The 210,242-nt window shown below is 40.1% G+C and overlaps 2 protein-coding genes, 1 long non-coding RNA gene, 5 other non-coding genes and 1 pseudogene across 13 annotated transcripts; 3 read left to right on the top strand and 6 right to left on the bottom strand.

Moving 5' to 3' along the window:
• Nucleotides 1-8,066: 8,066 nt before the first annotated feature.
• TRNAF-GAA lies at nucleotides 8,067-8,140 on the bottom strand. The gene has a single exon. It is a non-coding gene; the product is annotated as a tRNA-Phe (tRNA).
• An 831-nt stretch (nucleotides 8,141-8,971) lies between these two features.
• TRNAF-GAA lies at nucleotides 8,972-9,044 on the bottom strand. Its single transcript has one exon. It is a non-coding gene; the product is annotated as a tRNA-Phe (tRNA).
• A 1,807-nt stretch (nucleotides 9,045-10,851) lies between these two features.
• On the bottom strand, nucleotides 10,852-10,925 carry TRNAS-GGA. The gene has a single exon. It is a non-coding gene; the product is annotated as a tRNA-Ser (tRNA).
• Nucleotides 10,926-16,006: 5,081 nt separating this feature from the next.
• On the bottom strand, nucleotides 16,007-16,079 carry TRNAV-UAC. The gene has a single exon. It is a non-coding gene; the product is annotated as a tRNA-Val (tRNA).
• A 118-nt stretch (nucleotides 16,080-16,197) lies between these two features.
• Nucleotides 16,198-43,469, top strand: LOC122690792. Its single transcript, XR_006340104.1, has 4 exons — nucleotides 16,198-16,331; nucleotides 17,113-17,359; nucleotides 18,245-18,297; nucleotides 43,380-43,469. It is a non-coding gene; the product is annotated as an uncharacterized LOC122690792 (long non-coding RNA).
• Nucleotides 43,470-47,570: 4,101 nt separating this feature from the next.
• On the top strand, nucleotides 47,571-163,441 carry PPEF1 (protein phosphatase with EF-hand domain 1). 5 transcript variants are annotated; one of them, XM_043897087.1, is made up of 18 exons: nucleotides 47,571-47,633; nucleotides 48,629-48,705; nucleotides 54,501-54,665; nucleotides 81,861-81,988; nucleotides 84,622-84,682; nucleotides 93,249-93,409; nucleotides 100,052-100,166; nucleotides 105,333-105,379; nucleotides 121,673-121,839; nucleotides 124,666-124,702; nucleotides 125,763-125,912; nucleotides 130,092-130,235; nucleotides 140,147-140,332; nucleotides 141,719-141,861; nucleotides 149,556-149,662; nucleotides 152,878-153,041; nucleotides 161,640-161,724; nucleotides 162,817-163,441. In XM_043897087.1, the coding sequence occupies exons 3-18, from the start codon at nucleotides 54,593-54,595 to the stop codon at nucleotides 163,023-163,025; spliced, it is 1,977 nt and encodes a 658-aa protein (XP_043753022.1). In that variant the 5' UTR covers nucleotides 47,571-47,633; nucleotides 48,629-48,705; nucleotides 54,501-54,592; the 3' UTR covers nucleotides 163,026-163,441. The 5 variants fall into 5 exon arrangements, with proteins under 5 accessions (XP_043753022.1, XP_043753025.1, XP_043753024.1 ...); XM_043897090.1 differs by lacking the exon at nucleotides 93,249-93,409; XM_043897089.1 differs by lacking the exon at nucleotides 125,763-125,912.
• LOC122690116 lies at nucleotides 65,653-66,159 on the bottom strand (annotated as a pseudogene). Its single transcript, XR_006339980.1, has one exon. The product of XR_006339980.1 is annotated as a 60S ribosomal protein L27-like (transcript).
• A 6,143-nt stretch (nucleotides 163,442-169,584) lies between the features above and the next one.
• Nucleotides 169,585-169,968, bottom strand: LOC122690765 (ubiquitin-conjugating enzyme E2 N-like). The gene has a single exon (XM_043897696.1). It carries the CDS (start codon nucleotides 169,966-169,968, stop codon nucleotides 169,585-169,587), a length of 384 nt encoding a protein of 127 aa, XP_043753631.1.
• Nucleotides 169,969-170,645: 677 nt separating this feature from the next.
• Nucleotides 170,646-170,718, top strand: TRNAG-UCC. The gene has a single exon. It is a non-coding gene; the product is annotated as a tRNA-Gly (tRNA).
• Nucleotides 170,719-210,242: the final 39,524 nt, after the last annotated feature.

Below are 210,242 nucleotides of genomic sequence, written 5' to 3'. Positions count from 1 at the left end.
GATTTAGAATTAGGACATCATTTTTTTTTTTAAGTTTTTTTGGGTTTGTTATCTACAGGAAATATCAAACCATAGTCAAAGTATAAATATCACATAAATGATGTGGAAAAATTGAAAATCTGCAAAATTTAACATAATACTAACATTTAACCTATCTCTATAGAAGTATGAATAAATAGAGTGAATACACAATTTAATAGGAAAAGAGTTTGTCTCTGTTAGCATAAGCTGATTGCTTAAAGCTGCACTGTCCATTGCAGTAGTCATTATTCGCATGTGGCTATTTGAATTTAAATTCATTAAATTAATAAAATTAAAGTTTCGATTTCTCAGTCATACCAGCCAAATTTCAAGTGTTTGCTTGCCACATGTGACTTAGTGGCTCCTGTACTGGGCAGCACAGATATATAACATTTCCATCATCACCCAAGGTTCCATTAGACAGTGCTAGTTTACTGCACCAAAGCTCCATTTTCCTATTTCAACAAAACAAATTCCTTTATTTCTTTTCTGATTATAAAAGCAACACATACCTATTATAAAAATCTCAAACAGAACCCAGGTATAGGTAGTAGATATAAAAGTCCCTCCTTAACCACTTTCCTGTCTAAAAATTGATCTGATGCCCACCAAAAACTTTCAGATTGTGAGAGTAAAGGAGTGGTCTCATCATTTTCATTAGAATTATAAAGCTAGTTTTTTCAAATTGTGCCTTTCTTTAAATAATATGTATCCTTCCACATACCACTTTTTTGTGTCCACTGTGAGCCTGGCTCTGCTCCAGGGCCTGTGCTTTCTGAAATGGAAGCCTTGCTCTCTGCCCACAAGGGGCCTGAGGACCCAGGAGAAGACAGATCACTGGACTACACACACGGTGAGTCCCCTGCTGGGTTATGCATAGGCCGTAAGGGGAGCCGAGGGGGCATAACTTTTATCCTGAGCAAATTCAGCACTACCTCTCAGCTATGGTCAACAAACTGCTGTCTCTCCTGGGCCTTATCCATTGATGATTCATTCCTAGAGACTCCTTGGTCCACCTGCTATGGGCAGAATTGACCCTCTCAGGTAGCAGTGTAACTAGGGAGTATCATCTTGGTAGGAGGGCAAGCCTGAGCTGGCAAAGGAAGTTACCAAGGGCTTCTTTTTTAATTTTTTTAATTTTTATTGTGGCATAGTTGAGTTACAGTGTCATCTTAGTTTCTGCTGTACAGATCAGTGAATCAGTTATACATATACATCTATCTCCTCTTTTTTAAGATTCTTTTTCCATATAGACCATTGCAGAGTATTGAGTAGAGTTCCCTGTGCTATATAATATATGTTTTTGTTTGTCAGAGAACATATGTATGCATTTCTAGTGGGTAAATACTTGACTGGAATTCCTGGGCCATAGGGCACATATATGTCCAGGCTTTGTACAAATTACTAAAGATTTTTTCAAAGAAGTTAGACCAACTTATACCCCACCAGCTTTATGACCTAGCCAGCACTTGGTTGGGTCCAGTTTTAGGTAGCAAGAGATAGCGACAGGAAGATATCCAATAAGCCAAACAAAACCATGTATTAATACTAGATTATTTGTACCAGCAATATTTGTAAAACCCCAAACTGGAAACACTCTTATGTCCATCAAGAGTAGAGTGGATACACGTGGTAGATTCATACAGTGGAACACTACTGCAATGAAAATGGATGACCTACAACTCCACGCCACAATATGACCACTGCTCACAAACAATGCTGAGTGGAAAGGCAGATGAAGTGGACATACTATATGAATCCATTTAAAATGTACAAAAGTCATCTATGCCACTAGACATTAGGGTCCTGGTTATACTTGGGGTAGGGAGTAGCAAGGAGGAAGCCCAGGGAGGGTGTGTGGGAGGCTGGTCAAGTTCTGTTACTTGATCCGTGTGCTGGCTACTTAGGTGTGTTTAGTGGTAAAAATTCATTGAGCTGTACAGTTACTTATACTCTTCTGTATGTATATTATACTTTAGGAAAAAATTTTTTTAAACACTGAACTCATTACATCCTTCCTCAGATTGTTCTGCTTTCTCTATTTCTTATCCTACAGCATGGCTCCACTGTTCACCTACCACCCCATCCAGAAATCTGGGACTCCTCCTAGTCACCTCTTTTTCCTAACTCCCCACATCAAGTGTCTATTATGGGCCATCTTTCCTCTCCACCCCCACTGCCACTTCCTGTTTTAGGCCCCCACCCTCTCTCCCCTGGATACTCTCCTTCCTAAAGAGAGACCTTGCCTCATCCATCCTCTATGCTGTCAATGGGATAGAAGGCAAACCTGATTGTGTCACCTGCTCCAAATCCTTTGGTGGGTTCCCATTATCATGGCCCCAGTTTCACATCTGACATTAGTTGTAGGACTGCATCTCTCCACTTTTCATCTCTAAAATGGGTATAATAATGTGTCCTTTAAGTTGCCATGATCTATCTCCTGCCTATCTCTGCAGATTTATTTTTTGCACTCTCTAATATTTGCAGTTCATCAAATGTGCCAGGCTGTTTCATGCCTGTATGCCTTTGTACATGATTTCTTGGCCTCAAATGCCTTCCCCTCCCAACTTTTCTGCCTGCTTATCCCCTTCCCTATGAAGAGGACTTTTTCAGTCCCTCATGTAGAACTCACCACTTACTCTGGCCTTTGTGTCCTAGGTCTTTCTTGTCCACAGGTTTATCTAAGCACCAGTACAATTATTGAAATTGATAGCAAAGATAGCTCATAATGACTGATCCCAAAGCATTCATTCATTAATTTTCATTGAGCATCTACTATATTCCAGGCCCAGATTTAGGCACTGGGGATATAGCAGTAATCAAAGCAGAAAAAAAAAACACCTGCCCTTCTAGAACTTAGAAGTCTAATGTGAGTGGGGGGAAGGTTAGGGGATAGTGAATTAATGAATAAAATATATAGTACATAAAAGAATGGTGACTGTTGTAGAGAAAAATAAAGTACAGAGATGCGGGCGGTTGGGGGGAGGGACTGGGAATGGTACTTTGGGGCTTAGGGAAGGTTTCACTGAGAAGGTGATGTTGGAGCAAAGAACTGAGGGAGGTGAGATACCTGTGGACAGAGCCAATAGCATGTAAAAACCTCGGGTGGGTGGGTGCTTGGCATGCTGTCTAGGCGAGAGACGATGGCGCCTTGGCCACAGGGTGGTAGCAGTGGAAGTGATGAGAAGTGGCTGTATTCTGACTCTTTGGAAGGTAGTGCCCACAGGATTTGCTGACAAATGAAGTGAGTGTGAAATAAAGAGAGGAGAGGTTCAAGGCCTGAGTGCCTGGGAGGATAAAGCCATCATTTACTAGGGGAAGAGAAGGCTCTAGGGGGACAGGGATTTGGGCAGATGGGATAGAGATGTTCTGAGAGGCATATGGGACTGTTAATGCAGAAGGCACTCAGCTCCACCCCATCCTCAAGACCTGCTGGGTTGGCAGAATAGGCCCTGGGAGACCAAAGGTGAGGTGAGTTGGTCACTAATAGAGTGGCCCTAATAACCAGGTCAGATTGGCCTGGAAGCCGTGTCCTGTCACGGGAAGAGGGTCTACGCGGCTGCAACTGAGCAAACCCAGATTTCGGATGAAGCCCGTAATGGTCACGGAGTTCAGGGCCTTTGCACTAGCCGGGCCCTCAGGTGCTCCCCCAGAGGGCCCTGAATTGCATTGCGCAGCAACAGAGCAGAAGGCAAAAAGGAAGGGGCAGGGCGAGGAGGGGCTCTACCTGTGGAGAGGAAGAGACCCAAGAGGGAGGCCTGGTTGCAGAGCCATCTGTGCTCAGTCAGATTGCTGCCTTTGTGTCCCTGCCTGGGCTCCTCTCCCCAGAACGTGTTTGTCTGCAGGCAGCCTTGGGTCCTGAGGCACCAGATCTTATGGAAATGAGCAGAGAGAGAAGGAACAACAAGCCTTTTACAGGAAAAGCTGTCACCAAGGGAGCAGCAACGTGGCTGCTGTCATCCCTGAAATGATTTAATCACCCCAAGCTGGCGAACAAAGGCAAAAAGCGTGTTTGGTGACAACTTATAATACCAGAAAATAACACTGTTGGGATTAGCAAAACAGGTCAGCCTTTAAAGGAAAAAGGACAAGATTTTGATTACGTGGTTGCCTATTTTTCTCCCCACTCAGATCATCTTTGGGGTTCCTCCAGGTTACAGGTTTCCACCAGAGGGTCTGCCACTCACCAGCCTTAGATTTTGGCAATATAAGAGCATTCTGCCCTTTTGCTCAAAGGCCCACTCCGTAGAGAAACACTTGTTACCACAGCCAGAAAATTCAAGCATGCCTATTTCTCAAAATGCAAACCCAGAAAGCAAAGTGTGCATTAGACACACTTAGGAAAGACTATTTCAGTTTGTTTGATTGGCTTTTACTAAATATGGAGTTTTCCTTCCCATGGAAACAGGTGAAGCTGAAGAGAAAGGCATAAAATTATGAATGATAGAAGCTGTCTTTAACTAGCTTCCAATCTACTTGAGAAACAAGAATAAGATGTAGCAGGCTGCAGTAATGTCCCTCTGGTGAAGAAGAAAGAAGGAAATTGCTTCTGGTATGAAAGTGTTACTATTTTAAGCGACAGACATATTCATGGGTAAATCTGTTATCTGTACATGCTTCAACACAGATGAATCTCAAAAACATATGCTAAGTGAAAGACAAGAGACCATATGTTGCATGATTCCATTTAAATGAAATGTACAGAAAAGGCAAATCTATAAGGAGAAAGTAAATCAGTGGTTGCCAGTGACTTGGGGGAGGGGGAAATGGGGAGTGAGCACTTAATGTCTACTTGGTTTCTTTGGGGGATGATGAAAATGTTCTAAAGTTAGATTGTGTGCTCCACAAATCTGTAAATACACTAAAAACCATTGAATTGCACACTTTAAATGGATGAATTTAATGGTATGTAAATTACATCTCAATAAAGCTGCTTTGAAAAAAATAATAATCTGCTATCCCTGATGCTAACACACCAGCAAGGAAGGTGTGAGATGAGGCTTATCTCACCTGTGAGATGAGGCTTAGTGATTTTTTTTTTTTGACTTGTTTTTATATACTAGCCACAACCAAACAGTGGAACAGTATACTTTAGTAAGATGGATGTTTTAAAAATCATCCTCAGCATTGAATCCAAAATGTATAATGGAAGATAGATAGAAGCCTGAGTTGATGGGTCCTTAAACAGATACAGGTAGTGCTTTTATTATGATGATATGTGTATTCCTAAATGACCCTTCATCCAATGCATAAGTGGAATCAATCCATTTACCTTATTTCACCATAATAAGGAGCCACTGCAGTCGTGGAACAGAAACAGCAGCGTAAATTAGACAAAGATCCTTTGTCTTCAGGCTCCCAGTCCTGTAGGATATAACTTTCCCCTGTGTAGCAGCCTTATTTCTCTCTGGAACTGTACGCTGATTAACTGCAGCAGTTGTGTCCTGCTTTTTCTCTCCTGGCATACCCCTGTAGCTCAGGGTAGAGCACACCTAGGTTGCCAAGCTGAGTGTTGGGGTGGCTGCTTTCCTTTGATGCCTTGTGAGTGTGGAGGGCCCAGGTTATGTGTTAGGTGGATAAGAGATTTAAGTGTCTCAAGCCTACATGCTGGACCACATTCTGTTCCACCGGGACAGATGCGATTCTCTGTTCTTTGTGGAAATTTTTGGAGCTCCCCAGCCAGGCACAAACACTGATAAGCTATAGAACAGGAGAGAGTGCTCTCCTCTGTGCCTCCTGACAGTGTCTTTTATTACAGTTATCCCCTGACTGTGTGGATGTAATTGAAAAATGATAGTCTTTTCTAGGGCTTATTCCCATTCAGGGGTCACAGAACAAAGTTTTTAGAGTGGGCACAGCAAAAATAAGGATCTGCCCGGTGTGTCAAGTTCTTTCACACTGTTTGGCCTATCATAGCAGAAACTCAGAAATGGATTCTTAAAATGACATCAATGGATTCTTGAATGAATCAATGGATAAATGAATCTCAATGCCAATCACAAGAGGAATCTGAGGGTGAGCCCTGTGGGTGTCTGAGAACCAAGGGTATTGGGAGCTAAGTCTTGAAAGGCTCTGTTTAGATTTTCTTGCTAAAAAAAGAGCAAGGAGTAAAAGGATAACAACAAACCCCTCATGCTAAGTTGCTCCAGTTGTGTACCACTCTTATGTGACCCAATGGATTGTAGCCACCTAGGAAGCCCTGATCCACAGGGCTTTGCAATCGCTATGCATATAAGTGAGAAGGAAGGACTCTCACTGCGGCTATTTCCCTTTGCTCAAGTGCCAAGCTCATCAGAGTTCAATTATAAGATAGTCATGTTGCTAGAATTGCTCTTCCTCCTTGATGTAGAAAAAGCAAGAGAATTCCAGAAAAATATCTACTTCTGCTTCATTGACTATGCTATGGCCTTTGACTGTGTGGATCACAACAAACTGTGGAAAATTCTTAAAGAGATGGGAATGCCAGACCACCTTACCTGCCTCCTGAGAAATCTGTATGCAGGTCAAGAAGCAACAGTTAGAAATGGACATGGAACAATGGACTGGTTCCAAATTGGGAAAGGAGTACATCAAGGTTGTATATTGTCACCTTGCTTATTTAACTAATGTGTAGAGTACATCATGCGAAATGCCAGGCTTGATGAAGTACAAGCTGAAATCAAGATTGCCAGGAGAAATGTCAATAACCTCAGGTAGGCAGATGACACCACCCTTATGGCAGAAATAGAAGAGGAATTAAAAGCCTCTTAAAGAAGGTGAAAAAGGAGAGTGAAAAAGCTGGCTTAAAACTCAACATTAAAAAAACTAAGTTCATGGCATTGAGTCCCATCACTTCATGGCAAATATGGGGAGACAATGGAAACAATGACGGACTTTATTTTCTTGGGCTCCAAAATCACTGCGGATGGTGACTTGCAGCCATGAAATTAAAAGATGCTTGCTCCTTGGAAGAAAAGCAACAACAAACCTAGAGAGCGTATTAAAAAGCAGAGACATTACCTTGCCGACAAAGGTTCATCTAGTCAAATCTATGGTTTTTCCAGTAGTCATGTATGGATATGAGAGTTGGACCATGAAGAAGGCTGAGCGCTGAAGAATTGATACTTTTGAATTGTGGTGCTGGAGAAGACTCTTGAGACTCCCTTGGACTGTAAGGAGATCAAACCAGTCAATTCTAAAGGAAATCAGTCCTGAATATTCATTGGAAGGACTGATGCTGAAGCTGAAGCTCCAATACTTTGGCCACTTGATGCGAAGAAACAACAGATTGGAAAAGACCCTGATGCTGGGAAAGACTCAAGGCAGGAGGAGAAGGGGACAACAGAGGACGAGATGGTTGGATGGCATCACTGACTCAAAGGACTTGAGTTTGAGCAAACTCAGAAGATAGTGAAGCCTGGTGTGCTGCAGTCCATGGGGGTGGGGGGGCAAGCAAAGACTCAGACACAACTGAGCAACAAGTGGATATAGATGCCTCCGCTTGGATGTAGGCTAAAATACTTGCTCTGTGAGAGACCTCAGATCGCAAGATTCCTAGAAATTGCTCCTTGTGTGTAGGCTAAAACATTCACTCTGCCAGAACCCGGGACTATTCAGATCTTCAGTCTAACGCTCTCCCAACTGAGCTATTCCGGCCCCCCTAGCAAACCCCACCCTCAATGTATCTTAAACAGTTTCTCAGAGGCTTCCCTGCTTCTTCATTGTTAAAGAACAATTGCAATGCCTGGTGACTCAGATAGTAAAGAATATGCCCGCAATATGGGAGACATGGGTTCGATCCCCAGGTCCGGAAGATCCTCAGGAGAGAGGGAAATGGCAACCCACTCCAGTATTCTTGCCTGGAGAATTCCATGGATAGACCGAGCCTGGTGGACTGTGGTCCACTGGGTCACAGAGTAGGACACGTCTGTGAGACTAACATTTTCCTTCACTGGATATAGGACTCCTCCTGGATGTAAGCTAAAACACTTGCTCTTTAGGAGAGCTCAGATAGCGAGGTTGCAAGAAGTGTGCCTTTCTTGGGATGTGGAAGAAAACAGTAGCTTCGCCGGAACCCGGGATCAAACCAGGGACCTTTAAGATTTTCAGTCTAATGCTCTCCTAACTGAGCTATTCCGGCTAACTCATGAGCCCCCCACCCCTCAAAGTATCTTAAACAGTTTCTCAGAGGCGTCCTTCTTCATTGTTAATGGAACAATTGCAATGCCTGGTGGCTCAGATAGTAAAGAATATGCCCGCAATGTGGGAGGCATGGGTTCGATCCCCAGGTCCGGAAGATCATCAGGAGAGAGGGAAATGGCAACCCACTCCAGTATTCTTGCCTAGCGAATTCCACGGACAGACAGAGCCTGGTGGACTAAGACCCATTGGGTCACAGAGTCCGATACGACTGTGCGACTAACATTTTCCTTCACTGGATATAGGACTCCTCCTGGATGTAAGCTAAAACACTTGCTCTTTGAGAGAGCTCATATCGCGAGGTTGCAAGAAGTGTGCCTTTCCTTGGGATGTAGACGAAAACAGTGTCTTCCCCGGAACCCGGGGTCGAACCGGAGACCTTTAAGATTTCCAGTCTAACACTCTTCTAACTGAATTATTCTGGCTCCTGGCGAACCCCCCGCCCCGCCCCGCCCCGCCCCGCCCCGCCCCGCCCCGCCCCGCCCAAGTATCTGAAAGAGTTTCTCAGAGGAGTCGCTGCTTCTTCATTGTAAGGGAACAATTGCGATGCCTGGTGGCTCAGATAGTAAAAGAATATGCTCGCAATGCGGGAGACCATGGGTTCGATTCCTGGGTCGGGAAAATCCTCAGGATATAGGGAAATGGTAACCCACTCCAGTATTCTTGCCTGGAGAATTCCAGGACAGCTAAAACACCTACTCTTTGAGAGAGCTCAGATCGCGAGGTTGCAAGAATTGCACATTTCCTTGCATGTAGATGAAAACAATGGCTCTGCCGGAACCCGGGATCGAACCAGGGACCTTTAGATCTTCAGTCTAACGCTCTCCCAACTGAGCTATTCCGGCCCCCTAGCAATTCGTGCCCTCAATGTATCTTAAACAGTTTCTCAGAGGCGTCCCTGCTTCTTCCTTGTTAACAGAACAATTGCAATGCCTGGTGGCTCAGATAGCAGCCATGAAATTAAAAGACGCCTACTCCTTGGAAAGAAAGTTATGACCAACCTAGACAGCATATTAAAAAGCAGAGACATTACTTTGCCAACAAAGGTCCGTCTGGTCAAGGCTATGGTTTTTCCTGTAGTCATGTATGGATGTGAGAGTTAGACTATAAAGAAAGCTGAGTGCCGAAGAAGTGATGCTTTTGAACTGTGGCGTTGGAGAAGACTCATGAGAGTCCCTTGGACTGCAAGGAGATCCAACCAGTCCATCCTAAAGGAGATCAGTCCTGGGTGTTCATTGGAAGAACTGATGTTAAAGCTGAAACTCCACTACTTTGGCCACCTGATGCGAAGAGCTGACTCATTTGAAAAGACCCTGATGCTGGGAAAGATTGAGGGCAGGAGGAGAAGGGGACGACAGAGGATGAGATGGTTGGATGGCATCACCGACTCAATGGACATGGGTTTGGATGAACTCCGGGAGTTGGTGATGGACAGGGAGGCCTGGCGTGCCGCGGTTCATAGGATACGACTGAGCGACTGAACTGAACTGAACAGATAGTAAGAAGTATGCCCGCAATGCGGGAGACATGGGTTTGATTCCTGGGTCGGGAAGATCCCCTGGCGAAGGGAATGGCAACCCACTCCAGTATACTTGCCTGGAGAATTCCACAGACAGCTGAAACAGTTGCTTTTGAGAGAGCTCAGATCACGAGGTTGCAAGAATTGCACCTTTCCTTGGAGGTAGATGAAAATAGTGGCTCTGCCAGAACCCGGGATCTCTAGATCTTCAGTCTAACGCTTTCCCAACTGAGCTACTCTGGCCCCCTAGCAAGCCTCGCCCTCAGTGTATCTTTAAACAGTTTCTCAGAGGCGTCCCTGCTTCTTCACTGTTAACTGAACAATTGCAATGCCTGGTGGCTCAGATAGTAAAGAATATGCCCGCAATGTGGGAGACATGGGTTCGATCCCCAGGTCCGGAAGATCCTCAGGAGAGAGGGAAATGGCAACCCACTCCAGTATTCTTGCCTGGAGAATTCCATGGATAGACCGAGCCTGGTGGACTGTGGTCCACTGGGTCAGAGTCGGACACGTCTGTGAGACTAACATTTTCCTTCACTGGATATAGGACTCCTCCTGGATGTAAGCTAAAACACTTGCTCTTTAGGAGAGCTCAGATAGCGAGGTTGCAAGAAGTGTGCCTTTTTTGGGATGTAGAAGAAAACAGTAGCTTCGCTGGAACCCAGGATCGAACAAGGAACCTTTAAGATTTTCAGTCTAACGCTCTCCTAACTGAACTGTTCCGGCTAGCTCATGAAACCCCCCCTCAAAGTATCTTAAACAGTTTCTCAGAGGAGTCACCGGTTTTTAATTGTAAGGGAACAAGTGCAATGCCTGGTGGTTGGAATAGTAAAGAATATGCCCGCAATGTGGGAGACCTGGGTTCCATCCCCAGGTCTGGAAGATACTCAGGAGAGCGGGAAATGGCAACACACTCTAGTATTCTTGCCTGGAGAATTCCATGGGCAGAGGGATCCTGGTGAACTATGGTCCATGGAGTCACAAAGTTGGACACGACTGTGTGACTAACTTTCTCTTTCACTGGATATAGGACTCCTCCTGGATGTAAGCTAAAACAGGTCTTTGAGAGAGCTCATATCGCGAGGTTGCAAGAAGTGTGCCTTTCCTTGAGATGGAGACAAAAACACCTGCTTTGCCAGAAACCGGGATCGAACCGGGGACCTTTAAGATTTCCAGTCTAACACTCTTCTAACTGAATTATTCTGGCTCCTGGCGAACCCCCCCGCCCCGCCCCGCCCCGCCCCGCCCCGCCCCGCCCCGCCCCGCCCCGCCCCGCCCCGCCCCGCCCCGCCCCGCCCCGCCCCGCCCCGCCCCGCCCCGCCCCGCCCCGCCCCGCCCCGCCCAAGTATCTGAAAGAGTTTCTCAGAGGAGTCGCTGCTGCTTCATTGTAAAGGAACAATTGCGATGCCTGGTGGCTCAGATAGTACAGAATATGCCCGCAATGCAGGAGACATGGGTTCGATTCCTGAGTCGGGAAGATTCCCCTGGTGAAGGGGATAGCAACCCACTCCAGTATTCTTGCCTGGAGAATTCCACGGACAGCTAAAACACTTGCTCAACGAGAGAGCTCAGATTGCGAGGTTGCAAGAATGTAGATGAAAACAATAGTTCTGTTAGAACCCAGAATCGAACCAAAGACCCTTAGATCTTCCGTCTAATACTCTCCCAACTGAGCTATTCTGGCCCCCCTAGCGAGTTCCACCCTCAATGTATCTTAAACAGTTTCTCAGAGGTGTCCCTGCTTCCTCATTGTAATGTCTCAGATAGTAAAGAATATGTCCGCAATGCGGGAGACATTGGTTCGATTCCAAGGTCGGGAAGATCCCCTGGCGAAGGGAATGGCAACTCATTCCAATATTCTTGCCTGGAGAATTCCACAGACAGTCCAAGCCTGGTGACTGTGGTCCATGGAGTGACAGAGTCAGACAGACAGAGTCAGACTGTGCAACTAACTTTTTATTTCACTGGTTGTAGGACTCCTCCTGGCTGTAAGTAAGCTAAAACACTTGCTCTTTGAGGGAGCTCAGATCGCGAGGTTGCAAGAACTGTGCCTTTCCTTGGGATGTAGATGAAAACAACGTTTCGCCAGAACCCGGGACCTTTAGATTTTCAGTGTAAGGCTCTCCTAACTGAGCTACTCCGGCTCCTTGCTGAAACTACCCCCCTCAACGTATCTTAAAGTTTCTCACAGAGGAGTCGCTGGTTCTTAATCATAAGGGAATAATTGGAATGCCTAGTGGCACAGATAGTAAAGAGTATGCGCGCAATTCGGGACACCGGAGTTGAATCCCTGGCTTGGGAAGATCTTCGGGAGAGAAGGGAATGGCAACCCACTCCAGTGTTCTTGCCTATCTGTAAGCTAAAACACTTGCTCTTTGAGAGAGCTCAGATAGCGAGGTTGCAAGAATTGCGCCTTTCCTTGTATGTAGATGAAATCACTGACCCTGTTAGAACCCGGGATCAAGCCAGGGAGCATTTAGATCTTCAGTCTAACGCTCTCCTAACTGAGCTGTTCCGGCTACCTTGGTAACCCTCTCTTCAACGTAACTTCGAGTTTCTCAAAGGCGTGTCTACTTCTTAATTGTAAGGGAACAATTGCAATACCTGGTGGCTCAGATAGTAAAGAATATGCCCTCAACGCGGGAGACTTGGGTTCGATTCCTGGGTCGGAAGATCCCCTGGAGAAGGAACATGGCAACCCACTCCAGTATTCTTGCCTGGAGAATCCCACGGACGGAGCAGCCTAGTGGGCTACAGTCCACGGGGTCGCAAAGAGTCGGACGCGACTGAGCAACTTCACTTAGTACATCCAAGTGAATGAAAACACTGATTCTATCAGAACCCGGGACCTTTCGGTTTTCAGGCTCTCCCAACTGAGCTATTCCAGCTCCTTATGATACCTATCTCAAGGCATCTTTAAGGGGTCCTTGGGGGAGTTGCTGATTCTTAACTACAAGGGAACAATTGCAATTGTTTATTTGCAACCAGACAATTGATCTAAATGATCCCTACTTAAAAATTTATCTTAGGTGTTTGCAAAATAGCCTTGGAGTTATATTTTTATAGGTGTTCCCAAATATTGAGAAATGTGACTAAATAACAAAAGTTGTAAGATTGGGGAATCATGAAAGTGAGTATTCTACCAATAAAATAATGAGAGAGTAGAGAAGAAAATGATTTAAATCAGGAATTCTGACTCCGTGTGAATTTTGTCATATCTGTCTACCAGGTCATTGGCAGAGTGAAGTCTCCTTCTTCCTGCCCTCCTTATTTGTTTCTTGTAACACGCATAAATATACAGAGACCACAAAGAATCAATTTCTAATGTATGGAAAAACCTAAAAAGGAATTATGAGTTGATGGGTCCTTGAAAGTTGAGAGAGCCATGAAAGAGCATGATTTGAAAGATTGACATCGAATTTAAAAGTTGAATTGGATGACATTTTAGAGATTTGCCTTTAATTTCTCCTTAATTAAGCATTTCACTCTGCCAGGGCTATATTTAGAAATTTTAAAATGATTGAGTGTATTGAGCCTTTGGGGATTCCTGACTCTCAGTTGGATTATGCTTTCTATTAGTGTCCATTGGTATTCGGCATGTTATGTTAATCCATATTTAAACTAGGGTGACCTCACATCCCGATTTGCCTGGGACAGTGCTGGTTTACACCTGTTGTCCCAGTAGAATTATTAATAGCATCCTCTGCCACTCTCAGTAGTGTCCTGGTTTGGAAGATTAAATTCTATCATCACCCAAATTTGGCTCCTAAAAACTTTCAAGAATATACCTGACTTCCTTAATTGTTGCAATTTATAGTTATTTTACACAATTTTGAGACCCTTTCTTCTTTCTGTCCCATTTTTAGCATCCTTTGAACTTTAGAAGGCTCCTCACAGAACCTGAAAGCCAATGGTGAGACAAAGAGGACCTCAACACACAAAGAAAACTATTGTTCATTAATAACACATATTAAGTAATTAGCATCCTTTGCTAATTAGTAATATTTTAATTATTCTGGTTGCATTTCTATTAATCAGCTATATTATTAATTCAATTGCATTATTAAGTATTTAATGAGTGCTAATGGTTTGATAGCACATACCTTCATAGCCAAAGAGAAGTAAAAACAAGAAGCCTTCTATCTTGCGTGGCATTCTCCCCTTGTCCTTGGCTGCTGCTCTTCCTTATCAAAGTGGAGAGCTTTCCTAGGAACAGAAGCTTAACTTGAGCACTGGCCTCATTAAGCATCTTATTCCATTTAGTTCTTAGGGCTTTGGCTGAGCCCCGCTAAATTAACCCACATAGTTACCTGCCTCAACAAGAAGTCTCAGAGAGGAAGCTAATGTCAACTGAGGTCGGTTTAGCAAAGGAAGATACTGGCTTTATCCTATGTTTAAATGTAAGCGAAGCAGAGGAGGAAAATAGAAACTAGCATCAGAAGACCCAGGTCTTAATCCTTTCTCTGCCATCATCTTCTAGGGGGTGACCTTGAGCAATTTCCTGCCAAGTAAGCACTAACTTCTTGAATTCTATGAAAATGACATGGATTCCCCTCTCAGAAAGCAAGTTGGCATCATGTTTATGCATATTTACTCTGGAAAACAGTAAATTGGGAGGGGGGTCAGTTACAGACAAAGATTTACATTGCTGTGTTGTTATAATAAGACAAAATTGGAAACAAACTACGTGGTCATCAAGGTGGGGATTCAGAACACCAAGCAGGGTTAAGAGCACAGATTCCCAAGACAGACTGGACTGGATGCAAATCCCAGCTCAACCAGCGGTAATGTGGCCTTGAGAAAGATAGGTAAGGTCTCTGTGCCTTGGTTTTCTCCTCCGGAAGATGGTGAAAATAATGCCTACTTCATAGAGTTAAAGGATTAGGCTACCCACTCCAGAAGAGATAGGCTATCCCCACTCCAGTATTCTTGGGCTTCCCTTGTGACTCAGCTGGTAAAGAATCTACTTGCAATGTGGGAACCTGGGTTCGATCCCTTGATTGGGAAAATCCCCTGGAGAAGGGAACAGCTACCACTCCAGTATTCTGGCCTGGTCGCAGAGTCGGACAAGACTGAGCGACTTTCACTTCACTTCATAGAGTTAGTTTGAGGCTTAAATGGGATTTTATATATATATATAATGTTTAACATTATTAGTTATTATTATTGTACAGCCATTAAGAATAAAGTTGATGGGGGTAAGGGGAGTTGCTTAATAGATCAGCGTTTCATAAAAAAGTTGTGGAGATCTTTTTCACAACAATGTGATTATATTTAGCATTTCTGAACTATACACTTAAAAACAGTTAAGATGGTTTTTTAAAAACGTTAATGAAGTGATTGTAACAACAGGGACAATCGTGTTACACTCCTGAGTTAGAAATGGACACAAATTTACCCACTGTATGAACAAAAACAATGTGGAAAAATGCAGAGAAAAATATTGAGTTTCCCCTTCCCTTTTTAGTTCTTGGCCACCATTATCCCACCTCAATGCCCTAGGGTCCCAGAGACCTTTACTTCATTCCTCTTGTCGAAGATGAAAAAGGTCAATATCAAAAAGATAACAATAAGCCTTCCCACCCCCTCAAAAGCAATGAATTAATACAGAGGAACAAAAAGGAATTAGAGTAATGTTTAATCAGTTAGCATTTTGGGGGTGTCCACAAGCCTGACGCTTACTCTATACTATGCATGGGTTCTTCATACTTTTTTATTCTTCATTAAACAGACGACGGTCTGTTTAAAGTCTATTCAACAAACTCTACTGCAGTACTACAAAGAAAAGGACTATTTTTTCCCTCTGCTCTGTATTTTAGAGTTTAATGAAAAAAAAAAAAACATTTAGTAGTAGAAATAATAATAATAAACCTTAATAATAGAACTGCAGTCAAAGCACTTCTGTACTATATTTTAGTTGGAGACTCTGGGGGGCCGGGCTGCCCTGGTTTGCAGGGGAAGGGCGGCGCCGGGTGATGTTGGTTCCCACGAGCGCTGGATTTCCGTAGGTTGCTCGAGTACCGAAGGAGACGTGGGGGTAGGACCCGGTCGGAGCAGGGGGCCCTTGGGACTACAACACGGCCAGACCCCAACTTTTGCAGTTTCCTAGGTCGGGCGAGGGCGGTGGGGATAGAAGGAGAGGGTATCTGTCACTACGCTTCTGCGATAAAAACATGCCAAAAAGTAGAGAAAAATGAAAAAAAAAAAAAAAAAAATTAAGGGAGAACGATAGGTACCTCGTATTTTCTTTTCCATCATTAAGAAATTTTAAAAAAAGCCTTGCCGGCTTGGTTCCACTGGGGCTCGAACCCAGGACCTTCTGCGTGTAAAGCAGACGTGATAACCACTACACTACGGAACCTTTACGCGGGACGTTCGCGTCGTTACTTTATTCATAGTGTCATAAGAGAACCAGCGCCTCTGCTGAAGCCCCGCCCCTACGCCGTAACCCCGCCCCCACCGTGACCCCGCGCCGCCTGCGGGATTCGGTGTTCGCGGCCGGGCTCGGGGCTCCCAGCTCCGTGGTCCGGCTCTGGCTCCGACGTCTGGAGCGCTCGCCCTCCGTGTCCTCTAGGCTTTTCGCCCTTGAGACCCGGGGAGGCCGAGGCGAGAGGTTACCCTCCTGGCGAGAGCCCCGCGCCACTAGTCAACCGTCCCTAAACTTCCCCGCAGCCGGGGCGTTCGCGAGATCAGCCCGGCGGGCGGAAGCGAACAGTGCCCGCGGTGCGGCCCCTTCTAGTAGATTCCCTCAGCCTGTGAGGGACTCGCACTTCCCCACTTTCCTCACGGGCACACTGAGCCGCTTCCGGCAGTACTGGAAGCCTTGAGTCCGGAGCAGGGCGCACCGGAGCACCACGCGGAGGCAAAGATTCAGGCAGCGCGTGGCTGGGGGGTGGGGTGGCCCGGGGCGGGGGCTCATTTTTATATTCATCTTTCTTTTGTCAGCTGTGGAAAAGGCAGCTGGTCAGTCGGCCTCTTGCCCTAGGATACAGGCTCCTAATGCTTCCCAGACCTTTTCCACAACATCCTTCCCCTCCTGAAGCCCCAGGGGCTTTTGTTTGAGCTTATTTGTCTGGGGTGGAGGAGGGGCGGGGGCAATAGAGACACTGGGGGGCTGGGGGGGGGGCGGGGGTGAGGCAGGACCGGCCACAAGATTTGAGGGGACAAATGCAAAAGGAAAATATCAGGTTCCTTGATCTTAAGTTACTAAGAATTCCAAAATTATGACAGGAGAGCATTAAACCCAGCGCGGCCCGAGGGAGTGCAGCGCATGAGCCTGCTGCTGTGCCTCCAGGACTGTGGTCCCCAAGAAGTGCTGGGATCATCCTTTATGAAGGGCGTGTGTGCGCTTTGTTTTCTTGGTTTTCATTGTCGGTGCCGTTTGTCTTCCCCAGTGCTTCTGGATGGATCTTCCTTATCATCCTAGGATTGCTCGCCATCCTCAAGCTTGAAAACCCACTAAAAACCATTTGAGGGGCCTCTTTAAGTGGTGAGTTGGACATGGCTGAAGGCTACGGCTGTCCTCTTCCCAGGCGTCTTCCTCTGAGGCTGGCAGAATAATGGAGAAATGATACTGACTGTATGAAAGCATCCCCTTCGGCCAACTCCTGTCTTCCTGGGAAGGCCCCCTGGAAGAAACAGGTGGGTGGAAGGTGCACAAATCTGAGGGTGGTTATCTGGATTCTAGTGCTGCCTTGGCTACTCACTGTCTAGTCTTGAATGTCAGTTCACCTCCCAAGCCTCTGTATCCGCCTTTGTGAAATGTGTGGGTTGAACTAGACACCCTTGCTTTTCCCTCTAGGTCTAAATGTTATCTCTACTTTCCAGGCTGGGAAAATGGAGACACTTATCTGTCGTGTTAAGTTTTTCCACAGGAATAGTTAGGGGCGGGGTTAGGTTCTCTAGTACCAGGTTTCCTGTATCCTAATTAGCTCCCTGTAATGTTTACATGGGCCCCTTCCAGAATGCCTTTTTGTTGATACATTTCCAGAGGCCTCTTGAGCACTTGACACTGAGAGTGTGAGCCATGGGATGACTATGAGTGGACAGCCACTAGCCAGAGGATGAATTCATGAAAAGTCTGTGTTTCTTGCCAGTGAGCCATAATGACTCCCACGATGCCTAGTAATCAGTATATTTCACCTGTTTCCAAACCCTTGTCAGTTGAAAACAAGGCTGCCAAGAATTAGGCCTAAATTGCACGCGCCAGTTGTGTTTTGGTTTATCTCTACAGAATGCTTTGCCCTTTCTTGAGCTTTCTGTCTGCCCTTGCTATAAGGGTTGATTTGCCACGTGCAGGCTTTGGCCAGGTTTCCACACATAGAAAAGAGGCTGGTGCACCTCTGATGCACGTGACACAGGATTCTGCCTTTAGTGAAAAGGAGGGAGACTTCTGTTACACTCCCCAGCTGCCTTCAGGGTGTATTCACAGTCTGTTATTAGTAAAGTGCTCTATGGTTTACAAAGCATTTTCACATCCATTCCGATGAGGTAGCCATGGTAACTACTACTGTCTCCATTTTTCAGCTGAAGAAGTTGAAGCTGAAGAGTTCCAATGCCTTGCCAAGACCATTCTGTTGGTGAGTGGCAGGGCGGGGCTCATACTCAGTTTTCTGATAGCCATGTGATTTGGGGAGGCCCTTATTCCTAAAGGCTACATGTTGTTCGTATTAAGAGTGCCATTGGTCTCTTATAATATCTTGTCTTTTATAATTTAATTGGAAGATAATTGCTTTACAATGTTGTGTTGGTTTCTGCTATACAACAGCGTGAATCAACTATAAGTTTATATATGTCCTGTTCCTTCTGTGCTTTCCTGCCACCCTCTTTTGTAATTTTTTAAAAATTACAAATCCTCAAAAATCTCAAAAGCTGGAAATCAATAGCCTGTAGCCAATCACTCTTGATGACTTTCACCTTGACACTACTAGTGTCATGGGTAGTGCCACAGCTGGCCACAATTTCACCTTGCACTTCAGTCTATTCAGTTAGATTTGTGAGGCCTGTCACCCCCAGGCCTGCCCATAATCACTGAACAACTACCAGAGAAATAGATACACTAGCAAATAAAGACTAGAAGTCTCTTTAAACTTTCTGAGTCCTCTGATTTCTCAGAAATTTGGTGTGGTTTCCCCAGCATTAGGCCTCACTGATGGAGGGTGACTCAACCAAGGAAACCACGGCCCCAAACATTGAGCTGACTCAGGAAGCTCCTTTGACCTGATTTCATTTAAACGTGATTGTACTCTTTCTTTCAGTGTTTTTTCAAGTATTCACTAAGGAAAGGGAGTGGTTACCTTAGTATGGCGGAGTTCACCTTATTTTTCCCTTTTTACAGCTCATCAAGACATTTGAAACTAGTCTGTTGGAATGGGTGTTTGTTTTTAAATGAATTCATTTATTTTGTTTTTGGCAGTGCTGGGTCTTTGTTGCCGCGCGGGCTTTTCTCTAGTTGCGGAGAGCGGGGGCTACTCTTGGATGCCGTGCAAGGGCTTCTCATTGCGGTGGCTTCTCTTGTTGTGGAGTGTGGGCTCTAGGGCACGTGGGCTCAGTAGTTGTGCATGGGCTTAGTTGTTCTCCAGCATGTGGGATCCTCCCAGCGTAGGGATCAAACCTATGTCTCCTGTATGGCAGGCGGATTCTTTACCACTGAGCCACCGAGGAAGCCGTGGAATGGGTATTTGTTACTTTTTGCCCACCTACCTTTTCACAGTCGCTTACATCCCTCTGTAATTCTTACCCAGTTCAAGTTCTGTGGTCATTTTTATCACTCCTTTGCCTCTTGGTTGCTTGTGCTTGTTGGCAAAACCAGTTTGTTAAATCCAACTGTTTCCCAACTCCACCTCTGAATATGGCCCCAGGAGGAACACACCTTCAGGCCTACTGATTTCATATTTAATTCTTGACAAAGTACCTCAGTGTGTTCTTAATGCAGCCCAGAATTATGTCTGCTTTTTCTGTTCGTTCATTTTCCACCTCACCTAGAGGACAGGTTCTTGTCTTTTCTCCCTAAACTTCCTGTACCTCCTACCCCAACCTTACCTACAACTGATGACCTTGCTTCCTTATTTCCATGAAAAAAAACTGGAAGCAACCTGAAGAGGGGTAGTACCCCTCACATCTGCTCACTTGCCTGCATTTGTGTCCTTTTAGCTCTAGACTTAGCCCTGCCTCTAGATTAGGGTTTTCTGACCCCGGCCCCGTTGACATTTGGAACTGGGGGACTCTGTCGTGGGGGAGCTGTGCTGTGTAATGTGGGACGTTTCACAGCATCCCTGTCCTCTACTCACTAGATGCCGGTAGCACCATTCCCCAAGTTGTTACAACCCAGAATGTTCCCTGGGGGCTGTCTGGGCGATGTTGGAGATGCTCTGGGCTATCATGACTGGGGTAGTGGAGCTGGTGTGCTGCTTGCATCCAGCGCGTAGAGAGGAGAGATGCAGTGAAACGTTCTACAGTGCCCAGGACAGCCCCCGCAAGAAATATCTGTGCCCCAAAAGTCACTAGTGCCCTGGTTGAGAACTCCTGCCCCAGATGACTTGTCTGCATTCCTGTCGACACCCAGCCACCTGCTGTTGCCTATTCAAGGAAAGTACCCTAACAACTCCCTTCTTTCTCCTTCATTATTTACTTTATTGGATCATTCCTGTCAGCATACATGCTGTCATTTTTCTCATTCTTAAAAAATCATCTCTTAATCTCATTTCCACCTCAGCTACTCCCATTTCTCTGCTCTCTTTTATAGAAAAAAAAACTCTTAGAAAATATGTCCCTAGGTGTTCTCTCCAGTACCTCGTCTCCTTTTGGAAGCGCTTACCCATCCCAGCTTTTTTTTTTGTTTTTTGTCCTCCCAGCTTTTAGGATGCCTCTCTCCTGATTTTGTTTCTTACCTCACTGGTCACCCCTTCTCAGTCACCTTTGCTGGATCTCATCTCTTAGACTTCTAAACATGGGTGTTCCACAGGCCTCAGTTTGTGGATGTTTCTATTCATTATCACGACTCTGGTGATCTCATTTAATTAAATGACTTTAAATATTGTTGATAACCTAGATGACTTTCAAATTTATATCTCTAGTCCAGACTTTTCTTTCAAACTCCCAGTCTTCTTGCAAAACATGTCTATTTAGATGTCTAATAGGAATCTCAGTCCTGTTCTGCCTGTGTCCTCTCCTTTCTAGTCTTATCTTCCTTGTTTCAGATAAGGGCAACCCCATCTTTCTACATTTTCCTTTCTACATTTAGGCCTAAAATGTACATTTTATATTTTTCTACAAAATTGTACATCTTTCTACGGTTAGGCCTAAAATGTAGAGAAAAATAGAACAAATCATACTTGATTCTTTTTCCCCTCTCACACTTCAAATTTAATCTCACTTGAAAATCCTTTTGTCTATACCATCAAGATCTATCTAGAATCTAATCACTTTCTACCATCTACCCTGCTACCATAAAAATCAAAGTCACCATCATTTTTGTCTGGATCATTGCCAAGAACCTCATATTCTGGCCTTCCAGCTTCTGCCCTTTTCTCCCTACAGACTATTCTTCACACAGTAACCAGAGTGATCTTTTTTATTTTTATTTTTTTAAAGTCCTACTTGCTGGGCATCTTCTCTCAGGCCTTGTCACCTAGGGATTTTTTAAAAAACTTTATTTATTTTTAGCTGTGCTGGGTCTTCATTGCTGCATGGACTTTTCTCTAGTTTCAGCAAGTGGGATCTACTCTCTGGGCTTTTCATTGTGGTAGCTTGTTGCAGAGCATGGGCTCTAGGGCACTCGGGCTTCAGTAGTTGTGGTTTTCAGCTTTAGAGCATGGGCTTAGTAGTTGTGGTACAAGGGCTTAGTTGTTCCTTGACATGTGGGATCTTCCCAGACCAGGGATCTAACCCATATCTCCTGCATTGGCAGGTAGATTTCTTCATCACTGAGCCACCAGAGTGATCCTTTCAAGACCTAAGTTAGATCATGTCACTTTTCTGTTCAAAACCCTTCAGTAGCTCCATACCTTAACTCGAATGGAAGCCAGAGACTTACACTGGCTTGCAAGGTGCTACATGATCTGATCTTCCATTTATTACCCCTCTGGTCATATATCCTGTTACATTGCCTTACAGGACCACACTTGGCTGCTTTGTTGTTTTTCAGTCACTTAGTCATATCCAAATCTTTTCAACCCCATAGACTGCAGCACGCCAGACTCCTCTGTCCTCCACTATCTCCTGGAGTTTGCTCAAATTCATGTCCACTGAGTCGGTGATGCTGTCTAACCATCTCACTTACCTTCAATCTTTCCCAGCTTCAAGGTCTTTTCCAGTAAGTCAGCTCTTCGCTTCAGGTGGCCAAAATATTGGAACTTAGGCATCAGTCCTTCTAATGAATATTCAGGGTTGATTTCCTTTAGGATTGACTGGTTTGACCTCCTTGCTGTCCAAGGGACTCTCAAGAGTCTTCTCCAGTAGCACAGTTCGAAAGCATCAGTTCTTCATCCCTCAGCCTTCTTTATGGTCTAAATCTCACATCTGTACATGACTACAGGAAAAACCATAGCTTTGACTATATGGACCTTTGTTGGAAAGTGATGTCTGCTTTTTAATACGCTGTTTAGGTTTGTCATAGCTTTCCTTCCAAGGAGCAAGTGTCTTTTTTTTTTTTTTAATTTGTTTTTAATTGGAGGATAATTGTTTTGCAATATTGTGGTGTTTCTGCCATACATCAGCATGAATCAGTCATAGGTATACATATGTCCCCTCCCTCTTAAACCTCCCTCCCCATCCCACCCTCCTGGGTTGTCACAGAGCACTGGCTTTAGGTTCCTGCATCATACAGCAAATTCCCATTGGCTGTCTGTTTGACGTATGGTATTGTATATGTTTCAATGCTGTTCTATCAAATTGTTCCACCCTCTCCTTCCCCTGCTGTGTCCAAAAATCTGTCCTTTATGTCTGCGTCTCCTTTGCTCCCCTGTGAATAGGATCATCAGTATCATCTTTCTAGATTCTATATATATATGTTTTTAAAATTAAGTTATTTTAATTGGAGGATAATTTCTTTACTGTGATGGTTTCTGCCATACATCAACATGAATCATCCATAGGCATGCATGTATCCCCTCCCTCCTGAATACCTGTCTCACCTCCTTCCCCACCCCATCGCTCCAGGTTGTCACAGAGTACTGGCTTTGGCTTTCCTGCATCATACATCAAACTCCCACTGGCTATCTATTTTACATATAACAATGTATATGTTTCAATGTTATTCTCTCAAATCATCCCACCCTCTCCTCCCACTGAGTCCAAAAGTCTGTTCTTTCTGTCTGTGTCTCCTTTGCTGCCCTGCATGTAGGATCATCAGTACCATCTTTTAGATTCCATATATATGCATTAATATACAATATTTGTCTTTCTGTTTCTAACTTACTTCACTATGTATAATAGGCTTTAGATTCATCCACCTCATTAGAACTGACTCAAATGCATTCCTTTTTGTAACTGAGTAATATTCCATTGTATATATGTACCAAAACTTCCTTATCCATTCATCTGCTGATGGACATCTAGGTTGCTTCCATGTCTTAGCTATTATAAATAGTACTGCAGTGAACATTAGGGTACTTGTGTCTTTTTCAGTTCTGATTTCTTCAAGCTATATGCTCAGTAGTGGGATTGCTGGGTCATATTGTAGTTTTATTCCTAGCTTTTTAAGGAATCTCCATACATAGTGGCTGTATCAGTTTGCATTCCCACCAACAAGAGGGTCCACTTTTTCCATATCCTCTCCAGTGTGTATTGTCTGTGGACTTTTTGATGATAGCCATTCCAAAAAGTGTGAGATGATACCTCATTGTAGCTTTCATTTGCATTTCTTTAGTAATGAGTGATGATGAGCATCTTTTCATGTATTTGTTAGCCATCTGTATGTTTTCTTTGGAGAAATATCTGTTTAGGTCTTCTGCCCACTTTTTGATTGGGTTGTTTGTTTTTTTGGTATTGAGCTGCATGAACTTGTATCTTTTGGAGATTAATCCTTTGTCAGTTGTTTCATTTGTAATTATTTTCTCCCATTCTGAGGGTTGTCTTTTCACCTTGCTTATAGTTTCCTTCATTGTGCAAAAATTTTTAAGTTTAATTAGGTCCCATTTGTTTATTTTTATTTTTATTTCCATTACTCTAGGAGGTGGGTCATAGAGGATCTTGTGATTTATGTCAAAGAGTATTCTGCCTATGTTTTCCTCTAAGAATTTTATAGTTTCTGGTCTTACATTTAGGTTTTAAATCCATTTTGAGTTTATTTTTGTGTATTGTGTTAGGAAGTCTTCTAATTTCATTCTTTTACACATAGCTGACCAGTTTTCCCAGCACCACTTATTGAACAGATTATCTTTTCTCCATTGTATATTTTTGCCTCCTTTGTCAGAGATAAGGTGCCCGTAGGTGTGTGGATTTATCTCCGGGCTTTCTATCTTGTTCTATTGGTATATATTTCTGTTTTTGTGTCAGTACCATACTGTCTTAATGATTGTAGCTTTATAGTATAGTCTGAAGTCAGGAAGCTTGATTCTTCCATCTCCAATTTTTTTTTTTCCCTCAAAATTGCTTTGGCTATTCAGTGTCTTTTGTGTTTCCATACAAATTGTGAAATTATTTTTTCTAGTTTCTGTGAAAAATACCATTGGTAGTTTGATAGAGATTGTATTGACTCTATAGATTGTTTTGGGTAGTATAGTCATTTTCACAATATTGACTCTTCCAATCCAAACATGGTATGTCTCTCCATCTGTTTGTGTTGTCTTTGATTTCTTTCATCAGTGTCTTATAAATTTCTGCATACAGGTCTTTTGTCTTTCTAGGTAAATTTATTCCTAATCATTTTATTCTTTTGTTTGCAATGGTGAATGAGATTGTTGCCTTAATTTCTCTTCCTGATTTCTCATTGTTAGTGTATAGGAATGCTAGGGATTTCTGTGTATTAATTTTTTATCCTGCAATTTTACTATATTCATTGATTAGCTCTAACAATTTTCTGGTGGCATCTTTAGGGTTTTCTATGTAGAGAATCATGTCATCTGCATGACATGTTTTACTCCTTTTCCAACCTGGATCCCTTTTATTTCTTTTTCTTCTCTGATTGCTGTGGCTAGGACTTCCAAAACTGTGTTGAATAATAGTGGTGAGAGTGGGCTTCCTTGTCTTGTTCCTGATCTTAGAGGAAGTGCTTTCAGTTTTTCACCACTGAGAATAATGTTTGCTGTGGGTTCATTGTATGTGGCCTTTAGTATGTTGAGGTATGTTCCTTCTGTGCCTACTTTCTGGAGAGCTTTGTATCATAAATGGCTGTTGAATTTTGTCAGAAGCTTTCTCTGCATCTATTGAGATGATCATATGGTTTTTATCTTTTTATTTGTTAATATGGTGTATCAAATTGATTGATACAAGCATCTTTTAATTTCATGGCTGCAATCCCCATCTGCAGAGATTTTGGAGACCAAGAAAATAAAATCTGTCACTGCTTCCACTTTTTCTCCTTCTATTTGCCATGAGGTGATAGGACCAGATGCCATGATCTTAGTTTTTTGAATGTTTAGTTTCAAACCAGCTTTCTCACTCTCCTTTTTGACCCTCCTCAAGAGGTTCTTTTGTTCCTCTTCACTTTGTGGCATTAGAGTGGTATCATCTGCATATCTAAGGTTGTTGATATTTCTCCCAGCAGTCTTGATTCCAGCTTGTGAATCATCCAGCCTGGCATTTCGTATAGTGTACTCTGCATATAAGTTAAATAAGCAAGGCAGCAGTATCCAGCCTTGTACTTCTTTCTCAGTTTTGAACCAGTCCTTTGTTCCATGTCCTGTTCTAACTATCGCTTCTTGACCTGCATACAGGTTTTTTAGGAGATGAGTAAGGTGGTAGGTTATTCCCATCTCTTTAAGAATTTTCCATAGTTTGTTGTGATCCACACAGTCACAAGCTTTAGTGTAGTTAATTAAGCAGAAGCAGATGTTTTTCTGGAATTCCCTTGCTTTCTCCATGACCCATTGAAGGTTGGCAGTTTGGTGTCTGATACCTTTGCCTTTTCTAAATCCAGCTTGAACATCTGGAAGTTCTTGGTTCACATATTGCTGAAGCCTAGCTTAAAGGATTTCGAGTATAACCTTGCTAGCATGTGAAGTGAGCGCAGTTGTATGGTACTTTTAACATTCTTTGGCATTTCCCTTCTTAGGGATTGGAATGAACACTGACCTTTTTCCAGTTCTGTGGCCACTGTTGTTTTCTAAATTTGCTGGCATATTGAGTCCAGCACTTTCACAACCTCATCTTTTAGGATTTTAAATAGCTCAGTTGGAATTATGTCACCTCCTCTAGCTTTGTTCTTAGTAATGCTTCCTAAGGCCCACTTGACTTCACACTCCAGAATGTTTGGCTCTAGGTGAGTAAATGCCCAGACCACACTTATCTTTTGAGTCAATAAGACCTTTTTTGTGTAGTTCTGTGTATTCTTGCCACCTCCTCTTTTTTTTAAAAAAAAAATTTATTTGACTGCTCTAGGTCTTTAGTTGTGGTATGAAAACTCTTAGTTGTGGCACATGGGATCTAGTTTCCTGACCAGAGATCGAACCGAGGCCCCCTGCATTGGGAGTTCAAAGTCATAGCTACTGGACCACCAGGGAAGTCACTTGCCACCTCTTCTTAAATCTCTTCTGCTTCTGTTAGGTCCTTACTGTTGTCTCTGCTTTATTGTGCCCATCCTTACAAGAAATGTTCCCTTGATATCTCCAATTTTCTTGAAGACATCTTTGTCTTTCTCATACTATTATTTTCCTCTGTTTCTTTGCATTTTTCATTTAAGAAGGCCTTCTTATCTCTCCTTGCTATTCTGTGGAACTCTGCATGCAGTTGGGTATATCTTTCCCTTTCTCCCTTGCTTTTTGCTTCTCTTTTTTCCTCAGCTATTTGCAAAGCCTCCTCAGACAACCACTTTGCCTTCTTGCAGTTTCTATTTCTTTGGCATGGTTTTGGTCATTGCCTCCTCTGTCCATAGTTCTTCAGACACTCTGTCTACTAGGTCTAATCTCTTGGATCTGTTTGTCACTTCCACTGTATGATCATAAGGGATTTGACTTAGGTCATACCTGAATGGCCTAGTGGTTTTCACAACTTTCTTCAATTTAAGCCTGAATTTTGCAGTAAGGAGTTCATGATCTGAGCCACTGTCAGCTCCAGGTCTTGATTTTACTGTGTGTATAGAGCTTCTCTATCTTCAACTGCAAAGAATATGATTAATCTGATTTTAGTATTGATCATCTGGTGGTGTCCATGTGTAGAGTCATCTCGTGTTGTTGGAAAAGGGTGTTTGCTATAACCTGTGTGTTCTTTTGGCAAAACTCCGTTAGCCTTTGCCCTGCTTCATTTTGTACTCCAAGGCCAAACTTGCCTGTTACTCCATATATCTGTTAACTTCCTACTTTTGCATTCCAGTCCCTGTGATGAAAAGGACATCTTGTTTGGTGTTAGTTCTAGGAGGTGTTGTAGGTCTTCATAGAACCAGTCAACTTCAGCTTCTGTGGCATCAGTGGTTGGGGCATAGACTTGGATTACTGTGATATTGAATGGTTTGCCTTGGAAACAAACTGAGATCATTCTCTCGTTTTTGAAATTGCACCCAAGTACTGCATTTAGGACTCTTTTGTTGACTATGAGGCCTATTCCGTTTCTTCTAAGGGATTCTAGCCCAGTAGTAGATATAATGGTCATCTGAATTACATTCTCTCATTCCCATCCATCTGAGTTCATTGATTCCTAAGATATATTAATTCTTGCCATCTCCTGCTTGACCACGCCCTATGTACCTTGATTCATGGACCTAACATTCCAGGTTCCTATCAGTATTGTTCTTTACAGCATTGAACTTTACTTTCACCACCAAACACATCCACAAATGAACATCATTTCTACTTTCACCCAGCTGTTTGATTCTTGCCGGATCTATTAGTAATTGCTTGCCGGTCTTCCCCAGTAGCATATTGGACACTTTACAACTGGGAGGGCGTGCATCTTGTGGTGTCATATTGTTCTGCTTTTTCATACTGTCCATGGGCTTCTCCAGGCAAGAATACTGGAGTGGTTTGCCATTTCCTCTTCACCACATTTTGTGAGAACTCTTCACTATGACCCTTCCTTCTTGGGTGGCCCTGCATGGCATAGCTCATAGCTTCACCGAGCTACAGAAGCCCCTTCGCCATGACAAGGCTGTGATCCATGAAGGGGTCTTGCCTGCTTACTGTTCCTCAAATACAGTAGGCCTTTTCTACCTCAGGGCCTTTGCACATGCTATTCTCACAGCCTTTACTGCTCTTTCTCTGTGTCACTACATTGCTCTCTCACCTTCCTCAGGTATTTGCCCAAATATTTTCTCAGCAATCCTCCCCTGACTACCCTGTTTAAAATTGCTATTTTCCTTTCCCCTTCACCCTGGAAACTCAATATCCCCCTTTTCTGCTTTATTTTTCTCTACACTGCACTGCCATGTAATTTTCTAGATATTTATTTATTTCTAAATATTTTTTGCCCCTTATCATTCTCAACCAGAAAGTTCTGTGAGGGCATGGATTTGGTTTTGTTCACTGTTATATTTCATGGAACCTAAATAGGACCTGTTACATAGTAACCATTCCATAAAAATACCTTGAGTGGAGCTGTTCACGATTGGAGATGACTCATGCTAGGTCAGTCAGTCCCAGTCAGAGCTTATTCTGGACCTTTTGTGTGAATTCCTGAGAGGAGACATTTCCTTGTTCACCCTGGACTCAGTGTCAGATAATCCAGAGGCTGGGGATTCTGTTGCCATCTCACTATTGCATGGTATCACGCAGGCTCTGAGTTGCCTACAGCAGAAGCTTCTTGCCCCAGGTATTTATTGCTCTTCCCCAGCTGGGATTTTTACACCATTGCCCCATGGATAGGCTTGACCAAGTGACTTATTTTCAGCAATTGGACGTGGGCACAAGTGATGTGCCTCACTCCCCAGCAGAGGTGTGAAGGGCCAGCTTGTGGGGTGCTGCTTTGATACTTCCCCTTTGTTAGGAGTATAGCAATGCCCCAGAGAGAGGTTGGCCCAAGTCTTAGAGGAAAGACCACATGTTACTGAACTGCAGCCAGCCTGCGCAAAACAGGAGTGAAAAATAAACCTTGAGAAGTGTAAACTACTGAGATTTAGGGTATAACATCATCTAAGCTGACTCAACACTTCTCCTAGTTTAAGAACAAAATGTTTATTAAAGGATATTTGGTGGCCTGGAGGCTCTCCGAGAAGGCTGGCTTTGGAGACTCTAAAGCCAGGAATAATGTCTGAATATCATTGCAGGGCTATACCAGCAGAGATATCTGCCCACGGCTGCCCCTTTTGAATACAGACTTAGCAACTCAAGCCAGTGATGGGGCCCAGAGTCTCTGGTACTGCTGTCTCTGCAAACCGGACCCTTCTGCCACTAACTTTGGCGGATGATGACTTTCATAACCCCTTGACTCCTTCTGTTGTTCTCTTCTAAACTGAGGTCTCTGGCAGAGCCTAGGTTACACACCTGTGCTCCTGCTATGAAAGAGGCTGGGAGAGCAAATTTCTTGTTTCTCCTCGAGGAGTCAAATGTGGGGAATTACTGAAACATAGGGAGGATGTTGAGAAGTTAATGTGGGTGATCACGAGGTCTGAGAGACACCAGTTTGAAGCCTGAGAATAGAGCCAACAGTGAGGAATTGGAGGTGAGAAACAGAGTGACAGGTACTGTCATTTAAGGCCTTGACCAAGTCAGGCTTTAGGTCTCCTGTTGACTCGTCAGCTGTCAGAAGGGTGCATTTCCAGTTTTGCTGAGGCCAGCAGGAGTTGGCCTTACTGACTCTTGCAACAGAAGGAGTCCTGATGATTCATGTCTAGAATGGATGGGCATCACCACAGTGGGCTGGCAGTGCCTTCTTGGCTCAGACACTGGGAAGTTTTGTTGCCCTTGGTTCTGAGGAAATGAGGACAGAGGCTGATGGTCATGGGAATGGCTGCTCTGACTAGGTTTTGGTTTTCTGGCCTGGAGAGCCGTCAGTTCTCAGATGCAGCAGGCAACTTGTTCCCACTTATTACAGTAACCAGGATGGGTGAGATTACAGAGTGGCCAACACATCTAGCAGATACTGCTAGGTGCTTATTCAATATTCATTCTTCTTTTTGTCAGTAATAAGAATAAACATTTGTAGATTGTTTGCTATGTATTAGAGACTATTCAGACTCTTTACCCATATTAACTCATTTAATCCTCCCAAGAAACCTGTGAGAAAGGTACTGTTACTATGCTTAGTTTACAGATGAGAAAACTGAGTCACAGAATAATTACCTAACTAAGTCACAAAGCTAAGTAAATAAAGGAGTAGGGTTTTACACCCAGGCCATCTGGCTCCACAGTCTGTATTTAACCTCTACACCACACTTCCTGCTTTTGTTTGACTCAGGAATGTGTCCAAGTAGGACTGATTTCCTGGGTTCCCTTACAGTTAGAAGAGACTGTGTGACGTAATTCTGGCCAATGACTTGTATAGAAGTAGGTGGGCTTCCAAAACCAGAGGAGGTTGACTCAGTCGGTATGCCCCATTTTGCCCTTAGTTTCACTTTCTCCTCAGAATGTACATGCAATGCTGGAGGGAGAGCAGCCATTTTGTGATCATGAGTTGACAATTGTGAAGAAGAAAGCTACATTGCTCAGCAGAAAGAAGGAAGATACCTGGGTCCCAGCCCCAAATTTACTACTTCCAGACTCCCGGTTACATTTGAAAAGTAAAATCACTAATTTTTAATGCTGCTATTTAGTGAGAGTTTCAGTTATATGACGGAGAATACAATCCCCACTGATTGAGTATTTCCACAATTTCTCTCCTGTACCATTTTGACAGTGTCTTTAATCTGCCCACCAGTTACTGAGGGACTGCTCCTCAGTGTCCCAGTTCCTTTGTTTATTGTCACATACCTGCAGTATGTCTACAAGTTCAGTGTTGGGTAGTGTGGAGTTTTTTGTTTTTGTTTTTTTTAATTGTATGACATGGCCCCATCTCAAGGAGTTTAGAGAACATTAATTAACCCAAAGGAATAATTTGTTTCAAGATGTTAATGGATGATAATGGCTTGATATGTTTTTCCTAACTTTGGATGTTACTGAATTAATTAGACTCTGTCTCTTCTCTCTTAAAGAGAAGACAGGAGCGGAGGCAGGGTGATATGCAAAAGCCTATCTATTAGGAAAGATGGCTTTGTATGGTATTCCTCTCAACACCAGCTATATGTCATCTACAAAATCACCTGCAGTCACATTCAGTGAGCTTAGACTTGATAGATAGTCACTCAAGAGAAAAACAGATCAACTGAAAATACTTTGTCTCCCCTTCCCTTATTTATACGATTCAAGACGCCTCCAGTTTCTAAAGTCACTCCCCTGGGACTGTGTAACTGAGCACAGAACAGTTTGGCTACTCCCCAAATTGGCTACTCCTACAGAACCCTGCTTAAAAGGAAGTGACTGATAGTGGCATCCAGCCAATGCTAATTGGTGACAGAAATGACATTTCCCTCTGATTCCCCCAAACTTACTGTCTTTAGATTTCTAAGTGGATTCAACTGTGCACACAATGGGACTTGCCTATAAGCTTTCTTTCTAGTTTGATGGGAAGATTTCAAGAGTGGTGGAGGTGTTAAATTAAGATCATCTTACTGTTTTTTTTAGTGATTTTAAGTGTTTGTGACTTTCTGGGCTACAATTAGGGTATAGTCTGAAGGCTATATATAATGATAAAACCAAAACCAATTAGTAGGTTGTTTAACGCAGTTAGAGGCTGTCTGCAGGCTAGCAGCTTTCCTTTGCTAAATCCTGTTAAAATGCAGTGGGTTCTATTTTGTGCAGAATGAGCAGCTGCCATGACAACTGTCTGTGAATATTATTTCAATATTAGTCATAGGTTTCCAGTGTTTGCCTCCAGGTCCAACGTTCATTCTAAAACCCAGATGCACATCTATTCTTAAAGGAGTTCTCCTGGACGTGTTTACAAAAAAACAAAAACAAAGCAGTTTCAGCCGGCTGTTAATTTTTTTTTCTCTTTTTGAAGAGAAATTTGAATGAATTCACACAATTGCATATTGTAGATTTTATTGCTGTTCTTTTCTTTGGAAACGGTGAATTGGATATGAATTTTTATTGTGCTTGACTGTAGATTTGATTAAGTAGATTAAATAGGAGCCTGGAGATTACTCATATTGCCTTTAGTTACATGCCCACCTGAACTCTCCCTTTTGCTGGGAGAAGAGGATGTGTGAGCTGCCTAGGCCTGTGTTGTGTGCCTAGCCCTGGGCAGTCATTGTTGCTTGGCAAGTGGGCTTATGCTGATTGAATTAAGCCAATTCAATCTCACACTTAGAGTGGAGGGTGGTGTCAATCCCATGCAAACCACAGGGCTTAGTATAGGGACAGAGTTGAGCTCAGAAAGGAAAATTGGGGTACTATTATAAGGGATCAAGGGGCAATACTTGTCGGCCACCTGGTTAGGCAACAGAATGTTGGGCAAATAATATTTATTTAATACTAACTATAAGCCAGGCACTACTCAAAACTGCTTCACAAGTGTATTGGTTAGAGAGTGTGTTTGGCTGCATGTGATGAGGTAAGTGAAATAACAGGGACTTAATGCAGAGGGGTTGGCTTTTACCTCAGGTGACATTAAGTCAGGAAAGAAGCCACTTCACATCATTTGTGTCTCAGGCTCTCCTTCAGTCTTTCTGCATTATCATTCTCAGCATTAGCCTCTTGTCCTAATGCACTCAAAAGGGCTGCTTTTCCTCTAGGCATTATGTCATGGTTCCAGACACAATGGAGGAAGGGTAAAAGCAAAGGGCTCCTGACAGCTAAGTCTTATCCCTTTTTTTTAAATTAGAAAAATGGCTTTTCTGGGAGCCTCAGATTTCTCCTTATATCTCATTGGCCAGAACAGAGTCACATGACCACCCCTAACTGCTGGGGATCCTAGAAAATGAAGTTTTGGTGGCTGGGCCCATTGCCATCGAAAGCAAAATTAGGGCTTTATTGGTATGGAAGAAAAGGAGGATAGATACTGGCTAGGCAACTATCCGTGGCTGCCATAATGTGTATGAACCCATGTATTCCTTATATCAACTCAGTGTGAGCAGTGCTATTACTATCTCAGTTTATAAGAAGCAGACATAGAGGCTATGTAATTTTCCCAAGCTCACAACTGTTAAGTGGTGGCTGTAGAAAATGACCCCAGGCAATCTGACTGTGAAACTGAAGTCTCTGATGCTCCTAAGCACATCCTCACCCACAGACCAGGCCACATTTCTTCTCCAGGATGTGTATCCATTCAGGAAATGTAGGCCTCTCCTAGAAATGGTAGCTAATATCTGTTTAGCACTTTATAGTTTATGAAGGATTTTCCACTTAGATTTTTCCATTTAAATACTATCCCCATTTTAAAATGAGAAGGCACTCGGAGAAGTAATAAACATTTCCTAAGGTGCCCGGCTTGTATTAGTTAGCGACAGAGCTGATATTTCCTTGAAATTGCGAGAATTTACTCCTGGTCCCCTTTCCTAACCCTCCTATTCTTCCATGCACAGAGACATTTTTAATTTTTAAAATTGACAGTACTTTTCTCCAGACCCTATATTAACTTTACAGCCTTCTTCGGAAAAACAGTGAGGAGAAATCTTGAATCTGTCACCAGCTAGTTTACCTAGTATCCGTTTCACATAACCACACCAGCAGAAGCATGGCACATGAGGCAGACATATCAGTTTAGTGGTGAGAAACAGAGGCCTAAGTGGGGAGGTTATTTTTATCTCATGTAATATAAAATCCAGAGCTTCATTCGAAATGTATGTTCATTACAAATAGCTCTTATCTCCCTGTTAAAGTAAGAGAATCATTAAACATGTAGAATTTTCCTGTTCTTAGTTACATCAGGTTAATTTGAATACATATCCTTAAAACTGTTTTGTAAATCAGACTTATGAAGTAAGAATAACAATCCACCTCACTAGGGCAAATTAGTGAGGTTTTAGTACTTTACTGATACATCAATTTGCTTATGATTGTTATTTCTTTCATTCTTTCCAAATATTTGAAATCTTTGGTTTATGGCATTGTTTCATTTATACATCACAACATTCTCATGTTCTGCTGATACTGAGTTGACCATGAAAATCACAAAAGCATTGTAGAATATATTTGACTTTAAAAGCTGTGGAAGAGTGGGTTGAAAAAGAAATAGAGATTAAAAAAAACATACTGTGTTACAGAGTAGTGCCTCTCAAAGTATGCTTCACTGTCCCTTGGGAATTCGTTAGAACTCCAGATTCATGAGCCAACTCCAGACCTACTGAATCAGAACTTCTAGGGGCTGGGCCCAGGCATCTGTGTTTTAACAGGGTCCCCAGGTTGTCTATAAGCACATCAGAGTTTGAGAAGCACTATTTTAGAGAGTTTTATGTAAATGAATAACTTTTGCCCTTTTGGGGATATTAGTGAAAGTACTAACTTCAGCTTTAGTAAACTAAGACTTATTGTGTGTTAGTCGCTCAGTTGTGTCTGACTCTTTGCAACCCCCATGGACTGCAGCCCACCAGGCTCCTCTGTCCATGAGATTTTCCAGGCAAGGATACTGGAGTGGGTTGCCATTTCCTTCTCCAGGGGATCTTCCCAACCCAGGGATCGAACCCAGGTCTCCTGCACTGCAGGCAGATCCTTTACTGACTGAGCTACAAGGGAAGCCCCTAAGACTTATTAAACCCTAGTTTTTCCTTTGAAAGTCCCTAAATCATAGAGTCCACTTATGTACTCCAGGGTCTAGAACAGTGCCTGGCATACAGTAGGTGCTCAACAAATATTTGTTGGATGAATATATGAATTAAACCAAGACAAGAGTAAGTATTTGTAAACAAAATTCTCTAAAAACCTTTCCAAAGCCTTCACCATAAACTTGTGGTCATCTGAGGCGATACTAACAGATGTTTTGAAAAGAAAGCCATGGGTATTTCCTAGGCCTTGCTTTAGCTAATAGTTTCACCATTCCTCCAATAAACCAACTGTTCTTTGTTCTCTGTGTTCATGAAAACAATCATGGTTGACAGGGAGGTAATGGTTGGCAAAAAGTAAGCTTGGAGAATGTGGAAGCCACCTTCCCAGTAAGCAGGAAGTGGTTCTCTCATCCAGGTTGTGTTGTTCACATTCCATTGGCAGGTACAGTCATACCTGCATTCATCATTATGGAGTTGCCAAGGCAACCTATTAAAGAGTCATTCTAGAATCTCCATCTGGAAAATTCCAGATGAGGCTGAGGACTCCTCTTCAAGTAAGATCTGTAAGCGTGATGATGGATTGTGTCCTGAGTCTGCAGGTCTGGCTAAAAGATTCAGCAACCAACAACGTGAAAATCTAGGAGTTTTACTTTCCTTCAACCTGTATGGAACTGGTAAAACTTAGAGGGAAGGATAAGAACTCTTAAAGGAGCAGATAAATTGAATGAAATCTGAGTAGACATGGAACCATATGTTTTTCCTCTGTTTAGTTGTTTGGCCAACTCTAGTAGAATTAATGTTTTATGTATTGAGTTTGTCATACTTCAGTGTATGTTGTATTGACGCTGTCTTTATTAGGGTAGAATTGGATCACTTTGATGTAATGGGACGAGTACTGGCCACCAAGTCATAAGACGATGATATTGGGAGGCTACTTAACCTCTCTGGGCCTGACTTCCTCTCTCAGAAAATGAAGGGCCTTTCTGAACAAGTCCAGAGGACCAGAGTATCTTACCACATCACAGCCTGGTGCAGGGCTCTGGGACATGACCCTTGTGATGATCTTGCAAGGAGACTCCGCTGTCTGGCCTAGATCAGTTTTATCCAATTCCCAGTGCTTTGACATGAGAGGGGATTGTATAAATGTATATTCTTTGTTTCACTTTTGTCTTGGAATGATGGATTATAGCTCCTGCCAAAGGGAAAAAAAAAGTAAGGAATTACCATTGCTCTGCCATTGACTCATGCTAGATGTCAGACAGAGACACAATAACAAGCTAAAAGAACAGCTTGTGGCAATATTTAAAAATATCCACAACTCTCTAAATAAGAAGCAGTTCTGATAAGGCTATTTGGAATTCATGCAAAACACCAAACACCCATAATTCTGAAAATCTGAATTGTACGTGTTTGCCAAGGTTATTTACTTCTGTGCATTAATTATAGATAAAGGTATATTAGATTCCATGATAATACGTATGTCCCTTGGTTTATAGATACTCCTCTCTCCTGAGCCTCTTCCTTTCCAGATTGTTCCTTTTTTAATCTCCTTTGTTTTCTCCCTCCTCCTCATTCTCTTTAAATGTCTCTGTTTCTAGGCATCTGATTTTGCCCCTGTTGCCTCTAACTTTACAAGTGCTCCCTATTTTATCTTCTCTGATTACTTTAACTGTTATCAATAACCTGATAACCTCTTTAATCAGAATCTGCAGACCTGATTTATTTCCTGGGCTTTAAAAAGAGCCTCTGCTGCCTATACATTTTAACTTGTTAGGGTGTCACTCACTATACTGTAAATCACTAGAGGGCAGGGACCATGTGTGTTTTGTCCGCTGTTGTACCCTCAGGGCGCAGTGCAGCGCCCAGCACCTGGTAGATACCCAGTGAGCCTTGTTGAAGATGTGATGGAGCCATCTAGTATTCCAGACTAGAGACTTTGGAATCCTTATCAATACATCTATTCCCCTTGCTCCCTATACCCAGTCTGGGACCAGTGGGTTTATTTCCTAAAAGGCTTTCACATTTGGCCTCTCCTCTCCATTTGGAGAAGGAAATGGCAACCCACTCCAGTGTTCTTACCTGGAGAATCCCAGGGATGGGGGAGCCTGCTGGGCTGCCGTCTATGGGGTCGCACAGAGTCGGACACGACTGAAGCGACTTAGCAGCAGCAGCTCCATTTGCACTGCTGCTGCTTTAATTCAGCCCTTGTCATTGATCTCCTGGATCATTGGAGGCGCTTTCTCATTGGTCTTCCTCTGGCTGGCATTTCACTAGGTCATTGCCATGTGACCCGCAGAGTCACCTTCCTAAAGTGTGAATCTAATGAGATTACTCTCAGGCTCCTCTTCACTTAATCAGAGTTTGCAATCTGGCAGCCTCACACTGGAGTCTATACAGTGTTCTGAGAAAGTGAGAATTAGTGCTGCATTTCATTGATTCTGAGAGACACATTTTTTCACATTTTAGCACCTCTGAAATTGGAATGTGCCTTAAAATCATTGGTGTGTCACAGTTTGATGAGTTGCTTTTTTGTTTCTTATTGGTACATAAAATAATGATACACCTTGTAATCGATGGCATCTTAAGTTTGTAGAGGTATACTCATACTGGCATTTAAAAATACAGAGATTTTACATAAAAGTATGTTCAGCTTCTCTTGAAAAATTACAGTGGATAGTGTTGGATTGGGATTTCTGGACAACTGCTGCCTCATTTAGATAGAAACTCTCTACAATGTCCCATCATCTCCACCTAGGCTGCTTTACTCATTTCTGTTATGTACTACCCAGCCCATGTCAGCATTTGAAATTGCAGTCTCTGACTGACAGATAAAAGTATGAATTCTTTGCTGTGATTTATGAGAACAGTCACAGTTGGCAACAGTCTGCCTCCTCAGGTTCACATCCCCATCTTCTGCTGTATATACATTCTACCCATCCCAGTCTCAGGAAACATAACTCAAATGTACCGTGCTCCCAATTTCCCTGGAGTGCTGTTCTCTACCTTGTATGCTCTAGGAAATGTCTCCTGACTTGTCCTGGCAGGGCTCGTATCCTTCTGGGCTCCGGTAGTACATGGCATATCTTTGTATGCGATCTTGGGTGGCCTCAGCCTGTAGTGACTTGAAGCAGGATTTTGGTTCCCAGCCAGAGACTGAGGCTGGTTATAGACAGTAAAGACACCGAATCCCAGCCACTAGACCAGTGGTCAGTGACAAGGCCCTGGCTCTTCGGCTCTGCAGAAAAGAATTCACACGAAAATGGAAAGTAGTGAAACAAGTCAAGTGTTTATTAGGAAAAAGGGTATGGTACATGTAGATAGACACGTGGGCAGGCTCAGAGAGAGTTGTGCCCTCCTGGTGGTTTGAATCACTTAAAAAAATTATTTATTTTCCTTTTGGCTGCGCTCGGTCTTTCTTGCTACTCGCAGGGTTTGTCCAGTTGTGGCAAGTGGTGGCTCCTGTGTAGTTCTAGTGCACAGGCTTCTCGCTGTGGTGGCTTCTCTTGTTGCAGAGCACGGGCTCTAGGCGTGCAGGCTTAGTAGTTGTGGTGCAAGGGCTCAGTTGCCGCGAAACATGTGGGATCTTCCCAGACCAGGGATTGAACTAGTGTCCCTTGTATTGCAAGGCGGATTCTTAACCACTGGATCACCAGGGACACCCCTTGAATCACTTTTGTGGGGCATTCCTTTCAGGTTTCCTTTGGCCAATCATTTTGATTTGTCTGGTTCTGAGTCTGTATTTGGCATATCTCAGAATCCTCTCATGTGTGCATACTTATCTCTTAGCCAAGATGGACTCTGGTGAAGAGGCTTATGGGAAGTTGACATCACTTACTGTGAGGTGATGTCCCCTCCCTTTTCTTCGACCTCCAAGGAGCCTTTCTGCCCATGTGTCGTCAGGGAGGTCTCCTTGACTTTGAAGATTAGGAATATGTGATCTTTTATCACTTATCTGGGTAGGGCCCAACCTCCTCCTCCATCTCGCTTTTACGTGGTTTCTGTCCATTGCAGAGAAACTGTTCAGCCTGGGGCATGTCTGTCTCCTGCCTCATACCTACACCTCCTGTCTTAAAATTATTTGTGGACGGCCCGTGTCCCTCATTACACTATGAATCTGGTAGGGAAGTGAATCAGAATGTATTCATTTTTGTATCTGCCTCATAGCTGGAACTTGCTCAGTAAGTATCTGTTAGGTAAAGGATGGATGGGTTGCGTTTTCTCACTGGGGTCTCTATTTTTTGAGTTTTGCCCATGAATAGCTAAAAGTGAAGTCCGATGCTTCTGGCATTGCTTTAGGAAGACCCTTGGCAGTCACAGTCAGCCCATGGGGACTTTAATGTCTGCAGACCCAAAGGCACTAAGGCACCAAGGGCAGCTCTGAAGTTTTTAAAAAAATTTATTTTCAAATTAGTGTGCAGTAAAACTGACTTGTACAGTTCTGTGAATTTTAACACTTGGGTAGGTTAGTGTCACCTCCACCATAATTAGGATACAGAACATTGCCTCCAAAACTCCTTGCTCTTCCTTTGTAGTCACACTCTCCCTCACCCCATAAACCTTAGCAGCCATTAATCAGCTCTCCATTACTACAGTTTTGTCTTTTTGAGAATGTCATATAAGTGTACTCAACGTTTTAAGCCTGACTTCTTTCAGCATAATGCCTTTGAGATTCATCCAGGTTGTCTTTATCAGTAGTTTGTTCCTTTTTATTGGTAAGTAATATTCCATTGCATTGCTGTCCTGCAGTTTGTATATCCGTTCACCCACTGAAGGACATTCGGGCTGTTTTAAGTATTTGACCATATGAACCCGAGTACAGATTTCTGTATGAATATAAGCTTTCATTCCTTTAAAGTAAATATCCAGGGGGTGGGGTTGCTATGTCATATGGCAAGTACATGTTCAACTGTATGAAAGACTATCAAACTAGTTTTCGTAGTGGCTGCACTATTTTGTATTCCCACCAGCAAAGTATAAGAGTTCTAGTTGCTCCATATCCTAGCCAGTACTGGGTATTATTAGAGTTTTAAAAAAATCTAATAGGTGTGCAGTGTTAGCTCACTGTGCTTTTGATATGAATTTATGCTTCCTTGAATCCAGGCTGGGGAAATTGTAGGGAAAAAAATGGTTAACTCACCACCAGTGTGACAGTACTTCAAACTCTTATCTTCTCAGTATGCCTTCTGCTGTTTACTTTCCAGAGTCTTTGTGGTACTTATTTATTGCTGTATAAAAAATAACAAAAACCTAGAGGCTTAAAATGCACATTTATGATCTCACAGCTTCTGTGGGTCATGAATCCAGGTGCAGTTTATGTGGGCCCTCTATTTCAGGGTCTCTCACAAGCTGCTGCAGTCAGGGTGTCAGTTGAGCTGCAGTCATCTTAAGGCTTTACTGGGGGAGGATCTGCTTCCAAGCTCACATGGTTGTTGGCAAGATTCAGTTTCTTGAGGTCTGTTTGACTGAGGGCCTCAGTTCCATGCTGGTTTTTGGCCCATGACTTCCCTCAGTCCTGTGCCGTGGGGGCCTCTCCAGTACGACAGATTATTTCATCTAAAACACATGAGTTGTGAAGGCAATAGAGAGAGTCTGCTTACAGGACAGAAAGTCACAATCTTTCATAACTTAGTCACAGAAGTAACAGCCCATATTCTGTTGACTAGAAGTCAGTCACTAGATCAGGCCTTACATTGAAAGGGGGAGGAGATTACACAAAACCATGAACACCAGGAGGCAGGGATCATTGGGGGCCATCTTGAAATTTACCAGTCTTCAAATAGCTGGTCCACGGATTATGTCCAGGTTTTATAGCTTCATTCTATGGGAGAGATAGGGTATAGTGTCCTTACTCTGTCTTACTGTTTCATTTGATTTATGAACATGCAAGGTTAATTTAAGGAGTTTTGTTTTTTGAGTCAAGCCATCTCAGACAAAGCAAGGGTTCGATTGTTGTTGTTCAGTCACCCAGTCATGTCTGACTCTTTGTGACCCTGTGGACTGCAGCACGCCAGGCCTCCCTGTCCCTCATGATCTCTCGAAGTTTGCCCAAATTCACATCCATTGCATTGGTGATGCCATCCAGCCATCTTATCCTGGTGGCTCAGGGTTAGATTACCAGTGGTTAAATTCTAATATCTACTAATATTGCTGTTTATTAAGTGACAACCATAGTTTATTAAGTGACAACCATAGAAAGCTCAATTTTTGTACCCAGGATGGAGCCTTTTCAATGATGAATTTATAAACTTCAACACATGACAGCTATTTCAGCCTGTCATTGTGGCTGCTGACCAGGTGACCCCAGTAGACAGATGTGGCCGGCACTGGCCTTTATGAATTTCTTTCACCTGATAGTGACTTATAACCCATCTTTGATTTATTTTAATAACTTTCTAATGACTTGGCAAATCTGGCCTCTCTTTTCTCCTACTTAATGTGGCTTTTCAATACCCAGAAATCATCCCTGGAAATAAGCTTGATCCTTTCTCTTTATTAAAATGTAAAACTACTTAGTATTCCTTCCCTCTCTTCAAAAGAAGCAGACTCTTTAAATCAAGTTTCTTCAAATGTTTTTGATCATGAACTTCTCTCAGTGAAAGCTTTCTGAGAATGGACTTCTGATAATTATATTTATTTATATACAACTAATACTATTGAACTCATATTTTGTGTATATTACCAAAAATGTACATTATGAAAATAGAAAGTTCAAAAAGAATTAGAAAATATGAGTTCTGTTACTTTGCTTTCTATTGTGCAACAGACCTTCTGGTTTTTGCTGTGGGGCAGGTACCTCAGTTTGGAGACTATTAGGTGCTAGGAAATCCCATGGACAGACTAAACAACAACAAGAGGTGCTCGGAAGTTGGGATTGGATGTGATTGCTTATCACTGGCCCTGAAATGGAGCAGGATCCTGTGGGGCTCTCTGGGATACAAATCCTTTCTGCGTCCCCTGTTTCTTGTTTGTAGGAAACAGGCTTCATTCAGCCTCCTTGCTCTTCCCTGAGTTCCAAAGGCGAGGAGCTTCAAACAGTTGCTAATCAAGTGAGGGAATGCAGAAACTGGGGAGGAGCAGTCAAGAAACAACAATGCAGAGGGTCCTGGTTCCTCCTCAGGGGGTGTACAGTATACAGATATCTCTGAGCTCTTCTGCAGAAACTAAGGCCCCACCCAGGCAGAAGATGGTAACTTCAGGCTGAGCACAAGCATCCTGGAACATCTCCCTGTTACCTCACCACCAGCCAATCAGAAGAAAGTCTGAACATAGTGGAAGATAAGGAAGACTCTGACCCCTTCCCCAAATGATTCTCCCTTTAAACACTTTCATGGTTGAGCAGAGTCTTCAGAGTTGGTTTTTGGACACTAGTCCACCTTCTCCCCAGTTGTTGGCCTCCTGAATAAAACAGCCTTTTTCTTCCAACCACCACTCATCTCTTGAGCATTGGCTTTCACGTGAGCTGCTGAGCCTTAGTTGGGAACAGCCCCAGCACTAGAGGGCTAGCTGAGAGTCACCAGAGCTGGGAGGTCAGCCCAATCTGAGCTCCCCACTTTGGTGCTATCAGGTATTAAGGTATCAGGCGCCATAAGCGGGCAGACACTAAGTTTAGTTGAAGTACTACTCACTCAGCACCAAGCAGATCTGCACACATCATTTCTTCTCAGTCTGTTCCCAAGTCCAGTTGTTTTGCCTGGATTCTAGCATATTTTCCTTGGCTGTGTCATGACCAATAATAGGAACTACTCATTAGAATGAGTTTTCCTTTATAGAAGTTGGCACTGTGGCCAGCTCCAGGAAGGTTGTGAAATAGTAGAGGTTTACCTGCAATGCCCAATTTCTCCCTTGTGAGAAAACCAGCCTTCTCTGTTCCTCTGTGTCTTGCTATAGCTTGCTACTACCATAGACTAACCGAGTGTCCTGATTTGGGTTCCCTCAGAAGCTGACCCCAAGACAAGTGTTTGAGACCAAGTTTATTTGAAAGGTGAAGGGAAACTCAGTAGGGGAGTGGGGAAGTGAGAAAGAGAGACCACCAAGACAGCCAAGAAAGAGTCAGTGAGTCCAGGCTGTAAAGGTAGTGCAGCCACCATTTTTCAGTCATAGCACATGGACAGTTCTATCTGCTTATAAGTCTAATTGCAGCATTATAATTAGGAGCTCAGTTCATTCTGATTTTTGTTTCACTGCTGCCGTTGCACATCCTTGTTAGGTACATATCTACAGGAGTCCTTTTTTTCTTCTTCACTCTTTTCTTCTGGTTAACTCCTAACTTCTGGCTGTGTAATCCTCCGGTCTATCACTCCTTCTAGAAAGCCTTGCCTCACCCTCCTCTCAGGGGTAGGGCTGTTTCTCTGTGCCCCCTGCCTGTCCTATTAGAGGTTTTGTCATATTGTATTGCTTTCATTTATTCATGTAATAAATATCTGTTATGTGCCTGATGTGTTTTAGGTTCCTGGTGCTTATATTCCAATAGCGGAGGTACTTTTATTTGTAGTTTTATTTTGATTTCTTATTTACCTGTGTGTTTGCCTCACCTAATCATATCCATTTTGTTCACCATTTATGCCTTGTCCTTTCAACACAGTGCTGCCAAATAGAGGGAGAGCAATAAAAATGTGTTGAATTGCCTAGAAAAGCACAGTGCATCTTAGTTCAGAATGATTTGACATTTCTATGGCCTTTTCCAAGGAGGAAACTGAGCTCTCACCTTTCCATTGGCTATTTTCATATGATGCTGTGCCCATTGAGAGATAAATTGACCCACCTTGCCTCTTGGGGGTATAAGTCTGTTATTGGGTGAGTTAACATTATTTTGCCCATTATATTTTCTTTTTCCAGGCTGGGAGAACACATCCCTGCCTAGCTGGAGGAAAGTAGGAGAGCGTCCGAAGAGGCTGGCAGCTTCATTTTGCAAACACACAGGTGCTGACTGAAGCAGTATAGTGTAATTGATCTCGGATGGCCTTGGCCTGCAGTGACTTGGAGTGGGGCTTGGGTTCCCAGCCAGAGATTGAGGCCAAGTAGCGGCGCTGAGAGCACCAAATCCTAGTCAGTAGACCAGTGGTCAGTGACAAGGGCCTGGCCCTTCAGCTTTGGAGAAAAGAATTCCTACAAAGAAAGTAGTGAAACAAGTAAAGTATTTATTAACAGGAAAAAGAGTACAGTATGTGTGGATAAATACACGAGTGGACTCAGAGTTACTGAGTCGCACCCTCGTGACAGTTTGAATTATTTTTATGGGACATTTCTTCCAGATTTCCTTTGGCCAGTCATTTTGATTTGCTTGGTTCACAGTCCATATTTGGTAAATCTCAGGATCCTCCCATGTGTGTGCAGGCATCTTTTAGATGCCAAGATGGATTCTACTGAAAAGGCGTCTGGGTAGAGCATTCGTTGGCATCACTCCCCTTTTGACTTCCCAGAAGCCTTTCTGCACATGTGTGGTCGGGGAGGTCTCCTCACTTTGAGAATGAGAAATATGTGGTCTGGGCAGGGCCCAGTCTTCTCCCTTAATTGTCCTGCTGTTCTCATCTTGGAGTTTTAGTCCACAGGGAATGAATCTCAAGTCATTTTACCCTGGGGCAGGAGGCCCATCTACTTCCTGCCACATAATGATTAAAAGTAGAGGTTCTAGAGTCAAAGTGCCTGAGTTCAAATCCCAGCTCTGCCACTCATTTGCTGTTGGACTTTGGGCTCCAGTTTCTAATGCATAAGTAAGAATAATAATAGTATATATCTCATAGGATAGTGTGTAGATTAAATAAGATTAACACCTTTAAAATCAACAAGTGCAGAAAACAAACAAACAAAAAAAAATCAACAAGTGCCTAGAACATGGTAAGTGATCAATAAATGTTATTATCATTATTGTGATTTGTTCCCATACGTCAGTGCTGGTTCATTTAACAATTTGAGGCTGGCTACAGGACTCTGTGGTACTCAAAGTAACATTTCAGTGTTCTTCATACAGTGGAAAAATATGGTAAAGGTCTTCATTGTAAACAAACTCTAAATTTGAGACAAATCATGTAAAGTTCACAGCCAGTCCAATTTATGGTCCAGAGACTGGCTATTAAAACAAATCATATTAAAACACGTAAATCATAAGTTCTTTCCTTCCTTTTTTTCTATGATTAAATATTTAGTGAGTACTCTAGGGGCAGAAAAATTTTCTCTTGCCCTTCTAGGTTCTTTGGCTAGTATAATAGTTATATTAATATAAGACAGGTTCATAGGAGAAAAACAAATTTAATTCTGTATATACAGAAACCCTATAAACATATGAAGACTCAAAAGATAGGGAAGATCCCCTGGAGGAGGAAATAGCAACCCACTCCACTATTCTTGCTTGGGAAATCCCATGGACAGAGGAGCCTCGCGGGCTACAGTGTAGGGGGTCACAAAGAGAACACGACTGAGCAACTGAGCACAGGTGGATATACTCAGTTGGAGCTTCTATAACGTCCTGAGCTAAGGAAAGGGGTGGGAGTCTGGGAATACAGAGAAAAGGAAGGACATTTGCAGGAAGGCAGAGGAGAGATTTGGAAAACAAAGGTTGCCCTGTTATGCAAATAAGTTTCTTAGGTAAAAAGGTATCTCTGGTAATAGTTCTCTTCCTGGTACAAGGCCCCTTTCCAGTGTAAATTTAGGCAGTTGAGGGGGAGGTAGAGAGCTTTTCCTGAATCTGCTGGATTTTTGATTGCCTTTAGCTCAAAATTATTCCTATGCCAAAATGGCATATTTTGGGTGGCAAAACCTGCTGCCCGTTCAAATGCTCTTATGCATTTGGAGGCAGAGATGCCAAGAGGAATGAAATGGATCCTTTTCCTTCAGGATTTCACATGTAAAAGGACAAATTACAGCACACTTTGGGAAGTTCTATAATTGGACACACACATGGCTTGGAGAGCCAGAAGACAGAATGACTAACTCCGCTTTGGTGATTTAGGAAAGGCTTCACACAGAGGAGGTGACATTTGAACAACTGTATCTAGACATAGGCATCATTTAATCACATGGCTTGAATAGGCATTTGGCTGGAAACCGTATAGTGACATTGTCCATTATTTTGGGGGAGCCTGGGTAATTGTACTATCGTTTACAGTGCTTATGGCAGCCTTATCAGTTTCTAGTCTTGGAGCCTCTGCCATGGAGACCTGTATGGTTGTATTGCCTCATAATGAGACCTTCTGGTAATATTTAATATGCTAATAGGAGTCCTGAAGCCCAGAACTGCCTTTCCAGTTATTTTTTAAAGTGACTCCATTAGATTAAATAGTAAGCTAGGTAACCACTTTACTGGATCTCCAGCGGCTCTCAATTGCAGAAAGGAATTGGCTAAAGAGCAGCTTGGGTGGGGTTATGAAATACTTATGGCTGGAGACCTTTAAATCCTAGCTCAGGATGCCTAAGGCCAGTAAGCTCAAAAACGCATATGGTGTGTAACCAGCTGGGAAGAGTTTGGGAGGAATATTGCTGTTGGTGCAGCAGCAGGCAGCTTGAGACTTTAGGAGCAAGATCACTCACCCCTGAATTGCCTCCAAAGACAGCAGAATTGGGGCTGGTGGCATATAGTACTGACACTGGCACTTCAGTTTTTCAGTCGTGTCTCCCTCCTCTTCCTTCTCAAACTCAGCAGAACCCCAGGTCAGCTTTCCACTTCCATTTTGCTGATAATGGGAGGTGAATCTCCCTCTCACAGATACATTTTTTCCTTTTTTTTTTTTTTTTTTACGGAACAATGGGCTCATGTGGCCACTGTGCAGAAAGCCAAACTCTGACAGCTGGTGTTTGTAACAAAATAAAGGTTTGTTGCAGGGCCAGGCAAGGAGAACCGGCAGTTCATGCTTCCAAAGACCTGAACTCCTTGATGACTTTCAGGCAGGGGTTTTAAAGACTGTTGGGGCGAGGGTCACAGCATGCATGATCTGCTTGTAGATCTTCCTTTGACTGGTTGCTGGTGAGGTAGCCGTGGGGTGTTTCAGGGATCTCCACCTTCTGATTCCAACCAGTATGGGGTCTACATGCTTGTGGTCAGCATGGAGCCACCATCCTCCACTGGGTAGGGGATCTTAGCTCTGCAGAACAACTCTGAGATGTGTGTCAGATTATCTATATCCCTTTGGGAGGAACTAGGAGTCCTGTGACTCTTGTTCACATCATTAACTGCTTGCATCTGCTTTTTCAACTCAAGGAGGCTAGGAGACCAGGACCTTTTTCTACAAACAAGAAACAGGACATGGAGGGGCTTTTGTGCCTGGGAGGGCCCTGCACGGTTCTGCTCAGTTTCAGTTCTACCTTTTCTATGATACTCCTCAACTTCAGGGAAACAGGTGCAGATTAAGAAAGGGAATAAAGTTTTGGATAGAGCGGTTAATCATAAACTCCACAGAGGAACTTGGTTTTAGGAGGAGTCAGTTTCACGTTCTCCAACAAGCAGAGGAATAAAAATACGATAGAAGTGAATTTGTAGTGTGGCACCCAAAGGCTACTCCCTTAAACCCATGGCTTTTCAAGTCCTAAGGAGGAATGTTTAGTGTTCCCACTTCCTTCTCTTAATTGTGCCCAGCTTACTATAATGTTTCCTGAAAATTATCCTCAGTTGACTTAAAAGTCAGTCACTAAATGCTTTTCTGCCCTTACTTAGCAAAATTCATTCTGTATTTTATACTGACCAGATTATTTATGCAAACAGTGGCTCGGTCTTGCCTATACGAAGCCTGGTCCCCTTGGAAGCAGTCATGTGACCAGAGCCCATTACTTGAGTGCTTCTCTTTATCTCTTTGCTGGGAACAGACAGGGCAGGGTTGGGGCAGACAGCTGCAGCTCACAGGCCAGCGCAGCCTCTCCCAGATCTGCAGCTCTGGGCTCGTCTTCCAGGCTGAAAGGCAAAGCCTGTTTGAGTTATTTCTTTGTGCGTATGTGTATGTATTTGTTTTTTGATTAATCAAGAGCTCTCCCTGCACAGAGCTGCAGAGATGTGAGAGATGTGAGATGTATGGGGAGTGTGTGTGTGTGTGTGTGTGTGTGTGTGTTCTCTTGAAGTGCCTGGGGTGAGGATAAACCTCTACATTGGCCAAGCAGAAGAAACAGGTAATATATTTGTTTGTTCTTAGGTATTTTGGGCAAGCAGAAGTCTACATTATAAACATACGTTGTATAGCAATGGAACGGGAACTGTGCATTCCTTGAAGTTTATTTTATTGCTTTGCATTTTCTCAGAATGATTTTTCTCGAAGATGGTGATTGCAAATCAGTTGTCATTGTCTTAAAAAGATGTACAGGTGACTTTGCATTCTGAAGCAGTGTAGCCTATTTCAAATGAACTCAATACTTGGGAAAACTCTGTGGTCACTTGGGTGAGAGCTGAAAAATGAGGGAAGGGATACTTTGAGAAACTCTTCCAGACCCTTCATAGGCACTGCCCCCTGCACAACTGAAGATTCAGAAATTTTCCTTGCCCTCTTGTTGTTGCACAGGACCACAGGATTTGCATCTGTCTGTAACAAAGGGACACGGAATCCCTTGCAATGTTCAAGATTTCTTTTTGGTGATTTCGTGCTTCTGTAGATCAAATTGGATCCTGAAACCAAAGCACAGCTAACTTTTTGGTGGACAGACATTTTTTTTTTAAGCATTAAATAGAATGGGTCTTCAGTCCTGCACTGCTCAGCTGTGCCTTGGAGTCTCATATTTAATTTCTCAGTCTCAGTTTTTTCATCTTTAATACAGAGTGATGATACTCCTTGAAAGTTGCTGTGACGATTAACTGGAATAATAGAAATATAAAGTATCCACTGTGCTGGGTAAATAGTCCCTTAATAAATAGTAGTGATTTTAACTGTTATTGTTACTGGTAAAGCATTTTTTCTTTACCAGTAATAATAAAAAAGCTCTCTTGGGGGAAAAGAGTCCATTTCTTTGTGAGTCTACAGTTATCCCAGAACCAGTAGACACCCACAGGGTTTAGTCTCTGGGAGGTCCCCGGACAGTGCATTCTGAAGAAAGAGATAAGAGCAAACAAGTTTTGTTTCAACACTTTGACCACAATGGGTACCACTCATGCATGGCTCTTCTTAACCCCTCAGCTAAGAAGAATTGCTCTGTTCCAGTTGTGTTTGTCCATCATCAATCTTCTCATTAGTCTTTAGTACAAGTCTGTAAGGTAAGTTTTTATCCCTATTTTCTTATGAGAAAACTGAGGTGCAGAGGAATTACTGACTAGCTGAGAAGAATTTAAACTCTGGTTTGTCTGACTTCTAAACCCCAGTCTCCATTGGGCCAGCATTAGCAGTTATGAATGATAGATGTTCTTGAAATACTCTACCTCAAGAGGGTCCCCTGCTTGGCTGTTTGGGAAAGAGTGAACACTAGCTTTTTCTTAGAGATTCATGTTAGAGATACATATTGATATTCAGAAAGTTCTGGGAAGTCCTGCAGTGAAGAAACCTGTTGAATGCTGCTTCTCCTGAACTTATTTGATAGTGGGGCTTTTTTTTTTTTGGTCTAATTTCGAGAATCATAAACCACACAGAATTTTCCCACAAATGTTCTTTGGAAAACCTGGCACTTGGCCTAGCTGCCTCCTAATTACAGTCCTGTCTGGGAGAACAGCGCACACCCTTGGGTAGCTTCTGGCGGTCAGTATGGTTTCCTCGTTTTTCTTCCCCTTTCACGGACCCAGGCATAATCATCAGCTCAGTCTTACAGAATTCCCCTTATTCATTGAAGACCCCAGACAGGGGCACATGCTTACAGGGTTAAACTGGAAGGGTGATGGTGGAAGGGGCCCTTCTAGAGCAGTCTGCCAGGGACTTCTCTACACCCTCTACGCCCCTTTGTCCTCTTTAGTCCACAGACCTCAGGCTGTAGAACCTGTGTTTCAGCGGATGCCAAAAAGCATGCTGCAGCAGAGTGAGCCTCAAGAGGTGTCTGTGCTCTGTGCTCCTGTCTCATGCTCTGAGAGGGGAGAATTAAACAATTAGACATGCTTACCTCCCACACTGGGGACTGGAGTTTGTTGCCAGTTGATGACTGTGGGTTCTGAATTTGGGGTTCTTGGGGCCAGAGCTAGAGTACAGATTTCTCACAGAAGTCAGCATCTCTAGGAAAAGCTGAGTTTCTCGCATGGGAAACCATGCATTCACATCTAGATTGTCAGAGGTGGAGCAGAATCAAGGTCATGGTGGCTGAGGAAGGTGTGGGCATTCAGTAGAGATGCACTTAGAAAGAAAATCAAGAATAAGTAAGAACAACTCAGGGAGGCTGGGCTAGTACTTGAAGGGTGCCTGGAGGCCAAGGTTGGATTGGCTCCAAGGGCCATCTTTTGTTCTTTCCTTGTATTTTTACATTGGGAAATGAATAGTGATTAAGATCAAAGGAACTGAACAATGTCAAACAGTCTCCACCCTCCAGTTCTCCCAGCTCCCTCTACTCCTCCCCCACCCCCCACAGTAGAAACCTTTTAGCAGAAACCTCGGAAGACTTTTCCTTTGGCAGATTATAAGTGAGTGCCAATGATGAGTCACTTTTATGTTTATGCTTTAGAATCATCCTTGGTGTGTACTGGTAGGGGCAGCAGCACTGAGCAAGTTTCAAGCTGTTTTTTGCCAAGATCCACCTTTTTGGTGGTTTTTTATCACCGACCGTGGCATCCTCAGGTCTTGGTGAAGGCTGCGGAGACCCCCAGCCTCTTGAGCCTGAGAACCCCTCTCAGGCCCTAGGGCATCATTTCTTCAGACTCCTTTAGCACACTAAGTACTTATCTCATGCTGACAGAGGGCAGGGAATGGAAGGAGCTTAGATGGTCCCACATAATGGAAAATTCCCAGATCATTTTTATCAGCTTTATACCACCCAGGGTTGTCTTCAAAGGCACTTACACTGCTTTCAAACATGTACGATTGCAGTCTAGGTCGGGTAGTGTGTGGGAGTAGTGAGTGGCACCTGGCCATAACCAGCTCTTGTTTTGGTGAGAAATAAAATGGGATGACTCTTTTTTGTTTTGTTTTACCTGTTATCTGAGGGAATTAAATTATTACCAATTAATAATATAAAAATTCTAATAGCAAATTATTTTTTCTAAATAACCCCAAATTCTCAAACAATTCTCATTTCTTTCTGTCATGATTTAAAATTTTTCTTTAAAAATGAATATATAAGTACTACCCATTTTCTGGTTTAATAAAAGACTTTTGTATAATTAAATAGCATGTATTTGTGCATGAAATGATGGACTAATAATTACTTTCAGCATTCATTTTTTAAAGGGGCCTGGATTACAAATATTTATTCCCTTATTCATTCATTCATTCACTTGGCATTTTTCAAACACCTGCTATGTGAAAGGCACTGTGTAGGTGCCAGAGATTCAAGGAGTATTTAGAAAGAAAGGTATCCATGGAGCTTACAGTCTAGCAGAAATATACTCAAGATTGATGCTTTTTAGTTCTTAGTGAATCTTTTATATGAACTTTTGTTTGTTGTGTAATGAGTTGACTGAGGAGTGGCTGAGAACCAAATGCCTTTAGAGAGAGAAATTTTTTTCCTGGGGAAAAAATTGAGTTTGAAGTATATCACTTCCTGTCATTGCATCAGTGTTGCCTACTCAGTGTCTAACTCTGTGTATTCATAAAACGGGGTAGAAAAAAGTAGTATAAAAATGGAAGCAGAGCCCAAGGGAGATATGCAGAGCAGTGTTTCTCAGACTGAGATATGGGGAGTGCTTGTGTCAAAGTCCCATGAAGGGTACATTTTTCATTGCAAATTCCTAGGCCCCCTTGGACTGCTTGAATCCAAGTATTGGCAGTAAAGCCTGGGAGTGTGCCTTTTAAAATAATCTCCCCTGGTAAGTTTTGCAGTACTCATGTAGGAGAGCATGGATCTAGGCACATAGAGAAACTCACTAGGACCAAATGTCCTACTTCAAAGGTTGAGGAAAAACCCAGCAGACATGCTCTCATTGGCACTGCAGATAACCTTTGAGAAATGTCTGAGGATGGAGAGAACAGAGGCAATGGGTAAGCAGTGCTTCAGTTTCAAAAACAAGAAAAGAGTAGATCCCAGAAACCACTGCCTTATAAGCCTGACATGACCTCTGGAAAAATTCTGTTCCAAACAGATGGAGTCAGAGCATTTAGAGGAAAATATAATCACTAGGCATCATTGTGGGTTTGCTGGAACATTGTTTCCAGTAGAGAACAAGCTCTGCTGCACATTAGAATTACCTGGGGAGCTTTTAATACTCTTGATGCCCAAACTGCACTCAATACCAGTGAGATCAGAATCTCTGGGGATGGGGCCCAGGCATCACTATTCTTCAAATCCCCAGAGACTCTTAATTTGGTGAGGTGGCCTCTGAGCATTGAGAGTTTTAAAAGCTTCCCAGGTGATGCTAATATGCAACAGAGTTTGACAACCAGTTTGTCTATGTGACGTTAGGTAAGTATCTTGGTTTTCTTGCACTGTGTGTAAATTCTGGGTAATTTTAAAAGTCTCTGCAACCTTTAAAGCGGCTGCCCAGGTGGTGCTAGTGGTAAAGAACTCGTCTGCCAATGCTGAAGACATAGGAGACGCAGGTTCAATCCCTGGGTGGGGAAGATGCCCTGGAGGGTAGCATGGTTATCCACTCCAGTGTTCTTGCCTGGAGAATCCCATGGACAAAGGGGCCTGGAGGACTACAGTCCATGGTGTTGCAAAGAGTCAGACATGACTGAAGTGACTTAGTACGCACACGTGCACCACTTTTAAATGTCTATGATTCTGTTACTAAATAAAAATAATGGCAAAGTGTTTTCCTTTCTTTCTTCCTCCCTCCCTCCCTCCTTTCTTCTTCCTTCCTCTCCTCCTCCTCTTTATCTTCTGCTGTTGCTGGCTAGCCTGGAATATGTGTGTGTATTTGTGTGTGTGTGTGTTGCTCAGTTATGTCCGACTCTTGCAACCCCATGGACTGTAACCCACCAGGCTCCTCTGTCCATGGATTTCCCAGGCAAGAATACTGGAGTGGGTTGCCATTCCCTTCTCCGGAGGGTCTTCCCGATCCAGGTCAAAGCCAGGTCTCCTGCACTGCAGGCAGGTAAGTTCTTTACCATCTGAACCATGAGGGAAACCCAGCCTGGAATGTAAGGTGTCAAATTATATATCTTAATTTCATTAAAATATTTAGTGAGATTTCCCAGTACATCTTATAGATAAATAAGTGGATACTTATGATGGGTAAATTTGCCACCTAACTAAATGAATATGCTGGGAGAGTGTGACTGTTAATGGGTCTGTACTAACCCTGGAGATTGGTCTGGAGTGGAATGCCACAAGGGTTTTCTGCCCTTGAAGCTGACCCTATTAACATTTTTTACTCATGATGTAGATAAGAGAGATATGTAAGAAATGCCTATCGAATTTGGAAATAACCCAAAGTTTAAGAGAGTTAATTAATTCCATAACCCATAGTTTAGGAGGGTTAATTAATTCCATAATAGAATCAAGCCTAGCTCTGATCAGAATATCTGTTTATTAAGGTTATAGTTGTCTTAAAAATATTTCCATAATTCAGATATTTTGCTCATTTCTTTCTGCCCCTTTCTTTCATTGATTCACATTTTGAAGCTTTTAGTGTAGTACTAAAAGAAAAATAGGCAGGCTTGGCAGAGTCCCAAGTCAGTTGTTCTCTTTGTTACTATCAAGAAATGGAAATAGATTAGCTCAGCTGGTTTGGAGCATCATGAAATAAAGGAAGCATCATCCCACAAGTCATGAGGTGGGGTTACCACAGAAAGGAATTTAGTTGAAAACTCCCATGGGGTGATTGTGAAAGATCCAATATAGCAGTCTCAGCTAACCCATCAAAAGGCCTGGTGAGTGTGAGGGCAGACTTTGGAGGGGCCTCAGAAATGCCTGGAGAGCTTGTTTGAAAAGGGCATTTTTCTAGGGAGGCCTTCAGCCTCCGTTTTTTTTAAGCGAGTATGCCAGCTGATTCTGAGAAACAGTGTCAGAGAACTCATTCTCGACTAAAAAAGATGCACAGCATGAGAGTTGTGAGCTAAGTTTTATTTGGGGCAAAATGAGGACTGCAGCCCAGGAGACAGCACCTCAGATAGCTCTGAGAGGCTGCTCCGAAGAGGCAGTGGGGCAAGGTCACTATATAAGATTTTGGTGAATGGGGGGTTTAATGCAATCAAACACTTATTTTACAAAAGGTTTTCTGCTAGTCATGAGCTGATGTCATCATAAGGGGATTTAGTGCTTTTCTGGGCTTTTCTAGATATGAAGAGATGCAAGGATTGGGATCCTGAAATCAGTTCCTGAAAATATCTGACTACCTAGAGGCCTGTTCCACTAGTTTCCCTGGAGCACAGAGTGCCTCACTCTCCACCCTGAACCCCCTTCAGGGTGTGTTGAAGGTCAACAGCCACAGCAGCACAGGATTCAGTCCCCACAGAAGTGGACTGCAAATGCCCTTGACAAGTGCCAATTTGTAGTTGACATCATTTTGATTTGAATTTTGGCATAATTGTATAAATATGTTGTCTCATAGTCATTTTCCAATTTGTGTATTTAAAAGCCTAGATAGATATATTAATAACTATTTTGAGCTTAAAACCAAAGCTATTAATTTGTGTCAGATCCTTCATATTGCATTACCTATATTTCAACTATAAAATTGTTTGCTCTTAAATTTCCATTTTTCTTTTCATTTTAATGCTTTATTTTATAGAGTATTGATCTGACCTAGACACGGGCAAGATATAATTTATGTGTTGCAGAAAAGCAGCTTATATCTGCTGTGTTGCTGCTGCTGTGTTTTGGAAAATAAATCAGGATTAGATTATGTCTGATCACTTTCCACATCAGATGATGAACAGCAGTTGAGGAGAAGCATAAAATGAATCCTGTTGAGCAGCCCTTAGATACCTTGTTGTTAACGGGTGCTTTCCTCCCTCCCTTGTGTGTCCTCCTCATCAGGATCTGTGACCCAGGTGAATCAGTCAGGAGGGGCTCTTCACAGCGCAAAGGGAAGCACTTTTCACACTGTTTTAGAATGAGAAGTTGAATTCATGAACATACAAGATTTAGAAGACATGGGCTGTGGTACTTCATCTGCAACAAAAGACAAGAAATCTGAGAAAGGTGAGTGCCAGGAGTGTGCCTGTCTTCCTGAATGAAAAGGGGAGGGCGAGCTGGGTTCACCCTCTGCCCCTTTCTCAATTACTCACATGGTTCTCAAGCTGCCCAGAGAGATTTTGCACCAGACATCGTCACTTGAACTGAAGGTTAAATATTGGTACAATGTTGGAAACTACCTTTAGGAAGATGTAACTCTAAATTTATAATGTGCCATAAAGTATTATCTGAGAGATATTTTATGTTTGATTGATTTCAGTTGAAAATGTACCAATATAAAATCTCAGTTTAAAACTCAGTGGCAGGGAACAAGAAAGCCTCTCTGTAAATTTGTATCTGTTTATTCAATACACTTATAAATAGCTCTGTCCATACCTACGTGACATTTGGTAGCATCATTGAATTTTTATTAGATTTTATAACTCAATGATCAGATTATTATTTATAGCTGTTCAGTATAGAACTTCATGGGAAAAAAAAAAAAGAACTTCATGAGATTTGCTTCATGTTTTTAGAATGTTCTAGGTAGAATTTGAGAAATGCTAGATCATCTGCTTCCCAATAAGTGTGTTGTTTCTAAATAGATGATGTGCCCCCCCACTACCCCCCATGTAATTAGAGGCTTCTGTATTTCCTTTGTTTACTTTGTACTGAGGTTCTTTCTCATAGATACTAGAATCTAGTTGAGACTCACTTGAATGTTTCTTTAATAGACATAGTCTCCACATGCAAATTAAATGCAAAACAAACAGGCTAGGATGATTGTGTGAATAACTTGCTCTTAAACTCCATTCCTGTGTTACGTTGGTTATATTAATAGATAATTTTCCCAGTTTCTATTCCACATCTTTGTTTTAGCAGTTCACTCAGGCTTAACATGCAGAGTTTAGGATAGAGTATTCTATCCTAATTAGTGTGGGATGTTTTCCTTTGGAAATCAAATGCTGGTCTCCCTCCCAGCTGACTTAACGCCAGTGAGTTAGCAAATTAATCCTTGACAGTAGAGCAACAAAGATGCACTTAAGTCTTTGAAATCTGTAAGCATGTCATGAAATAAATTTTTCAAGAGCTCCAACTGAACTAATTCCATGGTAGTAATTTATTATGAGAGTACAGATTACCCAGAATTTTAAAAATGTAGCCAGATTTCTTAGGTTAAAAAAAAAAAACCAAGCCCAACATGTAAATGTAGATTCTTTTTCTGAAATGCATTTCAACTTTTAAAATGTTGCATGTAAATGAAAAAGTTAATTTTGAATTTTCGATTACTATTTCTTGTAAATAATTTATTGAGATGAAATTCATGTAAGACAAAATTAACCATCTGAACAATTCAGTGGCATGTACACAAAGTTGTGTAACCACCACTTTCATCTAGTTCTCAAACTTTTCCATCACTGCAAAGTAAAATCTCTTATTTATTCATCAGTTTCTCCATATTTTCCTCTTCTTCCAGACCTTGGCAATTGCCAGTCTGTATTCTTTTTCTATGAATTTACCTGTTCTGGACATGTCATGTAAATAGAATCATAGATGATATGACCTTTTCCTCTGGCTTCCTTTACTTAGCATAATGTTTTTGAGGTTCATTCATGTTGTAGCATTCATCAATATTTCATTCCTTTTTTTTTTCATTCCTTTTTAAGGCTGGATAATATTTAATCATGTTGTATGTATTACATTTTTTTTTTTGTATCACATTTTTTAGTCCATTCATTTGAGGGACATTGGGTTTTTTCCACCTTTTTAGCTATTGTGAATAGTGCTACTATGCACATGAGTGTATGTATACTTATTTGAGTCTGTGTTTTAAATTCTTTTGGGTATATACCTAGTAGTGAAGTTTCAGGGTCATTTGGCAATTTTGTGGTTAACTTTTTGAGGAAATGACAAACTGTTTTCCTGGCTCACTTTTTAATAATAGCAGCTTTATTGAGATATAATTCACATACTACACAATTCAGCAGTTTAAAGTGTAAAATTCAGTGACTTTTTTGGTATATTGATAGAACTGTACAAACCATCACCACAATCAATTTTGGAACATTTTCATCCCCCTGCTGCCCAAACCAGTAACAGTTACTCTCCTACGCTATACCTCCCTAGCCCTAGGCAGTCACAAATCTACTTCTGTCTATAGATTTGGGCTGTTCTGGACATTTCATATAAATGTAATCAGACAATATGGGGTCTTTCATGTCTGACTTCTTTTTTATTTATTTATTTATTTATTTTTTTTTTTTCCAGTGGGTTTGTCATACAATGATATGAATCAGCCATGGATTTACATGTATTCCCAATCCCGATCCCCCCTCCCACCTCCCTCTCCACCCGATTCCTCTGGGTCTTCCCAGTGCACCAGGCCGGAGCACTTGTCTCATGCATCCCACCTGGGCTGGTGATCTGTTTCACCATAGATAGTATACATGCTGTTCTTTTGAAATATCCCACCCTCACCTTCTCTCACAGAGTTCAAAAGTCTGTTCTGTATTTCTGTGTCTCTTTTTCTGTTTTGCATATAGGGTTATCGTTATCACCTTTCTAAATTCCATATATATGCGTTAGTATGCTGTAATGTTCTTTATCTTTCTGGCTTACTTCACTCTGTATAATGGGCTCCAGCTTCATCCATCTCATTAGGACTGGTTCAAATGAATTCTTTTTAATGGCTGAGTAATATTCCATGGTGTATATGTACCACAGCTTCCTTATCCATTCATCTGCTGATGGGCATCTAGGTTGCTTCCATGTCCTGGCTATTATAAACAGTGCTGCGATGAACACTGGGGTGCACGTGTCTCTTTCAGATCTGGTTTCCTCAGTGTGTATGCCCAGAAGTGGGATTGCTGGGTCATATGGCAGTTCTATTTCCAGTTTTTTAAGAAATCTCCACACTGTTTTCCATAGCGGCTGTACTAGTTTGCATTCCCACCAACAGTGTAAGAGGGTTCCCTTTTCTCCACACCCTCTCCAGCATTTATTGCTTGTAGACTTTTGGATAGCAGCCATCCTGACTGGCGTGTAATGGTACCTCATTGTGGTTTTGATTTGCACTTCTCTGATAATGAGTGATGTTGAGCATCTTTTCATGTGTTTGTTAGCCATCTGTATGTCTTCTTTGGAGAAATGTCTGTTTAGTTCTTTGGCCCATTTTTTGATTGGGTCATTTATTTTTCTGGAATTGAGCTTCAGGAGTTGCTTGTATATTTTTGAGATTAATCCTTTGTCTGTTGCTTCATTTGCTATTATTTTCTCCCAATCTGAGGGCTGTCTTTTCACCTTACTTATAGTTTCCTTTGTAGTGCAAAAGCTTTTAAGTTTCATTAGGTCCCATTTGTTTATTTTTGCTTTTATTTCCAATATTCTGGGAGGTGGGTCATAGAGGATCTTGCTGTGATTTATGTTGGAGAGTGTTTTGCCTATGTTCTCCTCTAGGAGTTTTATAGTTTCTGGTCTTACATTTAGATCTTTGATCCATTTTGAGTTTATGTTTGTGTATGGTGTTAGAAAGTGTTCTAGTTTCATTCTTTTACAAGTGGTTGACCAGTTTTCCCAGCACCACTTGTTAAAGAGGTTGTCTTTTTTCCATTGTGTATCCTTGCCTCCTTTGTCAAAGATAAGGTGTCCATAGGTTCGTGGATTTATCTCTGGGCTTTCTATTCTGTTCCATTGATCTATATTTCTGTCTTTGTGCCAGTACCATACTGTCTTGATGACTGTGGCTTTGTAGTAGAGTCTGAAGTCAGGCAGGTTGATTCCTCCAGTTCCATTCTTCTTTCTCAAGATTACTTTGGCTATTCGAGGTTTTTTGTATTTCCATACAAATTGTGAAATTCTTTGGTCTAGTTCTGTGAAAAATACCGTTGGTAGCTTGATAGGGATTGCATTGAATCTATAGACTGCTTTGGGTAGAATAGCCATCATGTCTGACTTCTTTTATTCAGCATAGTGTTTCAAAGTTTATCCATGTCATGTCATGAATCAGAACTTCATTCCTTTGTATTGCTGAATAATATTCCATTGTATGAATATGTAACCTTGTATTCATCCATTCATCAATTAATGGGTATTTGGATTGTTTCTACTTTTTTACCATAGTGAGCAATGCTACTATGAACATTCATTACAAGTTATTATGTAAATACATGTTTTCAGTTCTCTTGGTTATAGACCTTTGAGTAGAATTGGTGGGTCATATGGTAGCTCAATGTTTAACATTCTGAGAAACTTCTAAACTTGTTTTCCCGAGTGGCTACACCATTTTGTATCCCCATCAGTAATGTATGAGTGTTCTTATTTCTCCATATCCTCAGCCACACTTGTTATTGTCTTTCCTTTTGATTATAACCATCCTAGGGGTATGGAGTGGTATCTCATTAGGGTTTTTATTTGCACACCCCTAATGACTAAAGATGCTGAGCATCTTTTCATGTGTTTATTAGCCATTTGTAGATCTTCTTTGGAGAAATGTCTGTTCAGATCATTTGCTGATTTTTAAATTATTTTTTGTAAGACTTTAAAAATATATTCTAGTTACAAGTTCCTTATCAAATGTGTGATTTGCAAATATTTTTACCCATTCAGTGGGTTGTCTTCTCATTTTCTTGATAATGTTCTTTGAAGCACAAAAGTTTTAATTTTGATGAAGTCCAGTTTATTTTTTCTTTGGTTACTTGTGCTTTTGAGTCAAATCCAAGATTATTTGTACTTCTGTTTTCATCTAAGAATTTTTAAAAAATTATTTATTTATTGGCTCTACTGGGTCTTCTTTACTGTGTGCTGGCTTTCTCTAGTTGCATTGAGCAGGGGCTACTCTCTAGTTGTGGTTTGCGGGCTTCTCGTTGCAGTGACTTTTCTTGTTGCAGAGCACAGGCTCTGCGTGCATGGGCTTCAGTAATTGTGGCTCCAGGGTTCTAGAGCCCAGGCTTGGCAGTTGTGGTGCACGGGTTGAGTTGCCTGTGGCGCATGGGATCTTCCCGGACCAGGGATCGAACCTATGTCCCCTGCGTTGGCAAGTGGATTCTTAACTATTGGATTGCCAAGGATGCCCAAGAATTTTGTATTTTTAGCTCTTACATTTAGTTATTGATCAATTTTCATATATGGTATGAGGTAGGGATACAAATTTATCCTTTGGACATGAAGAGTTGTCCCAACACCATTTGTTGAAAAGACTATTCTTTCCCCATTGAATGATCTTGGCACTCTTGCCAAAAGTCAGTTGACCGTAAATGTCAGGGTTTTATTTCTGGACTCTCAATTCTATTCCATTGATTTATATGTCCAATCTTATGTCCTGGCTGGACCATCCAATATGTCCAGCCAATACCACACCATCTTGATTACTGTAGATTTTGTAGAAAGTTTTGAAATTGGGGGTGTGAATCCTTCAACTTTGTTTCTCTTTTTCAAGATTGTTTTGGCTTTCTGGGCCCCTTGCATTTCCATTTGAATTTTAGAATCAGTTTCTTGAAAGAAACCAGCTGGAATGTTGGTGTGGATTATGTTGAATCTGTAGATCAATTTGGGAAGTATTCTTAAACAGTTAAATCATCTGATTCACGAACACAGAGTATCTTTCCACTTATCTAGGTCTTTAATTTCTTTCAATGATGTTTTGTAGTATTCAGAGTTTAAGTTTCACTTAACCCAGGTATTTATTCTTTTTGATGCCATTGTAAATGAAATTGTTTTCTTAATTTCATTTTTGGGTTGTTCATTGCAAGTGTATGGAAAAACAGTTGGTCTTTGAATGTTGATTGATCTTAAATCCTGAGACTTTGCCAAGCTCATTTATTAGCTCTAGTAGATTTTTAGTGGATTTCTTAGGATTTTCTATTTATAAATCATGTCATCTGCAAATAAAGGTAGTTTTGCTTCCTCCTTTCTATTCTTTGCCTTTGATTTCACTTTCTTGCTTGACTGTCCTGGTTACAATCTCTGTTACTGTTAAATAGAAATGCAAGAATAGGCTTCCTTGTCTTGTTCTCGATCTTAGGGGGAAAGCATTCAGTCTTTCACCTTTAAGTGTGATATTAGCTGTGACCTTTCTTTTTTTTATGGATGCTCTTTATCAGGTTGAGGAAGTTCATTCCTAATCCTAGTTTATTGATTTTTTTAAATTAAAAAATGGCATTTAATTTTGTCTAATGCCTTATCTGCATGTATTGAGATGACCATGTTTTGTTTTTTATTCTGTGTTATTGAGTACATTAATTGAATTTCAGATATTGAACTAACTTTGTATTCCTGACATAAATCCCACTTGATCATGGTATATAATCTTTTTTATATGTTACTGGATTCAGTTTGCTAGTATTTTGTTTAGGATATCTGCTTTTATATTAGAAAGATATATTGGTCTCTATTTTCCTTTTTCTTTGATGTCTTTGTCTGAATTTGATATCAGAGTAGTACTAGTCTTATAGAATAAGTTGGAAAGTATTCCATCTCTTCTATAGTTTAAAAGAGTTTATGAAGAATTAGAATTAATTCTTTAAATGTTTGGTAGAATTTGTCAGTGAAGCCATCTGGGCATGGGCCTTTCTTTGTGGGTAGTTTTTTGATTACTTTTTCTACTCTTTACTTGTTATAGTAAAGTATATTGTCATATTTTCTGTTTCTTCTTGAGTCATTTTCAGTAGTTTGTGTCCTTTGAAGAACTGGTTCATTTCATCTGAATTATTTCTTAGCACATACTTGTTCAGAGTATTCCCTTATTCTTTGTAGTCTTCCATTATCTTTTGTTGAATATATCAATGTTTATTATAAATTCCATAGTAATCTGTGGAAACTGATACAGTGTGTTTATTTATATTTATCATAAAAAGTTTTTCTCATTCAAAAATATTATAAGATTGAGAAAGCAACTGAAAATAATAATCATTCATCATTCTGCCACCCAGTTTTTTTTGATATAGGGTATATTTTTTATCATCCTAAATATTAATTTTTTTATAGCCTCGCTTTTGGCACTGAGACATTATTTTTAAACATTTCCCAAATTGTTATGCTTTGTAAACATCATTTTAGCCATTGCTAAATGTTTCATTAGTGAGTAGGCCATAATATAATTAATTATTCCTCAATATTTGACATTTAGGATTGAAGAATTTACATTGAAGAATTTCTTTATGTGAATATTTTTCCTTATTTTGTTTTATTTCCATATCTAGGTGATTTGACATGAAATTTCTGTGTCAAGGGCTATGAATGTTTTGAAAGGTTTCTTGATAGAAAAGTTATTATTTCCTTATTACTAACTGTATTGCAGAGAGTATTGACAATATTCTACATATATTTTATTTAGTCCTTGCAATAAACCTGAGTAAAGTGTTATCATTACTTTTTGCACTGAGGAAGAATCTTGTGCTCAGTGATTAGGTAAATACTTGTCAAGGTTATCCCCGAGTTGGGATTTGAACCCAAGGAGTTCTGAATACAGTGTTTTTTGCCATCAGCCATTACACCCTTTCGTGATGCCTTCCAAAATTGCTATTCTTGGAAACTAGCTAAATGTATGCATGTAAAGTACCTTTTATTTACATAGTGCTTTTATAGTTGGACAACATCTTTCACATATATTTGATCTTCACAACCTGTGAAGGATTGTTCTCAATTTGCAGAAAAGGAAACAGGCTTTGAGAGGCAAAGTGATTTGCTTAAGAAGACATAACTAGTAAGTGGCAGAGCCAGGCCTGGAGCTTACTTCTGACTAGTGTGAAGGATTTTTTCCCACCTTGGTTATTGAGCCCCACCACAGCATTCTGTCTCCAGAGTATCATGGCAATTTTTGAGAAACAATAGCCTACATATAAAATTGAGGCTATCCCTTTCTTGTGGGCTATCTGCCTTCCATGTAGAGAAGTAGCATTGTTGTTGTGTTGTTGTTGTTAGTTTGATTCTTTTGTGATATGCACTATGGGAGAGAATAGTTGTTGCCAAAACTCTTGGAGGAAGCTTTGATTAGTTTCTTTTTCTTCATGAGGAAATGGAGACTTAGATTAAAGAGCTGCCCAAAGTCATGTACTAGTTGATGTCTGAGTCTGAATTGGAACCAGCTCTGACAGATACCAAAGTTCATGCTCCTTTTGATATGCTGCCGTGACATGTAAAACTGGAATTTATCCAAAAACCAGAAATTAAACATTGCAGTTTCCTTCTCTTGAACTTCACTTTACACTTAAAATTTTATATCGATGGGTTTTGAATGAATAATCTATTACCTTTTATTTTTTCCTGTAGAGCACTTTGAAAACACTTTATTTTCTTTTATTTCTTCCCTTGAGACCACTTAGAAATGCATTTATTCATTTATTTTAAGTGCTAGGGTTCCTACAAAGGCTATCTAGCGTTTTTGGCTTTGAAGTTTGATGCTTTTAGCTATGACAAATGGAAATTTTCTCTAATGGATATTGTTCTTTTAAAAAATATTTGTCCTCTATTTTTGCCTAAAAATGTAAAAATACTAAATAGCAATCTGTTAGAAAAATAAAATTCAACATAGCAAATTTGAAGATCTAATTGGCTTTATTGAATGATTCATGAATCAGGCAGCATTCCATCTAGAAAACAGAAAAGAACTTCAAAAAGCTGCAGAAAAGGAGAGGTTTTTATTTTATTTTTTAATTTTTTTTAGGAGAGGTTTTTAAAGACAGAAAGGGAGTGGGACAAGGAAATCATAAATGAAAAGAATTATTTCAGGCAAGGTCAACTTCCTTTGGGGAAAAACAGGGGTCTATCAGGTTGATTACCTCACTAGTGCTGGCCAGGAAATTCTAGACAGGTTAAGATTACATTCCTAGGAGAGGCTGAAAATGCAATTAGGTTAGGTTCTAAGTTTCTGTTTGCTGACATGGAACTTAGCACAAGTGACTCCATTTGGGGCCTGTTGCCTCCTTTTTTTTTTTTTTTTTTTACCAATTCCCCTGTTTTCATCAGACTCTCAGCCTGAGAGATATGAAACAAAACAAAACATTAGCACCACTCCCAGCTAATCTCTGAGTTCTTGCAATTTTTGTTGATCTTTTGTGTGCTATTCACAGATCAATGTTATTTGCTTAATCTCTGTGATATGCACAGGCCATGACTTCACAGTTTTTAAGTCTGTCATTTTCTTTGTTCCTTTTCTGATGTTCCAGTGTTAGAGAGCTCATTTGCTTAGTAATGAGTGGCTGCAGTCATTCTTTTAAAGCTTTTGAGAGGATATAATGTTCCAGGGAGACTACCGTGATTATGATAAACAGGATAATTCCCAGTGTTTGCGGTGTACTTCAAAACCATGGCGCCCAAGACTCAAACCAATCAAAATCAAATAAGTCAAGGAAAGACCCTACTGAAGGATTTACCTTTTTAAGTGACTTGTTCCGTGATCTTATGTAGCTGAGTTTCAACTTCGCCAGAAATGTTAATCTAGGTGCAGCAGGTAGTGTTGGCCATAGCAGACACTTCCCTTACGAAGCTGAAAGGTAATCAAGGACTAGCCACCAACGGGAATTTGCCGTATGAGTCAGGGAACTCAAACTGGGCCTCTGTAACAACCTAGAGGGGTGGGATGGGGAGGAAAGTGGGAGGGAGGTTCAAGAGGGAGGGGACATATGTATACCTATGGCTGATTCATATTGATGTTTGCCAGAAACCAGCACAATTCTGTAAAGCAATTATCCTTCAATTAAAAAAATAAAATTTTAAATTAAAAAAAAATAAGGGCTATCCAATTATCAAGAATAACTTTGGCCATAGAGTCTCAGGATTTTCACTGGGCAGCTTTTGCTTTAGCAATGAATTCTGCAGTAGGATAAAGAGTTAAGGAGAGACTCCTGATCATAGCCTATTTACATTTATTTCTGAACAGGGACGTAGGGACCAGCCAAAGAAAGCAAATCCTGAATCATGAAAGCCTTCTGGTAGGTTCTTTATAACTTGACAATGCAAATTCAGGGGAGTTGACCAATGAGGTGTCTCTGTAGACAGGGGATCAGTTAGGTCACCTGAGAGACATTGCTGAGTTATGCACCAGTCATCTAGGTGTTCATAGACCCAAGGAGAATGTTAATCACCACGGACAAAGATAAATCCTGTCAGGGCACAGACTACTTCCAATAAGGTAGTACTGTAAAGAGACAGCTCAGGCTTTTTTGATGATGACAGATTTAGCAGTGAAAGGTTACCCCTCCCTTTGGCAATGGGCTGGGAGATAGTGGGGATGGTGTTACCTTTCCAGGCCAATACCAGAGTGAAGGAAAGAAAGAGAAGAAAGGATTTCATGTTTAAAGTATGAAGTCTGCTTTTTAAAAACTTTTTTGGCTGCCCTTTGAGGCATGTGGGATCTTAGTTTCCCCGACCAGGGATTGAACCTGTGCCCCCTGCAGTGGAAGCGCAGAGTCTTAACCACTGGATCACCAGGGAAGTCCCAAAGTATGAAGTCATGATCCAACATCTTGGGAGGAAGCAGTCCATATTAATATCAGCTATTTGTCTTTTTGTCAGTCTGATTTGGAGGTCTCTAGCATTTGTGTAGGACAGATACCAGGTGGAGCCTTCTTGGGCTGTGTTCAAGTTCCTAATGTTTGACTGTCATCTGGGTAGTGAAGCATATCTGGTATGGTCCCTTCCAAGGAGATTCAAGGGCAGTCTTTGTTCTTAGTGATTCCAAGTCAAAAGGGTAAGAGAAAATTGGAAACATTAGTTTGGTGAGTTATAGCCAGATAATTGAGGAAACTATAAGAGTACAGGATCCTGTCTAATACATAGGTATTTAAAACCTTAAAGACAATGAACTGGATTAGAATCTAATATCTACAAAGGTGCAAACATCTTTCTTTCTAGAATTACCTCCATTTTTTAAAATCAAAGATAATGACAATAAAACTGATTTATTTGCATTATACTTGGCCTGGTTATTTAGATAGGCGCAGCAAGAATAGTAATTGACCATATGGGTTCTTTTTAAGACTGCTTTGCTGGAACCTTGTAAGTAAGGTACCAGGTCAACTTTTCTTTTTTTTTTTTTCTTTTTTTTTCAATATTTTTATTAACTGAGACAGACCTAAAACCGCAGCTTCTGGAAGAACCATTTGTTCTTGCCCGTCTTGTATCTCTCCTCAAACTTGACCTTTGCTTCTCGTCGGGCCTTGCGTTTGAGAGCAGGGTCTCTGAAGACATCCTTGTTGACAACAGTTTTATCCAAGGGGATGTCCACGGAGTACCTTGTGGGCATGAGGTGATTATAATTATAAACTTTCACAAAAGACTTGATCTTTGACCTCTTGGCGATTTTCTTCTTGCCCATGGCAGCTGTCACTTTGCGGGGATAGCGATCAATTCCAGCCACCAGAGCGTGGCTGTAGGGTCGGTCAGTCTGAGATGCCGTCATCAATGTTCTTCACGATGACCGCTTTGCGTCCGGAGTAGCGACCGGCCAGGACCAGCACCACCTTCCCGGGTTTCATGAACTTGCCCATTTTGGCAGCTACCACTCAGGACTACAGCAGAAAGGAAGAAAGCCAGGTCAACTTTTCTAAGGGACTTTATTGGCTCCATAAAGTCAACCTTAGTTCTTTAAAGCTGTCTGCTCCTATCTGTGTCTATGTACATCGCTCTCAAATATAGCATTCCAGTTAAAGCTTTTGTAACCAGTGTTTCTGATTGTGTCCTGTTACAAGGATAATAGATTCTCATTTAGTTTATGTAAATAACTATTTTGCCATAAAAAGAATGCTCAGGAGTCTCCAAAATTTGGAGGAATCAGGTAGGGAGAAAAAGTTAATGTTTGATATTTGTTTACAAAAGTGTATTTTTACCAAATTGTTTTAAGTCATAGATAGCTTAAGAGAAAAAGTTTCCTCAAATCTGGAAAAGCAAAACATTAAAGAACCAGCAGTGCTTCAAGCAAGAAGGAATAAAAACTATAATCACCCTTTTCAGTTCATTCATTTCTATGTTATTAATTCTCGTTCTGCTTTAATCCATTTTCCCCCATTAGTTCTAGAAATTCTTACCCAATTCAGTATTTTTTAAAATTTTATTTATTTATTTTAAATTTATTTTAGTTGGAAGATAATTACAATATTGTGATGGTTTCTGCCATACATCAACATGAATCAGCCATAGGTATACATGTGTCCCCCCCGTCCTGGACCCCCCTCCCACTTCCCTCCTCACTCTATCCCTCTAGGTTGTCCCAGAGCACTGACTTTGGGTGCCCTGCTTCATACATCGAATGCACACTGGTTGTCTGTTTTACATGTGGTAATGTGTATGTTTCAGTGCTGTTCTCTCAAATCATCCCACCCTTTCCTTCCATGAAGTCCAAAAGTCTGTTCTTTACATCTGTGTCTCCTTTGCTGTCTTGCATGTAGGATCATCAGTACCATCTTTCTAAATTTCATATGTATGCATTAATATACAGTATTTGTCTTTTTCTGACTTCACTCTGTATAACAGGCTCTAGGTTCATCCACCTCATTAGAACTGACTCAAATGCTCCTTTTGATAGCTGAGTAGTACTCCGTTGTGTATATGTACCACAACTTCCTTATCCATTCATCTGCCAATGGATATCTAGTTTGCTTTCATGTCCTAGCTATTGTAAATAGTGCTGCAGTTAACAGTGAGGTACATGTGTCTCTTTCAGTTCTGGTTTTCTTGGGATACATGCCCAGCAGTGGGATTGCTGGATCCTATAGCAGATTTATGCCAAGTTTTTTAAGGAATCTGCCTGCTGTTCTTCATAGTGGCTCTACCAGTTTGCATTCCCACCAACAGTGTAAGAGAGTTTCGTTTTCTCCACACCCTCTCTAGCATTTATTGTTTGTAGACATTTTGATGATGGCCATTCTGACCAGTGTGAGATGACCAATTCAATATTATGATCTTAAAGTTATCAGAAACTTGTGTTTGCCAAATCATTTCCGTGAATCTCCTTGAAGATGGGTCACTTCTGCAGCAACATTTTTGCAGAAGCATCTGAGTAAAATAATAACTGTAAATGACAGAAGACTTTAAAAAATGCCCATTGTTAGAGATCTAATGAGAATTTATTATAATGGAACTGACAAGGAAATGTGGTTATTTCTGTGACACTCAACATTGTAAAATGATAACTGGAATTATGATAATACTATTCCTGGACATTTCATTCAAACTTTAGGAATTGCATATGGTTTCTGGAACATTTATAACTTATACAACATAAAGGCTTAGTATTACTTCTTATTTGATGATTCTTGCTATGTAACTTAACATATCAAACAAGTCTGATTAGTTTAGCATCTTCATTTTTTTGAGGAGAGGAAACAAATCTCTTGAGATACTCTAGAGGCCCTCTGGAAAATACCAAGGCTAGTTCGAGGTTAAAAAACTTCATTCAGAATTTTATTTTGGGGAGGCTTGTCAGAATTTAAACAGTTTTAAAACACTTGTCAAATAGGATCATAGGTCACTGAGAAATGATACTTAGTTATCCATTTAATCATAGTGACAAAGACTTTGCAGGAAAACACAGTTATTTTTTAAACACCTTCACTTCAGTTCAGTTCAGTTGCTCAGTCGTGTCCGACTCTTTGCGACCCCATGAATTGCAGCATGCCAGGCCTCCCTGTCCATCACCAGCTCCCGGAGTTTACTCAAACTCATGCCCATCGAGTCGGCGATGCCATCCAGCCATCTCATCCTCTGTCACCCCCTTCTCCTCCTGCCCTCAATCTTTCCCAGCATCAGGGTCTTTTCCAATGAGTCAATTCTTCTCATGAGGTGGCCGAAGTGCTGGAGTTTCAGCTTCAGCATCAGTCCTTCCAGTGAACACCCAGGACTGATCTCCTTCAGGATGGACTGGTTGGATCTCCTTGCAGTCCAAGGGACTCTCAAGAGTCTTCTCCAACACCACAGTTCAAAAGCATCAATTTTTCGGCACTCAGCTATCTTCACAGGCCAACTCTCACATCCATACATGACCACTGGAAAAATCATAGCCTTGACCAGATGTGGACCTTTGTTGGCAAAGTAATGTCTCTGCTTTTTAATATGCTATCTAGGTTGGTCATAACTTTCCTTCCAAGGAGTAAGAGTCTTTTAATTTCATGGCTGTAGTGACCATCTGCAATGATTTTGGAGCCCCCAAAAATAAAGTCTGACACTGTTTCCACTGTCTCCCCATCTGTTTCCCATGAGGTGATGGGACCAGATGCCATGATCTTAGTTTTCTGAATGTTAAGCTTTAAGCCAACTTTTTCACTCTCCTCTTTCACTTTCATCAAGAGGCTTTTTAGTTCCTCTTCACTCTCGGCCATAAGGGTGGTGTCATCTGCATATCTGAGGTTATTGATATTTCTCCCGGCAATCTTGATTCCAGCTTGTGCTTCTTCCAGGCCAGCGTTTCTCATGATGTATTCTGCATATAAGTTAAATAAGCAGGGTGACAATATACAGCCTTGACGTACTCCTTTTCCTATTTGGAACCAGTCTGTTGTTCCATGTCCAGTTCTAACTGTTGCTTCCTGGCCTGCATACAGGTTTCTCAAGAGGCAGGTCAGGTGGTCTGGTATTCCCATCTCTTTAAACACCTTAGATCTTTAAAAAAATTTTTTTATTTTGCATGGGGATATAGCCAATTAACAATGTTGTGATATTTTCAGGTGAACAGCAAAGGGACTCAGCCACACATATACATGTATCCATTCTCCCCCAAACTTTCCTCCCATCCAGGCTGCCACATAACACTGAGCAGAGTTCCATGTGTTATACAGTAGGCCCTTGTTGGGTAACCATTCTAAATACAGCAGTAAACACCTTAGATCTTTTAATAGAGAAGATTCAGCTTTCTTTAGTAATCAAAGACCTAATAAAGACAACATGGCAAATTATTTTGACAAAACACAGAATTTTTGTTTTCTAGGCAGGTTACTTTAAAAGGTAAAGAAAAGCTTTTTTCAATGTCTTACTAAGAGAAGACAGGGATTCCCTGGTGGCTCAGAGGGTAAAGAGTCTGCCTGCAATGTGGGAGACCTGAGTTTGATCCCTGGGTCAGGCAGATCCCCTGGAAAAGAAAATGGCAACCCACTCTAGTATTCTTGCCTGGAAAATGCCATGGACGGAGGAGGAGCCTGGCGGGCTACAGTCCATAGGGTTATAAAGAGTCAGACACGACTGAGCAGCTTCACTTTCAAGAGAAGACAAAGAATCCAATAAACCTGTGCTTTTAACAAAGAGAAAACCAAATTAAAAACTCATCTTTTTTTTTTTTAATTAAATGAATTGATTTTAATCTTAGTCATCTTGACCACACATAAAATTGTTTTGTGAGATTTGGGGGCACAAGTTTTTACAAAAACTTTCTTTTTTAGCATTCAAATCTTGTCCTATTTTTTTTTCTCTTTCTCCTGAAATAACCTCACTTTAGGATAAAATTGCTTTCCTTTCCCTCAACAACATGCGTTTCCTTTCCTAATACCTTCTTTTGCTAAAAGCATACATCTTACTTTCTTTGTATACAGAGATAATTTCCCTGATTTTTAGTAGCTTTCATTACATATATTAGAATTCTTAATCCTTCAAAACCCTAATTTTATTGAAAATAAAGAAGTAACCAATTATGAACTCTCTTTTAGCATTCTATGGTTTGGTAAATTTCTAAATACTTTTTATAATTTTTTATACTTCTTATAATTAAATTTTCACTCAGTATATTTTTCAGTGTGGCAGAAGCTATGTTTACTAGGAGACCTAAATATCTTTAGTTTCCCTGTAAAAGGAAGCCAAAAGCAGTAAACCTATGTTCAGTAATCAATATTTCCTTATTTTACCTTACTTGGAAATGATCTGGATATTCAGTGACTGTGTATCATTTAGGCTTCCCTGGTGGCTCAGACGGTAAAGTGTTTGCCTGCAATTCGGGAGACCTGGGTTTGATCCCTGGGTTGGGAAGATCCCCTGGAGAAGGAAATGGCAACCCACTCCAGTACTCTTGCCTGGAAAATCCCATGGACAGAGGAGCCTGGTAGGCTACACTCCATGGGGTTGCAAAGAGTTGGACACGACTGAGTCACTTCACTTCACTTCATCCATCATTTAATTTAATTTAGCTTGGCAAAACTTTAAGGTTTCAAGTTACCAAAAAGATTTGGAGAAACCATTAAGGAAAGTTCACCTAAAAACTTTTATCCTATTTGTATCCATTCAATTTACTTATTTCACTTAATTTGTATAAGTGCTTCATTTCTTTGAGCCAGTTACATAGAGCTCTCTTACATATTAATTTTGGCAGTACCCTCTGAAGGTAGAAAATACTGTACATCTATAATACACACATAGACACACATAAATAGACAGTTGCTAGAAGGGACCTTATAGCTTCTGTTTTAAAATTACTGCTATGAATTGGGTACAGTAATTCACTAGTTGTAAAATAAATTGAATCTAAATTGTTTTTCTGGTAGGTAGAGCAAGCTAAGGTTATCTGCTCAGGTGGGTAAAGCATTTTTACTAATATTTTTTTGGGGAAGACAGAAGATTTTTTATTTGCCTATTTTTTATTTGACTGTTTTCCCTTTCCTTTACCATAAGGAAACTGTCAAATGAAAAAGTTCACAGAACATTTATATCTCAAAGGTACAGAAAAAGAATGCAAGTTCCGCTAAGGGGTACTTTGGTTTCCTAAGGCCAGATTTTCTTTTTTTTTTTTTTTACAAAACTTACAAGCTTTTTGAGATAAATAGGGGAGGTTTAGTCAGTTCAGTTGTTCAGTCGTGTCCGACTCTTTGCGATCCCATGAACTGCAGCACACCAGGCCTCCCTGTCCATCATCAACTCCCGGAATTTACCCAAACCCATGTCCATTGAGTCGGTGATGCCATCCAACCATCTCATCCTCTGTCGTTCCCTTCTCCTCCTGCCCCCAATCTTTCCCAGCATCAGGGTCTTTTCCAATGAGTCAGCTCTTCGCATCAGGTGGCCAAAGTATTGGAGTTTCAGCTTCAGCATCAGTCTTTCCAATGAACACCCAGGACGGATCTCCTTTAGGATGGACTGGTTGGATCTCCTTGCAGTCCAGGGGACTCTCTAGAGTCTTCTCCAACACCACAGTTCAAAAGCATCAGTTCTTCGGCGCTCAGCTTTCTTTATGGGGACTGGTAAAAGGAATAGGTAGACTGTGAACTGCCTCTGGGGTTGTATTTCCAGTTTTACAAAGATTTGTAAATAAGGATAGTTGCTTTCATTTCCTCAGGGAATTGGGTTGCAACTTAAAATGACATCATAGGCTGATCCTCTCATCAGCTACATTATTCTTAATTTGTTTTCTTCTGTGTGTGTACACACACACACACACACCCCACACACCCCTCTATATATCAGGGACAAGATTTCTAACCTAGATGGAAATTAAAAGATTTCTGTGTTCTGGACTTAGAGCTGTTTGCCTTTGAAAGGTTTTGGTAAATCCTTTCACAAAGGCTTTAGAAGGTTTTTCTTTCCCTCTGGGTACATAGTTTCATTTTGGTTTAGTGGAGACCTAAAAAAATATTCCTATCAGGCTCTGAATATCAGCTTTCACTTTCTGACCAACTTCCGACCATAGTGCTACTTTATTTTTTTTTCCATTTATTTTTATTCATAGAGCTACTTTAAAAAAATCCTTTAAAATATCTTGTCAGTTTTCACTTGGGACAAACAGTAAGCATTTACCAATTTTCAGTTGGGATAGGCAGTAAATGTTGACAACCCCTTGGACTTAAGAGGCATCCCCATAGAAGGTACAAAATTTTTTTTTAATTTTTTTCTCTTTTTGGGTACTATAAGCAGTGATGTGGGAGAGCTGACTCTGGGAAGAATTCTCACCCTTAGCTGGCTTCTGCCAGTTTTCCCAGGATCCCATCTGCAGACTCCGAAGGGGATTTAAAGTAGACGGTATAGCTCCAATATCTACCAGACGCCAAGATTTTTCACTAATTTAATTTTAGTTTCCCTTGCTGTTTAAGGGAATAACATAGCAGTTTCCCCATAAAGTCCCTTAGAGTCTCATCAAGTCTGAGAGGGATCCACATGAGGGCACTCCTTCAAGGGTAGATATGGGGGTGTAAGTCCAGTAACTTGGCCGACTTTCAAGGTCTTGTAGTCTCTTTAGAGTGAAAAGATGGTTTAGACTGAGGATTACTAGAAGGAGTACTCAACTAGAGGAGAAAAGGTGGGGGGTAGTACGAGTTGAATCTGTCTTGCAGGCTTTTGTTTTAGGTATCTCTTGTGTCTAATTTTTTGTTGGCCTTTTTCAGTGAATTTTTCAATGAAGCTATTCTGGAGTTATGAAGCTTTTTGGAATTCTACATACCAATTAAAATAGATGTCCCATTTTGTTTGTTTAGGAACCCTGCTTTCAAGTGCACTTCTTAAATGATCTTATCTAATTGGAATGTTCCTCTTAATGGCCCTTGTAATTTCCCTGAGGGCTGGTAGCAGTTTAGTAGGATCTTCAGCTGCAGATGAAGTTCAACCCATATTGCTGTCCAGCCATATCTCGCTGCACATGGGGTACAACCCACATTTCTTTCAGCCATATTTTGGGGCCCCTAACCTGATGGCTCTCACACTAAGTTCCCAGGATCCAAAACAACAATCTTGTCTAATTCCAGGTTGTTTTTGATAAGATTTTGTCATTTTTTGTAGATATTTAAAACTTCGCGAACCAGTTTTTAGACATAAAATAAACATATGTGTCAGAAAGTGGCACACTCAAGTCCTTGAATTTAAGGACCCTAGTTGTTGTTGTTATTTATTTATTTTTAGTTAAGCCTTTGGATCTCTCAGAGCTAAGAAAGACGAATATGCTGCTGTATTGAAGATTGCGTGATGTTTTACAGTGTAACTCATTACACAAATTTTCTTGAGGTTGGCAGGCAACCTAATGTCGATCTAACCCATTCAGTGACCACCTTGTCCTAACATGAGGGTATTTTAGAGTTAGGTGGCAAGTACTTTGATAGCTTTCCAAGTACTCGACTTATGCCCACCAATTTTCACAGCTTTTTTCTTTTTTTTTTTAGCTTCCAAGATTTCTATTAGCAGTAGCCTTTATCCATACAAAACAAGACAAACAGTCATGTGCACTTCATCACAACAGCCATAACCGAGATGTTAACAGTGAACTGGCCAAGAGAAGGCACTGTGTGCACCGCCAGCAATTCCCAAATTGGCAACTGGGAACTGGGGAAAAGTCACAGCCAGCAGACCCCCAAAATGAGGACTGTGGATTGGCCTGGGTTTCCAAAAAGGGGTAATATATACTGGAAAACCAGTTAGATCAGGAGCTTCATGCAACGAGAGCAGAACTCAAAACAGAGAGGAAATTACCCACAGCCCTCAGAAGTGGTGAGAAAGACAGAACTCAGAAGTGTTTGTGAGTACCACGCCTTTGTTTCTCATAGTCTCTAAAGTCATGGAAAGTCTCCTTCAGTCCTGCTGGTGCCACCACCAAATCTGTTAAAAAAAAAAAAAATTCAACTGAGTAAATTTGAAGATCTAATTGACTTTTTTCAGTGGTTCATGAATGGGGCAGCATCCTATCTAGAAAATAAAAAGCTTCAAAAAGCTGTAGAAGAGCAGAGGTTTTTAAAGGCAGAAAGGGGTAAGATAAAGAAGTCATAAGCAAAAAGAAAGGAATATTTCAGGCAAGGTGACCTTCCTTTGGGAGAAGATAGGCATCTATCAGATTGATTACCTTACTAGTGCTGGCCAGGAAATTCTAGGCTGGTTAAGATTACATTTGCTGGAGAGGCTGAAAATACAATTAGGTTAGGTATTATGTCTTGGTTTATTGACATGGAGCTTAGCACAGATCTCTCCATTTTGGGCCTGTTGTTTCTTTTTTAACAGAAGCAAATATTTCTTTAATTCTTGTAATAACATCTAGTTAACTTAGCTGTTTTAAAAAATCTAACAAATCAAACTATTCATAGCTTCATGAGGCATCCCTTCCCTTTACCCCTGGCTCTGTATCCCCCCAACTCCACTATTTCCTAGTGTTAACTTCTTTCTAATGCTATATATTTGAATATGGGACTTTCATGGAAAAACAATGAACGCCACTGTTTCCTTTATCTTTGTTGTTCTTTAGAGAATTTTCTGAAAGAAAATTTAGAGGGGTCCTTGTCATCCTTCTTCTTACTATTGCTGGAAGATGCTTGGTTATAATTGCCATCAAGCATTCTTTACTGGCACTGTGTAGTCTAGCAAAAATCCCTGTGAGCTGGGACGTCTTTCATTTTCCTCTTTAGTGAAATGGGACATTGGATAAGACATTCTTTAAAGTTCTTTCCACTCAAAGGACAGTCACTGTACTCTATAGCTACAGGTGACATGTAGACATAAGAGACGTTGATTTTCCCCTTTGCCTCGCTTGCTCATTCCCTTTAGCTTGTTACTCCGTTAACATTTTCACAGGTTCTAGTGCCTTTCCTTTTTTTTTTTTTTTGAAGAGGGAATTTGACCATTCTGCTTTGTTTTTCTGCCACCATCTTATTTTTAAAAATTGCAAACCTTCAGAGAAGATGAAAGAGTAATACAGTGGATATCCATATACTTTACCTAAATTCACAAGTTGTTAATTTACCATTCTCTCTCTCCCTCTTTTTTCTCTCTCTCTCCCTCCTTTCTCTCTGGCTCCATTGCCTTCTCTATTTGAAAGTAAGTTGTAGACATCATGGTATTAACCTCTGTATACTTTACCATTAATGTCCTAAATGGACAGGAGTGATGCTGAAGCAGAAACTCCAATACTTTGGCCACCTGATGCGAAGAGCTGGCTCATTTGAAAAGACCGTGATGCTGGGAAAGATTGAGGGCAGGAAGAGAAGGGGACGACAGAGGATGAGATGGTTGGATGGCATCACCGACTCAATGGACATGGGTTTGGGTAAACTCCAGCAGTTGATGATGGACAGGGAGGGCTGGCGTGCTGCAGTCCATGGGGTCGCAAAGAGTCAGACACGACTGAGCAACTGAACTGAGTGTCCTAAAAGAGGCATATTCTCTTACATAACTATAATACTATATTACACTGAAAAAATTAATAGAGTAATATTTTCTGGCATGTAATTCATATTCAGAATTCCCCAGTTGTGCAGAAGTGCCCTTTGTGGCTGTGTTTTCTTTCCCTTTGGAAGAAGAGCCTTGCCTAGCCTTCTTGTTCCCTCCGTCCACTCTGCTTTCTCTCCTTTTCCGAGCTTGCCCCTGAAGGGTGCATTCACACCGCTGTCTCCTGCGTTTTTATTTATCCCACCCTGTGGAATATGATTTAGACAAGTTCTTGAATGACCTCGAAATCCCATGGAGCATTTTCAGTACTTATTTTGCTTGACTTCCTGGCAATACCTGGCCCTCCTGTATACTCCCATCTTAAAATACTCAATGGTCCTTAGCTTCAGTGACAGCCTCTTCTCCTGGTTTTCCTATTATGTCTCTGTTTGAACTGTTTATGAGAGCTCCATTTTCTCCTAACTTTTAAATATTGGGGCTCCTCTGGGTTTCTCTCGGCTCTAATGCTCTCCTTGGGTGACTTTACTCCTGTGGCTTTAATTACCATCAGTATGTCAAAGCTGCTGTATCTTTATTTTCAGCTCATATCACATACTATAAACTCTGGTTTGTTGGCCTCAATTGGGAATCATTTTAGACAAGTACATTTCTTTGTAAAAGGAGACTACTGTCTCCATCTGACATTATGATCCCTCTCAATAACAATTTATAGTTACTCACTTTTTAATATGATAACGTGTTGGCCTTATTGTTTATGTAGGATTGACACTACAAACAGTTATTGCTTACATGAAACAGGCAAATAAAAAGCCAATCAACCTTCTTGTTCTTTATACCACTTAAATTCATCTTCATCTTTTCTCTTTTTACTGTGTGATTAATCCATCTTTGCTTTAGAGATGTCAAGTATGATGAGACTCTGACATTGACTCTCTAGATAGCCACTCTAGTACTTTAGAAGGTAGAAGGTAGTGCTGAAAGGATATGAAGTCCCACTTCTTTACTTTTTTGGGCCAAATTTCAGCCTTGACTAAATTCACCAAGAAGCCAGCCTTATAGTTGGATCCTGTTCATTACTAGAAAATCCTGTTACAGATACGTATCAATTCAATATAAGAAAGGGCAGTACCTCAGCCTTAATTGCCAATTTTAGGTATACCTTGTTTTATTGCACTTTGCTTTATTGTGCTTTGCAGATATTATATTTTTTACAAATTGAGGTTTGTAGCAATCCTATTGGCACCATTTTTCCAGCAGCGTTTGTTCACTTCATGTCTCTCTGTGTCATATTTTGACAATTCTGACAGTATTTTCAACCTTTCCGTTTTCTTATGGTTGTTAGCAGTGATCTGTGATCAGTGATCCTTGATGTTACTATTGTAATTGTTTTGACATTTTTTAGCAATAAAGTATTTTTTAAATTAAGGTATGTACATTTTTAAAGACAATGCTATTGTACGCTTAGTAGGATACAATATAGTATAAACATAACTTTTATATGTACTGGGGAAAAATTTATGTGACTATCTTTATTGCATTATTTATTGTATTGTGGTTGTCTGGAACCTAAATCTCTCCAAGGTATGCCTGTGTTTCCTATAATCAGAACACTTCTATATGATTATGGCTTTATATTGCATTATCTTTCTAGCAGCTGCAAGATTTGAAGATTTAATGCTAATTATATTTGATCTTGGGTGAATGAATATGGCAGTATAACTCCAATTAGTAATTAATAACAAAGAAGACGTAAAACGAAATTGTAGTTAAGGTATTTAATTTTTTTTCTTGAGTGAGGATTAAAGGTCGTTATTGAATTGTTGAGTACAGCATACTTCTTACAAGAAAGTATTTTAGTGATTAAAAATAATAGTAAATCTTTTACATAGCTAAATTTATTATACAATAATTACTTAAAAATTTTTTATTTTTATGATAATAATTGTTTTAGAACAATCATTCTGCTGCTCCTTTTCAGCTGCTTCCTCCCATTTCCTGGCTACCATGGCCACCTGGAACACCTCGACCTCTCTGGGATCTTTATGATCAAATGATCGTTATCCTGTTCTCATAATCTCTCAATTTTCATTGAATCTTCTGGACTTCCCATTGTCTCTGTATCCCCACCCCTTCTTATCTTCACTTTTATCCCCATCCATTTCTCCCCATCTTCTGTTGGCTATTCCTTGAACCAGTTAACAAATGTACACAGTAATCATGTTTTAGGCCATTTAAAGGAAGAGTAATAGGTGAATTGTTTGTTCCTAGATCAGTTGCTAGCAAACTTTGGCTATATTTTCTTTTTTTAATTATTAAATTTATTAATTTATTTTAAAATGAAACAAAGATGAATATTTTTAATGGTAAAAGGTAAAACTCACAAAGAAAATAGACAGCTATTTCTTCTGATTTTTGCTTTTGTCTAATGGTTTATGATGGCTATAGTTTCTTGATGGGAAAGCCAAGGATATTAGTAATTGACTTGGATTTTTCTACAAGGATAATTCAGATTTTTTTTTATTTGAGTCTTTAGAATTAGTCTTTTGTGCCCAGAAGGTTCTGATTTGAGTGTTCACAATTTCACATCCTATTTTATCCTTTAATGGTTATTTTCAGCTTTGCTATAGGCTTGGTAGGCTGCAGCTGGGGCATTACAAAAAAAAAAATACGAGGAATGAATTAGAGTATTTTATAATTGGAAAGAATCTTAGAGATAATTCCAAATTCTCATTGTTCATATGAGAAATTGAGGACCAGAGAGGTTAAGTGATTTGCCTGAGGTTACACAGTTGGCACCTGGTTGAGTTAGGACCTAAATGGAAATCTCCAGATACAAATTCAGAACTTATTTTTATTATCCCATGTGAATGGGTTGGTGGGTGGGCAAGCATGTGAGTAATTAAAAAGTCAGAGAAATGACTTCTGTTTCTTCCCCTTCTCTGACTGGAAGGCCAGATGTTTCCAAGAATAATAAAACTATGATATCTTTTGTCATTTGGAAAAGTGATAGTTTTGTTTAAAGTATCTGTCATTGTTTGAAGACTGGACCTCAGGCTTTCCTCTTATTTCTTTCTTGTTTAAGAAAAATGCTTTCCAGGGACAAGGATGCTGTATTGTGCGCTTGCTGGCAGGGATGCCAGGGTTTGTGGAGGAGCGAGCCTTGCAGGGTCCCTGCCTTGCTTGCTGCTCAGGAAGCAGGCTTTGTGACCATCTCCTGTCTGCTGGGCGTGTATGTGCTTTGACCTGTTTTTCCGATGAAGTTGGAAGTCTCACTGGGACAGCCATACACTCTAGCAGATGGCAGATACCTGTAAACAAAAGTGACAGTGAAAACTGTGGTCCCAGAATTGAGCCATACCCTAGTCTCTCTGTGCTTTGAACAGCTGAGGCAAGAGACGCTTTCCCTCCTTGTTTAAAGTCTTTTGCTTCTAGATGGTTCATTCTTTTTCCAATTCATTTGAATTCATTTTAATCAGCTGTATCACACTCGTGTCTCTCTCCTGACTTAAAGTTACATTAAATATTCACTCATCCTGTTGCCTCCTCAGGAGGCCTCTGCCAGCAGAATTTCAAAAGCAGAGTCTTTAAATGCCTTATCATTCTGAATATAAAACTTCTTATTTAAAGGACTGTCGAATAAACTCCTATTTAAAAAACCAAACGAAGCATAAGATTCACCAATTAGCATGAAGAGAAACACAAGACAGTAAGTTTTAACTGAACAGTAATTTAATTCATTCATTCAGTCATTTAATAAATGTTTATTGCACATTTACTATGTTCCAGGGATGGTTCCAGACCCAGGGGACATAGCAGCTAACTCTGTGGACCAAAATCCCAGCTTTAATGGAGATTACATTCTAGTGAAAGGAGACAGTAACAAATGGGTGAAACATATGCTCTATCAGATGGTGACACGTGCTGTGGAGAGAAAATAAAGGAGATAGGCAGTGGGGGGTTGGGTGCCATTTTACAAGGGGTAGTCAGGAAAGGCCTCACTGAGAAGGTGATGTTTGAGCCAAGACTGTGGACTTTGAGGGAGTCTTGTGCATCCTGGTTTCCTCAAGAAAGTCTTTGAGGGTACTAGAAGTTGCTAGCCTCTCTGAAGCTGAAGTTTCCTTATGTGTAACATGGAGATGATAATACCTGTGGGACTAAATGTCTTATAGTAGACTATTGAACTTATGGTGCTACTTTGCTCTACTGTTAGTTATAGAAATAACAATAAATTTGATTTTTGTTTTGTTTTGTTAATACTAAATAGAAGAGACTTTAGTGGTCATTTATTCTACTACATCACTACGCAGATGAAAAGGCACTGAAAAGATCAATGGCTCTATGGAAGTTAAGATCTTGGGCTATGGGGTCTTTGAGACCTGGGTTCAATTCATTGCTGTCCATTTCCACTTACTGGTTACGTGCCCTTAAGTAAGTCTCCCCTAGCTTCACAGAGTGGCAAGGACTGACTACAGAGATGAGTTCCTTGCCTGGCCCTCAGTATGTGCCCAGTAAATAGCCCTGGAAGAGTTCTGTTATGCTTGGTGAGCAGAGAGCCCCTGAGATGGGAGTTGGTTGATCATGATGATGACTGCCCCACAGAAGAGACTTTGCGGGTGTGCCTGGGCTGCACACAATGATATGGTGAGAACACTTGAGTTTTCCGACATTGTACTGCCAGTTACTTGCTTTGTGATATTGAACGTCACTTGATTTCTTCTCCCTGTGGTTTTCCCCTGTAAAGGTGATGATACTTGACCTTATGCCTATTTCCTGGGGTTTTCTGGAAGCTGAATAATGAAATGACAGTCTCTGGAACCTGACAGCCTTGGAGAAGTTCATAAACAGACACCCTCAGATGACTAGTGTATACTCGTTGTACCACAGCAGTGCTAAACTGAGAGGCTGGATCGCAGCTTTCCGAACTCAAATTGTTCTTATTAGAGTCAACTCTTAATTCTTAAGTGCTAACTGGGAAAAATTATAGTCTGAATAAAAGGAGCCAGCTGGTGTTGATTACTTGTCACTCTAAAAGTTGAGCAAGGCATAAGAGACTATAGTTTAAATCTCATTATCTCTCACCTGATTTCTTTCTTCAAAGCTGTGAAGCTGCAGGATGGTTCAGAGGCTCCCAGCCCCAGAAGAGAGCCAGTGTGCCTGAATAATCTACAAGCAAGACAATACTTGTCACTATAGTTGCCATTTATTTATCAAGTGTTTTACACTGGGCATTGGACTAAACTGTTCACCTATGGTATCTCATTTCATCCTCATAGTAACTGGGAAGGAAGAGGCGGGAGTGTTCTTTTATCAGTTGAATCACAGGTGAAGAAGGTGGAGTGAATCATACTTCTCAGTATGTTGTACATTGTCATACTGGTCTGCACAAGACTGTTTCTTAGGGTAGTTCACTTTAACCGTGTACTCTTATGCTCATTCATTTACCCACCCCTCACAAATAACCAATCTCTTATTTTTAGTATCTTTTCCTTTCTGTATATTCTTATGAAACATATCTTGTGGTTTCATGTGTGTTTAAAATTTATATAAAATGGTATGTTATATTTCATTCTGTCTCTATAATTTTCTAATAACTGTTCTGACTGAAGTACTATATTTTTAAGACCCATCCACATTGTAATATATTGCTTCCAGTTGTGGCATAATACTCCATGGTGTGCATCCACCACAATCACATCTTCTCCTTCCTAGCAGTGGACAGCCAGGCTGCATTGGTGTCAAACTCCCTATTGCCACCAGCAAAGAATTACTGTATCCCTATATGTCTCCTTTATGACCTGTGTGAGAATTGCTTTGGGGTGTATAGTGAAGGATGGAATTGCTACTTCATAGGGCATGCATAGACTTCATATGCCTAAGTAGTGCCGGAGAAGGAAACTAAAGCTGTGAAAGCTCTAATAACTTTCCCGAAATCGCATAGACAGTAATCAGCAGAGATAGGATTAAAAAATTCTACTCTAACGGCTGTGTCATCATTAGTCCTATTTGAGACTTGAGGACATTGTACAAAAGCATAAAGTTACATCTCATTGTCTGTAGTTTTTATGTTCTTAGAACCTAGGAATCCAGGTGGACTGATTTTTTTTCTGAAGCACCTATCGGTGCCCCCATAGCTCCATAGTAACTGTTTTTCTTTGTCTTTCATATCCTGTGGGTCTGCAGCACTAAAAGCCGCATTGGTCATACAGAACTGGTACCGAGGTTACAGAGCCCGATTGAAGACCAGACAACGCTATGCCCTCACCATCTTCCAGTCCATCGAATACGCTGATGAGCAAGGCCAGTTGCAGGTCTGTTTTGCAAGCTTGTCTCTTCTTTTGATAAAATGCTTCTCTTTACTCCTATTGTTGAAAGCATGAAAGGTTGAGTCCATTTTAATAGCGGAGGAACCTTGGTGAAAGACTTTTATAGAGGATATAGTGACATTGTTTTGGAACTAGCTATTGAGAGAGTATGATTTGGGAACAGGATGGTGTTTTTCAGTTCTGAAGTTCATATTTTTAAGACAGCTGCTAGATGTCCAGCTAACTAATAAATGGTCGTCTTCTTTTTTTCAATATGTGCCCTATTAGTAAAGTTGCTACTTCATGAAGTAAAAAATACTTTAAGGAGTTAAATAAATGGAAGAATATCCTGGGGTCAAACATAGGAAAATTCTAGAAGAAAATATAGATGGGTGGGGAAAGACTTTTTCAAGCTTTCAAAAGCAATATGTAAATCCAACTTTAACAATAAAAAGATCTCAGAAAGATCTACAATATGTTTGTTAATGAAAAATCAACTTGTGGAACAATATGAAGAATTTTATCCCATATATGTGAAAGAAAATGCAACATACAGTAAAAGTTTGGAAAATGATATACAGTAAATATTTACTGTGTCTATTTCTGGGAAGAAGTGTGGTATTGGTAGGTGGGAGGGGACTTCTCATTTTTATTCTGTATCATTTGTATTTTTCAATAATCGTATATTTATAAATTATCACACAATATAATTTAAGTAAATTGTTATATGAAAATAATAAATATAATTAAAAGTAATTAAAATTTCAAAAAGAATTAAAGAAATTTCTGAATTTATTCTTGGTAGCTATAAAAATTATATACTATTATTTAGTCAGATAGTCCCTGAACAGTTTACAGCACTGACTGTCCTTTTAAGCACTGTAGAATATAGTGACGGAGATTAAGGGAGAGTGAGCTCTTAAATTGATATGCTTTATACACAAATGTTCCAGTATTAGTACATTCTTTAAATATTGAGTCTTTTTTAATAACAAATTTATCGGGGTATAATTCACCCATTTAAAATAGACAATTTAGTGGCCTTTAGTTTATTCACAAAGTTGGGTAATCATCACCACAATATAGTTTAGAACACTTTCATCACTACCCCCTTCAACAACAACAAAAAACCTCTACACTCATTAGCACTCACTCCCCATTCCTGCCCTCTGCCTTCCCTGACAACTAACTGCTAATCCTTTTTTTGTCTTTCTGGATTTGCCTTTTGTGGCCATTTCAAATAAATAGTCACACAGTATGCGATCTTTTGTGACTGGCTTCTTTCACTGAGCATAATGCCTTCAAGGTTCATCCATGTTATAGCATGTGTCAGTGCTTCCTTCCTCTTTATTGCTGAACGTTATTCTGTTGTATAGATCTAGGACATTTTGTTTATCCTTTCCTTAGTGGATACATCATCTGGGTTGCTTCAACTTTTGTTGTCTATTATGAATAATGCTGCTATGAATATTTGTGTGCAAGTTTTTCTGTGAACATATTTTTTTCAGTTCTCTTAGATATATACCTAGGGGTGGAATTTCTGGGTCATTGAGTGAGTCTGTGTTTAACTTTTTGAGTAATTACTAAATTGTTTTCCAAAGCAGCTGCACCATTTTACATTCCCACCAGCAGTGTGTGAGGGCTTTAATTTTGCCACATCTGTGTCAACATTTATTATTATTTATGTTTTTGATGATAGTCATCCTAGTATATGTGAAGTAGTATCTCATATGTGATTTCTCTTGACTCTTAATTGACAAATCCATCAACAGCTTTAAAATCATACATTTTGGTATTTGTATGGAAGGTTTTCCTTCCCAGATCTACTCCCAGATTGATAAGGTTCCTTAGTGTTCACTCTTCATAGGAGATGAGGCTTGGAAGTTACTTGTGCTGTATACATGCAGGTCTTTGCAGATAATTTGTAGTCACAGAGGCAGTATCTTGGTGATGGTTGGAATGCTGGTAGATTTCCGTCTTTCCTTCCTCCCTCCTTCCCTTCCTTCCTTTCCCAAATATGTTTGACATTTAAGAATATCTCTTAAAAAAAAAAAAGAATATCTCTTACTCTCACCATCAAAAGAAGAACATAATGAAAAAAAAAATCTAGTAGCTGTCTTAGATTGGTTTCTTAGCATCAGAGTCTGAGATAGGGCTTCTTGTACAAGTGACTTCCTGAGAGGGCATTGGCAGGAAAAACCTGTAAGGGAGCGTGAAAAGCAAGACAGGATGGAGGGAAAAGCTAGGCAAAAATATGGTTTCTGGAAAAGTCTGACCTCAGCCTGATCCTGTTGGGAGATCTGAAGTGTGGAATGTGTCAGATTGTCCCACCAATGGCAATGGAGGCGGTGGTCTGGGCTGTGATACCCTTGCTTCAGTTAGTCATTTCCTATGGGCAGTCCCCCAGGAGGGGGATATCTGATATCCTAAGCAACTCTGCAGGGGTAGTACTGCCCATCGGCTGAGGAAAGTCCTGGGGAGGAGGAGGGCCAGCAAAGACGGGACCCAGTAACATCTATGGCAGCTTGGAGATGAGAACCTCAGAGAAGTAAAGGGGACTCACATGGAACACCAACAACGTTTGCCACAGTACCTGTTTGGGGTTCATTAATTGATCGGTGTATTTTTATTTTGTACAGCTCTCCAACTTCTTCTCCTTCATGTTGGAAAACTATACACGTGTGCAGGAGAAAGAGCCAGGTAAGTAGAAACTCTAGTCTTTTGAAAAGCAGTCATTAAATATTGAATTGTCTCATCAAGGAATGTGAACTCTGAAAATGGGAGAACACTAAGAAATTAAAAAGATATTGTCTATGTGACACCAAACAACTGGTGAAATCAGTTCAACTGGCTTTTTCCATCCGATTGGTGTCAACTAAATGACCATTTAGTTTTTTTATTAAAAAAAAAAAATTAGATTTCATTCTACTTTAGTGTGTTGAGTATCTTCTCTGAACCACAACCTACTGATGTACAGTAGTAACTTAGTAAAGAAGATCTTATTTCTTATCCACAGAACTTTTGTGCTGAGAGATCAAAATATCTTGACTATTTCATGAAACAGATCTGAGGGGGTATGGAAGATTAAACATAGTGGGCACCATCATGTTTCTGTTTTCTCCATAGCTAGCTAGCTGTCAGTCTGTCTATTTGTCTGTCATTTATTTAGTCATTCTGGAATGATAACTAAATAAATCATTTCAGATATAGACAATGTAAGTGTGATTCAAAATGATTTTAAAACTATAGTTATTCACAAGCCATGTATTCCTCTTGCAAATTAATCTGCCTGTTATTGTTGTCAAGGTAGACACTTGACTTAGAAACCTATTCTTCTGTAATTTGGACCAGCTATTTTTTGCTCTAGTTAAAAATGTGTATGACATCTAAGAGCATCTTTTAATCTATTGGGCGCCTTTCAAAGTGGCAAAAGAATGGTGTTTTAATGGTATGCTCTGAGCTAAGTACATATGTGTGAAACTAATTGAAGCATTTAATGATCTGTAAAAGGTTTCTGAATGGTAGAATAGCCAAACTGGAGGAGTGGGGAGTGGGTGGAAGTGGGCATTTTGCCATTTTTTTTCTTTTAGATAATTACAATTTGAAGACAGTTTTTTGTGCTTTGTGTTCTTTGGCAAAAACATTTCTGAGAGGAAATATAATAATGATGGAATGAAATAGCCCTCTTTCTGCTAATGACCTAATATTTTAATCTGGACTATGCATCAGAATCGCTGAACGGAGATTCGTAACTACAGATGGCTGGGTTCCAGCCCAAAGATATTTACTCAGGCTCTGTATTTTTAAAAATCTGCTTTTTAAAAAATTCTGTAAGTGATTTAAAAGTATTTTTAAAATTTTATCAGAGAAGGGGACAGTGGTTTATAATCTTATGTAAACTTCTGTGGAAGAAAAGTATACACATTACAGAAAAGTACACAAATGATAAATATATAGCTTAATCAATTTTCTCCCAGTAAACTCAGCCTGTAACATGCCCCCAGAACAAGAAGCAGAGCATCATCGAAACCATGGAAACCCCCTCCCGTCTTCCTATACTCACCACCCAGTCCCTGCACCCCGCCACTACTTTTCTGCCTCCTAGGTTAGTTTTGCTTGTTTTTGAACTTCTCTGTATAAATGAAAGCATATCGTCTGCTTCTTTTACTCGACTTCATATTTGTGAGAGTCATCCATCTGGTCATTCTTATTGCTGAATAATAATTAGTTTTATGAATATACCAAAATTTATCCATTCTACTGTTTATAGACATTTGAGTTGTTTTCAGTTTTGATAATTTAAATGGTGCTACTATGCACATTCTTGTACCTGTCCTTTTTAGTGAACACATGCATTATTTTCTTTTGCTGTATATTCATTTTCAGTTATCTATTGCTGTTAACAACCGCCCCCCCCCCAAATTTAGTGCTTAAAAATAACAGCCATTTTTCTTTTTGCTTGTGATTCTGTGGGTTAGGCATTTGAACAAGGCTCAGTGGGGATGGCTTGTGTGTTGTCTGTGATCAGTTGGGCTCACTCAGCATGGCTGGGTTGGGGAGGGAGGTCCAAATGGTTTTATTCACATGTGTAGGAGTTTGATGTTAGCTATGAACTTGGTTATCTCACTTTTCCTCATGCGGCCTCTGTCCAACAGTATTTCCTGGACTTATTTACATGGCCTCTGGATCCCAGGAGGGCAAAGGGAGAAGCAGCAAGGCCTCTTTGGTCCTCTGCTCAGCAACTCACACAAAATCAGTTCTGCCATATCTTCTTAGTTAAAACAAGCCACAGGACTAGGTGCGGATTCAAAGGGGTTAGGAAAGATCCATCTCTTGAAGGAGCAGTAGCAGCAGCGTTCTATTGTGAAGGGATATGAATTTAAGGAGGAATGATTTGTTGGGGACTCTTATTTATGAAGATGTACCACAACCCAGGAAAGGGGATTTGCAGTTACAGGGCATACATACATATGTTCAGCCTTACTCGGTACTGATAAACAGTTTTACAAAATAGTTGTTACAAGTTATACTGCCAACAGTGTATGAGAGTTCTAGTTGTTCAGTGTCTTCATCAACACTGGAAGTTATCAGTCCTTTTCATGTTAGCCATTCTGGTGGGTATGTAGTGATACCACATTTCTGCTTTAATTGGCATTTCCCTGGTAAGCAGAGAAGTTGCTCACCTGTTTGAATGTTTAGCAGTCATGTGGACATCTGGTTTGTCAAAATGCCTGTTCAGGTCTTTTACCCATTTTTCTTTTGGATTATCTGCCTTTTTCTTACCAATTTGTAGGAGTTCTGTAAGTATTCTGAATATGAGACTGTGAATCTTTGTTAGATAAATTTATTGCAAATATTGATCCTCATCTTTGGCTTTTATCCATCCCCTTAGTCTTTAATCTTTAAGTGGTGTCTTCTGATGAGTAGACATTCTTGATTTTAATGTAGAACAGTTTTTTTCTTTTATGGTTAATGCTTTCTGTATCCTGCTTAAGAAACCTTTGCCTGATATGAGTGTGTGTGTATATGCTCATTTGTGCAAAAATACAGAAGAAACCTACAGGATAAATCAGAAATGAAAGGCAATATTTACCTACAGGGAATGAGGGAATGGAGGGGTGAGTGGGAGCAGGGCAGAAAGAACAGGTAGAATAGGGATTAGGTAGGAGGGATGAGCAGAGAAGGCAATGGCACCCCATCCAGTACTCTTGCCTGGACAATCCCATGGGCAGAGGAGCCTGGTGGGCCGCAGTCCATGGGGTCGCGAAGAGTCGGACACGACTGAGCAACTTCACTTTCACTTTTCACTTTCATGCGTTGGAGAAGGAAATGGCAACCCACTCCAGTGTTCTTGCCTGGAGAATCCCAGGGATGGCGGAGCCTGGTGGGCTGCCATCTAAGGGGTCGCACAGAGTCGGACACGACTGAAGCGACTTAGCAGCAGCAGCAGGAGGGATGAGAGAAGAGTGACACTTCTCTGAGAATACCTTTTTTGTAGTTCTGATTCTTAGAACCATAGTAATGTTTCACATCCCTAAAAAAATAATTAAAAATAGGAAGAAAGAGAGAATGTGATTCCCAAATAGAATACACACTGTGACAAGTGAACTTAATTGTATTACAAATAAATAATCTCACCTGAAGGAGTTGGGGAAGAAACAAAATAACCAAAGTGATATCATTGAAAAATAGTTTTAACCATAAAATGCCTTGATGAGGTTTCATTTTTATTTATCCTGAGTGGGATTTATTGAGCTTCTGTTATATTGAGGTTGATATTTTTGTTAGGTTTAGGAAATTTTCATCCATTAATTATTTAAAATATCTTTCTTTTCAAGTCTAAATATCTTTCTTTGTGACTCCTGGTTTTAACTTAGAAGGCCCTGAAATATTTAAAATGTGAATGACTATGCCTTTTTTCCTAGTTTTTTATGATTTGAATTTTAAAATGTTAACATTTAAAAAATAAATAAAATGTTAACATTTCATAAATTTTGAATTTTTCACAATTACACTAAAAAGGAAATTTTGATGCCTAGTAGTTGAGAATAATTAAAAAAACACAACTGCAAAGAAAATTTCCCAAGTAGTTTGCCTAATTTTTCCCACATTTATTTCATAATGTATCTTTTCATTGTGATTTGAAGTGCCTCTTTTATAACGTTCAATATATTCATTTAAAAATGTGTAATAGGATATATTTCTGGATTGTCTGTTATCTTATACATCTCTCTGTTATATAGTCCTAGAATTATACTGATTTAGTTATTATATGTATCAGAAAAGGAAATTTACAGGTTATTGATATATATTAATTTCACTTAAAATTTTTTTCCAGCTTTATTAAAATATAATTAACACATAATCTTACATAGGTTTAAGGTGTAAAGTATGATGATTTAATATATGCATATATTGCAAAATGATTACCACAGTGTTAGTTATTTAATGATACATGCATCAAAGACAGTTACAATTTTGTGTGTGTATGGTGAGAACTTTTAAAATACACTCTCTTAGCACTTTTTAATATGCAGTAGAATATTGCTGACTAGAGTCACCATACTGTACATTACTGTAGGTTGCTTTCTTTTGGCCCTTTTTTGTGGGACTGTCCCAAACGTACCTAGGCCTGTTTGGCGGAAGTGCTGCAACCCCTAAGCAGGATATATTTAGGGACCACAAGGTCACTTTAACATTTCCAGATACGAGGGCCAGATTAATGGCCAGATTTAACTTTGAGCCACCGAGTACCCTGAGATATTCTAAGTGTTCCAGAGGTGAGAGGTGATCTGCATGTCCTACTGCTTGCTCAAAACTCATCCATAGGACTTGATGGGAAGACTCTACACATCCATTCCCCAGGCTGCTTTTTCACATCAGTCTCCTCCCACAGGCAGAAAGCCTATACATATTAATAGCAGCGGTTTAAACGGAGGCTGGTGGAAGTGGGGAGTGGGATGGAGTGAGTGGAAGTGTTATTTTGACTTCTCTTTCTGCTTCCCAGATCAATCAAAATGTCCTATCAAGCCAGGTATTTTATATTTTTTGTTGCTGTCATGAATAAGATATTTTCCCCACTATCTCACCCTAATGATTATTAGTAGTATTTAATAAAGATTTTTGTTTCTGTTTATTTTGTACTGTTACTATTTACAGTAACATTCAATAATTTTTATTATTACTGATATTTAGTAAATATCATGTGCCATGTCTTCAAGTGCTTCAGATATATCATTTCATTTAATTTTCATGACAAACCAGTGGAATTAATATTATTATCATCTGTCTTTATAATACTAAGTCTTAGAAAGGTAGTCTCACAAAGTTACTCATCTTATAAGTAGTGGAGCTGTGGTTCAAACCAGTGAGATTAACCTCTGTATTATTTTAATTCTCCTATCAATTCTGGAAGTTTTTCAATTGATTTCTTTGAGTTTAGATGTTTAGATATTGAATCACACGGTCACAAGTAGCTTTATTTTTGTACCTTGCTTTCCAGTAGTCACTGCTCTTATTTTTGCTTCATGGTTTATTGTATTTGCTGGAGATAGCAGAACAGTGTTAAAATGAAACAGTGAAAGTAGGCATTTAAAATATATTAAGGAGGTAGCCTTTCATTCCTAGTTGTCTGAGTTTTTTAAAAAATCAAGAACAGGTATTGAATTTTTTAAAATGTCATTTTAACATCTATTTAACTTATTGTATAGACACTCAAGGTTTTAATCCAGATTCATAATTCAGAAATGAAGTAACTATAAACATGGTTCAGTTGGTGATTTTCTTTTTCCAGCAATGTCTGGAGCTTGTTTTCAAAGTGACATGTGGGTGGTAGAGGCAGAAATTGTGTGGGTTTTTTTTTTTTTTTTAAATTATGGGCTTTAGATTTTTTCCTGTCCAGATTTTGAGTCTGTACTGGGTAAAAGAAAAGATTGTGTGTAGGGGGTATTTGTGAGGTATTTTCTTTAGAACAACTTATAAAGGCATCATTCTGTTGTAATTCAGGATTTTATTGTATTTAATTACTGTAGATTCACATTGATAGAATTGTAAACAAAATAGGTAAGGATTAATTCTAATTATATGTTTCACAAATATTCTTATGCTGCTAGCATTCATTAGATTATTATTACTCGTTACAATAGTTATAGCCCAGAAGGATAGTACTTAAATTAGAAATGTTAAAGCTTTTGATTGTTTTCATGTATTGACCCACATTAGCTACCCATTTTGGGAAGAGAATCTATGTTATTCTTTTTTATGTGGATAAAAAACAGCAGAAGGATTATGACTTGATGTTTACTGATATTTTAATTTGAGCAGTTTGGATTAAGAATTGGTTTAGGGAAATGATGCTTTTTCATATATTTATCACCGAACTTAAAAGAAATGAGGATCATCAGATGCATGAAAGGAAGGGCCAAATTGGATTTCTTTTAAAGAAGAAAAACAATATTTTTATTATGGCCTTAAATAATATGTCTGAGTTTCAATAACCAGAACTGATGGCATTGACATGATGTATCACTTAGCTGATTTATATGTTTACATGAGGAAGGGAAATCTGACAGAACACTGGTGAAGGCAGTGATTGGGAAAAGAACGTCACTTCTTGTTTATACCTCACCAGTTGGGATTACTCAGCTAGTTAGTTTTAAAATAATAGATATAGTGAAACTACGGGGTTGTTTTTGGTTTTGTTTGTTTATTGTGTTTTCCCAAGAAGAGCTTAGTTTTTCAGTATGTAGAATTAAGAAGAGGAAAGGGTTTTTTTTTTTTTTTTTTTTTTGAGTAAAATGCAATTCTAAGAAAGACTACCAAGTAGAAATGATCATTAAGATAGCTAGAATATTTTGGCTTTTCTGCCTACAAAATAAACCTGAGATAAAATTTATGAAGATGCTCTGCATTTCTAGTTTTCAAACATAAAATAAAATCATTTAATTTTTTCAAATTTAAAACTGTATCCAAATGAGAAAAATAGCCTCTGCTGTATCTCACTGAAGACAGATATTGTTACTCCTAAATTTAATTTCTTATAAAGCATCATCAACTACCACCAAAAAATATTGGGGTACACAATAATTTAGAAAGCATTTTAAAATTACCAAATATAATGACCGTAGAAGGAAATTTCATTTAGTTTTTTATTGCAATCTCTCATTCTAACTGAATCACGAAAAGTGGTGTTTTCTATCTATATCTGCTGATATCATACCTTCCAAGCCTATAGAGAGCTTCTTATTAATGAGCTTAGTAGCAATTCATTGTTAATGAATTGAAGAGTATTGTTATCATCTTCTGTGTCACTTATCTGTTACCTCAATAATACTCTGTATTAAACAACCACGATAACTCAGTAGCCTGTAATAAACATTTCTTTCTGCTCACAAGTCTACAGATTAGTTGAGCACTTCTACAGATCTTGGCAGACTTGATTTGAGAGTTTTTCAGGTCTTGGCTGGAGTTCACTCATGTGTTTACAGGTCTGCTGGCTGGTGACTGATCTAGGTGTTCTTGGCTAGGATGACTCAGCTCTGTGCTGCATGATCTTCAGTAGACTAGCCTGGATGTGTGGGAGTGGCATACTTTCACAGACGCATACTAGGCGCCCTGAGGCTTTGGCTTAGACCTGATACATAACATTTCCACCACATTCTTCAGTGCAGCTCTAGTCCCAAGCCCAACCCAGCTTCAAGGGCTGGAGAAAGAGGCTCTGAGTGCGGGTGGCTGCGGAGTTATATTAAAAAGAGCATGACTAGAGGTTGGGGTGGAGAATGGGGGATACTTTTGCAATCAGTCTACCATATCCCTTTTCATCTTTCTCCACCTGAATTGGCCAGATTTCTCTTCTTGTTTCATAGGCAGTCTAGCAAGAAAGAGATCCTGGGTTTCAGCACCTACTGAAATGAGCAGTGCAGGTAATCTGTTACACAGAAATTTCTCTGCCAGAGAGAGGCCCTTTGGGAATTTCTGCCTGTGGTTGGTCATCTAACTTTATCTCCTTTGTTACCAAGAAGAAAGAAAAATCATGTCAGAAAATTGGTTTTTACGTGATGAGAGAAACAAATCAGTTACAGCTAAGTAAAATTTGAAGCATTTAACAGGAAAACGTTGAATGTTACCATTTAATTTTCTGTGGATCCTGAAGAGTTACAAATGTTTGAATAAAATACAGTGCATCTTCGGCCTTATTTGTAAAACTCTAAGATATTAGCGTGCACACACACACAAAAAAGGTAGAACTAGAGCTGTGCTGTGCTCACTCACTCACTCGTGTCCAACTCTTTGCGATCCATTGTCTTCAGCCCAGCAGACTCCTCTGTCCATGAGATTTTGTAGGCAGGAATACTGGAGTGGGTTGCTTGCCATTTCCTTCTCCAGGGGATGTACCCAGACCAGGGATAGAACCTGAATCTTCTGCATTGGAAGACAGATTCTTTACCACTGAGGCACTTGGAAAGCCCTTCAGAGCATCAAAATACCTTGATTGATCAGTTTTCTCTGTGTGCCACCCTCTCCTCCCCACTAATGAACTCACTGCTTTGGTAAAATGTCCACCCAGGAAGGAATAATGATGATTCATGTGAATATACCTACTGATCTCAGAACAAGTCATTCCTCATGGTTATATGTGGGATATCTTGGTATTTGTAACATTTAACACAGTGCTTTACATGGGCTAGGTATTCAAGAAGGTATCAATTGTATTTTAAGTATGGGAATGTTGATTTTTTTCCCCCCTTTCCTGTCTTTCCATTTCCAGGATTAGTAACTCGCCTTTTTGGTAGCAGCATCCAGGACAAGGATAGACAAGACTATTTGGGGTTGATAGAAGTCCCAGACTCCTACTGTGGTCCTCGGCTGCAATTTCCTCTCACTTTTACTGACATTGATTTACTTATTGAGGCCTTCAAGCAACAACAGGCAAGTGGAAGCACACATACTGTCCTGATTCTTGTACATAACATGTGTTCAATAGCTATCTATTGAATGGATGAAAACACTACAGCAGAAATGCATTCCCTTGGGGAAAAAACTTCACATTAAGTGAGCGCTACCCTCTGCTTTGTTTAACCCATTAAATAGAAGTTTCTTAAGGTGCACCAAAACCTCCTTTCTGGCTATAGGCTCTCAGTATTTCCTTGTTCTTAGTTTCTGAGTTGTAATTCACATACTATAAAATTCACCATTTTAAAGTGTAGGATTCAGTGCTTTTTAGTACACTCACAAGATGGTGCAACAATCACTAATATCCAACTCCAGAACATTTTCTTCGCCTCCCAAAGAAGTGCCATACCCATTACCATTCCCTCCTCCTCTACTCCAGGCAATCACTGTTCTACTTTCTGTCTCTATGGGTTTTTCTATTCTGAATGTTTCGTACAGATGTAATTATATATTGTTTCCTTTTGTATGCGGCTGCTTTCCCTTAGCATAATGTTTTTAAGGTTCATTCATGGCATGGTATGTTTCAGTACTCCTTTATTTTAATGGCTGGCTAATATTCTCCATGTTTGTTTGTTTGTTTTAATAAATGCTGCTTATCAAGTTGAGGAAGTTTCCTTCTATTCCTAGTCTTCTGAGTGGCTTTATCATGAAAAGGTGTTGGAATTTGTCAAATGCTTTTTCTGCATCAGTGGAGATGATTTTGTGTTTCTACCCCCTTCATTCTAGTAATGCTGTGTATTACACTGATTAGTTTTCTTATGTTGAACCACCCTTATATTCCTGGAATAAACCCCACTTGGTCATCGTATGTAATTCTTTAAAAATTCTGTTGGATTTGGTTTGCTAGTGTTTTGTTGAGGATTTTTACATTTTATTCGTAAGGGATATTAGTTTGTATTTTCTTTTCCTGTGGTGTCTTTATCTGGCTTTGATATCAAGATAATACTGACCTCATGGAGTGAGTCAGGAATTGCTTCCTACTCTTCTGTATTTTAGAAGAGTTTGAGAAGGATTGGTGTTACTTCTTTAAATGTTTTGTAGAGTTGACTAGTGAAGCTCTTGGGTCTTGCACTTTGTGATTACTGATTCAATCTCTGCTTGTTCTAGATGTGTTCAGATGTTATATTTCTTCTTGAGTAAGTCTTGATAATTTGTGTGTTTCCAGGAATTTGTCCCTTTCATCTTTTTAAGTTATCTAATTTGTTAGTATGCAGTTGTTCATAATATTCTCTTCTAATTCTTTTTATTTCTTTTAGGTCAGTGGTAACGTCCCCATTTTCATTTCTGATTATAGTTATTTGATTTTTCTCTGTTTTTTCTTGGCCAGTCTAGGTAAAATTTTCTCAACTTTGTAGCTCTTGTCAAAGAACCAACTTTTGGTTTTGTTGATTGTCTCTTTTATTTTTTGGTCTCTATTTAATTATCTGCACTCTAGTTCTTCTTCTGCTGGCTTTCAGTTTAATTTGCTCTTCTTTTTCTAGCTCCTTAAGCATTAAGTTAGGCTTTCATTTGAGATTTTTCTTTGTTTTTGTAGGCATTTACAGCCATACATTTCTTGCTAAGCATTGTTTTCACTGTATCCCATAAGTTTTGGTATGTTTTGTTTTCATTTTTGTTGATCTCAAAGTATTTTCTCATTTCCCTTGTGATTTCTTCTTTGACCCATCAGTTGTTTAAAAGTACATTGTTTAATTTCCACGTATTTGTGAATTTTCCAGTTTTCCTTCTGTTACTGATTTCTAGTTTCATTCCATTGTGGTCAGAGAAGATACTTTGCGTGATTTCAGTTTTTTAGAATGTATTGAGGCTTATTTTGTGGCCTAACATCTGGTCTTTCCTGGAGAATGTTCCATGTGCCCTTGTAAAGATGTGTAGTCTGCTGTTGTTGGGTGGAGTATTCTGTAGATGTCTCTTAGGTATAGTTGTGTGAGAGGTATCTGAACTTTCTTTTCTTTTTTAGTTTTATTTATTATTACTTTTATTAAAATTTTTATTTTTTTGGCCATACCATGCAGCATTGTAGGATCTTAGTTCCCTGTCCAGTGATTGAACCTGTGCCCCTGAAGTGGAAGTGTGGAGTCTTAACCACTGGACCACCAGGGAAATCCCCTGAAATTTCTTTTCTTTTAGCCTGTGTTCACTTAGTGTTTTGATAAGGATTTCCTTGAACACCAAAAGCCATTAAGAAAGAAAGAAAGAGATAAAGGCCAGAGGAAGGAAGGAAGGAGGAAAGGGGAAAAGAAAGAAGGGAAGGAAGAAAAATCTAATCTCTGCAGACTGGCTCTGTGTTGGTACACTCCTTTACCACTTAGCCTGACTGTTTACAAATCTATCATAGCCTTTACTTTCTGCTTAGTGTGTTAGTTTCTCAGTTGTGTCTCTTTGCAACCTGATGGACTGTACCTCTGTCCATGGAATTCTCCAGGCGAGAATACTGGAGTGGGTAGGCAGCCATTCTCTTCTTCAGAGGATCTTCCTGACCCAGGGGTTGAACCTGGGACTCCTGCATTGCAGGCAGATTGTTTACCGTCTGAGCCACCAGGAGATCCACTGAGCCATATTTAAGTTGCCTCTTTCTTGATTCAGCATTTCCTTGGTTGCTGTGAGCTTTGACTATTTTTCAGAGCTCTGATGAAGTTGGATCTGACTGGTTTGTTTGTTCGATCTATTTTTTTGGCTTGATTTTTCAGTGTTTCTGCAGGGGGATGGGATCTTGGAACTACCTGCTCCATTATTTTCTGACATCACCCCGAAACCATCACTTTGACCTTAAGGGCATACCCTAGGAGTAAGAGTGAGTAAAAGTACTGGCTTTGTAGGATCTGAAGCAAAATTTTCAATCACCTAATTCCTAAAATTGAGATCATCCTGGACAGCTAATGCTCCTAGCCACCTGTCAAAAGAAAATATAAATCCTCTCTGTAAGAAAATAGGCTTCAAGTTATTTCTTCAAGTTTTCATATACAATATCCGGAACATAATACAAGTGTTAACAGGCATAGGAAGATGCAAGATTCACAAAAGAAAACTTAGGCGACCCACAAACAGTGCAAAACAAACCTATAGAGTTTTTAGATAATGTCATTATCAGATCAGACTTTAAGTATGCTTAATATGCTCAAGGATATAAAAGATAAGACAAAAATCCAAAGAGCTCTGAAAAGATAGACAGTTTTGATTTTATAAAAATGAAAAGATTGTGTTGTTAAGGGAAGACGAAAAGATTCAACATAGTGTACAGTGTGTTCCCATTTGTTAAATAAAATTAATAAGCATTATATATATATAATCTTAATTTTTAAAATTAAGATAAAAGTCACATAACATAAAATCAATTTTTTAAACCAATTTAAATGAAGTGTATGATTCATTGGTTTTTAGTATATTCCCAGTGTTGTACAACCATCACCATTGTCTAATTCCAGAACATTTTTATCATCCTCAAAACAAAGCCTAGTACCCATTAAGCAGTCACTTCCCATTCTCCCTTCTCCCTAGCCCCTGTCAACTACCAGTTTACTTTCTGTCTCTACAGATTTGCCTAATCTGGGCATTTATATAAATGGAATCATATTATATGTAGCCTTTTGTGCCTGGTGGCTTCTTCTTGGCATAATGTTTTCAAGGTTCATTCATACTGTAGCGTGTATCAGTACCTCATTCCTATTTTTGGTTGAATAATAATCCTTTGTGTGAATATACCACATGTTATTTAAGGAATTATGTGCTTATACATATGTTTGCATACTCATATGTAGTTATATTGATTTTTATAGGCTTGCAAGTACATAGAATATTTTTTGGAAAGATACTCAAAACAGTGGCTGTTTCTTGGGATAGGGAAAGGGGACTGATGTCTGGCAAAGGAGGAGAATTACTTTCCATTGTTACGCTTCTTTTTGCTGTTTAAATTTGTATTTCAACTTTACAAAGAACTTTTCTTTTTCCGTTTAAAAACTAGTTGCTTTTTTTTTTTGGCCATGCTGCACAGCTTGCGAGATCTTAGTTCCCTAACGAGAGCTTGAACCCACACCCTCAGCAGTGAAAGCATGGAGTCCTAAGCACTGGGCAACCAGGGGATTCCCTAGTTACTTTTTAAAAAAGAAAATTCTTTAAAAGTACTATTTTCCTCTCTCAATGCCTTTAAAAGAATGTGAATATTTTATTTGAGTTGTCATTTAATCTGAATATATTTGTAAGCATATAAACCAACATGAGTTAACTCTTTTGAGTAGTATTTAATATTGCAATTGTAAACACAATTATAATGCTATTGAAAGAGAAGTACACTGGCTCTGTGGGGACTAACATAACCAACGTGATTTTAGACAATTGAAAAGGACCTAGAAAAACTATTTTCATAATAGGAGTTTTCTGTTGTTGCAATATATCCTCAATGAATATTTGTTAATTTAACTTAAAAACAACAACTGCCTTTTCAGGCAGCACTTACTCTGATTAATGCTACACATGGTCCAAAAAGTCTACAGTGGCAAGCTAAGGTAACACTGAAGCCAGTTTTGGGAATCAGTAAATTAAATAAATGCCAATTCATATATTAATAAACCATTTTATCAAAGTGTTTTGCCTGTTCCTTTAAAATGTGGCTAAAGAAAAGGTTACATTCAAGATTTGACTCACCCTGTCAAGTTGAATAGATTTAAAATGCATTGAATAGGTTTAAAATGATTTTGGGGGGGAAATCCTTATCAATCCATTAGGTTTGGGGAGGCAGGAAATAGGGCTTACTCCCTACTAATCAACATCCAGGGGCCCTTTTCTTTCTTCCTAATTCTCACGTTGCTTCAAATCCTGCTTCCTGTTGTTGTTGTTTTAAATTATTTAATCATGAAAATTCTCCAAACTTAATATTTTTGATTAGAAAATAATTTCATTATTTTAATTGGAAATGGAAACTTCAGGACACCATGAGATAGGATTGTTCCAAAGGGTTCCATCTGCCCTAAATCCGATACCGAAAGCATTGTTGTTGTTATTTAGTCCCTAAGTTGTGTCCAGCTCTTTGTGACCCTGTAGACTGTAGCCTGCCAGACTCCTCTGTCCATGGGATTCTCCAGGCAAGAATACTGGAGTGGGTTGCCATGCCCTCCTCCAGGGGATCTTTCCAACCCAGGAATCACACCCCGCATCTCCTGCTTAGCAGGCGGATTCTTTACCACTGAGCCATCTAGGAAGCTCACCTAAAGCATCACCTGAACAGTATGCAGATAACAACCTCTCTTAGCCTCCAGTAATCTAAACCAGTCAGTGCTGTCCAATAGAAATATAATGTGATCCACATACATATTTAAAATCTTCTAGTAGTCAGTATTAGGCTTCCCTCATAGCTCAGTAGGTAAAGAATCTGACTGCAATGCAGGAGACCCATGTTCGATTCCTGGGTCGGGAAGATCCCCTGGAGAAGGAAATGGCAACCCACTCCAGTATTCTTGCCTGGAGAATCCCATGAACAGAGGAGCCTGGCGGGCTACAGTCCATGGGGTTGCAAGTCAGACACGACTTAGCAACTAAACCACCAGTAGTCAATATTATAAAAGTGAAAAGAAAAAAGTGAAATTAGTTTTAATAATGTGTTTTATTTATTCAAACATGTAAAATTATCATTTTAATATGTAATCATATTAAAAGTTTTTAATGAGACATTTTACTTTTTTTTCATACTAAATCTTTAAAATCCAGTGTGTATTTTGTGCTTATATTATGTCTCAGTTTTGACTAGCCCCATTTCAAGTGGTCAGTAGCCCCATGTGACCAGTTTCTACTGCATTGGACAATACAGGTACAAACATTTCTGACCGTAAAGTGGTGTTAGCATCTGTTAAGTTTGTATCAGCTACATCATTTTTTGGATTATGTATTTGGAATATTTTATAATTAAAAAAGAGAATGATAAAAAACCAAAAAGCCTGGAGGAGAAAACCCAGTAAATCTGTCTAAAACAATGCTGTCATCAACACTGTAACTGGAGGAGACCAAGGAATGAATAGTCATTACAGGAGATAATTGGAATTGTTTACTTGACGTTGCAGTATGTTTTATACTCAGACTTGTATATAACTGTGCTTGCTGGCCTGTACCCTCACATCTGTGTACCAAATACTTGAGCCGCAGCAGGGACACCTGGCTTAGGAGTCCCTTGAGGCTTGTCTGGTTGCCTTGTGAGATCTCCTAACCCAGCACCCCCACCTAGCTCCCAGCCCTGGGGCAGGAGGTCGCACAGAAATGCAAAGAAGCTCCTCTAGAACAATCTTTCTCTCCCTTTCTTTCTTTCTCCTTCTCTCTTTTCCCTCCTTTTCTTTTCTTTTTTATTTATGTTTTTGCCTGCACATTTCTTAGGCCAGGGGAGTCTCCTTTTTTCCCTGTTACTTCTCTTGGGTTCTAAGGACCAAGATTCATCAGAAATGTTTTGTGAATGGGTGATGTCAGTTAAGAACATGAGACTATAGACATGGTAGGAACCATTTGTTCATTCAACTTACAAATCTCTAGTGAGGACTTATTATGTGCCAGATACTGTGCCAGGATAATACATTGCTTTCTATGCACTCATGCCTTTCTTCCTAGTTCATTATATCTATTTCCTCTTCACCCTCACAGATACTTCATGCTTATTATGTCTTAGAGGTGCTGTTTGAAACCAAGAAAGTCCTGCAGCAAATGCCGAATTTCACTCATACAAGCACATCTCCATCCAAAGAGATAACAATCTGTGGTAAGTTTCAGAGCCGAGTTGCCAAATTAATATTTAGGAGCCTCTTGGTTCTACATCATTGGCCTAACTTGAAAACTGTGTAAATTGGACTGTATTAAGGGAAAAGTGTTAATATAGAGTTATCTATCATGATAATACTGTTCCCCATCTTGTCTTTGTTTTGCATACCAGCTGGCAGGAATTAATTATGTGAGAAATTAAAGAACTCTTAGCTTTTTATAAAGGCAGGCAGCGTTTTAATACAGAAAACTACCCATGGGTGGAATAAGCGTTCTTTGCTCTCCATCTAGCTCTTATTATCTTTGTTCCATGTTGCTTTTTCTAGATGGGCCTCTGCATGCCACTTCTGCTGGGAAGGGAAAAGCCCACGGCAGGGTGGAGATTAACCTCTTCTCTTCCCTCGGCTGCTGTTTGAGATTTTTCAGCTGGTCTCTGCAGCTTTTAGAAGAGTGGGAATGTCCCAGAAATCTGTTCCTTGTTCTTCTAAATAACAAGAGCTGAGATTTTGTTATCATATAGGCCAGCCTGGCAGGATATTGCTTCAGGAAGCAGTACACATTGAAATTCAACACAGTTGGTGCTCAGCATGCTTGCAACTGCCTGAGAATGGAGTGTGTGGAAGGAACAGCAATTCTCTTAACTTCTAATTAAGCCTTTAGGTTACAACACAGTGATTGTTATTTTCCAAATCAATTTTTAGCCCATGTTTCTTTTACTCTGGCAGGTAGAATGGATTTGACAATCTAATTAAACCATTTCCATTTCTAGCATCTGATAGTGGTGACAGAGACTTGATGTAGCAGTATACGCTCCATGTCATGCCCGGACTCAGGCTCTTGAAGAGTCCTTAATGGTTCAGTTTCAACCTAATCAGGCTACCACATCTTTGCCTACCAGATGATGCATCTCAGCAGTGGGGACCTTTTATTCAAGACCTCATTGGCTCTTACTTTCCATGGAGATAAAGAATTTGGAGTTATGAGGCTCAGGAAGCCAGGCCAACCAATGAAGCCTGTGGAGCCAGGGCAAGATTTGCTCTCAGAGTGTAATATAATAAGCCAAACAGAGACTGTGATCTGCTCCTGTATGTTTCTAGTACACCTCCAGTTGTCATTAGAGACTTGTCTTTGCATGAAAGGATTTGGAAGAAGACATGAATTAATTAGAGGGCATATAAGTTCTGGAATCACACAGTGTATGGACTGAATGGTTCTTACAGAGGTCAGCTGGTCTATCCCTTGTTCTTATGGATAAAATTGAGGCCCAGAAATGGTATTTCCTTCCATGCATTTCTATGTAATAACTTGTCCCCTTCTCTCCACCCCAGCTTACTCAGCTGGTTAGTGGCAAAGTCAGAATTAAAAATCAGATCTTTTGCATCCCAGGTTAGAGGCAGTCCCACATCTGCTATCCCAGTCCCATTATGCACCACTCTGACTGGTGTTTCATTTTCCATGACAAGACAGAGATTAGGGAATGGATTGATGGGACAGTTTCATTTTTTAAAAGATACATCTTGGGCATTTATTAATATTTCCAGACTTTTTCCACATAGCACCATTGGTAGAAGGAAAAGCCAGGCCCATACATTCCCATAGCATAGGAATTTTCATTAAACTCTCTTTAATAGCCCCATTGAACCTAGAAAAATTTGGCCATCATTTAAAATTGGGGCCATATTTTCAAAACCATCGTCTGTTTAAGACAGTATTAGGAAAGGGTGAGAAATTATGATGAACCTTTACCATTATTTTAATTTCCAGATGCAGTTTTTTACATGCACATCTAAACATGTTGCATGATTCTTAATGTGCATGAAATATAGGTGTTTTGGTCTACATTTATATTATAAAAGTTAACCATGTATGTAGTTATATTTTTATATGCAGTGAAAATATCTTTTTGTGGCTTTTACATGATATGTTGAGTGTTATCTTTTGCTGTCCAACTAGAAGTTGGTTATATCTTTATAACCTCAACTCTTAATATGCTGAAACCAATTCATTTATTAGCTTGCTAGGTACAACACTCTGACTACCCAAATCTTTGAAAGACAAGTCATCCTGAAGAGAATTAGGAAAACAAAATAATTAAAAAAGTATATATTTAACTAATAAGTAAAGTCCTTCCATTTTTATTTCCTTAGATTTGGAGTGAGATTTACGTATGCAGTAGTATTAATATGCTCTTAATATTCTTGTTGTTGTTCAGTCGCTAAGTCGTGTCCGACTCTTTGTGACCCCATGGACTGCAGCTAAGTTGTGTCTGACTCTTTGTGACCTCATGGACTGCAGCACGTCAGGCTTCCCTGTCCCTCACTATCTCCCAGAGTCCTGGGATACTGGGGATCCTTGGGATCTGCCTTGAACTAAGAACCACTCATCTCTGCAATCCCATTTTAAGGCTGCTCTCCTATTCGAAGCTCCTAATATGAAATTGGAAACAATTTAAAAGTCACATTTTTTCCAAACTACATTTTCCTATTTGACACAATTTTGAAAGCTCTTAAAGTTACAATGAAGCCAGTGAATCTCTTGATTTCCATATTGCTGAAAGCGTCAGAAATGGCTTTTGCTGACTGGTAAATCTCCCAGTGACCAGTGCTATCCTGGCCCTGCTGACCATGGAAAAGTTCCAGGGTCTCTGTAGGATCCAGTGGCAAGAGCACATAGTACTGAACATTAAGAACAACAGCAGCAACCCCTCTGGACGTTCCTCTAGCTCTTCATGGTCTGTGGAGCACCTTGGCATCCATCATCTCCCCATGTCCCCCTGAGGTGGGTGGAGAAGTTTGTATTACCCTCACTTTGCTGATGAGAAGACTGAAGCTCAAAGTGGTGGGTCCTTTTCTAGGTTACCCAGAAAGAAACAGTATCAGGGTGCCAAAAGCAGTTCTCCAGAACTTTCTTCTACAGTAGCCCATATGAAGTGCTTACTTTTGGCCATATGAGTATGTTTTAGCCAGGATCTTTAACGTGGGTGACTTAAACTATGAGGGATGTTCTAGATGAGGGCTTGACAAGCTTTTCTTTAAGGAACAGGATGATAAACATTCTGGCTTTGTAAACCATATGGTCTCTGTGCCCAACTACTCGGCTTTGCCCTAGTAGCTCAAAAGCAGCCCTGGACAATATGTAAATGAGTTCAGTTCAATTGCTCAGTCATGTCCAGCTCTGCGACCCCATGGACTGCAGCACGCCAGGCCTCCCTGTCCATCACCAACTCCCAGAGCTTACTCAAACTCATGTCCATAAAGTCGGTGATGCCATCCAACCATCTCATCCTCTGTTGTCCCCTTCTCCTCCCACTCTCAACCTTTCCCAGCATCAGTGTTTTTTCCAGTGAGTCAGCTCTTTCCATCAGGTGGCCAAAGTATTGGAGCTTCAGCTTTAGTATCAGTCCTTCCAATGAATATTCAGGATTGATTTCCTTTAAGATTGACTGGTTTGATCTCCTTGCTTAATATTAATATTGTAGTCATTTTATAAATAAGTGCTGGTGATGTTATATTTTAATTTTGTTACTCCCATAATAATTGGACTCATCTCTTGTATATGTTTGGTTAATTTTGTTTGTAGCATTTTAAAACAAACTGGGACAAAGTATTCCTAAATTAAATTACATTTGGTAATAAAGTTGGATATAAGGAATAAACATTTATGACAGAGCTTATGAAAGACAAATATTTACCTAGAAATAGGTATCCAAATAGGGCTTTTGAATATTCACATATTTACTCTTGTTTTTGAATTAATGGCTTCACATATTTACATGATTTCTTGAGTTTTATAAAGCAATGCTTTCATTTTTATTTTTGCTAATAGTCTCATTAAGAGAATGTCAAATATCTACTCACAATTTTTAAGTTTCAGATTCTACTGCATGTTCTTGAAAACATGGCTTTAAAAAGCTGTGCATTTAGCAATTGAACTTAATTATTGAATGCCTACTATGAAGCAGGTACTATAGGAGGCATTTAGGGGTTTAATGATAAATAAGTAATATTGCTGTTCTCTTAGAGATTCTCCTAGTGTAGACAGTAGAGTACAGTATAGTTTTGAAGTGAGATAAAGTTGAATTTGAATTCCAGCTCTGCTACTTGGTAGTTTGTCAGTTTTGTAAATTGCTTAACTACTCTGAGCCTCATATGTAAAATGAATATGGTGAAAACAATACCCATCTCATAGAGTGGTGTTCAGTTCAGTCGCTCAGTCGTGTCCAACTCTTTGCCACCTTATGGACTGCAGCAGGCCAGGCTTTCCTGTCCTTCACCATCTCCTAGAACTTACTCAAACTCATGTCCATCAAGTCGGTGATGCCATCCAACCATCTCATCCTCTGTCATTCCCTTCTCCTCCCGCCTTCAATCTTTTCCAGCATCAGGGTCTTTTCCAATGAGTTGGTTCTTTGCATCAGGTGGCCAAAGTATTGGAGTTTCAGCTTCAGCATCAGTCCTTCCAATGAATATTCAGGGCTGATTTCTTTTAGGATTGACTGGTTGGATCTCCACTGGTTGGATCTCCTTGCAGTCCACGGGACTCTCAAGAGTCTTTTCCAACACCACAGTTCAAAAGCATCAATTCTTTGGCAGTCAGCTTTCTTTGTAGTCCAGTTCTCACATCCATACTTGGCTAGTGGTTTTAGGATTGAGCAAGATAGTTCATGTAAACCCTTAGTCTGGCACTTGGCATAGAGTGAGCTCAGTGAGGTGAAGTTGCTCAGTCGTATCCGACTCTTTGCGACCCTATGGAGTGTAGCCTACCAGGCTCCTCCGTCCATGGGATTTTCCAGGCAAGAGTACTGGAGTGGGTTGCCATTTCCTTCTCCAGAGGATCTTCCCGACCCAGGGACTGAACCTAGGTCTCCCACATTGCAGGCAGACGCTTTACCGTCTGAGCCACCAGGGAAGTCCTGAAAGCACAGCATAAATGGCAGGAATGAATAGGAAATCACGACATTGGATGCTGCCCCCTATAAGAAAAGGGATGAAGTTTCCACAAGGTGCTATGGAAACAAACCGTCTGTTGAATTAATATCATCATAGGGTAAGAACCCAATGTCCTAATGCTTGGCATGTATCAGCAGTATTTCAGGTTTTAAATTCTGTTGTACAAAGGGCATTTTCTTGTTTCCTCCTGAATACTGAATTTTTCATTTCATTTCCAGGTGATTTGCATGGGAAGCTAGATGACCTTTTTTTGATCTTCTATAAGGTAAATTATTGTTTTGCTAAATATTTATTTACATTTTTGTTGGGGGAAGGCAGGACTACAGCAGATAACAGTATTAGTTTTATTAGGCATATGTACAAATACAGATGTAATAGGACAGTTTTTATTCAAGAAGTTGAAAGTTTTGTTGTTTTCTTCCTCACAAAAAGAATTAAAGATTTGAGTGTCTGTTTAATATTATTATTATCTGTAGATCCATTAGGATTTGGGCCTGATGGTATTTATGTTCTTTATTACTTTGTAAATGTGTAGACGACACAGGATGGAGAGGGGAGCAGTTTTTTATTTTATTGTTACTTTGTTCAGAAGTGAGCAGGCCACAGCAGTCTTCTGCTCCAGTGCACGCTAATTATGCATGAAAGGGGTCCCCCATAGAAAGTTCCAGACTGCTCTCTTCTCCACCCTGATTCACCATTGCTGGGCTCAGCTGCTCCTGCAGTGCTGCGACTCCTTTCCGTTTGAGTGTTTGAGGAAGCCTGCATAGAGGGCGCAAAGCAGCTTGGCTGGCGTGGAGTTTCTGCGCATCTCTGACCAGATTTGTTTCTCTCTCTGAGCCAGCGGTTGCAACCTAAATATTTGCTTATGGGATGATTAGATACAGAAAATTGATCCTGCGGTAACGTCTACCTTTAGAGTGGTATCCCCTTCGTCTTTCTTTTTGGTCAGAATGTCTTCCCCACAAGATAGCATGTCGAATAATTGGCCACAGCATAGGTATTTCAAATGGCCTGAAAGAAAATATATTCTGATTATTGTGATGGGGAATCAGTTTTACTCTTTGGGGACTGTGAGAGCTTGAATAAAGCCACATAACCTCCATGACCCTTAATTCCTTTTTTGGCTGCAATATTCTTTTTTTGTTTTTTAATATTATTGAAATACAGTTGGTTTACAATATTGTTTTCATTTCGGGTGTACAGGAAAGTGACTCATAAATATATGTTTACGTATATACATGTGTATGTATATGTGTGTGTTCAGTCGCTCAGTCGTGTCTGACTCTTTGTGACCCCATGAACTGTAGCTAGCCAGGCTCCTCTGTCCAAGGAATTTTCCAGGCAAGAATACTGGAGTGGGTTGCCATTTCCTACTCCCGGGGATCTTCCTGACCCAGGGATTGAACCTGAGTCTCTTGCATCTCCTGCATTGGCAAGCAGATTCTTTGCCACTGTGCCACCTGGGAAGCCCATGTGTGTGTATATATATTTGTCAGGGAGCAGGCTTACTGGGGTGAAGACCCAGGAAGTAGGATGGTTGAGAAGTTGCAAGGGATGTAGTCCTAGGAGATAAGTGGGTCCAAGGTGGAATCCAGAATGTCAGTGGTTGAAGTGAATGAAAGAGAATATTGGAGATGAGGAGGTCAAGCACGTGAAGAGCAGATGTGGTGAGTGAGTTGGCCACAGGCCTGAGAGATAAAGATCAGGGGAGGAAGTTTAGTCAGAGCTCATGGGCCTAGAAGGACGAGAGGCTTTTATCCAAGGCTGGCAAAGTGTTGGTCTGTTGGTGGCCCTATGGAGCATGTGAACCCTCTCCAACTCCTGACCCCGAGGTCTCCATCCTGGGGAGGAATGGTTCCTTTCCTTCCAGAGGCCTGCAGGAGTCAGGAGTCCAGCACCATTCCTAAGGGAGGCCCAGATTTCCAGAGGGATGTCTTGCTGAATGAGTTGGAAGGCAGAAGGGAGTTCATTTACACAGTTTGAGGAATGGGATTTGTTTAAATCTATGCATAGCACCATATAAATGTCAGAAGTGCAGTCTTGTTATTTTTGACAATTACAATCTGAGGACGGAGGAGGGCTGGAGGCATGTGGGTAATAACCACAGCAGAAAATCTGATAATTATATTTCTCTGGAGGTTTGGGGAAATACAGAAAAGGGAAAACAGTTGAGTAAATTAAATGGGAAAAGTGACTTCCTAGGCAGTTAGTAAAGAAAATTTCTCAAGAGGTAGTTGAAGATACTAAGGTGTGATCAGGGAAGGGACTCTGGAGTAGACAGACACGAGAAGAGAATGTTTCTTTAATTCCATTGGCAAAACTAAATGGAATATATAAAACTGGAAAGTGCTAATGTAAAGACTGAACAGGAGGAGGTGGGTGGTAAGAAGTACTATAAAAAGGACTTAAGGTGAAATTATAGCATTCACATGAAAACAAGAAATATTTCGAGAGTTTACCAATGATGGTGTTCAGGAAGTAGAGATTGAGAGCCCAGTGATGAAAGAGTAAAGTTCTGTTATTTGGGATAGATTTGAGTAGAGGGAGGTGAGAGGGATGTTTGGAAAGAAGATATTTGGAAAGTAGAGCCATGAGTTAGAATTTTAACAGATTTGAATGAGGAGCAGATGAAATGTATCTTGGACATGGAATAAACTGCATGCACCAGAAGCTTGAAATTGCCTGGTTTAAAAAAGACAACTAAGGGAAGAGCCATTGATAACAGCAGGCTTCCATCTTAAGAAACTGAAAAGATGATGCAATTAATGGTGTCTGAGAAGGGAGAGTGACCTGGTGGCCTTGCGAAGATGGTGAGACACTTAGCTTGTGGATAAGGAGTATGCTAAGTTAGAGGCCAAGGAAGGAATGGGCAGGACACAGACACATCTCAGGAAACTATGCTGTATGATGATCTGTAACTTGTGACAGTCAGCAATTTGCCTTTTCTGTCTTACTTTTTATCCAAAGTTTAAATGAGGAGTGGTGGTAGATCACACAAGTAGAGTGGGGCCTAAAACCATGAACAGAAACTGTTCTGGGTACAACGTTTCTACCTAAATATAAAGGACAGTGATATCCACCCATCCAAAGAACAAACTCCCGTCTTATTATCATTCCTAAGGTCCCAAGTCCAGAATTAAGTAAAAAGGGTCTCTGAACTCTTGAAATCACTGTCAGAAATCCAATGAACTTTACTCACAGGATGAGCCCTAGGCCCTTACTCAATGCCCAATGACCATATATCTGTAAAACCTTATCTGACACATTATTCCTGTAAGTTTGCCTGTCTGGTTACCTACGCTGCCACAGATTAGGGAGTGAGAGGGGAAAGAAAAAGTGAGATAGAACAATGAAAAGTAAAATTCTTCCTGACAGTACAAAGAGATCTAAAACTATCAAAATGAGGTAGAAATGAAGCAGTAACATTAAGTGTTATGGGGCTGTGTGTGTTGGGGAGAGCTCCATCCTGAGCTCTCCTGAGGGGATGTGCCTGAGGGGATGCTTAGATTGATGAACCTGCATGGTCAAGAAAGTTTGAGTTTCTATGGTGTACACTCTGTTAAGAAGTAAAGAGACCAAATGGCCCATTTCCAGAACTCTTAGCCAGAATGGTTAAGTAATTTAAAAATGTATTTTAGCTTTTAAAGGAATAAACTTCATTGATCTGGAAAATTCATTTCAGCAGTGCTGCAGTATGAGGAGTGTTGTTGGCTCTTAGGTACAAGAAGATGAGAGAGCATGAAAAAAAGAAAGATTAGGTGAGGGAAGAGTAATGGGCCAGGAAAGCAGATGAGGAGGAAAGGAAGAACACCTTAAAATTGAGGAGAGAGGTGGAGAGTGATGGGTTTCTCTCGTGGCATCAGATACAGAGCTTGCCTGCACTGGGATTACAGCAAGCAGTCACTTGATTGCTTCAGGAAAAGGTAGAGTTTCTGTGATGGTGACTGGTTCTTGTTACTCAGTGCATCAGCAATGTGTTAAATCCCAGTGATAGGTAATGCCTGCATGTGATACTCTCCTCTGGTTCATTCATGGGAGCACACAGGATTAAGCCACCTCAGTGTAAGCCATGGGCTCATTCTCTTCTTTCTAGAAGCAGCTAGTGACCAGGCTTTAACTCATCCTTATTTAACTTATTATTTAATTTATTAAAAGTACTTTATTATTATTAATAAAAATTGGTTTATGTTATTCAAGTTCTGGTTGAACTTGAATTTTAGGGAATAGCAAACTACATCCCGTGGGAGATTTTTTAAGCTGTAAGTGGCCAAAGCTTATACTGTGCTCTTTTTCCTTTCCATCAACCTAAAAGAGAAACAAGGAAAAACTCAGGCTTTGAATTAAGGCATAATTGTAATTCATCTTTCAGTTGGTGTTTTGCTAGACAGTTTTTCCTTCATCATTTCTTTTTTGTAGTATGGAGTGAGTAGGCTGCAGGGCTGGGGCTGGCCCACGGCCAACCCAGGGCAAAGCATGAGAGGGAGAGTTACAATGTAGGGTCCCTGAGATGCCTTGCCATATTACTCTTTTCATCCAAATGACTGGTTCAGTTTAAGACTTCTATTTGTTACAACTGATCATATGCAGAAGTGCATCTGTCCACTCATTTATTCATTCAGTAAACTTTTATCTAGTCCCTGCAGTGTTCAAAGCCCTGTGTAAAAACTGTGGGGAGATACAAAGATGAGTATAAATGTCATTTGTTTCACATATATTTATTAGATACCTATGTAGGTCAACCAATAAAAAGACAAGATAGTTCAGGGTAAGACATGTTATAAATGGGGTATGCGAGATTCCAAGGGAGCACATTGGAGGGGCACCTAAGTCTTGGGAGACTTCCTGGATGAGGTAACATTAAGACAATCCATCCCTTCAGAGAGTTTTAGTAATTTAGTAATTTTGCCTAATCATGAAGGAAAGTTTTGAAGAATCAGAAAAGATTAGTCCCACACCCTTTTTGTGGTGTGCTCCAATAAATGATGGAATTTGTACAAGTGATCATTTTTGTTGTTTTGACATTTTTAGTTTCTTTAGTATTTGATTATCCTTACAAATTGTATCATTTAGCACCTTAAGACTAAGCTAGACAGTTTCAGCTCACAATCCCATCTAGGTTTGTAAGGAATTCCTCTGAGTGCCATATGATTAACCATGACACACCTTTACTTAAAAGAGCATCTCAACTTTATATGGCTTTGGATATCATCAAGTGAACAGATTTACATGGCATTAGTTGTTGTTCAGTCGCTAAGTCGTGTCTGACTCTTTGCAACCCCGTGGACTGCAGCACACCAGGCTTCCTCGTCCTTCACTAACTCCTCGAGTTTGCTCAAAGTCATCTCCATCGAGTCAGTGATGCCATCCAACCATCTCATCCTCTGTCACCCCCTTCTCCTCCTGCCCTCAGTCTTTGCTAGCTTCAGGGTCTTTAGCAGTGAGTCAGCTCTTCCCATCAGGTGGCCATAGTATTGGAGCTTTAGTATATATCCTTCTAATGAATATTCAGGGTTGATTTCCTTTAGGATTGACTGGTTTGATCTTCTTGCAGTTCAAGGAACTCTCAAGAGTCTTCTCCAGCACCACAATTCGAAAGCATCAATTCTTTGGCATTCAGCCTTCTTTATGATCCAGCTCTCACATCTGTACATGACTACTGGAAAAACCATAGCTTTGACTATACCAACCTTTGTCAGCAAAGTGATGTCTCTGCTTTTTAATATGCTGTCTAGATTTGTCATAGCTTTTCTTCCAAGGGGTAAGCGTCTTTTAATTTCATGGCTACAGTCACCATCCATAGTGATTTTGGAGCCCAAGAAAATAAAATCTGTCAGTTTCCACTGGCATTAGTTAGGTCCTATTTTTAGACTTTATTTCCTGAAAAGGTTAATTTTAATCAGCCACTCTTGCTTAATTGAAGTGACCAATTTGGAATTCTTCATTCAGAACTGTAGCCTTGGTAAAATTACAAGACATTTTTCCTCATTGAATAGAAAGCTGGAAATTTTAGACTAAGTATTGGCAAGTTAGTTTGTTAAATTGATGCTGTAGGTGGAGACCTCCTGCAGTTGAAAGAGAGGTGCACATGGACAGAGAGAAGCTAATTACTTCTCAACCCTGTGGGTGTCATACTGATGCTGTCCGTGGGAGCTACACAGCCTTGTTTTCCTTTTCTTTCTCTCTTCCCCACCATCCTCTATCCCACCCCTTATGACCCAAATTTGCCAGCTGTGAAGGTCATTAAATATTTTCTTTTTTCTCTGTTGCTGATATTCTTCCTACTGCCACAGCAGTCAATTATTTTCCCTTTAAAATTAAGGCAGTATGTTACAATCGGAACAGACCTCTAAATAGAGTTTGCAAACAAAATAAAAATTAAAATAATGTGGAGTTGAGGTCCAGAGGTTATTTGATGTGCTTTGGGAAAATGTTCAAAAAAATTGCAGTTACTTCTAGATGTCTTATGTAAAATATATCAGTGGGAAATAGGACTCTATCTCTACTCAAGTTAGCTAATTGTGGTCTGCTACTTTTCCCCCTGAAGGTCATCTGATGCTGTGTGCAGAGTTGTAGTTTACCCTGGGTTTTCTATATTTGTCAACTGTATCACCATACCATAGATGGTTTGTTGTGTATCAGCTGTGGAATAAGCCAGAGAGTTTGGTTTACTGGAACTGAGTGAAGGATGGGTTCACTCAGCAGCAGTGAGTCCTTTTTTGAAAGAAATCCAGAGAAACCTCAGTAACCAGAAGTCTAAATATCCTAGAGACCCATGTCCCAGAAGACTTAGGTCATCTTTTTGTCTATTATCCAATTCTCTTATTATTCTAAGACTAAAATGTATTTGAACTCAGACTATGTAAAGTAATACAACTAGTCCTGGACCAACAGTGCAGATCTTATACACCCACATAAGTCTTGCTTTTGCCTTCAGAGGCTCAACACTTACAGAAGTTCAGTATATATTTAGGACTCCTTTTAGAATCACTTTCAGAGACAGTGACATTTTCTACTGAATGAGCTTCATTATCACAAATCTTATTCTTTTGAAGACATGAGATTTTTTTGAAAAGGTTAAAGCTTATTGGGTGTCAAGTGTGCTATGTAAGGTGTATGGCTTAGCTGATCATTACTATTTGGGGCTTAAAATTAGGTTTGACTAAAGAAATTCACTATTCATGGTTCATAGAAGAGGTGAAATACCTATAATAAACAAAGTTGATTTAACTGGAGATGAATTCTACTACCAGAAAATTGGTCATCCCAGTGAAAAATAGTTTACATCTTTGTTCAAATTTTGGCTGCTGTTTTTCTCAAATTTTGATACTAAGGTTATACTGATCTTATGAGATAAATTGGAGAGATTTACATCTTTTTCTATGGTTTAGAACTTAAATCCCTTGTACTCAAACTTGGCTATACATTGTAATCACCCAAGGAAATAGGAAAAAAAACAAAAACAAAAACAAACTACTGAGTTCCACTTCCAGAGATTCTGATGGACACCTAGGAATCATCATGTGATTCTAATATGCAGCCAAGGCTGGGAATCATTGGTTGAAGGAACCTCAAAACTATTTGCTTAAAAAAAAACACAACTATTTGCTTTTGAAAATGGAAAGAGAGCTCTACTATAAAGCCACATGCAAGTCTGTTTTCTATGTCTGCATCTGCATTGCTCTCCTGCAAGTAGGTTCATCGGTAGCATCTTTCTAGATTCCATATATGTGCGTGAATATACGATATTTGTTTTTCTCTTTCTGACTTACTTCACTCTGTATAATTGGCTCTAGGTTCATCCACCTCATTAGAACTGACTCAGATGTGTTTCTTTTTACAGCTGGAGAAGGAAAGGATGGGACAAATTGAGAGAGTAGCATGGAAACATATACATTACCATATGTAAAATAGATAGCCAGTGGGAATTTGCTGTATGACACAGGAAGCTGAAAGGTGGTGCTCTGTGACCACTTGAAAGGGTGGGATGGGGTGGGAGGTAGAGGGAGGTTCAAGAAGGAGGGGACATAATATACCTATGGCTGATTCATGTTGATGTATGGCAGAAGCCAACACAATATTGTAAAGCAATTATCTTCTAGTTAAAAAAATAAATAAAAAAGTAGACCAAAAAATTCTTTTAAAAATGAAAAAAAAAAAGCTGTATGCAGACAATGCACTTTTTTAGTGTTCTACTTCTTTTGAATCAGTTTTCAGTCAGTTCAGTTCAGTTGCTCAGTCGCATCCAACTCCTTGCGACCCCATGGACTGCAGGACGCCAGGCTTCCCTGTCCATCACCAATTCACGGAGCCTACTCAAACTCATGTCCATTGCGTCGGTGATGCCATCCAACCATCTCATCCTCTGTCGTCCCCTTCTCCTCCTGCCCTCAATCTTTCCCAGAATCAGGGTCTTTTCCAATGAGTTGGTTCATCGCATCAGGTGGCCAAAGTATTGGAGTTTCAGCTTCAGCTTCAGTCCTTCTGATGAATATTCAGGACTGATTTCCTTTAGGATGGACTGGTTGGATCTCCTTGCAGTCCAAGGGACTCTCAAGAGTCTTCTCCAACACTGCAGTTCTAAAGCATCAATTCTTCGTACTCAGCCTTCTTCATAGTCCAACTCTCACATCCATACAGGACTACTGGAAAAACCATAGCTTTGACTAGATGGACCTTTGTTGGCAAAGTAATGTCTCTGCTTTTTAATATGCTGTCTAGGTTGATCATAGCTTTTCTTCCAAGTAGCAAGTGTCTTTTAATTTTATGGCTGCAGTCACCATCTGCAGTGATTTTGGAACCCCCCAAAATAAAGTCTCTTACTGTTTCCATTGTTTCCCCATTTATTTGCCATGAAGTGATGGGACCAGATGCCATGATCTTAGTTTTCTGAATGTTGAGTTTTAAGCCAACTTTTTCCACTCTCCTCTTTCACGTTCATCAAGAGGCTCTTTAGTTCTTCCTCGCTTTCTGCCATAAGGATCGCGTCATCTGCGTATCTGAGGTTATCGATATTTCTCCCGTCAGTCTCGATTCCAGCTTGTGCTTCATCCAGTCCGGCATTTTGCATGATGTACTCTGCATATAAGTTAAATAAGCAGGGTGACAATATACAGCCTTGACGTACTCCTTTCCCGATTTGGAACTAGTCTGTTGTTCCATGTCCAGTTCTAACTGTTGCTTCCTGACCTGCATACAGGTTTCTCAGGAGGCAGGTCAGGTGGTCTGGTATTCCCATCTCTTTAAGAATTTTCTGCAGTTTGTTGTGATCCACACAGTCAGAGGCTTTGGCGTAGTCAATAAAGCAAAAGTAGATGTTTTTCTGGAACTCTCTTGCTTTTTCGATGGTCCAGCAGATATTGGCAGTTTGATCTCTGGTTCCTCTGCCTTTTCTGAATCCAGCTCGGACATCTGGAAGTTCGCGGTTCATGTACCGTTGAAGCCTGGCTTGGAGAATTTTGAGCATTACTTTGCTAGCGTGTGAGATGACTGCAATTGTGCAGTAGTTTGAACATTCTTTGGCATTGCCTTTCTTTGGGATTGGAATGAAAACTGACCTTTTCCAGTCCTTTGGCCACTGCTGATTTTTCCAGATTTTCTGGCATATTGAGTGCCACTTTCACAGCATCATCTTTTAGGATTTGAAGTAACTCAGCTGAAATTCCATCACCTCCACTAGCTTTGTTCGTAGTGATGCTTCCTAAGGCCCACTTGACTTTGCATTCCAGGATGTCTGGCTCTAGGTGAGTGATCACACCATCGTGGTTATCTGGGTCATGATGATCTGTTTTGTATAGTTCTTCTGTGTATTCTTGCCACCTCTTATTAATATCTGCTGCTTCTGTTAGGTCCGTACTATTTCTGTCCTTTATTGTGCCCATCTTTGCATGAAATTTTCCCTTGGTATCTCTAACTTTCTGAAGAGATATCTAGTCTTTCCCATTCTATTGTTTTCATCTATTTCTTCTCATTGATCATAGAGGAAGGCTTTCTTATCTCTCCTTGCTATTCTTTGGAACTCTGCATTCAAATGGATATATCTTTCCTTTTCTCCTTTGCCTTTAGCTTCTCTTCTTTTCTGAGCTATTTTTAAGGCCTCTTTAGACAACCATTTTGCCTTTTTGCATTTTTTTTTTCTTGGGGATGGTCTTGATCACTGCCTCCTGTACAGTGTCACTAACCTCCGTCCATAGTTCTTCAGGCACTCTATCAGATCTAATCCCCTTGAATCTATTTGTCACCTCCACTGTATAATCATAAGGGATTTGATTTAGGTCATACCTGAATGGTCTAGTGGATTTCCCTTTTCTCTTCAATTTAAGTCTGAATTTGGCAATAAGGAGTTCATGATCTGAGCCACAGTCAGTTCCCGGTCTTGTTTTTGCTGACTGTGTAGAGCTTCTCCATCTTTGGCTGCAAAGAATATAATCAGTCTGATTTCTGTATTGACTGTCTGGTGATGACCATGTTTAGAGTCTTCTCTTGTGTTGTTGGAAGAGGGTGTTTGCTATGACCAGTGCATTCTCTTGGAAAAACTCTGTTAGCCTTTGCCCTGCTTCGTTTTGTACTCCAAGGCCAAATTTGCCTGTTACTCCAGGTAGCTCTTGACTTCCTCCTTTTGCCTTCCAGTCCCCTGTAATGAAGACGACATTGTTTTTGGGTATTAGTTCTAGAAAGTCTTGTGGGTCTTCAGAGAACTGTTCAACTTCAGCTTCTTCAGCATTACTGGTTGGAGCATAGACTTGGATTACTGGGATTACTGTGATATTGAATGGTTTGCCTTGGAAATGAACAGAGATCATTCTGTCGTTTTTGAGATTGCATCCAAGTACTGCATTTCGGACCCTTTTGTTGACTAAGGGCTATACCATTTCTTCTTAGGGATTCTTAACCACAGTAGTAGATATAATGGTCATATGAGTTAAATTCACCCATTCCAGTTTTAGGATCAGTTTTAGTATCTTTAGTATCTTGACTAGAATCAGTTTTAGTAGCTTCTAATTTTCAAGAAAATCCTCCATTTCTCTTGATTGTCAAAGTATATTGCCACAGGTTCCAACATTATATTCTCTTTTTATATATATAATGTTAAAACTAACTTCTCTATATCTTTGCCTTTTTTCTAATCTTTAATCTTACATGTTTTTCATTATCTTTTTTTACTTATCCTTAATCAGGCTTATGATGAGTTTTATCATCAATTTTATTAGTTCTTTCAAAGAATCACTCTTTGGATTATATAGCTTTCATTTTTTCATTTTCCATTTCATTAATTTCAGCTTTTATCTTTATCTAATTGATTTTATTTTTCTAATATGTTAAGGTGAATATAGTCTTTCATGTGCATCTTCTTTAATAATGAAGGCATTTAAGACTACACATTTTTTCTTACTTTAGTTGTTACTGAGCCTTCTATCAAATTTATAATATTGCTGTTAATTTCCTCTTTGATCCAATGGTTATGAAGACTATAATTTTTAATTTCCAAGGACCTTAATTCAAAAAGCTAGAATTTTTTGCATTATATTATTTGCTTCAGGTTTTATTGGATTATGATATGAGAATGTGTCCTATGAAATGTTTATTATTTTGAATTTGTTTAGGATTTCTTTGAAATCAAGTATATGATAGATTCTCATGAAACCGCCGTGGACAAATGAAAAATTAATTGTATCCGCTATTCATAGGATGTAGAGTTCTTCGTATTTCTATTTATTAAGTTCATTAGTTATACAGTTGATCCTTGAACAATACAAGAGTTAGTCCATGTATAAGTGATTGTTGGCCCTCCTCATCTGCAGTTCCTCTGTATCCAAAGAGTCAACCAACAATGGACCATGTAGTAGTGTAGTATTTACTACACTAAAAATTTGTGTTTAAGTGGACCCTTGCAGCTCAAACCCTCAGTGTTCAAGGGTAAACTGTACATTCAATTTTTTCCAGTTGTATCTTTTTAAATATGTGTATTATATATTTCTGTATAACAAATTACCCCAGTACTTACTGACTTAAAACTGCAAATGTTTAGTATCACAGTTTCTGTGGTTCAGAAATCTGAGTACAGCTTAGCTGGGTGGTTCTGCCTGAAGGTCTCTCATGAGCTAGCAATCAAGCAGTTGGCTAGGGCTGCAGTCATTTGTAAGGTTAACTGGACCTGGTGGACCCATTTCCAAGATTGCTGACTCACATGGCTGCAGACACAGCTTTTCAGTTCCTTGCTGGCTGTTGACAGAACAGCCACATGGTCCTCTACACAGGGTACCTGAGTGTTCTCATGACAGAGCAGTAGCTTTTTCCAGAGTGAGTGATCCAAGAGAGCAGATAGGAGGCTGCAGTCTCTTTTATGACTTAGTCTCCACAGTTGTACACCAGCACTCCTGCTTTTGTTTCTTATTCCTTCCTTAGAAGCAAATCACTAAGTCCAGCCCACATTCAGGGAGTGGTGTTAGGCTTCACCTTTTAAAAGGAGTATCAAATAATTTGTGGACATTATTTTAAACCAATAAATACGTTTGAATAATTTACTATGTGTTTTTTAAAATTTTCTTCTTGCATTTATAGTGAATATATGAAGCAAAAACTTGTTCTTTCATTTATTGAATACAAGTTTATAAATTGAACCTTCTTCATAAAGTGGCCATTATTATGATATAATGTTGCTTTGTGATAATTTTTAGCACTTTGAATATTAAATTCCACTTTGTCAAATATTAATATTTTCATTTTTACCTTTTCTTTGTTGCATTTACCTTGCTTTCAGTCTCTCTCTATTTTTTTCATGTGTATTTCTCACAAACTATAGATACTTGGAGTTTTGTGCTTTAAAGTAGTCTTTCTTTTTGCTGTTTTGGTGAAGTTTTTTAAATTATTGTTTTCTTTGGCGTTTTTACCATGCTTTCCTATTCATTAGTTGTTATCTTCCTATTCCTGACATTCATTTCTAATAAATGATGTATGTGTGTATACTTCTTAAACAGCTATAACTTTATTCCTTCTTCATTATCCTCTCTCTGCTCCAGTAAGGTAAATATATTTGTTTTCACACTTTCCATGTACATTCCCCATTCAGATGAGATTTGTAGAGAATTTTACTTTTCTCCCTTCACATCCCCTACAAATCCTTAGTTTTGGTTCATGCCAGATTTTTAGTTCTTGACCATTATCAGATTTCCTTCATAGTACATCTCTTCTATTTCTTGAATCCTTGTTTTGTATTGGGTTGGCCAAAAAGTTCATTTAGGTTTTTCTGTTAGCTGTTTCAGAGAACACAATTTATACATTATTGCTATTGATTTATATTTAATTATGTATTGCAAGGTTCATTGTTCACAACTCTAATCTTTTCTCTTAGTCCTTCCCAGGCTTAAGGGCTTTTTATTGTTACTGCTGTTATTTGGTTAAAATATGTTCTTGAGTGTTTTCCTCTGTGGGGCATGTGGATGCTAGGTTCTTTAAATGCAGATTCTTTTAATGCAAGGACTTCTATGTTTCTAACACCTAAAACTATGTCTGGTACATAACAAGCAATCAGTACATGTTCATTGAAAACAGTAGTCATGAGCTCTTTCGAACTTCAGGGTGAAGTCTCGTTTTAAACTGTAGAAAATTCCCTCTCTTATTTATGTAATTATTGCCTCTTCTCCATCTGTTCCTTTTTCCTGATTCTCGAATGCTTATTGTTGGCATATTAGTTCTCTTGGCTCTGAACTCTAATCTCTTACTCATTCCTCATGATTTCCATCATTTTGCCTTTTGCTGTTTGTGAGAGATTTTTCATCTGCTTGCTCTTTCGGTCAGCAATGTATTTTTCAACCATTCTATCTTTTAGTTATCACTAGTCTATTGATATTTTAAATTTGAATAGCATATTTTTAATGCCAGGAATTACTGACTTTCTGTTCTTTGTTTCATGGTACTCTCATTTTTAAAAAAGGTTGGCTTCTGTCTCCTCCAGCACTGTTACCTCATTAGGAGATGGTACTTTAGTAGGTCTGATTGGTCTGCCTCTGTGGTTACTGGATCCTCTTAAATATGATGTTATTTCCATTTTAAAATTTCTGCTTAAGCTAGGCCAAGCTTCTCCATAGTTGGAGGCACAACAACACTTTCTGCTTCTGCATCAAGAGTGTGAGAGGAAGTCTCTGTGTTCCTAGGTGTCTCTAAATGCATGTGTTAGTATTCTTTTAGTTTCAGAGATGTGAAAGTTCTTCTGCCTTTCCTGTAAGATCCAGATCCCTCCCCCCTCAACCAAGACCACACACATGCTCTGAGACAAAGTGTCCCCTTAATCACAGAGTCTACATGTCCCCTCAGGCCTAGTTCTTCCACAGCTCTCTGCTGCTCCTTAAGCCCCCTTCAGTCCTGGACATCCCGATAAAATCTATAGCCTCCAGCACTCCTCAGACTTCACCAGGTTACTCATGGCAGCCAGCTGAAGTCTGGGGATGGAAGAGTATTAGAGATGCAGAATCACTCCTTTTTCCTTTATGTTTTGATGAACAGTAGCCTATATTTTTATAATTGGCTCATACTATCTAAGCCCAGTGTGAATAGGTTATGTGGATTCATGTATAAGAAAATATAAAGTGGTGGGGTTGTAAAGTTAGAAGTAACATGGAGGTCATAATAAAATGAATCTCTTAGTTTGTGTGGTGCTTTATAGTTTTTACACACTATAGTAAAAGCACACTGTAGTTTTAACATACTACAGTCTCATGTGAGTTCCAAAGTAGCCCTGTATGATAAGCATGGAAGTTATCATTTAACAGATGAGGAAACTAGAGTTCATAATGATCAAATAACTTGCCCAGGGACACATGGGTAATAGTGGAGCTGAATTAGAGAATAAGTCTTCTGGCCCAGAACACTACACCACTGCTTGCTCTTTTCCAGTTGCCTTCAGAACATGTTTTGTTGCATACTGACTTCTGGAATTCCTAAGTTATATGCTACAACTTGTATTTTATTTTTTCAACTATTTTTGTCATATAGATATGAACAATTTAAAATGTATATAAATACTAGGTGGTGAGTATAAAGTAATAATATTTTCTTACATAATTTGAAACCTAACAAAAGAGAAAATCGAAAATCATTTGAAAAAGATTAATATAACTAGAATATGTGAATTACTTCTCGAAGGTAACTTTTTTGAAAGAGGACATATATTAGAATATATGAGTACTTAAAATTTTCTTTTTGTAATGTATATTTTAGACATTTGAATTATCTTACTATGCAATAAAAATGCACTCAACCATTTCTCTACCAGGCATGGCATGTTTTATCTTAGAGTTTACTAGTACAGAAGTAAAGGAAAGAATAGCTGCTATAAAGACCAGACCTTTGTCCTAATCCCAGTCCTTTTTTATGCTAACACTATATTTTAAAGTATTATGCTCAGGAGTGGTAATCAACATATTAAACAACAAATACAGCTCTGGTTGGTGAGCAGTCAAGAACATATGCCTCTAACACCTGGTGTAATTGTATCAGAGTGGACTGATGGTATATTAGCTCTGCTCACAGTTGGACTGTACCGTACACTTTCCTGAGTACTTTCATATCCTGTCTCTCATTTTTGATCTGGGATGGGATTCTTTTTACAAATTGAGAAAATCACAGCCTAGAGAAATTAAACAGAGGGTCCCTTAGAATGAACGACTTCTGGCTCTTAGTTCAATGTTTTTCCCTCTTCTACCCAAGGAGGAGATGACAGAATCCATTTTTTTTTCCATTTATTTTTATTAGTTGGAGGCTAATTACTTCACAACATTGCAGTGGGTTTTGTCATACATTGACATGAATCAGCCATGGAGTTACATGTATTCCCCATCCCGATCCCCCCTCCCACCTCCCTCTCCACCCGATTCCTCTGGGTCTTCCCAGTGCACCAGGCCGGAGCACTTGTCTCATGCATCCCACCTGGGCTGGTGATCTGTTTCACTATAGATAATATACATGCTGTTCTCTCGAAACATCCCACCCTCGCCTTCTCCCACAGAGTCCAAAAGTCTGTTCTGTACATCTGTGTCTCTTTTTCTGTTTTGCATATAGGGTTATCATTACCATCTTTCTAAATTCCATATATATGTGTTAGTATGCTGTAATGATCTTTATCTTTCTGGCTTACTTCACTCTGTATAATGGGCTCCAGTTTCATCCATCTCATTAGAACTGATTCAAATGAGTTCTTTTTAACGGCTGAGTAATATTCCATGGTGTATATGTACCACAGCTTTTTTAATAGGATAATTATCAGGTCCTTTCAGAGAAAACTCATAGTTTTCATGCGCGGAAGTGAGTAGGATGAGCCATCCCCCTGGTGTACCTGTCCCAAGCTAATTCTTTACTTCCAAAAGGTCTCTTGCAGGAGAAGAGTGAAACCTTTCACCCTTGCCCTGGAAAAGTAAAATTGGCTTGAGTGGGTGAGCAGATTTTTCCCAGTGGAAGAACTGACTCAGCCTCTTTTCTCCATATCCACGTGAACGTTAAGTACAAAACCTTACTTTTAAAAGTACATTCTTTTAACTGCTCCTTTTCCCCCCTCTTCCTTCCACAGAATGGTCTCCCCTCAGTGAGCAACCCATATGTTTTTAATGGTGATTTTGTAGATCGAGGAAAAAATTCCATGGAGATCCTAATGATCCTGTTTGTGAGTTTTCTTGTGTACCCAAATGACCTGCACTTGAACAGAGGCAACCATGAGGATTTTATGATGAATATGAGGTAACCTATCCCTGTAGATTTCCTCTTTTGTTTCCTGTTCTGGAAAATGCTACCGTGTTTAGTTCCTAGCAGAGAGTTAGAAGTGAGTGTAGAGAAGTAGGGATGAGAATCTCAAGGAAGATCTCAGTTCTTACCCCAGTTTACCTCCCTCAATCCTCTACTGTGTGACTATAAATTGCTCTAAAATTCCCTTCCTATCTTTTCTTCCAATCCTTCCTTTTCCCTTCTATTTTGTTGTTCCTCCCATACCCACCCTTCCCAAGCCAAATTGTGTGCTTTCTAGACGTGTTAGGCCAGGTTTGGAGGTGTGGTTGAGCAGGTTTAGATGGACTCATTCTCTTGATACTCTTTTGGTTTGCCTCAGAAGTTGTCTCGGAAACTAGTACTGTGTTTTTCACTAATGTGTATATTTTTTTTATGACATGGTGATTGCTTCTGGCATAGTTGTTCATAAACATATTTGAGAACAGCTGTAACATAGCATTTCAGCTATCTGACTCACTGGAAGTTTGGGGAATAAAGATTGGTTAAGTGGTTTACCAGTTTTCGCTGTGAAAGGCACAGTAAGTGACAAATGTTCTTCTTTCCTTTCTTTCTTCCTCCTCCTCTCTCCTTTCCCTTCCTCCCCTTCTTCCTCTCCTCCTTTTGTTTCTTGTTTTATGAAAAAACAATCCAGTTTGCACTAGGGAAGTAGAAGGCATGGCATGTTAGATGCTTCAGTCCTGGGCTTTTGAGTGCCTGAATCAAAGCTCAGCAACTGATGAGTTTTCTCTTTGGGGCAGTTTTGGCACTTGGCCTGAAAACAAGAGTTTCAATTCTAACCCTCAGGTTTGGAAGAAAATGCCAAATATGAAGGAAAAAAATCCCAAGGCTATTTTCAGAGGCTATATATATATACACAATATAGCTCAATACATATATGTAATATAGCTCAAAACATTTATTTGGGCATGCCATTTATTCTTCCATTTATTTAGCTATTCGGTTCTATTTGTTGTTGTTGCTGTTCAGTCGCTAAGTTGTCCGACTCTTTGTGACCCCATGAACTGTAGCATGCCAGGCTTCCCTGTCCTTCACCATTTCCCAGAGTTTGTTCAGACTCATGTCCATTGAGTCGGTGATGCCATCCATCCATCTCATCCTCCGTCACCCCCTTCTCCTCCTGCCATCAGTCTTTGCCAGCATCAGGGACTTTTCTAGTGAGTTACCTCTATGCATCAGGTGGCCAAAGTGTTGGAGCTTCAGCTTCAGCATCTAGTGCTGAATGGTTACTGAAAGAGACATGGCCCCTGCCCTCCTAGAATTTACATCTAGCAGGGAAGACACAAGTTGAGCAGGTTTTTCAAGTGTGATGAATTTGTAAAGAGGAGATCCAGCCTGTCTGAGGGGTGGTTTAAGGTTTTCCCATAGAAATATGGCATTAGCCTGAGACCTGAAGGATGAATTAGGAAACCAAGAGACGACCATGGCAGGAGTGGATGGGAAACAGTGTTCCGCAGTGAAGAGACAATTTAGGCAGAGCTTGAGAAAGGACTTTTTAGACTTGAAAGAAGTTCAGGATAGGAGAAGCATAAACTGAAGAACAGGATGGTACCTGATAGGGCTGGAGACGTAAGAAATTACTGCAGAGGAATTTGAGCTTTCTTCTGAGGACAGGAGAAAATCATTGAAGAATATTATAAAATTTGTGTTGTAAGATGCAGCAATAAGAGTAGTTTGGTGAGGGACAAGAATGGATATGGGGATGCCAGTAGGAAATAGAAGAGTTGAAGAGATAGATGATGGGTTCTCACTGAGACTGGGAGATGGAGACACAAAGAAGTAGATAGATTCAAGAGGAGTTTAGGTATTTTTTAAGGCTTGGTAACATGATATGGAGGACTTGACAGAAGAGAGAATCAAGATGACCTCCAGGTTCCTAGGTTGAATTTGCAATATCACTGATATTGGGGACATGATAAGAGGAGAAAGGTGGGCTGAGGGAGAATGATGAGTTCAGTTGGGGGTAAGCTGATTTGAGGTGCTGTTGAACAGGCAGGACTGAGTTCATTTTAGGAAACATCATGTTACACTGTAGAAGCTTCACATGACATGATTTGTGTGGAAACCTGGAGTGAGTATGTTGCATTCTGACTTCACTTTGTTGGGTATATATTATTCAAGATATATTATTATACTTCAAGATATATATTATTATCTTAAGGCAAAGAAAGTATTGGAAAAAAATCTCATCATTAAATCCCTTTTAGTGACTGCTATTCAGGCATTAAACTTCCTGATACTTTTTATTAAAACCCTCAATACCATTACATGAGCTATGTTAGAGAGAGTATTAAGAACCAACTTACTGCCTTCTAGGCTTTTCTTTGTTTGGTCTTTTTTCCCTCCTAATCATTCATTTACCATAAGGTATAGGATGTCTGAGAAATTCTATCTAAATGAAAAGCATTCTCCCACACACCTTCCCTCAGTGGCCACAGCACACTGTGGATACTTGCAGTACTTAGACACCGGTGCCTACCACATATTTCTTAAGTTGTCTTGTATTGGTTTCATGGAAATTTATCTTCTTTTCCCAGCTATACTCTAAACTCCTTGAGGGTAGGGATGACATCATCAGCTGCCTTTGTTCTTTCCCATAGTGCCTAGCAAAGACTTGAGTAAGTAATAGTTCCAACTGAAGTCTAGTTGCTTGAGTTCTTGATACTTGTGATAGTAAGATGTTAAGGACTTGCTTTTTTGCATGACTTGACTCACGTAAGTGGGAGTTACGGGAAACTCTTTTAGCATTCAGTGACAGAGTTGAAATCCCATTGTTTTTTTCAGGTATGGCTTCACGAAAGAAATTTTACATAAATATAAGGTAGGACTCATCTACTTTTTTTTTTTTACATCCTCTTTGCTGTTTATACATAGAAGTTCAAGAAGGATGATGGGAGAATTAATCAGAATCCAGGCCAATAAAAGCACAAAAGGAAGCCCTGGCCATGGTGAAGACCTGTTTTTCTTTCTGGACTAAACCAAGCTTTTTCATTGTAACTTCTGTGTGAGTTTTAACACAGATACAAACTCTGTTGTTTCAAAGATACCTGGGATTTGTTTTACTCAGGTTTGGTAAAACATGGAAATGACTGTCATGAAGGGAAAGGTTTTTACTCACAGTTCCTTAGAAACTGAAGTCAGTGGTACACCACACCATATGGGGCTGCACCTCAGGGTCAGTCAAAGGCAGTGGCAAGAGCCTTTATTGTGGTTTTCTCAGGAAGAAATGAGTGAGGCAGTGTAAGCAGATTTAGGATTGGCTCGTTTGAGTAATTTCAGCAGGCTCTGGGACTTACAAGCTGTCCACGGTTGCCTGGTGTCTGGCTGGCCCTGGGGTGATTGGAGCAGGAAATAGTGGCCCTGGGTGTGCTGTGCTCAGTTGTGTCTGACTCTTTGTGACCCCATGGACTGTAGCCCACCAGGCTCCTCTGTCCGTGGGAGTCTCCAGGCAAGAATACTGGAGTGGGTTGCCATGCCCTCCTCCAGGGGAATCTTTCTGACCCAGGGATGGAACCCACGTTTCTCATGTCTCCTGCATTGGCAGGCTGGTTAAATCCGTAAAGGACTAGTTGGGAGGATGGGCTCTGGGTAGGTTGATTTGCATATAAAAGGCACCCTTTTTTACATATAAAAGACAACTCCTTACTATCTCTAGGAATTAACTAGTCTTGGGAGGGGCAGTCTCTTCCCCTGGGTCAGCAAGTCAAAGTATCAAAAAAAGAGAATTAAAAGACGTGATTAATGCATGCTTGTTGGTTAGTGTGTCCATCCTGACCTAGTTTGGGTGGCATGGAAACTGTTGGTTTTTGTCCATATGTTGGGACTATTCAGTAAAATTGAACCTATCAGAAAAACAAACTTACTCAAGCTCTTACTTACAGCTGCACGGAAAAAAAATCTTACAAATCTTGGAAGAGGTTTATACCTGGCTCCCAATTGGTACAATCATTGACAATGAAGTCCTGGTCATACATGGAGGGATATCAGAGTCCACAGACTTGAATTTACTCCACCGTTTAGAAAGAAACAAAGTAAGAAACAATGTTTGCATGAATGTCCTCTCAGAGATTTACAAAGGGATACATACCTCCTTTCATGTATTGTTTTATATCGATTCATGTTTTAGTGATTGCTGTAACTCTGAAAAAATGAGTAAAAATTTTAAGAAAATCCATGATTGCATGATAAAGAACTAAATTGATAACGTCTATATATGGAAAATATATTTTTAAAAATTCATGGTGAAAGTGGGAAAATATTGGCATTTCATAATAGTTTCTAAAAGTGAAAAATCCTGATTTTTGAAAAGTTAAAATTTCTAATTAATTAATGTTTTAAAATATACCAACATAAAGTTTACCCCTTTAACGATTTTTAAGTGTGCAGTTCAGTGGCATTAAGTACTTTCACATTATTGTGCAACCGTCACTACTGTCACCACCATCTATTTCTAAAACTTTCCATTTTCCCAAACTGAAACTACCCATTAAACACTAATTCCCAATTCCACCTTCCCCAGCCCTTGGCAGCCACCATTCTGTGTTATAGCTCTAAGAATTTGACTCCTCTAGGAGCCTTATAGAAGTAGAATCATACAGCAGTTTGTGAATTGGTGTGATTTCCCATATATATTCCAAATGGCTCAGGATATTTTTTGGGGGGAGTAGTTTAATATTTTAATCCTAAGTAACGATATTCAATACAGCAGAAGCAGAGCAGGAATATGTATCGACCCTCTGAGGGAAATGGCTGTGTGGGGCCTGAAGCTCTGAGGCTTAGTGAAAGGCTTCTTTGGTGGGGCTTTGCAGAGTGACTGGAATTGCCTTCCGCATGTCAAGAGCCCAGCCAATGCCCCCAGACTAGGGGGACAGGGGAACGACCTGGGCATGACGACCAGTGGCAGCTCTGAGTCCGGTGATCATGTGCAGTCCTAGTGAGAAACATGAACCCTGCTCCTCAGGACTGTTAATCAAATTCCTACCAATCTATGCAAGGGGAATCTAGAACTAGAATTTAATTTGATGTGGACATGTGATTCCTGTTCACCTTGAGTTTTTAAGAGTCCTTATACCTTTAAATACATATAAATGATTATATTGTTGCCAACCCCTTCTCATTCTTCTAATTTCAGCTTAAACATACCCCTCCCCTGGAAAGCCCTCCATGACCTCCAGACTAGATCAGGTCCCCGTCTGTATGCTCTCAAGCCCCTTGTACCTATCCTTCATAACAGTTACAAAATTAAATAAGCGATTGTGGTACTATTTGTTTACCACCTTCCCCTGCTTCTCTAGTTCACTGATATAACTCCAGCACCTAAGATGTAGTCAGTATTAATGTTTGTTGAATATTTCCTAAGAGATTTAAGACTGAAATAGGGCAAACCTAAGGTAAAACTGGATAAAAACTTTTTTTACAACTCGCTTTCCTGATTGTGTACTGATTTTACATACCCCCTCCCCAGCCTCACCCAGTGATGACCATACTTCCTGGTTTGCACCTGTTGTCTTGGTGTAGGTGTTAATACCACCTCCCTTTACTCTCAGAAGTATCCCAGTTGCAATAAATTTTAAGGCCACCCTAATTTAAGGTACCTTTCTTAGGATCTCAGCAAATAGTCAAGCCAATAAGATGTTTGAATCAACATGAGATAGTAATTGTTAACATAATGAGTGGATATGATTCTAGCCAAGAGCAAGGGAACATGATGTTTTTGTCAGTCAAATATTGGCAAGCACATGGCGGGAAGGCGGCATTCCACCACCACTGGCCCTGTGACAACAGCACTAATCAGCCGTGGCAGCCACTACTAATTGATCAGATTGAGAACTTTTCCTTTCCTGAGGTTAGCCTGAGAAGCCAGTCCTCTCTCGGGCTTTTTGAGATATTAAGAGCATTTCTCTGAAATGTCCATTACTGTTTCTATGGAGACCCTAAATTGAGAGCCACCTTAACCTAGTAAACACTGTGAAGCTCTGACATCAGACAGATGTAGCTAACATTACATCTATTACATCCTGCTTCTACCCCTTCCTGGCTGGGTGACTGGGTAAGGTACCAATGATTTCTAAGCCTCATTTCCCACATCTATGCACTAAAGCCAAAAAATACCTACCATATTGGATTGCTGGGAAGATTAAATATAACTACCTAGATGAAAAACATGGCAGAGAGTAAGCTCTGAACATAAAGCTCTCTTCTCCAACTCTGTCCTCTTTTTCATGATACTTAAAACTGAGGTTTAAATTTCAGTCACCAAGAGAGACCCTGGGGAGAAATTTTGAGGCCAGAAATTTTCCCAGGATACCTCACATTTCACCCACTTCGGGGATCATTGTTCCACATACTGTTAAGACTGGCTTTAAAGGTAGAAATTTGACTTGTATGTTTTTTGTCTACCCCGCTAAAATGAAGTTGAACTGGTAGCACATGTTCTTTGTGTGAAATATAATTGAACTGTAATGAAAGTAGTAGGTTTAAGCCTTTGGAACTCTACCAGATGAGATACAAAAACAGATTTTCAAGTTAGTTTTATAACCCCCACTTGCCCGTCTGTTTGGACCTCCAAATGTAGGGGTGAACATGCTTCCTGGTTTACACCTGCTGTATGATTTAGTTGTTCATGGGGGAGGGGTAGAGTTGGGGGAACGCGATGACAACCTCCACTGCAGGTTCATTAAAGGTATTTTGTAAGGTGGGCAGGTTGGGAAGGGGGGATGGTGAATGCAGAGGGACAGAGAAGGAAGACCATAATACTTAAGCCTCTGGTTTAGTATTCTTCAAACTCCTTGGCAGAGGTTATGGGAAGAGATGGTTAGTAGGACCCCCAGGAGAAAATGATGATGTGGCACCCAGCAGGGACTGGGCAAAGTGTCCTGATCCCACATGGCCTTGAAAACAGAAGAGCCACAGTACTTAAGAGACCGTGTGGCTTTGTCCTCCCCAATGACCTTATCAGAAGTGAGTTGTGTAGACCTAAGTCCAGAGTGTCCTCCCAAAATACTCTGCTCTGCCTAAGACCTGGAGACATTTGCTGGGGGGGAGACAGGGAGGTAGGCTGTGAAGTGAAGTGAAGTCACTTAGTCGTGTCTGACTCTTTGCGACCCCATGGACTGTAGCCCACCAGGCTCCTCCGTCCATGGGATTCTCCAGGCGAGAATACTGGAGTGGGTTGCAGGTTCCTTCTCTAGGGGATCTTCCCGACCCAGGGATCGAACCCAGGTCTCTGGCATTGTGGGCAGACGCTTTAACCTCTGAGCCACCAGGGAAGCCCAGCTCACTAATAATAGCTGAAATTGAATTCCAACCATCTCAATGAGATAGGACCTCAGAATACGGTTTGCTTTTATTTTTGAAAAATAAAGGTAAGATTTTATATACACCCTAGTTTATAGAAGAAACTTAAGTGCCTACCTCAGAGAATTATCCATCACTGAACTCAGGCTTCCAATGTAATAGAACCATTGCTTCAAATTGTTTTGTATAAAGGTGTAGTGCTACAAAGAAACAAGTATAAAATTGCAGTCTCAAATTATGTAAGGGAACATAGAAGGGATTATAGTAATTGATGTACTATCAGAAAGACATTTTGTTTCCAAAGAAATACATCACCTTTGTTACTAGGATTAGATGTAATGTTCAGTTGCTGGCAGGTCAGACTGAGAACCCAGTGCACTTAAGTCAGAAGGCTTCCGAAATTTTCAATTTATGTCCCCATTGTGAACTTTCTTGGACACAGATGTACTTTCTCTCATTTCTCCTGGAAAACACAACAAAAAGAAAAGCAGTCATCGTCTTAAGAGGCGTTTCTGAACTCCAAGCCAATTAGTTCTCTCTTAGCTCCATGTATAGATAAAGGGTCAGAGGGAGACTAGTTTTCCCTTAGCATCTTCCATTTCCCGTCACAACGCCAAAGAACATGTCTCCACTGACATCTGTGCCTCTGGGGTCTTTCAGAAGCTCTAATGGGAAACTTTCCCTGTAAGACAGTGTCTCTAGTTGAAAAATGTACAAACAGAGCTTAACAGGCCCAGTTTATAGAGATCAGTGCATCAGTAAGATGAAGGAGGTAGGTGAGATGGAACAGGCGGTCATGTATTTTCCACTGAGTTGAGGCACAATAATATAGACAAAATAGCAACTAGTGCTGAAGTTTCTACATGTAGCACACTAAGCATAGGGTTTGGCTAAAGCGTGAATTTATTTTGTAGATGAGATCTGTGCTGATGCCACCAATTCCAATGGATGGAGACCGTGCTGAGAAGAAAAATAAACTGGGTACAACCATTGTGGCTCAGGGAATCAGAACAAGTGGATCCTTTTCTGAACAATTAACAAAGCAGGAATGGGAGCAGGTAAGTAATCAGACTGTTCACTAAAGTGGCAGTGAAGATGCAGTGTAGATGATTTTGTCCCTAATAATATATAAGTGACTTACTTTTCTAAGCAGATCATATCCTTTTCTCTAAATCCATTACTATATTTCAACAGCTTAATTGAAATATCATTCAAATACCATATAATTCACTCAAAGTATATAATTCATTGAATTTGGTATATTCAAAATGTACAACTATCCCCACAATCTAAATTTAGAATATTTTCATCACCTGAAAAAGGAACTTCACATACCTATTACCAGTCACTTCCCATTCTCTTCCCATCCCCGCAGATTAGACCTTTTGGTCTTAGTAGATTTGTCTATTTTGGACATTTATGGAAAAGGACTCATACAGTGTGTGATCTTTTGTCTCTGGCTCCTTTTACTCAGTCAGAATAAAAGATTAGTGCTTTTGCTTTGAGCTTTGGTGTTGTATCTAAGAAGCCATTGCCTAACCCCAAATTGTTAAGATTTATTCTTGTGTTTTCCTCTGAAAATTTTATAGTTTCAGCTCTTACATTTAGGTGTCTGATCCATTTTGAGTTAATTTTTGTGGATACTGTGAGGTAGGTGTCCAAATTCATTTTATTGCATGTGGATATCCAATTATCCCAGCACCATTTGTTAAAAAGACTTACTCTCATTGAGTTTTCTTGGCACCCTTATGAAAAATCAATTGACCATAAATATGAAGGTTTATTTTTAAACTCTTGATTCTATCCAATGATCTATATGTCTATCCTTATATCAGGATGACACAGTTTTGATCAATATAGCTTTGTAGAAAGCTTTGAAACTGGAAAGTGTGAGTTCTCCAGCTTTCTTCATTTTCAAGATTGTTTTGACTATTCTGGGTCCCTTGAATTAATTTCCATATGAATTTTAGAATCTGCTTGTCAATCTCTACCAAAAAAAAAAGAGCTGGAATTTTGGTAGGGATTGCCTTGAGTTTGTGATCAATTTAGTTACTATTGCAATCTTAACAATATTGTATCTTTAATTCCATGAATGTGTGATGTCTTTCTATTTGTTTAGATCTTTCATTTCAACAGTGCTTTGTAATCACATACATGGAAATACTTGTTAAAGTTATTCCTAATTTATTCCCAAATACTTTTGACACTATATTAAATAGAATTGTTTTCTCAATTGCATTTTGGATTGTTCATTGCTGGTATATATTGACTTTTATATACTGATCTCATGTTGTGAACCTTGATAAACTTGTTTATTCTAATGGTTTCTAATGGATTCCCTGGGACTTTGTATTAAATATAAACAAGAACATGCTTCTTTCTTTCCAATCTGGCTGCCTTTTATTTCTTTTTCTTGCTTCATTGTCCTGTCTAGAACCTCTAGTACAGTGTTGAAAAATAGAAGTGGTCAGAGTAGACATCTTTGTCTAATTCCTAATATTAGGGGGAAGCATTCAGTCTTTTCCCATTAAGTATATTAGTTGTTTGTTTATGTGTTAACTATCCCTCATCAAATTGAGGAATTTCTCTTCTGTGCCTACTTTCCTGGGTGTTTTTTTTTTTTTTTACCATGAAAGAGTGTTGGACTTGTGTCAAATGCTTTTCTGTATCTGTTAGGATGATCATGTTATTGTTTGTTCTTTATTCTACTAATGTGGTGTATTACATTGACTGATTTCAGATGTTAAACCAATCTTACATTTCTGGGATAAATCCCACTTGGTCATGGCATATAATCCATTTTATCCGTTGTTGGCTTCATTTTGCTACTTTTTGAGGATTTTTATATTTATATTCATAAAGGATATTAGTCTGTAGTTTTCTTTCTTGTGATGTCTTTGGTATTGTAAAATCGACCTTATAGGATGAGATAGGAACTCCTCTTCTATTTTTTGGAGGAGTTTGTGTGAAGGATTGATATTAATTCTTCAAATGTGTAGTAGAATTCATCAGTGAAACCATCTGAGCCTGGGCTTTTTTCTTTGTAGGCAGTTTTAAAATGACTAATTCAGTCTTCTTTCTTGCTATAGTTCTATTCAGATTTTTTACTTCTTGAGTAGTTGTATCTTGGTATCCTTGACAGTTTGTGTCTTTCTTGAAACCTGTCCATTCATCTAGTTTATCTAATTTGTTAGCCTAAAGTTGATTGTAACATATACATATATATGAAATATATTTATTAAAAATATATATTCTGAAATTTCTTTGTTAGCGATGCCTCCTTTCATTTCTGATTTTAGTAATTTGAGTCTCTTTTTGCTTGGTCAGTCTCACTAAGATTTTCAGTTTTATTGGTCTCTTCAAAGAATCAATTTTTTTTTTTTTTTTACTTTTCTCTATTGTTTTCTGTTCTTTCCATTTATTTCTGCTTTAGTCTTTATTTTTTCCTTGCCTTCTGATTTAGATTTATTTTGGTCTTCTTTTTCTAGTTTCCTAAGGTGAAAGTTAGTGTTATTCATTTCAACTCTTTATCCTTTGCTAATGAAGTTATGGATTTCCCTGTGAGTACTGCTTTAGCTCCATCTTGTGAATTGTGCTATGTTGTGCTTTTGTTTTCAGTCATCTCAGAGAATTTTCTAATTATACTTTTTAACATATATGTCATTTAGGAATATGTTGTTTAATTTCTGCTTATTTGTGAATTTCCTTCTGTTAATTATTTCTACTTGAATTTGTGGTTGAAGGACATACTTAGCATGATTGAAATCCTTTTAAAACTTTATTGAGGCTTTTTTTTTTTTTAATGCTCTAGCATATGGTCTGTCTTGAAAAATGCTCTGTGTGCTCTTGAGAAGAAAATGTATTCTGTTCTTATTCAGTGAAGTGTTTTATATATATGTATAATAATTGATTTGAAATACTTGTCTGCTAGTTCGGTTCAGTTCAGTCACTCAGTCGTGTTCAACTCTTTGCAACCCCATGGACTACAGCACGCCAGGCCTCCCTGTCCATCACCTTCTCCCAGTGATGGACTCAAATTCATTTCCATTGAGTCGGTGATGCCATCCAACCATCTCATCCTCTGTCATCCCCTTCTCCTCCTGCCTTCAATCATTCCCAGCATCAGGGTCTTTTCAAATGAGTCAGTTCTTCCCATCTGGTGGCCAAAGGATTGGAGTTTCAGCTTTACCATCAGTCCTTCCAATGAATATTCAGGACTGATTTCCTTTAGGATGGACTGGTTGGATCTCCTTGCAGTCCAAGGGACTGTCAAGAATCTTCTCCAACACCACAGTTCAAAACCATCAATTCTTCAGTGCTCAGCTTTCTCTATAGTCCAACTCTCACATCCATACATGACTACTGGAAAAACCATAGATTTGACTAGACTGACCTTTGTTGGCAAAGTAATGTCTCTGCTTTTTATTATGCTGCCTAGGTTGGTCATAACTTTTCTTCCAAGGAGTAAGCATCTTTTAATTTCATGGCTGCAATCACCATCTGCAGTGATTTTGTAGTCCAAAAAAATAGTCTCACTGTTTCCACTGTTTCCCCATCTATTTGCCATGAAGTGGTGGGACCAGATGCCATGATCTTAGTTTTCTGAATGTTGAGCATTTAAGCCAACTTTTTCACTCTCCTCTTTCACTTTCATCAAGTGGCTCTTTAGTTCTTCTTTGCTTTCTGCCATAAGGGTGGTGTCATCTGCATATCTGAGGTTATTGATATTTCTCCCGTCAGTCTTGATTCCAGCTTGTGCTTCATCCAGCCCAGGGTTTCTCATAATGTACTGTGCATGTAAGTTAAATAAGCAGGGTGACAATATACAGCATTGAGGTACTTCTTTCCCTATTTGGAACCAGTCTGTTGTTCCATGTCCAGTTCTAACTGTTGCTTCCTGACCTGCATACAGGTTTCTCAAGAGGCAGGTCAGGTGGTCTGGTATTCCCATCTCTTTAAGAATTTTCCACAGTTTGTTGTCTACTCCTAATCCTCAAAGGCAATTTCTATTGTCTGCTTAGTTTTCCCTGTGAATTCTTTTTTTTTTTGCATGTCTTATAATTTTTTGTTGAAAACTGGATATTTTAGGCAATATAGTAACTTTAATTATTCCCATGCTCCTCTGGGGCTTGTTATTACTTGTTTTTTTTTTTTTTTTTTCCCTCATTTATTTGTTTACTGGCTTATCTGGACTAATTTGGTGAAGTCTGTTCCTTTTCGGTATGTAGCTTCTGATATCATGCATCACGAGGTCCTGCCTTGGGCATGCATAGTTTCCCTGACTACCCCAGATGGTTGTAGCTTTAACTAGGCTGTCTTCAACTATCTTTTCCCCTGATTTCTCCTTTAAGCTTTGGTCCATCTGCCTCTTTTTGTATCAGACCCAGCATTAGCCTTCACTAATTGCTAGCTGATTGTGCTATTGTTTTTAATAATGCCCTGGGGCTCACAAAATAGCTCCACAATCTGATTACATTAAAATTGAACTTTGCAGGAAAGAGAGTGTTGACAATCTTCAAGGCTTGTTCTGGCCCTCAGAAGTTTCTTTCTCATCTGTGTGTTTCCCTGATTCTATCAATTAAACATCTAGCTGGTCTCTTCTTGCTACTAGTATTATGAAACTGCTAGCCGCCTTCTAATTGCTTACCTCCATGAAGTCTTCATTTCTTGATTCTGTACCCTTATACCTTGATTGCTGAAAATGTTGAACTAAAATATGATTTCTGAAAATGTGATTTTTAGAAAATGTAAAACACAGTCTAATCAATAAAGAGAAGGAGAAGAGGGAGGATAGAGAAGGAGAGGGAAGAGATGGTAAGGGAGAAATAGAATTCATCACTGACTTGTGCATCCAAAATATTTAAAAGTCAGACCAAGTATAAGAGGCATCTTACAGCAAGTAGGAAAGGATGCCTTCTTAAATTTTGATATCCATAATCCAAAGAACAAAGGTTATGTTGAATAAAAAGGATGATGCCAAAAAGATTGGAGTTGCACAAGAAGAAAATCATGGCATCTGGAAGCCTGGAAGAGTTAGAATTATAGAGGGATGGAGCCTTAAGAAGTGGAAGGGAGGAAACCGATGGCCATTAATCTATAATAGAACCTCCCCTCATTCCAACAATGTAGATGAGGCGTCTTACAGACTCAGTGTACATGACTGGAACTGTACACAGGGTAAAATTGACCAGGATTTCATTCCCAGTATTTTAATAATTTCAATTGTACCTTTAATTTTTTCCCCTCATTTGTTAGTGTTTCATGGTCATGCACACTTTAGTTAGATAGAGTTGAAATTTTCAGATTAAAAACACAGTTGTTTTATTTCTTAATATCTATGAGCTGTATTGCAATAAAGATCATAGGCTGTTTGTTCCATAATCATGGAAGTGCATGATTCCTGGCAGAGGACTATAACGTAAGTTTCATCTTATATTCCCTGAGATGTGGGGGGAATATGTGTACTCAAAGCTGAGTCATTGTATAGAAACAAGCGTAACCTCTTTCTTGAGGTTAATTAATTTCTTGAGAAAGTAATTAAACTCAGATCTATTCCCTCATGGAGTTCACATTCTAGGCGTAGGAGCTAAATAACATAAATATATATGTATATATGAAGTCATGTTATTTATATTACATTTATAATTATATAATAGAAAATATGTTAAAGTGAGACGTTCTATGGAAAAAATTAAAACTAGAACAAGGTTAGGAGAAACCATGAACTTGAGGTGTAGGGGACAGAGTTGTAATTTTAAATAGTTGCAATTTAAATTTTGTAGTCACTTGGCTAGTCACTGAATGATAGAGCAGGATTTGATCCCAGGCCTGACTTTAATGCCCAAGCTCTTTTTCTGAAGGGAAAGATGACAAGAGTGGTAGGAGGTCTCAGGAAAGAAATGAACTAGTCTAGTCTCCCCTTGTTCAACAAGGTGATGGGGTAGACAGGAGTAGGCCTCTGAAGACATCTAGGTACCTGCTGGAAGGTTTGCGCTGAGCACAGCTTTTATTTATTTATTTATTTTTCTTTTTTTTTTTTTTTTCCCATTTATTTTTATCAGTTGGAGGCTAATTACTTTACAGTATTGTAGTGGTTTTTGCCATACATTGACATGAATCAGCCATGGATTTACATGTGTTCCCCATCCCAATCCCCCCTCCCGCCTCCCTCTCCATCCCATCCCTCTGGGTCTTCCCAATTGAGCACAGCTTTTAAAATGACATGTTCAAAAGCTGAAAGGAAGACACATAACTAACGGAACATACAGAAGTGAATCTACAGTATAAGTGACTTAGAAGAGAAGCATTTCAATATATCTTTCAGAGTTAGTATCTCTCCCCAAAGCATACTTTTGGAAACAGGATTACTTAAAACTGTAGACAGGCATGGGACACTTCTTGCAGGATTTATTTTGGATTTAGGAGGTTTAAAGGCTGAGACACAAATAGAGTTTTGTTGACCAGGTCATATAAAAGTTGTCATTCAGTAAAACCTTTCCAATTTTTGGCTTGAAAATTTTCAGGAAGAAATGTTGTAAATACTCTTTCATGCCCTCACCACCCCAAAGGCCCTTGCATTTCAGAGGAGAGGGTGTTGTTGAGAAGACAGAGGAATTTGTTTCACCAGCAAAGGGCCCTTTATAGCATTCTTTGTAAGCCTCAGAATTAGATCTGTATTGTGGTCATGGACTGGGTAAACCTAGTCAAGTGGATGAATTCTGGACAAAGAAAAGAATTGCAGAACTCATTGAATGGATGATTCTGAAGAAGCTCACTTTTATAAAATTAATACCCCTTTTGACCCTTTATGACTTTGAACCAAAGAAAAGTGAATGTTACCTATATCTTCCTCATTTCGTTGAGGAGTCAGCTAAGGCCCGAGTAGGTTCCCAGGTGACACATACCTGAAGAGCTTTTCATGGCCAGTGCTTATTCTAGCTCAACAGAGTTCCAGCATATGTACATTTAATTAATGTAGATTTCAACTATATGCATCTGGCAAAAAGAAAAAAGTTTACAATTTTAGTTTCATATAATTCATATATTGTACATTATCACATATATAAAATGTTCACACATCCCTATGCTTGTATAAGGTTTCGTATACAAAATCATGTATAATGTGCTTTAAGAGTAATTTAGAATGTTTTCCTGGGGTAATTTTGGCTGTAAATGGCTTGCATCTCATGTAGGAATTTAGAAGTTAATTCTCTCCTTATAAAATGCACCTCCTTGTGTTCCGTGTTTTCACTTTCATTTTATTAAAGGTCAAATCATGTCTCCAAAACATGAATTCATGGTGTAAAATTCAGATATGACTCAGTTTCAAATGCAAATGTTATTTTTGTTATGAACACCAGCAAAATAAATGGATTTCATTGTATTTATTTGTAGGGTAGGGTTCTGCCCATGTTAGAATTTGATGGGGGAGAAAGGGGAATCCTGATACTACTTTTCTTTGTGTGGTTTTAATTTTCAATGAAATCAGTCATCAAAAAATCAGTCATCTTCAAGTGTTTGGGATATGCCCGGTGCAAGGTTTCTCCAGTTCTGACGAAATACTTAGCATTCTTGAGCAGTTTTTCTTTTCTCTCCACCTCACTGTCTTTCCCCTCACTTATTTCTAGCTCCCCTTCAATACCAAACCTGTAAATGGGTGAGGTTTAGTGGGACAGCCATTTCTGGTCTTTTTTTTTTCTTTTTTAAGATTACTTAATTTATTTTAATTGGAGGATAATTACTTTATATATTGTGATGGTTTTTGCCATACATCGACATGAATCAGCCATGGGTGTACATGTGTCCCCCATACTGAACCCCCATCCCACCTCCCTCCCCACCCCATCCCTCTGGGTTGTCCCAGAGCACTGGCTTTGAGTGCCCTGCTTCTTGTATCAAACTTGCACTGGTCATCTATTTTGCATATGGTAGTATACACGTTTCAATGCTATTCTCTCAAATCATCCCACCCTGGCCTTCTCCCACATAGTCCAAAAGTCTGTTCTTTACTTCTGTGTCTTTTTTGCTGCCTTGCATATAGGATCTTTCTAAATTCTTACTGTCTTTCTAAATTCCATATATGTGTGTTAATATGTAGTATTTGTGTTTCTCTTTATGACTTACTTCACTCTGTATAATAGGCTCCTGTTTCATCCACCTCATTAGAACTGACTCAAATGTATTCCATTGTGTGTATGTACCACAACTTCCTTATCCATTTGTCTGCCAATGGACATCTAGATTGCTTCCACATCCTAGCTATTGTAAACAATGCTGCAGTGAACATTGGGGTACTTTTGTCTCTTTCAATTCTGGTTTCCTCTGTGTGTATGCCCTGCAGTGGGATTGCTGGGTCATATGGCAGTTCTATTTACAGTTTTTTAAGGAATCTCCACACTTTTCTCTATAGTGGCTGTACCAGTTTGCATTCCCACTAATAGTGTAAGAGGGTTCCCTTTTCTCCACACCTTCTTTAGCATTTATTGTTTGTAGAATTTTTGATGGCTGCCATTCTGACTGGTGTGAGATGGTCTTCTTTTTAAGATCTGACTTGGATTCACTGGAATAACCACACAACTTAAAATACATGCTTCTTCATGCCCTCCAAGGAAACATGTGGAAAATACAGTCTATTTGACTATGAAAAATTAGAAAATAAAGTCTGTTAGAACTTTGCAATACTTTACAAGTCATCTGGCCCAAACCTCTGATTTTAAAGAAAATGAGGCCCAGAGATTTTTTTCAAGGTTGCATCAGTCAGTTCAGTCACTCAGTTGTGTCTGACTCTTTGCGACCCCATGGACTGCAGCACGCCAGGCTTCCCTGTCCATCACCAACTCCTGGAGCTTGCTCAAACTCATGTCCATCGAGTCGGTGATACCATTCAACCATCTCATCGTCTGTCATCCCCTTCTCCTCCCACCTTCAATCTCTCCCAGCATCAGGGTCTTTTCAGATGAGTCAGTTCTTTGCATCAGGTGGCCAAAGTATTGGAGTTTCAGCTTCAGCATCAGTCCTTTCAGAGACTATTCAGGACTGATTTCCTTTAGGATTGACTGGTTTGATCTCCAAGGTTGCATAGCTTTAGCTCTAAAGCTAGTTTTTCACACTACTGCTGAAGCTCCCATAGGAGATGTTTAAATAAAGAAATGTTTTATGTAGATCAGAGGTACAAACAGGGAGCCCCCAAATTTTATGAAAAATTCTTAGAAACTTGGGTCTTCAGTCCTGAGCATCATGCAGCCTGCATTTGCTGTTTCAACTCGAAAAGGAAATATTATACTAGTAACATACTTGTGGATTCAAGAGAATACATTGTGGAAACCAGTCAGTGGCTAAATATAGTGCTGAAGCTGAGAATGAACTCATCAAGGAGGGGCGGGGCAAAAAGTGAAGGCGATGCTCTAGAAGCTATTCTTGGATGAACAGTTGACTATATCTGTGATGGGGAAAGGCCTTCTCATGCTGTTTATTCAACAGGACAAAAACCAGGGCCAAAACCATAGCTGGGAGACCTAGCATATCTGTTTGAACATATTGAAAACACCAAATAAATGTGTGTTCATTGTGGGGAATGACTTTCTCCTTTGAACATGGCATTGAAGTTCTTTTTAAGAGAAAAGAGCTTGTAGATTCAGCAATTGTGAAATAATGGAGATAGAATTTTTAAAATGTAGGTTTTAAAAAAGCCCAAAGGCTGATTCTTCATGATTACTAAATATTGCTGTGTTGGTTACTGGGGATGAATAGAATGGGATTGTGGTGGCTATGGGCATTGAAATTATTTTGGAAAAGATTCATGGAGGAGATGAATATGAAACAGTTTTGAAAGAGGATTAGAGTTAGGAAATGGTGAGAAATAGTGAGATTTTGTGATAACTTGGGTTAATGTTTCTGGAAAAGAAGTTGAACTGTAGAAAGATAAACTCTCACTTGTCAGTGACGGCCTAATCTGGTTTATTGTTCCAAGGTTGTCGATATCCTTTGGAGTGATCCCAGAGGCAAAAGAGGCTGCTACCCAAACACGAACCGAGGAGGGGGCTGCTACTTTGGACCAGACATTACCGCCAAGATTCTTAATAAATACCAGTTGAAGATGCTTGTTAGATCTCATGAATGTAAGCCTGAAGGGTATGAAATCTGCCACGATGGGAAGGTAAGCTAACAGTGTGGGTGACCTCCTCACCGACATCCCTCCCCCGAGGCCTAGTCTTTCTTTACAGGATGTGTCTGACCTCAAGGCCATGGGAAGATGTCTTCCCTAGTCCCAGAACAGAACTCCATGCTTTGGTAGGCAAGAACAGGAGACTGTCGGGTTCACAGAGGTTGTTTGAAGGAGGCTCATTGTCCCTTACCCCAAGAGATACTTGGTTTATTTCCCCGATCTTCCTAATCCCAGCGATAGAAACTGACACAGGACCCTAAGTACACACACAAAGGCTTTTTTCATGCTGATCGCAAGACAAGTCTCCAGTAGTGGGGTGAAGAGTGTCTGTATCCTCCCAGAACACAGAAAGGTGGCAGTGAATCTCCTTTGCTCTCTTTTACTTTTGTGCTTGCCTGTGCGGGACAGAGCCACAAAACACACCGCCCTTCTGTTCCCTGACTGGGGAGCTCTACCGAGTCCCTCACTGGGCACAGTTTGGCAGCAGCCACTGAAATGGAGTGTGTTCTCCTTCTTCAGTGGTGTCTGATAGGCTAGAGAGGTGAGGCCTGAGGAGCTGGTTTCTGGTCCCAAGTTGTCCTGTGGTGCCCCCCTTTCTCTTAGTGAACAGCAGTAATTAAAAAGGAATACCAAATTTCATGGCCTTTCCTTCTATTTCATCACTTGCACTTTTCTTAACTCTTAATTCATTGGAGTCTCATCCTTTGCGAGATGGTAAGGCAAGTATTCTTAGGGTTTATTTGTAATAAAAAAAAAAACAGAGAAAAAAGCAGTGGCTTGTTTGAAGTGACTTGCGCATTCAGGCAAGACTAGGTCTAAAGCAGCTTTCCTGTCACTAACAAGTATTATGCTCCCAAGACTCCTCATCTTCCATCACACCCCCAAGACTGGTTCCTTCCCAACAGAGTGATCATGGTCCCTTATCTAGCCACTATTTCTCTGACCTTGAAGCACTGGTTTGATGGGGGCCCTGAGCCCTGTAAATCAGCCAGCTACAGACAAAAGGACTGTGATATTACACAAGTTTTATTTTGGATGCTCAAATATCACAAGGAAAGAAAAATAAAAGCTTTACCCTGCTGGAAAATTGGAATTTACAAAACTGAGCAGTAAGGAACTGAAATTGAACACAGGATTGCAAGGCCATGCACTGTGGGGATGAGTGGCTAGAAGTTAGTACTCATGGGGACAATGATTTAAAAACCTTACTTCTATTCCTGTGGAATCACAGGAAATCCCATTAGACTTTGATAATTTGTACGAATTTTGAACTTTGTATGATTTTTGGTTTTTAAGAATTAAGCTCTTTCTGACTTTATTGAAGGACCTTTTGAGAACTAGCTGTATGTGAACCTGACATTCTTTTTCTTTAACCAGGTTATTACTGTATTTTCTGCGTCTAATTATTACGAAGAAGGTAGCAATCGAGGAGCTTACATCAGAATGAGTTCTGGTACGACCCCCCGATTTTTCCAGTACCAAATAACTAGGGCAACGTGCTTCAGGCCTCTTTACCAAAGGTGTGTATACTCTAAGGAGCTTTCTGAACTCTGGTACTGGTGACCATGTAGAACCAGTCCAGAGGGCCTAAGAGCAGGCTTGGGATTGAAGAAAACAACTTACCTGTTACTCACTGCTATAAACAAAATGAAATAATTCCAGAAACCGAGTGGTGAATGTGCTCTTACTTGAAACCAAGAGCAGTAGTTCTAAAGCAGTCAGCATCCATGAACAGTCCCTAATTGAATGTAAGGAAAAGAAGGTGTCTGTACCTACCCAGTCCCATAAGCTCTCGCCTTTTCTGCCCCCAATCACAACCCAGTTGGCTCTGGCCTCCTTGTCCCTTCTCTACCCAGAAGTGTGTATGATGGAGTTGAGTGTGTCTCCCTGTGTGATGGCATTCATACCTTACCTTTATTTTCCCCCTTTGACATTATCTTTTTAATATTTTTGTATTCTAAAACAAATAAATTTGTTGTTAGGTGAGCTAAAACAAAGTTGTATAAAGAAAATGTTAATGATCTCTCCCAGTACTTCTCAGTAATTTTTTTCTGCAGAGGCAGCTGAAATTAATAGCCTGGAGGGGACCCTTCCACCCTCTTCTCCTTGCTCCCACAAAAATAGACGAGCAATTTCTCATTCAGTGAACTTAAATGTTGAGCACCTACTATATGTCAGACACTGTTTCAGGCACAGGTGATATTGAAATAAAATAGGCAAAAGTCTTTTTCATCATCAAAGCATATCCCAGTGGAAGGAGAAAGGCACTAATAACATACATACTTTTTTTTTTTAAACAAAGAGAGAATCACACTGCACAGTCTATTCTGCAACTGACTGTTTCCCTAAAGATTATATTGTGACTATCACTCCAAGTCATACATGTAGACATAACTCATTCTTTGTAGTAGATGCATAGTATTCTATACTATATGTATGCCATAACAATTATGGATAGCTAAATCGTATTCAATTGATGGCCATCCAGATTGATTTCAGGGTGTTGTACTTAAAAGCAGTACTGTAACAAACATTCCTCTGTGTGTATATGTGTACATACATATATATACATATTCATAAGTTTTTAGTGCTTGTTCTAAACATAAAATTTAAAATGTGGGATTTATATGTTTGAAATTTTGCTAGGTACTCCAAAAAAGTTGTAACAGTTAACAATCTGGAAAACAGCATATTAATTTCTCTATATCCTCATTAATCTCCAATTTTATTACCCTTCTTCATTTTGACAAATGGATGGATAAAAATGGTAAATCTCATTATTTTAATTAGCATTTTTTTAGACAGCTGAGTTTATCCATCTTGTTTTTGGACATTGCGTTTTCTTTTCTTTGAATTTCCTGTTTATCATATTCCCCCATTTTATATTGGACTGTTTGTCATTTTCTAATAAATTTTTAGGAATTTTTTGCATTTGAGGGATGGAGGACTTTTACAGGCATGTTGCATATATTTTGTTGATGTCTTGGTATTGCTTTAGTTCTATGAAATCACATTTTTATAATTTCATTATAACTTTTGGATTTTCACCTGTGGTAAAAAATTGTCTCCATATTAATTATGTGTGTGTGTGTGTGTGTGTGTGTGTGTATATATATAATTTAACAGTTTTGTTGATAGTTTGCTAGGTTAAAGTATACAATCCAGTGATATTTAGTATATTTACCCAGTTGTGTAACACCACCATAATCTAATTGTTGAACGTTTGTTCCAGCCTGTAAAGACAACTTGTATCCATTAGCAGTCATTCATCATTATCACCTCCCTCATCACAACTCTAGTCAACTACCAGTCTGTTTTCTCTCTGTATAGATTTGCCTGTTCTGGATACGTCATGTAAATGAAATTAAATAATATGTGGTCTTTGTGACTAGCTTCTTTTACTTAGCACACTGCTTTTGGGGTTCACTCACATTGTGTGCATGTGCTCATCACTTCAGTCGTGTCTGCCTCTTTGCAACCCCATGGACTATATAGCCTGCCAGGGTCTGCTGTTCATGGGATTCTCCAGGCAAGAATGCTGGAGTGGGTTGCCATGCACTCCTCCAGGGCATTCCCTTTGTAACATGTATCAATCTTTTTTTTATGGCTGAATAACATTCCATTGTATCAGTAGACCTCATTTTCTTTGTCCATTTATCAGCTAATAAAAATGTGGATTAGGACTTCCTGGTGGTCCAGTGGTTGGGACTCTGAGCTCCCAATTCAGGGGGCATGGGTTTTATCCCTGGTTGGGGAACTAAGATCCCACATGCCACATGGCCAATAAATAAATAAATGAAATATTTCTTTTAAAAAGAAGAAATGTAGATTGTTTCTACTTTTTGGCGACTATGAGTAATGTTTTGAACTTTGGTGGACAAGGTTTTGTTATGCATTTGTTTTCATTTCTTTTGGGTATATACCTGAAAGTAGAATTACTGGATTATATAATAACTCTTATGTTTAATATTTTGAGGAACTTGAAAGCTCTTTTCCAGGGGGAGGCATGATTTTACATTCCCATCAGCAGTGTATGTGGATTCCAATTTCTCCACATAACCCTTGTTATGATCTTTTTGATTATAGCCATCTCAGTGGATGTGAGGTCTTGATTTTGATTTGTATTTCCTTACCTACCAGTGACTTTGAGGATCTTTTTGGTTCTTATTGGACATTTGTATATTGTCTTTGGAGAAATGTCTGTTTCAGATCCTTTTCCCATTTCTTTTTTTTTTTTTTTGACTGTTCCATGTGACTTATGGGATTTCAGATCCCTGACCAGGAATTGAACCCAAGCCCCATCAATGAAAGAACCAGAGTCCTAACCACTGTACTGCCAGGAAATTCCCACCTTTTTTCATTCTTAATTGAGTTATTACACCTTTTACTATTGCATTGTTAGAGTTGTTTATATATCGTATATTTGTGTCACTTATTAGATATTGTGGTTGTTCAGTTGCTAAGTCATATACAACTCTTTGCAACCCTAAGGGGTGCAGCATGCTAGGCTGCTCTGTCCTCCACGATCACCTGGACTTTGCTCAAACTTATGTCCTCTGAGTCGGTGATCCCATCCAACCATCTCATCCTATGTCACCCCCCTTCTCCTCTTGTCCTCAATCTTTCCCAGCATCAGGGTCTTTTCCAATGAGTCAGCTCTTTGCATCAAGGGGACAAAGTATTGGAGCTTCAGTTTCAGCATTAGTCCTTCCAGTTCAGGGTTGATTTCTTTTAGGATGTACTGGTTGGATCTCCTTGCAGTCCAAGGGACTGTCAAGAGTCTTCTCCAACATCACAGTTGGAAGGCATCAATTCTTCGGTGCTCAGCCTTCTTTATGGTCCAACTCTCACATCCGTACATGACTACTGGAAAACCATAGCTTTGACTAGATGGACCTTTGTCAGCAAAGTGATGTCTCTGCTTTTTAATACGCTGTCGAAGTTTGTTATGGCTTTCTTCCAAGGAGCGTCTATTAATTTCATGGCTCCAGTCACCATCTGCAGTGATTTTGGAGCCCAAGAAAATAAAATGTGTCACTGCTTCCACTTTTCCCCCATCTATTTGCCATGAAGTGGTGGGACTGGATGCCATGATCTTAGTTTTTTGAATGTTGAGTTTTAAGCCAACTTTTTTTACTCTCCTCTTTCACCCTCATCAAGAGGCTCTTTAGTTCCTCTCCACTGTCTGCCATTAAGAGTGGTATCATCTGCATATCTGAGGCTATTGATACTTCTTCTGGCAATCTTGATTCCAGCTTGTGCTTCATCCAGCCCAGCATTTCACAGGATATACTCTGCATATAAGTTAATTAAGCGGAGTGACAATATACAACCTTGTCATACTCCTTTCCCAATTTTGAACCAGTCCGTTGTTTCATGTCTGGTTTTAATTGTTGTTTCTTGACCTGCATACAGGTTTTTCAGGAGACAAATAAGGTGGTCTGGTGTTCCCATCTCTTTAAGAGTTTTCCAGTTTGTGGTGATCCACATAGTCAAAGGCTTTAACATGGCCAGTGAAGCAGAAGTAGATGTTTTTCTGGAATTCCCTTGCCTTCTCTGTGAACCAACGAATGTTGGCAATTTGATCTCTGGTTCCTCTGCCTCTTCAAAACCCAACTTTGTGCATCTAGAAGTTCTTAGTTCACATACTACTGAAGTCTAGCTTGAAGGATACTGAGCATAACCTTTTTAGCATGTGAAATGAGCGCCGTTGTCCAGTAGTTTGAACATTCCTTGACATTGCCCTTCTTTGGGATTGTAATGAAAACCGACCTTTCCCAGCCTTTGGCAGCTGCTGAGTTTTCCAAATTTACTGACATATTGAGTGTAGCACTTTTACAGCATCATCTTTTAGGATTTGAAATAGCTCACCTGGGATTCTATCACCTCTACTAGCTTTGTTTGTAGTAGTAATGCTTCCTAAGGCCCACTTGACTTCATACTCCAAGATGCCTGGCTCTAGTTGAGTGACCGTACCATCATGGTTATCCGGGTCATTAAGACCTGTTTTGTGTAGTTCTTCTGTGTATTTTTGCTACCTGTTTTTAATCTCTTCTCCTTCTGATAGGTACTTACTGTTTCTATTCTTTATTGTGTCTGTCTTTAGATGAAATGTTCCCTTGATATCTCTAGTTTTCTTGAAGAGATCTCTAGTCTTCCCCATTCTGTTGTTTCCCTCTAGTTCTTTGCATTGTTCACTAAGAAGACCTTATCTCTCCTTGCTATTCTCTGGAACTCTGCTTTCAGAGTTTCTTTCCCTTTCTCCCTTGCCTTTCTCATTTCTTCTATTCTCAGCTATTTGTAAAGCCTCCTCAGACAACCACTTTGTCCTCTCACATTTCTTTTTCTTGGGTATGGTTTTGGTCACCACCTCCTGTACAGTGTTAGAAACCTCCATCCATAGTTTTTCAGACTCTTGTCTACCAGAGCTAATCATTTGAATCTATTTGTCACCTCCATTGTATAATCATAAGAGATTTGATTTAGGTCATATCTGAATGGCCTAGTGGCTTTCCCTACTTTAAGTCTGAATTTTGTAATAAGGAGCTCATGATCTGAGCCATAGTCAGCTCCCAGTCTTGTTTTTGCTGACTGTATAGAGCTTCTTCATCTTTGGCTGCAAAGAACATAATCAATCTGATTTCAATGTTGGTCATTTGATGATATCCATGTGTAGAGTCCTCCTAGGTGTTGTTGGAAGAGGGTGTTTCTTGTGAACAGTGTGTTCTTTTGACAAAACTATGTTAGCCTTTGCCCTGCTTCATTTTGTACTCCAAGGCCAAACTTGCCTGTTACTCTGGGAAATCTCTTGACTTCCTGCCTTTGCATTACAATCCCATAGGATGAAAAGGACATCTTTTTTGGGTGTTAGTGCTAGAAGGTCTTGTAGGTCTTCATAGAACAGGTCAACTTTAGCATTTTGATATCAGTGGTTGGGGCATAGATTTGGATTACTGTGATGCTGAGTGGTTTGCCTTGGAAATGAACTGAGATCATTCTGTTGTTTTTGAGGTTGCACCCAAACACTGCTTTTCAGACTCTTGTTGACTACGAGGACTACTCCATTTCTTCTAAGGGATTCTTGCCCACAATAGTAGATATAATTGTCACCTAAATTAAATTTGCCCATTCCCGTCCATTTTAGTTTACTGATTCCTAAGATGTCGATGTTCATTCTTGCCATCTCCTGCTTGACCACATTCACTTTACCTTGATTCATGGACCTAACATTCCAGGTTCCTATGTAATATTGTTCTTTACAGCATCGGACTTTACTTGGCACCACCAGGTACGTCCACAACTGAGCATTGTTTCTGCTTTGGCCCAACTGCTTCATTCTTTCTGGAGCTATTAGTAATTGCCCTCTGCTTTTCCCCAGTAGCATATTGGACACCTTCTGATGTGGGGGGCTCATCTTCTGGTGTCATGTCTTTTTTCCTTTTCATATTGTTCATGGAATTCTCATGGCAATGGTTTGCCATGGCAGTGGTTTGCCATTCCCTCCTCCAGTGGACCACGTTTTGTCAGAACTCTCCACTATGACCTGTCTGCCTTAAGTGACCCTGCACAGCATGGCTCATAGCTTCACTGAGTTATACAAGTCCCTTCACCACGACAAGGCTGTGATCCATGAAGGGATTTTAGATATAAGATTTGTAAATTGTCTCTCCTATTCTGTAGGATGTATTTTTACCTTCTTGATGTTATTATTTGCAGCACCAAAGTTTTAAATTTTGATGAAATCAAATATATCTACTTTCTCTTCTTTGCTTGTGATGATGTATGTAAGAAGATATTGCCTAACTCAGTCGTGAAAATTTATTCTATGTTTTCTTCCAATAATTTTATAAATTATCTTTATAGATTAAGCTCTTACATTTGATTTATATTTGACTCATTTTGAGTTTATTTTTGTGTATGGTATGAGGTAGGGGTTCAACTTTATTCTTTAAAATACAGATATTTAATTGTCCCAGCAACATCAGTTAGAAAGACTATCCCTCCCCTACTTGACTGTCTTGACACACTTGTCCAAAATCAATTGACCATAAAGGTATGGGTTTATTTCTGGACTTTAAGTTGTACTCCATTGACCTATATATCTGTCCTAATGTGAGTGACACACTGTCTTGATTAGTAAAGATTTTTTTTAAGTTTGAAATTGGGAAATGTGAGTTGAATTTGGCTCTTCTTTTTTAATTGTTTTCCATGTGAATTTTAGAATCAGCTTGTCAACTGCAAAAATGCCCACTGGAATTTTGATAGGGATTATTTTGAATCTGTAGATCAATTTGGAGCTATTGCCATTTTCTTGACTGATTGGTTCTTTTATCATTATAAAATATCCCTCTTTATCTCTAGTAATAGCTTTTGTCTTAAAATCTATTTTGTTTACTATTAATTTGACCACTCTAACTCTCTTATGGTCAGTGTGTACATGGTATACTTTTTCCTTTCAAACTCTTTGTATCTTTGAAGCTAAAGTGTGTCTCCTATAGACAACATATAGTTGTATCTTGTTTTTTTAATCCAGTCTCACAATCTGTTTTTTTAAATTTATTTATCCATTCACCTATGATGTCATTTTTGATATGGTTGGATTTGCGTATGCCGTTTTGCTTTTTTGAGGGATATGTGACTGATAACTAGTTTGTTCCTCTGTTCTTCCTTTATTGTAAATTTATTTTTGTAAATGGTCTGAGGTAGAAATTTAGCATCCAGACATTGAGTTAATTATGCTAGCCCCCATTTTAAAAAACTGTCCTTTTCTACCGAATTTTAATACCTGCTTCATCATATATATTGTACCCATATATAGTTAGCTGTATTTACGAAAATTCCATTATATTCTATTCAGGTATGTATTTGTCTTCTCTTGTGTCAATGCCTGGTCTTTAAGTAAGTTAAGATAAATTCCAGCATCTTCTATAGCAAGTCCCTCTGTTTTCCTTCTTGTCTTGGACATTCTCATTCACTAATTGTTCATGTGAATCTTTGAAACCAAAAAGAAAACACCAGTGATAATCCTTTTAAAATTTCACAAAACATGTGCACACGTACATATAAACACATTCACCACCTAATAATATGTTATGTGTGAGGTTAAGCAACTTATTTAATGTAGAATCTGGTAAGTGGCAACACAGTATATTAAAAAGAAACAGAACAGAATGACTTATGTAACTTTCACCTAACAATTATTTTCTTAACATAGGGTAAATGCTATTGAAAGTAGTGCCATCAGGATGTTAAAAGAGAGAATGATTTCACGAAAAACTGACCTCACTCGAGCTTTCCAACTTCAAGACCGCAATAAATCAGGTAAAAAAAAAAAAATGTAATGCTTACCATTTCTTAACATACCAGGTTCTATACACAGTCATTTTCTTTGCTGTCTTAAAAGTTCAGTTTTCTACTTTTACCAGTGAAGGATGATAGAGATAAAATATAATCCATTATATGCTTGGAAAAAAGCATATTCTTCCTTTCTAATAAATGTCTTTCAACTTAACAACAACCACCCTGAATTAGACTTCAATTCTGGTAGTATGTTAGACTAGATACTCTGGAAAGTTCTCCTGTTAAGAGACAACTAGATTCTAGAGGATGCAGGATTTTAATGCATTTACCAGCCTCACAGTAATTAAAATAAATCTCTAGGCTATATTTCCTCTCCCTGCTAGTGGATTTTTGAAGCTGCATGTTGGAGCATGGAGCAGCAAGCAAGCATTATAGGCTCGATTGTCTTGGGGGCAAATGCTAATATTGTTGTAGCAGTCAATCTTGGGATTAACTGTAGGATAGTAGAAAAGATGAGTAAGCTGAATTTGAGACTTCCAACATTAAGGCTAGATCCTCAAAGTGACCAGAGTAATCCTAGGTCTGTAGTGCCCTGACTCCTAGCAAGCAAATGCAAATCCATGTTCATGGGAAGTGTCCCTAATTTGTGCCACTAATATATCCAGAGAGTGAGATCAATTAATGTGAGGTCGCAACCAAAGATCCCCAAACAAACAAGGAGAGCATGAGTGAGAGTCAGCAGAAACAATAAGCAACAGATTTAGTTTCCTGAGGATATCATATATTGGGATTATCAAATGCAAAGTAAAAATTACTAGGAAAGAAAATGTTTAAAGAAATGAAAGATGGAGTCACAAGTATGCATTTTAAAATGATTTAAAGAATCATTTTTATTTTATATAGACATAAAAATAACTTGTTAAAAAACATAGCAAGTGGGTTAAATACAAGATTAGATATTGCTAAAAAAATTAGATTAAGAATAAAATGTTTAACATACATCTAATCAGGGTCCCAGGAAGAGAGACTGTAAGAGAGAATATATTTTGCGTGATAATGGCTGAGACTTTTCCAGAATTGTTGAAATAACTCATACTCACAGGTAAAGAGGAACAGTGATTCTCAAATAGGATAAATAAAATCAAATTCACACCTACACACACTTGTGGTGAAACTGCAGCACACCAACAGCAAAAAGAAAATCTTAGAAGCAAGCAGAGGAAACACACATTGCTCAAGAGACAACAGTTAGAGTGACATCAGCCTTCTCAAAAGTTACAACAGAAGCCAGTAGACAGTGGAATCATATGTACAGGTAGTCCCCAATTTATGGTGGTTTGATTTACGAGTTTTTGACTTTAAAACTGTATGAAAGCCATATGCGTTGAGGAGAAACATATTTTGAATTTTGACCTTTTCCCAGATGAGCAATATATAGCATGATGCTCTCTCATGCTAGGTGGTAGCATTGAGCCACAGTTCCCAGCCATCCAGGTGATCACAAAGGTAAACAACTGATACATTTACAACTATCCCGTACTCATACAGCCATTCTATTTGTCACTTTCAGTACATTATTCAATAAATTACATGAGATAGTCAACACTTTACTATAAAATAGGCTTTGTATTAGATGATTTTGCCCAACTCTAGGTTAATGTAAGTGTTTTGAGCACATTTAAGGTAGGCTAGGCTAAGCTATGTTGTTCAGTAGGTTAAATATGTTAAATGCATTTTTTACTTACGATATTTTTGACTAATTATAGGTTTATTGGGCTATAACCTCATTTTAAGTCTAGAAAGATCTATATAAAACATTGGAAACAAACAAAGTGGGAACAACTCTACTAATATCAGACAAAGTAGACTTCAAGGAGATACACATTACTAGAACTATAAAGAGATATTTTATAATAATAAAATACTCAGTTTTCTATTGAATCCATTTTAAATGTGCATGTACCTATTTATATAGTCTCCTTAAAAACTATGTAAAACAGAAATGGACTGAACAAGTAAGTTAAAAATATACTGTCACAGTGGGAGATTTTAACACTCTTCTCTCGGGAACTGAAAGTATAAACAGACAAAAATTTAACAAACTTTCCCTAAAAGACATATGTCTAATTCTATCCAGCATTGCAGAATATACATTCTTGTCAAGCATAAATGGAACATTTACATTTGACCATTAAGTGGAACATAAAGCAAATCTCTACAAATTTTGTATTGAAAACATATAGAATAAATTCTCTAACATAGTGAAATTAGCTACGACTTATATTACATAAGGTAGCTAGAAAATCCCCTTGGGCTTGGAAATGAGGAATACACTTCTAAATAACCTTTGTCCTTAGCAGGTAAGTGTGTGGTGAATGGTCTTGGTGGGGGTATCAAATGACTACTCTTTCTTGAAAGCAGTTTGGCAAAATATATCAGAAGCCCTTAAAATGTACATACCTTTAGATCTAGCAGTTCTACTTCTAGGAATGATCCTAAGAAAATAATGGAATAATTTCACAGCCATTAAAAGAATGATGGAGGTTTATGTTTATTAACATAGATGCATATCCCTGATTGTAAGTAAAGAATCAGGTTAGAATATCTGTTTATTGTGTATGTGTGTGTTGCCATATGTAATACACATATATGAAACATAATGGTACAATGTATATTTGGCTTTAAGAAATATAAAATATTGTACCTTTATATATATCCATGTTTATACACATAGAAAAACAGTACAAATAGTAATGTTTTCTGTTTATTCAAAATCCTTTCAAATGAACATATCTTTAATAATCAGAAAGCAAAAGTATATTTTTAAAAACTACATATAATATTAGAGGATGAAAGGATATTACCTAAGAAAATGAGACATGAGCAATATGCTCAAATGTTAAAAGTAATCTTATCTTTTATATCCTTTTGTGTTTTCAAATCTTCTATTATAATTATACCTTACTTTGTTAGTAAGAAAAAGAGAAAAAGATCTAGCATACCCAAATTCTGATTGCTTACCCATAACAATAAGGAAACGATCCATGGAACCCCTAAGGCTTTCTTTAGTTAATCTTCCCTCAGAACTGTGGGGTCTGGTAGACAGATGATAAAGGGTAGCAGAGGCACCCAGGCCTCAAAATCCAGACTGTGCTTGCTCCACTGGTGAGGTTGCATTTTTTAAAAATCAACTTATCAACTAATTATATGGGCTTTGTTGTTGTTGTTGTTGTTAGGAAAACTTTCTATGGGCCAGTGGGCTTTTTCAATGGAGAATGTTTTGGGACTGAACTTACCATGGAGATCACTGAGTTCTCATCTTGTAACCACAGACAAAGATGGAAATATTGACTACATGTCTGGCTTCCAGGATGTCCACATTCAGAAACCTGTGAAAGAGGTAAGTGAAACAGCACCAGTTAAAACCTTGCTGGCACCGAATATCCTCTGGACAACTTATGAGTTCCTTAGTTCTTTGAAAAGTTGGGAGTGGAATTGGCTAGTGGATGGGCATGGCAATCTTAGGAAAAGAGCTAAGTGTGGTGTTCCAGGTACGTTGTGATCTGTTCAGGAAATTTGTATGTTGTAAGGATAGCCAAAATGAGAAGAGATGAAAAAGTTTCTGCAAGCAAATCTCTGTCAAATATGTGATTCTTGTCTTAAGTGCTGTTCAGCAGAAGAACAGATATGAAATCTGTCTTTCATGCAATACACTTTTTAAAACACTCAACACACTCCTAACTGCCAGTAAGTATAGATACCAAGAAACACAATTAGAGATACCAAGGGAACATTTCGGGCATAGATAGGCACAATAAAGGACAGAAACAGTATGGACCTAACAGAAGCAGAAGATATTAAGAAAAGTGGCAAGAATACAAAGAAAAACTATACAAAAAAGATCTTAATGACCTGGATAACCACAGTGGCATGATCACTCACGTAGAACCAGACATCCTGGAGTGTGAAGTCAAGTGGGCCTTAGGAAGCATCACTATGAACAAAGCTAATGGAGGTGATGGAATTCCAGCTGAGCTGTTTCAAATCCTAAAAGATATGCTGTTAAAGTGCTGCACTCAATATGCCAGCAAATTTGGGAATCTCAGCAGTGGCCACAGGACTGGAAAAAGTCAGTTTTCATTCCAATCCCTAAGAAGGGCAATGCCAAAGAATGTTCAAACTACTGCATAATTGCACTCATTTCACATGCTAGCAAAGTAATGCTCAAAATCCTTCAAGCTAGGCTTCAGTGGTATGTGAACCAAGAACTTCCAGATGTACAAGCTGGATTTAGAAAAGGCAGAAGAACCAGAGATCAAATTGCCAACATCCTTTGGATCATAGAAAAAGCTAGAAAATTCCAGAAAAACATCTACTTTTGCTTCATTGAGTATGCTAAAGCCTTTGTGTGGATCACAACAAACTGTGGAAAATTCTTCAAGAGATGGGAATACCAGACCACCTTACCTGCCTCCTGAGAAACCTGTATGCAGGTCAAGAAGCAACAATTAGAACTGGACATGGAACAATGGACTGATTCAAAATTGGGAAAGGAGGGAGGAGCCAAGATGGCGGAGGAGTAGGACGGGGAGACCACTTTCTCTCCTACAAATTCATCAAAAGAATAACTGAACGCAGAGCAAACTTCGCAAAACAACTTCGGATCGCTAGCTGAGGTCATCAGGCGCCCAGAAAAGCAGCCCATTGTCTTCGAAAGGAGGGCTGTATAGTTGGAGAAGTCCTGAGACTACAGGAAGAATAAAACTGAAATCCAGAGGCAGGAGACTTAAGCCCAAAACCTGAGAACACGAGAAAACTCCTGACTACATGGAACTTTAAGTAATAAGTGACCGTCCAAAAGCCTCCATACCTACACTGAAACCAACCACCACCCAAGAGCCAATAAGTTTTAGAGCAAGACATACCACGCAAATTCTCCAGCAACGCAGGAACATAGCCCTGAACATCAACATACAGGCTGCCCAAGGACACACCTAACACATAGACCCATCTCAAAACTCATTACTGGGCACTCCATTGCTCTCCAAAGAGAAGAAATCAAGTTCCACGCACCAGAACACTGACGCAAGCTCCCCTAACCAGGAAATCTTGACAAGCCAATCGTCTAACCCCACCCACTGGGTTAATCCTCCACAATAAAAAGGAACCACAGACCTCCAGAATACAGAAAGCCCACTCCAGATACAGCAATCTAAACAAGATGAAAAGGCAAAGAAATACCCAACAGGTAAAGGAACATGAAAAATGCCCACCAAGTCAAACAAAAGAGGAGGACATAGGGAATCTACCTGAAAAAGAATTTAGAATAATGATAATAAAAATGATCCAAAATCTTGAAAACAAAATGGAGTTACAGATAAATAGCCTGGAAACAAAGATTGAAAAGATTCAAGAACTGTTTAATAAAGACCTAGAAGAAATAAAAAAGAGTCAATTAAAAATGAATAATGCAATGAATGAGATCAAAAACACTTTGGAGGGAACCAAGAGTAGAATAACGGAGGCAGAAGATAGGATAAGTGAGGTAGAAGATAAAATGGTGGAAATAAATGAAGCAGAGAGGAAAAAAGAAAAAAGGATCAAAAGAAATGAGGACAACCTCAGGGACCTCTGGGACACTGTGAAACGCCCCAACATTCGAATCATAGGAGTCCCAGAAGAAGAAGACAAAAAGAAAGGCCATGAGAAAATACTCGAGGAGATAATAGCTGAAAACTTCCCTAAAATGGGGAAGGAAATAGCCACCCAAATCCAAGAAACCCAGAGAGTCCCAAACAGGATAAACCCAAGGCGAAACACCCCAAGACACATATTAATCAAATTAACAAAGATCAAACACAAAGAACAAATATTAAAAGCAGCAAGGGAAAAACAACAAATAACACACAAAGGGATTCCCATAAGGATAACAGCTGATCTATCAATAGAAACCCTCCAGGCCAGAAGGGAATGGCAGGACGTCCTGAAAGTAATGAAAGAGAATAACCTACAACCTAGATTACTGTATCCAGCAAGGATCTCATTCAGATATGAAGGAGAATTCAAAAGCTTTACAGATAAGCAAAAGCTGAGAGAATTCAGCACCACCAAACCAGCTCTTCAACAAATGCTAAAGGATCTTCTCTAGACAGGAAATACAGAAAGGTTGTATAAACGTGAACCCAAAACAACAAAGTAAATGGCAACGGGACCACACCTATCAATAATTACCCTAAATGTAAATGGGTTGAATGCCCCAACCAAAAGACAAAGATTGGCTGAATGGATACAAAAACAAGACCCCTATATATGCTGTCTACAAGAGACCCACCTCAAAACAAGGGACACATACAGACTAAAAGTGAAGGGCTGGAAAAAAATATTTCACGCAAACGGAGACCAAAAGAAAGCAGGAGTCGCAATACTCATATCAGATAAAATAGACTTTCAAATAAAGGATGTGAAAAGAGACAAAGAAGGACACTACATAATGATCAAAGGATCAATCAAAGAAGAAGATATAACAATTATAAATATATATGCACCCAACATAGGAGCACCGCAATATGTACGGCAAACGCTAACGAGTATGAAAGAGGAAATTAATAGTAACACAATAATAGTGGGAGACTTTAATACCCCACTCACAACTATGGATAGATCAACTAAACAGAAAATTAACAAGGAAACACAAACCTTAAATGACACAATGGACCAGCTAGACCTAATTGATATCTATAGGACATTTCACCCCAAAACAATCAACTTCACCTTTTTCTCAAGTGCACACGGAACCTTCTCCAGAATAGATCACATCCTGGGCCATAAATCTGGTCTTGGAAAATTCAAAAAAATTGAAATCATTCCAGTCATCTTTTCTGACCACAGTGCAGTAAGATTAGATCTCAATTACAGGAAAAAAATTGTTAAAACTTCAAACATATGGAGGCTAAATAACACGCTTCTGAATAACCAACAAATCATAGAAGAAATCAAAAAAGAAATCAAAATATGTATAGAAATGAATGAAAATGAAAACAACAACAACCCCAAACCTATGGGACACTGTAAAAGCAGTGCTAAGGGGAAGGTTCATAGCATTACAGGCTTACATCAAGAAACAAGAAAAAAACCAAATAAATAACCTAACTCTACACCTAAAGCAATTAGAGAAGGAAGAAATGAAGAACCCCAGAGTTAGCAGAAGGAAAGAAATCTTAAAAATCAGGGCAGAAATAAATGCAAAAGAAACTAAAGAGACCATAGCAAAAATCAACAAAGCTAAAAGCTGGTTTTTTGAAAAAATAAACAAAATTGACAAACCATTAGCAAGACTCATTAAGAAACAAAGAGAGAAAAACCAAATTAACAAAATTAGAAATGAAAATGGAGAGATCACAACAGACAACACTGAAATACAAAGGATCATAAGAGACTACTACCAGCAGCTCTATGCCAATAAAATGGACAACTTGGATGAAATGGACAAATTCTTAGAAAAGTATAACTTTCCAAAACTGAACCAGGAAGAAATAGAAGATCTTAACAGACCCATCACAAGCAAGGAAATCGAAACTGTCATCAAAAATCTTCCAGCAAACAAAAGCCCAGGACCAGATGGCTTCACAGCTGAATTCTACCAAAGATTTAGAGATGAGCTAACACCTATCTTACTCAAACTCTTCCAGAAAATTGCAGATGAAGGTAAGCTTCCAAACTCATTCTATGAGGCCACCATCACCCTAATTCCAAAACCAGACAAAGATGCCACAAAAAAAGAAAACTACAGGCCAATATCACTGATGAACATAGATGCAAAAATCCTTAACAAAATTCTAGCAAACAGAATCCAACAACATATTAAAAAAATCATACACCATGACCAAGTGGGCTTTATCCCAGGAATGCAAGGATTCTTTAATATCCGCAAATCAATCAATGTAATACACCACATTAACAAATTGAAAGATAAAAACCATATGATTATCTCAATAGATGCAGAGAAAGCCTTTGACAAAATTCAACACTCATTTATGATTAAAACTCTCCAAAAAGCAGGAATAGAAGGAACATACCTCAACATAATAAAAGCTATATATGACAAACCCACAGCAAGCATCACCCTCAATGGTGAAAAATTGAAGGCATTTCCCCTGAAATCAGGAACAGGACAAGGGTGCCCACTCTCACCACTACTATTCAACATAGTGTTGGAAGTTCTGGCCACAGCAATCAGAGCAGAAAAAGAAGTAAAAGGAATCCAGATAGGAAAAGAAGAAGTAAAACTCTCACTGTTTGCAGATGACATGATCCTCTATATAGAAAACCCTAAAGACTCTACCAGAAAATTACTAGAGCTAATCAACGAATATAGTAATGTTGCAGGATATAAAATTAACACACAGAAATCCCTTGCATTCCTATATACTAACAATGAAAAAACAGAAAGAGAAATTAAGGAAACAATACCATTCACCATTGCAACAAAAAGAATAAAATACTTAGGAGTATATCTACCTAAAGAAACAAAGGACCTATACATAGAAAACTATAAAACACTGATGAAAGAAATCAAAGAGGACACAAACAGATGGAGAAACATACCGTGTTCATGGATTGGAAGAATCAATATTGTCAAAATGGCTATTCTACCCAAAGCAATCTATAGATTCAATGCAATCCCTATCAAGCTACCAACGGTATTTTTCACAGAACTAGACCAAAGAATTTCACAATTTGTATGGAAATACAAAAAACCTCGAATAGCCAAAATAATCTTGAGAAAGAAGAATGGAACTGGAGGAATCAACCTGCCTGACTTCAGACTCTACTACAAAGCCACAGTCATCAAGACAGTATGGTACTGGCACAAAGACAGAAATATAGATCAATGGAACAGAATAGAAAGCCCAGAGATAAATCCACGAACCTATGGACACCTTATCTTTGACAAAGGAGGCAAGGATATACAATGGAAAAAAGACAACCTCTTTAACAAGTGGTGCTGGGAAAACTGGTCAACCACTTGTAAAAGAATAAAACTAGAACACTTTCTAACACCATACACAAACATAAACTCAAAATGGATTAAAGATCTAAATGTAAGACCAGAAACTATAAAACTCCTAGAGGAGAACATAGGCAAAACACTCTCCGACATAAATCACAGCAAGATCCTCTATGACCCACCTCCCAGAATATTGGAAATAAAAGCAAAACTAAACAAATGGGACCTAATGAAACTTAAAAGCTTTTGCACTACAAAGGAAACTATAAGCAAGGTGAAAAGACAGCCCTCAGATTGGGAGAAAATAATAGCAAATGAAGCAACAGACAAAGGATTAATCTCAAAAATATACAAGCAACTCCTGCAGCTCAATTCCAGAAAAATAAATGACCCAATCAAAAAATGGGCCAAAGAACTAAACAGACATTTCTCCAAAGAAGACATACAGATGGCTAACAAACACATGAAAAGATGCTCAACATCACTCATTATTAGAGAAATGCAAATCAAAACCACAATGAGGTACCATTACACGCCAGTCAGGATGGCTGCTATCCAAAAGTCTACAAGCAATAAATGCTGGAGAGGGTGTGGAGAAAAGGGAACCCTCTTACACTGTTGGTGGGAATGCAAACTAGTCCAGCCGCTATGGAAAACAGTGTGGAGATTTCTTAAAAAACTGGAAATAGAACTGCCATATGACCCAGCAATCCCACTTCTGGGCATACACACTGAGGAAACCAGATCTGAAAGAGACACGTGCACCCCAATGTTCATCGCAGCACTGTTTATAATAGCCAGGACATGGAAGCAACCTAGATGCCCATCAGCAGATGAATGGATAAGGAAGCTGTGGTACATATACACCATGGAATATTACTCAGCCATTAAAAAGAATTCATTTGAACCAGTCCTAATGAGATGGATGAAGCTGGAGCCCATTATACAGAGTGAAGTAAGCCAGAAAGATAAAGAACATTACAGCATTCTAACACATATATGGAATTTAGAAAGGTGATAACGATAACCCTATATGCAAAACAGAAAAAGAGACACAGAAATACAGAACAGACTTTTGAACTCTGTGAGAGAAGGTGAGGGTGGGATATTTCAAAAGAACAGCATGTATACTATCTATGGTGAAACAGATCACCAGCCCAGGTGGGATGCATGAGACAAGTGCTCGGGCCTGGTGCACTGGGAAGACCCAGAGGAATCGGGTGGAGAGGGAGGTGGGAGGGGGGATCGGGATTGGGAATACATGTAAATCCATGGCTGATTCATATCAATGTATGACAAAACCCACTGGAAAAAAAAAAAATTGGGAAAGGACTGTGTCTAGGCTGTATATTGTCACCTTGCTTATTTAACTTATATGCAGAGTACATCATGAGAAACGCTGGGCTGGATGAAGCACAAGCTAGAATCAAGATGTCAGGAGAAATAGCAATAACCTCAGATATGCAGATGATACCACCCTTATGGCAGAAAGCAAAGAGGAATTAAAGAGCCTCTTAATGAAGGTGAAAGAGAGTGAAAAAGCTGGCTTAAAACTCAACATTCAGAAAACTAAGGTCATGGCATCTGGCCCCATCACTGCATGACAAATAGATGGGGAAACAATGGAGACAGTGAGAGACTTTATTTTCTTGGGCTCCAAAATCACTGTGACTGCAGCCATGAAATTAAAAGGTGCTTGCTCCTTGGACGAAAAGCAATGACAAACATAGACAGCGTAGTAAAAAGCAGAGACATCACTTTGCCGACAAAGGTCCATCTAGTCAAAGCTATGGCTTTTTCAGTAGTCATGTACAGATGTGACAGTTGGACCATAAAGAAGGCTGAGTGTCAAAAAAATTTATGCCTTCAAACTGTGATGTTGGAGAAGACTCTTGAGAGTCCCTTGAACAGCAAGGAGATCAAACCAGTCAATCCTAAAGGAAATCAACCCTGAATATTCACTGAAAGGACTGATGCTGAAGCTCCAATACTTTGGCCACCTGATGTGAAAAGCCAACTCATTGGAAAAGACCCTGATGCTGGGAAAAATTGAAGGCAGGAGGAGAAGGGGACGACAGAAGATGAGATGGTTGAATGGCATCACTGATTCAGTGGACATGAGTTTGAGCAAACTCCAGGAGATGGTGAAGGACAGGGAGGCCTGGTGTGCTGCAGTCCATGGAGTTGCAAAGAGTTGAACACAACTGAGTGACTGAACAACAACAACAAAGTATAGACTTACTGATATGATATCTTATACATTAAGAATTTTAAAATTTAGAATTTCTTATTAAAATGGGAATACCCCAGGGAGAATTGTCAGACCTTCGGTACTTATCAGCCACTAGTTACAGTATTGGGCTGAAAGTGAGCTGATGGGATCTAGGACTGGGGTGATTGTTTGCAGGGGAGATGAAAAGTTGATCAGAGAAAAGGAAGTAAACGTGCACATGGGAAGCTAAAATATCCACTGGAAGGAGACTTTTGGCTTCACTTGAGAGACAGTTTACCATGGTGACTAAGCTCATAGGCCTTGGCTTCAGGCCAAGATTTAAATCCCACTTACTAATTATGTGAACCTTCAGAAACTAACTTTACCTGTTTGTCTTCCAGTCTGTAAAATGGGCACAATAATAGTTGTGTTCCTTGGGCCTATTGTTGAGGACTGAATGAAATAATCCATAGACACTCTCAGTGCAGAGCCTGGCACACAGGTGCTATCAGTAAATATTGGCTATTGTTATTTACTCCTTCCAGATTCACTTTGGACCATCCCCTGAGGCACACAGGCTGCAGACACTACAGAACCCAAGAGCATGGTCTTTTATCTGATTTAAGAGGGTTGGGTCTCCAAGGAAGGCTTGCCTTCTCAAATTTCTATCTAAATCACATACTATGAATTGGTGACCATGTTGTGTGTTTGTTACTTTTACTAAAATTGATCTGTTATTAATTCTATATGTTTTAACACTTAGACAATCTTTATTTTAGGTTCAGTCTACTCTAATTGAAACAGTGTACAGATACCGATCTGACCTGCAAATCATCTTTAATATCATTGACTCTGATCACTCAGGTAAATTTGCTTTGATTGGTTCAGTAGCAGTAGAAAGCAAAGGCTAGTCTGTTTATTTGAAACCAGAACTCTGTTTTCATCTAATGCATTCTTCATCTAAACTTGATTTAACTCAGGGAAGAGGGAGAGCATGGGGATAAACTCATGTTTAATATTACTGTTTTTTTTAGTTTGGCCACAAACTCTCTATTCAAATCCATATGGTACAGGCTTATGTATCCATTAGTCAGATAAGACCAGCTCCTTTTATAAATCACCAGCACAGATGAAAAAAGAATTAACTGTCCATTTAAAAATCATAATTATTCCTAGCAATAAAAATCATTCCTAGAGTTCTGATTCTGTTTTTTGGACTGAGGACTATGAAAACTCATTTTCTGCTTAGGTTTGATGCACAATTATTTATTTTCAAGCTTTAAAAAATATCATCAGATAATCCTCAACTGCAGAGAGCATTAAATACCAAAAAACCATTAATCAAAACACAAAAGTAAGTTACTGCCTATAGAAGATGGTGGAGCCATTGTTTACAATCCTCTTATTGAATCTCAGGGCTAATTTTCCCTTTCCTTTGATGTAGCTCTCCTCTCTACCCTCCTTCCATGTCGCTTGCCCTTAGGTTTTAGATCTTGTAATTTCTACATTACATGTATTAGTACCACAGTCTGCAGTCCCCTCCCCCACCTTTGGTTCACTGTTTACTCATTCCAGCTTTAGAATAATCTCAGGATCACTTGGTAATTTAAACTGGCATATTGTTTCTTACATTTACAATCTTACTTTTCCATTTCCTTCAGTTTCTCAACAGCCAGGCATTTTTGTTGTTGCTTAGTCAATAAGTCATGTTTGACTCTTTTGCCGCCCCATGGACTGTTGCCTGCCAGGCTCCTCTGTCCATGGGATTTCCCAGGCAAGAATACTGGAGTGAGTTGTCATCTCCTTCTCCAGGGGATCTTCCTGACTCAGGGATCAAACTCATGTGTCCTGCATTGCAGGCGAATTCATTACCACTGGGCCCCCTGGGAAACCCCACCCCTCCCTAGGATGGGTCTTAAAAATGAATATTCACAGCCTTCTCCTATATTCTTTCAGGCCTGATCTCCATGGAAGAATTTCGTAGCATGTGGAAACTTTTCAAAAGTCACTACAGTGTCCATGTTGATGATTCCCAGTTTGATGAGCTCGCTGAAAGGATGGACTTAAACAAAGATGGAAGCATTGACTTTAATGAGTTTTTAAAGGCTTTCTATGTAGTGCATAAATTTGACAAGTTGAACAAATCAGACAACAAGCTTGCATAACAAGAATTAGGGCTTTCCCTCCTTGAAATAGTTGGCCCAAATCTCTGACACAGTCCTTACCATGACCCTTGAAATCCATACTCATCAGTAGAGAGAAGTAGACCCCAATTTATGCCATAAGCAGATGTATAATGTGGGTATTATAAGTCCCTAATAAGTTGTTATTGGTAAGACTAGGCTAAATGTCAGCTTGTAGAATTTGACTCCAGTAGTGGGAGTCCCACATTGTCAGGTAGAAACTGAATTTGAGCCTAATGTTGGTCTCTTGGATGCTACCTAACCAGGAGACCTGAGCAGTTTGGAAACATTGAAAAGAACCCACAGAACACCAGAGAAAGTACAGCATCTGTGAGTGGCTGAGGGATGGGAGGAGGAATACCAAACTGTTAATGGAATAAAGTGTTTCCATCTTTAAACTGTAATCTTCTTTGGAGATACCGTAAACCAGTGTTTTTCTGTTGTGGGAGAACCACACTTCAGGGATGGGGGCCATATCAGAATCTTGGGGGAAGCTGTTGGAGTGTATTGTTTGAAAAAGCATAATTTTTCTTGTCTATTGGAGATAAAAAGTGAATACATCCAGATGGAACCCTATAATTAATATAGTTTGACACCTTCATTGGTAAGATAGGGCTTGGTTGTACATACATTGTGAGGTTTATTCTGCCATTCTGGTATCAAACATAAGAGATTTTTACTAAAGGTGAGTACATGTTTCATTTTTCTCTTAAGTTTGGGAATTCAGAATCTATCAATATGCCAGATTAGATATCAATATGCCTGCCTGCTACACACACCAGAAATAATGGATCACGTGTAACAAATATCTTTTAGAAATGCATTGCTGAGCTGGCAGGTAAGTAAAAAAAAAACCCCAAAGGCAAGGGGAAAAACAGAGCATAATTAAATTGCTATTATATGATATTATTACTATGGTTTAAGCGATATTAGCTTTATTTAACAATATTACATTTGGTCAGGATAGACTTTAGAAAAGAATAACATTTGGATAAAAAGGTCATTGTTGTTGCTTAGTTGCTCAGTCATGTCCAAGTCTTTGCGATCCCAGGGTCTGTAACCTGCCAGGCTCCTCTGTCCATGGTATTTCCCAGGCAAGAATACTGGAGTGGGTTGCCATTTCCTCTCCCCAAAGGTCATTACTGAATGCTAAAAGGACTGATTCACCAGGAAGATATAATAGTTATAAAATTATGCATCTAAAAACATAGAGTTTTAAAGGTGATAGTGCAAAAATTGACATAACTGCTGGGAGAAATTGATAGAGGGAGATTTTTAATATAACTCTGTCAGTAATTGATCACTTGCATAAAAAACTTGTGTATAGAAGATTGGACAACCAAATTAATTTACCTGATTATGTATGTGTATATGTATTCTGCAGTCAGTTTTAGAGAATACACATTATTTTCAAGCTCATATGGAACATTTATAAAAACTGGTCATGTATTAGACCACAAAACATATGTCAAACACTAAGCAATCAATAACAAAGATACTACATTTTCTGATCATGATGCATGATTTTCCTAGGGAAAGAAAGAATTTGCTACAGCTAATTCAAGAGCAATAGTAGAGTCTGAAGAAACACAAAACCATTAAAGAATGTGTCAATTTGACTAGGCTGAACTACAGTTCTCAGAATTCCCTTTCTTGCATGTTTCTGTTTAAGGTGGACCACGGTGGAGATTCTTAAGAGATTTGGAAGGCAAAGAGAAGCGGCAGCCATGGTGTAGCTCCTATCCACTATTGCTGAACTGCTGATTCACCTTGTTGGTGTGAAGCAGCAGCTAGGCCTGCGATTGCTCTGTGTTCCCCTGGATCCCATCAGCTGCTCTTGTTCCTGGGACCACTGTGTGGGTTTAGCTGCAGGATGGGTACCTGGGCCAGGTGTGTGTGATTAGTGCCATGATGCAGCTTCTGGGCCTGGTGTGTGTTTAGCTTCGTGATGAAGTCCCTCAGGCCCAGTGTGTGTTTAGCGCCATGATGGAGGGCCCTGGCTTCTTCAGGATGCCAGGTTCTTGTGCGGTGCCAGCTTGGGCCTCTGGGTTTGGGCCTGCTCCAGATCTGCCCTGCCTGCCTACCTGTGGACGTCGAGCTCCAGAATCAGGTATGTTGTCGACAGCCCTACAGAGCCTGCTTAACCAACTCCCACATTTGTATAAGCCACGTCTACACACACACATACCCCCCACCTCCCTCACTGGTTTGGCCTCTGTTTGAACTCTGATTGATACAGAATTTGGTACTGAGAGTGGTTCCGGAAAAATAATTTTTGAAAAAAAAATAAAAACAAGTACTCTGTGTATAAGCTGACGTGTGCTGAGCTTCTGCTGCATTATCTCACATGAAAATCCACTTCTCATCCCGGAATAGTTGTTTTAAGAAATATCCAATCTCTGGCAGTTCAATTGAGTCTTTTTTTGTTGCTTCCTGAATGTCATTTGGTTATTTATTCGTAGGTTTCTTTCTACAACTTTCATTTTCTCCCTTGGGCTTCTAATCTCTGGGATTAATTGTATGCCTTTATTGGAAATTTTACCTTAAAAATGTCCTCTGATTTTACTAAACATTATCATTTAATGTTGCAAATTTATGCTTGACAAGAGTTGTGCTTAACTACAATTCAGTTTTACAAAGTATGTGTGTATATATGTTATACAATTAATATAGAGTTGTGAAATATCTCATTTTAAATTTATATTTCTTAACTACAAATGAAATTGAGCATCTTTTCATTAGTTGGTTAGTCTGTTTTCTTTTAAGAAAATGCTTATTCTTATCCTTTGCTTATGTTTCTAATATCTATTTATCTTTTTCTTATTGATTTCTAAAACCCTTCATGGTACTAATCCTCTGTGGGGTTTTTTTTTGGTTTGTTTTTTCACATGCTTCATAATCTTTATTTTTGAATTTCCTCAGTGTATACTGTTATATTCACAATATATTAGAATTCATAAAATTATATTTTAATAGAAATTGGAAAAATGTGGTTTGGCTGTCTTAGATACCAGCCTCTTGCTATCAGAGGAAGAGTTTGGTTAATTTAAATATGTGGTTTTAAAGTGGTCATCTTGTTACCAAAAGGTGGGGTCCAGCTGCTCGCCTCTCAAAAGCTGATAAACAGGCGGGGTTGCTGGAAAGGAAAGTTTGCTTTATTTCAAGTGCCTGCAACTAGGGTCGGGGGGCAGGACAGGAGGATGAACACCTATCCAAAGGCCAGCTCACCACCCCCATCCCTGCCCCCAACAAGCAGCGGGTAAGAGCTTTGATAGACAGACAGAAGGAGGGTTCATGAAGAAACAGTACAGTCAGCTCTGACAGTCATCTTCAAATTGGTCAATTCAGTTCAGTCACTCAGTCGTGTCCAACTCTGTGACCCCATGGACTGCAGCATGCCAGGCTTCCCTGTCCATCACCAACTCCCAGAACCTACTCAAACTCATGCCCATCACGTCAGTGATGCCATCCAACCATCTCATCCTCAGTCGTCCCCTTCTGCTCCTGCCTACAATCTTTCCCAGCATCAGGGTCTTTTCAAATGAGTCAGTTATTCGCATCAGGTGGCCAAAGTATTGGAGTTTCAGCTTCAGCATCAGTCCTTCCATGAATATTCACGACTGATTTCCTTTAGGATTGACTGGTTAGATCTCCTTGCAGTCCAAGGGACTCTCAAGAGTCTTCTCCAACACCACAGTTCAAAAGTATCAGTTCTTTGGCACTTAGCTTTCTTTATGGTCCAACTCTCACATCCATACATGACTATTGGAAAAACCATAGCTTTGACTAGACGGACCTTTGTTGGCAAAGTAATGTCTCTGCTTTTTAATATGCTGTCTAGGTTGGTCATAGCTTTCCTTCCAAGGAGCAAGCGTTTTAATTTCATGGCTGCAGTCACCATCTGCAGTGATTTCAAAGCCCTAAGAAAGAAAGTCTCTCACTGTTTCCCTTGTTTCCCCATGAAGTCATGGGACCAGATGTCATGACCTTAGTTTTCTGAATGTTGAGTTTTAAGCCAACTTTTTCACTCTCCTCTTTCACTTTGATCAAGAGGCTCTTTAGTTCTTCTTTGCTTTCTGCCATAAGGATGGTGTCATCTGCATATCTGAGGTTATTGATATTTCTCCCAGCAATCTTGATTCCAGCTTGTGCTTCATCCAGCTCGACATTTCACATGATGTACTCTGCATATAAGTTAAATAAGAAGGGTGACAATATAAGGCTTATAAATAAGCCTTGACATACTCCTTTCCTGATTTGGAACCAATCTGTTGTTCCATGTCCAGTTCTAACTGTTATTTCTTGACCTGCATACAGATTTCTCAGGAGGCAGGTCAGGTGGTCTGGTATTTGCATCTTTTTAAGAATTTTCTGCAGTTTGTTGTGATCCACACAGTCAGAGGCTTTGGTGTAGTCAATAAAGCAAAACTAGATGGCAAAAGTAGATATTTTTCTGGAACCCTCTTGCTTTTTTGATGATCCAGAGGTTGTTGGCAATTTGATCTCTGGTTCCTTTTCTAAATCCAGCTTGAACATCTGGAAGTTCACGGTTCATGTACTGTTGAAGCCTGGCTTGGAGAATTTTGAGCATTACTTTGCTCGTGTGTGAGATGAGTGTAATTGTGCAATAGTTTGAACATTCTTTGGCATTGCCTTTCTTTGGGATTGGAATGAAAACTGACCTTTCCCAGTCCTGTGGCCACTACTGATTTTTCCAGATTTGCTGGCATATTGAGTGCAGCACTTTCACAGCATCATCTTTTAGGATTTGAAATAGCTCAACTGGAATTCCATCACCTCAAATTGGGCATCAGTGGTTTAACCAGCATCATCTTCATTGTTTTAAGTACAGTTGACCTTCAGTTCCAGGCTCAGTTTGTTTCCATTTCTTTAAGGCCAGTTCTCAGAATTGTGGCCCCTTATGTCAGGAGTACAGTCTGGTCATCGTGTAGTTAACGTCTCTACCTGGGGTTTCAGTATCTGTAAGACACCTGACAGGATATAGCTCTGAATATTATCTATAGGCCTTGAGAAAGAACTAAAGGTCCTTGACTATGCTTAATGACTTAATGACATTATTATTATTTGATCTCCTTTGACTGTTTTCAGAAGAGAACAGAACATTTCTCTGATTAAACTTAGTCCTTGGCTAAAGTTTTTCCATAAATAAAAAGCAGGCAGAGGACACAGGGGCACGGACCAGAAGGTCCCATTCTGTTTCAATCTGATTGCAAAAATCAACCTTCAAAAGTGTTCTGTGGAGTGAATAACTGTCCCTTAGATGTGCCTGTGACCTCCATGGGTCACATATTTGCATTCATATAATTTTGTTATTATCTTGGCTTCTCTAGTCCTTTAAGTTTGTAATTACCTGTCTAGAGGGGTGGGTGATCTGCACTTCCTTCAGGGAATTCTCCAGAAATACTCTTTATCTGATTCAAGCTTTTGATAAACATTTGGTGTAGTGACATCAAAATAATATGCTCTGAGAAGTGTCTTGAATACACATACATTGCTGATTGAGTAGTACTAATCCTATGTTCTTGATTTGGGAAGCAGATAACTTATTCCAGTATGTGACTTGATTTTTCACTTTCTGATATATTGATGTTTTCAAGCAAAAGTTTTCCTTTATTTTGTAGAATGTTCCATCAGTTTTCATTTTTAAATAGAATTGTCACACTGTACCCATGAAATAAACACAATAAACTGTACAAAGGCAAAAGTAGTATAAGTAGAATAACAAAAAATATTTTACTAAAAAGTAAGATTTACAAAAGTTTTCAGAAAAGCCATACAAAGTGGTTACAAGCTTTTTCTTGAAGAGGATTCTACACTTGACAGCAGAGTCACAGTGTTATTAGTGAGGGCTGTGATGTTTGTTTAATGTTCCCATTTTGATTCAAACAATCAAGTTTGTCCATCTACAGCGTCTGAATAAAGTTAGATTTGGATAGAGAGCATATATCTAAAGAACTGGTTAGCTGCTTTAACCAGTGCAATCAGATCACCATAAAAAGGGCAGGCTGTGGTCTATGGGGTCACAGAGAGTCAGACATGACTGAAGTGAGCATGCATGCAAAAAGGGGGAAAGGAGTCCATAAAATTAAAACTATCTCCCCACACCAAAAAAATAATAAAAACACCCACACCCCTGTAGCTAACCCTGACAACTTCCTTCATTTTCAGTGCTTTATACTTAAACCATGATGGGAGAAATAAATAAAACCAGAGTGGGGCCCTGCTTTTAAAAGTGTGTCAACAGTTTTGATGACACTTCTAGTCTCTGCTCATTTTTCACAACAGTGAATCAGGGCAAGACATAGATTTACTAATGTGCATTTAATCACCAAAGGACTGAAGCTTTCTGGGCTTTTATTCTACAATGTTTGTAAGACTGTATTCATTAAATGCAAACAAAAAAGGAAGTCTTGGCAGAACAGAAGTGATGCACACTTGGTGATTGCGTCAATGTAAATGCTATTCATGGCATATATAGTCCATGCTCTCTAGCTGTATCTGTGGCTTGGGCTTCATTGGTCTACTGATCTACTACATCATTTGCTAATGAATCATCCGGATTGGGAGCATTTAACAAAGCCCGGATAGAGGGCAGAACTGTTCGGATCTTCAGTACTAGGGACCACTTTTTCAAAATATCTAAACTTACTCTTCCCAACTTGTCTACATTAGGATGATAAATTTTGGTCATGAAACGTACTTTAGGAGCTACCATTGGGTATTCTTCTGGAAGGAATAGTTCAAGTTCAAAAGTCCCTCTCTCAAAAGCGGAATCCTGAGGGCCAGCAACAAGCACATGAAAATAATGGGCGTTACTCTCATCTAGTTCTGCTTTAATGCCAGGAACTGGTTCTGCCAGCAGACTCTGGGTTTCCTTGATAACTCTGCAGGGCAGCCTAGCCATCTTGTCAGATCCCGAGTTTGGCCTCTGGTCTTGAAGCAGAAGTTTTAAATTTCAATTTATTTTAATTTATCCAGTTTGTCAGTCTTTTCCTTTATAATTTGTGCTTTTTGCATCTTGTCAAAAACCAAAAATATCCTGTCCAACTCTGGAAATATAAAGATACAGCAGATCCACAGCGGATCCTTATTATTTGCAGATTCTGTATTTGCGAATTCACCTACTCTCTCAAAATCTGTGTGTAACCCAAAAGTAATGTTTATGGTGGTCACATGCAAAAGGAGCAATTATTTGGGGTTATCCGTGTTCCCAGCTGTCGTGGGACAAGGTGATGGTCTGCCTTCTTGTGTCGCTCTCATGCTATAAACAAGTCACCTCTTTGAGGTATATTTAGTGCTGTGTTTTTTTAATTTGTGTGCTTTTTGTTGGTTATCTTGCTATTTAAAATAGCCCCAAATATAGTGCTGAAGTGCTATCTAGTTTTCCCGAGTGCAAGAAGATTGTGAGGTGCCTTAAGAAGAAAATACATATATTAGATAAGGTTTGCTCAGGCCTGAGTTACAATGCTGCCGTGAGTTCAGTGTTAAGGAATCAACTAAATATATCACATGAGGTGTCCTTAAACAGAAGCACACTCAAAACAAGGTGACATTATTGATTGACAGAAATGTGTGGGGACTTCCCTGGTGGTTCAGTGGCTAAGACTCTGTGCTTCCAATGCAGGGGGCCCGGGTTCAAACCCTGGTCAGGGAACAAGATCCCATGTGCTGTAACTAAGACCTCATGCAGTCAAATAAATATTAAAAAAAAAAAAAGAAATATGTGACCGTAGGCTCGCCAGGAACAAACTCTGTATTTCCTGGAGGAGTAAACTTCAGTATTCACTAATTCATTATATAGCGATTATGTAACTAGGCAAATAAGATCAACTGTATTCTCTAGAAGTTTCTTATATTCTCAAAAAGTTCCCTAATTTCATAGAGTTTAGTTCTATTCTTAGGATTTGATTGCTTCCTTTCTGGTTTTCAGTCATTTTATGTGTATTTCCTTTATAACCACTTTCTGTTTCTCTCCCGCTGTATTTGGAATTCACGGGGTAGAATTGTTTGTTTCTTGTACATGCAGACTAGGACAGGTTGGATTGTTCACTCAGGGGCTTTGGCATTTTTTTATTGTGAACTCATTATTAGCAGGGCTTATATATATATATATATATATTCCCGCCCCGCCCGCCCCCCCCCCCCCCCGGGAAAATCTCATGGTATTTGGGATGTAGAAGTATCTCTTCAGAGAACTTTTTTTTTTTTTTGGCTTCTGCTTTGTGTCCCAGGAGTATCACTGCTTGAGGAATAATTCTACCGTGGCTTTTTCGTCTGGAGTTTCTGAACTATGTGGGTAGAGTAAAAGCAATGTGAATTGTAGTCCTGTGGTTTTGAATTCTCGGAGAGCTTTTCTTTTTTTTTTTCCCCCCACCCAAGCCCTGTGTCCTGTGGTCTCTGTCGTTTTAAAATCCTTACATAAATAGAATAGTCTTTTGAGGGTCTTGGCTTTACAGAAAGTTCTCATTTCCAATTCTAACCTCTCAAAGCTTCATTTGCTACCCCTCTGTGGGAATTAACACCATGCTAGAGACAAATACCCCCTATTTAAGCACTCACCCCTGTGCTTTTTCACTTCCATTTTTGTTTTTGGCTCCTGGGGATTTGCTTTTATTTTTTGTGATTTTCTGGGCAAGAGTACTGGAGTGGGTTGCCATTTCCTTCTCCAGGGGATCTTCCCAACCCGGGGATCAAACCCAGGTCTCCCACATTGTGGGCAGACGCTTTACCGTCTGAGCCACCAGGGAATCCCTTTTACTTAGTACTTCTAGGTAAATATAAGAATCTTTAGATTGTCCACCATAATGCTGGAAGCTAGTAATTAGACATTTTGTATCCACTGCTATTTGTTAATAATCTTGAAAGAAAGTGAAAGTGAAGTCGCTCAGTCGTGTCCGACTCTTTGCGACCCCGTGGACTGTAGCCCACCAGGCTCTTCCATCCATGGGATTTTCCAGGCAAGAATACTGGAGTGGGTTGCCATTTCCTTCTCCAGGAGCTTTTCCCAACCCAGGGATTGAACCCGGATCTTCCGCACTGTGGGCAGATACTTTACCATCTGAGCCACCAGGGAAGTCCTAATAATCTTGAAACTTCATATTTTTACCTGGACAGTGTTCATAATAAGCAATGGTGCTTGAATTATGCAATATGTATCATTTACTGGGTCTCAGTTTTTAAACTCTGGTAGAACTATTTCTAAGTAAATAATTTTCTTCTTTACTGTTTTTTTTAAAAACATAAATGGGATCATATTATACACTTTTTAAAAAACAGGGGCACACTTTTTTGTCCTTCCACCTTTCCTCCTCTAACGGAAGCAAGGGCCTAACCTCCCTTCTCTGTCACTCAGGGAAGCCATGTTAATCTACTATATGGTCTTCCATATTTTTATTTATCCCATATAGACCAATATAGAGGGCTTGGCAGGTGGTGGTGGTGAAGAATCCTCCTGCTAATGCAGGAGACATGGGTTGGATCCCTGGGTCAGGAAGATCCTCTGGAGAAGAAAATAGAAACCGAATCTAGTATTCTTGCTGGGAAATCCCATGCACAGAGAAGCCTGGCAGGCTACAGTCCATGGGGTCACAAAGAGTTGGATACGACTGGGAATACACACACGCAGACCTATATAGAGCTATATATGTCATCAGATATACATATATTTATATATACAGTAACATATAATCATATATGCTGTATAAAAATGGTATTTTAGTATTCATTTTCTGCATTCTGCATTTCTCAACCAATAACATCTAGTTGAGATCCCTGTAAATTGTAATGGCTCTAATTCTTTTTCTTTTTGAATGTACAAATCATGAGTGTGCTGCTTGGTGAATTTCCACAGTGAATACACCCATGTAACCAGCACCCAAATCAAGAAACAGAACACTACCAGTGTCCCAGAATCCCCCTCACACCTCCTTCCATATACCCCACTCTACCCCCACCTGGCACTAACCATTATCCTGACTTGGAACAGCACAGATTTTCTTTTAAGACTGTTTTATGCCTTATATAAATGGAACCTTTCAGTACATACTCCTTTTCAATGACATATTTGTGACATTCAGAATGTATGGAGTTACAATTTGTTCTTGCTGATTACTGTATGATTTCCTGTTGTGTGAATATATTGGAATTTATCCATTCTACTGCTGATAGGCTTTACGGTTATTATGGACAGTGCTGCCATGAATGTTTTTGATCATTAATTTATTTTTCTTCTTATTCTTACTAATTTATTATAGTTCAGTGCTATGAAAGTGGCTTCTAATGATAAAGAACCTGTCTACTAATGCAGGAGACATAAGAGATGTGGGTTCAATCCCTGGGTTGGGAAGATATCCTGGAGAAGGGCATGGCAACCCACTCCAGTATTCTTGCCTGGAGAATCCTTATGGACAGAGGAGCCTGGTAGGCTATAGTCCATAGTGTCACAAAGGGTCAGACACGACTGAAGCAACTTAGCACACATGCACACTATGAAGGATCACCCTTTATTTAGCCATCCTGCTTTTTAATAGGTGTTTACTTTGTTTCCAGCTCTTGACCACTCACATAAAGCTGCAATAAATATTGAATGTATGTTCCTATGTAGGAGTACTAATCCACCCCTCCTAAAAGGATGCTGCCAGAAGTCGAATTGCCGGTTGATATAGTAATTGCTTTTTGTTAAAATTAAAGGCTGTTGCTGTATTGTTGTTGTCTAGTCATTAAGTTGTGTCCAACTGTTTTGCAACATTGGCTTCCAGAAAGTCTTTGACAGTGCCATTTCCCTCAGCAGTGTATGAAAATTCTCTTTTCCTCATCTCTACTAGCATTAGGTGTTACAGTTCTATGTTTTATGAATCTGAGTATAAAATGACATCACATAAGTACTTTAATTTATATTCCCCAACTACTAAAGAATTTGAGCATCTTTTCATGTGTTCTGGCTTGCTCTTCTGTGAATTGTATATTCACGTTTTGGGGGGCTTGCTTTTCTTTGGGGCTTTTCATTCTTTTCCTGTTTTACTTTTTAAAATTTTTTCTTTTTTTCTCTTCATACTTTTCTTATCAATTTGTAAGATATTTTTGTATAGTATAGAAATTAAACTTTTGTCATTTGTGTTACAAATTCTTATCCATATCTATTGTCTTTTGACTTTGTTCATATACCTTTGCCATAAAAAAGGTTTTTATATTTTAAGTAGTAAATCTATCCATCTTTGGTCTTGTAACCTCTAAACTTGCAGAAGGTCTTTCCAATCTCTGTAGATGGTACATTTACTCTATTTGATTTTCTTGCCAAGGTTTTAATTTTTAGCATTTAAGTCTTTACATCCAGGAATTTATGTTTACATATATATGTGGTCTATTTGTATATTCTGCCGTATGGATACCTTGTTATTCCATCCTCATTTATTGAATAACCCTTGTTTTTCCTGCTGAATTGAATGACCACACTTGTATACTAATCTCTTGAATATACTGGTATTTAACTCCAGATTGTCTAGATGTTACCGTTAGTTAATCTATTTTTATACTAATATTATGTTGACCTAATTTTTGTGACATTATAGAATCCCCTGATATCTGGTAAGGCAAGTCACACTTCACTGTTCTTTTCATAGTTGTTTAGCTATTATCAGACAATTATTTCTCTATATGGACTTTAAGTTAGTTTTATACAATTCTAAGACAAGCCCTATTATGATTCTAATTGAAGTGAAATTTAAATATCACATTTGGGAAATTTTAAATTTTTAATAATACTAAATATTCCTGTCTCAGAAAAATTGTAACTTTCTATTTGTTCATAAATAGTTTTCTTTCTTTTAATAGGATATTTTAAGTTTGTTTTTATGAGTCTAATGTTTCTTATATTAAATATATTCCTAAATATTTTATCATTTTTGGCCACTATTATAAATGAAAAACTTATCCCCATTTGCATTTCTAGGTACTTATTGTTAAGAGTAAAAAAAATTCAATATATTATTGTAATATATCTGATATCCAACCTTCTTACCAAATATTATTATTAATTTAAAAAGTTTTTTAACAAAAAAAAAAAAAGTTTTTTAACAGTATCTCTTAGGTTTTGGGAGTAGACAGTTACAGTATCAACAAACAGATCTGATTTATATATTTTCGTTCAAGGCTACCAGAGATAGGAAGCAAAAATACAGAATGCCAAGTTAAATATAATTTCAGATAAACAGTGAGTAATTTTTTAGAATAATTATGTCTGGAAATATATATTGCATGGGACATAGTTATCCTCAAAGTGTATTCATTGTTAATTAGAAATTCAAATTTAATTGGATGTTCAGTATTTTTTGGCAAGCCTACTTTTTTCCCAAAGATTATACCTGTTTTATTTTCTTTACATACTGCATTTGATGACGCTTCTAAGACAGTGATTCCGATCCCAGGTTGCATTAACATCAGCCAGGAAGTTTTTTAAAAAGTTCTAGTGCCAGACTTCTATGGTCAGAGATTGAATTGGTATATATTTCGGGAAAGCTTTCCAGATGATTCTTTATGGGCATCCAGGGTTGAGAACCACTACAGCCGTAAAACAGTGTTAAATAATAACAGTGTGCATCCCTGTCTCCTCCTTGATTTTAATGAAATATTTTCAGTGTTTTGACATTTGAGATAATTTTTGTTGTTGGTTTTTAAATAAATATCCTTAGTTTTCATGTATTCCTAGTTTCCTTCAAGTGTTTATTAGGAATGGCTGGTTTTATTTTTATTGTATTTATTTGGCTGCAGTGGGTCTTGGTTGCCACACACAGGGTCTTTGTTGCATCGTGCAGGATCTTTTCGGTGCAGCACACAGACTCTAGTTGTGACACATGGGCTTAGCTGCATTATGTATGGCATGTGGGATCTTCCTGAACCAGAGATCGAGCCCATGTCCTCTGCATTGGCAGGCGGATTTCTAAGCTCTGGACCACCAGCGAAGTCCCCGGGATATGGCTACTTTTAGCATCTGTCAATATGCTTATATTTTCTTTCTCAGTTTATCGATACAAAGACTTGTATTGATAGGTTTCTTCATATTGAAACACTTTGTGATTTTTAAAATTACATATCTAAGTCTATTTGCTAATCTGTTTTTAGAATTTGTATCTATATTTATAAATGAATTTGAGGTTGAGAATTTGTTGTTCTTGAAATTACCTTTGTCTGGTTTTGGTATTTAAGGTATGCTGGCTTTGTAAAATAAATTGGTAAACCTTATCTTAAAAAAATTTTTTTTTCATTTCTTTATACTTTAAATTATGAAAATATGACTTGGGAAACAGAACAAAGTTACATATAGTTCCACTATATATTGCAATTATTTTTAAGCAGAGAAATAAAGATTTTTAGTTGGAGTTTCAATATCAAACTCTCAAAAATTAATGGAATAGACAGAAAAGTTGAAGGATATAATAGACCTGAAAAGCACTGTGAACCAGTTCAACATAAGTAAGTTTTATACAGTTTTCACATAACAGCAGGGTACAAATTCTGTTCAAGTTCCCATACACTATAAACCAGGAGAAACTGAAACATCCAGGGACATAAAACAAGGTGCAAAAATTTCATTATCTAAAGATACTGAAATCATGCAGAGTCTGTTCTCTTAATCACTGTGAAATTATGTTAGAAATCAATATCAAAAGATACTTGAATATAACCCACTTAATTTTCAAGTGCTGTGTGACATTTACCATGAGAAATCTTTGACTTAGCCATTGAAAGCCTTGGTAAAGTTAAAAAACTGAAAAAAAAAAAAAAAAAAAAGAACCACAGAGGATGATTGCAGAGAAGAAAGCATTTATTTATTTATTTTGTAGAATTCAAATTCTATTCAAGTTCCCATAGACTGTAAACTAGGAGACAGTGGAACATATCTAAGGACATAAAGTGCAAAATTTTCATGGTGTACAGGTATTGAAATCATGCAGAGTTTGTTCTGTTATCACTGTGTAATTCTGTTAGAAATCAATATCAAAAGATATTGAAAATAACCCACGTATTTTCAAGTGCAATGTGATATTTACCAAGAGTGATCTTCAACTTAACCATCAAAAGCCTCAATAAAGTTAAACTGAAAAAACAGGATGATTGCAGAGAAGAAAGCATTTAAATGAGAAATAAGTATCAAAATGAGAAATTAATATTAAAGATACTTTAACAAAATCCCATGTATTTGAAAATTAAATGTCCACTTATAAATGATTGGCATATCTAAAAAGCCATAACAAAATTAGAAAATAATTGTAACAGAATAAAAATGAAAAGAGAATTTATCAGAATTCATTGCATGCATCTGAAGCTGCTCAATGCAACTAAATACAATACGGAAATAATGGATGCTAGTATAAAATATTGTGAAATTAGGACAAAATTTTTATTTTAGTTAATAATATATCACATTAATGTCTTGTGTTTCTTTTTTTTACAACATAGTATTTCTTTATATTCTCAGAATGGATTAGAAGTTTTAAGTCTCATTAAAATTTTTTTTTTAAAAATCACTAAGATAATAAGCTTTCTATACTTTTAGCGGTAACACTAGATATCAGAATAAATGGAACTATATCAAAGTTTTGAGTCAATATAAATTAGAAATCTAGCGTTCTATTCACACTTAATCAAACAAGTGGAACCAGAATGTCCTCTAAATCTTTTTGGTAGGCAAAAATTCATAAGTTTTCTAAAATATATATATATTATACATACTATATATATATGTATACAAAAGCTTTTCTACTATACTTGATAAAGGCTTGAGAAAGAACAATAGAAAAACGAGAAGGATAAATGAAAAAACAAACTAAATGAGAGCACTGAATATGAAATAGAAAAAGTGAAACAAAGTAGATAGAAGTAAAATATCATGTAGTCTAGTTGTTTTTAAACATGGCTGCTCATTAGACTCACATCTGGATGGAGCTTTGGAGGAAGAAAAACAATACCTGGGCGTTTTTGTACTTTTCAAAAAATTCCAAGATAATTCTAATGTGCATGTGGATTTTAAAAAGTGATTACAGGTTTTTCTATTAAATGGTAGTTTTAGTGATACAGAATTCTAGTGTTAATATTTTCTGTTGCCCCATCATGATACAGTGGTATTAAAATGAATAATAGTTGCATAATCACAGTAGTTGGAGAAGGGCATGGCAACCCACTCCAGTATTCTTGCCTGGAGAATCCCATGGACAGAGAGGCCTGGCGGGCTGCTTGCATGGGTTTGCAGAGTCGGACATGGCTGAGTGACTAAACAACAACAACAAATCACAATAGTAAAAGATGGTTTATCAGTTTTCACAGTCAATAGCCAGACAAAAGTAAAAGATAATTGCAAGCCATAATGAAAACATGATTAACCTAACAATATAAAATAATGATACACAATTTGGGAGGTTAAGTAGAGTTATGTGGTAAGTAGAAGTGAATATATGCAGATGTTTTCATCCACCCAGCGAGTCTGTGTGATTTGGTGGCACATTTAATCCATTTACATTTAAGGTGATTATCAATATATATGATCCTATTACTGTTTTCTTAATTTTGGGAGTTGTTTTTTGTAAATCTTTTCCTTCTCTTGTGTTTCCTGCCTAGAGAAGTCCCTTTAGCATTTGTTATAATAAAGCTGGTTTGATGGTGCTGAATTCTCTTAACTTTTGCTTGTCTATAAAACTTTTGATTTTCTGTCAAATCTGAACGAGAGTCTTGCTGGGTAGAGTATTCTTGGTTGTAGTTTCTTCCCTTTCATCACTTTAAATATATTGTGCTATTCCCTTCTGGCATGTAGAGTTTTCTGTTGAGAAATCAGCTGATAACCTTATGGGAGTTCCCTTGTATGTTATTTGTCATTTTTCCCTTGTTGCTTTTAATATTTCATCTTTGTCTTTCATTTTTGTCAGTTTGATTGCTGTGTGTCTTGATGTATTCCTCTTTGGGTTTATCCTGCCTGGAACTCTTAGTGCTTCCTGGACTTGGTTGATTATTTCCTTTCCCATGTTAGGGAAGTTCTCAACTATTACCTCTTCAAATATTTTCTCAGGTCCTTTCTCTCTTCTCCTTCTGGAACCCTTATAATGCAAATGTTGGTGCTTTTAATGTTGTCTCAGAGATCTCTTATGTTGTCTTCATTTTTTTTTCATTTTTTATTCTATATTCTGTTTTGTGTCAGTGATTTCCACCATTCTGTCTTCCAGGTCACTTATCCATTCTTCTGCCTCAGTTATTCTGCTATTGATTCCTTCCAGTGTATTGTTCATCTCTGTTTGTTCTTTAGTTCTTCCAGATCTTTGGTAAACATTTCTTACATCTTCTCCATTCTTTTTCTGAGATCCTAGATTATCTTCACTGTTATTATTCTGAATTCTTTTTTGAATGGTTGCCTATCTCCACTTCATTTAGTTTTTCTGGGGTTTTATCTTGTCCCTTCATCTGGGACATAACTCTGCCTTTTCATTTTGATTAATTTTTTGTGATGTGCTTTTCACTCTGGCGGCTGTAGGATTGTGATTCTTCCTGCTTCTTCTGTCTGCCCTCTGGTGGATGAGGCTAAGGCTTCTGTAAGCTTCCTGATGGGAGAGACTGGCTGTGGGAAAAACTGGGTCTTGCTGTGCTGGGCAAGGCCATGCTCAGTAAAACTTTAATCCGATTGTCTGCTGATGGTTGGGGCTGTGCTTCTTCCTTCTTAGTTGTTTGGCCTGAGACGACCCAGCCCTGGGGTCTACAGGGTGTATGATCGGGTTAACGGCAACCTCCAAGAGGGCTCACCCCAAGGACACCTCCCAGGACTGGTGTGCTCCCATCCTCATGGTGAGCCACTGTCCACCCAGACCTCTGCAGGAGAACATCCAGCACTAGTATGTAGGTCTGGTTCCGTTTCCTACGGGGTCACTGCTCCTTTCCTCTGGGTCTTGGTGCAGGCAGGGTCTGGTTTGTACCCCCTTGAGACTGGAGTCTCTGACCCCCATCACCGTCCCTGTCCTGTGGAAGTGCTGTAATCAAACCCTGCTGGCCTCAGGGTCAGACTGCCTAGGGATTCTCAGTCCCTTTGTCCAGTCCCCAGGCTGGGAAGCCAGATGTGGGGCTCAGAACCTCTACAACAGTGAGAGAACTTCTTTGGTATTGTTGTTCTCCAGCTTCTGGGTCACCCACCTGGCCAGTATGGGATTTGATTTTATCATGATTGTGCCACTCTTACCATCTAATTGAGGTTTCCCCTTTGTCTTTGGACTTGGGAAAACTTTGTCTGATGGGTTCTAGCGTCCTCCTATTTGATGGTGGTCTCGAAAACTAGTTGTGATTTTGGTGCTCTTGGAGGAGGAAATGAGTGCATGTTCTTCTCTGCCATCCTGAACCAATCTCCCTTTCCTTTTTTTCCTGCTGCCTAAAATAGTTAAATCTTTGCTACTCAAAGTGGAGTCCATGGACCAATAGCATCTGTCTCATCTGGGAACTGGTTAGAAATGCAGAGTCTTGGGTCCAGTGGACCTACTGGATTCAAATCTGCATTTTGATAGGAGCCACACATCATTTGTGTATGCATTCAGTTAGAGAGAAGCAGGTACAAAGAGCAGCAGATCCATTTTTCCCCAGAATTCATCTGTGGGTCTGTGTGGTCTTGCTGCATTTTTCATGGTGGACAGCTACTCTCCTTTCCAACCTCATCCATGGTAATTGATCTTAATAGGTTGATCTGTTTTGCTGGCTCCTTCAGTTGGATCTCCTTGCAGTCCAAGGGACTCTCAAGAGTCTTCTCCAACACCGCAGTTCAAAAGCATCAATTTTTCGGCACTCAGCTTTCTTCACAGTCCAATTCTCACATCCATACATGACCACTGGAAAAACCACAGCCTTGACCAGATGGACCTTTGTTGGCAAAGTAATGTCTCTGCTTTTTAATATGCTATCTAGGTTGGTCATAACTTTCCTTCCAAGGAGTAAGCGTCTTTTAATTTCATGGCTGCAATCACCATCTGCAGTGATTTTGGAGCTCAAAAAAATAAAGTCTGACTCTGTTTCCACTGTCTCCCCATCTATTTCCCATGAGGTGATGGGACCAGACGCCATGATCTTAGTTTTCTGAATGTTAAGCTTTAAGCCAACTTTTTCACTCTCCTCTCTCACTTTCATCAAGAGGCTTTTTAGTTGCTCTTCACTTTCTGCCATAAGGGTGGTGTCATCTACATATCTGATGTTATTGATATTTCTCCCGGCAATCTTGATTCCAGCTTGTGCTTCTTCCAGCCTAGCGTTTCTCATGATGTACTCTGCATATAAGTTAAATAAGCAGGGTGACAATATACAGCCTTGACATACTCCTTTTCCTATTTGGAACCAGTCTGTTGTTCCATGTCCATTTCTAACTGTTGCTTCCTGGCCTGCATACAGGTTTCTCAAGAGGCAGGTCAGGTGGTCTGGTGTTCCCATCTCCTTCAGAATTTTCCACAGTTTATTGTGATCCACACAGTCAAAGGCTTTGGCGTAGTCAATAAAGCAGAAATAGATGTTTTTCTGGAACTCTCTTGCTTTTTTGATGATCCAGCGGATATTGGCAATTTGATCTCTGGTTCCTCTGCCTTTTATAAAACCAGATTGAACATCTGGAAGTTCTTGGTTCACGTATTGCTGAAGCCTGGCTTGGAGAATTTTGAGCATTACCTTACTAGCGTGTGAGATGAGTGCAATTGTGCAGTAGTTTGAGCATTCTTTGGGGTTGCCTTTCTTAGGGATTGGAATGAAAATGGACCTTTTCCAGTCCTGTGGCCACTGCTGAGTTTTCCAAATTTGCTGGCATATTGAGTGCAGCACTTCCACAGCATCATCTTTCAGTATTTGAAATAGCTCAACTGGAATTCCATCACATCCACTAGCTTTGTTTGTAGTGATGCTTTCTAAGGCCCACTTGACTTCACATTCCAGGATGTCTGGCTCTAGGTGAATGATCACACCATAGTGATTATCTGGGTCATGAAGATCTTTTTTGTACAGTTCTTCTGTGTATTCTTTTTTTTTTTCCAATTTATTTTTATTAGTTGGAGGCTAATTACTTTACAGTGTTGTAGTGGTTTTTGTCATACATTGACATGAATCAGCCATAGATTTACATGTATTCCCCATCTCAATCCCCCCTCCCTCCTCCCTCCCCACCCCATCCCTCTGGGTCTTCCCAGTGCACCATCTTCTGTGTATTCTTGCCACTTCTTCTTAATATCTTCTGCTTCTGTTCGGTCCATACCATTTTTTTGAGCCCATTTTTGCATGAAATATTCCCTTGGTGTATCTAATTTTCTTGAAGAGATCTCTAGTCTTTCCCATTCTGTTGTTTACCTCTATTTCTTTGCATTGATTGCTGAGGAAGGCTTTCTTATCCTGGTTATTCTTTGACAGAATGTGGTCCACTGGAGAAGGGAATGGCAAACAACTTCAGTATTCTTGCCTTGAGAACCCCATGAACAGTATGAGAAGGCAAATGATAGGATAATGAAAGAGGAACTCCCCAGGTCGGTAGGTGCCCAGTATGCTACTGGAGATCAGTGGAGAAATAACTCCAGAAAGAATGAAGGGATGGAGCCAAAGCAAAAACAATACCCAGTTGTGGATGTGACTGGTGATAGAAGCAAGGTCCGATGCTGTAAAGAGCAATATTGCATAGGAACCTGGAATGTTAGGTCCATGAATCAAGGCAAATTGGAAGTGGTCAAACAGGAGATGGCAAGAGTGAATGTTGACATTCTAGGAATCAGCGAACTAAAATGGACTGGAATGGGTGAATTTAACTCAGATGACCATTATATCTACTACTGTGGGCAGGAATCCCTTAGAAGAAATGGAGTAGCCATCATGGTCAACAAAAGAGTCCAAAATGCAGTACTTGGATGCAGTCTCAAAAACGACAGAATGATCTCTGTTCGTTTCCAAGGCAAACCATTTAATATCACGGTAATCCAAGCCTGTGCCCCAACCAGTAACGCTGAAGAAGCTGAAGTTGAACGGTTTATGAAGACCTACAAGACCTTTTAGAACTAACACCCAAAAAAGATGTCCTTTTCATTATAGGGGACTGGAATGCAAAAGTAGGAAGTCAAGAAACACCTGGAGTAACAGGCAAATTTGGCCTTGGAGTATGGAATGAAGCAGGGAAAAGGCTAATAGAGTTTTGCCAAGAGAACACACTGGTCATAGCAAACACCCTCTTCCAACAACACAAGAGAAGACTCTACACATGGACATCACCAGATGGCCAACACTGAAATCAGATTGATTATATTCTTTGCAGCCAAAGATGGAGAAGCTCTATACAGTCAGCAAAAACAAGACCAGGAGCTGACTGTGGCTCAGATCATGAACTCCTTATTGCCAAATTCAGACTTAAACTGAAGAAAGTAGGGATAACCACTAGACCATTCAGGTATGTCCTAAATCAAATCCCTTGTGACTATACAGTGTAAGTGAGAAATAGATTTAAGGGACTAGATCTGATAGACAGAGAGCCTGATGAACTATGGACGGAGGTTTGTGACATTGTACAGGAGACAGGGATCAAGACCATCCCCATGGAAAAGAAATGCAAAAAGGCAAAATGGTTGTCTGAGGAGGCCTCACAAATAGCTGTGAAACTAAGAGACGCGAAAAGCAAAGGAAAAAGGAAAGATATTCCCATTTGAATGCTTTGGGTAGTTTACTCATTTTCACTATATTGATTCTTCCAATACATGAACATGGTATATTTCCCCATCTATTTGTGTCATCTTTGGTTTCTTTCATCAGTGTTTTATAGTTTTCTATATATAGGTCTTTTGTTTCTTTAGGTAAATTTATTCCTGAGTATTTTATTCTTTTCGTTACAAGGGTGAATGGGATTGTTTCCTTAATTTCTCTGTTTTCTTATTATTGTATAGAATACAGGGATTTCTGTGTATTAATTTTATATCCTGCATCTTTACTGTATTCATTGATTAGCTCTAGTAATTTTCTGGTGATATCTTTAGAGTTTTCTATGTAGAGGATCATGTCATCTGCAAACAGGGAGCGTCTTACTTCTTCTTTTCCAATCTGGATTCCTTTTATTTCATTTTCTTCTCTGATTGCTGTGGCTAGGACTTCCAAAACTATGTTGAATAGTAGTGGTAAAAGTGGTCACCCTTGTCTCATTCCTGATTTTAGAGGAAATGCTTTCAGTTTTTCACCATTGAGAATAATGTTTGCTGTGGGTTTGTCGTATATGGCTTAATTTTCTCCTTATCTCTGCTATTCCTGCTTTCTTCTTTTTTGTATTTCTGTGATATGTTTTTAGCATTTTATTTTCAATGCTTGTCATTTTATTTTATGTTTTTTCTCTAAGTGGCATATACCTGCATTGTTATTTTTAACTCTGTCTTTTATTGGGTGAATTCAGTGTAATTAACTTTGGTGAACTGTTAGACTAGATGTTACTTTACTCATCTTACTTTGTGTTTATCTATTAAATTGTTTTATTCTTTTTTCTAATTTAAGTTGCCACTCATTACATTTTCCCCCTTATTGATATCTACTATGGATAAATAGACTGTTACAAAAAAATTTCTTTATTTCTTTTTGGTTGTGCTGGGTCTTTGTTGATTTGTGTGGGCTTTTTTCTGGTTGGAGTGAGGCTTCTCCTGTTGTAGAGCATGGGCTCTAGGATGCTCAGGCTTCAGTAGTTGCAGCTCTTGGGCTTCTGAATGCAGCCTCATTAGTTGTGGCTCACTGACTCAGTTGCCCCACAACATGTGGAGTCTTCCTGGACAGGGATTGAACCAGTGTCCCTTGCATTGCAAGGTAGATTCTTTACCCCTGGACCACTAGGGAAGCCTGGTAAATAGACTTTTAATGGAACTTACAGGTGTATAAGTTTTGTCTCATTTTTAAGTCTTTTACAGAGTTTGAAGTGACAAAGTAGCAGAGATAAATTCCATATGATGTCCTTTTGACTCTAATCCAAGTGATCTTTCCACAATACCAGAGATTTAAAGCAAAGCCAAGAATTGGTAACTGAGTAAACATGGCTTATGCTTAGGTCAGCTTAGAGTCAGGGTCTGTTCCTCTCTCTTAGGGTACATTTGTGAGGTATGTGCATGTCTAGTGAGTGAGAACTGAGCATCCTGCATGGGAAGGGTGGCTCCACAGGCTTGGTATGGTGAGAACTGCAGGCCTGTTGGCTGTGTTCTCCAGGAGGATCCTTAGGAAGGCTCTGGATTTCCTCCCTTGTAGCAGTATTCCCTGAGACCCTGAGCATCTTAGGGCAGGGCAGAGCTTTGACTTGTATGTCTAAAGGTCTCAGAAGGTGATATTCTGGGCCCTGTATTGCTTTGGGTTGTCACCAAGGGGCAAGGGCCCCAAGTTATCAGAGTGGGTAGTCTGCCTTGGGCATAGGCCAGAGGCCCTGACCCCAGCAGCAGCTATTAGGTCCCTTCCTCTTCTTCAGCACTGTCACCTCCTTGGGTCCTTACCCAACCATTATCCCCAGGGGCCAGGGGGGGCAGGGCAGGGGGCGGGCCTAGACTGCCATGGTGGAATTGGAGCCTGTGGCTCCCCTCCTGGGGTCTCTGGACCTCTTGGGAGGGCAGTCATCATAACAGGAGTCCATGAGATGTTGTCATTTTATAAAGCCTTCCCGAGTCTGTTCTTGGAGCTCTGATAAGTCATCTTGGGCCAGTAAAAATGTCACATTTCTTTGCTTTTGGCAGGAATCCCAGCTCCTCAGCTTGGGAAAACTATTTATTTCTTGCTGCATAGAAACTCCATTTGGCCATTATGTTGGTCTCCAATTAATAAATTAGAGGAGAACAAATTAATTTATCACTTGCAGCATGGTAGATAATATCTTTCAAAGCATAGGGAACATGAGGTACATGTTGGGTCTCAGAGGATGAAACAGCTCTTCATTCAAAAGCACCCAGGGAATCCACAGAGCGGGGCACCCTCCCTCCCTGGCCCCGAGGCCCCTGTGCTTGGTATGAGGATCCAAATGAGGTGACAGTGCTGGAACTTGCAGCCTGAATGTGAGCTGAGTGATGAGGGTTGTTGCCTCGTGGTGAGGGGACTCTGCCCCCAGCCTGGTGTGGCTCAAAGTGGCAGATAGTCCCTCTTTGCCTGGTGCACTGCAAATCTCCCAGCAGGCACAACCTGCTTCCCTCTCCAACAGAGTCAGTGTAGCAGGGCCCTCAGGGAGCGCAGGGAAGAGCACCCGTTGGGGAGTCAGAAGGGGGCTCTGCCGCATTTGGTTGCTCACATTTGTGAGATGCATTTCCTCACCTGCAGCCATCTTGGCCGGATAGGATGCAGGGCAGGCCTGCGGGCTCCCCAGTCTGTGCATCCTGCCTCTGCCAGGTTTCTGACCTGTGGCCGTCTGTACAGCCTGAGTGGCCCTGCTTCCAGGTCCTGGCAGTGCCCCCAGGTCCACTGTTCGTGGTGGTGTTGAAAGGTCACACATTAGCATTTCCGCTAAGCACTTCAAGCATTTTACTTCATGAATCTCTACAGCCACCCTAGAGGGAAATATTATTCCCATCACTACTATTTCATAGACACAGAGATGAAGCCAGTCATCTCGGGTTGCGCAGTGAGTCAGTGGTGGGTGGAAAGGGCCGCGAGGCACCTGCCGGGCCTGGGCTGTGGGGGCGTCGGGTCTGTGTGTGCTCACTGGGCTGCACTGAGTGCTACCTGTTCTGGAGGTGCAGCGAACCAAAACCTGCTCGAGGACCTGGCAAGCTCGTTTTAACCTGGAGTTTCAGTCTCTTGAGAAACTTCACTTTAAGCAATTGAAATGTTAACACTTGTCGAAATGGCCAGATTTCCCCTCCCTTTCTTTCCTGGTGGCCCGGGACATCCACCCCTGGGGTGGGTCTGCTGTCCTTCCTGGCTGCCCAGTTGGACCCTTAGCAGGCTTGAGGCTTTCCCCGAACAAGGGGGAATCAATGCGAGGGATCTGTCAGGGGATCCTGAGCCAAAGTATAAAGACCCCAAATAACCCTAATATAAATGGGGATTCTGAAGCTGTGTGATGCACTTCCACATCATGACTCATGCTCAGCCAAGGTTTCCGCGAACAATATGTTCACAGTCTGATTTAATTATAGCCTCCCCTCCCTGCTGCCTCGCTAAGTCTCCAGTGCTCACCCCAGCTCCCCACCCCGCCACCCCCCCCCCCCGCCAACCTGCTGGCGGAGAGGTGAAATGGTTTTCCATAGGGGCCATGTGTCATCTCCTGCATGGCGGGCAGCTCTTGAGGGAACATGGGCAAGGAGGATGCCTCCTCCAACAAGCCCGCAAAGCTTTGTGCAGGGTTTGCATCTCCGGCTTCCCTTTCATGCAGAGCCTGGAGTTGAGATTCGCAAGTGTTGGAGCGGAGGTGTCTGGGGTGATCGATGGAGGGAGAGAAACAGGATTTAGACAAAACTCCCTCGCGCTGGGGTAGTGGGAAACCCAAGGCTGCCTGCCGCGTGCGGTGCCTTCCAGCTGCTGCACCCTCCTCCCCCGACTTGGCTCTGGAGCTTCTGCTAGGAAGGGGATCAGCTCACACAAGGGGATGAGCGCCCCCCCCCCCCAGTTACATATTTGATAGCAGACAAAACCAGTAGTTCCCCTACCCTTGCAAAGTGGGAAAGCAATAGACTGTATTTCAGTGAAAAATGGAACATCTTCCTCCACTGCTGAGCATTCGACATAATTCACATGAACTGGTGAACTGCCGTCTGTTTCTTAAGTAACTAATGGTGGCAGAGGGACCTGATACCGGGGCTTCAGTGTTCCCTGATAAAACACAGAGCACCTGATAAAGTTTGAATCCCAGACAACAAATAATTTTTTAATATAAGCATGTCCCAGATATTAGCCTGGGGCATGTGTGTACTGAAAATTGATCCATTGTTTACCTGAAGTTCAAATTTAACTGCCATTCTGTGCTTTTATTTGCTAACTTAACAACCCTACTCAGCCTTTGCAGTCGCACAATTTCTGCCCCTCTGTCCCTCTGCCACTAAGGAGCTCTGAAACTGGGAAAAATGACTTGAGCATTTGGAGCTTCGTGAATAACGAAAGAGCAGCGAGGACGGTGCAGGTGAAAGAAAAGCTGAGCGCCTGGCACGCACAGGTTGGGGAAGCGCAGGAGCACAGTGCCATTCACATCCCCGTCACCAGGGCACCTGTGTGCCACGCCCTCACCCCTCCCCACTCCGTCACTAAATACAGCTGCTTGCCTGTCCTGTCCCCTGAAGTGCCCCAGGCTGATGGTGGTCCCCGCCTCCCACCTGCAGCAGCCAGGCACTTGACTTTAGGAGATGCCTGAATGATGTTTCCAAGGTCTCTGGCCTGTCCCCTGGTCCTTTTAGCTTCAGGCTAACACTACACTCTCAGGAATCCTCCCTTCATTAGTTTTTATCAGGGAAGGTCCAGACAGAATCCTCAGGGGCTCCTGGTTCCTGTCAGAATCAGGAGCTGATCTCAGCTGCTCTGTTTGCCCAGCAGTGGCTCACTTTCCCTGTCTCCTCACCTGCTTAGCAGTGTCAGCTCTGTCTGCCCCCTAAATTGTGTGGAAGAACAGTGATGTTGGTTGCCAACTCCGTACCTGTTCTGCCACCTTCTTTTCTCCAGTCGACCTGCTCGCATCATTGGTTGGGTATGGCTTGCTCCTATTTATTTAATTATTTAGCTAGTTATTTTTAACCATAAGCACATGCAAACCCACTACCCCAAACAAAAGTCAGGACCCCGACACTAAAACCTCGTCACATGGTCCTCAACCCCATCCCATGCCCATCTCACCAGCTGACAGAATCTTAAGAAGCCCAAATGCTTTGTTCCTCTCTTGCTTTTCTAAGGTTTCATATGCATCTGTTCCTAAAATGTGTGTGTGTGTGTTGAATTTTTTAAGAAGGGTGTCATGCTGTTTGTAATCTTTTGGATGTCCTGCTATTTTGTCAAGATTCATTTATGTCACTGCATCACACATTCATTCACTTTGAATCCTTTCATTCATTCTGAATCCTTGCATTCATTCTGAATCCCTCTGAAAATCCCACCACAAGAAGCTATTCTTACGACAGGCAGGTGAAGCCCTTGCAGGCATCTGCCTTCATGATGAGTGTGCCACAGGCATTGCCAACACTTCTTTCCTCACTTTGAAAATTACTGCCATATTGTTGAATTTGCTAGTATCCTTTATTATCTTTTTATTCACATTTAGTTTTTCTGTACTCATGTCCCCCTGTTCATAATACTTTTATGTTTCTTCTCTTGTGCAAACTAGATGAACGTTTAACTATTTCATTGTCGTTCATTTTCTCAGCATGTCCGACTCTTTGCAACCCCACGGACTGCAGCATGCCAGGCTTCCCTGTCCATCACCAATTCCCGGAGCATGCTCAAGTAAACTCATGTCCATCAAGTTGGTGATGCCATCCAACCATCTCATCCTCTGTCGTCCCCTTCTCCTCTTGCCCTCAATCTTTCCCATCATCAGGGTCTTTTCCAATGAGTCATCTCTTTGTATCAGGTGGCCAAAATATTGGAGCTTCAGCTTTAGCATCAGTCCTTCCAATGAATATTCTGGATTGATTTTGTTTAGGATTGACTGGTTTGATCTCCTTGCTGTCCAAGGGACTCTCAAGAGTTTTCTCCAGCACCACAGTTCGAAAGCATCAATTTTTCGGTGCTCAGCCTTCTTTATGGTCCAGTTCTCACATCCGTACATGACTACTGGAAAAACCATAGCTCTGACTATACAGACCTTTGTTGGCAAAGTGATGTCTCTGCTTTTTAATATGCTGTCTAGCTTTGTCATAGTTTTCCTTCCAAGGAGCAAGTGTTTTTTAATTTCATGGCTGCAGCCACCATCCGCAGTGATATTGGAGGCCAAGAAAATGGAATCTGTCACTGTTTGCATTGTTTCCCCATCTATTTACCATGAAGTGATGGAACCAGATGCCATGATCTTAGTTTTTTGAATGTTGAGTTTTAAACCAGCATTTTCACTCTCCTCTTGCACCTTCATCAAGAAGCTCTTTAGTTCCTCTTCACTTTCTGCTATTAGAGTGGTATCATCTGAAGTTGTTGATATTTCTCCCCAGCAGTCTTGATACCAGCTTGTGATTCATCCAACCCTGCATTTCACATGATGTACTTTGTCGGCATAGATGTTACAAAGCAGGGTGACAATATACAGCCTTGATATACTCCTTTCGCAATTTTGAACCAGTCTGTTGTTCCATGTCCAGTTCTAATTGTTGCTTCTTGTCCTGCCTACAGGTTTCTCAGAAGACAGGTAAGGTGGTCTGGAACTCCCATCTCTTTAGAAAATTTTTTACAGCTTATTGTGATCCACACAGTCAAAGGCCTTAGTATAGTCAGTGAAGCAGAAGTAGACTTTATTTTTTGGAATTCCCTTGCTTTTTCTGTGATCCAACGAATGTTCACAATTTGATCTCTGGTTCCTCTGTCTTTTCTAAATCTGGCTTGTACATCTGGAAGTTCTTGGATTTGATTTAGGTCGTACCTGAATGGTCTAGTGGTTTTCCCTACTTTTTTCAATTTAAGCCTGAATTTTACAATAAGGAGTTTGTGATCTGAGCCACAGTCAGCTCCAGGTCTTGTTATTGCTGACTGTATAGATCTTCTCCATCTTTGGCTGCAAAGAATATAATCAGTCTGATTTCGGTATTGACCATCTGGTGATGGCCATGTGTAAAGTCTTCTCTTGTGTTGTTGGAAAAAGGTTTTTGCTATGACCAGTGCATTTTCTTGGCAAAACTCTGTTAGCCTTTGCCTTACTTCCTTTTGTACTCCAATGCCAGACTTGCCTTGGAGTCTGGATAACTCTGGGTAGCCCCTGACTTCCTACTTTTTCATTCCAGTCCCCTGTGGTGAAAAGAACATCTTTTTTGGGGGTGTTAGTTCTAGAAGGTCTTGTAGGTCTTCACAGAACCATTCAAATTCAGTTTCTTCAGCATTAGTGGTCGGGGCATAGACTTAGATTACTGTGATTTTGAATGGTTTGCCCTGGAAATGAACTGAGGTCATTCTGAAGTTTTTGAGATTGCACCCAAGCTGAGCTTCCCTTGTAGCTCAGTCGGTAGAGAATCTGCCTGCAGTGCAGGAGACCTGGGTTCGATCCCTGGGTTGGGAAGATGCCCTGGAGAAGGAAATGGCAACCCACTCCAGTATCCTTGCCTGGAAAATCTCATGGATAGAGGAGCCTGGTGGGCTGCAGTCCATGGAGTTGCAGAGTCGGGCACGACTGAGCGACTGACACTACTGCATTTCGGACTCTCTTGTTGACTGTGAAGGCTAATCCATTTCTCCTAAGGGATTCTTGCTCACAATAGTAGATATAATGATTATCTGAATTAAATTTGCCCATTCCTGTCCATTTTAGTTCACAGATTCCTAAAATGTTGATGTTCACTCTTGCCGTCTCCTGCTTGACCACGTCCAATTTAGCTTGATTCATGTACCTAACATTCTAGGTTACTGTGCAGTATTGTTCTTTACCAAAGCAGAAACAATGCTCAGTTGAGGATGTGTCTGGTGGTGAATGTAAAGTCCAATGCTGTAAAGAACAATATTGCATAATAACCTGTTTTGTTACTTTTCCTAAAAAGATTGCTTTTGGCTTTGTTGATCTTTTGCGTATTGATATTGTTGTCTTCTGTTTCAGTAATCTGTACTTATCTTATTATCTTTGGTTTTTGAATTCTCTAATTTTAAGAAATTCTCTAATTTCTTAAAATGGAAACCTAGCTCATCAATCTTGATGTTCTTTTCTTTTCTTTTCTTTTTTTGTTTGGCTGTGCTGGGCCTTAGTTGCAGCGTGAGAACTCTTAGTTGTGGTATGTGGGATCTAGTTCCCTGACCAGGGATCGAACCGAGGCCCCCTGCATTGGGAGCAAGGAGTCTAAGCCACCGGACCACCAGGGAAGTCCTTCATTTTTTTCTTTTTAATTGGAGTATAATTGCTTTACAATGTTAGTTTCTGCTGTACAACAAAGTGAATCAACCATAGGTATACATATATCCCATCCCTCTTGAACCTTCCTTCCTTCCCTCCGTCCATCCCACCCATCTTGGTCATCGCAGAGCGCCAAGCTGAGCTCCCTGTGCTATACAGCAGCTTCCCACTAACTATCTGTTTTACACATGGCAGTGTATGTATGTCAGTGCTGCTCTCTCAGTTCATCCCACACTCTCCTTCCCCCCGCCACTCTCCTTCCCCCATGTGTCCACAGTCTGTTCTCTACATTTGCATCTCTATTCCTGCCCTGAAAGTAGGTTCCTCAGCACCATTTTTCTAGATTCCTTATATATACATTAATATGATATTTGTTTTTCTCTTTCTGACTTCACTCTGTATGACAGACTCTAGGTTCATCCATATCACTACAAATGACCCAGTTTCATTCCTTTTTATAGCTAATATTCCATTGTATATATGTACTATATCTTCTTTATCCATTCATCTGTCAGTGGATATTTTGGTAGCTTCCATGTTCTGGCTATCGTAAATAGTGCTGCAATGAACATTGGGGTACATGTGTCTTTTTGAGTTGTGGTTTTCTCAGGGTATACACCCTGGTTTTGCTGGGTCATATGGTAGTTCTATGTTTAGATTTTGAAGAAACCTCCATACTGTTCTCCATAGTGGCTGTATCAGTTTACATTCCCATCAACAGTGCAAGAGTTCCCTTTTTTCCACACCCTCTCAAGCATTTGTTGGTTGTAGACGTTTTAATAATGGTCATCTGACCAGTGAGAGGTGATGCCTCACTGTCGTTTTGATTTGCATTTCTCTAATAATTTGTAGTATTGAGCATTTTTTCATGTGTTTGTTAGCCATCTGTATGTCTTCCTTGGAGAAATGTCTGTTTAGGTCTTCTGCCCACTTTTTGATTGGGTTGTTTGTATTTTTGGTACTGAGCTGCATGAGCTGCTTATAGATTTTGCAGATTAACCCTTTGTCAGTTGTTTTGTTGGCAAATATTTTGTACTATTCTGAGGGTTGTCTTTTCATCTTGTTTGTGGTTTCCTTTGCTGTGCAAAGCTTTTAAGTTTAATTAGGTTCCATTTATTTTTGTTTTACTTTCATTACTTTAGGAGGTGGTTCAGAAAGGATCGTACTGTGATTTATGTTAGAGTGTTCTGTCTGTGTTTTCTTGAGGTTTTCATATTTTCTAATACAAGTATTTAGGTTATACATTTCGCTCAAAGCATTGTTTTTTCTGTATGTCACAAGATTTGATATGCACCATTTTCATTTACTTCTGGATATTTTGAAGCTGTCATTTGAATTCCTCTTTTGCCTGTGAGTTACTTAGCCACTTTTAAAAGATTTGTAAATGTCTTGGGATTATTTACATTTTTAAAGGTCAAGGACTGTGGTCTTTATAGTTATTATAAAATATTGGCTATATTTCCTGTACTGTACAGTATATCCTTCTTGCTTATTTCTTATTTCTTTCTTTGACTGTGGCGGGTCTTCATTTCTGCATGTGGGCTTTTTCGACTCTTTGCTGTGCATGGCTTCTCACTGTAGTGGTCTCTCACGCCACGGAGCATGGGCTCTAGGGCACTTGGTCTTCAGTAGTTGCAGCACGTGGGCTCACTAGTTGTGGCTTACAAGCCTAGAGTGCTGGTTCAGTAGGTGGTGGTGCATGAACTTAGTTGCCCTGCAGCACAGCATGTGGGATCCTCCTGGACCAGGGATCAAACCGGAGTCCCCTGCATTGCAAGACAGACTCCCAACCACTGAATCATCAGTGAAGCCCTATTTATTTTTATACATAGTACTTTATGCCTGTTCATTGCTTACCCCATCTTGGCCCTCCCCCTTCCCTCTCCCTACTAGTAACCACTAATTACTTCTCTATATTTGTGAGTCTCTGTTTTTTTATATAGATTTATTTTATTTTTTAGATTCCACATATAAATGATTACATAGAGTATTTGTCTCTTTCAGTCGAACTTATTTCACTAAGCATAATGCTCTCTAGGTTCATCCATACTATTGCAAATGGCAGAAGTCCATTCTTTTTACAGCTGAGTAGTATTCCACTGTGTGTGTGTGTGTGTGTGTATATTTACCACATCTTTACCCATTCATCTGTTGATAGAAACTTGGGTTGCTTCCATATCTTGACTATTGTAAATAATGCTCCTTAGAACATTGGGGTGCATGTATTTTTTTGAATTAATGTTTCATTTTCTTTGAATGTATACCCAGGAGTGGGATGGGGCATGGGACTTTGAAGAACTTCCATACTGTTTTCCACAATGTCTGTACCAACTGATGTTCCTATCAACAGTGTACAAGGGTTCCCTTTTCTCTACATCCTTGTCAACATTTGTTATTTGTAGTTTTTTAATCTTTATTTTTTATTGGAGTATAGTTGGTTTACAACATTGTGTTAGTTTCAGGAGTACAGCAAAGTGAATCAGCTATACATATACATATATCCTTATTCAGATTGTTTTCCCATATAGGTTATTACAGAGTACTGAGTAGAGTTCCCTGTGTCTGTGTTCTTTTTGATGATAGCCATTTTCACAGGTGTGAAGTGGTATCTGGTTGTGATTTTGGTTTGCATTTCTCTGATAGCAGTGTTGAATCTTTTCATATACCTATTGGTCATCTGTATGTCTTTTTTGGAAAAATGTCTATTCAGGTCTTCTGCCCATTTTTGAATTTTTTTTATATTGAGTTATATGAGCTGTTTATGTATTTTGGATATTAACCTCTTACTGGTCATATCATTTGCAAATATTTTCTCTCATTTAGTAGATTGTCTTCTTATTTGGTTGATGGTTTCTTTTGCTGTGCCAAAGGTTTTAAGTTTAATTTGGTCTCACTTGTTCATTTTTGTTTTTGTTTCCTTTGCCTTACAAAATAGATCCCAAAATATATTGTTACAATTTATGTCAGAGTGTTCCGCCTATGTTTTTTCTGGAAGTTTTATGTTTTCTAGTCTTATATTTAGGTCTTTAAGCCATTTTAAATTTATTTATATATATGGTGTAAGAAAATGTTCTATTTTCCTTCTTTTACATGTTGCTGTCCAATTATCCCAATACCATGTTTTTTAATTTTTTAAATAATTTATTTTAATTGGAAGATAATTGCTTTACAATAGTGTGTTGATTTCTGCCAAACATCAGCATGAATCAGCTATAGGTATGTATATGTGTCCTCCCTCTGGAACCTCCCTCCCACCTGCCACCCCATCCCACCCCTCTGGGTGGTCACAGAGCACCAGGTTGGGCTCCCTGTGTCATACAGCAAATTCCCACTGGCTCTCTGTTTTATCTATGGTAATGTATATGTTTCAATACCACTCTCTCGATTTGTCCCACCCTCTTCTTCCCCTGCTGTGTCTACAAGTCTGTTCTCTATGTCTGCATCTCTATTACCTCCCTGCAAATAGGTTCATCAGTGCCATCTTTCTAGATTCCATATGTATGCATTAATACTGTTGTTATTCTTCAGTCGCTCAGTTGTGTCCGACTCTTTGCGACCCCATGAACTGCAGCACGCCAGGCTTTCCTGCCCTTCACCAACTCCTGGAGCTTGCTCAAACTCATGTCCATCGAGTCAGTGATGCCATCCAGCCATCTCATCCTGTCGTCCCCTTCTCCTTCTGCCTTCTATCTTTCCCAGCATCCGGGTCTTTTCCAATGGGTTAGCGCTTAGATCAGGTGACCAAAGTATTAGAGCTTCAGCATCAGTCCTTCCAATGAATATTCAGGATTGATTTCCTTTGAGATTGACTAGTTTGATCTGCCTTGCAGTCCAAGGCACTCTCAAGAGTCTTCTCCAACACCACAGTTCAAAAGCATCAATTTTTCGGCACTCAGCCTTCTTTATGGTCCAACTCTCACATCCATACCTGACTGGAAAACCATAACTTTGACTATATGGGCCTTTGTTGGAAAAGTAATGTCTCTGCTTTTTAATATGCTGTGTAGGTTTAGCATAGCTTTCCTTCCAAGGAGCATCTTTTAATTTCATGATTGTAGTCACCATCTGCAGTGATTTTGGAGTCCAAGAAAATAAAGTCTGTCACTGTTTCCATTGTTTCCCCATCTGTTTGCCTTGAAGTGATGGGACTGGATGCCATGATCTTCGTTTTTTGAATGTTGAGTTTTAAGCCAGCTTTTTCACTCTTCTCTTTCACCTTCATCAAGAGGCTCTTTAAACCCTCTTTGCTGTCTGCCATAAGGGTGGTGTCATCTCCATATCTGAGGTTATTGCTATTTCTACTGGAAATCTTGATTCCAGCATGTGCTTCATCCATCCTGACATTTCACATGATGTACTCAGCATATAAGATAAATAAGCAGGGTGACAATATACAGCCTTGACATACTCCTTTCCCAATTTGGAACCAGTCCGTTGTTCCATGTCTGGTTCTAGCTGTTGCTTCTTGACGCATATAGGTTTCTCAGGAGGCAGGTAAGGTGGTCTGGTATTCCCATCTCTTTAAGAATTTTCCAGTTTGTTGTGATCCACACAGTCAAGGCTTTAGCATAATCAATGAAGCAGAAGTAGATGTTTTTCTGGATTTCTCTTGCTTTTTCTATGATCCAACAGATGTTGGTATTTTGATCTCTGGTTCCTTCGTCTTTTCTAAATCCAGCTTGAACACCTGCAAGTTCTCAGTTCACGTACTATTGAAGTGTGGCTTGGAGAATTTTGAGCATTACTTTGCTAGCATGTGAAATGAGTGCAATTCCACAGTAGTTTGAACATTCTTTGGCATTGCCTTTCTTTGGGACTGGAAAGAAAACTAACCTTTTCCAGTCCTGTGGCCATTGCTGAATTTTCCTAATTTGCAGGCATATTGAGTGTAGCACTTTAACAGCAGCATCTTTTAGGATTTGAAATAGTTCAGCTGGAATTCCATCACGTCCACTAACTTTGTATATGTACATATTTGTATATATTTTTATATATGTATATAGCTTTGTATGTATAATGTATATAATGCATTAATACATGATTTTTGTTTTTATCTTTTTTACTTACTTCACTCTGTATAATAGGCTCTAGGTTCATCCATCTCACTAGAACTGACTCAAATTCATTCCTTTTTATGGCTTAGTAATATTCCATTGTACATATGTACCACAGCTTTTTTATCCATTCATCTGTTGATGGACATCTAGGTTGCTTCCAAGTTGTGGCTATTATAAACAGTGCTGTGATGAACATTGGGGTACATGTGTCTTTCAGTTCTGGTTTCTCCAGGGTATATGCTTAGAAGTGGTATTGCTGGGTCATATGGTGGTTTTTACTCCTAGTTTTTTAAGGAATCTCCATACTATTCTCCATAGTGGTTTTATCAGTTTATATTCATACCACCAGCACAAGAGGGTTCCCTTTTCTCCACATCCTCTTCAGCATTTATTGTTTATAGATTTTTGTGTGTCTGTTTGTTGCAATAGAATTTCATAGAAAAGCCTAGACCATGGTCATTGCATCTTCTGAATTCTGAAATAAAGAAATAACCTAATAGTCCAAACTGTGACCGTTCTGCTAGGGACAACCTATCCTTTCTCCTGTTCCCAACAGGCACCATTTTCAATCCTGCTTATTGGAGACCATGGATGAAATTGTTGTTTAGTTGCTAAGTTGTGTCCAACTGTTTTGCAGCCCTGTGAACTGTAGCCCACTAGGCTCCTCTGTCCATGAAATTTTGCAGGCCAAGACTACTGGGGTAGGTTGCCATTTCCTTCTCCAGATAGATTTTCTGGTGATAGCCACTCTGACTGGTCTGACATGATACCTCATTATAGTTTGGATTTGCATTTATCTAATCATAAGCGATGTTAAGCCTTTTTCCATGTGTTTATTAGTCATCTGTATGTCTTCTTTGGAAAAATGTCTATTTAGGTCTTCTGAAAATTTTTTAATTGGGTTGTTTGTTTTTCTGATATTGAGCTGCATGCATGCATGTGCATGCTAAGTTTCTTTAGTTGTGTCTGACTTTTTGCAACACCAAGAACTATAGCCCACCAGATTCCTCTGTCCCTGGGATTCTCCAGACAAGAATACTGTACTGAGTTGCCATACCCTCCTCCAGGGGATCTTCCCGACCCAGGGATCAAACCTGAGTCTCTCACATCTACTGCATTGGCAGGCAGGTTCTTTATCACTAGCGCTACCTGGGAAGCCTGCTGTATGAGTTGCTTTTATTAATAGATTTTGGAGATTAATCCTTTGTCAGTTGTTTAGTTGGCAAATACTTTCTACCATTCTGAGGATTCTCTTTTCATCTTATTTATGGTTTCCTTTGTTGTGCAAAAGTTCTTAAGTTTAATTAGGTCCCACTTATTTTTGTCTTTATTTCCATTAGTCTAAGAGGTGGGTCATAGAGGATCTTGCTGTGATTTATGGTCATACAGTGTTTTGCCTATGTTTTCCTCTAAGAGTTTTATAGTTTCTGGTCTTACATTTAGGTCTCTAATCCATTTAGAGTTTATCTCTGTGTATGGTGTTAGAAAGTGTTCTAATTTCATTCTTTTACAGGTATCTGTCCAGTTTTCCCAGCACCACTTACTGAAGAGACTACCTTTTCTCCATTGTATATTGTTGCTTCCTTTGTCAAAGATAAGGTGCCCTTAGGTGTGTGGGTTTATCTTTGGGCATTCTGTCTTGTTCTGTTGGTATTTATGTTTTTGTGCCAGTACCATCCTGTCTTGATGACTTTAGCTTTTTAGTATGGTCTGAAGTCAGGAAGGTTGATTCCTCCAGCTCCTTTCTTCTTTCTCAAGATTGCTGTGGCTATATGAGTATTTTGTGTTCCCATACGAATTGTGAAATTTTTTGTTTTAGTTCTGTGAAAAATGCCATTGGTGATTTGATAGGGATTGCATTGAATCTGTAGTTTGCTTTGGGTAGTGTAGTCATTTTCATAATATTGATTCTTCCAGTCCAAGAACATGGTATATCTCTCCATCTGTTTGTGTTGTCTTTGATTTTTCTCATGAGTGTCTTATAATTTTCTGCATACAAGTCTTCTGTCTCCTTAGGTAGATTTATTCCTAGGTATTTTATTCTTTTGGTTGCAATAGTGAATGGGACTGATTCCTTAATATTTCTTTCTGACTTTTCGTCTTAGTGTATAGGAATGCAAGAGATTTCTGTGTATTGATTTTGTATCCTACAACTTTACAGAATTCACTGATTAGCTCTAGAAATTTTCTGATCCTATCTTTAGGGTTTTCTATCTATAGTATCATGTTGTCTGCAATCAGTGAAAGTTTTATTTTTTCTTTTCCAATCTGGATTCCTTTTACTTCTATATCTTCTGTGATTGCCACGGCTAGGAGTTCCAAAACTATGTTGAATAATAGTGGCAAGAGTGGGCACCCTCATCTTGTTCTTGATCTTGAAATGTTTTCAGTTTTTCACCATTGAGAATAATGTTTGCTATGGGTTTGTCATATATAGCCTTTATTATGTTGAGGTAATTTCCTTCTCTGTCCATTTTCTGAAAAGTTTTTATGATAAATGGGTGCTGAATTTTGTCAAAAGCTTTATCTGCATCTATTGAGATTATCATGGTTTTATCTTTTAACTTGTTAATATGGTGTATCATGTTAATTTGCATATATTGAAGAATGTTTGCATCCCTGGGATAAAGTCCACTTGATCATGATGTATTATCTTTTTAATGTGTTTTTGGATTCTGTTTGCTAAAAGTTTGTTGAGAAATTTTACATCTATGTTCATCAGTGATATTGGCCTGTCATTTTGGTTTTTTGTGATGTCTTTGGTTTTGTTATCAGGGTGATGGTGGCCTCATAGAATAAGTTTGGAAGTATTCCTTCCTCTGCAATTTTTTGGAAGAGTTCGAGAAGGATAGGCACTAGCCCTTCTCTAAACATTTGCTAGAGTTCACCTATGAAGCCATTATGACCCTGGGCTTTTGTTTTTTGGGAGATTTTTGAGCACAGTTTTTATTTCAGTGTTTGTAATTGCCTTGTTCATAATTTATATTTCTTTGTGGTTCAGTCTTGAAAGGTTGAACTTTTCTAAGAATCTGTCCATTTCTTCCAGGTTGTCTATTTTATTGGCATATAGTTGCTCATAATAGTCTCTTATGATCTCTTATATTTCTGTGTTGTCTGTTGTAACTTCTTCTTTCTCATTTCTTATTTTGTTGATTTGAATCTTCTCCCTTTTTTTCTTGATGAGTCTGGCTAATGGTCTGTCAATTTTGTTTATCTTTTCAAAGAACCAATTTTTAGTTTTATTGATCTTTGCTATTGTTTCCTTCATTTATTTTTCATTTATTTCTGCTTTGATCTTTATGATTTCTTTCCTTCCCCTAACTTTAGGGTTTTTTTCTTCTTTTTCCAGTTGCTTTAGGCCAACATCACTTTTTGAAGGGACTGTCTTTTCTCCTTTATATATTCTTGCCTCATTTATCCTAGATTTATCCTAGATTAATTGGTTGTAAGTGTACGGGCTTATTTATTGACTCTCTATTCTGTTCCATTGACCCATGTATCTGTTTTTGTGCCTATGTCATACTCTTTTGATGACTGTAGTTTTGTAGTGTAGTCTGAAGTCAGGGAGCCTGATTCCTCCAGCTTTTTTTTTTTTATTAGTGTTTTTCTTAATGGCTTAGTATATAATCAAAATTTTAATGCTCCACATGTTCATGGAGACCCCAGTGTGTATTCTCACTGTTCTATCAACTTGTCTATCTGTCCCTCTTATTAAGGTTAATTGTATCATTCAGTCTTCTGTCCTTGATGATATTTTGTTACGCTCAGCTTGTCAGTAGTCAGATATATGTTGAAATCTTACACTAGGAAGATTGATTTATTGTTTCCTCCTTGTAGTTCTATCAATGGTTCCTTCTTATATTTTGGAGTTCCTAATATTTTGTTGGGTATATACATGTTTAACATGGAAATATCTTCTTGATGAATTTGCTCTTTTATCATCGCATAGTCACCTTTTTCATCCTTAATACTTTCATTTTTTGTACTGAAATCTATTTTACCTGACACGAGCACAGTGATACCAGCTCTCTTTCTGTTAATGTTTGCCTAACACGTCCTTTTTCATCCTTTTCCTTTAAACCTTTCGTGTCCATATGCTTAATAAAGAGCACGTATCTCTGTAGTAACCCAATTTGTCAACATTTGCCTTTTAACTGGTGAGTCTGGAACATTTGATCATGATTCTCTTGTAGATCTTTTTCTAACACCTTCGCTTGTATTGTGGTTTGTCTCATCTTGTCTATGTTTCTCTGCTTTAACCTACCATGTGGGGAAGTAGGAAGATAAGGGAAATGGTTTCAGTTTCAGGCCAGGCTCCAGGTTGCCCATCCAGCAGCCATCCTCCTCCTTCCTTGTTAATAGGACCCAAGTTTGTGTTGGGCATTTGACAGGTGATGTTTCAGAAAATGACTCCTTCCCTCAGGGCCACAAATGCTTGTTTATTCTACAGTACAGTAGCTCTAAAGCTATCCTGTTAATCCTTATCATCTTTGCCAGTGATCAGTCTAAAACAGGCATATGACTCAGTTCTGGCCAATTAAAATTATGGGAAAGTCTGTGAGGAGGCTTGTGGGAAAGATTTCCCTGCCTGGAATGGGTTGAGGGAGAGAGAAAGAGGGTGGGAAAGAGAGAGATTGACTCAAGAGGAAAGCCCTGCCCCTCGCTTCTTGGTTGGGATGTTGTCTTTTAAGTGTGTGGTGCTTGGTGCTGTGGCAGCTGTCTTGTAACCATGAGAAGAGGAAGCAACACATTCTGAGGATGATAGAAAAGGAAGATAGGAAGGGCATGGATCATTCATGACATTGTTGAGCCACTGAACCAACCCTGCAACCTCCTGGCTCCAGACTTCTTGTTAATGAGGTGATGATTATTATTTAAGTCACTGATAGCTGGGTAGTCTATGATGTATAGCTGAAAGTACCCTGAGAGATTACGGAGGAATCTGTCCACTCATACCATCCTGACTTTTATTTTGCTTGTTCTATTTTTTTTTTTTTTAATATTTATGTATTTATTTGGCTGCACTGGGTCTTAGTTGTGACATGCAGGATCTTCAGTCTTCCTTGTGGCATGAGAAGTTAGTTGTGGCATGTGGGATCTAGTTCCCTGACCAGGGATCGAACCTTGCCCCCTTGCATTGAGAGTGTGGAGTCTTAGCCAGTGGACCACCAGGGAAGTCCTTGTCCTGCCTTTTAGAGTTCTGGGAACAGACAGGTCTTCAGAGGACACCGCCTGCGCACCCTAGCGCCAATCCATACTTAAGCAGAAAACATGACAGGTAGGGGCTGAAGGCCTTTTACTCTCCTATCTCTTTTCGCCTTTAGCTCTGCATCACACTGTCAAGCTCAGAGGCTGAAAATTCCGCAAGTTATTGTTTTCACTGAGGCTAAAATGTGATTTGTGAAAGGTAAATACCCCTGAAAGGGCTGGGAATGACCAGTGACCATCAAGGCTTATTTCCTCTAACACTCACTTCTGCAACATGGACCCTCTCAGAGGAAACACGAGATTGGCTGGAGTGAGGACAGTGGGGGAGAGAAGGGATTTGGGGGCTGATTTTACACAGGAATTTATTGAACATTTGCTAGTTTCCAGGAGCTGTATCCTCACTATCTGATTTTTTAGAAAAAAATCAAACTTTTACTTAGTACTTACTGTGGTACCAAGTGATATCCAAGCACTGTAAGAAGTAATGCATTTAAAAAAAAAAAAGTAATGCATTTAATCCTTGTAACAATCATAGAAGATGGGGGTACTCTCATAAGGATCACTTCTCAGAGGCGTTGGACCAGGCACACGGGTGCCACCAGCTCAGAGGTGGGGCTCTGAACCATCCCCGAGCCAGGCATCTCTCATAGTCTTGGCAAAGCAACACCATGTCCTGCCAGCTCCCTGGCTTAGCCCTAAAGTGCCAACCCCCCTCCCTGCCTCTATTTGCCCTGCTCACTTCTTGGTCCACAGCGGAGAGCCCTGCTCAGGGCGGAGCAGAGGGCAGTGACCTCTGTAGAGTGTGACTAACACCTGAATTGGGCTTAACCCAAGCTTTGCCGACTTGCAGTCCTGATGGATCTTCTTTTAAAAAGTTTTAAATTCCTATTATCTAATTTTTAATGGTCCTTTGAATCCTTTCATGAGGAAAGGTGGCTCAGCAGAAGGACTTGCTGTCCACAGGCACACAGCTAAAAAGGTTGTCTGAGTTGACAGTCCGCATTCAAAGACACTGGGCTGCCTCCCATGGGGACTAAGAGTCTGCAGGCCTCGGTGGGGGACTCCAAGGGGGAGGTGCATAAGCCACTGTCTACTGAGTGTGCCAGTGGCTTACACGTATTATCATATGACATTATTATGTATACATGAAGATGATTATTACATACATTTCCCTTCTAATCTCTGGAACTTCCCATGGAGGACAGTTTATATAATCCCCAGCGAGATGAACACTGAGAGGCACCAAGAGACTGTGTACAATCCAAGGATGCCCAGCTCCAAGCAGCAATGTGGGGATTTGACTTTTTGCCTGACTGACCCCAGAGCGCCTGGTGGAGAAAGAGCCAGGGGCACAGGATGCAGTCAAGCCAGATTTTATGCCTTAAGACAACTGCTGCCTCCATCTCCCAATTTTGTCAAAGGCTCACCATGTGGTCAAGGTCTCTCAGGTGGCAGGGTCCACATTAAAACAGATACTCTGAATAAGAGCTTTGCAGTTTCCAAAGCACTAACCATGATTCTTCTGAATTGGAATGGATGCTTGGAGAAAGTGGAGCAGGCTGTGACCTCCCAGCTTTAGCTGGGGAGCTAAGGGCCACCAGGCCTATTGCGGGCCATGCCTAGAGCACTGTCAGTGTAGCCCCGAGCTCTTTGCCCACTGGAGGCCTGTCTGGCATTCGCCCCTCCAGGCACGACTGGTTCTGAAGTTGGCTGGAAGGTATCCGTGTTGCCTCTTTGCAAGTATGATTTGGATCATCCTAGGCTGCAGTAGGCTTTTAATCCCTATATGCTAAACCAAGAATTCCCTTCCCCTGCAGTAGTTCGCTCCATACCTGCTGTCCAAATTTTATGTAATCCAAGAAAACGTGAGGCTGTGTTCTGAGAGAAGTTTGTAAAGGAAACACAGTATTTGCCCAAATCTAGGTAAACATGGAGTCGTGAAACCCAGGCTTTAGTCCTGACCTAATGTGGGAGAATTTATGAAATTCACAAGCCTCTTGTGCCTCAGTTTCCTCAACTGTAAAATCTTGGTGCTGAGAAGGGTCATCTAAGCAAGCAGATGTACAGCGATAAAGTGTGTTCTTTACTAATGTCTGAGGGGTGTGCTACTTGAGCACATGTTGGGTTTAAATCTCTGCCACCTTCCTCCATCTTTCCAATACACCCGAGGCTTACCAGATGTCACACCCACAGAGGACAGAGTCACTTATTCCAGAGAGGACTCACAGCCAATCCTACTGGCCTCAAGTATTCCCACTGCTGTTTGCAGTCTTTACCCTGCCCCCCACCCCATGTTCCCCTGACCACCACCTCCCAGCTCCCTTCCTCCCGAGGATGACTCACATTTCTTGCTTGCTTGCTCCATTGTGCTGTTTTTAGGTTCAGAAAAAGAAATGTGTCAAATTTAAAACTCAGCATAGCACAGCTATTTAAAGTTCAGAGCATGAAGCCTTTAGAGCCTGGAAGGCCTTGGCCCCCAATTTTCCTCGTGCTTTCTAAGGCCTGACCTGAAAGGCAGCTGGGCACTTGCAGATGGTAGAGATGAGGTTTGATGTCCCCTGGGGTGCAGACTGGGAGAATCTTCTGCCAGGGTGGGGAGAGCAGCAGACTGCAAGCCTCAGGGAGAGCCCCAGGGACAAGGTCCAGCCTGATTCCCTTGGTGGCCCCTTGCTGCAGGACTCGCAGCCTTGGCACAGGAAACGTGGCAGTGGTGGATGATGGTTGGGTGCATGTGTGTACATTTGCTCAAAAATGGTCTAAGGGCCCTACAGGCTTTTAAGCCTGAGGGGAGGAGGCTTGAGGAAGGGGACAAGAATAGTTTCCCTCTGTTCAGTCATTTGTTTACCTCCATTTTCCAGCTCCAGGAGGAGCCTGTGTGCTTCCCAAGAGGAGTGGAAGGAAGCGCAACTGTCCTGGGCACTTGCCTCCTTCCTCTCACCTTCCCCATCCCAGTCTCTCCAAACCTGCTGTAAAATGAAACCCTTCTCCCCTCTGCCCTCACAAGTCCCATCTCTGGAAAGGCAGGCATTCCTCTGTCCCAGCCCCCCAGTGACTTGGGGCCAAAGTCCAGGCTCCAACACTCAACAGTGCCGTTCTGCACCCTCTGGTCCCCTTCCTAGTCCAGAAACATGGTGGGTGCACTCCTGCCTCAAGACCTTTGCAACTGGCTGTTCCCCTGACCTGGCACATTTTTTTCCCTCAGTAGAATGTTCCGGCCCTCATTTCCTCCACATCTCTGCTCAAACTGTACCTTATCAGAGGTCTTCTCTGCTCATCCATAGGACAGTCCCCATTGCCCCCAGGCCTCCCTGCCCACTTTGCTTCAATCTGGTCCAGCCTCTTGTCATCCTGACACATTATGCATGTTTGCTCATTGGTTTATTGTCTGGGCCAGGACAGGAAGGAGGACTCTCCGCCCCCCCTGGCCGAGCTCCATGGAGACAGAGAGATGGGCTTGGTCTCGAGCCCTCCCCTAATCCCCGTGATCCCGCCAGGGTTTGGCCAGCTGTAGGCCAAGGTCCAGTACTGGTCGGTAGATGACATCCGTACACCCTTGACAAGCTCTTGCCCCGTCACCCAGAACATTTCCCTGATGGCTATCTTACTCATCCTTGACCCGTGCAGGGAGGGAGGCCCGTGACACCCAGGGGAGCATTCATGGCTGCCCTCTCGTCCTCCTCTGGTGTCATCTTTGAGAAAACAGGGTAGTCCTGGTGAAGGGTGGCGAGTGTTCTGCAGAGTCTCCGTAGGCGCCATGCTCAGAGTGAACCTTTGCTCTGCGCTCTGATTTGACCCCTCTCCCTGCTGACCTGCTTGTTTTGTCTCTTGCTTTTAACTAGGCTATGCCAGAGCCTGCCAAGCACAGTGCTGGCCACATAAACGTGGGCTGACAACACAGAAGCATGGAGTGGGTGTGTGTGTGATCACTGCAGCCCACGTCAGCTCGCTGCTTTGGGGGTGAAAAGCCCAGAATCCTTTCTGGAGACTCAGGCTCCAGTGCTCTGTGCGCTACCAAAGCCGGCTGGGCCGTTTTCACTCCAGATGGAGCTCTGTGGTTAATAAGGGAGAGAGCACTGGGCAGCAGCTGGTGCTGAGGGAGGGAGAGGAGTGCCAGAGGCCGACTCAACTCCATGCCTTAGCTCCCTGGAGCCCAGGAGACAGTGGCTTAGACGCTTGCAAGAATTGGGGGGTGGCTGCTCGGTGACAGCTGGGGGAATTTATGCACACTGTCAGGATACAGGCTTACACTTCGAATCAGTTCCAACTCTTTATTTTTAAATCCCCAGCTGGTTGAAGACTTAGAAGGAAAGATGAGACAATTATTTGCATCTTGTCCCAGGCGGGCTGTCACTCAGAGTCCAGGAAAAGGCGGGCGTGCCAGGAGCTTTGTCACACTCCTTGGAAGCTGAATGACAGCAGGTGGTCTGCTGGGCAGTCCAGGTAGCAGCAGCGACCCTGCCTGTGACTCAGTAACATTTCTACTAGAGAGAACCTGGGACTGGCCCAGCTTGAGTGAAGAGCGGGGCAGTGGGCTGCCTGCTGTGCACACCCTCTTCACTCCTGCCGCCCAAGCCTCAAAAAGGCACCCCCTGGGGGAGCACCTGTCCTTCTCTGGACAGAGGCATACGAGCCAAGGGTCCTGGTTGTAGTGGACACTTAGTTTTAGATGCTTAACATGTGAACCCCCTTCCTGGGTCTGGGGGTAGTTCTCCCCATTATGAAGCCAGCTCCACCAACCTCCCACCCCAGCTAATGGAACACACCTGCCGGATTCTGAGTTGACCAGTAGTGACGGTGTGAAATCTAGTCTGGAGACCGGTGGCAGCCTCAATATTTAGTTTCTGAAAGAGCAGAGGTGGTGGTTCTAGTGACAGCGGTTGGCTTTGGGGGCATCTGTGGTGTAAGTCACGGTGTGAGCACGGGAAGGACTGGGGAGTCGCCAAGTCTGGTGATCATGTGACTTAGCCCATATCCTTTAAGACACATGTTTCCTACCCAGCTAGAGTTGCTGTCTAATTTCAACTAAAAACTGACATAGTGCTGAGTGGTGACACAGAGACCATGAGAGAACAAAGCCAGTGACTAAGAATTCTCCTTGGCAAGTGTGCCCTCTTGGGTTTGTAGCTGGAAAGGTCTTCCAAAAAGGAAAAAAGGTGTAACCATTGCCCCATGCCCAGTTTAGATGGAGCTCGGGGCCGTGCCCTTTGCAAAGCCTGTCTCACCAGCCACCAGCCGTAGGCATCTGGCAGCCACCCTGCTGAGAGGTGGTCCTGTCCTGGAGCATGGGAGGCTTGACAATGTGCCTCCTTAGGTCTTCTCAAACACGACTGGCGTCTTTTCATCCTTGCTGCACCAGTCCAGTGATAACCGCCCCCAGTGCCTTCTTGAGCAATTTGTTTTTCATAATAGTTGACATACTACAACAAGGCAGAGAGGTGAATCGTGACTTTAGAGTTCATTGGTTCCAATGATTCCCGTCCTTCTAAGAAGGCATTTTTGCCAAAATTGCACATATGCTCCTTAAAAACATATACAGTTGTTTTCTGATGGAATTTTCCCATCTCTCAAACCATCAAACCCTGTGTGCATTTGGTTTGAAAATAGTCTTTCTTGCAGTTTCAGGTGGTCATGTTCCTTAGAAGTGTCTTGGTAACTTGAGGATATGGCTCTTCCTAAACAGCTTTGAGGGAACAAGGGGACCCCAGGCTCTAACAAGGTGGCAGTGTGGCTGTACCGTCCCCTCATCAGCAGAGCTATCAGTGTCCAAGTCCGGGAGAACAGAAGGCATTGTGGGACCATGCAAAGTGCAGAAGTGTACAGAACAGATGGCAGGGGCTTCAAAAGCGTAAGAATCACCTTGAAAGATAATGGCACTGAGGGAGGGGGGCGGGAGGCTTTTGTACCTTTTGACAAGGAAGCCAGGGGAGACAAAAGTGATCTGCCAGACTTGCGTGTAAGTCAATAGAACTGAGATGCTCTGCCATAATTTACATCAAGGCAGGCCTGGCTGCCTGTCTTCTTGTCCAGAAATAAGTGGTATCAATCAACTGACAAACTGTTTCTCTTGCCTCCTGATCTTTTTTGTACATAAGGAGCATTTACATCCTCTCTATCCAGGCAGTCATTGTGTAATGATCTCTCCTTCCATTCCCCGCACCTCAGAAGAGTTGCCGATGCTCTGACTGACCTCCGGACCAACATGGCCCGGGAGTCACCAGCTTGACTGGAGAGCCTCACAGCTCCCCCAGCCCAGCCACTGGGCGTATCTGGCTTCAGGGGAGCAGCTGTCACTCCCTCCCACTGAGCCCCGCCCTAGGCTGTGGGCCTCTTGCCCAGCTGCCAGATGGGCAGACTGAGGCCCACAGAGGCTAACAGTGGCCCACGTCACGGGGCTGCCGATGGTGGTGCTGGCTGGGGAGGCTAGTCCATCTGACTCAGAGACGGAGCCTTCCATGTTACTGGGGTCCCCTGGGTCAGGGCCAGAGCAAGCAGCAGGTGGGTAGCCAGCTGCTTTTCGACTGATGTGACAAGAAATGTTTGTCACAGAACCTGCTAAACCCCAGCTGTGGCAAAGGTCTAAGCGTGGCCTCTCTGCTCGGAGGAGGGAGAGAGGAAAGAGTACGCCTGCCCCACTGCAACCACTGCCACTGAGTGTTGAGAACAAGCGCCCCAGGCACCTGGGCTCCTGGTGTGGGAACCTGTCCACTGAGGCCAGGACGGTAGCAGGACAGGCCTCTCCCATCCCCCTCCAACATCTGTTCCCTTTCTTGGTGGCGTGGGCCTCAGCTGCTTGTGAAAGGGATCAAGCCTCAGAAGCCTGTTCTTTGAAGCTGACAGCTTGATGCCTGTGGAAATGCAGTACTATTTCAGGATTTCATTTGAAAGAGGTTTCAAAAGAGTGAATCGAAGGCTCAGTTGAATTGCTTATTATGGCTCTTCTCCCGGCCGCGTCTCGGTTGGTGAGCCCAAACACAGCATCTGCGGCTTTGCACGTCATCCACAGGCAGGTGATGGTTCTAAATTAGCACCTGGCTCATTCTGGAAGGCTGTAACTCTTCCCGAGCCTTTGCCCGAGAGGCGACCGGGCCTTTAGCAGCTTGTACCTTTACATTCTCTGTGTTTGAAATGATCCACCAGGGAGCTTATCTGGTCAATGACATGAGTTTTGTCTATGTTAAGCATGTGCTTAGTCGCCCAGTCATGTCTGACTCTTTGCAACCCCATGGACTGTACCCTGCCAGGCTCCTCTGTCCATGGGCTTCTCCAGGCCAGAATACTGGAGTGGGTTGCCATGCCCTTCTCCAGGGGATGTTCCAGGGATTGAAACCAAGTCTGCCGTGTTGCAGGCGGATTCTTTACAGACTGAGCCACCAGGGAAGCATGTGTTAGACACCAAAAATAAAGGCTATGAAATGTGGGGCCTGTGACCTCCCCTCCATGGACCCTTTGAGACAAAAGGGAGCAAACAGGCTTCCAAGGAAAGAGGTGGAAGAGAGAGGAAGGCTCTGGGCACCACGGCAGCTCAGGGGGGCACGGCCCCACCTACCCACACCGTCTGTGGGATCTGCCGCACCAACGGCAGGCCTCTGGGTGGTACCACCGTCCTGTCTCGCACCTTATCCTCCCCTGTCCCACTGCCCCCACCCTGAGCGCTGAGTCATGTCTCCTGTATTTTTGTATTTCCACACCTTATACAGCTTCCCACATGTGCCAATGAATGATGGAAGGAACCACCTAGTAAGCTGTGGAGAAAGGTTTCACATACTTCTTGCCGCTCATGGTCTCCAGACACCTGAGGGCCTCACGGTGAAAGTGCTGCTGGGAGAAAGGCCTGAGCCCAGCCTGGCTCTGCCGCAGGGGGAGCACTATTTCTGAGCACATCTTGCATTTCTGTGGCATTGGATGCTGCAGACTCACGACATGGCTCCCCCAGAACACGGG

This window comes from Cervus elaphus, chromosome X (genome assembly GCF_910594005.1).
Source record: "Cervus elaphus chromosome X, mCerEla1.1, whole genome shotgun sequence".
Taxonomy (NCBI): Eukaryota; Metazoa; Chordata; class Mammalia; order Artiodactyla; family Cervidae; genus Cervus; species Cervus elaphus.
Note: the sequence above shows the minus strand (reverse complement) of the source record. Positions and strands in the feature narration are given on the sequence as shown.

What these genes read in the sequence shown, in the direction of transcription:
- LOC122690765 (XM_043897696.1), bottom strand. Translation starts at nt 169,968, where the DNA reads ATGGCTAGGCTGCCCTGCAGAGTTATCAAGGAAACCCAGAGTCTGCTG.
- PPEF1 (XM_043897087.1), top strand. Translation starts at nt 54,593, where the DNA reads ATGAACATACAAGATTTAGAAGACATGGGCTGTGGTACTTCATCTGCA. An exon ending in CAAAGCAGGAATGGGAGCAG is followed by an intron (nt 130,236 to 140,146) that starts GTAAGTAATCAG and finishes TATTGTTCCAAG; the next exon opens with GTTGTCGATATCCTTTGGAG. An exon ending in TTCAGAAACCTGTGAAAGAG is followed by an intron (nt 153,042 to 161,639) that starts GTAAGTGAAACA and finishes TCTTTATTTTAG; the next exon opens with GTTCAGTCTACTCTAATTGA.